The sequence below is a fragment of the Sphaeramia orbicularis genome, chromosome 16 (assembly GCF_902148855.1).
Source record: "Sphaeramia orbicularis chromosome 16, fSphaOr1.1, whole genome shotgun sequence".
NCBI classification, from domain to species: domain Eukaryota; kingdom Metazoa; phylum Chordata; class Actinopteri; order Kurtiformes; family Apogonidae; genus Sphaeramia; species Sphaeramia orbicularis.
Window position 1 is genome coordinate 51645704 of NC_043972.1, and position 288358 is coordinate 51934061.

The following is a 288358-nucleotide window of genomic DNA, read 5'->3' on the forward strand; positions in this document are numbered from 1 at the left end:
ATTTAGTTTTTTTTTTCTCAGCAGGCACTACGTCAATTGTTTTGAAACCAAACATTTATTGATGTCATAATCATACCTAACACTATTATCCATACCTTTTCAGAAACTTTTGCCCATATGAGTAATCAGGAAAGCAAACGTCAAAGAGTGTGTGATTTGCTGACTGCACTCGTCACACCAAAGGAGATTTCAAAAATAGTTGGAGTGTCCATAAAGACTGTTTATAATGTAAAAAAGAGAATGACTATGAGCAAAACTATTACGAGAAAGTCTGGAAGTGGAGGAAGCAACAAAAAACGTACCAAAGCTTTTATTAAAGCTCTCAAATCCAAAATCCTACAGGATCCAACCAAATCCATGAGAAAAATGGCAATTGAATTTGAGGTAGACAACAAGACCATTAGAAATGCAGTAAAATATGATTTGAAGATTTCAGTTCTCATGACTTTCAATAAACTAATTGGTCATACACTGTCTTTCAATCCCTGCCTCAAAATATTGTAAACTTTGCTTCCCCACCCTGTGTGTGTGTGTATGTATATATACATATACATATATATATATATATATATATATATATATATATATGTATAAGGAAGTGAAGAAAGGAAGGAAATAAATGAAGAAATAATAAGTAATGTTACTTAATGTTACAACCAGCAGGCTTTAGAAGAGAACCAAAAAAATATACACATTCTTCCATGTCAGTGTCATTAATTTGACTTCAGAGCATGCTGCTTTTTTCTTCCACTTATGTTACATACTGTATCTGTTAGCAGTTTTTTATAAAACCACTGGGCAGCTCCATGTTCTTGCTATTATTGATAAAAAGCTGGAAACTTGAGGAGGAAAAAACTCTGTTTTCCAGCAGGTCTCTGGAGTCAAGGTGCAGGGACTGTTTCTTTTTTTTTATTGGTGCTGCTTCCTCTCATGCCTGCAGAAGCTGTCCCACCAGGGCAGGATTCCTCTCCCGGATCAGGGCCGATGTGATCTCAGCGACCCTTAACGCCGACCTCTCCCACTGCTCTAAGTCCTAAGAGATGGACAAGGATGAAGAAGATGCAGACTTAAATATCCAAACACAACAGCAAACAGGCCATATACACTCACATTTGCTCCCATTTATCTTCTGTCTCACAATTTACATCTCAAACTTTTTCACTGGAATGTTTCTACACTGGTATATTAGTGTCTTAGCCTTCGCAGCCAGCCATATGAAAGTACTTAAGCCATTCCCAGCTGGTTCTTCCTGTCCTAATAGTAATTAAAATAGGATGAAAGGCCCTGTAGCTCACTGGCATGTTCTGTCATGAATCAATAACAACTTGAATTTGTGAGGTCTTCAGGTTCTGCCGCTATGTTAGAGTCCTGTGGTCTTGATGCATGAGATCAATCTCCCATCAGAAGTGGGTGGGAGTTTCACTGGAGGATAACAAAAAACAAAATGAAAGTCCATATATGACTTCCTATCATTACTCATTGGTAACTATATTGATATCTCTAACCATTTCCATGTTATAAGACATCAAAATATGGCCCATTATAAGTAAAGGCAATTTTTTTTATATTTCAAAAATTCGTAAAAATTACAAAAATCTAAATTTCTCAAAACTGTGAACAATCTTTGTAGACATTGTCCTGAGGAAGCTACTTATAAAATTTGAAATGAATCTGACAAGTAGTTTCATCTGAGAAAATGTTTAAAGAAATTGCTAATGAAGATGACAAAGGCAACGACGAAGACAACAATGACAAAGATGATGTCAGACAGCTCCTACACAATAGCTCATGGCCAATTGGCCACTGAACTAAAAACACCAGACCAAGATAATTTGACTTTACTACTGAATGGAAAAAAGGAAATGCTGCTTAGTGCTTAATGCTGCTTAAAGTATTCAGGAAGAAGAGCTGTTCACTTACAGAGAAAAACCTTATTTTGTTGGCAAGGTTGTATTACAGTAAGTAGCAACATAAATGCTATGAGACCAAATTAAATTTTCCAATTACACTATTATGTCATGATTTCGTTGAAACATGTGTGGATACTTGTGTGCATGAAGATCATGTTGGATGCTGGAAGCTGGTCATTGGTTAACATCAGCGACCTCAATTTCTGAGCTAACAGACAATGGCGTTGTATACTAATGCTGTTGTAAAGAAGCAGAGGGAGGCATGGAAAAACTTAGAAATGATCTGATTTCTTTGGAAAACCTGTGGCGTGGACCCCAATCCTCAACTGAGAAATCACTGTACTGGCTGTCATCATAAATGTAGAGATGTCACAGTACTGAGCAAGGAAAACTGGCAGGTTTTGTGGAGAATACATGTAACTCAATTTACATCATGTCTTTTTTTTTTTTTACAATGTCTGATTCATTACTAAACTGTTGACTATTTTGTTTTTAGACACATTCCTTTGACCAGGTGCAATGATTTCATCCTGAGTCCCAGTTGCACTTTGTCTACCAAGAATAAATCTTAATGTCACAAAAATTTTGTTAGAAGTTTTATGGGCAACAGTGTACATGTAATTTCGGCTACTGATATATACAAACCATTCACTCTAACATCAACACCTACAGGTGGTTTAAACTTTACCCATTAATCAATAAAGGGGCATATCTTTGGATGCTGGGTTGAAGCTGGAGTACCCGGAGAGAAGCCATGCAGACACTGTGAGAACACGCCTGCCCCATGTTGATGCCATGTCACATGAAATGATATTTACATCACTTCTAACCTGTAACAAATACAACCGGAACCCAAATGCAGACCGACACAGAGGTAAGAGTTTGAAAAGCCTTTACTGAAGCTTTGCTGTAGCAACAGGTGTTCAATATTACAGCACACAGTCTCAAACAAAGTCTCAGAAAGCTGACAGGGGAAAGGCAAAGGGGGATGTCGGGGACAGGCAGAAAATCCAGTACCAGGAGAGACCATAGAATCCAGAGGAGTAGTGACAGAAGACAGGGTCTGAGACGGAAACAGGTCGATACCAGGTGGCGGACGGAGAGACATGGTCAGGGGCAAAGGGCAGGTCGAGTACCAGGGAACGGACGAAGAGGCAGAACCAGGCAGACAGGTCAGGCAGGGGATCAGGCGACGGGTTGGCAGAGCAGGTCAGGGATGAACAGGGTCAAGAACGGATAATCAGGCAGGAACAACGCTGGAAAGTTTTTGCACAGGGCTGAAGAACAATCTGGCAACGACAGACAGCAAAGCAGTGAATATATACACCATCCCTGATGAGACGCAGCTGCGCTCACCAGGTGAGTGGAATCAGGATAATGAGGAGATGTGTCAGGGTTAAAGGGCCAGAGAGTGAAAAAGAGCAGAGAAAAACATACATAGATATGACAGAACCCCCCCCTCAAGGGACGGCCCCTGACGTCCCCAAACCAAACATGGGAGGGTGGAGGGGGTCTGGAGGAGGGTTAGTATTCGTCAGAGAGTCCCTCCTCTACAGGTCCAGGCCCCTCTTCTTCTGACTCCTCCATAGGAGAAACAGAGGCATGGGAAGGAGGAGAAACCGCACAATTGTCAGTAACACGAGAACATCTATTCGACGGCTGATCAGGATGCTGAAGGTGGAAATCCCGGATGAGTTGGGCATCCAAGATCTGACGGGCAGGAACCCAAGACCTCTCCTCAGGACCATACCCCTCCCAGTCCACCAAGTACTGGAGGCCCCTCCCACAGCGCAGAGAGTGCAGCAAATGGTGAACTGTGAAGGCCGGGGCACCATCAATGATTCGTGGGGGTGGTGGAGGCTGGGAAGCAGGCATTTGAGGACTGTCTTGAGTCAGTTTAATCTTAGAGACATGGAACGTAGGATGGATGCACATTGTAGAAGGTAACTTCAGTCTAACAGCCACAGGGTTGATTAGTTTCTCGATGGGGAAAGGGCCGATAAACTTCGGAGCCATCTTCTTAGACTCTACCCTCAGTGGTAGGTCCCGGGTTGACAACCACACCTTCTGGCCCACGTGATATGGGGGGGCTTGAGAACGGTGATGATTAGCAGCAGTGGAATAACGGTCCGCAGCTCGTTGCAGTGTGGACCTAGCCTGGGCCCATGTCTTATGACAACGACACATGAAGGCCTCAATGGAAGGACAGGCAGCTTCTCCCTCTAACTCTGGAAAAAGTGGTTGAAACCCATAAGCGCACTGAATGGGGGAAGAGACCAGTGTCTGAACAGGAACGGGTGATGTGGGCATATTCTACCCACATGAGCTGTTTAGTCCAAGCTGCAGGGTGCTTAGAGGCCATACAACAAAGCGTGGTCTCCATCTCCTGCTTTAGCCTCTCCGACTGACCGTTGAGCTGCCAGGTGGACAGCTCCTACCAGGCGGCAGAATTCTTGCCAGAAAACAGAAGTGAACTGGGTGCCTCAATCAGACACCACATCCACTGGGAACCCGTGAAGGCGAAAGACATGGAGGAGAATCAACTCAGCCATCTCTTTGGCTGATGGAAGCTTGGGTAGAGGAATGAAGTGCACCATCTTACTGAAACAATCAACCACAGTTAGGATGACGGTATTGCCTTCTGATGGTGGCAACCCAGTGACAAAGTCCATTGAAATGTGTGACCGGGGTCGATGAGGCACAGGTAACGGATGAAGAAGACCAGCTGGCGGTTGGTGGGGAGCTTTATGCTGATTGCAGACAGGACAGGCCCAAGAACCCCACTGTGTCTTCTACTAAAGAGGGCCACCAAAATCGCCGCTTTAACACCTCTGTGGTGCACTGGATCCCCGGGTGACAGGTAAGCTGGGAACCGTGGACCCACTGCAGCGCGTCTGACCTCAGGTTCTGGGGAACAAACAGATGGTTAGGAGGACAAGCGCTGGGGCTCGGTTGATCCTCCAAAGCGGCTTTGATTCTCTCCTCCACCTCCCAGGTGAGTACAGCTATGCAATGAGCTGCTGGGATGATGGTTTCCTCCGAAGTCATGCTCTCCTCCCCAGCCAGCAACTGACGAGACAGGGCGTCAGGCTTGATGTTCCGGGAACCTGGCTGGTAAGAAAGAGAGAAATTAAAACGGGTGAAGAACAACGACCAATGGGCCTGACGAGAATTGAGTCTCTTAGCAGTACGGATATATTCTAAGTTCTTATGAGCCGTCCACACCAGGAAAGGAACCTTGGTTCCTTCAAGTCAGTGCTGCCACTCCTCCAATGCTAGCTTAACTGCTAGCAGCTCCCTGTTCCTAATGTCATAATTTCTCTCAGCCGGTGAAAGCCGTCTAAAGAAGAATGCGCAGGGATGCATTTTCTGGTCTTCAGCCGAGTGTTGAGAAAGAACTGCCCCCACCCCCACATCAGAGGCATCAACCTCAACAATAAACTGTCTCTTGGGGTCAGGAATCACATGGATGGGGGCCGAACTGAAGCGGTCCTTAAGAAGTTGGAAAGCTTTATCTGTGTCTTGTGTCCAATGAAACGGGACCCTGGAGGAGGTGAGGACAGTGAGGGGGGCAGCTACTGTGCTGTAGCCCCGAATAAACTGCCGGTAGAAGTTGGCAAAACCAAGGAACCTCTGCAGCTGCTTACGGGTGTCGGGAACAGGTCAGGATGAGACGGCGGACACTTTAGCAGGGTTCATCTCCATGTGATTCTGTCCCACAATGTACCCCAGGAAGGAGACGGAGGACACGTGGAACTCGCACTTCTCTGCCTTCACAAAGAGTGAGTTCTCCAGGAGCCGCTGCAACACAGACTGGACATGGTGCACGTGTTCCTGTTCAGAATGAGAAAAAAACAGAATGTCATCCAGATAGACAAACACGTACTTATTAAGCATGTCCCAGAGGACATCATTGATGAGGGCCTGGAACACGGCCAGGGCGGTGGTCAGTCCAAAGGGCATCACCAGGTACTCATAGTGACCCGTGGGGGTGTTGAAGGCCGTCTTCCACTCGTCGCCCTCCTGGATTCGAACCAGATGGTAGGCATTCCAGAGGTCCAACTTTGTGAAGATGGTGGCCCTTGGAGCAGCTGAAATGCAGATGCGATGAGGGGAAGAGGATACCGGTTCTTCACTGTGATGTCGTTCAGACCCCGGTAGTCGATGCAGGGTCTCAATGTGCCGTCCTTCTTATCCACGAAAAAGAACCCTGCACCAGCAGGTGACGAGGACGAGTGGATGATTCCATCGGCCAGTGCGTCATTAATGTAGGTCTCCATGGCCTCCCTTTCTGGAGCTGAAAGGGAGTAGAGACGCCCCTTGGGGGGCGTGGTACCAGGTAGGAGATCTATGGCGCAGTCGTATGATCGATGGGGGGGTAATGAAGTAGCTCTGGATTTGCTGAACACCTCATGGTAGTCATGGTATACTGATGGGGCGTTTCAAGAATACTTGCAATTTTGGAAAAACTCCTTGTAACCATGGTGAATCTCAGAAATGTAGAGTAATAGACATGTTCTGAACTGTTTACCTGGTGTGTTGGACATTGTCTACAATGTGCACGCCTGAAAATTCGGTCAGTAATCCCTACATTTCCCTCTTCAACTCCATTTGTGTCCCGTACATAACCCGTTTTTGCCAGTTTTGTGTCAACCAAAGGGTAATCACAATTTTCAACCATTTGCCCTGTTTAAAAAGCCGAACGATTGCTTACATATTGAATGATTTTGAATACTCTATGATATTGCCTCAGTGATAGAACAATTTAGGTCTACATTTTACGGATCTTAACATGACAGCAGTTTTTCAAAAATCTGTTTTCGTAACCGCTGCTCAGGTTTTTTAACCCTCTAAATCTTTTGTCCCTCAGATGATAAGAAATAGAGGCTTTTATGGGTTTTTATGTCAATTTCATTCAATACGCATCTGTTATCAAGAATAACTAGCTCAGCCATCAAGTAACCAACTTGTTTGTGATTGGTGTGCCTCTGTTCAGGACGTTCTCACCTGTCCCGTACATAACCAAAATGTTCACTTAATTTCAAAGTGATATCTTGAAATAAAAACAGAGAGGCAAACCCAAAAATACATCAGTTACAGTCCTTTACCACAGAGGAAGGTAAACAACCAAATGTGAAACTTGTCATCTTAGAAATAGGCCAGTAGTAAGTGTTGAAACATTACACGTCAGGAATGTCCCGTACATAACTACTTCAGTGTGGAACATGCCTTTTCCATCCAAGCAGGGTTTGATATTGACTTCAAAGTTTATGCCAAATACTCTTCCTACTGATAAAGATTGACCAAAATATCACTGTAAAGAAGGAATTTAGGAAGCCCATGCTGGAAATACCTTTCTGCACATCTCCAAAATCTGACAGTGAAAGAAACATACCTAAACTGGCCATGTCCCGAACATAACCATGCTTCAAATTTTCATATCTTTTGAATACTAGAGCAACTATATTTCACCGGAAGAATGTGTTTAGTAACTGCTTTAATCTTCACAAAAAGAAATCATAGCACAAAGAACAATTCAGTGATCCTTATCTATCTCTAAAAAGAGTGTCCCGTACATAACTTTTTGCCAGTGTGAGTTATGTACGGGACACCTTAATATATTTAAGCTAATCTTGACATTCTGATTTGCTGATTTGAACTGATGGCCTTGATGGGCATCTCATGACCCATCTCATTAGTGTAGACCCAATTTTACCCAGGATGTGTGGAATATAAGTGATGTTTTAAGCTTCATATCCATGGTACCTGAAAAGTGGATTTTTTTTTGCTGGGAATTTCGCATCATGCATAAAAAACTGTTTTTCACTTCTTTTTTTCTCTGACTAGAACATAACCCTAACCTAACCCTACATTTCAGGTATTTGGAAGTTTGTTCTTTAGTTATTGTTGACACTTTGTCATGTTTTTCTGTTTCATACAAATGATACAACCCCCTTTCCACCATGCAATAGCAAATGACATTTACAAAGCATGGTTTAATCATGTTTTACCCATTTCAGGAAGTAACAAGTTCAAAATGATCATGTAGGCAAAACAAACAAGTGTCCCATGCGTAACCTCCATGTCCCGTACATAACTCCTACTGTACACTCTGAATTTTTGAACATTCTCAGCCTTGATGGAAGACCAGTGATTCATGCCCTAAGTTTTACAGTGTTACATGTCTACTCATTGTAAAGAAGCTGTTTGGTGGCATTACCTGGTGATTTGGGGAAATGAGGACAAATTGAACCGTATCCTGAAAATCCTATTGGACGTTAAGAATGCACCAGGTTCAAAATCGGACACTAAAATCCATTCAGATTGATTTAAAGTACCTCAGCTCACTTACACTTGGGCAAACCTGTCAACTGGAGCCCATTTTCTTGATGAGAATTACATTTTTATCATCATTCACCTTATTTTTGTTGTGTGTGTCCCGTACATAACCACAGTGTTGTCATGATTTTCTAATTGCTGTTATTTCATAATAAAGCATAGTATTTGAAAACGGTTTTCAGTTTTTTCTTCCTTAGGTTCCTCTCTTAGGGATCAGCTGAGTTTTGCGCAACTTCACCATGGTAAAAATTTTGGCCCTCTGGTTGACAAAAGTTGAGAGTATTCTCGAAACACCCCTGATGGAACTTTAGACAGATCTGTGACTGGACAGGAACTGGCGGGCCGTAGGGAAACCACACCTGGTTGGAGGCAGATCTGGTGACATGATGAACTCCAACCCATGATGGTTCCCTTAGACCAATCAATATGGGGGTTGTGTCAGCGAAGCCAGGGGTAACCAAGGATTAGCAGGAGATCAGATGATTTCAGAATGTGAAACTGAATTGTCTCATGATGGTCTCCAGACAAAAGCATATGGATGGGCTTAGTCTGGTGAGTAACAGTTCCTAGTAAATGCCCATCTAATGCACTGGCTGGAACTGGACGGGAAAGAGGTTCCAGCTCCAAATCCAGCTGTTTGACAAGATTTTCGTCCATCAGATTGGTATCCGCCCCTGAATCAATGAAAGAAGTGAGTGAACGGTCCTGAAGCCATCTGGAGCTGCACGTGGAACACCGGTCTGGAACTTGGGGCGGAAGTCTTAATCCGGCTCAGCAGGATGCCCCTTTTCTCTGCTGAGCCCACCCTTTTACCGGACACTTAGAAACAAAGTGTCCAGCTTGACCACAGTAAAGACACAGATTCTCACGGCGGCGGCGTTCTTTCTCCTCTGCTGACAAACTGGTCTGTCCCACCTGCATTGGCTCCGCCCCTCCCTCAGAAAAAGTCTCTGTCTGTGGGTCGGAAGGAGGCGGTAACCCCGGAACTTGGACTGAGGTTTGGCGCCCTCCCCCTTCCCGACGTGACTCCTGTCTCCACAGCTGTATGCGTCAGTCCAACGGGGTTGTTCATTCAATTAGTCCATCCAGGGATGGGGGAAGGGCAAAAGAAATCAGTTGATGCTTGATATAAAGAGCTAGTCCACTCAGATAAGCGTCGCACTGTGCACCAGAGTTCCATGTGCTGAGTCTAGCACGAGTGCAGAAGTCTATGGTGTAATCAGAAACAGATCGATTACCTTGACTAATACTCATCAGTCCGCCTGTGGCGTCAGGTCCCGACGTCACCGGTCCGAAAACCTTCCGCAGCTCCTCAGCGAAAGCCTGGAATGAAGAGCAGGCGGGGGTACTCCTTTCCCACTCAGCTGTTCCCCACAGCCAAGCTCTGCCGATGAGATGGTTTATGGCGAAGGCGACCCTGTCTGCCTCCGTCGCAAACGTGCATGGCTGTAGAGCGAACAGGATGGAGCAGTTCATGATGAACAGATTACAGCCCTCTGGATCCCCGGCGTAACGTTCTGGCTCCCCTACCCGGGACTTCAGCACGGAGTCAGATGGCAAACCCAGAAACGGAGCCGGAGGAGCCGGATCGGGCGCAGGAGAAGCCTGCTGAGTAATGAGAGCCGCCAGCTGCTGGACCTGCGCAGCAATAGCAGCTACTCCCTGCTCCACTCGGTCCAAGCGAGCCCCCTCCGAGGTTCAGTCTGCTGGGTCCAGTTCTGGCCAGATTGTACTGTAACAAATACAACCGGAACCCAAATGCAGACCGACAGAGGTAAGAGTTTGAAAAGCCTTTACTGAAGCTTTGCTGTAGCAACAGGTGTTCAATATTACAGCACACAGTCTCAAACAAAGTCTCAGAAAGCTGACAGGGGAAAGGCAAAGGGGGATGTCGGGGACAGGCAGAAAATCCAGTACCAGGAGAGACCATAGAATCCAGAGGAGTAATGACAGAAGACAGGGTCTGAGACGGAAACAGGTCGATACCAGGCGGCGGACGGAGAGACATGGTCAGGGGCAAAGGGCAGGTCGAGTACCAGGGAACGGACGAAGAGGCAGAACCAGGCAGACAGGTCAGGCAGGGGATCAGGCGACGGGTTGGCAGAGCAGGTCTGAGACGAACAGGGTCAAGAACGGATAATCAGGCAGGAACAACGCTGGAAAGTTTTCGCATGGGGCTGAAGAACAATCTGGCAACGACAGACAGCAAAGCAGTGAATATATACACCACCCCTGATGAGACGCAGCTGCTCTCACCAGGTGAGTGGAATCAGGATAATGAGGAGATGTGTCAGGGTTAAAGGGCCAGAGAGAGAAAAAGAGCAGAGAAAAACAGACATAGATATGACATAACCAAAAGTAAGATCTGTCAATGTCAAATGGTAAAACTGCAACCTAATAAATACATCTAATATAAAGTTATGCTAAACCAGATTAAGAATTTCACATTCACATTTCAGGTTTAATTATTTGGTACAAAGTTTTACAGTTACACCACATTGACATTTTTGCTTTTATTTCCTAAATATTCTCTAAAATTTTTAGATTGAGTCCTCACAGAAAAAGTATAAAAGAATTTTTAGGCAATTAAGACCCAGTGCTACTTTGTGGCAGTTCCCAAATGAATTTTTCTCTCTATTTAACCATTTATCGCCATTTATTATAATATTATCCTGTGATTTTGCATTTTTCAGTGAAAATCAAGTATTGTCCCATATTTGATTTACTAATCATGGAGATGTTCCTAAAAACTCAGAGGGGCCGACAGTAATGGTATATCCTCGAAATCCCCCCAGTCCTCTGCTATATAATGAAGCAAATAAATGACACAATGTACAAAAGATACCAACTTAATAGTTATTCAGAAAGAAGATTGTGGATAGATTTAATATGAAATGTGACATTGCATAGAAATACCCATAACTGTTCATTTGATATTTTCAGAACATTATTGAACATGAGATGATCCTAATTATCATGGAACGCACCTCTGCAAGCAAATTGGCAGAAGCAACCAGGTAAAGGAAGCCACAACCTCATTTCATGATTCACATCACCCCATCATGTTTCGTATCTCAAGTGCCCCGTACCCTTAACATGAGCAATTGTTTGTACAAGGACTAAGAGCCTAATTGCCTCATCTCTGATTATCTGGTTAGAGTGGCTACCAAACAATATCTCTTGAATCTTTTGTCTGTTCAATACTGTGAAAGCATTTGTAAAGTATCTGAGTTGTTTTCAAATACTTTGACAGAGTATTCAAATACAAACACTGCCTCAATTTTAAAACCTCAAATACAGATATAGTAATGGTCAGAGAACCAAATTTTCTCCACAAAACTCCACCTAATGAATGAAAATGACACCATATAAACTCTGAATGGTAGCAAGAAAATGGACATTGATAAGACGATCAATATGAACCAATTTTTTTTTTTTTTTTTTTATCTCAGTTGGCCTATGATTGCTTGATTTATGTCCAAAAAGCTGATTTTCAACTAAAGTGTACCCATTTGGATGACTTATAGCTTAATACTCATTGAGAAGCTGAAATCGATAGGGTTCTTTCACTAGGGGTTTCCTATGTTGGTTATCACAGGGTTTGTACACATTTTTCAAGGTCAAATTCAAGCACTTTTTAAGCACTTTTAAGGGTCATTTTCAGATTTTTCCAGCACAGCACTGGGGTCAAATACATATCTACAGGAATACATACTGTATACGCATGATTATTTTTTTTAAATTTTTTATCACAGTGATGTACATTGTAATATGCTATAAATATCTAAAATTATGTTTTGCAATAAAGTTTAGAAATTAAGGGAGAACACAAAGTTTTATCCAAAAAAAGGAAGCCACTTGGCATTCTTAGGACACACTTGCACCGAGACAAAGATTAAGATAAAAATGTACCTGGAGTCAAATGGGAACACTCATTTTCTTTTTTGACATGAAGTTTTATTTTTCAAAATGTATCACCTCTCTGTACGTAGCTTTGGCTTGGCATCTAACCTGGCCAAGTTAATATTAAAAATAAATAAATAAATCAAATGAGAGTTTGAATTTTAGTTTAACTGCTTGAAAGCACTTGCAATTCTAACACTTTCCAGACCTTGAAAACACAACATTGAAATTCAAGCATTTTCAAGGATTTCAAGCACCTGTACAAACCCTGTTATCGAGGACTAAGAAATCCAACCAAATCTGTCCTAGTTACCACATTCACATAAAGGATATCTGGTGCTGGCGGGTCCAGCGACGGCGTTCAGGGTAAAACCATCATATCCCCGAAATTCCATTTTGGAGATATAATGAGGACTTTATCTACAAAACATATCATTAGCTGAACATAAAAACAAGATTCTCCATCCACTATCCATTTGTCAAACTTGATGGGTTTTACTGGTGAATCAATGTTGTAGCAGATGACGGTGTTTCCACGTTCACTAGAGCCTCTGAATATCAAAATGGAACGTCCAAATCCGATGACCATGAAAAGATGACAAACTGTATTACTTCAGTTATTTACATGTATTGATAAGATTATGCATCAACAGGGATGAAACATTTTAGATCAGTAGATGCTTTTTATGGTGGAAGTCTATGGGTTAAATACCATCTGTCTTCATCCGCTTATCTGGGTCTGGGTCGCAGGGGCAGCAGCCTCAGCAAAGAAGCCCTGATAGCCTTCTCCCCAGCCCTTTCCACCAGTTCTGGGGGAATCCTGAGGCATTCCCAGGTCAGCCCAGAGATCTAATCCCTCCAGCGTGTCCTGGGTCGGCCCTGAGGTCTCCTCCCAGACAGACATGCCCAACACACGTTCCCAGGAAGGCGTACAGGAGGAGGCATCCTGTCCTGGCAAGTGTATTTAAGTACTTAGAAAGCGCTACATAAAACCGATGTATTATTATTATTATTATTATTATTATTATTATTATTATTATTATTATTATTATAGATGCCCAAACTAGCTAAACTGGCTCCTCTCTACGTGGAGGAGCAGTGGCTCTACTCTGAGTCCTTCCCTGATGTCTGAGTTCCTCACCCTATCTCTAAGGCTGAGCATGGCCACCCTGCGAAGGAAACTCATTTCGGCTGCTTGTACTTGTGACCTCATTCTTTTGGTCATTACCCAGAGCTCATGAGCGTAGGTGAGGGTCGGAACGTAGATTGACCGGTATATCGAGAGCTTCGCCTTTCGGCTTAGCTCCCTCTTCATCACAATGGACTGGTTTAGCATTTGCATCACTGCAGACGCTGCCCCGATCCACCTGTCGATCTCCCGTTCCATCCTACCCTCCCTTCATACTTAAACTCTTCCACCTGAGGCAGGACCCCCCCAACCTGGAGTGGGCACTCTACCCTTTTCCAGCTGAAGACCATGGCCTCAGACTTGGAGGTGTGGATCTTTATCCCATCTTCATCTGGGTTAAATACATTTTTAAATAAACTATAAGGACACAAAAATATTAGTGTCATGTCACTGACCAAATATTATGTTAACATACACTAATTTTCATTAATCTTTCACATTTAAATGTAAAATTCATTTGTGGTTGTTAAATGATGACATTTTCCTTCAGGTACATAGGTGACACCTACAATGGCTGTATGTCAGGGTGTGTGGGGGTCTAGTGGGGGTCTGGTCCCTGCTGATGACACTGAAACAGTCTTTTCTTATGTTCTCATTAGATCACATCTTTGTCTCTTCCACTATTAGCTCCAATAACAGAGCCTGTATTTTATTACAATCTGAATTCACCAAAACTCAACTGATTATAAGGATCACAAATTCTGGGGGAAGATGTCTGTGACTCCTGTGTAATTTTACAGCTTGTTTAATCAACAGACGGAAGCAATTTTCCAAAAGAGGGGAATGAAAGATGCCACAGAATTAAGGCACTTCAGTGTTTTTTTCTTTTTCCCCTTCACAAATTTGTGCTAATGTCGATTCCTCTGAACTCTGTGAAGCAATAAGTACTATAACTTTGAGATTTATGGAGCATATTATTGGACAGATCTAAGCAAAACCACACATAGGGTAAAAGGGACACATACATTTTCTCACTGTGTTTCTTTTAAGGCAAAATCTACTGTTGTGGTTGTTTGGCTTTTGTGATTCCTTCGTGCTGTATCTCTTTCTTCTTTTTTCCCCTTCGACCGCCTGCACAATGGACTTTTAATGGTTTTCACTCCCCTGACTCCATTCCCTCGGCTGCAGTGAGTCCCTACTTTGATGTAGTTTCTTGACAGGGCCTAAGAATGACCTGTTTTTCATCTTTCAAAGGCTCTGCAGGTCAGGAACCTTTCCTTTGTTTCAAACATTGGCTAGTTCATTACACAGATTCATGCATCATACTCTACCTGGACTCTTTCATAAATGGATTGTGGTCTTTAATACAATAATAATAAAACAGAGCTTTTGATGTTGCAACCATGCAGGGGAAACCAAAATAGGTCGTGATATCTTTAAAATATACCTACAACATAGAGAGTAAAAAAAGAAAACTAGGATGGGTTGTAATCAATGTAATGGAAAAGAAAAACTCTTAAACTAATAGTTTTGTGTCCAAATACCCAAATTATGACATTTATGAGCTAAAATTAAGTAAAAATAGGACTGGAGATGAAGAAATGTTACTCTCTCTCTCCTGTGCCTCTATGGCAACCTCTCTGCCAGCTCTTAAAAGGCAGACTGGGCTGAAATGGACTAAAAACTATTTAATAAGACTTAATACTACTTTTTGCAAAACTCTTAATGTGCACAACAAGGAAAATAAGAATATATTGAAAATATATATTCCTCTGGATGACAAAATTATTTATGAATTGTGCACTGGACTGTAACATACCTGTATTCCAAATGCATTTGGCTATGTTGCTCTCTCAGAAATATAATCTTTCCCTTCCTTTCTCTCAATCCTGTGACCTTAGTTCATCAGCCAGCTCCTAACAGGCCAGTTGGGCTGGGATTAAAATGGGGAATGTGACTAGGTGTAAGAGCATGGAATCAGGCCTGACCGTGGTTAATGGGAGCAACAGAAGTGGGATCCAGAAGTCCTGGAGCAGTTCTCCCTAATCAGAAACAGCAGAGAGGGGGAGTCAGATGACATGGATTTTCCACACTGAGTGGCTTAAGGGGGAACCAAGGAGAACGCACTGGAGGACATATCAGCCAGTTCAATCTCTCAGTGATTAAAGCAGGAAAGACAAGTTAAACCTGGAGCAGTGATGTTCAGGTCCTTGTACCTTTGTGTGTGTTGGGGTGCACTGCATGGTTTTATCATTTATAAGTTACATCATTGAAGTTTCAAGACAATAACATGACGTTTTTCACGTCAGGCTTCTTGGTGGCGTGAGGATTGAATCTCAATAACAAACATCCTGTTGGGTTTACAGTATGTCTCCAAGATGCATTTTTTACATTTGACCCATTACATATACCTACCAAATAGGGCTGGGTAAAAAAATTGATTTAATCAATCTTAGATCAATCTCATTTTAATTTTGCGTAATCGGTTAATAGTGGATGAGATCGATTTTTCAGTGCAGGACCGGGAGTAAACGGAACCGCGGGCGGCTCCGTCTTGCGAACTCCTGGGGAAGACTTGGTCTCGCTCGCGAAAAAGATGCGGTGGAGAACACCCCTCCGCTGGAGGTCCTCCAGCCTCAAAGTCGAACCCGCAGTGTGAAGGAAGTGGCCGCCCGGCAAGTCACGGAAGCCGGTCGTTCTTTGAATAATAACTTGGATCCATACTATCACCCATGGCTGAGTATGGAGTTAGAGGAAGAGTCAAGCGACAATGTCTGACCGCTACGCTACCCCCCCGACCAACATTAAGGGAGATGAGCGCGTGCTCCCCCCAGCCCCACTCTGGCCAACAATCACGGAACACCCCCCCCCCAACCCCTCCCAACCCCAGTGAGTAGTAGCCTCCAGCCATATAACAGAATAAAGGTGACAAAGTCCGTTCTTAACCACTGTAAAAACATGGCAATGTTTCTGTCCCGTTCATTATTTAAGAGCACATTCAGCAATTTACTGCTGAAATGTCATATTCATTTCCTTTCTAATATCAATATTGATACCAGTATTGATGTGTTGCATGACTGCGGTACTTAAATAATCAGGTTACATCTCAAAATTGTACTTCGGTATCACTAAATTACTCTGAATCAATCAATTAATACTGAATCGAATCGATATTGAATCGAATCAAATCGAATCGAATCATGATTAATCGATTCAGAACCTTATGAATCGAAATCGAATCGATTATGGAAATTGGCCATGATACCCAGCCCTACTACCAAATGTGGTACATTTAGGCTCAACTTCATGCAGCAATTTTGTTTCTTACATTTAATGTATAAAAAATGTAAATGATGTTAGAGAACAAAATTCCTGAAAAAGAGTTTCAAGATGGCCTGAAAAAAAGGCCAGAATACAAATATCATTGCTTTATATGAGTTCCAGAGGCAGTCTGTGTCAGCATCTACAATTGTCTCATAATACACTGTTCAATTTACACTAGCCAAACCTTTGAAGACTTAAAAGAAATGGAATAAAAGAAAACAAGGATCTTGAGGATTTTCTGTTGTTCTTTATGTGTTCAAGTCATTGTTTTGTGGCTTAATCACTGGTGCAAAGCAACAGTGAGATGGGCCAGTACATCTGCAAGCAGTGAAAACAAGGTAGATCTGTCATCCACATATCCTCAACAAGAGGCAAAGGTTCACCAGTGATTAGTTAGCAGCTCAGAGCAAAAAAAAAAATCAAGCGTTGTAGCATATCTGATTGCAACTTTTCATTGTTTACCCGATAAGCAATCACATAACAGCATTCCTCCAATTGTTATCTAAAAGTAATTACATTTTCATACGGAAAATATTTAAGATTGTACATGTGGTTGGAGGAGCAAAAAGGTCGTGGGGATGATAAATGTGATGAGCAAGACACTGGTTGATTACCACCTAAGTGCGCCATAAGAAAGTCATGAGAATGCTGGGTGTCTTGGGCATATTGAAGACAGCTATGGCCATCAAACCACAACTAATGACTCAATTACAGAGATGTGTTTTCTTATAGGCAGAACCAAGGAACATTTGAGCGTAAACACAAGGAAATAAGAAAAAGCAAGTCAAGATCACCAACAAGGATCAAAGTTTTAAGCACATCTAAGCTCCGGTATTGAATAATTTCCACTCCAGATATGCGGCCTTTGAAATATGAATCATGCTTTATAAGACTGCATTATTAAATCAAGTAGTTGCTTGCACAGTGGAACACAAATACGAGTTGAGCTCTCCATCGACTCGTGGCACAGCCTTAAGTAGTCACAAATGTCACTCAGGCTTCAAATTGTGGTCAAGAAAAAAACAGTCAACAAAAGCTGGAATTACTTGACAACAACAAACTGAGGTCTGACAGACATTTACATATGCTCTCAGGCTGAAATCCATATGACTTGTGTGTGAGAGAATTGTGAACTGAATGATCTTAGTAAAAGCTATAGAAACTGCTCAAACCAAGCAGAAACCTCTGGGGCTGAAAAATGAAGCCAACACTGTAAAGTGCCAAAACCTGCACCTTCATTAATGTCCACTTCAGGCATTAAAGGAATTGCAGTTGCCTCAATGCCTCATGAGTCAATTGTGTTTAGACCTCCATATTAAAACATCACTCTTTATAGCAGAAATGTTTATAGTCTGGTGCAAAAACAGAGGTTTGGTTTGCATAGCTAATTTCTTAATTCATGACAACTATGTAGGAATGAAGTTTTATACAGTTCAACTGTGTGAATTATATTAAGGCAGAAGGTTAAGTATAATAAAAGGTGTGCCATTTTGGGTGACAGGTATGTACCATCTGTCTTTGCCACTTGATGCTTCTGTCATGCAAATATTTCAATAAGTTTACTCGTGTTTATAATACTCACCTATAAGTAGCCTATAGATAAGGCACAAAAAAAAGGCTAATGTTGCTGGTTTGCAATATGTAAGGTAGGTGCTGGTATTAAACCCTAACCTAGACATCTCTACTATACCTACTACACCTGTTTCCATAAATTTGCTAATGTAACTATTAACTGGTTATTAGATTATCTGTCAGTCTGCTAATTAGAGTAGCAGTTGCCAATATGGTCAAAACCAATATGACGACATAAACTGGAGACAACAAAACTACAAAACAGTTATACACAAACCAATGGGGACAGTATTGGCTATGTCCACTTGTGCTATAGTGTCCATGGTCTAAATACTGTATAAGCTAATACTGGTGGTTGTAGATCAAGTGGTGCAGAATAACATTTGTAGGTGCTAGTATTAAAAAGCCTGACCTCTATATTATAGCTGGGTAGAAATGCTGGTACTTCATTTTTGATGTTAAAATATACTCAGCTGTGAGTACAAAAAACAACACAGATAATCAAAATGCAAAACTCAAGGTTCCAAAGCTGGAACCCACAAACCAGTGCATAATATAAGGGTGGCTATTTCCCCTTAAGTCTAGGGTTCAAACCAGTAAGTGGATGATTTTGATTTTGACAGATCACAGTTGGTACTTCTCTTGAACTGGACTTTACAGTTGGCATGATTTGGCCCTCTGTTCAGCTCGTGTCTCGTCTTTCCACAAAACACCATCCAGAATGAATAAAGCAGCCTGCTAATGAGCAGCACACCGGGTCAGCACTGTGGGCACGCAAACATCCATAAGAGGGAATACACGTGTTGGGACCGCATGTGCAGACTGGGACACTTCATTGTGCATGAATGCAATCTTATGCATACACTTATCCATGTGCACCCTCACACATGCACTCAAAGAGGTGGAATGTGATCCTGGAGAGATTTGCATGTCTCCAGATTATCATCAAAGTCTATGTCCTCCAGCACTGACTGAGATGAGTTTCCATTGCCTCTGTGTCTTCCAACCTAGTTTGGAGATGGAGAAACCAGTGAGTGAGCTCTTGTGGTTGAACAGTTCTTGCTGTGGCAGCACTCACACAAACAGAACTCAAGTGGGGCATTTGGACAGACATGAGATAAAACTCCAAGTGAAGGCGTAACTGAGCCTTTAAGAAGAAAACCGCAAGCAAATTAGTCTGATTGATAGAGGTATTTGAGCTAATAGGCTCTCCTCACCTGTTTGCAGTATGGAATTAATTTTCCTATGTTCCAAAGACTGAAATATCCCATACGCCAAAGTCTAAGTGCCGTCGGCAGGAGGGTATTTTATTTTATTAAAAAAAAAAAAAAAAATTACGACTTTCACTTTACTTATTATTAGACAAGGGGGAAACTCACTTTCCACTTCAAGATGATTAACTGCCACAAATCCTCACTTAAAGAATTTCCAAGCCAAAAGTATCATCATTTATTCACATTAGTGGAGGGACTATCACCAGTAATGCACGCCATATTAATAGTGATACATTTACATTTTGAAATGCTAACCCTTTTTTTCCATGGACAGCAGGAGCTCTGCTACATCAATTACTGATGCATCCAATACCTTGGTGGCCTTGATGGCATTTATATAGTTCCTTCTGACATATTTTATATTTTAAAATAGAGACTGTCAACAAACAATATATGAACTGGTATCGAGGGGAAAATACCGCTGGATACAAGTCATAGATGAAAAGAGTTCACTGGACTTTAGGAGTGGATTCTTTTTAATACTTTTACTCAGAGCAAGGACATAATTTAAATATAAAGAGAAATTAGTCATTAATGTGACAGCACTGTTTTACAATATAAACAATGTAATATATAATAAGATGACTGGGCAGTAACTAAAAGCATACTGTTACTAATGATTCCCATGTGTTTGAATATACAAACACATGCAACAGGCTTGTTATTCCAAACTGTGACCACAAGTTTGTGGAATGGAACTTCAATCATTATGTTTCTATTTTTGCTTACTGTTTAAAGGCAAGACTTTGACAAGAAGCAAGGTGACAGTTCTTTGAAACAGAGCAGAAGAGTGGGGAGTGGGGAGGAAAGCATTGGTGGACCACACAATAAGCAATTCTCTCTGCTCTTAAATGCCACAAATGCAATCAACCTTTCCATATGAGCAGAGAGCTCAGCTGTCCCACTGCCACACAAGAAGGGTCTGCTTTGATGTTTTAAGGTTTTGGGCAATTACGTCTTTTAACAGTGACAATTAGCACGCCTCTGTCATTCTCCTGAGATCTCCGGCCCTTAAGACTGCTGCAGTTTCTGCCGCTGCTGAAGCTTCTGTTCCCTTCATCAAATGCCAAGGGAATCAGGTCCTAATTGAAAACCAGCGCATGGAAACACTTGGCATGAAGCCAAAGCCAAAAGCATTGGAAAGGGTTATTAGACAGTCCCACCAACTACCATGACCAAAGTGGCCAAGAACAGTTAGAGAGGTTTTATCACCTATTTTCATCATCCTAAGGTTTTAAAGTTCCTGTGGCATCAGAGTGCTCCTGCAGTCCTGATGGTTGTAGCATCCACTTGAGGGCAGTATCAAGACTAACATTAAGCCCAGACAGCATTCTCCACTTTGAGAGTCTTCAAAAGCTCACACCACATGCTAACATGAACCTCAATGAACATTACTCTGACATGTTGTCTTATATACATGAAGTAGATTCTCAGAAAAACTCACCCCAAATGACCTGCATGTTGGATCCCAGTGATATAATGCAGTTAAAAACACCCATTGCTTTGGTCTGAGGGCATATCGTCTTTCGGGGCTCCTGACAGCTCATCCATTGTGTGGATATTGTGGTCCTGTTGCCTTCCCTCTCACTCCATGTCTCACCAAAGACAGGCAGTAGCTAGGGGCTAAACTATGAAGAGGTCCAATTACTGGGCTGCTCAAAATTCTGATGAGCCCCAAAATGTTACACTACTTTGGTCTCTACACTGTCCTAAGAAAATATTCACATGCTCCAGTTAAAGTAGTTCTGCTAGAAATAGCTGTTCCAAGGTAAGAGGAGTTGGATTTGTTTCAAGATATCAATCATATTTTTAAATAACATCTTTTTAGATCTGCAAAAGAAAAGAAATCACTAACACTGTATAACACTGCAAATTGTGTAAGATTTAGAGGGACCTAACTACAGAAATGGAATACAATACTCAGAATTACATTTTTGTTGGTACACAAACATGAGGAAAGTCAGCATCTATTGTGTGAGTTGCTTACATCAACAGAGGAAGTGGACAGTGTTCACCGAGTACACCATCTTGTGATACCTTGATTTCACAGTAGCTTTGAAAGGACTTCCTCTTTGCTGTTTCTGTTTTACAGTGATTGGCATACAGATTTATACTTAATTACTATTTCTTATTATGTGACACCTTCACTAGCCCTGAACAAACAAAAAACAAATAAACAAACAAAAAAAAACACTGGCTCTAAAAAAGGACTTCTGCGTTTTTGCAGCTACCATCAACTTTTAAGCAGTGACATCATTTCCCCCTTTTTGGGTCTACCTCTGCTCATTCCTCTGTGTTAAATCTACTGCAGTACTGTGTCCCTGAGTCCAGAGAGCCTCCAGTACTATGTTTGTCACACAGGAGCTTCATGGACTCTCCTGATCTAGAATATGGTTTTATGAATTTTCTAATCTTCACAGTTCATTTTATATTTGTCATGCAAGTTTTCAGTACTGTACAGTTCAGGGGAACGTTAATGAAATTATCTACAATTTGCAACTAAATATGACACATTGAACGTTTAAGGCTGACTGTAGTGAATGTAAAATATAATACAGATTTTACACACACACATTTATTTATTATTTATTTATTATGTGAAAGTAACACCTAAAAATTTACATGAACAATTGATTTTCTTAGTGTGAATGACAATTTGGAAAATACATTTGACCAATGTGTTTCAACTTATATTATTAATAACTTTATGCCACTCTTCACAGCTGTGTATTCACCATCTACATTAGTTTCTTGTCTTTTGTGGCCACCTTTGGACTCCAGTCTAAGGACATAACAATAGGAAATGCACCCTTCTGATGAAGAACTCTGCATGCAGACTTTCCTCTTTGCAACTGCACAAAAAAGACAGAAAATCTGAAATCATTAAATCTTGATGACTGGTTACTGAATGCTGGATATAAACAATCTTCACAGCATACATCAGGCTCACACTGAAAGTTCAGCCATACATATTAAAGCTGTTTAGATCTAAATCAGGAGCCTAAAAGCTGACAAGGATCACAGTGACAAGAGCATTACTTTCTATTTCTTACAACAGAGGCTTGTCCGGGAAAATTTTATTGAATTTCAGAGGTATTCAGTGTCGTTGGCTGACTCTATATAGATACCCATGTTATTCCCACTCTGATCATAATGTAGGAAAATGAATAAGTCTGTTTCCAACTTCACTATTGTGTGGCTTCCCTCACATTTTCCAGTCATTGAAAAAGTTAACTTGTGTTGATAACTGCTTTTCAGACCTAAGCAAGAGAACAATTGCCATCACAGAATCCTTTCACTGCACACTGGCAAAACTCCTTCAATATAGGTTTCCAAAATATCGCGTCTAGGGGCGTCTATTGCACAAACATAGCACTTTGTTCATCATGTCCCATGTATGACTTCTCTTTCTGTCTCGTTGATAAGAATGGGACACTGAGGGGGTCTGGATTTCCACTGAATCTGTTCAGCACAAAAACTTTTCTCAACAAGCTTTGGTTGAGAGATAACTTTGTTTGCATTCAACTCACTGACAGACATACCTCAAAACAGTTAGCAGAACAGTGGCAATGGAAAGACTCAATCCAACATGTAGCCAAGGAGACCCACAAGCACACAGGCAGTCCATGCATGCCTCATTTGCTTTTTGCACTGTATCACTTACACCAAAGCCACAAAAACAAAATAGAGTTTATATCCTAGGGTATGTGAGGTCAGGTGCAGGTATATTTCAGAAAACAGACACTTATTAAAACCTGGAGTTTCACATGTTGGCAGAAATCTCAGCACCTACACCTCTGTCAGATAGTAATCACAGCAGGCCCTAAGCCAAACATACAAACATAGGTGCAACACTGTTTTTGTACTGCTCTCCAAATAACAGTACACTGCAGACTAAACACCAGGGGGATAAAGCCCAAAGGTGTAGCTTGATAGATGTAGTGTGAGAGTAAGAGAGGCTGCTGAGAGGAGCTTTTTGTTTTATAACACTTAGAGAGAAAAAAAGGGGAACTATGAGATTCATTTGAGCATAATAATACAAGAACAGACTTAAACTTGCAGGATGTCTTGAAATATCAACAGAATTCTGGACAAAGAATTCTGTGTCAAAGAAAGCCAGAATAAATTTGGACTCCCACATTGAGTCAAATCGCTGTCCAATTTAACTTGTTTTTCAAAATCAAATCCAAACTCAGAAAGATCCAAAACACAACCTTGTTTTATCAATATTCATTTCTAAAACAAACACAAGTGGTCTGATCCAGAAATAACTTGTGGATGATGCTGAAAAGTACTGTCTCTCAGAAATGATGTTCATATCCAAAGGAAAAAGTTCAAAGCAGGTTTTGTTATAAATGTGATTCCATACCCATTATGTTATGTCAACAAAATAACTGTTATCAATTAAATGTAATTAAATTTTTTTAACATCTTCTATGAGCGCCAGCCACTCCAAGGCTCAAACTGGGATGTAGATGGTGGATATCAGTTTTTTTTCCAATTTGATTTTAATACGAAATTGAAAATCAGAAAACAAGGTTTGATTTTGAGTTTTGATTGTATTTTGAATTCTGAATGAATTATACACAGATTTGTCATCATGTAGCATACATACACATGAGCTCATGACTTTTCATTTTTCAACCGCATCACTATATTAATTGTTTTTTTTTTTTATCATTGTAAATCTACTGCATTTTTAAAAGATCACCTCTACCATATACAAACACACACATACACACATACTACTGGTCAAAAGCTTTAGAACACCCCAATTTTTCCAGTTTTGTATTGAAATTCAAGCAGTTCAAGTCCAATGAACAGCTTGAAATGGTACAAAGGTAAGCGGTGAACTGCCAGAGTTAAAAAAAAAAAAAAGAAAAAAGAAAAAGGTAAGGTTAAACAAAACTGAGAAATAATGTACATTTCAGAATTACACAAAAAGGCCTTTTTCAGCAAACAAGAAATGGGTTAACAACTTAAAGCAGTTCTGCAGCAACAGAGGTTGATCAAGCCTTGAAAGTTGGTGCTACCAATTCCTACAGGTGTCCCACCATTTCTTAGTTACTTCCAACCCCCTCTGTCTGCATAAAAGTAGTGTTGGAACCCACTTTGGTACCATACCGCTGTAAGCATTATTTGAACAGTATTGTACTGCAGAAAGTAGTGTGTTACTATAAAAATGGCAAGGAAAAGGCAATTAATGATTGAAGAAGGACAGACCATCATTACACTTAAAAATGTAAGTCTCTCCTACAGAGAAATTGCCAAGAAAGTCAAGGTGTCAGTAAGTACAGTTTCCTTCACCATCAAAAGGCATTCAGAAACTGGGGGAAATGCTGACAGGAAGAGGTCTGGCAGACCCAAAGCCACAACAGAATCAGAAGACAAGTTTCTGAGAGTGAAAAGCTTGCGTGATAGGTGACTCACAGGATGACAGCTCAACAGTGGTCATAGTAAGCAAGTCTCAGTTTCAACTGTGAAGGGAAGACTTCGAGTTGCAGGTTTGATGGGTCGAGTTGCAGCAAGAAAGCCATTGCTGAGACTTCAGAATAAGAAAAAGAGGCTTGCCTGGGCCACGAAATACCGCCAGTAGACTACTGAAGACTGGAAGAAGGTGTTATGGACTGATGAACCAAAATTTGAAATCTTCGATTCATCCCGCAGGACTTATATATGCTGTCAAGTAGGTGAAAGGATGGTTCCTCAGTGTGTGACATCAACTGTCAAACATGGAGAAGGAAGTGTGATGGTCTGGGGCTGTTTTGCTGGATCCAGGGTCGGTGACTTGTACAGAGTGAAAGGCACTCTGAACCAAAACGGCTACCACAGTATTCTGCAGTGCCATGCAGTATCCTCTGGGATGTGCCTAGTTGGTCAGGGGTTCATCCTACAGCAAGATAATGACCCAAAATATAAGTCCAAGCTATGTCAGAACTACCTTAAGAAAAAAGAACAAGATGGTACGCTTGAAAACATGGAGTGGCCAGCACAGTCTCCGGACTTAAACCCCATGGAGCTGGTTTGGGATGAACTGGACAGAAGAGTGAAAGCAAAGCAACCTACAAGTGCTACACATTTATTGGAACTTCTGCAACAGAGTTGGGAAGAACTTTCTGAAGAATATTTTTTCCATTGTAGAAAGAATGCCACACGTGTGTTCAACTGTTACATCTACCATAATAATTTGACACAATTTGGAGCCAGAATTTGTGCAGTAATAACACTGAGATATCCCATCTGCCATATGATTTGTTTGTGACTGCATGTCTTATGGATTTTGTAGTGTAAATGGTCATTACGGCTGTCAATTACTTGTTTTAATACCATTGACCATCTTATAAAAACTAAACTGATCAGAAAGATGACAAACTGAAATCATCTTTGGGAAAAATTTACTGCATGTGTCCTTTTTCTACATTTTTACTTTACTTTATCTGACATCTCATTGAGTGATTTGGAGGGGCAGGATTAATGAGTTATCCTGCAGCCAGCCACCAGGGGGAGTATGAGATGTTTTGTCTGCATGGAGCTGTAACTACATCTGTTTTTACATACAGTATATTTTATGACTTCTACTCAGGAAAACCAATAAAATGTTTAGCCTTACATTTGGACACTATTCCTAAAACTTACAGTCTCTTCATGTGAAACCATGAGTATATTCGAGGAGAAACCAACATTGTACTGTTTCCACCATTTGAACAATTAAAATGTCTGCCATCTCTATGGTGGTTAGTTTTTCTGTCTGACTCTGAGACTGGTAGTTCTGAACTGCTATAAACACTTCAGGCATGTTTGGATGACATGTTGTACTAAATGCTATGTTTCAACATCTCAGCTTCAACTCTGTCTTCATGAGAAAAAAAAAAAAAAATCACATAAAAATCAAGACCACCATCTGCCAATATATGCATTTAAAAGACATATATTTTGAATGATTTAACACTTATTTAAGGCCTCTAAGTACATTGGAGTTTGTCACGGAGGGCAGAAGAGCTTAATACATATACTCGTCTCACTAAGAGTTTCAGCAGCATTTGCTCAGAATACCCAGAATAATTTCCTCTGGCCAAGCACGTGCACTTAGAGGTCTCTGCAAATGCAGGCACCAACAAAACAGGGAGGTGAGTGCCATGAAAACAATCTTTGATGGAGTCAGTTTAAAAAAAAAAAAGTATAATCCCTGCAGAGCTGAAGGAAACTCAAACCAGGACTACTGTGGGTGGTCAGAATCAGCCCAAAACCTAGTGGCAAAGCAAACATGTGCATATGCTTTGCCCTCACTCTGACTGACTGTTTACAAACTAACTGTGAAGAGCTGGATTACATTAATCTTCCATAAGAATGTACTGTCTGTTTGTAGAATTAAATCCTTCTTTGAATGTCATTTTGAAGTTATCTTCAAGGATGTCAAGTCACATCAGCCCCTACAGTGCTTGGTCTTTTTAACCTAAGAAATCAAAGCTAGGTAAACACTGCTTTGGTATGTTTAATTCCTTGAGCCAAACTCCAGCAGTCAACTTTCACACATACCGATGTGTGTCGGTATGTGTGAAAGTTGATCTGGAGCAATCTTGACATAGAAGATCAAGCTTGATATTCTGCACATGTTGCGGCGGTGGGATCCTCTCTAGGCTCTGACCCTAACACTCTACAAATATATCACTAAGGAGAGGAGTGATCCCTGGGCTTCTGTCTGAATGGAGATGTCAGGATTCCACAGAGGAAGCCAAGTGCTCCCAGCCACATTTCCAGTGGGATTGCAGATGAAGGCAGGGGAAAAAGTGTGTGAATAGACAGGGAGGATTCTGCACTTGGAGTGTTTTGTTGAGTCTTGCCAGTCTGCAGAAGAACTGGCCAATGCTATCAGCCATCCCAAAGACAGAGTGAAGAAATCCAAATCCAGTTCTCATCTGCACTAATTTCTGTAATGTTTTGATTAACCAATCCAATGTTCCTTGCTCAGTATCATATCAGTTTTACAACACTCTACAATGCCCTACATTCACAGAGCAGACACTTTTCCAGGCATCATGCTTAGACTGTGGAGCTCAAAAGTATAGTGTCATACTGTTTAATGCTGTTTATCAACTGATAAACAAATGAGAAGACAATGGATGGTGAAAATCTGGAAGTACATCAGACCACATGTAAAGCCAGAATAAAATATATGACAAGCCATTAACAACACTGGAAGACAATAACATCAGCATTGGGGTTGCAAATAACAATTATTGTAATTGACAATTAATCTATTGGTTACTTTCATGATAAATCAATAACTTGTTTGATCTATAAAACTGAAAGCTTGACACACCCATTGCATTTTTCCACCAGACCTAATGTGACATACCTGTCATTGATTCCCGGTAATGGAATACGAGTAAACAAGTAGCAGTCAGTGAGCAGATTAAGTGTAAAGGTGTTGTTTGTGCAGCCGTAAGCTCTGCATTCCACCATTTTCCAAGAGATGCAACCCAGCACTGGTTGATAATGTGTCATCTTAGCCTGGGGTCTGCTGCACACTGGTCAGTTACCAGTTCATCTCACCCCAAGTAATCGGACAATACTATTAGCTTTCGACAGTACCAGTGCTGGAAGAGTCCATGAAGAAGGCATGCTGACCATACCTGACTGACGGAGCAGTGACTTAGTAGTTGTGCACGCTTGACAACGGGCTATAACATAAGTTACTGGACGGAACCACTGGCATGATACGTGATCTTTTGAGATAGCTTGCAATGAAAATTCACTACAGGTATCCTTTAAATAAATCTATACTAATACTTCAGAATATATGTATGCCTTTCCAGTTGTATCACATAAGCCTACCATCCATCCATCCATCCATCCATCATCTGCCACTTTATCCGGGGCCGGGTCGCGGGGTTAACAGTCTAAGCAGGGACGCCCAGACTTCCCTCTCCCCAGACACCTCCTCCAGCTCTTCCGGGGGGACCCCGAGGCGTTCCCAGGCCAGCCGAGACACATAGTCTCTCCAGCATGTCCTAGGTCTTCCCCGAGGTCTCCTCCCAGTGGGACATGCCCGGAACACCTCCCCAGGTAGGCGTCCAGGATGCATCTGAAACAGATGCCTGAGCCACCTCAGCTGGCCCCTCTTGATATGGAGGAGTAGCGGCTCTACTCCGAGCTTCTCCCTGATGACTGAGCTCCTCACCCTATCCCAGCCACCCTACATAGGAAGCTCATTTCGGCCGCTTGTATCCGGGATCTTGTCTTTTCGGTCATGACCCAAAGCTCATGACCATAGGTGAGGGTAGGAATGTAGACTGACCGGTAAATCAAGAGCTTTGCCTTTCAGCTCAGCTCCTTCTTCACCATGACAGACTGACACAACGACCGCATCACTGCAGACGCTGCACTGATCCATCTGTCAATCTCACCCTCCACTACCAAATGGTGTTATGTGATATAATGGGATAATGTGCAGTGAGCTGGTCATTAAAGTAAAATAAACATGCTGATGCAGGTACTGATGACTACAATGACTGGCTTATTGCCCATTACTTGACTATTTAAGACAGAATCCATCATTTGACAAAAACTAATGAATTGAAAATAATGTTGGCTGATGTTGCAGTGAAAATTTTCTTCCAAGTGTGTGATCAGAATGTTGCCCATAGCAATGGTCCTGACATTAATAGCAATCAAATCAATGTTGAAAAAAGAAGTTTAATTGGGTGGATTTAGAGAAGGTGGGTAAATCTCCAACTATGTATTGATGAGTTTTAAAGTGAGGATAAACTGGGGATATTTTTCAAGGGCATACCATATTTAGATGTTGGTCAGTGCTGGGAAACCCGGTGATTTCTGTTGTTTACTATGTATCCAAAACCCAAATTTTATTAAAGTTTACGTAAATATATTTAGTTTTACTGTCTGATGGTTGCAAAACAACAGCCGACTGCCTCTTATTTGCCTTATTTTTGTCTTATTATTATTTAATATCCCTTATAAGTAAAACAATTTGTGAATGGGTATGTACAAACTGACTTTGCAAGAAGATTTCTACACCACTTGCTAGACCAGGTAGCAGAAACAATCTTCATATTGCATCCTTGCATTATGAGTATTTTTTTTACTTGTGCCCAGGCTAGCCAAGCAGCAAGTTTCATAAAGGAGATAAGTGCTCACCCTCATGAACTGGCAAAGATGATGGTGACATGAGGAGAAAATAACACCAGTCACTTATTCAACATAGGACAATCATTGGATTTACTTGGAGAAAAGTGAAGTGTGCTGAGACAGCAGCTGTCCCTGATCTCCCTTGACCTCGCCAGGGTGCGAATACGTAGGTGTCAAAGCAAAGAGCTCCGGTTGCCTGTATAGAGTTTCACCTGTCTGCCTTTTTGAACGACAAGTTGCGTATGCCGCCTGACAGATACAGTGTGAGAAAAAATACAGACAGACTGACAGAGAAGTGATTTTCCATTGGCACTTCATTTAGGCCATTCTACATGTGTGTATAGTCCATTTTCAGTACATTACCTAAAAAACAGATTTAGTTCAAACTGCACCATGAAACTTGATCGCCTGGGACTTTACTGACATTTAGTCTCTTATTAAAATCTATGACAAAATTACGCAGGGGCTACTTTCAAACTCTTTCTACAGGTTGCATATCTTACTGAAAATTGAATGAATCATGTTGCAAGATGTCAATGAATAAATTAGACTTTATACCTTGCAGAGCCTTGAATGGTTGAAAATAAATTTGTATATCTTGAACAAATAGTAAAGAGGAACGCTTCATGGACCTCCAGGGAGTAATGACAAATAGTAATGAAAAATAGTAAAAGAGGAGCTCTTTGGTGAAGGGACCATCAATGCACAAAAAATACAAAAACCAAGGCACTCTCTTACCATTTTAAAAATGCCTTTAGTAATTATGGCATGTCAGCACATTAATAAATAACTAATAAAGGCATTTTGAAATTATAAAAGTGCCTTGGTTTTTGTATTTTTTGCGCATAAATTTGTATATACTAAAATGGAAGTTCCCGCTGTGATGTCATTCACAATTTTTGAGACTGCCAATTCCAATCTTGCCAATCTTGAGTTCTCAGCCATCACCATCTTGGAACCAAATGTGATTATACTTGGATAAAAGGGTGGAGATGGGGAACTGTGGAGGGCGTTGGGTGACCCAATGCTCCTGCTAACTTATTATTTGTAATTATAGTCTATAAAGATGGATGTAGTGACAGTCAAAACATCTTGATGCTAGCTGGCTACAGTCAGCTACTGCTACACAAAACCTATGACTTGACATGGTAAAACAGTAAACCTCCTGAAACATTTGCATAACAATATATGTATAAAACTCTGACTAATTTGCACTATAATAATATGTACATAAACATATATTGTTAATAGGCTGGTTCTCTGTACACATCAACCCAATTATTCATATTTATCTTAAGTACTCTCAACTAACTGTTATCCTTGTCTCTAGTTGAATGTTTGTTTATATTTGGTCTATGTTTAAGTGTGTTTGGGTTTATGTTGAAATTGTACGTCGTGAGCAAAGAAAAACTGAAGCCAAATTCCTTGCATGTGTTCACATACTTGGCCAAAAAAGCTGATTCTGATATCATTTGACAGATGTCAAATTCTTCTCACCCTAAAATCACATTGACCATATGATAGTGTACAAAATGACAACCAGAACTTCCAAATGAAGTAAATGACACCAGAATGATTCTTGGGAAAAAAGCCAGATATATTTCTAGAGAGATGTGCAAAGGAAGTCCACTGGAAGCAGGCTTTTTAACCAAACATTTAGTGAACACCAGTGGCATTACACTTTAATATACAGTTCAAGCTATATTTGTTGCCCCTTGCTTAATACGAGTAAAATTGCATTGTTCTAATTTTCAGAATAATCTACTTGACAAGCCTGTTTGATATAACATGAAGAGTTGTTAAAGTGTTTGTTGTGAATATAAACTCTGCTTACATAGGAACACCAATCCTAACTACTCTTGTTTAGTTTATCAAACAACCAAAGCAGGCCCTGTCTATGCTAGTCCTCAATCACAACCTGAAAATGAGTGATGAATAGAAGGAAAAGCAAAAACTTATTTGCATAAAGAAAAACACTCAGTTTCAGTCTCAGTTGTGTGAAATTATTTCAAACACAGAGAGAATCATGTTGACCAAAAATGGGTACTTTGTTGAGAGTGCCTTTGTGGTGAGTCATCCGGTGAATTAAACTGTCTATTTTTCCTCTAAACTCAGAAGGGCCATAACAGTGCATTCAAACAAATTAAACAGGATTGAAGTTCAAGAGAGAATGGTTCACATTATAGAGAGTATTATTTCAGGTTTTTGATATTCTTACATTCTTATTTATCTGAAGATGCACTCCCCTACACCCTAATCATTCTAGGATGATCTACGACTAAAGTTATTCAAGACATCTGGTGAAAATTATTTTTTTGATGTGGCAAAACATGTCACTGGAAAAAAAAAAAAAAAAAAAAAAATTGTTGCAAAGTTATGTTTTCCAATATCATGCAGCCCTAGAGTCTTGCTATTAGAATCTGCTGTGTAGATGTGAGAGCAATTGTTGGATTTAGCCAAAAACAAAAAAGAAGTGTGCATAAGCCACAGAACCATGATCCCTGATCCTCTGTGACCCTAACTTGGGTACAGCTCCACGGGTGTCACAGCCATATCTTCGTTGGGTCGTGTAAAGTTTCACCTGTCTGCCTTTCAAACCCAGATCTGAACAGGTAGAGGAGAATAGAGCCATAGAGCCCTCTCCCCTCCCTATTCTTTCCTTTCTCTCCCCTCTCTTTTCTTTCCTGGCTGGCTAATCTCTTCTCAGGTTTAGGATTCCTGGTCTGGGCTCTTTGAGGAGGAGGAAATATGGGGTTGGGTAAACATCAGGGCTCTCACTGCAAGGATTACAACACCCATATATCACTGTGACAACTCCCTTTTCAGCACGACAAGTTGCCAGGAGCCTATGCAAGGAGGGATCCAATGACACTTCCAATCAACACAGCAGGCACCAATAGTGTATACCATCACTGTTTTTACAACGTTGTGTCAATTTGGCTAATATCTTTAGCCCTGGTTTGACATTTTCATAGAACCTGATGTTTTGCTCTTGGGCATATTCAGAAAGGCAACAACAAAAACAGAAAAGGAATTTTGAAAAGTGATTTGACCACATGTCCTCTTAGAAAGACGGTTGTTCTTTATCTGTGGCACTCATTTCCCTCTTGACAAAGCGAAGTGGCATGTAGGGCAACACAGTGGAGGCCTTACTTTTGACTCAGTGGCTGGGTGTTACTTAAAATAATGTGAAACCATAGTCAAGCTTCATTTCAGAGAATTTAGGTTTCATCCGAAAAGACTTCACTCAAGGTCAGTGGGCTGGATATTTTTCCCAACCTGACTGGGAAGAACAAAATTCCATTTGCTCATACAATTAAACCGTCAAAGGTTAAAATTCAATTATCCAAAAGGCTGTACTGTTCCAAAGTGATGGGTGCATCCAGTTATTCCTTAGAACAATACAGTATACAATATGAAGCTAGGAAAACTTAAATGCTGTTTGTAGTTGTTGTTCCTACTGTTGGGCTGTTGACAACAGTGTTGGAGACATTAGACTAGAGTTTTCAATAAGCTAGCTATAGTATTAGGTTGATGAATTTCACACCTTGCTCTTCCACAGCTTCAGCCTTTTGTCCAAATATGGTAGTTTATGTTAAAACCGCAGGTCTGAAAATAATGTGTTACTTCATGGTGGCAATGTTCATTTCATTTGGACAATCTGTGGTTTTTACTTGCTTTAAATAACTTTAAATGCCATATGCATCTGAGTCAACTATACTGATACGTTTTCAAGAAAGTCCAGAGAAGTACATAACTCTTACTGCACAAATATTACTGCAAGACCCAAACACATTGCCAGAACTGAATACACATCACATGTTATAGCCAGCTCAACTGTTACTTACGTTAATTGTATGAAATCTGTGTAAATCAGGGTGCCAAGGTCAAACTAAATGCAGTACTTCACATTATTTTAGTGACATTGTCTAAATTATATTTAAAATGCAGTTATTCACTTCTGGTTGGGCGACCATAATGGTGGCTGTATAACTTCAGAGCTCCCAGACCCTTCTCTCAAAATGCCATCCTTCTGTAGTTTTACCTTACCAAATTTTGCCAAATTGGATCACGGCATTGTTGACATTAGAGGGGGAAGACGGAAAACCACAGTGCATGTTAAAGAGAAGTCTCTGTTAACTAGTGAAAAGTCCAAAGATGATGCATGTAACATCCACCATTGCAAGCCTGAGGGGCTAACGCTGCAAGTCAAATATGAGTCAAATATGATTGGAGAGTCTTTTTACCTCCGCCAAGGAGGTTATGTTTTTGCCAGGGTTTGTTTGTTTGTCTGTCTGTCTGTTTGTCTGTCCGTTAGTGTGCAACATAACTCAAAAAGTTATGGACAGATTTTGATGAAATTTTCAGGGTTTGTTGGAAATGGGATAAGGAAGAAATGATTAAATTTTGGTGGTGATCGGGGGTGGGGGGGCCCACGGGGGGCCCATTTCCAACAAACCCTGAAAATTTCATCAAAATCTGTCCATAACTTTTTGAGTTATGTTGCACACTAACGGACAGACAGACAGACAGACAGACAAACAAACAAACCCTGGCAAAAACATAACCTCCTTGGCGTGGGGGGGCCCACGGGGGGGGCCACTGATCAGCCTTGGTCTGCGCTCTCCGAGTGCTTCTAGTTTATGATTGTTTTATGCTGAGTACCTGTTGTGAAGCAAATTGCGTCTGCCTTGTACATGAAAGACGCTTTATAAATAAAGCCAAACTGAATTGAATGAAATAATCGACCACGACTATGCCCCTGACCTACCCAAGATACGCCAGGAGTACTCGGAGGAAAAGAAGGTCCTGAGAGAGAGCAAACTATGCTTTCAAACCCCACTCTGGGCCAGAATGACAGTATTTTACATGGAGGAGGCATGCTTGTCAGTGGAGGCTACGAAAGACATGGTGAGGCAAGGGCTCCCAGTGACCGTTTTCAAACCACCAAAGGGCTGGTCTGACAGGATTGAATCTAACATATAGCACCCACCCCGGGCTGCTAACAGGAGAAAAGGCAAAGGAAACAACTCAGATGGGATACAAAATTAAACTGGAGGCTTTCAGAAAGGATTAAAGTTGGCATTACGCACAGTGTCAAGGCTGGACTTCCACTACACAAAGGTAAAAGTATTCCTGATCTACGTTATATTGACTTATTAGCATGAAGTAGTGGAATAAACAGCAGTGTCAATATTAAGACACCCCCCCAGACTTGTCGGAGACTATCTTCTTTTAAAGGTCATGGTTGATCTTACAAACTATGTTTACGGACCACAGCAGACTTCATGAAGAGGTCTCTCCTCATCCCGATCAATGCTGAGAAATTCCCTCTGAGCTGTCAATCCATCTCAGCTCCATCAGGGTCACAAAGAAGACCTCAGAATGAGAAGTCCTATTTTCCATGTTTGAGTATTAAAAAAAATATTTTTGTTCATTGTTCTGTTCACTTTTTGTTATTGTCATGTTTGAGTAGCTCAGAGGGAGAGATAAGTTTTTGCAACTTTGTTTCATAGGAAAGTATGTCAGGACAGTCAGTACCACAGAGTGGTAACCTACAATGTTAAAGGTGTTCTCAATCTGGTAAAAAGGAGCAAAATTTAAGATAAAATGAAAAAAGATATGGCTGGAATAGTTTATTTACAAGAAATCCACCTAACTGAACAAGAACATGCTAAACTTAGAATACAGGTTCAACCAGATTTTCTCATCATCATATAAATCTGACAGGAGAAGAGGTGTAGCTACACTAATAGCATCAAAATTTGCTTTTGAGAAAAATTCTGAAATCAAACACAAAATGGGTAGATATAATATGGTCATAGGAAAACTTGATGGAACAGATATCTCCCTGCTAAATGTATATGTCCCCCCCTGGGGCAAATTGGGCTTTTTATAGACACATTTGATTTAATGGTAACCTATACTCAGGGAATTTTAATTTGTGGGGGTGATCTTAATCTGAGGCTAAATCCACTAAGAGATGCATCTGGAAGTAATCCAAACTTAAACAATACACTTAGTAAGAAAATGAGAGGGTTCTGAAAGGAACTGGAGATCTGTGATGCTTGGAGGGAGCTTAACCTGACAGTAAAGGACTATACGTTTTTCTCTGCACCTCACTCATAATTTCAGATAGATTATTTTTTCTTTTACAACAAAGATTTCAGCAAAGTAACAATGTGTAAGATTGGACTGATGGACCTGTCAGATCATAGTGTAGCCAGGTGAGTGATCTTGTCCAAGATTTTCCACAAACGCAGTACGCAACCCCCTTTCGCAGGGTGCACTAACAAATGCCTTATGAACAAAGTAAGAACAACGCACAACATTCGTGGATCAGGAGGCCTTGACAGAACCCACATGTTCCTGCGGTGACTGCAAGTAGATCACAAGAACCATTTCAAGTCTTTATGGGTTCAAGAGAGAAGATATATCTTTCCATGTTCCGCAAAGCATCCAGATAGAGTCAAAGCATCTTTCACCAACAGGCTGGAACTATTCATTCATTATATGTGCATTAAAGCCATATTTTTTTTCCCTAAAACAAACACATCCTGGGATAACTGAGGAAGTGCTGGCATAGATCTAGACAAGCATGAATAAGGCCATCTGGGAAGAATTACCCTCATAACAAAAAACTAATAATTTATATGAAACTGCATTGCGGTGCTCCACTATCTCAAAATGATAAGTATTTTAATATGGTGAAAGAAGTATTATCTAAGTTTACTCCCCTTTCCTTTTTCTCCTTTGTCTTAGATGAGTTCAGGCAGGGAGACTAATTAACAGCATCAGTTCCTATAATTCAAAACCATTAATTATCAGGCTCTGATAGCAGAATCAGATTTGCACGTGGCCCAGTAGAGAGTTACCAGCATCACTATTAAAAACACAAAGCACCTCATTTTAATCGGAGAGCACAGAGACCTGGAAGTCGACACCAGTTTTCCACTTTTTCTTTTTCTAAATAAAATCCAACATGCTCAAACATCTACGGTGGCCCAGAGGTGCAACAGGCCAAAAAATTATCCACTAGACGAAAAAAATTATCTACTACAAGAAAAAAAAAGAGAACAGCCTAAAAAAATTATCCACTAGATGAAAAAAATTATCTTCTACAAGAAAAAAAAGAGAACAGCCTAAAAAAATTATCCACGAGATGAAAAAAATTATCTACTACAAGAAAAAAAAAGAGAGAACAGCCCAAAAAAAATTATCCACAATAAGGAGAAAAAAAAGGGGAGAACAGCCTAAAAAAATTATCCACTAGACAAAAAAATTATCTACTGCAAGAAAAAAGAGAACAGCCTAAAAAATTATCCACTATAAGAAAAAAAAGAGAGCAGCCTAAAAAAATTATCCACTAGATGAAAAAAAAATCCCCTATAAAAAAGAAAAGAGACCAGCCAAAAAAATTATCCACTAAAAGAAAAAAAAAAGAGAACAGGCAAAAAAAAATTATCTACAAGCCCAAAAAATTATTCACTATAAGAAAAAAAAAAGAACAGGTGAAAAAAATTATCTACTATGAGAAAAAAAAGAGAGCAGCCCAAAAAAATATCCACCATAAGAAAAAAAAAAAACATCATCCACCGTTTCAATTACGGGGGCGCTGTTTTCCCGAAAGGTGTCTTGCTTTAAAATTAAGACCACCACAAAAAATAAAAGGATAGGCTGAAAAATTTTAAGGCTTTCGGCTAATGTGGCTAATGCTAAGGAAGTACCCCACCGGAAGTGGAGGTCGTGCGCTAAAAAATAAAGTTATTTTAAAATATAGATATTTACATTAATATAGTTTGCAAAGCAGTTAAATGATTAAATACGGTTCCAGTGTCTGCTCAAGGTTCGGCATGGGCATTAAATGGTTAAGGTTAGGGTTAGGGTATGGTTGGGGTTAGTTTTCAGTGGTAAATGGCCCTTGTGTGCACTGTGTGAAGGTTCGTTGCTAAGCTAATGCTAACACGAAAAGTTGACGGCAACTTTGTGAACTACCAGTGCGAGTAAACAATTGTGTGATTACGGTGTTGAATTGTTCAACTGCCTGACATTCAGTATCATTTTTGATGAATATTCACTACAAGAAGTTCTAAAATTATTTTATTTTGAGAGAAGGAGAAGAGGAGCTTCCTGTGGAGCTCCACTATCATGGCATCACCCATTTGTTGAGAGACAGCGAGTGCATATTGCGGCACCGACACCTGGTGCTGTGGCACCACGGTTGATGCCGCGAGGTGCTGTGGCACCTCGGCTGGTGCCGCGACGTACCGCGGTACCACGGCTCGGTGCCAACCACTTGCCGTGGCACCGCGGTGCCGCAGCTCGGTCCCAGGTACCCCAGCACGGCACCGCGTACCATGGCTCGGTACCACAGCTCAGCTCATTGCCAGGTGCCGAGGCACTGCGGTACCACGGCACACATCTTTATCTCCACAAAATGTCCTTCTTGATCTAGTGTTAGTGAAGACACTCCGTTTGAGTTGAGGAGGAGAGGTCTACCTGCAAACAAATGGGCGATGCCATGATAGTGGAGCTCCACAGGAAGCTCCTCTTCTCCTCCTCTCAAAATAAAATAACACAAAGTTGCCGTCAACTTTTCGCGTTAGCATTAGCTTAGCAACAAACCTTCACACAGTGCACACAAGGGCCATTTACCACTGAAAACTAACCCCAACCACACCCTAACCCTAACCTTAACCATTTAACGCCCATGCCGAACCTTGAGCAGACACTGGAACCGTATTTAATCATTTAACTGCTTTGCAAACTATATTAATGTAAATATCTATATTTTAAAATAACTTTATTTTTTAGCGCACGACCTCCACTTCCGGTGGGGTACTTCCTTAGCATTAGCCACATTAGCCGAAAGCCCTAAAATTTTTCAGCCTATCCTTTTATTTTTTGTGGTGGTCTTAATTTTAAAGCAAGACACCTTTCGGGTAAACAGCGCCCCCGTAACTGAAAAGGTGGATGATGTTTTTTTTTTCTTATAGTGGATATTTTTTTGGGCTGCTCTCTTTTTTTTCTCATAGTAGATAATTTTTTTCACCTGTTCTTTTTTTTTTTTTTTCTTATAGTGAATAATTTTTTGGGCAAGTAGATATTTTTTTTTGCTTGTTCTCTTTTTTTTTCTTTTAGTGGATAATTTTTTTGGCTGGTCTCTTTTTTTTCTTATAGGGGATTTTTTTTTTCATCTAGTGGATAATTTTTTTTAGGCTGTTCTCTTTTTTTTCTTACAGTGGATAATTTTTTTTGGGCTGTTCTCTTTTTTTTTTTCTTGTAGTAGATAATTTTTTTCATCTAGTGGATAACTTTTTTAGGCTGCTCTCTTTTTTTTCTTGTAGTAGATAATTTTTTTCATCTAGTGGATCATTTTTTTAGGCTGTTCTCTTTTTTTTCTTATAGTGGATAATTTTGTTTGGGCTGTTCTCTTTTTTTTCTTGTAGTAGATAATTTTTTTCATCTAGTGGATAATTTTTTTAGGCTGTTCTCTTTTTTTTTTCTTGTAGTAGATAATTTTTTTCGTCTAGTGGATAATTTTTTGGCCTGTTACACCTCTGGGCCACCGTACACATCCCTTCACCTGGGGCACACAGGCTTTTACCAGTGATTTGTGAAGTTACGGTGCTTGCCAAGAAGTCCTGTCTGTAATACTGCTGCAATCAGTCATGAACACAAATCAGAGTGGATGTGATATTTAAGGCCATGAATATTCAATGTTTGTCTTAGGTGTGCATTACTTGTCTTCTCAAAGTTGTGATTTGAGTTGACAGCTTTGGTAGCACAAATCTTCCCATTTCTCAGTAAGCACCATGAATAATTCAACAATACTCCATTATATGACACGATAATTCTTGAAGAGTCAGTTACAGATTTGAGTTCAACTGTATCTGCCCTGATCACTAAAAATGAACAATTGGCTGGAGTTACATAGGATTCCCAAGAACCAACTTGACTGCGATGGATGGGTTTGGTGGTCAAGCTACACAGTGCTAAAAAATTTACCCAATAATATTTAGTGATACTACTGGTGAAGTTACAGACTGCATACAGCTGAATATTCACATACCTAATCCCCTCGCCTCACATAAAGGTGGACTTTGTTCTGTCCATTGTGGGTTTTTTTTTTCTCATTTAAACGGCTGATAATTACAGTTTACCATCAAATTCAGTAAGTGACTACAACGTACATTAATACTGGATACCATCTCCAGAAGAAAAGAGGAGACGAGAAGGCTCACTTTCAAACAGAGTGATGCAACATACAACTCTGTGAAAGGTGACTTGCTTCTTCTGTAGATATAAACAGCCAATCAGATATACAGTGCACACATAAAGATGGGTGATAAAAGACAGCAGCCTTGCCTGAAGCATAAAAGCTTGACACTGGAAAAAAAAAACACTTACGACATTTCCCATTCTGTTTTTGGCCTCTCTCAAATGTGCATTCCATAGCAACTCACTGGGCTCACTTCAGGAGAAAATAAAAGACAAAAAAAGACAGAGGATGAGAGAAATGACAAAGAGCTTACATTTGGTTGATGAAGCTGGATGCCAAAGAGGAGAACATTTCTGGGCTTGGCTGCTGAGGCCAGTTCCATGATGAGCGGTGCTGGCTCCGTCATCGTCCCGCTGATGGCCAGCCCGTCCAAACCTCTCAAATGCACCTATCAAAACAAAGCCCATCATGCCCAATCACAAAACAATTGCCAGCAGAGAAGACCTCTTACCAGAATACCAATTATGCCCTTTTCAGAGCATTTACAACTCAGTGTCCGAGCAGTTGTTTAAACATGTTGCAACTCAATCGTCCTGTTCATTTAAGGTCATGTTCAGAGGAGAGTTGGGAAGCATGTGATTGGAGAGTAAACAGAAGTATGTTGATGCACAGTCCCATCTATTGATATAATCACTGTCTGACTCTGTGGTAAATCTTTAGTACCTCAAGGGTTTATTTTCTTCAGTTAAAGCCCAAGAATCAGAGTGCACTGGTTCACATTACAGTGTCATCCCTCTGCCTGATTTCCATAGCCAACCAACTGACAGAAACTTAAGTCTTGATTAATTTACAGCAATTATTTTGTCATCTATCCTTAAAATGTGTGGAAGCGCAATGTTTCAAATGTGTCATGACATCTGCTCTACAAACATAGTTTTTACACTCGTACCTGAATATCAATTGTAACATTTACTCTCATGTGATGAACAGCAATTTGAAAAGTGATCATTCATCCCATAAGCAGCTTTCAAACAATGGCAGGAATTGGCTTGTCTAGACCATCCATTCCCAAAGACTAGGTCAAAACCCCACAGGCTGATCATGCAGGAAAATTTACTTAGGATGCCAAGTAGTAGTGGCATATAATGGTTATGTTATAGATTGGAATGGAACCAAATGTATATCCCCTTGCTTCACACACACCTAATGTGGTCCTTAAAAAAAGTAAGGTCTTTGTTAGAGCTAGGTCTGTCACAATTAATAGATATTTGGGATATTGAAAATTAATTAATTAATTAATCTTCTGAACCCACTTTATCCTCACTAGGGTCATGTGGGGTGCTGGAGCCCATCCTAGCTACCTATGGATGAAGGCGTAGTACACCCTGGATGAGTTGCCAGTTCATGGCAGGGCGATATTGAAAATATTTGAAACAATTACAACATTTTATAGAATTGTGATAACTGTCCCTATTTCCTTGCACAAAAACAGATGGATTAAACTAATGGAAATAACATGTTTTACCATTATTTCCACAATGTTTTCCATGGTTTGAATGGCATTCTTTAATGACATCATTTAATTGTATCTTATTATTCTGCTAAAAGTTCAATGGAGAAACTAGAACCAAGGTAATTTATTTAGATTGTTTCTCTTGATCCAACACTTTAATGATGGACTCTGTATACTTGGATAATATTTGCCATGTTCCAGTTGTATTAAGAAATGCAACAGGAGCAGAATTGAAGTAAATACTAACACGTTTGCTTTAAACTTCCAAGTTATAGTAATATGACTTAATTTTGATGAAACACATCAATGATAGTGATAACATACCTAAAAACTGATGTATATAAATTGGCATGCCAGGGTTTCAGTTCCCTATGAGAAAGACTGTAAGATGAGGAAAAGCGAAGAAAATATTCCAAACATAGCAATTTAATACAGCAATCTGACTTCTTAAAAACTTCTTTATGAAAAAGCAATACAAAAACTCAAACTTTAAACTAATATTTTTAAAGCCTGTTGTGTTTTTTATGACACTGCTGACTCTTTGCAGCAAAACATTTTATTGTCTAGTGGTCATGTAGTCTCACTTTTTCAAGTGTAGCATCTTTGTGAAAGATCTTTGTGAACTTTACAATTTTTGACCTTTCACTGTCAGTTAAGTCTCTTTTTCATCCATTTAACTTGTGGTAAAGAAGCTGCCCAATAATTCTGAACTTCATAATACTGGTGCTATTCACTTTAGGCCACACCCTCACTGATTACACAAATATATTACCTCAGAATAAAAATAAAGACCAATGGCCATGTAGCTCAGTAGTATGTTTTCTCAAGAATCAATAAGTTGAATTTGCAATGTTGTCGTATATCAAGATGGCGGTGCGCACGGGTGCAGTGGCTCTTAGCTCTCCAGTCGGGTGTTTGTTCTTGTTAGTTTTCATCTGTTTGTTTTAAGATTTATGCAAAGCAATTATCATCTACAGTCGTCAGAATCAAATGGACCTTGGTCTCAGGTATAATCTGTCTGTTACTGATGACTTTCAGCAAGAACACAACATACCGAAAGACATAGCAAGATCGCCCGGTTCTCTGTGGATGGTCAGCCAACCTGGCAAGCGCCCGAGGCAGCAGCAAGGGAGGAAGCAGAAGCGAGGATGCCGGTCAAGCACAGATGCTAGGCTACATAAACAACCTCAGGACAGCACTACCAAGCATCTTCCTCTCTAATGCCAGATCCATCACCCACAAAATGGACAAACTGGAGTTACAGATGGCCTCAAACTGCTTTGTGCGAAATGGCAGTGTTATTTTCCTCACAGAAATGTGGCTTCACCCACTGACCCCCGTCATGGCAGTCGAGCAAGCAGTTCGCATGCTACACCGGCATGACAGAGACAGAGTCTCGGGTAAGAGCAAAGGAGGAGGGGTTGTGTTTATGTAAACAACGACTGGTGTAAAACCAGTCAGACCATCGATACAAGCTGTACCCCTGATTTAGAGGTTCTGGCAGTCTCATGCAAACCTTTTTATCTCCCGAGGGACTTTACAGTAGTCATTGTGTTAGCTATTTACATTCCACCGGATGATAATGTTAGCACGGCCCTTAGACTCCTGCTGGATATCATAGCCACAGCAGCCACCCTGATGGAGTCTTTATTGTTGCCGGTGACTTCAATCAAGCATGCTTAAAAACTGTGCTCCCTAAATTCGTCCAGTGCACGTGAAGTTTGCCACCAGAGGGGAAAATACTTTAGACCATGTTTATTCCAATGTTAAACATGCGTACACAGCTACTCCCCTCCTCTATCTTGCTGGATCCGATCATCTCTGCTTGTCCCTCACCCCCACCTACACCCCCTGGCGGAGGCAAATAAAGCCAAAAACAAAGAAAATAAAAACTTGGCCTGAAGCAGCCCTCTCACAGCTGCAGGACTGCTTCTCAAAAACTATTTGGGATTTATTCTTCAGCCACGACCTCCAAGAGCATGTCGACATTGTTCTCTCATACATCAAGAAGTGTATAAACATGGTCACAGTCAACAAAAGGGTCAGAGTCTTCCCAAATCAAAAACCCTGGATGAACAGCAAAATGCAATCCCTCATAAAAAGCCGCAACACTGCCTTCAAGTCGAGGAACCGGGACTGGTCTCTACAGCACAGCCAGGTCAGAACTCAAAAGAGGCATTAGGGCAGCCAAGGCGGCCTATAAAAAGAAAGTAGAGGACTACTTCGCTGAGAATGACCCCACGTCATGGCAGGGAATAAATCACATCACCAATTACAATAGCAACAACCAGGATACTGCAAGGATGGATGCCTCACTGGCAGAGGAACTTAACTATTTCTTTGTTTGGTTTGAGTCAAACAGACCATCAACAGCCACTCCACCATCACCACCCTCCACCACTGGTACACTGACACTTCAGGAGCATGAAGTGAGACGTGTGCTGAGGATGGTGAACCCCAGGAAGGCGGCAGGCCCCGACAGAGTACCGGGTAAGGTACTCAGAGCATGTGCAGACCAACTGACTGGAGTATTCACCCCCATCTTCAACCAGTCCCTGTCACAAAGCAGTGTCCCAGCCTGCCTTAAAGCCTCCACCATCATCCCTGTTCCCAAAAACTCAGCAGTAGACAGCCTTAAGGACTACAGGTCTGTTGCACTCTAGCCTGTAGTCATGAAGTGTGTTGAAAGACTACTCTCAAAACACATCAGAGCCTATCTGCCACCCACTCTGGACCCCCACCAGCTTGCCTATAGGGCAAACTGGTCGACAGATGACGCCATTACCATAGTACTCCACACTGCGCTGAATCACCTGGAGCATCAGGAGAGCTATGCAAAGGCTGCTCTTCCTGGACTTCAGCTCAGCCTTCAACCACATCATCCCCGAGATCCTGGTGCAGAACTAGGCACCTGGGCCTCTCCTGCCCCATCTGCCAGTGGATTAAAGACTTTTTAACAGACCGCCCACAGTCCGTCAAACTCGGCCCTCACCTCTCCTCCACCCTAACGCTCAGCACTGGTTCTCCTCAAGGTTGTGTATTGAGTCCCCTCCTCTTCACTGTATACTCTCATGACTGCTCTCTGACCCATCTCTTGAACACCATTATAAAGTTGGCAGATGACACCATCGTAGTCAGGCTCATCTCAGGGGAGGATGAGTCTGACTACAGAGATGAGGTTAACAGACTAACAGCGTGGTGTTCACTGAACAATCTCCCACTGAACACCACAAAAACCAAGGAGATCATCCTGGACTTCAGGAAAGGCAGAGCAAACCCAGCCCTGCTCTACATCAATGAGGACTGTGCGGAAAGGGTCAACACCATTCGTTTCCTGAGCGTGCAGATATCAGACAACCTCTCTTGGACCGCAAACACCACTGCAATAGTGAGGAAAGCTCAGCAGCGACTCCACTTCCTGAAGGTACTCAGAAGAACCAACCTAGAGGAGAAGCTGCTGGTGACTTTCTACAAAGCCACCACAGAGAGCATCCTATTGTACGGGATCACAGCATGGTATGTGGGGTACTCAGTAGCAGACAGGACAGTGCTGCAGAAAGTGATAACCACAGCCCAGAGGATCACTGGCTGCTCTCTGCCCAGCCTGGAGGACATTGCCTGCTCTCGCTACCTCAGCAGAGCCACCAAGATTATCAAAGATTCCTCTCACCAATCACTTGTTTGAAATGTTGCCCTCAGGCCGGCACTACAGGTCACGTAAAACCCGGACAAACAGACTGAGGGATAGCTTCTTCCCCAAAGCTATCACCACAATAAATAACCAAACAAAACATGAATAGAACACCCACAAGGACACTGTTGTTCACTGCAATAACCTCATCATACCCTATAACATGTGCAATATCTGTTTAATGTTAACAGCCTTCTATATTATTTTATCCTTTCACTCTATTTATTCTACAGTATTTAATTCTCATGTCATTTGCACTTTTCCAATACATTTGCACTACTGTCAAACTATCTGCACTACTAAATTCTATGCCTTTTTTTTTTCTTTTACAAACATTCCTAGTTATACCTCTCTTTTATTTTTCCTAATGTAAATAAGTGTGTCTTCTACTGTGTTTTGTTGTGCCTTGTAATTTCTTGCAATAAGTTGGAGAGCTCTACCTCAATTTAGTTGTACTTGTACAATGACAATAAATATATTCTCATTCTGATTCTGCTGCTATGTCCTGCTGCTATGTCCTGTGGCCTTGAAGCAGGAGATCAATCTCCCAATAGAAGTGAGGCTAAATTAACAAATAAAAGTCCATATATGACCTCCTATCAATGCTTAATAGTAACTATATTGATATCTCTAACCATTTCCATTTTATAAGCTATCAAAATATGACCCATTATAAGTAAAGGCAAATTATTGATATTTCAAAAATTCAATAAAAAAATTCAACAATCTTTGTAGACATTGTCCCAAGAAAGCTGCATGAAATGAATCCAACCAGTAGTTTTGTTGGAAAAGATGTTTGATAAAATTGCTAATAACAAAGATGGCGCCAAAAACACAGAAACGCTAAAAACACCAACAACAAAGATGTCAACAAAGACGACAACAATGAAGACAAGGATGGACACAGTGCCTTCACAATAGCTCATGGCCAAGCAGCTGGTGAGCTGATAAAAATCCAATAAGCACCCAAGTTTAAATAGGAGGAGATGGACAGATACGCTTAGACATGAAATGAGGTTAGAATATTCAACTGCCTAACAAAAGCACATAGTATAGGCCTGTCCATTTTTGTGATTGGTCATCTGGAGGTGAAGATGCTGCTGATAACTAGAGCTGAAATCCTGGGTTGACAGAATGAGTTGAAAACCACCTTCCCTGTACTTGTGGGTGGCTGTGGCTCAGTTGGTAGAGTGGGTTGTCCAATGACCAAAGGTCAGTGGTGTGTGTGAATGGATGAATGTGAGGCATCTGTGTAAAGACTGAGATGAGATTCCTGAGTGTGCTGAACATGTTTTGTGATCAAGATTGATTCACCTAACAATCATGAAACTCAGGAGCTGCTTGATATTTCTTTTAGGCACAGTTTTCCAGATTGAGTCTAATGTCACCGTGAAATCAGGTTTAGACGGGGGGTGGGGGGATGAGGGTGAACTCTATCTGATCTGATTTGTAAATTAACCTTCTGCCATACTCTTCACAAACACATGGCAGCTTTTGGGCATATTTTAATTACAATGAAGCTGCCGGTCAACAGGTAATACAATGGGGTGAAGAGTAATGACCCAAAACAAAGGTTCAGCTTAATTCCATCTATACCAGGGTGGTCTGACAACAGCAGTTTGGATTATGGTTTCCACTTGGACTCCCTGTCATAATTATCAGTTATTTTTTACTTAGTGTTTCCTGGCATTACACAGTTTTAAAAGTAGTTTTTATATTTATGTACTGTTACGATTTGGTTTGTTTTGAGGTAGTTTTATGAGAGCATAAAAAGTTTTAGTTTGTTGACAATCTAAAACTACTTTAGTTGAAATTGATGGTTGAGTTTTCATTATTTTTTCGTGCTCTGTATGAGGAACACCTTAATTTATAGATGGCAAGACAGGATGAAACAATGTATGACATGATATAAGATTAATGAAACCATTGTGTATTAAAGGTATACATGAATCACTAAAAATAGGGGAAAATGAAACTGACTTTTACCCGTAATGAAGCTGATTTTTTTTATCTTTTCATTGCAATTTTATTTGGTAAAACTTCACAATAAATGTACTACAGTTACAGTTCATATACTTAATAAAGTAACAGTCTACTGCTGTAATTTTTTGTAACTACTGATAATAGCATTTATGATAATTTAATTAAACACCTTACTTTACATGAAAACGTTGATAAATGACAAGAAAAGGTATTAGTTAATGCTTATTACGACACTACTTAATGTTAATTAATGTAAGTGATTTATAAGTACTTTTGTGGCTTTTCATTTATTCATTCTTTTACTTATTTTTTAAACAGTTGTTTTTACTTTTATTTGGGGTAATACACTTATTTTTTCATTGGTTGTTTTAGTTGCAATTAACAATAACTGTGACACCATAACCCATCAACACATATATTATATACTTCATAGAATAAACAACTTAATAGTCTCTACTGTAAAATGCAAAAGATAGAATAGAATAGAATAGAATAGAATAGAATAGAATAGAATAGAATAGAACAGAACAGGTGTCAACAGTGGAAGTTGCAGGAACTAAGACATTTTGAAGCAGAGTGAATTCCATAATCCCAACCTTCAGAGTTTGTTTACATGTCTGAATCCTTGTGTTCCAGTTTTTATTGAAGACTCTGCACAACAAAATTAATGACAGGCTGTTCACTAATACTGTGTGAAATCTTCAGTGATTAATACTTGTTTTGCAGCACAAATTGACTTGTGTGGGTTCATTCCCTGGCATTGCTTTGGCATTCATGCAAGGTTTTAATTTTTTTGGGTCAACTTTCCAAATAACAAAAAAAAGGGTAAACAGACATTTGGTAAATATTTAAATGTTTCTGGGCGCAGATCTGATCAGTTTGTTTAGAGGTTTTTGCTGCACTCTCTGGTCTGTGGGTAGTGTGAAGCCGACCCAACAGTAAGGCCCAATTCCAATTCATCCTTTAGCCCTAACCCTTACCCCTACCCCTTGAAACGGAGTTACAAGGGGTAGGGGTTGAAACATTCCCCTGTGAAAGGGGACAACCCTTTGTGACCTCTTACGTCATCACCAGTCATCAATGCCACTATAAACAGATGCGACAACTTTGTTTCCAAAAGTATTCATCATGCCGTCAGTAGCTGTAACCATCTCTGTTGCATGGGCTTTGGGCATCTTTTTACAACTATCAACTATAAACCGCAGAAAAGCGATCTATAACACATTGAAACAGCTTTAAACGTTCGATTAAATGATTAAGATGTTTACAAAGAAAATACGTACATTTGTGTCTTTCTTTCATCACACTGCTCCACTTTTTGGCTCCGTTTACCTCCATCTTGCCAGTGATTCGAACAGAATCATGGGAAATTTCTCCTATCCCTCTGTTTGTAGTGTGGTCCTGAAATATCTCCATTTCGAGGGATATACAGCCCTCCGCCTTAGCCCTGAGAATTAGGACAACACTACCCCTTCATGTGTACGCGCAAAACGGATGGGTAGGGGTAAGGGGGAGGACCAAAAGGTGAATTGGCATTCAGCCCAAATGAGTATAGGTCAGGCTGTGGCGCTCTCCTGGGAGGTGTAAAGTTTCCAGACAGCTAAAGACCTCCTCCAGGGATCTTAAGGGGACTACAGGTAACGTTTTTACAGGTAGAAAGAAGTCTTGGCTCGCTGTGTAGTACATGTAACTTGGTGAAACTGAATCCGTTCTGTTCCAGATGTCTCTATTGTAAAACATCCAATGAAAAGTTCATTCAAAGTGTAGGAAATGATACGGAGATGTGAGATATTTCTGTGGACCTCCAGAGCTCTGCAACTATTCAAGCAGATTTTCATAGAGAGCAGAACATGAGTTTAAGTTATTTAAAATAAACTGGTAATGCTCAACAACTAATAATGATGAACTTGAAGATGTAATTTGATTTTCAATAATAAACATACATTAACCTGATGCTTATTACTCTTCTATGTGCCTTTAATCCGGGAATATTAGAGTGAACTAACACTAATACTAGGAAAGAAAAATATGTTTTAACTTTTGAATTATTATAAGATTATATTAACATTAGTAAATAGTTAACTGTTTGTTAATGCTTACTGAGGTAATGCTCCCTTATTGTGAAGCGTTACTAAATGCTTACACTTTAAATAAAACCTAGTCAGTTATGGACATTTAATTACTTAGTTTTTCATCTGCATTTATTTGTATTTGGGTGAGATAATTTTATAAACCTTTAGGTGCTTTTGATGTCACCTGCATAATTGTTGACATTACATTTTGTTTCTTTTTTATTTTCGCTTTTTTACTGGACAAACTAAGAAATAAATATGAACTCAAACTATAATGAACAATGCAACACAAGTAAAAATTAAATGGCAATCATTTACTGAGGTCTTCATGTTAAATAAGGTATTTCTTCATTATTTTCATCAATTAGCTCATCAATTATTTACTGTAATAAACAGTAACTAACAGTTACTTAATAGTTAACTAATTGTCTACCCAGTGTTTTTCAACCTTGGGGTCGGGACCCCACGTGGGGTTGCCTGGAATTCAAATGGGGTCGCCTGAAATTTCTAGTAATTGATAAAAATAAAAATAAAAACTTACTAATAAAAAAAAAATATGGTGAGTTGAGAGACAATCACAATACGTAAACAAGAAAAGCACTCGGACAGCGCAGACCTCCACCAAGACAGATCTGCCCCCCCCGATCCCCACCAAAATTTAATAATTTCTTCCTTGTGCCAGTATTAACATTTCCTGAAAATTTCCTGAAAATTTCCAGAAAATCCGTCCATAACTTTTTGAGTTATCTTGCTAACAAACAAACACGCAAACAAACAAACATGCAAACACGCACGCAAGCACACAAAGCAAAGCGATCACAATACCTCCTGGCAGAGGTAAAGATATGATAAACTCTGAAGCTGAAACTGAAGTACTGTGGTCCTATTTATCTTTCAAATGTTCATTGTGGCTGGTTTAAGATGCTGCAGCTTTTTCATAATTCATAGTTTGAGTTATTGCTTGTTCAGTATTAATTTGCAGCCTTGTAAATACAAGCTCGACTGACTGTACTGATCACAGAAAAAAAAAAAAAATCTAACTTTGTGCATCAATCTCAACCTGGCTTTTCTGCCTCCATCCATAAAAATATACACAATATAGCCCAAATGTCATCTGAAGTTAACATTTATTTGCAACATAGTGTAGCAAACTATTACATGATCAAAAATAAATTAATTTTAGCAAAAAAAAAAAAAAAAAAAAAGTCTCAGTTTTGAATACCTGGAGTTGAAAGAAATTTGTGATGTTAAAATGGGGTCACGAGCCAAAAAAGGTTGGGAACCCCTGGTCTGACTCTTTACTAACAGTATTTTTACATTATTTACATAAATTAACAGTTACTGCAATGATAAGCAATAATTAATAGTCTATTAAACGATAGTTAATAATATATACTTAAGGTTCACTTTTGTGAAATACAAAATACAGCAAATTACAATAACCAATGCAGCATAAACAAAAATCAATCTTAAGTAAAGTCAGCTTGGTTTTGGTTTCTCCCCAGTGTGAACAGTTCATGGTAAAAATTAATACATTGGCTTTACGCAATATGAGACCTTTGATAAACAGTGGTTTTGTAAATCATATTTAACATCGCGCATTTTTCCACTGACCCTTTTCTACTTCTATGAATCAAAACTTTCCTTCTAAAATCAGAAAAACTAACACTGAAACTAAATAAAAAAGTTGTCAGTTTCACACAATGAAAATTATATACAAACAAATTATCCACTCATAAAACTGAACTTAAATCAGAACTAATCTATAACAACATACTAAAAAGGACAATAACAGAAATAACAATAAAAATAGGACCAATGGCCCTGTAGCTCTCTGGCATGTTCTATCAAGAATCAATAACAACTTGAATTTGTGAGGTTGTCGGGTTCTGCCACTGTTAGAGTCCTGTGGTCTTGATGCAGGAGATCAATCTCCCAAAAGAAGTGGAGAACTCAACAAATTTTCACTGGAGAACTCAACAAATTAAATGAAAATCCATTTACTGTATAGCTTCCTACCAGTGCTCAATAGTAACTACACTGATATCTCTATCTATTTCCATGTTATAAGAAATCAAAATATAGCCCATTATAAGCAAAGGCAAATTCTTAATATTTTAAAAATTCATCAAAAATTTAAATATTCAAATTTCTCAAAACTGTGACCTAATTTTGTAGACACTGTCCCAAGGAAGCTACATATAAAATCCGACATGAATCCGACCAGTAGTTTCATCAGAGAAGATGTTTGAGGAAATTACTAACAAAGACAAGACCAAAAACAAAGACAGCAATGACGACGACGACGATGATGAGGACAGTGCTGGACAGAGCACTTTCACAACTGCTCATGGTCTATTGGCCAGTGAGCTGAAACTAATACTGAATTTACTGAAAATGGTTTTGAATCGCTTGCTTACACTTGAAGAATGAGATGAAATTAGCCCCCAGTTTACACAGATGCTTTTGTTCTGCCGTGACAGAGTGCTCAATCCTGTACTAATGAAAATAGCTGTGTGTGGACTCAACTATATTAAAGGACCCAGTGTATCTAACACAAATTGAAGCAGAGGTTTACTTCAGTAATGCTTCACAAAAGTAAGAGCAGTTTTTCAAGGTTCTGTTGCCTCATTATGAAGCTTTATTCTGGCTCTGGTGCAACGTTTGATTTAAAAAAGCTTAAATATTGAGATTGGCTTTTTTGAGTTCAAGCAATTATGTATTTTCTTCCTGTAATTTTGCACAACATAGTGGCTGTGCTGTGACACTGGATAGCTCCTGCACTTCCAAACATTAAACATTCCTCCTCCTTCCCTGGTTTGTAGATCTGATTTTCATATGACAGCCAAGTCACAACAACTAAATGCACAGTAAAAGGTGGAGGCAGTTCAACATCTATCCGGGTTCATATGGTTCCCCTGCCATCAAAACAACATGTACGCTTAGTTAATTCTCAGTACCCTCCACCACGGTTTTGGCTTAGATCTGGAGCTAGACCCCCACTTCCCCTAGTGAGATACCTTTTAGGGCACTGAGATGGGTAAAATACAAAGAATTAATTTTCCTATGGGCACAATAAAGATGAACTTCACTCTAATGACAAAAATCCCTAAAATTCTGATCTCTGGTCTGATACAGCTCATTTGTATCTCTAACTCTTCCCATACCCTTTGACCCTTTCCCCCTGCGATCCCCAACACATCCTGCTGGCTAGAGCAGAACAGCCAAGGACTACCATGTAAACAAGAACCTTCTTAAATAAGGGTTTGCATAACATTTTTAGAGACAAAATTCCTACATTTTTGTACGATTTTTAATAATGTAATTTCCATCACTACTAACTTTTAAGGACACCAATTTAATTATTTTTTGACCATTCAAAACACTTTTTCCTCTGATGGTTTTTTACATTCACTTCAAATACTCTCTTAAAAAGTTGTTCAGCCTATGAGCTATAAGGACTGCAATAATATACGCTACCAGTCAAAAGTTTCAGAACACCCCAATTTTTCCAGTTTTGTATTGAAATTCAAGCAGTTCAAGTCCAATGAACAGCTTGAAATGGTACAAAGGTAAGCGGTGAACTGCCAGAAGTAAAAAAAAAAAAAAAAAAAAAAAAAAAGGTAAGGTTAAACAAAACTGAAAAATAATGTACATTTCAGAATTATACAGAAAGGCCTTTTTCAGCGAACAAGAAATGGGTTAACAATTTAAAGCAGTTCTGCAGCAATGGAGGTTGATCAAGCCTCGAAAGATGGTGCTACCAATTCCCAACATTTCTTAATTACTTCCAACCCCCTCTGTCTGCATAAAAGTAGTGTTAGAACACACTTTGGTACCATACCGTTGTGAGCATTATTTGAACAGTATTGTACTGCAGAAAGTAGTGTGTTACTAGAGACAGACCATCATAACACTTAAAAATGTAGGTTTTTCCTACAGAGAAATTGCAGAGAAAGTCAAGGTGTCAGTAAGTCCAGTTTCCTTCACCATCAAAAGGCCCTCAGAAACTGGGGGAAATGCTGACAGGAAGAGGTCTGGCAGACCCAAAGCCACAACAGAATCAGAAGGCAAGTTTCTGAGAGTTAAAAACTTGCATGATAGACGACTCACAGGACAACAGCTTCAAGCACAGCTCAATAGTGGTTGTAGTAAGCAAGTCTCAGTTTCAACTGTGAAGAGAAGACTTCGAGTTGCTGGTTTGATGGGTTGAGTTGCAGCAAGAAAGCCATTGCTGTGACTTCAGAATAAGAAAAAGAGGCTTGCCTGGGCCATGAAACACCGCAAGTGGACTACTGAAGACTGGAAGGTGTTATGGACTGATGAATCAAAATTTGAAATCTTCGGTTCATCTCGCAGGACACACATTGGGGGAGGGGCTTATTTCATGAAAATTTTCAGATTCAACTTTAGCCCAGATTTTCTGATGCTCCCATGTCTTGGGAATACAAAAATGTGAAGCCCAACCAACCCCCCCCCACCCTGAAAATTACTTTTTCAACCCTGAAAACGTGGGGTTTTTGGGAACTTTCAAACCTTCTTTACTTTTGATAAAGTACAATGTAGCAATATGCCCATGCTGGGCACTAAAATGTTTTTTTGTGAGACATGTCATGTCTTAAGAGTGCTTTACATTACAAAAGGTGTAGAGTCAAGGTCAAATTTTAGGTCAAAGGTCACCCAAATGGTCAAAAATGCATATTTCATGGAATTAAGCTGTTAATGTGGGTTATTCAAAATGTTCGGCTCAGGTTCTCTCCTCATAACACATCTATTGACCACAAACAACTTTCATTCAATAACACACATTAAACAGAACTATTTACTCAATGTATTATCCATATAGACATGTCAAAAATGACAAACAGTAGTTTCACATGACTTTGCAATTTACATGTATATGTCCCATGCAGAGGTTGCGCTAGACATTTTTATTGTCCGTCATTTTGACGGACAGGGTCGTAAAAATTCCGTCATAACATATTATTATCCGTCATTTCAAATTTGTATTTTTTAATGATAAAGAGATATATTTAGTAGTATTTAATGTTCAAAAACATTTCAATGATGCAGCAGCTGTAGTTGCTGCTGACTGATAAACCAACGTGATATCATGACTCGCATAATTATATACGCCACTTTTAATTGGTGTGTTATGCACTGAGGGTTAGGGTTCAGGTTACATGAACCAGAGATCTACGCACAAATTGACATACCATCAAATAACACATGAAAGGTAGAAAATGCGTACATATAGCACACCAAATGCCACTGGCGTATTCCTTGCTTTTCCATTATCCTCCACCGCATCCGTCCCTCTTTTTTCACCGTGTTTATTAATGACATCGGATTTAACTGGGCTTTCTAAAATAACTAAGGAGACTCGGCTGTCTTCACAGTTTGCGCTAGAGAAGTAGCATCTAATTTTGGCAAAAGTCAGCTAAACAGCGACACAAGACTGGACACTGACTGATCAATATGCACATTGGCGCCAGTTGGACAGGGGGTCTACTACAGGTGGACTAATGGTGAGTCATGTGACTGCAGTACTGCTGTTGTATTCAGTGTAGTTGTGAACAGTGGTGCTGTTGGTTCTCTACAGGTAGGATGCTGTTATGGACTGTTTGATGACTTGTTAAGAGACAGACAGACCAGCGATTCTGCGAACAGGTTCTGTTCACAGTGTTGTGTGAAAACTTTCTTTGGTAGTATGAGACTGGTGTGTGTGTGTGTGTTCCTTTAAGTGCGAGAGCGGTGTGTGGCGCGTGCATATGGTGTGAGTGGTCGAGCAAGGTGAGGGAGTGGTAGTTTTGAGTATGAGTGTGTAAGAGGACAGAAGGAAAAAGTGTACAAACATCAATATACTGTGCATAAAATAAAAGCTGCTGTCTTCCACTACTGGCAAGGGAGTTAACCCAACATCGGCCCTGGAGGAAATCTCCCCTGTGCTCGCTGACTACGGTTGGACGAGCCGAGCAGGAAAGGTTAACATTAGATTACCCTCAGTATTTGAATCTGTCAAAATGACGGACGGCCTCCAGAATTTTCCGTCATTTTTTTAAAAAAATCCGTCAATGACGGAATATTTTCGGTTAACGCGACCTCTGGTCCCATGTATATGTCCCGTTGACACAGTGGTGCAGCACTCGTGCCTCACAGCAAGAAGGTCCTGGGTTCGATTCCAACATCAGTTGATGGGGGTGGGAGCTTTCTGTGTGGAGTTTGCATGTTCTCCCCATGTCTGCGTGGGTTCTCTCCAGGTACCAGCTTCCTCCCACCATCCAAGCACATGCACTGATAGGTTAATGGGTTAATCTAAATCACCCATAAGTGTGAATGTGAGAGTGATTGTTTGTCTCTATATGTCAGCCCTGCGATGAACTGGCAACTTGTCCAGGGTGTACTCCGCCTTCGCTGGGATAGGCTCTAAGGAACCCCCATGGCCCTAGTGAGGATAAAGCGGGTTCAGAAAATGAATGAATGAATGTCACGTTGCAATACTTGTAGCTCCATGACAATGGGTTGTAATGTAGTGTTAGTGATGGGCGACCTAATGAAGATAAAGCAGGTTCAGAAAATGAATGAATGAATGAAGTGTTAGTGATTCCTGCCAAAATGTGTGCTAGTATTTCCCGCCACACTAATGGCGGCATATTCAAATGGAATGTACATGTTGCAATATTTTGTCTCAAATGTGGCTTTGAAAGGGCCAAAGGCCTTGGGGGATCCCACCAGGAAACCAGAGGGAAGAGAATTTAGGACATATTTGATAAAATGTTGGAATGGTATGAATTTTTGAAAAAACTAGGCATTTTTGTGACCTTTAACCTACATGACCTTGACATTAGACTTTTCATAGTACAAAGTACTCTTACGATACAATATGGCACTTACAAGATCATTAAATGGCCCATCATAAAGACATTTATACATTGCACTGGACAAAAGAGTGGAGAAGCTGTGAAAGTTGTGATTTTCAGGGTTAAAAATGTAATTTTCGGGGTTGGGGTGGGGTTTTGGACGAAAATTTAAAAAAAAAAATTACACAGGAGTGCTGAGAACATTTTGTTGCTTCAGAAAATTAGGGCTAGTGTGGTATCTGATATTAAGCACCCCCCCTACTTATATACGCCATCGAGTAGGTGAAAGGATGGTTCCTCAGTGTGTGACATCAATTGTCAAACATGGAGGAGGAAGTGTGATGGTCTGGGGCTGTTTTGCCGGATCCAGGGTTGGTGACTTGTACAGAGTGAAAGGCACCCTGAACCAAAACGGCTACCACAGCATTCTGCAGCACCATGCAGTACCCTCCGGGATGCGCCTAGTTGGTCAGGGGTTCATCCTACAGCAAGATAATGACCCCAAACATAAGTCCAAGAACTACCTTAAGAAAGAAGAACAAGATGGTATGCTTGAAAACATGGAGTGGCCAGCACAGTCTCCAGACTTAAACCCCATGGAGCTGGTTTGGGATGAAATGGAGAGAAGAGTGAAAGCAAAGCAACCTACAAGTGCTGCATATTTATGGGAACTTCTGCAACAGAGTTGGGCAGACCTTTCTGAAGAATATTTGATTTCCATTGTAGAAAGAATGCCACGAGTGTGTTCAACTGTTATATCTGCCAAAGGCAGCTACTTTGATGAGTCAAAAGTTTAGAATACATTTTGGTTTCTAAATTGATTCCATGATTTCTTTTTTAACTTCAATTGTTCATTTGTTCTATGCTTTTAATTTCAGAGTATGCAGAAACATTAAACTGCATCATTTTCAATGAAAGTCTGGAAAAATTGGGGTGTTCTAAAACTTTTGACTGGTAGTGTAGTTGCAGAGTTCTGCAAAAAATATACCATTTGAAGTCAAATAATGACAACAAATCTCCACGCCTATTAACACTTCACAAACCTAAGGAAACCTCTGAGGGCTACAAAAGAAGATTAGAAATATGCAAACCCTCTACAGAGGTAAGATGTTTAAATGGAAGCATTAAAATGTGGATTTATGGAATTAATTAATTTTAGAACTTGAAAAATAAATTATTTCACTGAAATGTTTGATTTTGAAACAAACCTTTCTGACCTGAAGGGTGAGATATTTGTGATTTGTAAAAATTAAAAAATGATACACTATTTTACTTCAAATTCCATGACTTTTTGTTATTGAGGGAACCCTGTTAAAACAACAGACACAACCAAAAGAAAGTAAATGTAAAAAATTAAGTCTAAAGTCTTGGTGTACGGCAGTTCTGTTTAGGTACTAAATAAAAGCCTTCTGAGTTTTTCCAAAAGATTTGCTGGAGTTGATTGTTCAGTTCAAGATTTAAGTTGGTCAGTTGTTTTTGTATTTAGTGTGTGCTTTTGAGTCTTAACATATTAGTTCTGCCTTTGCCAAACTTTAGGTAAGGAAAATGAGCCGCTAACTTAAAGTTAGTTTTCCTCATTCCAGTGCTGGAATGTGACCCCCTACATTTACCGCAGCTCAGTACTTACACAGAAACTCGACATAGGTTAATTTCATGCTACTTTATGCTTCTACTCCACTTTAGAGTTAAATATATTTACTCACTACCTTAATTTTACATGTATAATTGCTTTTAATTTTTTTTTTGTTTTTTTTGGTTATTAAACTTTTTATGAGAAGAAAAGTGGGTTATACATGTTCCTCATCAGTACATGTCAGAAAGTCAGAAAGTTGATAATGAAAAGAAAGTAAATACATAGTTAAAATAAAGTAATTAAGTTAAAAATGAAAAGAAAAAAAAAAAAGAAAAAAAAAATATATATATATATAAATATACATATATATATATATATATATATATATATATATATATATATATATATGCAGTATGAATACAGAAGACCTTGGGGATGCTCAGTCCTTGCTCGATGGCTTGTAGTTTGAGTCCCATATCATCATATATATATATATATATATATATATATATATATATATATATATATATATATATATATATATATATACATATATACATATATATATATATATAAACACACACACGTATACACATACATATAGACACTGCCTGTGTCTATATGTGTGCACTGCCTGGATTGACAACAAGAAAGCCTATGACTCAGTGCCACACACGGATAGTGGATTGCCTAAAGCTGTATAACATCAACAGGACACTAAGAGAGTTCATCCAGAACTTGATGAGGCTATCGAGCACGACTCTGGAGGCCAACTCAAAACAAACTGTTCAGGGGAGCATCAGATGCAGTATATATCATGGAGATGCTCTGTCCCCCCTTGCTGTTCTGCATAGGCCTAAACCCCCTCAGCCAGATCATCTCAAAGAGTGGCTTTTGGGTGCCAGTTCTGGAGTGAAACAACTATGAGCCACCTCCTCTACATGGATGACATCAAGCTGTAGGCCACGAATGAGCGTGACACTGACTCCTTGATTCACCTCACTCGGATATACAGTAAAGACATTGGGATGTCATTCAGACTAGATAAATGTGGGCGGATGATATCTAGAAGAGGAAAGGTGATCACAACCGAAGGGGTTGAACTACCTGAAGGGAATATTGCAGATGTGCAGGACAGTTACAAATACCTGGGGATCCCACAGGCAAATGGTAATCATGAGGAGGCAGCTCAGAGGTCATCCACAGCCAAATACCTACAGAGGGTAAGGCATGTTCTGAAAAGTCAGCTGAACAGCAAAAATAAGATCCAAGCCATTCATGTCTATGCCCTACCAGTGATCAGATACCCCGCTGGCATAATATCCTGGCCACTGGAAGAGATACAAGCCACTGATATCAAGACAAGACAGCTCCTTACCATGCATGGAGGGTTCCACCCTAAGTCCAGCACCTTGAAGCTGTACACAAAGTGAAAGGAGGGGGGCTGAGGACTAGTAAGTGTCAGAACTACTGTCCAGGAGGAAATGGCAAACCTCCAGGAATATATGAAGAAGATGGCCCGCAGTGACCTACTGCTAAGTGAATGCCTCAAGCAACAAAAGCCAAGTAAAGACGAGGAGCCCGGGGGGCTATCATGGAAGGACAAGCCCTTGCATTGCATATACCACTGGCAAATTGAGGAAGCGGCTGATATCAAGAAAACATACCAGTGGCTGGACTGAAAGACAGCACAGAGGCAATACTCATGGCTGCACAAGAATAGACCCTGAACACCAGAGCAACAGAGGCCGAGGTGTACCACACCAGACAAGACCCCAGGTGTAGGCTGTATGCAGAAACCCCTGAGACAGTCCAACACATCACAGCAGGGTGTAAGATGCTGGCAGACAAAGCATACATGGAACAGCATAACCAAGTAGCGGGCATAGTGTACAGGAATATCTGTACCGAGTATGGACTGGAAGTCCCAGGGTCAAGATGGGAGACACCCTCGAAGGTGACAGAGAACAAGCATCCAGATCCAGACCGACGAGATGGTGATGGCCAACCAGCCTGACACAGTGGTGGTGGATAAACACCAGAAGACAATGGTAGTGATAGATGTAGCAATCCCAAGTGATAGCAACATCAGAAAGAAAGAACATGAGAACCTCGAGAAATACCAAAGACTTGAAAGAGGAGATAGAGAAAATGTGGGGTGTGAAGGCAACAGTGATACCAGTAGTGATTGGGGCCACAAGGGGCAGTGACCCGCAAGCTGAGAGGATGGCTCCTGCAGATACCAGGAACAACTTCAGAAATCTCTGTCCAAAAGAGCACAGTCCAAGGAACAGCTAAGATCCTGCACAGAACCCTCAGGCTCCCAGGCCTCTGGTAGAAGACCTAAGTCTGAAGGAGACACCGCCCAGGTGAGCGAGAAAAAGATTATATATGTATATATATAGTTATCTTTATATCATTACAAAAGGGCCCACACTTTCTCCCATTACGGTATTACAATACAGTTTCTGAACTGGTAGGCAACTTAATACAAAAAAAAAAACAAAAAAATGAAAATGCTAATGTAGCCGGATGACGGTGGAGTGAGTGAACAGACTCAAAAACAGAATTATAAATTATATTATCTTCCTCTCCGTGTCAAACCAAATTCCTGAACAACCATGCTGATTGGTTGTTTAGCAGGTCAATGCCCGGACATCCTCTACAAGCGACATTTATAATGACAGATGATCTTAAAGAATGAGCCTAATGGACTCGGTTTTGACACTAAGCTGACCTTTTGCCTCTCAACATCTGTGTCCCATTATTCTTGCTTATCCAGAGGTGAAGATGAACCCAGAAACGAACAAAGGACTGAATGATAAAATCCCTATATGTGCCATGTTAATAATGTATTACATTATGTGTTAATGTTGATTAACTCAGCACGTTAACTCTTGTATGCATGTAATACTTAAGCCATTTGCCTGACCTGTGGTTTCACATATGTGTATCCTGATCATGTTCACGGTGAATTATGTGAAAGTAAGAGTATCACTGCTTATAGCATGTCTGAATAATCATGCTATTATTTTACTGATGCTTAAGTGAGGTTACAGGTGATGTATAAAGTTTAAGAGGATCTTATTTGAGGATGCAAAGTTTTCTTACAAGGCTAAGCCACAGTCCTCTCCCCCTCTGTCTTCCCAAGAGGGAAGAGAAACGTGATATTTTTGAATATTCACGAGGAGGCGTTTTCCCGCCGAAAACAGACAAAGAAGGCAACGCCCCAAGGCATCGATAACTCATCTATATGTACGAGGAAGGCGTGGCAAGCTGGTTTTTGGACAGAACTATAAAAATGAATGAAACCAACTTCTCCGAGGAGTCTTTTCCACCTCTCCCAGGCTCTCACAGAGAAGAGCTTTTTCCACCCTTGCTGCTCTCACCTACAAGAAGAGCTTTTTCCACCCTCGCTGCTCTCACCTACGCAAAGAGCTTTTTCCACCCTCGCTGCTCTCACTTACGCAAAGAGCTACCTCCACCATCTTCTGAGCTCTCACCTAAGAGCAAAGAGCTTTCTCCAAGGAGTTTTGACCATCTCCTTGGCTCTCAGAGCTGTTCTATCCTCTAAGCTCTCCAAAGAGCTTTATCATCTTCGCTGTTCTCCATCTTCTCCTGGCGAGCTTTCCAGAACCAGCCGCCAGAGCCAGCTGTGAACCTCCTCCAGCCAGCAGAACTTCAGAACTCCAGACCTTCAGGCCTCCAGCGCAAGCACGTCGCTTCACAGCCTGTTCCTGCTTCGAACTACGTCAGAAGACTTCATCCATCCGCCGTCAAGGCCGTGCCAGTTGCTGCATCCGCACCGCAACAACTTGTAAGAAAACTTGCTCCTGATTTATCTGAGTTGGTGTTATTCCAATTTAAGTAGGTTTACCTCAACGTAACCTCACTAACATTATAATCTCTTGAATATAGCTGTCTGCCAGCTTAATCTACATATTCTCCTGTCCATAATCTCCTGCTCCTTTGGTTGTATTTGTCTCTTGTCTTTATGTTATTAGTGTGTCTTAGTTTAGTTAATAAAGTATTTATATGTATATAAATCCATTGCCTCAGTTGTGCTTTGTGTACTATTATTCACACATGGGTTCATCTGTGCAGTCAACGAACTATCAACCTATGCAAGATTTCCAAATTATTGTTTTGAGTTGATTTAAGTTTAAGTTTGGTTATAAATCTATAATTAAATTAATCAATAAATCAACACTCAATTAATAAATAATTTGGTATCCAATTCTTGCTACACTAACTAGAAAGATGATAGTGCTGCCACTAATACCAATTAATCTTTCGACTAATTTTTCGATCAACTAATCTAAACGACTAATTGTTTTTTTTTAAAAATCAAGTGTTTGTTATTTTGTTGTGTCCATTTTATTTAGAATACAACTCAAAACATTAAATGTGACCTGTACCATGGTAAATGTAAACAATGTAAACAATGTAAATAATTAAAATATCACCAAACAAAAAATTACAAACTGGGATGTTTTCCACATTCCAAAAATAAATAAATAAATAAATAAAAATAATAATGCACAAAGTTATTCAAGCAACTGGCTAGCTATATCAATACAAAACAAAATATTAATACAATAGGCCCTTACAATTTCCAGTGAGTATTTGCTTAACAGTGCATATATATGTGGTGCACTGAGTACCGATGCTAGTTTGTGGCATGCAGTCCTTCATTGGAAGGATGAATTCAGATGTGCAGCCAAAAATGAATAGGCGGTCAATAGTAAAATGACGTGTCGACTAAAAAAATTGCTGTTGACTAATTTTAATGGTCGATTACGTCGACTAAGTCAATACTAAAAAATATAGATTAAAAAAAAAAAAAAAAAAAATTGGTACATATACTGTACACGACTCAGTACAGCAGTTTAACCCCGTTTCTACGTCCACTTAATCGTCAATATCGCTTCCAAACTCCATTTCATCTCCGCTGGTTCATCCCATCCATTCATTCCACTGCTGCAGAAGCCAGTCATCCTTTCATGCCAGACCACCAGCAGCCAAAAACCGGACTGGATTTCATACTGACTGGACTGGACTGACTGACTGACCGACGGACTGACTGACAGAGCAGTGAAGAAAGGGCGTGAGTAAAATCTTTTTTTTTTTTTGTTTTCTCTAAAGCCCTGAATTGAAACTGTGCACTTGGGCTTTTTTATATATTTTGTGGATGAACTGAATCGTTGTTTTTTTTAAATTCTGAGAAACTGTGGAAAACCCAGAGCGGAATTTTTTGTTAAAACGAACTGAACTGTTTTTTCCTTTTTCTTCTAAAAGACTGATACAAAACCTAAAGTGGAAATTTTGTGTTTGATTTTGCTTGGTTGGTGGATTTTTTTGAATTTGGACTTTGGGGGGGAACTGTGTGTTGGAATTTGTGTGTCTTTGTGCATTCATTGTTTAATACATGATTTTGAATTTTAAATGGTTTAAATGTGTGATTTCTTTTTCTTGTCATTTAATGTGTAGGGTGTTTGTTAATTTAGGCTTGCATCCTTTGTGTAGTTTGAGGTACGACAAACAGACAAAAGACTGAACCGACTTTACATCTTAAATGTCAAGAGAGAGACCTGGCTGGCACCCCTTAAAAATCAATATAAAATATTTAAATAAAAGCATCAAACTCAAACTGTCACAGTATGAGTTGACAACAGTTGTAGATATTATGGCAGTGCATAATGACTTATATTTTTGTTTTGAGTTTAAAAAGTTTGGAAACCCCTGCATTGGTTAAAACATTGAACTCTTCAATCCTGACTAACCAGTAACTGGGGTAACCTGTGAGGTAAAAGTAATTGTTTTTAACATTTATCACCATCTATGGCTTAAGTCATCTATGGATGGATGGTTAGTAAACACATTTTTTGTGCTGTTACAAAGTCAGGGCACAACTTCTTACTGTTTTACACAGACTTTAAAAACCACAGCTATGATATTGTTCCTTAAACTCACCCAAATAACAACCACTGAGTTAAGCAGCACTCGACTCGATTCCAAAGCCCAGAGTATGGCCTCAACTTCAGACAGGGAGCTGTTAACCTGAAAATAAGCCAAATGCAGTTTTAAAAGCATCTACGTCAAGTTTAACCATCAGTATTTAGTGAATATGTGTTACCTTGTGTGCTTAAAAGAACTTACGGAAAGCTGGATGAAGTTGTTCTCCTTTAGCAGAAAGTTGCTGTTGTTTCCCAATAGGTCTGGGACGACGTCCAACTCCTGTAAGATGGAAGAGCTTGATCTTAATACATTGGACAAACTTGGTACTTGTTACACTGACCTGAGTGATGGAATTTAAAGCAGGTGCTGCAATACCAGGGCCCTAATACTTCTAATGTCGACTGATTGACAGCTCAAAGGCCATGAGGCTGCTGGTTTATGTTTCTGACACTTCCTCAGTCACTTGAAATTAAGAATGCACCACCTATTTTTGCATCATGAATCAAATTCTGACAATCAAATCAAAAACATAAACACTGCAGTGCTGAGAGCAGGGAGTACGCTATAGTGGTTCACTTGCATTGCCTGTAATCAGAGGCTTATTGAAACAAATGGAAGAGGTTAAAACTGAAACCATTTTTGGGCTCCTTTATACTCCTGAACCAGTACAAAATTTCTGTCATATGCATAAACCGGGAACAGCAACCCTGCCAACTTAAATTTCACTATGCTGCAAATGGAGTCAAAGACAAGAGTACTGCCAAGAATTGTTAAAGCTTTTTTTTTTTTTGTGCTCGAACAGAAACATGACCTTTAGGTCTTGATCTTTCAATTCAGTTTGAGCCTTGGCAAACGGGCCACATGGGGCAAGCGCAGGCTAACTGCGCCTACCTTTTACATTCATCAGAGTTATTTGGCCACTGATTACAGTGGTACTAACATTTCATACATGCAGGAAATAAACATGGAAATAAACATAGGCAGTCTGGGTTTAGCATTCAAATACAGTTGTTCTATTCTTTAAAATAACAAAAAGAAATTGGAAATGTTAAATGGTGATATGAAACATATGTTGGAGGGATAATTGGCCTTGAAAGATAACAGCCCATGGCTTCAAGAGGAAAATCACTTTTTCAAAAAGAAATGTAGACTTGTAGGGTTTTCAAAAAGTTGATCTAAATGATTCAGATCTAAACTGGGTTGGGCATGTAATCCCAGAGAAGGAATGTTTATTTAAATCTAGACATGGCCTGGAAGTTAAACAGCCCCAACAATCAAACTATTCAGAGAATGGAGGAAAAACACTAAGAGATGTGCTATTCACTCATTGGGGGATTTTGCACTGAATGGTAGTGTTGTATAACACTCAATCAGTCTTAAATTTCAGGTTAGAGCTGACTTATACTGTCATGATAAATGTCAAATTATAATACATTTCAAAAAGTCAGATTTACATTTACATGAAGATTGACACGGAGAGGTACACTTCACAAAAGTAGAGGTAGGACATTCAAAATGTTTGTAATGATAAAATGGTGGTTATTTAGTTAGTAATTTATTCATTCATTTAACAAAACATGATATACACATACATACATACATATATACAGTTTGGATTTCTATATTAAACACTGGCAAAAAGGCGTAGGCTGAAGCAACAGCTTATTTAAGCCTACCCTATTTACAAGAAGGAAAGTTGCAGACACAAAACAAGATAACAAGATGGCACAGTTTTAAACAATAATATTAATAAAACAAATAATATAATCTAAGCCAAATCTTAGATTCATAGTGATAATTGACTTACTTTCTCCTAATATGTTATATTTATTAAATACCTTAGTTTTAAACATCCTTTTAAATGTAGTGACTGATGTGGATGTTTTTATCTCCTTATCAAAGTTATTCCATAATTTTACTCCAATTACAGATATGCATTTGCCTTTTGTGTTGGTCCTTGCCTTTGATTTCTTAAACATACAGGTCCCCCTAAGGTTGTACTGGGACTCTCTGACTCAGAACCGCTCCTGTATGCAGGGGGAAGTAGGCCGTTGTGTGCCTTACAGATGAATACAGCAGTGTTGAGGTTAACCAGATCTTCTAATTTCAGAATATTTGTGTTCTTATTTGTATTTGGGCTTTCTTTTGCAGGGTGAAGATTGGTTTGATAATTGTTTTGTATGTGTTTCCTCATACTTCCACACAATGGGCTGGATCTACTAAGATCCCAATTTGTGTGTAGTAATTTGCTTGCACAATCTAGAATTTTGCGTGTGGGGTGTGACCACGATTTGCGGGTGATTTACCAAGACTGCTTGCGCAAATTACAACAGGTGCAAAGTCTTGGAGACCGCCCTATTTAAATGAGGGTTTTGCGTGCGCTACTGGAGACAATACGCTGTACAAACTGCTGTGGGATACACCAGCACTAATGATAACAGTGCGCTGAATGATCCAGACACATGGAAATGTAACATTGGAGGAGTTTTGTCATAGAAGGTATTGCATGACTCATTCATTTATTCATTTATTTTTCATTTTAAAGGTGTGTGTGTGTGTGTGTGTGTGTGTGTGTGTGTGTGTGTGTGTGTGTGTGTGTGTGTGTGTGTGTGTGTGTGTGTGTGTGCGCTGCGCGCGCGGGGGGGTGTATTTGGATAGAATGAGTGTCAGGCCCACATAATTTTGTCACTCTGTAGCCCAGGGGTCTCAAACTCGCGGCCTGTGGGCCATTTGCAGCCCCCCACTTGATACCAAAGATTAATGTTAGTGTGGCCCACAAGTTTTTCTCATAGGATCTATTTTTTGTGGGGGAATTTATTTAAAAAGTAATTATTTATAGCGACTTGTTACGTTCCCCTTCATTAATGTTGATGTTCGGAATTCCAACACCCGTGAACGCACCTCGCATAAGTGCGATTAATGAAGGAGGACGTGACAAGTAAGTGACATAAAAATTTATCCTGTCCCAGTCATGGCTTTTTCAAAACCTACCGTGAAGAGAAAGATTAGTGACGAGCACAGACAATTCCAGAAGAAGTGGGAGATGGAATATTTTTTTGTTGAGCACAGGGGGTCCCTGACGTGCCTTATATGCACAGAAAAAAGTTGCCGCGCACAAAGAATACAACATCAAATGTCATTATTCAACTCAGCATGATGAGCATCTTCAAGACATATTGAGGGTCTCAACTGCTTCCTCCCTCAAGCCAAATGTGGCTCATCTGTGCAAGAGGAAGCGCTGCCAGACGTCTGGTAGCAAGACGTAATCAATGGAAGCCTGTTCTGAAGAAACGTTCATGTCTGAAGAAATGTTCATGTTCAGAAGAAGCGTTCTTGTGGAGTACTTGATGCGGCCAAGCCTCACCCAGACTCTACCTCCAGCAACCCCCAGGTGAATTGAATTTGAGACCCCTGCTGTAGCCAAATGTCGGTGAGTATTTTTAAATCATCAGGAGTGGAAAAGAGTCCCGTAAAGTGTGTGTGTGTGTGTGTGTGTGTGTGTGTGTGTGGGGGGGGGGGGGGGGGGGCATATGTCTCAGTTATTTTTTTCTTCTGTCACTCCAAAAATGTTCATAGGAGGGTGAAAAATGCGTTCTCTGCATCTCGTTTCATCATTTCTTTGTCTGCTAACCACTTCCATGTGGGCACAATTACGCATCCAAACCGTTTGCACCTCCTTTTGAGATGTGTTAAATATAGACGCAGTTTCTATGAGCAAAATTGCTTTTGGGTTTGATAAATCACTTTGCGTGTGCTAAATTAATATTTACATTTTCTCCTCCCACCACATGCACAACTGCGTGTAAATGCCCCAAATTGCATATTCATTGTGGCAAACGTACTAACTGGATGCAGACACGCTCAGAGACGTGCACAGGTAGACCTGAGGTGTCCCTCAAGGCCTGCCCCTCTGGCCTCGGTGCCCTTCTGGCAATCGTTTTTTTTTTAAATTTAATTATTTATTTTTTTCCTCATTCAAAGAAGACAATAGAGTCCGCATCAACATGACATTATAATCATATTTTAATATTAAGTTAAATCCAAATAATTCCCAGTGCCTCCTGTCCTTCCCCCAGTCCTCCTCTCACTGCCTCTCTCTCCTGCTCCACTTGTGTTCCACTCATGCTACTCAGTAGCTCCGCTATTGCTGATCACACATCGCATGGCCTCGACTTTTTGCAAGAGGCAAACTGGCAAGAATAGAGGTGCCTTTGACTTACAACTGTTTAAGCAAATCTTTGTCCCATTCCCCACAAGTTTGGCTGGTTAGTGTAACCAGTAGCCCAATACCAGCGTGTGTCGGCTGATTAGCTGTCGCAAGGGGAGAGGTCACGGAGAGGTCACAGCCCACAGCCCGGTGATGCTAATTCAGTGCATTTGATAATGTGAGGAGAGATGGAGGGACAAACCAGCAAATCGACGTAAATCCTCTGCTACTTATTTGCATGAAAAGTTGTGAGTACCTGGTATATTTCCAGAGTCACAAATATACAATAGCCTATTAATCCAAACTGTGTCTAAAACTGCGTGTTGTTGTCGTGTCAAGCTGAACAGAGGCAGTGGAGTTTCTGGGGAGTCGACAAGAGGAGCAGATCAGAGGTGAGCACCCAGACTCTGGGGTTTCATGTTACATTTGCATTGATTGGAGTACTACACATAATATTAAAGTTAAATCAAATCCCCTTTTTCGGAAATTATTGGGATGTGAAGTTTCAGATTATTACATTATTGTCAAAGTTGTTGTTTGTCATTATAATAAGTTACACAAGCATGAAAAAAAAATCTGTATGTCTACAACACAGGTATCAAACATGTGGCCCGGGGGCCAAATCTGGCCCACCGAAAGGTCCAATCCAGCCCCTGGGATGAATTTGTGAAATGCAAAAATTACACTGAAGATATTAACAATCAAGGATGTTAAAATCATTTTAGGTCATTTCAGTCTAAAGTGGATCAGACCAGTAAAATACCATCATAATAACCTATAAATAATGAAAACTGTAAATTTATCTCTTTGTTTTAGCATAAAAAAAGTAAAATTACACAAAAATGTTTACATTTACAGACAAGTGTTTTACAAAAAATGTGAATATCTGAAATGTCTTAAGAGAAGTATGTGGCATTTTAATAATATTCTCCCTGTTAATTAATGTTTTGTGTATTTGTAGATCCACTGTGATCTGTAAGTTGAGATTCACTTGTATAAATGATAAACTGAGGTGTAATATTGTTAACATTGCACTTATTTTACTAACAAATTTTCAGGTTGTTCATATTTGTTCATGTTATGTTCAAGTACAATTCGTAGATGTAAACATTTTCATTACAGAATTTACTTTTTTCACTCAAAAGTTCTTATCCTATTATTTACATTATTTTACTGGTCCGGCCCACTTTAGATCATATTAAGCATATGTAGCCCCTGAACTAAAATGAGGTTGACACCCCTGGTCTACAATATTCATTGTAGTGTGCAATTTGATGTTTCTTATTCATCAATTGCAGCAAAATTCCAAGAAAGGAAAGAGTAAAGAAAGAGTGAGAAAGAGACTTGCAGCAGGCAGCCCAGAGTACCAGCTCTCTTCTGTCCTGGATCAAGCCAAATGTCAGTCCTTATGTGTGTTGTGTCAAGTGTGCAGTCCTAGATTGGTTCTATGATATTGGTTTGTTCAGGTTGATAAAGGTTGTTCAGTAAATTAGTGATTGTCATGGTTATGTGACTCAGTTTTGGCTTTGTAGATTTTTACATAGTTGGGTGGTTCATAATCCTCCTCTAGTCATTTTTTTGCTCCTGGACTCTGAAGGCCTATGCTCATTGTACTTTACAAGTAGAATGTTTTTTGTTTGTTTTTTTCTAGTTATTTGGTGTGAAAAGTGTAAGACCATTGCAGTAGCAGTACATTGTTTTGTAGAATGCTAACATATGTGTAATACTGAATAAACAGTGATGGCAAATTATAGCGGATCAATATTTATGAAAACGCTGCAGATCAGGATTGTTGGACTCGGGAGAGGGGTGCCCTTTTTCATTGGCTGAGGACCTGCCCCTCTAAATGTCTGTGCACGACACCGGACACGCTATTTTGCACCTTTGAAAGATGCATCCCTTATTGCGCACTGTTAGTAAATCAGTTTGTACATTTTTTTTGCGAGTGCAATGAGTTTGCACACATTTTAATACACACAAACCTTTCATAGATCCAGCCCAATATGCTAAGTATGGAAGTATGAGGGAGCAATACAGTATGTAAAGTGAGTTTTTGTTCAGTGTGTATGTAGTATTGCAATTGTTTTTGAGACTTTTGTTTTTATACTGTATTATCTATATGTGGTTTCCAGCTGAGTTTATTGTCTATAATGGTTTCCAAAAATGTATGTTGGTTCAACATCAAAACATCAATGAATAAAATTGCACATGTATTAAGTGTTAAATGTAAAAAAAAAACAAAAAAAAAAACAACTTCATCATCCAGGCCTCCAGACAACTTTTTGAAGGTCTAAGGCTCATCTCTAAATCCTCCATTTTTTTAACATTATCTTTTCTTAGTCTCAGAGAAGGAGGGGTCTGGATTTTATTTCAAAACGACTACTGCAGGGATATCATTAAACTGCTTGTGTGTTGTCGTCTGTATTTTATCAACATCATTACTGTGATCTAATGTAAAACTTCCTACTTCAAATGTAAGAAATTACTTTACTCATTTCTAATTTAAAGTTTTTGGAGAAGAAGCGGTTTCTGTCTGATACCAACTAAGTCTTCAGTAAGAAAATTTGTCAACTTTATCCTGCCTTCACATGCTATCGGAGTTATGGTAAACAGGGGTGCAAATAGGATTTTAGAACTGAGGGGGACCAAGCTGTAAATACAAAAACATCTCTCCTCCTATCATTTCCCTGAAGATACCACTGGGCGAAATCTCATCTGTCCAGGACCCCGGAGTCGAGATGGTGCGTTGCATTTACATTGGAAGTCGGAACATGGACTCCAAATTCAGCCCTTCCCAGTTTAAAAACTAGGACATCAGGGAACATGGAATTAAAAAAAAATTGACAAATAATTAAATGAAAAGAAAACCCCAACATTTCTGCTTGTAGATGCTAGATTTTAATGCTTTTCCAAATTTCAAATTCTGGTTTACGAGTACAACTGAACGCGCCATTAGTCGTAGGCATAGGCAGCACAAACACCGGGACGTTAATGGATCAGCTGTGCAGTGTTATTAACTAAGGATTACAAGGAAAATTAAGCACCTTGCTTTCCCAACTCAGCAAGGATCTGCTCCAGGCTCCAGCCTGCCACCTTCTTGAATGGGTAAATTGTATACTGATCAATTTTTGGGGGGGGGATGGATTAGGTCACTATAAATCTGGGGAGGACATGTCCCCCCCTTCCCCAGCACTATCTGCGCGCATGATGATAAATACCAGTTACAAACTCAAAAACTGGACATGAATGCCCCCCTCACATCATATTTTTCACAGGGAAAAAATTTTGATCCATGAGCTGCCAAGATCAAAATAACCTTTGAAATTTTCAGCATGTCGAAGAGCAACAAGGGGTTTATCGAGAATGATAAACAATGCTTTTATTGATGTTCTGCAGCTGTTAGGTGACGATTTTGCACATTTATAGCATATACAATTTGTAAAATGAAAAATTACCCCACAAAAATGCTGTTTCAGATGAATTAACACCTCCAAAACTCTTTTACTCAGGTAGCAGGTCATGATAAATTGTGTCAGACATTTTTAATTTCGCTGCAACAACAAAAGCACTTGAACACACAATCATCTTCCTGATAGCACGTGAAGGCAGCAGAAGACAACACAGTGGTCATCTGTAAAGCAGCTGAGAGACAACCCACAGCAGTATGTACATTCTGCAATGCAATGATTTCTACAGCTGAGTTCATGCCGACCTTGTATTTGCAATTAAAAATTACAAAGTTAATGTAAGCTAACAACAGCAATTTCAGTTTGTTATCTTATTTGTCACCTGGTGTTGTACAAGTACAAGCTATTTAAAAGAGCATACATTAAAGGGTGTGGCTGCAGTGGTAGCTTTCTGAGACAGAGTGAGAGATGTGAGAGCTGTGAAAGGTGACAAATCAGTGTTCCCATTAAACTGTGCTTTTGCTTGCGTTAAACAGTGACAACACACAGAAAGGCTTTGATCGTGACTTGGTTTACATGGTCTTGCCTACCACTACTAGTACTGGATAGATTAAATTTCTCTCCCACAATAATTCTGCCTCTAATTATAGATGAGCTTAAGTTATGGATGTAAACAATTAATCCACTAACTATTAATTGTCGATAAGAATTTGCTCAATTAAATTATTAATTGTTGGTTAATTGCCCTTTTCCACCTGTCCACACCTGTCCGAAGGCTCCTGGTTTGTTTGCACTGTGACGCCGCGGCTGGGATAGCTGGTCATCGAACCGGATCATGGCGTTGATGAGTTAGAATGCCTTTATGGACATGATGGAGCAAAACACAGACTGGCCAGGCTGTTTGTGGGAGCGGTGCACCCCCAACTAAATACACGCACAAATGCGGTGTCAATATCGGAGCGGTTTCCCTGGAGGTTGGTGTAGTTCACAGTCAGTGAGACAGAAGTTGAAAACATCCTTCAGGCTCCTGATTCGGGCCACAGGTATGTAATGCATTTGCGAAGCATCAGGAGGTGGGGAAAGGTAAATAAGCGAAAAGTTTCACTTTCACTTCTGCGGGGGCACAGACTGCACCACCCCGTATCCCCATAGTATTAGAAGTAGGACGGAAAGTGACGCACGCACACATTCCCCGGCTGAACTGCACGCGTGAGGCCGAGTACCCCACCCACCCACCGGCAAAACGCATGAGCGTGCACCCCCCATTAAAAACCGCCACATCAACAGATGAATTCCACAGGAAACACTGACTGTATCCAATGGTTCAATAAATCAATCATTAAGGAATATGACATGCTTTTTTCATGAAGTATATAAACAATATTTAGCTTTTATTCTTATAGACTGTATAGAAAAAGAAATTCAGGTTCTCAGGAAAATCGCCGCTTATCAATTAATCGTTAATCAATCGATAAGGTCAACCAACTAATGATTAATGAATTAATCGATAATTTGCATCCCTTGCTTAAGCTTAAGTTCATCACTACAGGCTTTCAGTCAATTGACCCATGAGTCTGAGGATTCTCTTTGATCTGTGCAAGAAATAAGAATACATTAAGTTTAGAAGGATACATGACTTGGAAAATATGTAAAAGAAGGGATGCCCTTTTTCCAAACTCTTCATTCCTCTATTTATATCTTAAAGACCCCACTGAACTATAACCTCTCTGGTATCCACCCCTGCTGTTTTATTCTTTTAAATGATTCTTTATAGTTAAATGATAGAGGGAACAGTCAAACGAGTAAATCCAAATGCAAGTGCAACACTAGGATTTCTCCAAAAGGAAGATCAGGTTATAGGTTTTCCTTAGTGTCCAAAAACTTTTTGCTGTAATGTTGAACAACACACATGAAAAAATTCCACTACAACAAAGTTTTCCCTAAAACAATAAGGTTTTCTTGCGGTAGCATAGCTATTTCAAAAACCATCTAATAAAGATAAATGTCAAACAGATGTACAGAGCATCAAACAAACCAAAATCACTCTTCCTAGATCTAATATTTGCTCTTTGTCCCCAATGGATTTTTTGTTTGTAACTTTTTTTAGGTGTTATTAGCTTGCTGTTGTGGGTATGTCAGGGACCAAGTAGTTAGACTACCAGGAGACAGGATTAAAGTTTCAAGTGTGGGTTTTTATTCACCCAAAAATATTCAAAAAATGATTACAAATGATAGTTTTAACAAGTAAGTATATAAAAGAGGTCAACATCACAGAACTGTACTCAGAAAAAAAGCAACTAAGGCTGAGAACAAGAACTGATGCATCAAACAAACTACAAAAACTGACCTAACAAAATGAGACAACAGGGGAACAGATATAGTGGCTTGGCCAAACCATTACACAAAAAAGGGGAAAACAAAATGGAAACTCACTATAACTAAATACAACTGAAGCTTTGGTAACATTAAATGCCCCCATAACACCATAGCCCATGGTTTCTCCTGATGAGGTGGCTGCGGTATATAATGCGGCTCCACCCTTGGCCACGCCTTTTTCCCACATCAGGATGGTGACAGGACACACCACCCCATGGCAACTCAAACAAAGGAACCAAGGATTAGCCTAATATAACAAAACATAAATAATTTAATGGTCACCCTACACTGTTAATATATGTGGACCAATACAACAGTGTACAATTAAAATAAAGAAATACAAAATAAACTAAACTGTGTATGTTAAATGACTGACTGTAACTAAAGACCATGTGCTGCTAACCAAAGTTATAAAAATAATGAGTTATGAAAACTGATAAGGTAATAGTGTATTTGCGGAGATGTTATCATGTGTGGCTGCGTCCATCACAGGGTGTCCATCCAATTTTCTTGAGAACCTACAAACCCTAAATTCTAATAGAAAAATCATGTTCTAGGAAGATGCTTAATTGTGTAGAGGCTATATCAGAACATTTTAATGTAATGTAATGTAATGACCTCTAGTCTATAAGATAGGAATAAGATACATGTATATACAGGGGTTGGACAAAATAATGGAAACACCTTAAAAAATCAACAAAATATAATTTAATATGGTGTAGGTCTGCCTTTTGCGGCAATTACAGCCTCAATTCTCCGAGGTATTGATTCATACAACTTGTGAATTGTTTCCAAAGGAATTTTAAGCCATTCTTCAGTTAGAATACCCTCCAACTCTTTTAGAGACGATGGCGGTGGAAATCGACGTCTTACTTGAATCTCTAAAACTGACCATAAATGCTCAATAATGTTGAGGTCTGAGGACTGTGCCGGCCATACGAGATGCTCAACTTCATTAGAATGTTCCTCATGCCATTCTTTAACAATTCTAGCTGTATGGATTGGGGCATTATCATCTTGAGGTGAAGGTGTTTCCATTATTTTGTCCAACCCCTGTATAAGACCCAGAAAATAATTTAGATCAGGAGGCTTTACACATGTATTCACTGTCTAAGCAACATAGTTTATGCTGTTTGTGTGTGTGATTCTCTGTTCATTTCATTTGTTCCACAGTGCAAGTCTTGTTATTCTAGTACTGTATGGAGCAAGATAACTCAAAAAAATTAAGGATGGATTTTCAGGAAATTTTCAGGAAATGTTGATACTGGCACAAGGAACAACTGATTAAATTTTGGTGGTGATCGGGGGGGGGGGGGGGGGGGCAGATCTGTCTTGGCGGAGGTCTGTGCTCTCCGAGTGCTTTTCTTGTTCATTTATTTATTTTTTTATCCCAATAAACCTGCCACCACCACCCCTCTTTGGAGGACAACTTTATTTTTACTTACTTGTGCTCGTGTTTAAGTAACAATCTTCAACTCATATTCACATGTTCATTCATTCCTTGCTTGTATACATATACATAGAGGGAATATGGCCCCAGGTGTACATAGACAGGATAGGACAAGACAGTGGGACAAAACAGACATAAGACAGTACAGTGGGCAAAACCAGACAAGACAAAAACCGATACTGATTGCATATTCATCATTATACATTGTGGTGTGTGTGTGTGTGTGTGTGTGTGTAGGTGTGTGTGTGTGTGTGTGTGTGTGGAGAGGAGACCAAACACAGAGGGGTTCTACTGCTGGGTGTTGCATGGTGGTGGTTTGGTTTAGGTTCTCCAGTGAAATGTGTTCTGAAGGGGGGAGGAGAGATGGAGAGAGTGGAGGGGGAAAAAAAGGGGAGAAGAAAGTGGCGAAGACCCCCAAAGGAGAACACCAACAATACCACTAACAACAACCATGGTGATAACCACAATGGCAACAATGACCAAAACAAGAGCCGAGCAAACTGGGCAGAGAGAAAAGAAGGAGAGAGAAAAAAAGGAAATTTCAATAAAATAAGATAAACAAGACCTGCCCTAAATGAGAAATACAGGAGCAGAAAACATGAATAGAATACCACAAATGACAGCACGAAAACAGCACCAGCAACAGATCCACACCACATCAACTGCCCTCACCAATCCACCATGACAGAGTGACCGCACCAGTGCAAAGCAAAGAGATCAAGACAGAGAGACTGAGGTGCACCCAGTGATGAACACATCCATGCAACCGCAAACCCTCCAAGGACCAGGGGCCAACAAAGAGGATCCCAAGGCCCGGCCAACCAGCAGACAACACAGAGAAGAGGATCCAGCCCACCCTCCCATACCTAAACCTCTTTGATGGAATCACTGACAAACTGATTAGATTTTGTTGGCCATAAGTCAAAGGTTAAAGATCACTGTGAGCTCACAAAACATGTTAGTCATGTTGAGATTATGATGCAAAGATAGTGAATACATCTGACTGAACAACAGCTGAGCATATATCAAATTAATTAATCAAGGTTTTGTTGTCTGTAAATTAAGAACAATGCCTAAATCCCCAAATTAAGATTATTCCTCTAAAAGAATCAACTAAAATTCAAAGTACAACCTGCTTGTCTACTTCAGTATATTAAGTGTGAATGTGTTTCTCCAGTTGTATGTGCAATATAGACTTCATAAAAAAAAAAAAAAAAAAAAAAAAAAAAAAAGAGTTTTGAACAATGCCTTTTTGTTAATTTAGCCGGAAAACAATCCAGTAAAATTTGTAAATGGTCCATAGCATTGAAAAAAAAAAAAAATCTAAACTTATTTTTTGGCCATATCGCTCAGCTCCTAGACTGACCTTTTTTTCCCCAGGGTTTTTGTCATATTAATATTGTTCAACATTTTTGTGTAGGTTAAGAAATTGTGATATTGATCATTTAAGAGTACTTCTACCAGTATTTGTCTTTTGTCTGTACAGTAAATAGGGTTTTAATCAGAATCAAATGTATCCAGCAGGAGACATACTGAGGGAATCCTTTATCATATTCTTATTGTACATCTTTCTCTCACTCACACTTGCATCAGTTCTCAGCCCAGTTTGTGGAGCCCAAACTTCTTCATCCCTGTATTAGATTTGAATCATGGCACTGGGACAAAAGTGATTCTTCATCTTCTGTTTCCTCCAGTCCCCTTTCATCTCCCCCTTCATTCTTCCTCCCTTCTAAACTTCTTGAAAAGGATGTATCTGGTTCCGAATACGTGCACTGGAATACGCAGGCCCAAAAAAACCACCTGAGCAAGGATGGGAATGGCTCCAATTACCTGATCCAAGAAGTCTGACACTGACCCCTACCTGTCTCCGGGGCCTGATCCAGCACTGGACAGTGAGAACCCCCCCGACCCCCCCCCACCCACCCCCCCCCCCCCCCGACACTGGTTGATGAAAAAGTTGGAACAACTTTAAAGGAGGACAGGATGTTTGGATCACAGCGGAACATGGAAACATGAAATGTGGGATGTTCTGCTGCCTCCTTACACTGTCAACAAATCCACCAGGGAATACATATATGTAGCCACGTGTAGACCATTCATCACCAAGGGTGTCTGCCATCGAAATGAATAAGAGGCAACTGGTGTGGTGTGACATTATAGGGGAAAAGGAAATGGACTTTTCTGTCAGGTATTCACACTGTCATGACCTCCTGATGGCAAAGGCAAAAAAGCTTTCTCTCTTTGAACATGATTGGATTGTTGAGCTGCATAAGCAAGGCCTCTCGCAACATGCCATCACTGCTGAGGTTGGACGCAGTAAGACAGTCATTTTGAATTTCATAAAAGATCCTGAGGGTTATGGAACAAAAAAGTCAAGTGGTAGACCCAAAAAATATTTCACCAGTGCTGAGCCAGAGGATCCAATTGACTGTCTGTCAAGACAGAGTAGGATCGTCTACCCAAATTAAGGCCATAACTGGTGCTGACTGCAGCCCAATAATGATCAGATGGCAACTGCAAGAGAAGGGATTTAACAACAAAAAACATGGGGGGGCATGGGGAGGCACCTGTGTAGGTGGAGTTACGGGGGCTTTTTTTGGGGGGTGCGGGGGTGTGGGGGGGATGCTTGGTTGGGTTGTTTTGGTGGATGGACTGAAGGGGTTGTGGGGTTTGAGGGTGGGAGTTGGAGGGGATGGGGCAAGGGGGCTCCAGTGCCCCGGGGTGCTTGGCCGGGGCATCGAGGTATGAACTGGCCCACAGTGGGTGGCTGTCCAGTGCGGCCTGGTCTCCTGGTGTGCTGGGTTGGACTCCTGCCTGGAGGAGTGGGTGGCCCCTGGGCTCGGGGGCTGCGCCCTGCTTGCCCCTGCATGACCAGCCTCCAGTGGGGATTTGGCGGCTGGCATCCCTGGCCCGCTGGGGCCTGTGCTCGGCTGCTGTGGGGCCCTAGAAGCACTTCTCCAGAGGGGGGTATATGCTGGTATTAAGAGCAGGGACATGTGGACTGACTGACCCAGATGTGGTGAAGTCTTAGCCCTAAAACCCAGCTTGATGTTGGGGTAGACCTTATCTAGAGTATTTTCTCCCCTAGTGGCACATTTGACATGCTGGTGTTGTTTGGGGAGCACTGTTTATAAGTCAACATGGTTCAGATCCCCTGCTATGATGTGAGCACCTTCAGGACACATGTTCTGCTAACTGTTAACAGTATCATGTAATAGTCTGAGGGCCGAGTTAGCATTTGCATCTGGTGGTATGTACCCAGCAGTGATAAGGACAGCAATAAACTCCCAAGGCAAATAAAGAGGCCTGCATCTAACGGTCATCTACTCCAGATCTGGAGAGCAGTGGCTGCTCAGTCTTAGAGTCAGTGCACCAGCTATTGTTTATATAAACACACAACCCCCCTCCTCTGGTCTTACCAGAGTTTAAAAAGAGCATTGCAATAATCAGTGTGGGAGGAAACAAAAGCATGTTTGATCATCTCCATTTCAGGTTTTGAAACCATATTGAAATATTTCGCAAGTGATAAAAACAGTTTTTTTACTAGCTGCTTACAGTGACAGTCCAAGGACAGTCCAAGGACATAGCTTTGTCAAAAAAAAAAAACCCAGGTTACACAGGTTAGACTGGACAGTGGGGCCTAAGACACCTAGATGTTGTTTTATAAGGGGAACATCACTGTCAGGAGCCATAATTAATGTTTCTGTCTTGTTAGAGTTCAGTTGCAGGAAGTTGTTATTTAGCCATTTCTTGATAGTAGTCAAGCAGGCAGTAAAATGATCTAATTTATACAGCTCCGTCTGCTTGAAAGAGCAGTAGAGCTGAATGTCATCAGCATAAAATGGTGAGATCCATCTCTGAACTCATTGATAATCTTTCCAAGGGGGGGGGGGGGGGTCATGTGAAGCAAAAAGAGAATAGGTCCCAAAACAGACCCCTGTGGGACCCCACATGTTAGCCCTGCCACATCTGACAGAATCTGATTCACAGAGACAGAGAAACTCCTGTCAGTCAAGTAGGAGGTGAACTAATTCAAAACTGTTCCAGAAATCCAAAAAAAGTCTCTAAGTCGATGTATTAAGACTTTGTGGTCCACTGTATAAAAAGCGGCGGTGAGGTCTAGAAATACCAAGACGGTGTACTGACCAGAGTCTGGTGCCATCATGATGTCGCTGGACACTATGATTAAGGCAGTCTCAGTGGAGTGCGTCTTGCGAAACCCTAATTGAAAGATGTCCAAAATTCTGTTCATGTCCATATAGGCAGTTTACCGTTCGGCAGCCACTTTTTCCAGAATTTTTTATAAAAATGGGTGCTTTGATCTAGGCCTGTAGTTATTCATATCAGTGGGATCCAAGTTTGGTTTCTTTAATCTAGGTTCGACCACAGCTTGTTTAAAGAAAATAGGGACGACACCCATTAAAAGAGACTGATTTATAATATCAATAATGGAGTCAAAAGCTTTAATAAACAATGAAGTTGGAAGGATATCCAGAGGGCTGGAGGATGGTTTCATAGTGGCTAGGAGTGCACTTATATCTGTCAGAGAGATCAGCGAAAAGAGAACCATCTGTAAGGGGGAAGCTGTGTAGTGTAAGGGTTTTCAACACCTAACCTGAAGGGATGTTTGCCCTGATATCATTCACTTTGTTCACAATAAATCTTGCAAAAGCATTACAGTCAGACTTACAGTGGACTGGAGCAGAGAAAACATCAGGAGAGATAATATTGCTGATGGTATCAAATAAAAACGTAGGGCTTCTCTTATTAGCAGATATAAGTTGAACAAAGTAGGAGGTTCTCGCATTTTTTAACATCATTTAACACATCAAATCATTGCTGTCTGTAACAAACTCAGCATCAAACAGAGATATGAAAGTCAACCGCATGCTGATTTATAATACGTCTCTTTTTCTGAGCTATCTAATGGTGATGCTCTACAACATATGTTAGGTCGAAGAAAACACAACTACGGTGACTTGATCAGAATATCATCCACATGTAAGTTGTCCACTTTCAGTTCACCGCCTTTGTGGGGATGAGTGCGGAGCTGCTGGCCGACCTGGACAGCCGCTTCTTCGCCGATAACCTCCTGACGAGCGAAGACTGGGTCTTTTGAGGATCAGGTCCTGCTCCTGTCTTGAGGAGCCACTACCACACAGCGGCCAGCTACCGGGCCAGGAGCCACCACCACTAAGGGCCAGGAGCCACCACCACCAGCGGTAAGCTAACAGGCCAGGAGCCACCACCACTAGCGGCCAGCTAACAGACCAAGAGCCACCACCACTAGTAGCCAGCTACCAGGCTAGGCCAGGAGCCAAGCTAACACAGGAGACATGGCAACTAAAAGGCTTGCAGAAGACATGGATGAAGTTAAGAAGTCTTTGAACTTTATGTCTGAGGAACTAAGCAAGGTGGCAAAACAACAGATGGGACTACTGGATTTAATTGAGGAAATGCGGAAACTGAAGGCGGTGATCAGGGAAAAAGAAAAGAAAATAGACGTACTGGAAAGAAGAGTTGAAGATTTGGAGCAGTGCATAAGGATGGGCGATCTAATGATAACAGGATTAAAGACAAACCATCGCACTTATGCAAGTATCACAGCAGGTGACAAGGACAGTGAGGATGCATCAAACACTGAATTACACTCTCTGGAGGAACAAGTTGTTAAGTTTTTAAACAGCAAAGACATTCCTTTACACAGTAAAGATATAGCTGTTTGTCACACCTTACCCCAAAAACAGAGTAAGAGGCCAAACATTATTATTTGTTTGGAGAGTAGAAAACATAAGATTGAAGTGCTTAAGCATGCAAAAAAACTTAAGGGTACAGGGGTGTACATAAATGAAAATTTAACAAAGGGAAATGCTGCAATTGCAAGACAAGCAAGAATCTTGAAAAAGGAAAAAAAAATCCAAGACACATGGGTAAGAAACTGTAAGGTAATGATAAGACTGAATGGTACTCCTGAATGGGCCAAAGTTATTGTTATTAGAGATATAACTGACCTTGATCAATACAAATGAAAATGAAGAACAAAGTACAGAGGTGGACCAGTGGAGATATGTCATATCTGAATTCTGTTGTGATGGAGCTATGAGGTCAGTTACTGTTGGGGAAATATGAGAATGTGTGAATACACTGAATTTAAGTCTTTTGACTTTCAAGATCACAAACCCTATGTTTTAGAGAATGATATTGACCCAGAGACCCACTTCTACCACAGCATTAAAACATGTGAATATTATTCAGAAGACAAGTATAAGTCTAAAATTAAGGGTTTTTCGGTGATTCACTTTAATAGCAGGAGTCTCTATAGTAATTTTGATAACATTAAAGATTATTTGCAACAATTTCAGCATAAATTTAGTGTAATAGCAATTTCAGAGACTTGGCTGAGTGATGAGAAAGGGTTACATGATGAATTAGAAGGATATGAAATGTTTTGGCAAAACAGAGCCAATAAAAGAGGAGGGGGTGTGGCCCTATTTGTATTAAATGATGTGAAATGTAAGATAAATGGTGACTTGACAGTTGCTATAGACAATCTGATGGAATGTGTAACGGTTGAAATTAAGATGGAAAAACACAAAAACATATTTCTTAGTTGTATTTACAGGACACCGGGGTCATGCATAGAGAAATTCAATAAGGAGATTACTGATTTATATGAAAAATATTGGGATTAAGTGATTTTGGTTTGTGGTGACTTTAACATTGATCTACTGAAATGGAATGAACATGCAAAAACGGCAGAATTTGTAAATACTATGTTTAGTTTGAGTTTTCATCCTGTAATTACAAAACCAAGTAGAATCACACTGGAAAGCGCAACATTGATTGATAATATTTTTACAAACATTATTGATGGTGAAATAACGAGTGGTCTATTTCTGACTGACATAAGTGATCATTTGCCAGTTTTTGTAGAACTGGAAATGAACAACAAATTTTCTTTACCCAACTATAAGCAAAAACCTTGTCTGGTTAGAACAAAGTCACCAGAAGCAATTATGGCCTTAAAGGAGGAACTCATAAATTATGACTGGCATGAAGTTTATGTAGATGATGTTAATGAATCATATAATGCTTTCTTAGACATATTCCTGACATTGTACAACAGACATTGTCCTGTGAAAGAATATAGACAAGATTTTATTTATTTATTTATTTATTTTTTTTTGGGGGGGCTCAGCTGGCTGACAGGCAGCTGTCTGTACCGATAAGGCAGCAGCTGACACCAACTGTACTCCCAGTCATCATTGCCCATTTTTCTAACACCTTTGCTTGTGTATCCTCTTTTATTTGGACATTTTACCAGGGAGTATCTCACACTACTTTTTATTATTATTTTTTTTTATAGACAAGATTTTAAAAAGAATAAGAAACCATGGTTAACTAAGGGATCGGAAAGGGCTTGTAAGAAGAAAAACAGGCTCTACAGGGAATTTCTGAAGCACAGAACGAAAGAAAAAGAGAATAAATATAAAACATACAAAAATAGATTAACAGCAATCATAAGAACACATAAAAAAGCCTATTATGATCAGTTGTTGGAAATACACAAAAATGATATTAAAGGCACTTGGAGAGTGTTAAATGATATGATTAAAAAAAGTAATAAAAAGGATTTTTCTACATATGTTGTTAAAACTGGTGACACTGTGATGGAAAATATGGAGGACATTGTGAACATATTTAATGATTTTTTGTTAATGTCGGTCCAAATTTGGCAAAAGATATTACCAAGTGGGAAAAGGATGATAAAACCTTTGATTTTGCTATTGAAAACAATAATTCAATGTTTCTTGGTGGAGTTTGTGAAAGTGAAGTGTTGGAAGTGGTCAGGAAGTTTAAAAATAAAAAATCTATTGATAGAAATTCCATTGATATGTCACTCATAAAACAAGTGATAAATAGTATCCTTCAACCATTCACTTATGCATGCAACAAATCATTTCAAACAGGCACTTTTCCAGAAAATATGAAAATAGCTAAAGTGATTCCAGTTTATAAAAATGGTGATAAGCACATGGTGTCAAATTACAGGCCGGTGTCACTGTTACCACAATTTTCTAAAATTCTTGAGAAACTGTTTGTAAAGAGGTTAGATGACTACGTAGATAAATATAGGATATTAAATGATCATCAGTACGGATTTAGGAAAAACCGATCAACATCTTTAGCAGTAATGGAATTTGCAGAAAATATAGCAACAGCGGTGGATCAGAAACAACATACTGTTGGTGTTTTTATTGATTTAAGGAAAGCCTTTGACACAATTGATCACTCAATATTACTCTGGAAATGTGAAATGTATGGTATAAGAGGTGTGGCACAAAACTGGTTAAAAAGTTATTTACAAAATAGGTCTCAGTACGTATCAATTGGAAATACAAATTCACAACTCAGAAAAGTAACATGTGGGGTCCCACAAGGTTCAGTTCTGGGACCCAAGTTATTTATACTTTATTTAAATGATATTTTTATGGCATCTAGTGAGTTAAAATTTACAATATTTGCAGATGATACTAATTTGCTTTACTCGGGAGCAAATATGAAACAAATATTAGAAACGGTGGAAAAGGAATTGGTCAAGTTAAAAAAATGGTTTGACGTAAATAAGTTGTCACTTAATGAAGATAAAACAAAATTTATGGTTTTTGGTGGTGGTAGGGGAAATTATGATATAAAACTGAAAATTAATAAAATTGAAACTGAAAGGGTGTATGAAACAAAATTTTTGGGAGTGATTATTGACCATAAACTCTGTTGGAAACCACAAATAGAATATATCAAATGCAAAATGTCCAAGGCTGTTGCGATTCTTTATAAAACTCGGGACTTGTTAAGCAAAAAATGTTTGCATATGTTGTACTGTTCACTTGTAATGCCATATATGTCATACTGTGTGGAAATATGGGGCAATGTGTATAAAACTAATTTAGATCCGATAATTAAACTCCAAAAAAAAGCTATTAGAGTCATAAACAAAGCTGGTTATCTCCAATCAAGTAATCCACTTTTTGTAGAATCTGGTTTACTAAAATTTTTCGATATTGTATATTTAAAAACAATGGAATTTATGTTTCGCGTTATAAGTAAAAACCTTCCTTTTTGTATTCAGAAAATTTTTAAGTTAAGAGAAGGACATTATAATTTAAGAGGGATGTTTGTGTTTGAAAAATGTAAAGTAAGAACAAACGTTAAATATCATAGTGTTTCAGTTATTGGTGTCAAGCTATGGAACGAATTGAAGGATGAAGTGAAATTGTGTAGCTCACTGTTGAGTTTCAAAAAGAATTTAATTTGTCAAATTATGAAGGGCTATGAAAGTAATATGATTACAAAATGACTTATAACACTGAATGTAGTATAATTTGTGTTTAAGTATTTATCTGCTGCAACTTCAGGTGTGGACTAAGGATGTGAATAGGAGAAGCAGAAATAAGCCTCCGGCTTCAGCTTCTTCCTTTTTCAGTTACAAAATGTGTTAATTTTATGTTTGTTTGTTTTTTAATATGTATGTGTTTTGTTTTGTTGTTTTTTTAATATGTATGTGTTTTGTATTTTGTATTTAACTGAAATAAACATTCATTCATTCATTCATTGAAAAGACAAGTTCAAACACTGTAGCTGTACAGCATATGAGTGCTGAATAAAACACCTATACTGGTAAAATGACTACTCTTTTCTCTTGAAGTAACAGCCAACACGACTACCTGTTGTCCTTAATATTAAGATCAGCTGAAACATTTATATGTTTTTACCTTTAAGACTTGACGATCAAGAATGTTGCCAGTTGTGTCAAGTTGGAAAATAAACCTTTTGGGTTTCAGTAGACTCTCTTCCAACCATGCTTAGGTCTCAAAGAGTTAATACTCTCCTCTTTTTGTGGCTTGAAAGAGAAATGCCTACAAATATAAATGCAGTAACGCCATGTGCAAAAATAGCCAACCATGTGTATTCCGGACTATCTTTTCACTCTGGGCCTTCGGTAAATCCCCGCAGTAGTTTTTCCAACCGACCTCCAATACAAAAAGAGGGTTTGGTCTCATATAAAACGTTGGTGAATCTGGACCTTGGTGTACCCCAGTGTACCCCAGAAAAATCACTATACTATGACAAAAAGTGTGAACAGTGTTAGCTATCACACCTCTTAACAGGAAGGAGCGTGACAAAAATGTCCAAAAACAACCACAACCTAATTCCTATACTGAAAGCATTATAAGACAGTGGTGACTTTACTCTGGTGCTTTGGAGACATAAATAGCTGGTTAGTCATCCAGTTAACAAAGTAAATTTTTTTGACATTCACTCTTTAAAATAGACATAAATCTGTTTCAGTTAGTGGTTAAATGGCTTGCTTAAGAGAAACCCAACAATTATTGAGGTAAAGGAGTATGTCCCATTAAACTATAGCAAGTGTGCTCTCTGAACCACTATGTGGTTTGCACCATCAGATCTAATATCTCAGACTGTCACTCTTCATTGTGGATGTGGATGCTATTTTCCATTGTCTGTTACCAAATACTTAAGTAATGTAGAAGATGTTTGGACTGAAGGCAGCATGGGTATTTGACTTGCTTAAAAGAAGATTCAAAATGACAATGAGGTAATATGCAGTGCACAGGGAGAGGCTGGGCAACTGGGGGTGTATCAAGTGTGACTGGGCCAAGATAGAAGGAGGAGGTAAGATCTCATCGCTGAACGCTCAATTAATCAAGCAAACTCCCATGCTACAGAAAATAATACTGCAATGTGCTCTGCTGTATGCAGGGGAGTGAGAGGTGGAAACTGGGGACTGAGGGAGAGAATAAAGAGAAGGCAAAGGAGGAGGAAGGCTGCTGGATGTGGATGTTGCAGACAGCCTCCATTACAGGTTCAACCACAGATGGTAAGCCTCGTCAATGGGGCCACCCAAGTGGAGCTCCCACGATTCAGTTTGAGGGGTTTCAAGATGTGGGATGGGAGACAGAGATGTTGAGATGGGGAAAAATAGAAATTGTCATCAATGGCTCTCATCATCAAAATTTTTAATAATCTCATTTGCTTCTTACCATGCCGAAAGTGCCAAAAGCCTTCCAAAGAGCACCTGCCAGTGTCACTGCATGAAGAGATGGGCCAGTGATGACGCAGGCTGACTGCGATAGAGTCTCTGAAAGGAAATGACATGAAAAAGACTGCCTGAAACAGTGTTAACTCCAAACAAGTACATTTGGGACACATTTTCTCTATTTAATCAAAAATACAATCTGTCATTTGTTAAATGACTAAAACATTTTTGAGCTGGCAAAAGCACAAAATGAAGATTACCATTGTTTTGACTTTAGATTTTGATGCCTCTAACATGCAAAAAAATGACATAGTGATGAAAGATTGAATAGTTCACAGAATCTACATGTAACACTGTCTGGTCAGATTCCACAGTTAACAGGTTAATTGGTAACAGGTGAAGGATCATGACTGGACATAAAAGGGGCATCCATGAAAGGCCTAATCTTTACAATGATGGGTCATAGTTAGGGTGACCGGGTGCTTACGAGCCACATGTGGGATGTGGTGGAAAAATTTACTTTTTATATTTTATACTCTATATTTTATACTGTTAGTACATCTTCTTTTAATGCTGAGTCATTATTCATTATGTGTGATGTTTACCACTCTGTAACACCCCCGACCCAGGAATGGAGTTCTTTCTTGCCTTGAGTTAAAACCCAAACACCTAAATGTCTGAATGTGTAGATAGAGGATGGCGCCTGCACTCCAGATATGATCCAAGCAAGGTTAGAGTGAAGAGGTCATCATGACCTCTTCACGGAGCAGGGAAGGAGTAGTATGGGATGGTATGATGTACGTAAGGAATGACATCATAATTTGAGGGGGTTGGATTTGGTTCTATATAATCTTTAGTTTTCTCTTGTTTAATCAGACTTCACTTACAGAGTTTCTCTGAGATTACCTTCTCAATAAATGCATTTATTTATTTTAACTCTAACTTTCTCTCCTCCTCTTTGTGTGTGGGTTATCAGTTTAACATTTCCACAACAGGGACAAGGAGTGTGTTTGTGTGGGACAATGTGGGACACATAACTGTAATGGTGGAACAAAATCTAGATTTTTAAACAATGTGCATCTTATTGTCGAGTTTATAAATATGAATAACAACAATTTGATTTGGTTGCTCACAGTATGCATATTTCTGCACTGGGCATTTATTTTTTGCTTTTTTTGCACAGGTTTCAACCAAGGTTATTATCATTAACGAAAACTAACGAAATGACAAAAACTAGAATTGAAAAAACATTTTCGTTAACTGAAATAAATAAAAATTATAATTAAAAGAAAAAAACAATAACTAACTGAAACTGTATTGTGTGTTTACAAAACTAACTAAAACATATAAAATTTATGGATAAAATTCCCTTCATTTTCGTCTTTGTCAGTGTGGGATTGATACGAAATTGATGAACATTCTATAATCATACCGTTCAAGGAAAATATGACAGTATGACACATTAACTATATTCAACCCATAAAGACCCAAACCACCACAGTCCAAAATCATCTACTGCTCTAAAATGTTTAATAACTTCTTAACCACTAATCCAATCAATACATGCAAATAATTGGTGTAAAATGCAATTCGTCATCTTTTCATGGTCAAAGTAGAGCTTCCAGCCCAGCTTGGTTCCGAGTTCTGTGAACGAAAACGGTTGTCGGAACTGGATCCGCGCCCCGGGTCGCAGCGGCTCACTGCACGGCTTTGCAAGCCGCAGAAGCCAGCGTTCGGACCCCGTAGGACGGCTTCCATGGCATGCGGCGATGTGGGAGTTGGAGTTAACATTAAGGAAGTCATAAATGACATTCACCAGCATTAAAGAAAATATAAACAGCAGAGGAGTGCAAATGCGTATTACTTTTTGGTTCAGACCTGAAGGAGAGCATTATTCGGAACTAGATCCGAGGTCCGTGGAGAGGCGGCTTGGTCTCCCGGTTCACCCCGTTTTAGAGCACCTCCCAGGCCCACAGAAGCTGGCCTTGGAGGGCCTGATGCGGGCAAAGCGGGGCTTGGAGGTCGGTGCACGGCTTGGTTCTGAGTTCGGGAAACGAAACTAGTTCAATGATCCTTAAACAGAGCTGGTTCCGATAAGCAGATCCAAGAAAGCTTATTCATAACCAGCACGAACTGGACTTCCGAGGTCCGTTTAATTTATACGTAGCTGGTAGCTGATGAAAAGCCTGGAGCTTGGAGGTCCGTGCTGCGACATGGTGTACCGGGTCACAGCGGCTTAGTGCAACGGTCTGCAAGCTGGCGCTAGAAGCCTGGAGCCCGCTTTGTGCAGGGCACAACGGGCGATGTGGAAGTTGGGGTTGGCATTAATGAAGTAAAATAAAATGACATTCGCCAGCATTAAAGAAAATATAAACAGCAGAAGAGTGCAAATGTGTATTAATTTATGGGTCGGACCTGATGGAGAGCATTATTCAGAACGAGATCTGAGGTCCGTGGAGGACCGGCTTGTTCTCGCAATTCACTGCGGGTTAGAGCAGCTCCAAGCCCCACTGGAGCCAGGCTTGGAGGACGCTAAGCGGTGCATGGAGGTCGGAGCATGGCTTACTTCCATGACACTTAAACGGAACTGGTTGCGAGTTCCGAAAACGGAACTGGTTCCGTAAACAAAGCAGTTCCGTTTTCAGAACTCAGAACTGGTTCCGTTTACGGAACCAACTTCACGCTCCCCAAATATGTGCATGTGTGAACACACAGAAGTAAAGCACACTAAAACTGGGGCTCTTGACAGCTACTCACACTCATGACAGATGTGAGAACTTTCCTCCACGTCTTCTCTAAAAAAAAAAAAAAAGCACACAATGAATTCATTCACATCAGAGGCTCTGGGAATAATTACTGCACCTTATGTCATCACCAAACAGGTAATTATTGGTCCAGGTGCTGGTGAAGCTGACATATGGGGCTGTGTTTATTTCCATTTCTGTGATTCTGATAATCATCCTTGTCCAGACTTGTTCACTGTACATGTAGCATTCGCAGACTATTTGCACCAGCCTCTGTAAACCACAGTTCACAATGCTACAAAGAATGTCTACCTTTGAGTCCCAATCAAGAGCCACTTGGATTCAAAGTCAGTTATTCAAGTTAAACTTTAGACTTCCACACAAAAAGACACTAAACAATCTCAAACCACTCATTTCAGACCTGTTTCAGACCATATGGAATAATATACATTACCAAGGTAACTTACCTTTGATAATGAACTCTGCAGCAGCCAAATCCCGTTTATAGGTTACCTAAATGACAAAATAATTACTTTAAGGGGTCATTTCACTGAAACGATATAGCTTGTCCTAGTTATATATAGGCTTTTGATTATGTATGTTATGAGTGCCAGGTACTCTCTATGATATTTTTTCTGATTTCCAGCTGCAGTGGAGGGGGAAAACTGAAAATCTCATTGAAAAACTCATTAGAAATACATTATTAGAGATTACCTCATTTATACATGTAGGCAGCAGCACAGTAGTCCTTAACTTCCTTAACCACAGAGCTATAATGTAAACCATCAGCTGACATAAGTGAAGATTATAAAGCAGAGTTATACCATTGAGTTAGTGTTGGAAGGTGAAAATTTGACTGTTTCTTTGGAAAATAAATACCACATATCACCCTTTTGAAAACACAAATAAGAGCCTTTAGATCATCTTTGTTTTGTTGAATAAGAGCACAGACTGTACCCATACAAGACATTATGTTTTATTTAAATTCAGATAAAGAAAACTAACAAAATAAGCACTAAATCATAAAAAACAGAGACTGTAGGTGTGTTAAGGTTTTGTTTTATCTTGTGTTTGTCATTTTGTCTTCAAATTTATAGCATCTGTGTGCACAACATAACCTTAAAAATGTGACAGCTAATAATGAGTTGGAATAGATGACCTAAAAGGACTGATCACAACTTATTGTTAATTTATACTTTATGCTGTGTAGCTAAATCAGGCAGGGGTGAAATTTGACAAAAGCTGTATGGCTGACAGGAAGTAAATGTAAGGTTAAAGATCTTATTTGGTGAGTTTAGAGGCAGGTCTGCAGTTACACAGCTTATAAAGGATACAAAGCTCAATATTATTGATCTACGAAAGTTTTTTGTTAGTTGTTAGAACCCTTGATAGAAAAATTCTGAGACACTGGACAGAGTCGCTGGATTCTGGAATCAAAAGATTTTACTTGCATTACGGAGTCAAGGTAAAAACTACATGACCTGATAGGGCTTAGTTCAGAATGTTTACATTTAAGCTAATTTCTCCATGTTGGTTCAGGATGTCACATTCAGTGCAGTTTCTCTTATACGAACGCTCACCATGAACATTTTGTGAGATTCCCTGTAGTCTACAAAATGTGGCAAATCAGCAGTGGGCATACAACTTACGTAAAGGAGAACGTCATCGGATCCACACTAACAAACCCAAAGCAGGTGCCTGGCTAGCTTACCTTCCACAGTGTTGGTGGACCCTCAATGAGCTTGGCATTGGTGCCACAGTACTGCAGGGCTAGATGGAGACACTCTGTGCCAAATTCCAAGTCTGATTCGCTGCACTAAGGAACACAACAGAGAAACAGCTGTGGACAATTGCAGACAATGCTTTTCCATCAAACTCTCATAAATGTGACAGAAATTCTTATAAGAATTACAGTGCAATACAACCCCTGTTCCACAATCACAGATTTGGTGGTAGTTCTCAGCGTTAGAGTCAATCAGTCAGTTCAATTTGTGGACCCTGTAAAAAACAGTTCCCTTTTCTATGGTCTACAGAGCCATAACATTACAGTACAGCATAGGTCTCAAAAAGTCAACATTTTTAAAATGATAGTGCTAATTACTTTTTCATCCAAGAATGTCTATTTAAACCAGGGGTCACCAATCTGGTGCCCACGCAAGGACCATGTGAGTCACCCGCAGGCCTGTTCTAAAAATTGAACTAATCCAGGGGTCTCCAACACGTTGCTCGCGATCTACTGGTAGCTCGCCAAGGGTCAATAATATAAGAACGCAAAGCTGATTCCTCATTTGGTTGGACAGGTCTAAATTTCCACCCAATCAAAATTACAAGTGTCCTGCCCCCCTCCCGATATGAAACGGTCAGCTAGCTGTCAATCATTGTATATTATATCATTAATATAACACCTTCTGATCATCTCACCCTCACTTTTGTTAGGATTGGCCATTTCAAAGAAAACACAGTAGTGATGAGAGAGAGCGCGACATCAGTCACCATGACCTCAGAAACATTAACACCTTTAGTAATAATTAGATCTAGTATGTGTCCCTTGTTATGTGTTGAATCTGTTACATGCTGAGAAAGTCCAAAATTATCCAGGATGTTAAAAGTTCTTTAGCACTTCCATCACTGCAATTATCAATATAAATGTTAAAGTCACCGACTAAAACAACGCAGTCAAAATCAATGCATGCAATAAACAAAAATTTGGCAAACTCATCAAAAATCTTTGCATTTTATTTCAGAGGTCTGTAGATGGTTGCAAATGTTGCTCGACAGGAAGATTTTAACACAAGAGCAACATATTCAAAAGAATCAAACTTTCCATAGGATATCTTCTTGCATTGGAGGCTGTCCTTAAATAAAATGGCAACTCCCCCTCCTTTCTTATGTATTCTAGCTTTGCTCATGAAACTAAAGTTAGGAGGAGCTGATTCAATAAGAAGACTGTATCTGACCCGGCTCATCCAGAAAGCAGTCCTCTCACATTGTTGAAAGCGGACCTTGCTTGCACGACACTGGGGGGATACTCCAGGAATATGGAAACGTTGGTCCCTTGGAAACGGAGTGGTCCAAACTCCCTGCCTCGGTGGAGGATGTCGACACAGTCCTAGTAGTAGTGGATTTTCACAATGGTGACACAGGGCTTTCCATCCTGGTCTCTCATTCATAGACCCCTGTGCGACCTGTTAATCAGGACATCTTTGTCCATCTTCAACACTTCTCTCAGTAATTTGGAGATGGCTAGTGGTGTGCTTGAACCTGGAGTTTCTGGGACGTTTAGTATTCTGATGTTCGAGCGTCTCATTCTCCCTTCCATATAGGTGCATTTCTCCCGCAGATTGTTAACTTCTTTCTCGAGTTTCCCCTCTTCTGTCAGCAGTGCAGCCACGTTGTCAGAGCATGATGAAAGCTCCTGCTCCATCTGTAACACAGTAGTTTTCATGGCCTCCATGTTGGAACAAATAGCCGCTGTGTGGTTTGCTAGCTTCATTTTTACTGTATGTAACTTGGATTTAATGGCGTCAAAATCTCCAGCTAGAGTGGTCTTTAAAGTGGAACTACACAACATTTTTACCTTAATTAAACAGTTTCAGAGTAATTGTGATGGTTAAATGGCTTGTTATGGGTTGAATGGAAGCCCTCCATCTACCCACTAGCACCTCTAGGGCCAAATATGCCACTTGCAACTTCTCAGTACTGTCCCTGGAGCCTAGAGCTCGTCTCGGTGGTCCAAGACCTCGTGACTCATGAGAAACATCCCAGTTTGTGGCACTACCACACAAACACACCTCCAGCCAGGTACCACTTGCTAACTGTAAACACAAGCCATCCATGCACTTATTTCACAGGCATTTACAATGGCAGAGCTGGCAGAGATAAATTCTCCTGATATGATAGCATGTTAATCGCTAACGGGGCTGGGGCAGTGACAGATGAGAGCTGTTGATGTTTGTTAGCCTGTTCTTCAGCTGTGCGGCTAAGATAGACAGATCACTTTATTAATCTCCAAATGGGGAAATTAAAATTAAAATAACACTCATCACACAGTACAAAACACACACCATTATGGACTCTGCTACAGACCCTTGTAACATTAGTGCAACAGCCCAATCGCAGTTTCAAATAAAGTTCTCATTATAAAAACGCACAACAGCAGAAACAAAAGAGCTCCTAAGGCGTTCAGTTGAACACTGGGGCATCACCATTTGCTTGTGAACTAACTAACGTTAGCAGCGCAGTGCTAGCAGCTGCAGACGGAGCCTCAGGGCACCGGTTAGCTCATAAGCTGCCCGGTTAACGTTAGCAGCACGGTGCTAGCGGCTGCAGACGGAGCCTCAGGTTCCTGTCCGCAAGTTCCCCCCTGGCCACCCAGACGGATGGGTCACAATGACTCGCCGGTTGTGTGTGCAGAGACCGGCGGTCTGAGGCTGCAGCCGCTGGCACCGAGCTGCTAAAGTTAGCCACAGAGCTAAAGAGCAGTGTGGAGTGAAAACAAATCTCCGAAACTTCAATGTCCGGCTAAAGTTTCCCATTCCACTCTGCTCCAGTAGCATATTTAATTACTATTTTTTGCCCTCTCGTTGCTGGCTTCATAGAAAACAATTGCACATGGTTGGACGGGGAAAATTAAAGGTGGGCTTTACGACAGTAAATATATACTCTGAAACTGTAGGGGGAGTTCCACCGAGCAAAATGCTAGAAAAATATCGAAGAAGAACAGAACAGAGTATTGCGCAAATACAAAGCAATTCTGCTCATTAATCCACCACTGGATCTGCTTTAGGAAGCATGAGCTGAGTTTTCAGCAGTGATGTCATAACGTTTGGTTTGGGCTTTCATTTCCCCATAATTAAAGAACAACAACATTAATAGAAATATAATCTTATTTTTTCACTATTGTTTAATTCACATTGGACATCTAACTCTATATCTAAAATAGTTTTGAACAAAATTAACACATTTTTAAAATGTGCAGGAGCACCTTCATGTGGCATCATCAATATTTAATGAGAAGGGGCAATTGTGCAGCTAGTCTGCAACATGTTTCTTAAACTGGGGTGCGATGCCATGCCTAATAAAACAACTGGATGCCTGTCAAGAGAATGGCAGCTGAGAAAGCACATTTTTGTCTTCTGCACAATGGGCTGGGACAGGGTTAATGCCCAATCATGCTCTGCTAAGAATGAACAGAAATGTTCTTTTGTCCGACAACGAACAGTCGGTCATCAAAGACGGGATACATGATGTAGGGATGTCCTGAATTGATCTGCAGATCAGTATCGGCTGCTGATCTGGCATTTTTTAGAAGATCAGATCAGATTTAGTCATGCCGATCAGGCTGTTTCGGGCCCGTTTCGGGAAGGGGGGGGACAAACCTCCTGCCCCCTCAAATTAAAGTTTACGGAGGTAGGGAAAAGCTGCACAACAGCAAGAGGCTTAGAGGACTTAGTAAAGCGTCGATAAGTTTCACTTTCATTCTACACTTGTACTCATTATGAGGTCCGATTGTGAATCGCAAGTCTGTTTTTTTTCAACCCGCAGGGCTTTTGTGGAATTATGTGACCCGACCCCACTCGCCCCGTAAATAAACTGACATTCTTTTGACCCGCCCCAACCCAACCCATGAGTAACCCACTTCATATCACCAATGCACAGCACTGAACGCACCCCCATTTAATATCTGGACGGACCTGTCCATACACACACTACAGCAGTGGAAAATATAAGGTTCTAATTTGTCCCACAGTATGAATTTGGAAAGTGCAAAAATTATTCTTAAGTTATTAAATGTCAAAGGTGTCATAGTTGTTTTAGTTCAGGTTCCACATTCAGCCCAATTGTGATCTCAAGTAAAATAATAGCATAATGACCTATAAATAATGACTCAAAATTTAAATCAAAATTTCATTGTAAAAAGTCCATATCAGATCGGTATTGGATCAGTACTGGCAATCGTAAGCAAAAAAATCCAGACTGGGACATCACTAATATGATGCAATGGCTGTTGCTCCTGGTAACCGGGTAACACATTGTGATGTGTCACATGCACAGCAGCTCTATGGCTAGGGTCAGCTTCATGCCATGAAAGTACTTTTTTTTACCACTCGTCACATATTTCAATGTACGTGAGCATAATGTACAAAAACAAACACCTGGTTGTCGTAATTATTTCCACCAACTACCATAAGGCTTTCCATCCATTCCAACCTCCTCTTCCCATGCCCAACACATATTTTTCAGTCCCCTGTCAACCTGCAGGATGTCTTCACCAGTCTTCATCTGCTTGCTTTCCATTGAGCATGAGCATGAGCATCACCACATACAGTTGGCCACTCTGAAGCTGTTGGCTCCAAACCACTTTGTTTGTCTACACAAGACCCACCCACTCTCTACTACTGATTGGCTTTTAGTTGAAACTAGACTTTTTGGGAGCAAAAGCCATTGGTTGAAAGAGGGTTGGTTGAGAGAGGTTTATCAAAGCCTAGGTTGGAGCCCTTGATATAGTACTGGCTCCGATCTTTTTGCACGCATGATATATATCCTGAATTCCCCCCCTTGCTGATTGTCACATGCCGGATATCTGGCATGGTGCCGGAATCCTATCACCCATGATAATGTAATATTAAAAATAATGACAACTTAAAAATGTTCTGATTTTTAGTGCAAAAAGTCTAAAAATTTATTATGAAAATGTTTACATTTAGAAACTATTATTTCACAAAAATGTGAATAACCATGAACTTGAAACTTCTTAAAAAATAATAAGTGCAGTTTTAACAATATTATGCCTCATCCTCTCATTTACACATGTGCTTTACAACTTACAGATCACAGTGGATCTACAAAGGCCCAAAACCTTTAGTGGCAGAATATTGTTTAAGTTTTGGAGTTTGGAACTAAAACACCCTTCATTAAGACACCCTTGACTTAATATCTTCTGTGTAAAAAATTCATCCCACGTGCCACATCGGAACCTTTGTTAGGCCAGTTTTGACCGTCTGTTTTACACCCCTGATCTAGAGGCTGAACTGTTCGTTTTAAACAAACAGTTTATCCTGCACTACTATCTTTATTCTTTCGGACAAATATTTCATGTGTGCGCTGACTCACTTATGGGAAACCTGTGTTTATGGAAATCACATGGACTGAGGCTATGAGCTCATATGGTTTTAAAACACAGTGAGGACTACAAAGATGTATCCATGCTACCTGAAATTATACCTGGGTAATATTTTATTGAGCTATAAAAAAGAGGAGTCTTTTATTCCAGAGACCCTAGGATTAAAGAAAGAAAGTAGAGGAGAGGTCTTGAGGAAATTTAACCTTTAGCATTTTCTCTTGGTACAAAGGCTCTTGCTAGGGACTGGATAAAGTGTCTCCCCTTTTGTCTTTTCAGACCTAAGTTCTTCAACTATCAACAGATGTCAGGCTACACATGTGCAGCTCTCTGAAATTTTTCATGAACATGTCCTACAGTCCTAAAATGACACACCTTACACGTTTACTTTTTTGAAGGTTTAAAGAGGAGAACGAGAGAAGAGGAGGGACACCCTGTAAAATGACCCCAACTTTCTATATCTCAAGCAAACCCACCCTGTTTAGTCAAGATTTCTTAGGTTTATCCACTGACTCTAGACTTGATAGAAAGAGGTGACCTTGCTCCTAATAAAATTGGTTTGGTCCATTTACAATAGATATAGAATGATTAATCAGTTCAGCCACTGATATTGAGAGACTTTGGCTCTGACAGTGGCTGATGACAAATATTAGGCTTTACAACTAGAAATACTGACTTCAAGGCAAAATAAAAGCTTAGAATATAAAAATGGGTCTGCTTTGTTTTTACAGTAAGTTTGACATTCATTCATCTTAATTTGTCATATAGTCTACTTTTCAGAGGGACTGTATAAATCACATCATTATTATGGTTTGTTTTATTATGAGCTTAAGAAAACTTTCCTCAGCTAATATTCATTTTATTTTAAATAACCTGTTTATCATTGCAGTTACAGCATTTTACCAATGATCTATGGTTTTGTAGCTCCTTTTGCCCACACGAAAGCATTCAGGTTTAGTCTGCATCAACTAGCAAAGTTTGTGTTGTATCACTTTGCTTCTGGTGAAGAACTTATTATAAAGAATTACCAGATTTAGGTGCAGTCTTTCAATCAATCAATCAAATTTTATTTATATAGCACTAAGGCTGGGCCATATGGAAAAAAATCATATCATGATAATTTTTTTCATATCAGACGATACTGATATGTATCACGATATAAATGAAATCACTATTTTTGTCCAGCTTAAATTTTCTGTTATAAGTTAGCTATGAAGACATCAGAAGGTTATTTTTGATTTAAAAATCATTTATTTTCTGTCAGCGGCTGAACATGATGTGCTGAAGAACATTATATAATTGTTTCAGATAAATAAAACAGGTACATATTGTGTGTGTTCCGCTTCAAAGTTCTTGTGGAAAGGCAATAAAATGGATAAGTGTGTGTGTATATGTACACACACACACACACACACACACACACACACACACATACACTACCGGTCAAAAGTTTTAGAACACCCCAATTTTTCCAGTTTTGCATTGAAAATCAAGTAGTTCAAGTCCAACGAACAGCTTGAAATGGTACAAAGGTAAGCGGTGAACTGCCAGAGGTAAAAAAAAAAAAAAAAAAAAGAAAAAAGGTAAGGTTAAACAAAACTGAAAAATAGTGTACATTTCGGAATTATACAAAAAAGCCTTCTTCAGGCCTTCTTCAAAGGCCTTCTTTAAACCTTCAAAAAAGTAAACACGTAAGGTGTCTGTCATTTTAGGACTGTAGGACATGTTCATGAAAAATTTCAGAGAGCTGCACATGTGTAGCCTGACATCTGTTCACAACTTAAAGCAGTTCTGCAGCAATGGAGGTTGATCAAGCCTCGAAAGTTCATTCATTCATTCATTACCTGAACCCGCTTTATCCTCACTAGGGTCAAAGGGGTCATTTGGAGCCTATCCCAGCTACTTATGGGCGAAGGCGGGGTACACCCTGGACATTTCGCCAGTTCATCACAGGGCTCGAAAGTTGGTGCTACCAGTTCCTACAGGTGTCCCAATGTTTCCTAATTGCTTCCAACCCCCTCTGTCTGCATAAAAGTAGTGCTGGAACACACTTTGGTTCCATACCGTTGTGAGCATTATTTGAACAGTACTGTACTACAGAAAGTAGTGTGTTACTCTAAAAATGGCGAGGAAAAGGCAGTTAACGATAGAAGAAAGACAGACCATCATAACACAGCTTGCGTGGTAGGCGACTCACAGGACAACAGCTTCAAGCACAGCTCAATAGTGGTCGAAGTAACCAAGTCTCAGTTTCAACTGTGAAGAGAAGACTTTGAGTTACAGGTTTGATGGGTCAAGTTGCAGCAAGAAAGCCATTGCTGAGACTTCAGAATAAGAAAAAGAGGCTTGCCTGGGCCATGAAACACCGCCAGTGGATTACTGAAGACTGAAAGAAGGTGTTATGGACTGATGAATCAAATTTGAAATGGAGGAGGATGTGTGATGGTCTGGGGCTGTTTTGCTGGATCCAGGGTCGGTGACTTGTACAGAGTGAAAGGCACCCTGAACCAAAACGGCTACCACAGCATTCTGCAGTGCCATGCAGTACCCTCTAGGATGCGCCTAGTTGGTAAGGGGTTCATCCTACAGCAAGATAACGACCCCAAACTTAAGTCCAAGCTATGCCAGAACTACCTTAAGAAAAAAGAACAAGATGGTACACTTAAAAACATGGAATGGCAAGCACTGTCTCCAGACTTAAACCCCATGGAGCTGGTTTGGGATGAACTGGACAGAAGAGTGAAAGCAAAGCAACCTACAAGTACTACACATTTATGGGAACTTCTGCAACAGAGTTGGGAAGAACTTTCTGAAGAATATTTGATTTCCATTGTAGAAAGAATGCCACGAGTGTGTTCAACTGTTATATCTGCCAAAGGCAGCTACTTTGATGAGTCAAAAGTTTAGAATACATTTTGGTTTCTAAATGGATTCCATGATTTCTTTTTTAACTTCAATTGTTTATTTGTTCTATGTTTTTAATTTCAGGGTACACTGAGACATTAAACTGCATAATTTTCAATGAAACTCTGGAAAATTTGGGGTGCCCTAAAACTTTTGACCGGTAGTGTGTTCGTGTGTGTGTGTGTGTGTGTGTGTGTGTGTATGTGTGTGTGTGTGTGTGTATGTGTCAAGGTTAGTATCGTTAACGAAAACGAACGAAATGACGAAAACTAAAATTGAAAAAACATTTTCGTTAACTGAAATAAATAAAAACTCTAATTAAAAGAAAAAAACGATAACTAACTGAAACTGTATTGTGAGCTTACAAAACTAACTAAAACGTATAAAAATTATGGATACAATTCCCTTCGTTTTCGTCTTTGTCAATGTCGGATTGATATGAAATTAATTTATTTCGCTCCAGCAGTTTGAGCTGGTGACACCATACGACACTACACAGTCTGTCATGTGTGGTCACTGGTGGTTTCCAGTTGTCTTCTGGTCCCTACTCTACCTGGAACATACGGACTAAAGTTGGGACAAAGGAGCACAGTCCTGTCTGGGGTTTACTGTAGTGATACATGGGTCGTTTTTTTTTTTTTTTTTTTTTTTTTTTTTTTGGCGTACTGTGTGTGTGCGCGTGAGTGACAGACAGAGCTGAGCTAAAGGACAGAGTCAAACAGGACTAGCATCCAGGTTAAAACTGGATAGTTTATCACCATGAAAAGGCCTTCCAAGCCCTGAACTGCACAGTTTAGAAGAGGAGAAAAGAGGAGGATGAAAACTAATCCAATTACAGAGGTATGGAAGCTGTTATAATGTTAAAAAACGTTTGATGGTACTAGCAACAGCTAGCTGAACTGAACTGAAGCAAAGTTGGCTAATAATGGAACTGGAGATGATTAAGATATGAGAGATCTGCTAAGGTGTGGTTGACTGATGAGGAACTGGGTTATATATGTTTATAAGTGGTTTGTATATGTTTCTGTCTGCTTTAACTGCTGGTTAGCTGGTTTATAATAGGTTCCTATCTGGTTTAACTGCTGGTTAGCTGGTTTATATATGTTTCCGTCTGCTTTAACTGCTGGTTAGCTGGTTTATAATATGTTCCTATCTGCTTTAACTGCTGGTTAGCTGGTTTATATATGTTTCTATCTGCTTTAACTGCTGGTTAGCTGGTTTATATATGTTTCCGTCTGCTTTAACTGCTGGTTAGCTGGTTTATAATAGGTTCCTATCTGCTTTAACTGCTGGTTAGCTGGTTTATATATGTTTCTATCTGCTTTAACTGCTGGTTAGCTGGTTTATAATATGTTCCTATCTGCTTTAACTGCTGGTTAGCTGGTTTATATATGTTTCTATCTGCTTTAACTGCTGGTTAGCTGGTTTATATATGTTTCTATCTGCTTTAACTGCTGGCTGCTTTGTGCATCTCCTGTCATGCTTTGCACATCTTCGCATTGTTTCACGTAAGTGACGTTGTGTATGGATTGCACCCCACCTCAACCTGCTATAGGGAATTTATACATTGTACGGTACATTGTGTCTCTGCTCAGTCCATGAGCCGCCCTAACCCGACCCCCAAATAAAGTGTCCAGGGTAGCCCATATCCACGCCTCACTAATTTCTTTGAATAGGATGATGAGGAAGATAAAATATATGAAATAACTAAAACTAATACTAAAACTAAACTAAACTAAACTAAAACTAAGCATTCAGAAAAAAACGATAACTAATAAAAACTAACAAACCTGCTCTAAAAACTAATTAAAACTAACTGAATAAGAGAAAAAAAAGTCAAAACTAATTAAAACTAAACTATAATTAAAAATCCAAAACTATTATAACCTTGGTATGTGTGTGTGTGTGTGTATGTGTGTATATATATATATATATATATATATATATATATATATATATATATATATATATATATATATGTATATATATATTAGGCCCGTAACAGTACACGTACCAAACCGTTTCGGTACACACCTGTTCGGTACACAGCTGTACTGAAACGGCACAGTCTGTTGAGAAAAAGAAAAAGGAAAGAAAGACATTGTTTGATGCGGAACTTTAAATACACGCAAGTTTCACACGGACATATTTAAGGACGCATACATTGACCCAAACTACGAAATAGCAGCTGATATAAGGTAAAAAACAAAAAAAAAAATCAAAAAAAAAAAATGACGAGAACCTGGAAGGAAGAGATTGAAGACCCTCCAAAATCAGTACAGTCCAGTTTGGGATCACTTCAGGTCCCGGTGAAAGACAACGACGAGGAAAGAGACGGAGATAAGATGAACGCTGTGTGGCCCCTGGGAACTACGGTAGTTCTAAAACACTTACACTAGCTCTGTCTGCGTCTCTCTCTCTCACGCACACTGTATAATAGAGGAATAGAACTCGGAGTTGGCCGTTGAAAGTATATAAAAATAAATTTTCACTTTTGTTTCACGCCAGCGTTAGTTACGTTAGTTATGGACCGGACCGAACCCCCCCCACGCCCCCCCAGCTCCGACCAAAAAACAAACAAACAAACAAACAAACAAACAAACAAACAAACAAACAAACAAACCATCCCCCAGACAAATCACACCTTGCGTGTGCGCACACGCGCGCGCACACACACACACACACACACACACACACACAAAGTGTCCTAAACAGTTTGTTAGCTGTCCTAAAATAAATAATTTGGTTAAGTTTGTTGTCAATGTTGCTCTTCAGTTTGTTAAAACAGAATACCAGTTTACCCTCCTGTTAATGTTGCACTACATGCAGAATTTTTTTGTTGATATTTTTATGCAGAATGTGAACTGACAGAACTGTGATTAGATTTTTTTTGTTTGTTCAAAACTACCTGTCAGGGAAAAGGGCAATACTAATGTTTAAAATACATTTAGTAATATTAACAATTTATTTTATTTTCTATTTGATTTATAGCAGCAGAATTATATTATTCCTGTTTTCCTATATTCTATTGTGTCCAAAAATTGGGGGAAAAATGTTCAAAAATTCAAATGTATTAAAGACATTTTGAGGGGTTTTCTTTCTTCCCGTACCGAACCGAAAAAAAACGAACCGTGGCTTTCAAAACCGAAAACACACACACACACACACACAATGTAAAAAAATCCTTGGTCCAAACTTTCTGGTGCAAAATTGCCCTTTGTTTTTTCAGTTTTACTGACTTTGACACTTCACATCAGTGTGAGCTCATTTTCTGAGAAGGCCAAAGCCAACAATACTCTCAAAATGATTTAAGAGATCCAAATGTACCAGGAATAAAAACTCAAATTTTGCTGCTTTCTTCAAAAACTCAGCAATTGAAAGAACAATCTAATGGAGTCCAGGTTTGAATAGCAAAGTCCAAGTAAATGAAAAATGAATAATTTCAGCAATTCAAGTTTCCTACTACGTTGGTTTGGATTAGATGAAATAGATTTAGCAATAAGTCATTGCTTTGAGTTAAGAATCAACACATTTGCAGCTTACATCAAACGGACAAATTCTTTCCATTTTTCAGGCAGACATTAAACTCACTCAGCTGCTCAGACCATTAACATGGGTCCACCTAAATGTGCCATGAGCACTCTCTCACCGTTTTTCCAATTGAGCCCTTTGCTCACTTTTGTTTCACTGGCTTAATGCACTATAGTGTGGCAGAATACATTAATGTATCATTTATTTCCCAGATGTAACCTAGGCAAAGTGAAAATGATAGCACCCATGCCACAAGCTCCTGACAGGGAAAGCCTGCAGGTTCTGGCAGATCAGCTGAACAATGAAAGACTGTAAGGCTCTGTTATGATGTATGAGACACATACAACCATTTGTCATCCAAGTGGTACATTTTTTGGAGCATAAATTAAAACCTGTATGTCAGTTGTTTGGCACACAGGGAGCTTCTTAAGTAAGTTCTTGACACCAGAAGTACACCACACATACCTTAATGCATAAATTCTCTGGTGAAATGTCAATCTTTCAGTCTAACTATTGTCAGGGGGGTAAATTTAGCTTTTCCCGTCTGTTTTGATCAACTTTGAAATACATATTTGCCGCTAATTGTATGTGAATAGCAATTTGTCATTAACCATAAGAACTGACATATTGCCTCAAGGTTAAATACTGTATAGCTTTAAAAGTTTGCCAGTTACTCATTTCATTACTTACTATATTTTTCTGAAAACAGCTACGTCTCTGGTAATGACAGGGGGCCTGGTCCTTATAGATAAATGACCACCAAATACAGGTCAGAGAATAAAATAATATGGATAAACTGTTATGCAATGTGCATGTCAATGAAGCATTTACCATTCTACTAGAACTTGGTAATATGACCAAAATGTTATTATGATAAAACAATGTCAAATCTGACAAGAATTACAATTATCACAATAAATGTGACATGTCACTCTTTCTATGCAGTTTAAAGGTTGGCCTTTGGTCCTTAATTAAAGCTGAAGAACAACATAGATATTTGTATTGTGTATTTGTTTTTAAATGACTCAAAAGATGCAACAAGACTGGAAAACATGTAAAGTCCAGACAAAGCCAAGACATACAGACAAAACCACATCTGAAGATCCTGATTTTTAGCACTTATTCTAAATGCAAACAAAATTAAAGCCGCAAGCGGCATCTAAAGGCCCTCACCACGGGCACGTCCAGTAGAAGTATGTCCATCGTTCAGCAGGTGGCGCTCTAGCACCAAATTTCAATGTCTTCTGATGAATGGGTGTAGGCCTGGGAGATTGACAACTGATTCAAATTTGTGGCAGATCTTTGGTTTTATGTCCAAACTAAAGAAATTTTAGTATAAGTAAATCTGTAGGGGGCGCTATGCAGCTAAAATTGAATTTCTTCCTTTGAATGGGTGTAGACCTGCAAGATTTACCACTGAGTCAAATTTGAGCCAAATCGGTGTTCGTATGTCTGAATTAATGCAATTTTCGTGAAGGTAAATTTGTAGGGGGCACTAATTAGCAAAATGTCATTTTCTTTTGATAAATGGGTGTAGGCCTAGGAGATTGACAACTGATTCAAATTTGAGCCAAATTGGTGTTTGTATGTCTAACGTGAAGTAATTTTCGTAAAGGTAAAATTGTAGGGGGCGCTATGGCACTGAATTTCAAATTTTTCTGATAAATGGGTGTAGGCCTGGGAGATAGACGTCTGAGTCAAATTTGAGCCAAATCGGTGTTCATATGTCCGAACTGAAGAAATCTTAATAAAAAAAAAAAATATATATATATATATATATATATATATATATTAAAATTTTTTGTAGGGGGCGCTGTAGTGCAAAATTTCAGTTTCTTTTGACAAATAGGTGTAGGCCTGGGAGACAGATGTCTGAGTCAAATTTGAGCCAAATCGGTGTTCGTATGTCCGAACTGATGTCATTTTTGTAAATGTACATTTGTAGGGGGCGCTATAGTGCGAAATTTCAATTTCTTTTAATAAATGGGTGTAGGCCTGGGAGATAAACGTCTGAGTCAAATTTCAGCCAAATCGGTGTTTGTATGTCTGAGCTGAAGCAATTTTTGTGATGGCAAATTTTTGAAAAAACTTCGCAAAGTTTGTAACCTTGTCGCACAAAAACGGTGACACCGATTCAAAAAATTCAGATAACTTTTGATGTCCCACTTCTCTAGATACTGTACACCGATTTTGAGCTCATTTGGCAAAACGGCTTAGTAGGAGATAGTTAAAATACGTCAGCGAAAACGCTGACTCAGCATTTTGGAAATTTCAATCCAATATGACCGACTAAGAGTTGGTTTAGGGGCGTGGCCATAATAATATTTTTTGTTTGTCTCCTCATGATGAATCTGTGTACCGGTTTTTGTGGCTCTACGACAAACTTTATGTTGGACGAGCTCCCATTGGCGCAATGCATTTCCACTTTTCACGGGGGCGCTGCCGCAACATTTCTTTACCGACCTCTACGAAACCTATATGTAAATTCAATTTCTCGCACTTCTGAATTTTAGCCAAATTTGGTGAGTTTTCGTAAACGTTCAGAGGGTCAAAATTGAGCTCAAAGAGCAGGAGAAAAATAAGAATCTGAGCAAGAACAATATAGCCGTTTCTATGGCAACCACATATTTGGCCTTATTTGAAAGCTCTCGAGCTCCCCCACATGTCTGTCTCAGTGCCATGAATGTGAATATGTGTGAGAGTGGCGACAGTGGAGAAAGACGACCGCGTCACTGGCGATTTTGTCCCCATGCACCCACTGCAGACTCAATAGGCCCTGCGCCGGCTTTACACTCGGCTCGGGCCTAATAAACCCTGCAGAAAAAATGAAGTGTACATCACAATTTCACAACCATATATAATATATCATGTTAACTATAATTACAGTTTGCATAATTAAAGTGTAGTGCAAAGACTATTACAGTAAAGAGTAAATCTGAAAAAATTAAAGCCGCAAGCGGCATCTAAAGGCCCTCGCCACGGGCACGTCCAGTAGAAGTATGTCCATCGTTCAGCAGGTGGCGCTCTAGCACCAAATTTCAATGTCTTCTGATGAATAGGTGTAGGCCTGGGAGATTTACAACTGATTCAAATTTGAGGCAAACATTTGTTTGTATGTCCGAACTAAAGAAAGTTTTGTATAAGTAAATCTGTAGGGGGCGCTATACAGCTAAAATTAAATTTCTTCCATTGAATGGGTGTAGGCCTGTGAGATGTACCACTGAGTCAAATTTGAGCTAAATCGGTGTTCATATGTCCGAATTGATGCAATTTTCGTTAAGGTAAATTTGTAGGGGGTGCTACTGAGTGAAGTGACAGTTTCTCATGATAAATGGGTGTAGGCCTGGGAGATTGACAACTGATTCAAATTCGAGCCAAATTGGTGTTCGTATGTCTAACATGAAGTAATTTTCGTAAAGGTCAAATTGTAGGGGGCGCTTTGGCACCGAATTTCAAATTTTTCTGATAAATGGGTGTAGGCCTGAGAGATAGACGTCTGAGTCAAATTTGAGCCAAATCGGTTTTCGTATGTCCGAACTGAAGCAATTTTAATAAAAAATTAAAGCCGCAAGCGGCATCTAAAGGCCCTCGCCATGGGCACGTCCAGTAGAAGTATGTCCATCGTTCAGCAGGTGACGCTCTAGCCCCAAATTTTGTGTTTTCTGATGAATGGGTGTAGGCCTGGGAGATTGACAATTGACTCAAATTTGAGACTAATCAGTGTTCGTATGTCCGAACTAAAAAAATTTTTGTATAAATAAACTGTAGGGGGCGCTATGGAGCCAAAATTCAATTTGTTCCATTGACTGGGTGTAGGCCTGCGAGATGTACCACTGAGTCAAATTTGAGCCAAATTGGTGTTCGTATGTTCGAACTGATAAATTTGTAGGGGGTGTTATTGCGCAAAATGGCATTTTCTTTTGATAAATGGGTGTAAGCCTGGGAGATTGACAAATTATTTAAATTTGAGCCAAATCGGTGTTCGTATGTCCGAATTGATGCAATTATTGTGAAGGTAAATTTGTAGGGGGCACTACTGAGCGAAATGGCAATTTCTTTTGCTGAATGGGTGTAGGCCTGGGAGATTGGCAACTGCTTCAAATTTGAGCCAAATTTGTGTTTGTATGTCTGAAGTAAAGTAATTTTCGTAAAGGTAAAATTGGAGGGGGCGCTATAGCGCCAAATTTCTATTTTTTCTGATACATAGGTGTAGGCCTGAGAGAAAGACGTCTGAGTCAAATTTGAGCCAAATTGGTGTTCGTATGTCCGAACCGAAGCAATTTTAATAAAAAAATTTTTAAAAAAACTTGTTGGGGGCGCTGTAGCGCAAAATTTCAGTTTCTTTTGACAAATAGGTGTAGGCCTGGGAGACAGATGTCTGAGTCAAATTTGAGCCAAATCGGTGTTCGTATCTCCGGACTGATGTCATTTTTGTGAATGTACATTTGTAGGGGGCGCTGTAGTGCGAAATTTTAGTTTCTTTTAATAAATGGGTGTAGGCCTGCGAGATAGACGTCTGAGTCAAATTTGAGCCAAATCGGTGTTTGTATGTCTTAGCTGAAGCAATTTTTGTCATGGCAAATTTTCGAAAAAACTTCGCAAAGTTTGCAACGTCATTGCACTGTACACCGATTTTCAGCTCATTTGGCCAAACGGCTTAGTAGGAGATAGTTAAAATACAACGTCAGCGAAAACGCTGACTCAGCATTTTGGAAATTTCAATCCAATATGGCCGACTAAGAGTTGGTTTTGGGGCGTGGCCATAATAATAATTTTTGTTTGTCTCCTCATGATGAATCTGTGTACCGATTTTCGTGGCTCTACGACAAACTCTATGTTGGACGTGCTCCCTTTGGCGCAATGCATTTCCACTTTTCAAGGGGGCGCTGCCGCAACATTTCTTTACCGACATCTACAAAACCTATATGCAAATTCAATTTTGCACATTTCTGAATTTTGGGCAAAATTTGGTGAGTTTTCGTAAATGTTCAGGGGGTCAAAATTGAGCTCAAAGCGCAGGAGAAAGACAAATTAAAGCCGCAAGCAGCATCTAAAGGCCCTCACCATGGGCACGTCCAGTAGATGTATGTCCGTCGTTCAGCAGGTGATGCTCTAGCCCCAAATTTTCTGTTTTCTGATGAATGGGTGTAGGCCTGGGAGATTGACAATTGACTCAAATTTGAGACTAATCAATGTTCGTATGTCCGAACTAAAAAAAAATTTATATAAAAAATCTGTAGGGGGTGCTACGGAGCCAAAATTCAATTTGTTCCATTGAATGGGTGTAGGCCTGCGAGGCCACTGAGTCAAATTTGAGCCAAATCGGTGTTCGTATGTCCGAACTGATGCAATTTTCGTGAAGGTAAATTTTTAGGGGGTGCTATTGCGCAAAATGACATTTTCTTTTGATAAATGTGTGTAGGCCTGGGAGATTGAGAAATGATTCAAATTTGAGCCAAATTTGTGTTCGTATGTCCAAATTGATGCAATTTTCGTAAAGGTAAAATTGGAGGGGGCGCTATAGTGCCAAATTTTAATTTTTTCTGATAAATAGGTGTAGGCCTGGGAGACAGATGTCTGAGTCAAATTTGAGCCAAATCAGTGTTCGTATCTCCGAACTGATGTCATTTTTGTAAATGTACATTTGCAGGGGGCGCTGTAGTGCGAAATTTTAGTTTCTTTTAATAAATGGGTGTAGGCCTGCAAGATAGACGTCTGAGTCAAATTTGAGCCAAATCGGTGTTTGTATGTCTGAGCTGAAGCAATTTTTGTCATGGCAAATTTTCGAAAAAACTTCGCAAAGTTTGAAACCTCGTCGCACAAAAACGGTAAAACCGATTCAAAAAATTCGGCTAAGTTTTGATGCCCCACTCCTCTAGATACTGTATACCGATTTTGAGCTCATTTGGCAAAACGGCTTAGTAGGAGATAGTTAAAATACAACGTCAGCGAAAATGCTGACTCTGCATTTTGGAAATTTCAATCCAATATGGCCGACTAAGGATTGGTTTAGGGGCGTGACCATAATAATATTTTTTGTTTGTCTCCTCATGATGAATCTGTGTACTGATTTTCGTGGCTTTACGACAAACTTTATGTTGGACACGCTACCATTGGCGCAATGCATTTCCAGTTTTCAAGGGGGCGCTGCCGCAACATTTCTTTACCGACATCTACCAAACCTATATGTAAATTCAATTTCTCACACTTCTGAATTTTGTGCAAAATTTGGTGAGTTTTCGTAAATGTTCAGGGGGTCAAAATTGAGCTCAAAGCGCAGGAGAAGGAAAAATAGGACAAAAAAAAAAAAATAAAGCTGCAAGCGGCATCTAAAGGCCCTCGCCGCGGGCACATCCAGTAGAAGTATGTCCATCATTCAGCAGGTGGCGCTCTAGCACCAAATTTCAATGTCTTCTGATGAATGGGTGTAGGCCTGGGAGATTGACAACTGATTCAAATTTGAGGCAGATCTTTGTTCGTATGTTCAAACTAAAGAAATTTTTGAATAAGTAAATCTGTAGGGGGCGCTATGCTGCTAACATTAAATTTCTTCTGTTGAATGGGTGTAGGCCTGCGAGATGTACCACTGAGTCAAATTTGAGCCAAATCGGTGTTCATATGTCTGACTTAATGAAATTTTTGTGAAGGTAAATTTACAGGGGGCGCTACTGAGCGAAGTGGCAATTTCTTTTGATAAATGGGTGTAGGCCTGGGAGATTGACAACTGATTAAAATTTGAACTAAATTGGTGTTCGCATGTCTAACGTGAAGTAATTTTCGTAAAGGTAAAATTGTAGGGGGCGCTATGGCACCAAATTTCAAATTTTTCTTATAAATGGGTGTAGGCCTGAGAGATAGACGTCTGAGTCAAATTTGAGCCAAATCGGTTTTTGTATGTCCGAACTTAAGCAATTTTAACAAAAAAATATTAAAATTTTTTATAAGGAGTGCTGTAGTACAAAATTTCAGTTTCTTTTGACAAATAGGTGTAGGCCTGGGAGACAGATGTCTGAGTCAAATTTGAGCCAAATCGGTGTTCGTATGTCCGAACTGATGTCATTTTTGTAAATGTACATTTGTAGGGGGCGCTATAGTGCGAAATTTCAATTTCTTTCAATAAATGGGTATAAGCCTGGTAGATGGACGTCTGAGTCAAATTTCAGCCAAATCGGTGTTTGTATGTCAAAGCTATAGCAATTTTTGTGATGGCAAATTTTCGAAAAAACTTCGCAAAATTTGAAACCTCATCGCAAAAAAACGGTGACACCGATTCAAAAAATTCGGCTAACTTTTGATTCCCCATTCTCTAGACACTGTACACCGATTTTGAGCTCATTTGTCCAAACGGTTTAGTAGGAGATAGTTAAAATACAACGTCAGCGAAAACGCTGACTCAGCATTTTGGAAATTTCAATCCAATATGGCTGACTTCCGGTTGGTTTAGGGGCATGGCCACAATGATATTTTTTGTTTGTCTCCTCATGATGAATCTGTGTACCGATTTTTGTGGCTCTACGCCAAACTTTATGTTGGACATGCTCCCATTGACGTAATGCATTTCCAGTTTTCAAGGGGGCGCTGCAGCAACATTTCTTTACCGACATCTACCAAACCTATATGTAAATTCAATTTTGCACATTTCTGAATTTTGTGCAAAATTTGGTGAGTTTTCGTAAATGTTCAGGGGGTCAAAATTGAGCTCAAAGCGCAGGAGAAACAAAAATAAGACAAAAAAAATTTTTAAAAAGCCGCAAGCGGCATCTAAAGGCCCTCACCATGGGCACGTCCAGTACAAGCATGTCTATTGTTCAGCAGGTGGCGCTCTAGCACCAAATTTTAATGTCTTCTGATGAATGGGTGAAGCCCTGGGAGATTGACAATTGACTCAAATTTGAGGTAAATCGGTGTTCGTATGTACGACCTAAAGAAATTTTTGTATAAGTAAATCTGTAGGGTGCGCTATACAGCCAAAATTCAATTTCTTCCATTGAATGGATGTAGGCCTGGGAGATGTACCACTGAGTCAAATTTGAGCCAAATTGGTGTTCGTATGTCTGAACTGCTACAATTTTCGTCAAGGTAAATTTGTAGGGGGCGCTATTGTGTGAATTTTCAGTGTCTTCTGACAAATGGGTGTAGGCCTAGGAGATTGGCAAATGATTCAAATTTGAGGCAAATAAGTGATCGTACGTCCAAACTGAACCAATTTTAGTAAAATTAAATTTGTAGGGGGCGCTATGGAGCCAAATTTCAAATTTTTCAAATGAATGGGTGTAGACCCGGTAGATAGACAACTGACTCAAATTTGAGCCAAATCGGTGTTCGTATGTCCGAGCTGAAGCAATTTTTGTAAAGGTAACTTTGTAGGGGGCGCTATAGCGAAAAATTTAAATTTCTTCCAATAAATAAGTGTAGGCCTGGGAGATTGACAACTGATTCAAATTTGAGCCAAATCGGTGTTTATATGTCCAAGCTGAAGAAATTTTTGTAAAGGTAACTTTGTAGGGGGCGCTATAGTGCAAAATTTAAATTTCTTCCAATAAATGGCTGTAGGCCTGGGAGATTGACAACTGATTCAAATTTCAGCAAAATCGATGATTGTATGACCAAACTGAAGCAAGATTTGTAAAGGCAAATTTCTGAAAAAAATTCACAAAATTTGTGACCTCCTTGCACAAAAATGGTAAATCTGATCCCAAAAATTTGGCTAACTTTTGATGTCCCACTTCTCTAGATACTGTTCACCAATTTTGAGCTCATTCGGCCAAATGCCCAAGGAGGAGATAGTTAAAATACAACGTCAGTGAAAACGCTGACTCAGCATTTTCGAAATTTCAATCCAATATGGCCGACTAAGGGTTGGTTTTGGGGCGTGGCCATAATAATATTTTTTGTTTGTCTCTTCATGATGAATCTGTGTACCGATTTCCATGGCTCTACGACAAACTTTATGTTGGATGTGCTCCCATTGACGTAATGTATTTCCACTTTTCAAGGGGGCGCTGCAGCAACATTTCTTTACCGACACCTACCATATGTAAATTCAATTTCTCGCATTTCTGAATTTTGTGCAAAATTTGGTGAGTTTTCGTAAATGTTCAGGGGGTCAAAATTGAGCTCAAAGCGCAGGCAAAGGAAAAATAGGACAAAAAAAATTTAAAAATTAAAGCCGCAAGCGGCATCTAAAGGCCCTCGCCACGGGCACGTCCAGTAGAAGTATGTCCATCGTTCAGCAGGTGGTGGTCTAGCACCAAATTTCAATGTCTTCTGATGAATGGGTGTAGGCCTGGGAGATTGATAACTGATTCAAATTTGAGGCAAATCTTTTTTTGTATGTCCGAACAAAAGAATGTTTTGTACAAGTAAATCTGTAGGGGGCGCTATGCAGCTAACATTAAATTTCTTCCATTGAATGGGTGTAGGCCTGCGAGATGTACCACTGAGTCAAATTTGAGCCAAATCGGTGTTTGTATGTCAAAGCTCTCGAGGTCCCCCACATGTCTGTGGGGTCAGATGTCACGTGTCGTGCACTTACACCCACGTGACTGACCGCGAGTGGGCGTGTCCCATTGACTCCCATTCATTCTGAGCAGGTGTAAATATGCGACTTGTGCACATGTCATATACATCTTCGGAAAGGTCTCAGTGCCGTGAATGTGAATATGTGTGAGTGTGGCGACAGCGGCGAAAGGCGACCGCGTCACTGGCGATTTCGTCCCCATGCGCCCACTGCAGACTCAATAGGCCCTGCGCCAGCTTTACTCGGCTCGGGCCTAATAATAATCTGATCAAGAACAATATAGCCGTTTCTATGGCAACCACGTATTTGGCCTTATGTCAAAGCTCTCGAGGTCCCCCACATGTCTGTGGGGTCAGATGTCACGTGTCGTGCACTTACACCCACGTGACTTACCCCGAGTGGGCGTGTTCCATTGACTCCCATTCATCCTGAGCAGGTGTAAATATGCGATTTGTGCACATGTCATGTACATTGTCGGAAAGGTCTCAGTGCCATGAATGTGAATATGTGTGAGAGTGGCGACAGTGGTGAAAGGCGACCGCGTCACTGGCGATTTCGTCCCCATGCGCCCACTGCAGACTCAATAGGCCCTGCGCCGGCTTTACTTGGCTCGGGCCTAAAAATATGGATGATGATGATGAGAAAACAATTCTAGTGTAGGATTTTTTCTTATTGTTTTTGGCATCTTTGAGAAAAAAATCTGGGGAAAAAATGGCATCCTTGCCTTTCAGCATGTCGTAATTCAAGCAGTCAGTCAGGAATCAAGAGCCATTTCTGTAGAAGTAGTGCAATCTGACCCATGACACAGACTTTGGCTAATCACGGGTGAAAGGTAAACCTGTAATTACCAATCAGTGATCAGATTCAATTAGCAGTGACTAACACTGCTCTTCTTTTCCACAGATGCTTGGAAAAGGTTTCAATAGTACTGTAAAATAGCATTAGGTTCACCTATATATTTATACTGAGCAAAAACATAAACGCACCATGTACAGTATTTGTGTAACTCGAGACACGTGGCCCAAAATGAGCTCATGATGTCTTGTAATTGTAAAACATGGTTAATTCTCTTGACTTATAAACAAAGTGAGTCCATATCTGTGACTGAGCACTTGCTCAGTCTGTGACTGATTCCACCCACAACACAGGTGTAGCATGCCCAGACGCTGCTCAAACAGCATTAACGGTATTCAGGCCCTCCTTATACTGGGGATAATAAAAGGACACCTCAAAATGTCACATTTCCTCAGATGTCACCATGCCACAGACGTTGCAAATCATGTGGGAATGGTTCCGGATAATATCCCAGAGCTCCATGTGGCTCTTAAGGAGGAGTGGAATAACATTTCATGGGCCACAATTGACAACATTGTCAACTCCATGAGAAGATGATGTGTTGCTCTACGGGAAGCCAATGGTGGACACATGAGATATGGAGCTGTGATTTCTTTTGACCGGCCCCAACTGTGTCCACATTAATGTCCCTGAATGCCAGACACCACTGTCATGTTCTAACAGACAGTAATCTGTACCACATTGATCAACAGAATAAACTGTGTGCGACTTAATATATTGTGCTCTTAAAAAGTTAGTGTCACATGGTGCGTTTATATTTTTGCTCAGTGTATATTCAACCTTTCTTCATGTCTTTTTCTGAAATTTTTGTTGTTAATTGTGTCATCATATTTCCTTGGTCTGAAAAATCTATAAACATCATAACTGCCAAAACAATAAACCTAATGTTGGCCCAAGACTGTTGCACAGATCTGTACATCTTTTGTAGATTATGAAAGACCATTATCTCCCACACTTATATTAAACAGCGCATGCACAACAAAAAACACCCTTGTTAGGGAAGGTTGAGAGGAGGTGAAACCTTAGATTGTAGCCAGTACAACAACACAAAACACAATGAGATCATTGATGATAATATGGAGAGCATTAAATATGTATGTACTGTAAACTGTGGTGAGAAGAATTAGACAGTCTAGGTTATTAAATGGGAAAAACTGGGCCTCATGCAAGAAACCACATAGGAACAAATTTTCTCTTATTTTGGTTTGCATCCTACATATTCTCTTATTTTGTTAGTATCCACAGATTAGCAGGATTCACCAATGTTCTCTTATTACCTCCGCCAGGAGGTATTGTGATCACTTGAATTTGTCTGTTTGTTTGTTAGCAGGATAACTCAAAAAGTTATGGATGGATTTTCAGGAAATTTTCAGGAAATGCTGATACTGGCACAAGGAAGAAATGATTACATTTTGGTGGTGATCCGGGGGGGGGGTCTGTCTTGGCAGAGGTCTGTGCTCTCCGAGTGCTTTTCTTGTTTTGTTTTGCTCCTACTCCAAGAAAGACAAGAGTTTACAAGTGATCGAGCGTACCCTTACTAAGATAAAGAGAAAAACATCACAGCCCAAGAAGTATTTATTCAATGCATGGTCACACGTGTCTTCAATTTTGGAAACACAGAAACACACATTACAATCTAACTCAGATTACAGTAGCACCTCATGGTACGAGTGTACTGTAGTACGAGAAATTCGGTTAACAAGCCACAGCTCTTTGTTAGAAAAATTAGGCTATTAGACTATATCCTGTAAATACCAGGTGTCCAGAGCACGAGTCACGGATGGGTTATGATGACATTTTGCAAGAATGCCCGGACATACCCACTCAGGATATGTCTACCATTTCTTTGCTATCTGCTTGTTTAGTTCTAGTTTGGGACCAAAGCGTACTTGTTGTCCATCCACTTTGGGTCCAGAGCGGGCTGCTGCCCTTGAGGAGATCAGGCCATGGGGCAGGTGGAGGAAGAGTACAAATGCGGTCACTGAACCCATGCATCACCGTGTTTTGAATACTTAAGCCAATGGTGAACCTGATCAACGTCATAATATTTGTACACTTGGTCCAATGATTGTAATACTCATGTTCTTTCATAAGATCTTACACTTCCTGTTGATAGTCAGTCAACTGCTGCATCTCACTGTATGTACTTGACTCCTTGCAAGTAAAGCCTTCTGATTCCAGAATCCAGTGACTTCGTCTTTTGTCTCAGAGTATATCACAGAATTTTTCTATCACTCTTGAGCCTTTTTGTCTCAAAATAAGAGTGGAAATCTACAGTATGAGAAGGTGCTCCTCCTAACAGGTGCAGCCTCTGCTACTAAACCAAGCAGATTTCTCTGGATAGGTTTTTAATGAAACCACCTTCCAGTGCAGACAGTGATGAAAGTGAGGCCAGAAAGCCCGAATTAAGTGGAGAGACAGAGAAAACACCAGAAATTGTTCTACCTTATGTTTTAGAACAACCCTCTTCCTCCTCCTCCCAGCTCCCCCATCTTCCTTGTGCACAGTTTGCCTTATCTTAAAGGTAAATAAGTTAATAAAACCAGTTTATTTATTTTTATAATTGTTATTGTCTTTGTAACTGCACCTTTTCTGTTTCAAAAACCCTTAAAAGAAAGGATTTTGGGGTGGTTTTTAGGTGGGTTTTGGGGGGCTGGGACAGAATAACTGTATTTCAATTAATCTCAACATGGAAAATTAATTTGTAAAACAAGTAAATTGCAAAATGAGCCCAGTCATGGAACAAATTAAACTCATACTGTGAGGTTCCACTGTATTTTATGTTTTAAAGGAATTTCTATGATTGATAATTAAATCTGTGGTTGAAAAATACATTATTCATCAATTCAACCATAGCACCACCGTCAAGTGGAGCGTCTGACTGGACACCTTTGTATCAGAAATTCTAAGAACAAAATTTAATAATTAAACAAAAGGACATCTTTGGGGCACCAAGGAAATAAATATTTTTTACTTTAACACGATAACCATCAGATTTGTTTTTGTCATGATAGCCCATAAATAAATTAAAAAATGGGCTTCCAATAAGTCATTCTTTATTGCAAAGGAAAAAAGCTATGGTCCTCCATCTTGCAGTGTAAGACCTTTCATTCAGATCCTGATGAAGACATTGTCCATGTATGATAGTCTGTTTGCCTATAACCTACACTGATAAATTATTTTATTTTACTGCTAGACGGAGTACCATAGTTTTTCCTCTCCGAGAGAATCTGACGTAACTTACTAGATCCCCTTTTTCACATGCAAAACTATAGTGGTTTTTATATCAAACAACTCTCTTCTAATCTCTGTAACTATGTGTCCCTCTATTGACATGGCATCCACAGCATCACATACAGTGGATATAAAAAGTCCACACACCCCTGTTCAAATGCTAGGTTTTGGTGATGTAAAATAATGAGACCAAGAAAAAGTAATCAGTGGTAGTGGTGTCACCCACCCGAAATCGTGCCCAATAAAGGTTCGCATTCGGCGGTGTTAATCTCATGTCTGTCTTCTTTTCTGTGTCCAGATCAAAGTGTCTTTTCACTATCACTTCTCTGACTTCTGCGCTGTTCTTCTTCTCCTTTTGCTTTTCTTTGCTGGGGAGGATAACTCAGCCTTTAACCAAGAATCAAAAGTCTTGCCCTCTCCAAAATTTATATTAAAAAAATTCCACTGTGCTGACTACGAAGTTTCTTTGCGCTGCAAACTTTCACAGATCAGCTGATGTCGCTTAGCAACTGGGAACATAAGTGCAGTATTTCAGCTGGTAAGGTTGCACCACAGCAAATTCCATGCCGCCACATTAAACATTTCATACAAAAAAAATCATCACTGTTGCATTAGACTTATTATACATATGTATAATATATAATAGGCCAGGACAAATGTCCTGGCCCCTCAAATTAAAGTTTGTAAAGCTTCAGGAGGTAGGGAAAAGGTAAATGACCATAAAGTTTCACTTTCACTTCTGCAGGGGGCACAAACTGCACCACCCCGTACCACCATAGTATTATAAGTAGGACAGAAACCAACGCACACGTGCGGTTACCAACCGAAATGCACGTATGTGCATCTTATCTTTCTAGCAGAAGCCTGAAGGTTTTGTGCCAACACTGGGGACTTTGACAAGGTGTAGGGAATTCTGAACACTTCCAAATATTGGAAGTATTTGGAAGTGTTCAGAATTCCCTACACCTTGTCAAAGTCCCCAGCTCCAGCTGCAGAAAAACAGCCCCAAAGCATGATGCTGCCACCACCATGCTTCAATGTAGGAATGGTGTTCTTTTTGTGATGGGCAGTGTTGTGTTTGCACTAAATATACCTTTTGTAATTATGGCCAAAAAATTCAACCATGGTTTCATCCCACCATAACACATTTTCTTACATGTGTTTAGGAGATTTAAAATGTGTTTTTAAAAAAATTTAGCCTGGCTTGGGTACTTCTCTTCACAAAATAAGGCTTTTGTCTTGGTATCCTTCCCCATAGCCCAGACATGTGAGATTATCATATGTACTAGTAATTAGTAATTAGTCGTTTCTAGCAAGTGTTTGCAAGGAATTGTTGCATCTTCTTCAGTGTTGCTGTCGGCCTCTTGACAGCCTCCCCTGACCAGTTTTCTTCTCGTCTTTTCATTAGTTTTGAAGGGATGGCCAGTTCTTGGTAATGTCACTGTGCCATATTTTCTCCACTTGACGATGACTGTCTTCACTGTATTCCATGGTATATTTAATGCCTTGGATATTCTTTTGTACCGTTCTTCTGATTGATACCTTTGAACAATGAGATCCCACTGATATTTTGGAAGATCTCTGCGGACCATGGCTTGATGTGACTACAAAAATGTCATGGAAAGCCTACTAGAACAGTCCAACTTTATTTGGGGTTAATCAGAATAACTTAAAATGGTGGCAGGTGTGTGCTGACTACCTTTTAACATGAATATAAATGTGATTGGTTAATTCTGAACACAGCCACATCCCCAGTTATAAGAGGGTGAGCACACTTATGCAACAACATTATCTCAGTTGTTTATTTTTACATCCCCTCCCTAAAAGATTTCAGTTTGTTATTCAACTGAGTTGTAGAGTTTATAGGTTACACTAATGGTGGAAAAAGATTTCAAATGATTTATCTTGGTCTAATTTTTTTACATCACAAAAACCTGGCATTTTAACAAGGGTGTGTAGACTTTTTATACCCACTGTATGTGCTACAATTGCTGCATTTTTGCTGTTTACACCACTACTGACACTCTTAAAGACCCTGTTTCATTTTATTTATTTATTTCAAGCATTTACAGACTGCATGCAAATTCAAAATTCTAAAATCATTCATCTACACTCGAAAAGGAATGGGAAGAAGAAAAACTTCCTATGTTTAATTTGATTTAAAGGGGTCATATTTTGCTAAACCCACTTTTATTAGTCATTGGCACCTTTATTTCTGTATTTGGAAACCCTAACAGTTCAAAAATTTTGAATTTGAACCCTCCAGGTACTGCAAAGCTATCTTTATATTCATTCCACCAAAAATCAATTGGATTTCTACAACCTGTTTCAATTCCTGCTTAATTTGTTATGTTTTATAGCTAGTTACATCACGACATTTGCACATATAAGGTCAAGACTTCCGACAAACATTTCTATGAGTACCCCATAATTGTTTATCAGGAGCTGCGGTTGTAGTTAAACTGAAAATACGTCCAAACTTTGAGCTGATTACCTAAAATTTACAGTTGTTGGTCGTATTAACAAGTAGAAGTGTCTGAATGGGACACAGTCAACAACCTGGAGGGGGTGGGGTGTGAAGTGGCTCATTCGGATTTAAAGGGCCAGCGCTCAAAATTACCTTTCTTGTGTCGTTAGCCAAAAATAGGGTTGAAGATGGGCCTGTGGAGTTTAATTAATGAAGAATTCAGACCCAACCATAGCATTTACAGTTTATAGACCACAGGGAAATGTTAAAATGCATAATTCCAATTAGAAAAGCAAAATATTACTCCTTTAAGAGCATTTCCATTTCACTGGTGCTAACACTCTTTCTCTTACAGCCCAAAAGTCAGCTGTTTTCACACTGCACAACACCTGCCTTTTACAGTGTTTAGTGGGTGTCACATATGCTAATTAACAACAATCAACCACACCCGTCCCATTTACGATCAAGTGAGATTCAACATCTAGCACACCTGCGTAAGAGCAGATTTGGATGTTAAGAACTTTTTGTGCATCCAGAGTTGATTTCTCTTACTTGTCTGTGAAAATGTAAGAGAAAAAATTTCAGAGAATGTTTCTGCATAAGGCCCACTGGGTTTGTAGTAAAGGAACCCCCTTACCCTTTTATAGGCTTGATAGATGATGTCATAAGTGAACCCTTGTGGCATCTCACTGGCTCTGTATTTGGCTCGTTCCAGAGTATGATCCAGGTAGCCCTCTGAAGTGGTGGCTATAACTGTGGACACCAGAGGCCGGATCGCGCCCACTGCCTTGGTCAAGAAATGAGCACGAGAGGATGAATATGTTACTTTATGGAATTCTTTGTTAACACATGACTACATTGTTGCCACCTTAGTTTTTAGGAACGATACTGCCCATATTTGGATAAGACAGTAGGGCTGAGAAAGGGTGAACATGCAAGAAGGTGATTTATAGTAAACTTCAGCTACTTGCTAATATTTGTATGTGTTTTCTAAAACAGTCTCACAGAGTTGGAGGCAACTTATACTACCAAAATATTACAACTTTATCTTTGTTGAATTTGCAGGTTGAAAGACACAAAAAACTTAACTAAATGGGCTCTGAAGGTGAAGGATCCCTGACTCCATGACAAGAATCAGCACAAACAGTTAGAATACATAGAAACTGATATTTCCCTGAAATTGTTATTTTTACTGTTGTACATACGTTCCATATATCCAGTAGTTAGTACAGAGACTGACAAATCCATGTGTGGTCATTAAAACTTTACTGAACCAAAAAAACTTAATGTTGGTACAACACTTCTGCGCAGTACTGGACCTCAACAGGCAATAAGGTAATCATGCAGAGTTTAACCTTAGACAACCTTTTTCATATCAGTTTTTAAGTTAAATAAGAAGTGGTGCATCTTGGTACACATAACCTATCTTTGTTCAGATGGGAGGTTCACCTTTAGCCCACCAACTCATTGTTTCCAGGCTTCACTACCCAGCATTGTGGGTCTTTATCCTGCTTTCACGTGCTATGGGAATTATGGTAAATACTACTTACAAACTCAGAAATTGCACATGAACAGCCACTCATGTCAACATTTTCCACTAGAAAACTGAGAAAAAATTTTGATGCACAGGCTGCAGAGATGAAAATAACCTTTAAACTTTTCAACATGGCAGAGAGCAACAAGAGATTCATCTTGAATGATCAACAATGTTTTTTCAATGTCCTGCTGCCGTTAGCTGATGATTTTGCATATTTATAGTATACACAACTTGCCAAAAAAAAATGCTGTAGCAGATGAATTAACACGTTTAAAACTTTTTTACCCAAGTAGCCGGTTACAATAAATTATGTTAGCCATTTTTCATTTCTTTACAACAACAAAAGCACTTGAACACATTGCACTTACAATTTCGAATTCACAAGTGGAAAGAATCATCTTCCCAATAGCAAATGAAGGCAGCAATAATGTCACTGTGGCTAGGCTAGCAAGCACTTTAACTCTGTAGTGATTCTGTAGATTCTGTCAGCATGAAAAGGATTTGGTTTATGGGCATTAGAGAAACTGCTATGCTCATTTTGCCACATTCCATAGTTCTGTTTCCTTTATCTCTAAGTTAATCATGTGTTACATGTTGTATAAATATCACATATCAAATCACTCCCATACAGTTGTCATGATTAGGACAAATTAGCTATAGAGACCAAAAGTTTTTTGTACTTTGGCTGTTAACATATTTATTTCTGCTATAAAGGTGGACATTGTAACTTCACGTTGAGGATTACACAAAAACTGCACAAAAAATCCATCTTGACCAGCCCAAAAAGCCTGTGAACTATATGGGGTTTCTCCACTGGAAATTCTAAATAATCCACATTTCAGAGACTACATTTTATACCCAATATTCCATAACTGGAGCCAAAATTCTTTACAGTTTCCAAAAGTCAGTGTGTGTCAAGACAACTCCCAAAATGAAATGAAAGCCAACATGTGTTCTGTATGTTGCACATGCTGTTAAAACCAAAATTAATCTGCTTCCTTTCAGAGACAGGCTTTCTGTCCTGAATGGGATCCTGGTAGCATAATAAAGTCCAGACTGCCTGCTGTGAAAGTTCATCATGAAGCTCCACACACACACACACACACACACACACACACACACACACACTAGAGCCCGACCGATTATTATAGCATATCACCAATTAATCAACATCGACCAACATGTAGCCAATATATTAACTTTTTTTGCTGCGCGGAGATTCTGTCACTCACTGCTCCTGTGTGTGTGTGTGCTGCCCGGAGAATAAGAGGAAATTTAAAGCGAGTTAGTTTCACTTTCACTCCTGCTCAGACAATGACGCTATCACCCCCACACACACAATCACGGAGCTACCCCCCGTTCGCGCGCTCTGACAAGGATGGACTGCTTATCCCCCCTCGCTCTGACCCCCCACCCTGGCGAAAATCACGGACCGCTACCGCGTGCTCTGACAAGGATGGACCACGAAGCCCTCCCCCCCTCTCCGAAAATCACAGACCCCCCCCCCGTCTTATGAAGTATTCATCCCCCATGCACACCCATGTCCATGCACTTCCTGTCTACCTCACAGTTTAATTCTGCCAGCAGGCCTAGGTGTTAACAGTGTAGAGGAGACTGGGGACAGTTGTAACACGGGTCTGTTGTAACTCTTGCAATTGCTCCAATCAGGAACAACTTAGGACTCACCTAATTCACTCTGCACATGCTCAGCTTAGTCCTTAGTCCACATAAGAAGTTGTAGTGCCGTGAGGCAGACACATCAAAATTTGTGAGTGAAAACATAATTGTGTGGTAAGTAATATTTTTTGCTCTAATTATTTTTGTGACTGCATAGTTTTCATTTGAAAGTTGTGTAAATTACATTTGTGAGATAAACAAAGATTTATGCAACTGTTAATCCACCTGTCCAGTTATCTAATATAAGATTATTATATCCTGTGTAGATCAGTGTTCTTATTTCATATATCGGCCAATATATTGGTTATCGGCCAATATCGGATTTCGGCCGATATATTGGATATTGCCTGTTTTTAGCCCCCAGTATCGGTATCAGCCCCAAAAATCCCATATCTCCCAGGCTCTAACACACAGACACACACACACACACACACAAAGGAACACATCATAAATGTTTGCCTCCTGTCAGAGAGTGAGTGTGCCCTGTATCCAACACGGTCCTTTGTCAGCTGTGAAACTCTGCCATGAATCTTTATGAGACTAATATGAAATATGAATATGAAATGAAATATGAAACTAACACATCGTGGCTAAAACATTTTCTATCTATCACTGACGAAGTAAACATTACCACTGGGTGCGATGGGCCTGTCATTCTCATAAACACTGTATGAAAACATGGAGACTGTGAGTGAAAAAAGATGATGGAAAGGGTTTGGTTGAAGGTGCGTTCACAACCAGTTTGTTTTCTTTGCTCTCTTAAGTTTGGTCACAAACACAAGTTAATTTAGCTAAGTTGGGTTCCTGAACCAGTGACTGCAGCTGAGCATGATTTCTTCATACTCTGAGCACTAATTGGCCTTTTTCTGGTGTTCAGTTAAAAGCTGAAATGAAGAATGAGCAACAGTCCAAATTTAACAAATTTACGCTTCACTTTCCAAGATCAAGGAGCTGCTGGCATTTTAGGGTTGTTTCCTCTATTTGTAGAAGAATTAGGATCTTTCTCTGAACTCCTTCTGGAAATGGACACTTCCTGCCTTCATAAGCTACTGGAAAACATGATCAAACAGATTGTTACAAGTAGCAGCTGCAACTTGTTAAAACATTTTTGGGTTATTTTACTTTTCAAAGTATGATGTAATTACCATTGGACAGTTTGTTGTGACAAAGTGAACTGTCTGAACATTTTTAGTGATCAAAAGTAAATGTTTACAAAAGATATGTTCATATTCTCTTACCCTCTCCAGTTTAGCACCAATTGCTATTGTCCACAACCTTAGGATATTTTAACAAGTTGACAAAGGTTTAGTATCAGATGGGAGGAAAGAAATCTGAAGTGTGACTTTTTTGACTAACTTGATTATCAAAGTAATTAGGGATTAATTTAATTGTTGACAATTAAACAATCTGACGTTGTTCCTTTCATGAGATCTGGCCACACTCATGTAAATATGCAAGTAAAATTAGCCTGCTTTTTTCTGTTTCAGGCAAATGCCATTACGAATGGGTACGAACACCGTGCAAACCATTTATGGACCATTTTGTACGACCTTCTCAAGGCAGCCGTATAAGAATGGAGTGTTGGTGGACTGTTCCCAAGTTCGTAGTCAGGTGAGCGATCTTGTCCAAGATTTTCCACAAACGCAGTACGAAACCCCCTTTCGCACAGCGCACTAACGAATGCCTTATGAACTACGTAAGAACAACGCATGACGTTCGTGGATCAGGAGGCCTTTCCAGGACCCACATGTTCCTGCAGTGGCCGCAAATAGATCTCAAGAACACATTACAGTGTTATTAGGGGTCCCTTAAAGCGTTCACATGAACAGACACACGGCGCTCTTAAGGTGGACGTAAGGTGTTTATAGGCGGTATTGCATGATTTGTACGGCAGTTCTTTGACGGAGTTGAATACAAATTTTCAAGATGGAGTGAATGACTGGACTCAAATGCACAGTGCAGAAGGAAATAACGTGTTTTATTCATGGAAAAATAAACTTGAAACAAATCTGCAGAGATAATGCACAGTCCACAGAGATGAGGACCAGGGTGATGGATGTGCGTCTCGGACAGTTAGTGTTTTTACAGTTCACTTCTCTCTATTATTCTTGTGTATCTTTGTTTTATTCTTATACCTTCTACTTCAAATTTCTTCATCTGATGTCTTATTATGACTCCTAATTTCTAATAGTACGTTTTTGCGCAGTAATGTGTGATTTCAGCACCATGGACAGCGCACAATCCCAAACGCATCAAACGTGCATTCTCAAAAGGCTTAATGTAAAAATAGCTTAATATAGTTTAATGTCTGAAAAGAGCATCAATCATCACCAAATTATGGTGGACATCTCTAATGATGGGATAGGCTCCAGCGCCTCCGCAACCGTCTGGAGGATAAAGCAGTTCAAAAAATGAATGAATGAATGAATGAATGAAAAAAACAATACGCTCAACTTAAACTCTGTTCAGTTTTTTTGCAGAGGTAAAAGTGGACATGACAACAGATGTCCACACGAACTTTGGTGATTATCGATCACTGTTCTGGGGCATTAAACCACATTAAGCTGTGTTTTTTATTAAGCACTTTAGAATATCCCTCTTCTTCTGTTGCTGTCGGACTGAAACACCGTAAGATCTTCCTACCATCGACTTGTGAGCGCCATGAGTTTCACATAGGGCTGACGTACATTGACCTCACGACAAAATAATTCATGAAGTAACTGTAGGTCTGATGTAGGAAGGTCTAAAGGCACCCTTACGAAGACCATGACAGCTGTACGGTGTTCGTACAACTCAAAATCACGTCATTTTCGCACGGGGGCCTCAAGATGTTCTTGCATTTTGAACGGCAGCCGTACCAACTTTGTAAGACAGCCGTAAGAAACTACTGCTCCCTCCACGAATGTCTACGAACTTCAGAACTCATACGAACCGGGAGATTCATACGAACCCATCGTTTGTACGAAGCTTTGTGACTGAGGCTTAAGCTACAGGGACTACCAAAGGCATATTAGACCCCTCAAGTGCTTTCTTCAGTGTCCAAGTAACTAGCGAATGATTTCTATGGAAACACAAATAGGTTTAACAGGTGATCAACAACAGTAACACTTGTGTGTAAATGCAGTCACATAAATGGTCCGTCATCTGTAGTGTGTTTAGCTTGACTCAAATAATTAGGATTTGACAGGGATAAAATGGGAGCTTTTGAGGGGTTAACATCTAATTTGTCTCTTGACTGAATAAGGCTGATTAAAAGCATTTCACTCATCTGCCAAAAACATGTTTAATACGAGAGACACCAGGATCAGGCATGATGTTTCATTAGTGTGGACATTACTGACCCCTTGTTCTTTGGCAGTCATGACTATCTTGTACAAGAAGTCCTCCTCCACAAAAGGCCGCACTGCATCGTGGATGATGACGACCTCAGGCCTCTTGTCCTCCCCATCCTCCCCCAGAGCCAGAACCCCATTGCATATGGACCTGTGACGAGTGGAACCACCTGGCACAGTTTGAACCTTTGTGTGTTGGTAGCGCTGGATGATGTCTGTCATCAGCTCTGTGTTTTCTTTGGCAACCACGACCATGATTCTCTGGATCCATGACACCCTGCAAGAACATATGTGATCTGTAACATGACCAATCAGGCAGGCCTGGGAAAGAAGCTACAACAGCATATTTGAGCAGTTTAACAAAGATGTTATTAATATATTGGGTCAGATTTTATAAATTCTTAGAGCATTATTAAGTCAACTTCCTATTCAATGGTTACTTAATAAAATGTATAAAAGAAGGTGACGTAGACACTGTGAAACTATATAATGGACTGCTATTTAAATGGGATGTCTGGGGATTGACTCACATTTGGATGCCAGGTCAAGTGGACATTCAATGAGCTGCACATTTTGGCCCTTCTGTTTTAGCTTAATTTTTTTGGTCTCAGTGGTTGCATCCTGGCGAAAACTTTAACATGAGTGTTGGGTTTGTTGTGATGTATCTCGGCTACTCTTCAAAAAAGACGACCTACGACCTTCCACTAATGGGATTCTCTCTTTAATCATGGGCCACACACACAGCATCTCTCTTGCTCTGTACTCCCAGGATGTCGCTGCTTTCATTTCCTGCCAAAGGGTAAACACTCACACCAAGCTAAGAGCAGACACATCAGATTGTAATGACTGACCGGTTGTTATTGCGTTCTTGTTATGGAGGTCAGGTGGTGATCAGAACATAGCGTAAACATCCACCTCCTCATCAAATGGTAACGGAGCATTAAATCAGTATCAGTATCACTGCCTACTTGCCAACGCTGGAGCATGTACTCATATCATACATCAGAACCATTTTGTGTTTACTCTATTCTAAACAATCAGGAAAATAGACAATAATGGTAATTAACCTCCACAATAACCATGTGCATGTTTACGTGTGTAAACCTCTGCTGACAAAATAAAGATTCTTAATTCTTAATACAGAATGGAAAGGACGGACAGTAAAGAAATCACTGTGTTCCACTCTGTTATTAGTATTAAAAAAGACTCTACTACAGTTTCTTTCTGTTTAGGTCAATAATCTACCAAGGTAGAAAAGTTTGAGGAAAGCCTTTTATAGATCTCTGAGTAGGGGTGTAATGGTACAGGGGTCTTAGGCTTGATACATTTTCGGTACAGTGAAGGAGACCAGTAAAGGAGGACACACACATGCTTAAACATGCGACCCAGCTTCTGTCCCTTTGTTATACTCTCTGTTGTCATGTTTAAACCCCCCCCCCCCACCCTTATCGGCCCCCAGCTTCAGAATAAAGTGTTTTGGGTGCCACTGCTGAATTCTCAGCGCCGCTGCATTAGCCCATAGAGGAAACCCTGCACATGGGTTCTGCTTGCGGCAACCCTGCTCATACTATGTCAAGGTTGATGTGGAAACTTAAGGTGAGTGTTTGCATTCTTCACATAGGCTACATCACTGGTTCCCTACCTTTTTTGGCTCATGGCCCCATTTTATTATCATAGATTTCTGGCAACCCCAAAAACATGTTTTTTTTAGCTAAAATAAATATGTTTTTGATCATGTAATAGTTTGCTATACTATGTTGCTAATAAACATTAATTTTAGACTACATTTAGGCTATATAATGTATATTACTTTGAACGGAGGCCAAAAAGCCAGGTTGAGATTAGTGCCCAAAGTGAGAATTTTATTTTCCTTGGTCAGGATATATACAGTCAGTCCAGCTTGTATTTATAAGGCTGTAAATTAATACTGAACAAACAATAACTCAAACTATGAATTATGAAAGAGCTGCAGCATCTTAAACGAGCCACAATGAACATTTGAAAGATAAACAGTATCACAGTGCTTCAGTTTCAACTTCAGAGTTTGTCATGTCTTTTATGTATTGGGATTGTTTCTCTCAACTCACTATATATTTTTTATTAGAAAGGTTTCTTTATTATTATTATTATTATTATCAATTACTAGAAATTTCAGGCGACCGCTTTTGGGGTCCCAACCCCAAGGTTGAAAAACACTGGGCTACATTTATTCATTCGGTACACCTCTGTATTGTACTGAAGGCCTCAAAACTAAACTGTTCTGTGCAAACCAGTGCACTGTTACACCCCTATCTCTGAGTGAATTACATTTTGAACCTTCCAGAGCATAAGGAAAGAACTATCATAATTTAGTTAAATGTGTTTCAAAAAACTCAACTTTGCTTAATAAAAAGGACAAAACTGGATGAAACCTTAAGAATGACACACAAAATAACATTTAAGCTTACTTCATGCTGCATAGCTGAAAAATTGTAGGAAAAATATTTAAGTCACTTCCTGGAAATTGGTCTCAATGAAATTGTAGTGTTTTTAACAAGGACTACCCTTAAGGGAAAAAGATGAAGCCACTATGGGAGTGTGAATGGCCACTTCAGGCTGGTTCCAGAAATACTAAATCCCCATAGACCCCACATATTAAAATGTCAAACACTATCAAATGGCCTACTTTATTTCAATACTCTGGCCATTAGAGTCTTTCCTTCATTAGCTTATGTTCTCTCTCTTTTTACTGCTGTACATACTTCCCATATATCCAGACTGGATCTTAATACATAGTCTGGGAAATGCATGTGTTATCATTTTAACATATAACCCAACAAATCTAATGATGCCTTATGACTTTCGCAAAACAATATGTTAATAAAATAAAGATAACGGGAACAAGCCAGAAGAAAATAATGAAGATCTAAATGTATAATTTAAGTCATTTGTTATAAATATTAATCAATCAATCAAATTGTATTTAAATAGCGCCAAATCATAACAAAAGTTATAGCATGACACTTTACATATAAAGATGGTCGAAACCAGACTCTAAGCCAATTTACAGAAACCCAACAGAATCCTCCAGGAGCAAACACTTGAGACTGATGACAGTCACAAATATGTGTATCGCTTTAGAGAAAATGGAACTGGATAAATAAAAATAAAACAGACAAGTACAAAAACGAATAAAGCCCCTGCACTGACAGCTCATCCACACACCATGTTTTGCTGTTCCTCTACCTGTGACTACATACAAACACAAAAAGTGATATTGACGTTCCTTCTTACAGTGCAAACTCTGCCTACCTCTCAAAAGCATGGATAGTGTAGCTTATTAGCGGCCTGCCCAGAAACGTGCAGAACTGTTTGGGTGTACGTAGCCCGGTTCTCTCCCCGGTACCGCCGGCTGGAAGAACTACAGACACCGGGAAGTCCACGCCGCCCCTGCTGCTGCGTTCCGATGCCGTATACTCGCTCTTCCCGGCCTTGCAAGCTGGGAAAATCCCAGGATCGGCGGCCCTGTCCGTGGCGCACTTAACAACATCGTCTGTGATGTTTTGGTTCATCTCCATCACTGCGGGGATAGCAGATCAAGGCAGGTCACTTCCTAAAAGTGGCCATTGTCAGAAAATGGGCGGTGTGTAAATACGCGGCAACGTGATGGGATTTAAGGAAATAATGTTATCAAGGAAATCGGGATAGCATTGAACTTCCGGTTCAGCCTTTCAAAATACGAAACACAGTTCAATACTAAGGCATGGTAACAGAGCCGTAGTTATTCGTTATTTTTTTTTATAATCGATTAATCTATTGGTTATTTTCTTCCATTTGATTTAAAAAATAATTGAATAGGCAAAACAAAGTTAAAATGCGGAAAAAAAAAAACATGTCTGAAAATGACAAACAACTTGTCCTCTGTTCTAGAACCAGCTAAAACAACAATCACAAAAAGTTTACACATATATATATATATATATATATATATATATATACACACACACATATATATATACAGGGTGGGGAAGCAAAATTTACAATGAACATTTAGTTGTTTTTTCTCAGCAGGCACTACATCAATTGTTTTGAAACCAAACATATATTGATGTCATAATGATACCTAACACTATTATCCATACCTTTTCAGAAACTTTTGCCCATATGAGTAATCAGGAAAGCAAACGTCAAAGAGTGTGTGATTTTGCTGAATGCACTCGTCACACCAAAGGAGATTTCAAAAATAGTTAGAGTGTCCATAGAGACTGTTTATAATGGAAAGAAGAGAATGACTATGAGCAAAACTATTACGAGAAAGTCTGGAAGTGGAGGAAGCAACAAAAAACGTACCAAAGCTTTTATTAAAGCTCTCAAATCCAAAATCCCAAAGGATCCAACCAAATCTATGAGAAAAATGGCAATTGAACTTGAGGTAGACAACAAGACCGTTAGAAATGCAGTAAAATATGATTTGAAGTTAAAATCTTACACAAGAACACCACAACACTTGTTGACAACAGCAACAAATCCAACTTTAGCAGTTTCTGGGAATCATGTTTATGGCCACCTTCAAGCCCAAATCTAAACCCTCTGGATTCTGCTATTTGGGGCATTTTAGAACATGCTACCAATACAACATCACACAGCAATGTCGACTTTCTTAAAGATACTATTAAAGAAGAATGGGAGAAGTTGTCACCTGAATATTTGAGGAACACTTGCACAAGTTTCAGGAAGTGTGTGAAGGCAGTTATTGAGAAAGAAGGAGGACACATAGAATAAAAACATTTTCAATTATGTAAATTTTCTTGTGGCAAATAAATTCTCATGACTTTCAGTAAACTAATTGGTCATACACTGTCTTTCAATCCCTGCCTCAAAATATTGTAAATTTTGCTTCCCCACCCTGTATATATATATATATATATATATATATATATATATATATATATATATATATATATATATGTATAGGAATAACAACAGTATGAAAGTAGGCCTGGTCATTCGGTAAGAGATCAAAAAAGTTGCTGTTCAAATACTGTTTCAACTAAATAACCTAAAGTAACTTCTAAAACACATTTTGGTAGGTATTTATAAGTACTTTACAATCAGTTATGTAACAAATATGTGTTTCTATTGTAGTGGTGCCATTTGAACATGTTTGGTCAGGTATTTGATTCGTATGGAAGCCGAGAACGGTCATGGTTTTACACATAATTTTTATGGTCGTTATCTCGTGATAACGACTTAATTAATTTGTTATCACGAGATAACAAAGTTCATTTTCTCGAGATAACGAATTAATTAAGTCGTTATCACGAGATAACAAGGTTTGTTGTCTCCTGATAACGAATTAATTTATTTTGTTGTTTCATAGTAGAAGATGCTAACAGCAGTGGCGGCTGCTCCTCTTTCAGACAGGGGAAGCTCATTGTCAGCTTACATCAAAAAAAAAAAAAAAAAAAGTAAAGTTATTTAAACATACATTTGGCCCTCCGTTCCTTTTTAAGAAAATGGTCAGTGACCTTATTGTACCAAGTAGGCGTCTTTTCCAGGGACTGGACCAGTGTCCTCTGAATGTCCAGCAGAACTAGGCTGCTTAGACGGCCTTGGCCCATTGTGTTGTGGGTGTAAGGCTTCAGCCTTTTTAAACAAGAGATGCTCCTTTCACTCCAACCTAGCCGACAGTTTGATTGATTTAACTATCCACAAAACGATATTAAACTCGAACAAGAAATGATTAAATTATGTAACTGCAACAAGAAAACACTGAAATTATATTAAATTGAAACAAGGAAGTACAATGAGTGTGTTTTATTTACAGTGCAAGAAATGAACGAGTAATTTCGTAGTGGTTTCTCTCTTGATTTCACAGCAGAATGCACGACGGTATTAACCTGAACTGTGTCAGTGAAGGAGTAGATCTCAAACTAGCTGTCAATGAAACGGGATTCAGCCTTTCAACTGATCCTCCAATCAGCACGTGGGATTCTGGCGTCCAGCCCAGCTGAGCTCCGCCCACAGCTCCATTCACCCCCAGAGATGCCCGGCGTCCAGGGGCGGGACAACATCGTGGCATTTATCCAATTACCGTCCAGTTTTGAGGCAATGAAAAAAACTGTTCCACTCAGTCCCATTGAAGCCCAGAGACGCCCGGCGTCTATGGACAAATGCACTGAGCAGAGATCGTATGAGAAAACAGCGCAACGGGAATGTATGAGAAGTGAACAACATCGAGTCTGTTGATTTGTGATAAAGCTGATTCTGAACGAACTCATCTTTGAGATGAACGTGTTCTAACACATTTGTAGTCAATAAAATGTCAACACAACCGTACATATTTAACCATTTAATTTTCGTAATTTTAGGGGAAGCCGGGCTTCCCTTGCAGTCTATGAGAAATCGCCACTGGCTAACAGGTACCACTTCCTCCACATTGCTGCCGTCAACAGCTGTTGCTGACGTGCTGTGCAGAGCAGAATACACATTCAACATCAAGGTACGGGTAAGTTACAGTAACTACAAGTTCTGTTTGGTTACTACGTGTTTAAGGTTCAAGGGGTAATATGTTAGTCTGAACGGATGAGAGTTTGACCAAGTTATCAACTAACATCTACTGAGCTACTTGTTATTGCTCCAGTTATGCTCATGGACACTTTACTGTCAGAATAGCAACCTAACTTCATGTTAATGTTATATTAGGCCCTTCCCCATCGCAGGAACTTTTGCAGGAACTTTCTGTGTTACCCTGAGCTGTCAAAGTTCCTGGTGTGTTTCCACCAAAAATTACCCTGGTAACTGATCCTCCCCCAGCCCCGAATTTACCCCGAAGAAGCTCCTGGTAGAGAGGTAGTACTTTCCAGATTACCAGGAACTTTGAGGGGCTGTGTTCTGGAGAAGGCTGAGTGGTGGACTAGACTCGCTGCATTTCCGCATTCTGTTCACCGCCAATATTTAAATAATTTAATTTCCACAAGCTTTGTATTTTGATAATTCGGAAAATGGACCAAAAGAGAAGCTACAAGTGGACGGACGATGAGGAAATTCAGACGGACTTTGAATCGCCGACACGAAACGAGCGAGTAAACGTTGTCGGAGCCAAATATAAGACACAAGCCTAAAGAAATAGGAGAAAAGCCGAAGAAATTTATGCAGGATTAAAAGAAACTAAAGGACCACAACGGTAGCAGTGGATCTGACTGTCGAACAAACCAATGGTATGTGTTGCAGCTGGTTTGGGCACAGAAGCGGACTCCAGTAGGCTTGCAGGAAAAGTTTTATTTTTAAGCCAAACTTTTTAAAAGTCAGTCTGACACTAAACCTAAATCTGAGAATTGGATGTATTTGTGTTGTCGCCGTGAGCTGAACACTGATTTATTCTGTATGTATTGTGATTTCCACCTGAAATGGACCAGATGGACTCACCTCTTTTTCCGAACCTTTTTGTGTGTGCTGGTCCATCATCCACTGCTGTTTACAACCACCCAGGTCAGACATGTCACATCACACTGGTAGGAATCTGTCATCATGTGTTCTGTTATTCATTTTAGCATTTTTATTACTTTTCCTGTAAGAAAGCAAAAAAGGGACCGGGACCATGGAGTTCCAGACTGGCTGTCCTGGACTAGCTGGACCAGACCCTGGTCCAAAAGCCTGAACCTTTCACATGTGTTGATTTCCCTTTTAATCTCAAGGCACCTTTGCTTTGTTTCAATTTTTAATAAAAAAAAATCTAACCTAATACTGTCTGTTCATTTACAAGGCATCAAAATATGAGTATCAGTACTTTTATCAGTAATATGCAGTTGAATTAAATGCCGGCATTTGAGTAAATCTATCTGACTTTAGGGTTGAACCTGGACTATATCTGTAAAACAATAGAAATGAAACAGACCCATCCATCACACATAAAGTTAGATGTGATTTAGTTTATGGAATGAGAAGTTGAAAATACATGTTCTACCATTTTTAAATACAAATTAAGGATATGTAATGATGTTTAACTTAATTTAAAACACAGTCACAAGTGTTTGCTCCTGGAGGATTCTGTTGGGTTTCTGTAAATTGACTTAGAGTCTGGTTTTGACCAACTCTATATATAAAATGTCAAGAGATAACTTTTTTTTGTGATCTGGCGCTATATGAATAAAATTTGATTGATTGAGTGATTTAATTGGTTTTCCCCTGTAAGTCGCTTTGGAAAGAAGCGTCTGCCAAATGCGTAAACATATTAAAATGTATTTCTAGATGGATTAAGTGATTCAACAACCAGTAAAATGTTAAATCCAACCTGTCCACTTAAAGTAGTGTGTTATTTTATTGAACTAGAGGTTAGTTTGTGAACGTACATGAACTGGACTATTTTTTTTTGTTTGTTTGTTTTTTTTTTAACTTTATTAACAACATTTGAGTATACAGTACAACATTTTAAACAAACAACAAGATGTCAAAAGGGAAAAGCATTTGAACATATAAGTTTAAGAAAATAATGCATAGTTTTAAAAATACAAAGCATAATATATAAACACCTCCGGTGGACTCACCACCCACCGAGGGAATCATAGGGGCCGGGTGCATTGTGGATTGGGTGGCAGTCGACGGCAGGGAGCCCAACAACCCGATCCCCGGACGCAGAGTCTAGTTCTTGGGACATGGAATGTCACTTCGCTGGGGGGAAGGAGCCGGCGCTTGTGAGGGAGGTTGAGAGATACCGTCTAGATATAGTCGGGCTCACCTCCACACACAGCTTGGGCTCTGGAACCCAACCCCTCGAAAGGGGCTGGACTCTCCACTTCTCTGGCGTTGCCCGCGGTGAGAGGCGGCGGGCGGGTGTGGGCTTGCTCATAGCCCCTCAGCTCAGCTGCCATGTGTTGGAGTTCACCCCGGTGAACGAGAGGGTCGCGTCCCTACACCTTCGGGTCGGGGACAGGTGCCTCACTGTTGTTTCGGCCTATGGGCCAAACAGCAGTGCAGAGTACCCGGCCTTCTTCTGTCGGCAACGACAGTGAGACCTGGAGGAGGGTGATGGGGAGGAACGGCCTCCCTGATCTGAACCCGAGTGGTGTTCTGTTATTGGACTTCTGTGCTAGTCACAGTTTGTCCATAACGAACACCATGTTCGAACACAGGGATGTCCATAAGTGCACTTGGCACCAGGACACCCTAGGCCGGAGGTCGATGATCGACTTCATTGTTGTATCATCAGACCTCCGGCCACGTGTTTTGGACACTCGGGTGAAGAGAGGGGCAGAGCTGTCAACTGATCACCACCTGGTGGTGAGTTGGATCCGCTGGCGAAGGAGGAAACCGGACCGACTCGGCAGGCCCAAACGTGTTGTGAGGGTCTGTTGGGAACATCTGGCAGAACCCGATATCAGTGCGGTCTTCAACTCCCACCTCCGGGAGAGCTTCTCCCAGATCCCGGAGGAGGCTGGGGACATTGAGTCCGAGTGGACCATGTTCTCCACCTCCATTGTCGAAGTGGCTGCTCGGAGCTGTGGCCGCAAGGTCTCCGGTGCCTGTCGTGGCGGCAATCCCCGAACCCAGTGGTGGACCCCGGAAGTAAGGGATGCCGTCAAGCTGAAGAAGGAGTCTTATCGGGCCTTGTTGGCCCGTGGGACTCCCGAGGCAGCTGATGGGTACCAGAAGGCCAAGTGTGCTGCAGCCCGAGTGGTTGTGGAGGCAAAAACTCGGGTGTGGGTGGAGTTTGGGGAGGCCATGGAGGAGGACTATCGGTTGGTCTCGAGGAAATTCTGGCAAACCATCCAGCGCCTCAGGAGGGGAAAGCAATGCGCCACCAACACTGTTTACAGTGGAAGAGGGGAGCTGCTGACCTTGACTGGGGATGTTGTCGGACGGTGGAAGGAATACTTTGAGGATCTCCTCAATCCCACTGCCATGTCTTCCATAGAGGAAGCAGAGGCTGAGGTCTCAGAGGTGGACTCGTCCATCACCCAAGCTGAAGTTACCGAGGTGGTTGGCAAGCTCCTCGGTGGCAGGGCACCGGGGGTGGATGAGATTCGCCCTGAGTACCTTAAGTCTCTGGATGTGCAGGGACTGTCTTGGTTGACACGTCTCTGTAACATCGCGTGGTGGTCGGGGACAGTACCTCTGGATTGGCAGACCGGGGTGGTGGTTCCCCTTTTTAAGAAGGGGGACCGGAAGATGTGCTCCAACTATAGGGGGATCACACTCCTCAGCCTCCTGGGGAAAGTCTATTCCAGGGTACTGGAGAGGAGGATCCGACCGATAGTTGAACCGTGGATCCAGGAGGAACAATGCGGTTTTCGTCCCGATCGTGGAACGCTGGACCAGCTCTATACTCTCCATCGGGTGCTTGAGGGTTCATGGGAGTTTGCCCAACCAGTCCACATGTGTTTTGTGGATCTGGAGAAGGCGTTCGACCGTGTCCCACGTGGTATCCTGTGGGGGGTGCTTCGGGAGTATGGGGTCCGGGGCCTTTTGCTAAGGGCAGTCCGGTCCTTGTATGACCGAAGCAGGAGCCTGGTTCGCATCGCCGGCAGGAAGTCAGACCTGTTCCAGGTGCATGTTGGACTCCGGCAGGGCTGCCCTTTGTCACCGGTTCTGTTCATAATTTTTATGGACAGAATTTCTAGGCATAGCCAAGGGCCGGAGGGGGTCCGGTTTGGGGACCACAGGATTTCATCTCTGCTTTTTGCAGATGACGTTGTCCTGTTGGCCTCATTGAACCTGGACCTTCAGCATGCCCTGGGGCGGTTTGCAGCCGAGTGTGAAGCGAGCGGGATGAGGATCAGCACCTCCAAATCTGAGGCCCTGGTTCTCGACCGGAAAAAGGTGGTTTGCCCTCTCCAGGTTGGTGGGGAGTCTTTGCCCCAAGTGGAGGAGTTTAAGTATCTCGGGGTCTTGTTCACGAGTGAGGGAAGGATGGAGCGTGAGATTGACAGACGGATCGGTGCAGCGTCTGCAGTGATGCAGTCGCTGTACTGGTCGGTTGTGGTGAAGAAGGAGCTGAGCCGAGAGGTGAAGCTCTCGATTTACCGGTCAATCTACGTTCCTACCCTCACCTATGGTCATGAGCTTTGGGTCATGACCGAAAGGACAAGATCCCGGATACAGGCGGTCGAAATGAGTTTCCTCCGCAGGGTGGCTGGGCTCACCCTTAGGGATAGGGTGAGGAGCTCAGTCACCAGGGAGGAGCTTGGAGTAGGGCCGCTGCTCCTCCGCGTCGAGAGGGGCCAGCTGAGGTGGCTTGGGCATCTGTTTCGGATGCCCCTGGGGAGGTGTTCCGGGCATGTCGCACAGGGAGGAGACCTCGGGGAAGACCTAGGACACGTTGGAGAGACTATGTCTCTCGGCTGGCCTGGGAACGCCTCGGGGTCCCCCCGGAAGAGCTGGAAGAGGTGTCTGAGGAGAGGGAAGTCTGGGCATCCCTGCTTAGACTGTTACCCCTGCGACCCGGCCCCGGATAAGTGGTGGATAATGGATGGATGAATATATAAATAATAGTAAAAAAAAAAAAAAAGTAAATAAAAAATAATAATTCTGACAAATACAAATAAATAAATAAATGCAACAGGGAGTTCAGTCAGTAATAAAAACTTGTTTATAAATAGCCTAGGTGAAAGTGCTTTTTTTTATTATTATTATAAATGAGTTCTAAAGATTTAATATAATTTCCAAATTCTAAAAGGAAGATTTTAAAATTTGGGTGTATTTTATTATATTTGTTTTTATGTATACAAAATTTTCCAAATAATATGAACAAATTTACAATAAATTCTATATCGTTAGTATCATGTTTAAAATAAGTAATACATTTTGGGATGTTATATTTATTTTATTGTTACTTTTAGATATGATATAATTTTCCATTTTGGACCAAAAGTTAGAAGAATGTTCACATAAAAAGAATAAGTATAGTGTAGTTTCAGATTTAGATTGAGAAAAGTTGCATATTTCTTCCACATCATAAAACTGACACAAAATAGCGTTGTAGGGATATATGTTATGTAAAATTTTGAGATGTAAAATTCTAATTTTGTTTGTAATACGGTATTTATACGGTAATGTCCATGCTTTTGACCACTCAATTTTCGAAAAAAGTTGAATTCCACACTGCTTTACCTCTGGGGGAAATTTTCCTCTTTTCATTCAATGAATTGCGTATATGTCTGTTATTACAGTTCGAACTAAAAATATTAATGCCATTAATCAATAAACAAGGTTTATTTGTCTGTGATGATAGATAATTAAGATGATTTTTCATAAGTAAGACAATACCATTAGGGATCGCTTTGAATGCATTGTTATATTCTTTGTTTGGAATTGGAAACAAATTTATTGTCATGAATTGTTCATATCTTAATAAGTTCCCATATTTGTCAAAGAGGTCATTAATGAATGTTTTCATTATTCCAAATAATAGCTTTGTGTGGAGAAAAATTGTGTGTATAGCAAAGTTTCCAAGAAAGTAGAGCTTGTTGATAGAATTTAGAAAGTTTCAAAGGGAATCTGGTGATATTGTAATTACAAGACAATAAAAAATGTAAACCTCCAACATTTTTAAATATGTTGTGTGGAATAAAAAACCAAATAGATTGAGGAGCCTTTAGACATTCCTTAATCCATTTAATTTTAAATGTGTTGTTTAAATCAATAAAATTCAATAACTCAAATCCTCCCTCTTTTCTAGATCCTGCAAGTAGGTCTTTTTTGAGGAGATGTTTTTTGTTTTTCCATGCAAAATTGATAAATAACTTATTTATGTCTTTAAGGGTTGAATCTTGAACAAATAGTGACAACACAGGATAAACGAGCCTTGAGATCCCTTCAGCTTTGGTTAAAAATACTCTACCCAGAATAGAAATATCTTGTTGAAGCCACATATTCATAATGCTTTGAGCTATTTGAATTCTAGGGGTAAAGTTTAATTGTTGTCTAGCTGCCAAGTCTTTTGTTATATCAATGCTCAAGTATTTTATTGTGTTTTTTACTGGAATGGAGTCTATGCTTTTATCTTCTGTATTTTATAATGTTAGAATTTCACATTTATTTATGTTCAGCTGTAAACCTGCGGCATTGGAGAACATTTTAACCAATTCTAAAGCTGGAGCTAATTGATGTTTATCTTTTAGAAACAAAACTGTGTCATCCGCTAGCTGTGTTATACGTATTTCTTTTTGAAATATAGATAAGCCTTTGATAGTAGTGCTATTTAGAATCATTAATGAAAGGAATTAGGCAGCAATTGAAAAAAAGAAAAGGCGAAATTGGACAGCCTTGACGGACTGATCTTTCAACAGGAAATCTTTTGGAAGTATTTGGATATAGTAATATATTGCTGTTAATATCTTTGTATAACATTTTAACAATTGAGATGAAGTAATCTCCAAATCCTGTCATATCTAGGGCTTTATAAATAAAGGGATGTTTCACTGTACCAAATGCTTTTAAAAAGTCAAGAAATACAATTATTGCATCTGATTCTACATGTTCTGAGTAATCAGTCAAATCTAGGATTAATCTTATGTTATTGCTTATATGACGGTTTGTCATAAATCCTATTTGGGTTTCATTAATGATTTCTCCAAGGCCGTTTTTGAGACAGGTGGCGAATACTAATGCAAAAAGTTTGTAGTCAGTATTTAGAAGAGTAATGGGTCTCCAGTTTTCTACAAAGAGGGGGTCTTTATTTGGTTTTGGAATCAAGTTAATTAATCCTTGCTTCATTGTAGTTGACATTTCTTTGTTTTCAATGCATTCTTTATACATATTTATAAGGGGAGTTTCAATAACATCCCAAAAAAAAGAGTAGAACTCAGTAGATAAACAATCTATCCCAGGGGATTTACCACGTTTCGTATGTTTTAACGCTTCAACCATCTCAGTGTTTGAGATAGGTTCATCACAATTTTTTTTGAATTGAGGTGATATAGTAGGGACAAACTGTTTGATATTGTCTATGAAAATATCACAATGATTTGAGTCAAAGTTGGAATTATAAAGTTTGCTGTAAAAGGAACTTACGTATTCAGCTATATCTTTAGGATTTGTGTTAAGTTTGTCATTTATTTTAAGAGCAGATATGTTATTTCTTTTTTTATTGCGTTTTTCAAGTGCAAAAAAGTAACTTGAATTTCTTTCTCCATTTTCTATCCATCTTGCCCTTGAGCGTATAAAGGCTCCTTTAGCTGCTTCTACATACAAGTTATCTATTTCATTCTGAAGTTGTGATAGTTATACTTGCTCAGAATCAGATAGATTTTCCTTTTTCAGTAATACTTCTAAGCTAAGATTTTTCTCTCTTTATAGTTACTGGCTTTTTTCATATTTTTGCTACGTTTGATAGCTGTTTCTCTAATTTTAAATTTGAAATATTCCCATTTTTGAATATTATTCATTTCAGGTCTTTTAAAAATGTCCTGAGCTAGTATCTTAACAGATTCTTGAAATATTTTGTCTTTAATCAAGTTATTATTCAATTTCCAATAACCACGTAAGTTTTTATTTCTTTCATTGGAACCACTTAACTGTAGGGTGATTAATTTATGATCAGATAATGCAGCATGTGAGTGTGATACCTCAGACACATGCTGAAGGCAGGATGTGGATATTAACCACAGGTCAATTCTGGATTGTTGTGTACATCTGGCATTACTCCAGGTAAATTCTTTGACATCAGGGTTAAAAAAACGCCATACATCTGTAATTGACAACTTTTCACTAAGGTAAAGAGTGGGTTTGAAATGTTGACTCTTTGATATTCTTTCTGGAATTCTGTCCAACAAGTCATTGGGAGCATCATTGAATTTTCCTCCTATGATCAGGTAGGCATTATGATGCTTTTTTTGTAAATTTGTTATTTTGGAGTGAATCTGGGTGAACATAGTTTTAGTTTGAGCTGTTCCATTGTGACTATATAAATTACACAGTATGAAAAGAGAGTTATCTAGTTTAATTACAGGAATGATCCATCTTCCTTCATCAGATGTAATGGTTTCTAAAATATCACCTGAAAATGTATTATTATGTATTATTATTATTGGCAACACCAGCTGAGTGGTTAGAAGCATGACAAAAGTTTGCCTGATCTCCCCATTGAGTTTTCCAAAATTTATTATCATTTTCACATGAATGAGTTTCTTGTAAAAATAAAATATTGGCATTTGTTTTTCATGTAAAAAGAAATAATGCTTTTCTTTTGATGTTGTTTCATAACCCTCTGACATTAAGAGAAATTATTTTGAGAAAGTTGAACTTAAAGTTTGACATCTTGCATACAAAAGGAAAGAAAGAAAAAGAAGAGATAAGAGTATATGAATGAGAACAAGAAGCTTAATGAACAATAAGCTTGCTACTACAAATCTCAAGAGTTTGAAGAACTTCTGAAAAGATAGGGGCACGGTATTTAACCATAACTATACTGAGTCACTTTTAACTTTCAAAACATTTGTGTTTTGTAATACTTTTATAACATTTTTAACAACCAAGTAGAATTAAATGACGTTTTCCATTTAGCATTTTATCTTAATTATTGATACATATCTAACACAATAATTCATTTTCTTACCATTGATCACTCATAACAGAGCAAATATAGGGAGTGCATAAATCAGCGATCATTAAGCTTGCAGTTTACTTGATAGAGTCAGCGGTGATTTTTTTACCCTCGATGATCACGTCGGGACCTCTCCATGTCGTCTTTTTCCCTTCCTTTCGAGCCTTGTCAACAAGTGGCCAGAGCTTGTTCCTGCACTGTCTCTCCCAAAAAGTCAGATCTTCTGTGACACACAGACCCTTATCCATCAACACTTTGGCCATCATGGAAGCCTTCCCTATTTTCAGTCTGAGTGTACGCAGGGTGAACTGAACCAGCACTGGACGAGGACTCCCGTCTTTCCTTTGGATTCCAACTCGGTGAACCGTGTCGATAAGGAGATCCATCCTGGTTTCTGTTACATGACGTGTTTTAAGAATACTTGCAATTTTGGAAAAACTCCTTGTAACCATGGTGAATCTCAGAAATGTACAGTAATAGACATGTTCTGAACTCTTTACCTGGTGTGTTGGACATTGTCTACAATGTGCACGCCTGAAAATTTGGTCAGTAATCCCTACATTTCCCTCTTCAACTCCATTTGTGTCCCGTACATAACCCGTTTTTGCCAGTTTTGTGTCAACCAAAGGGTAATCACAATTTTCAACCCTTTGCCCTGTTTAAAAAGCCAAACGATTGCTTACATATTGAATGATTTTGAATACTCTATGATATTGCCTCAGTGATAGAACAATTTAGGTCTACATTTTATGGATCTTAACATCATGACAGCAGTTTTTCAAAAACCTGTTTTCGTCACCGCTGCTCAGGTTTTTTGACCCTCTAAATCTTTTGTCCCTCAGATGATAAGAAATAGAGACTTTTATGGGTTTTTATGTCAATTTCATTCAATACTCATCGGTTATCGAGAATAACTAGTTCAGCTATCAAGTAACCAACTTGTTTGTGATTGGTGTGCCTTTGTTGAGGATGTTCTCACCTGTCCCGTACATAACCAAAATGTTCACTTAATTTCAAAGTGATATCTTGAAATAAAAACAGAGAGGCAAACCCAAAAAATACATCAGTTACAGTCCTTTACCACAGAGGAAGGTAAACAACCAAATGTGAAACTTGTCATCTTAGAAATAGGCCAGTAGTAAGTGTTGAAACATTGCACGTCAGGAATGTCCCGTACATAACCACCTCAGTGTGGAACATGCCTTTTCCATCCAAGCAGGGTTTGATATTGACTTCAAAGTTTATGCAAAATACTCTTCCTGCTGATGAAGATTGACCAAAATATCACTGTAAAGAAGGAATTTAGGAAGCCCATGCTGGAAATACCTTTCTGCACATCTCCAAAATCTGACAGTGCAAGAAACATACCTAAACTGGCCATGTCCCGAACATAACCATGCCTCAAATTTTCATATCTTTTGAATACTAGAGCAACTATATTTCACTGGAAGAATGTGTTTAGTAACTGCTTTAATCTTCACAAGAAGAAATCATAGGACAAAGAACAATTCAGTGATCCTTATCCATCTTTAAAAAGAGTGTCCCGTACATAACTTTTTGCCAGTGTGAGTTATGTACGGGCGCCTTAATATATTTAAGCTAATCTTGACATTCTAATTTACTGATTTGAACTGATGGCCTTGATAGGTATCTCATGACCCATCTCATTAGTGTAGACCCAGTTTTACCCAGGGTGTGTGGAATATAAGTGATGTTTTAAGCTTCATATCCATGGTACCTGAAAAGTGGATTTTTTTTGCTGGGAATTTCGCATCATGCATAAAAAACTTTTTTTCACTTCTTTTTTTCTCAGACTAGAACATAACCCTAACCTAACCCTACATTTCAGGTATTTGGAAGTTTATTCTTTAGTTATTGTTGACACTTTGTCATGTTTTTCTGTTTCATACAAATGATACAACCCCCTTTCCACCATGCAATAGCAAAGGACATTTACAAAGCATGGTTTAATCATGTTTTACCCATTTCAGGAAGTAACAAGTTCAAAATGATGATCATGGAGGCAAAACAAACAAGTGTCCCGTACGTAACCTCCATGTCCCATACATAACCCCTACTGTACACTCTGAATTTTTGAATATTCTCAGCCTTGATGGAAGATCAGTGATTCATGCCCTTAGTTTTACAGTGTTACATGTCTACTCATTGTAAAGGAGCTGTTTGGTGGCATTACCTGGTGATTTGGGGAAATGAGGACAAATCGAACCGTATCCTGAAAATCCTACTGGACGTTAAGAATGCACCAGGTTCAAAATCGGACACTAAAATCCATTCAGATTGATTTAAAGTACCTCAGCTCACTTATGCTTGGGCAAACCTGTCAACTGGAACCCATTTTCTTGATGAGAATTACATTTTTACCATCATTCACCTTATTTTTGTTGTGTGTGTCCCGTACATAACCACAGTGTTGTCATGGTTTTCTAATTGCTGTTATTTCGTAATAAAGCATAGTATTCGAAAACGGTTTTCAGTTTTTTCTTCCTTAGGTTCCTCTCTTAGGGATCAGCCAAGTTTTGAGCAATTTCCCCATGGTAAAAATTTTGGCCCTCTGGTTGACAAAAGTTGCGAGTATTCTTGAAACACCCTATGTCCATTAGTAGATTTCTTTGAGTGCCCCCTTTGATTTCTTTGCACTCCTTGCGTTTCATGTTGTTTGAGGTCTCAGTATGCTAACGCTAGTTTGAAGCGCTTGTATGATGAAAGTTAGCGGGCTAATTGGCAAGCTCAGTCAAAGTTTGTATTCTTGTCAAAATATCACTTTTAACAGATCATAACCTACCAGATGTTTCCATTAAGAATTACTGACAAGTCAGAATGGTTAATAGCAGTGGTGTAGTCTAGTTTATTCTTGTGGGTATACTCTGATTTTTCCCCTCCCAGCCTCATACATCCCCGTCCTGGAGCAACATCTGTACCACAGCACCCCTCTCAGAGCAGCAGCTGCTATAAAACGGCCCCACACAAGAACCACCACACTCATTAATGCATAAAGTATGCATCCACACTTAAGTGAGATCATGAAAGACTGGTTATGTGTTATCTAAATGTAAATGTATTGTAAGCAAGACAAGATGTGTAACTGTCATTAGCAGCTGGACTTTAATTAACTATTCAACAGCCCGTGACAAGACAAGACATAGACGTTTCAAATCAAGAAGAGTGAATGAATAAATAATATCACCTAGAGGTAAACAAAAACCTGGAGGTAAACAAAAACATCAGTAATTAACATTGAGTATAACGCAAATTGTCGTTTGTGTATCTATGTTAGCATTAAGACCTGCTGAACAGGGTCAAAACCTATTAGTGAACTGTTTACAATCTTCAGCCATGGCCAAGAAAATGCATGAAAAATAAAAAGGAGGAAAAAATTCCACTCTTTCAAGGGCTCGAATTATGTTATTATCTAACATATCAGTCATTTAATGGTGTACACTGTGTCTTAATTAATGGACTGTTAAGATGCCAATGGGGCCAGATCAAGCGAAAGTGAACATCAGTGTTATAAATTGAAGTTTCACCTATCATTTCTCAAATAGGCTCATTTTTAACTTAAGAACTCTATTTTATTCAGTATCACTTGTAGAAAAAAAGAAAGATATAATCAATATAAAATTAACCTAAAAAGGACTAAAATATGTAAATGCACTATTAACTTTAATAATATTTGGTCTTGCTTGTATCAGTGATATTTTAAGTCTGTGAATCTGAAGGAACTAACAATTCAACAGTACAATAATATAGAAAGGTTCAGTCAAATCCAATTATTAGTCAAATATGCTCTGTTATTATCTGTATATATCACTACAGTTGGAATATGTATGTAAATAAAAGTTTCTTAGCATATTTGTAGTGCTTTAGTTAAAGCAAAGTCTTTTACTCTGACTACTGACCAAAGGTACAAATTGCTGTCCCTGTGTCACAACATACTAACATTCATAAAAACTTATCATTTCAATATTTTTATCCAATATTGATTACAATTGTACTTCAACATCATGGCTAAAGCCCTTTGATTCATCTAGGATCCATTTCTTATGAGACCAGCATGTTCTGTGCATGCGTTTGTGAAAGGTGAAAAAAAAAAAAAAAAATTAATTTTGAGTCCCTGTGTCACACTCAGTAATTTTAAGTATTTTTACCCACAATTTTCTTTCTGTAAATTGCAACATGCCATGTGAAAGTACATACTCAGACCTATTCATACATGTATTAAACATGGAGATAAGTTATTTAGTTTTCAACACAGACTATTGAACAGGAAATGGATCCCTGTGGCACCGCTGGATCTAGTCCAATGAATTAATTTAATTTTTATTGACAATTTTATGAATTAACTATATTAACATTTGAATATAGCATTAACTTTGTACATTTACATGGTTTCTACCAGCTTTATATGTTGTTTACTATTTACCTAACTTTCCGTGAATTCCCTTACCTGACTCTCACTCCACAAGGATGGAAAGGTCCAGTTCTCATCTACAAATAGCGCACGCACACTCACACACACACACACACACCCTCACACACATACACACACACACACACACACACACACACACACACACACACACACAAACACGGGGAGAGAGAGAGAGAGAGAGCAGCAGCCGCACCTCATTAATTTCAACCAAATCACTAGTTAGCTAGTGTTCGATATAATTCAATGTGCCAATCACTTACTGTTACAATAGCGGTTACTATTTTTATAATAACATACATGAGTAACACTTACCAGGTAGGACGGTGTCGTCATCAGACTGTCCTTCTGTACCATCAGCTAAAGCTGCTGTGACCTCTGCAGTCAGCAGGCTCTATTACAGTAATACTAGCATTAGCATTAGCCACAGCACAGCTGGACTGTCCACAGCTGGACTGTCCACAGCTGGAGTGTCCCCTGAAGTGGCAGTAGTAATGGTGGACTTACTAAAACAGTGTCATTTGGCTTTGTTTTCTTTTAATTTTTTCAACACTATCCTTCACTGACTAGTGTTAGACCAGTCGTTCCCGCCGTACAGTTTGACTGTTTCGTCATGCTTGACGGAAGCCCCATATGGTCCAAAAGTGTCCACTGTGTACCACAGAGAAGTGGAATTTATGAACGGTAAAGTGAAAGTTATGTCACAAAACCATGCCGATATGTATCTTTGCGCATTTTAAGTGGTTATACGGAAAATTGGGACCTTTTGTAAATGGGTATACGGTGTATACCTGCGTATCACGTAGACTACACCACTGGTTAATAGACCTTTTTACTCGGATAGAAGGTAAATAGTGCCCTAAGTATCTCAGAGCTCAGCATAGAGGATGTGTACTGGCCGCCATCTTGCCTAGCCTCCCCAGGCCAAGTCATACATGAACTGGACTACAGTTTCTATTACTGCTCCCTCATACATCATCAACCTGATTTGAATAAATAACCCTGAACTTTCGGGTGCGGTGGAAATGCAGTTACCAGGAACTCTTTTACCCCAAAAAGTTCCTGGTAATAAAGTTCCTGGGCCTTTTGGTGGGAAAGGACCTATAGAGCCATCAGACACCAGTCGGGCTTTTCTACCCTCATGACCAAATGTGTTAATGTGTTACAAGATGACACCAGTAGGGAGAGCTCTATGCTAATGTTTAGGCCAAGAGTCACGTCTCTTCTCAGTCATAAAGAAATGTGGGAAGAAGAAAGACATGTCCTTTCATCTTTTCATTATTATTCTCCTGTTTCAGGTGAGGTAACGTTATAGAAATGATAGAAAACGGCCTCAAGTAAGACATGTAGAAGTTTAGGCAATTGTAAACTAGTTCTTACGAATTGTAAAGTGTTGTTTGGTCTATACACTTTATTACAGAAACAGCTTGTTAGCTAGTTAGCGTCCCACTGCTATATTTATTACACTGAATTAGCTTTGCTAGCAAAGTTAGCATCCTAGTGTTAATGTGTTGAATAGGAGTTGTATGGTTGTATGTGTTGGACCTGATTGTGTGGTGTCATGCATGGTCATTTATTTGTTAAACTTATAATAATAATATTAATAATAATAATACATCGGTTTTATATAGCGCTTTTCTAAGTACTCAAAGACGCTTTACAATAAACAACCAAGGGACAAACATACATCAAATGGGTAAACAGATACGAAGTTAATACTAAATGGTTATCGAAGAACAAATACAGAGACAAATACTGACAAAAGAAACACACACAAAAGAAGTTAGGTGAGAGTGGAGGAGGTTGAACGGGCGGTCAGTTTTCAAATGATGATCTGAAGGGGTGGGATTTGAGCTGGCTTTTGAATGAGGTGAGTGTGTCAGCATTCCGGATGTGAATGGGTAGAGAATTCCAGAGGATGGGGGCAGCGATGGCAATAGCCCTGTCACCCAAGGTGCGGAGCTTAGTCTTGGTGATGGGGGTGAGAAAGTTAGCATCTGCAGAGCGGAGGCGGTGAGTAGGGGAGTGGCGGTGAAGTAAATCAGTCAGGTAAGGGGGGGCAAGGTTGTGTAGGGCTTTGTAGGTGATGAGGAGGATCTTGAAGTTAATGCGTTGTTGAACAGGGAGCCAGTGAAGTTGACGGAGGATGGGTGTGATGTGATCTCTGGAGCGGGAGTGGGTGAGTAAGCGGGCGGCTGGGTTCTGAATATACTGTAATTTTTGGAGGGCAGTGGAAGGAAGGCCATAAAGAATGCTATTACAATGGAGGTGGTCCATTGTAATAGCACCTCCTCAGTGCTATTATGGTCTGGAGATGGAGATAATGGTCTGGAGATGATGAAGGTGTGGATGAGTGTTTCGGCAGCTGAGGGGGAGAGGGTGGGGCGGAGGCGTGCAATGTTGCGAAGATGAAGGAAGGAAGTTTTGGTGACATGACTGATGTGTGATTTGACCATGTTGTACAATGTAACTGTGACATAATTTCAGTCATAAAGAAATGTGGGAAGAAGAAAGATGTGTCCTTGCATCTATTCATTATTATTCCCTTGTTTAAGGGCACTGATACACTGGCTTATGTAGGCTATCTTAAATTTAGCGGGATGTGTTGTGTAACCTTTAATCAAATGTTTATTTATTCCCCCTAATAGTGCTTTGTGTCGTACATGTCATATGTATGTTATGCTTAGTGGTGCAGTACAGTGCGTTACAATTGTCAACTCAAAAGCAGATGTGGCTATTAAATAAACTGGAACTATGACAAGCCTTTTGTATTTACAGTTAATGAGGGGCCAGCAGTCAAAAGATGAACAACTTTTTGCAGCTGGTCACAAGTATGACTACATTAACTTGTTTTTTTTTTTTGTTGTTGTTGTTGTTTTTTATTTTACAGATCACCATGGACCAGTTTCTGTCAGGCCTGAGGGAAAGGGGTGTCCTGAGGAGAACCCAACACAAATGGCAGAGGACAAGGTAAAGTGCACAAACTCTATCTATCTCTCTATCTATCTATCTATCTATCTATCTATCTATCTATCTATCTATCTATCTATCTATCTATCTATCTATCTATCTATCTATCTATCTATCTATCTTTATGATACATGGCCTCTGAAGCTACAAGATCTCCCACATAAATGAATGAGAAGCCTTTCATCTTTATGGCCCTCTGCCGCTTTGAGCAGGTTACCTGCAGCTAGTGTTTCACATTTTGAAAGGTTTTCTCTTCTTTTTCTGTTAATGTCAGTAACATATTGATTCTTCTCACATATTAGGCAGCCAACTGGGAGTAGATGTGACACACTCCACAGCAGACGGGAACCTTCCAAGGCTGAGCGCAAGATCCTAATCTTTCAGGCACTATCATCAGTGAATGACACTCGTGTCAGTTGGTCGTCCCCTACATAATGTAATAGTAATACAGGTATGAGGTACAGCGGTGGAATGTTTGCATTTAAGATAACTTTGAGGAAGCTCAAACACCGTGTTTTTGTTGAGATGCAGATTAACTCCTTAATGTTCAATTACACAAAAAAGATTTACATTCTTATGGTGCAGATGTCTTTGGAGACAGTTTGTCAAATATTGTTCTTATACATTGCTCTGCCATAGTACACTGTATCTGGATAAAGTTCAACAAATACTGTAATGTGGTGTGTAGCTGCCTTATTTTAGGCATGTGTACCTTGTCATATTTACCTTATTCCAATACTCAGTTACAGTAGTTGCTTCATTCTGACCTCTAGATTATTTCACAGATTAGATGGCTTGCTGTTCTTACCAGGCTGCTGGCCACGAACATTTTATGATTGGCAGCTTGTGAGTAAAGAGTCTTAATCCATGAAGTCTTTGGCTACTCCTAAGTGTGTTCCACAGACATCCCACCTGTACAAACATTTGGCAGACTTGACAGAGAGGTATGTGGTGTTCCCCTTGTGTATAATTGTCAATTGCATTCTGAAATGTATTTATTATTTTAATGTCTGATTTTTATTCATGTTTTATCATTCTGAATATTGCATTATTTTAATGCCTTAAGTTGCATGATAGAGAGGGGCACACAAGTTATTCATCAAACAAGATATAATTTATTTGGATAATCTGTAAAGTCAAAAACCATATAACATACAGTCTACTCTCGTTATACCGCCAACTTCCGTTCACGGCCAAATTGGCGGTATAGCGAAAATGGCGTTACAACAGGTTGCGTCCATAATGTGCATGTCTTTACTATATGATGTCTATGCTGCCTCCGTTAACCCGTTCTAATTGCGTTTCTAAATAAATCTTGATTCTGATATGTTGTAAGGGATCATTTAAAGTGGGGAAACATTTTAAGCATTATTATACCGTGTCGGGAATTGACACCCCATCATCTTGAGGCTTTGGCTTAATCCCACGTCCTCTTCCCGATATCCTGACCTACTGAGTGTTCTGCGATAAATGAACGGTGGCCGTTCCGTAGACCTACTCGTAGCTTGTCACAATCAGCGTCTGGCGCGTTTGTTTCAGTGCATTGTTAAAATTTATGTGTACTCGATGGCAATCACGCTGGTGGTGTAACGGTTGGGAAATCAATGGTAGAAGTGTTGTTTGTGCATGGAACTGGGCTGGCGGATGGCGATAGGCGGAAATGGCGGTATAACGGCAGGCGGTTTAACGAGAGTAGACTGTACATGCATATGTACACACATGCATACATACGCATGTATACATATACATACAGGTGCATACATACACACATACATGTGCATGCTATTTGTGTTAGGTCCTCCTCAGGATGCTCCTTTGCCTCAAGCCTGACAGAAACTGGTCCATGATGAGCTGTAAAAAAAATTCAAAACAAAAAAGTAATGTAGTCATACTTGTTAGCAGCTGCAAAAAAGTTGTTCATCTTTCGACTGCTGGCCCTTCATTAACTGTAAACACAAAAGGGTTGTCATAGTTCCAGGTTGTTTGATAGACACATCTGCTTTTGAGTTGACGATTGTAACGCACTGTACTGCTCCACTAAGTGGAACATACTATGATACCCTGTATTAAGCATGTTAAGAGTGTTTTTGTGTTTCTGCATTATGTGGGTATTCAGGTTCAGGCAGTGACTGTTTTATTCCTGTGCTTTGGCTGTGTGCGCGCATGCACAGAGAGTGTAGGAGAGAAAAAGAAATTAGATGCACGGTGTGTGGCTGTTCAGTTAAGTTTAGCAGCGTAAGTTGTGGCTGTAACAACAAAATCTGTTATTAACTGCTTAGTCCCTTAATAAAGCCTGAATCCAGTGGAACTATACTCTGTCTTGGGTGTCATCGACTTCAGGGCTATTACAATACATACGCCACAAAGCACTATTAGGGGAATAAATAAACATTTGATTAAACGTTACACAACACATCCTGCTAAATGAACATTAGCATACATAAGTCAGTGTAGAAAAGCCCGACTGGTGTCTGTCGGTTCAATAACGTTAACATAAAGTCAAGTTGTCATTCTGACAGTCAAGTGTCCATGAGCATTACTTGAGCAATAGCAAATAGCTAACACTACGTTAGCTAAAGTAACCGGATGGATGTTAGCTGGTAACTTGGTCAAACTCTCATCTGTTCAGACTAACATATAGCTCCTTGAACTTTAAACACCCTGTAAACAAGCTAACGGAACTTGTAGTTACTGTAACTTACCGGTAATTTGTTAAATAATTTGTGTTCTGAACAGCAGAGTCAGGCTGCTCTTGGTGGCAGCTGCTGCTCTTGACGGCAGTGTTGTGGAGGATGTGGTACCTGCTGCATCTTCTCTTATGAAATAACGAAAAAAATTAATTCGTTATCATGAGATAACGAACGTTGTTACTTCAAGATAATGACTTAAGTCAGTATCACGAGATAATGACCATAAAATTCTGTATTAGCCATGGCTGTTCTCGGCTTCCGTAGATTCTTATATCACCAGCCATAATAAGGTATTGGGGGACAATTTAAATTTTTTTTTTTTTTTTTTTTTTAACCACACATGTCAACCTCCCCTTGACCAGGCTCATATATAAAAATATCGCTGTAACCAACAAAGTCAAATTACATCTACAAATAATATGTGCACTGCAGTCTTCAACAAATTTGTATCCAACTTACTACTTACTAACGTCGTAACAACTTAACATGGAACTAGCATACAACTAAAAAAACTAAACAAAATGAAGCCAAATATGTTTTTATGTTTACGTGAAAACTTAAAAGTCTGAAGAAGTATGGTTCCGATGAAGAAAAGTGAGCATATAGACATTTTCTGCCTTTTGTCTCTTCTGACTTACGTTCCTTGCTGTTTGTGTTGATCCTGGCGCCATGTGCATGACAGTAAGCATCCATAAGAAACACAACAGTGGAACCAATGTTAAGCAGCAGCAAAATTAAGAAAATGGAGTTTCAATTCTGGATTGTTATCAAATATTTTTTTTTATAGATTCCAAGCAATTAACTGATTAATCATTTCAGGTCTAATGTGTACTGTTCATACTAGGGGGACCAGCTGTTTTACTGTGAGACCATAACAGTGTTATCATTTTTCCCAAGGTCCAAATGTTGAGATGTTTTTCTTATTATTTATTTTACAAACACATATAGATGTTGAAAAATTGACCATCAATTTAGATAGCCTATTTGTCAAGTCCTTTACAAATCTAATCTGTGACCTGCAGCATCTCCTGTGTTTAATTCATTCATTCATTCATCTTCTGAATCACTTTATCCTCGAGAGAGCTGCAGGGGTGCAAGAGCTTATCCCAGCTACATTTCAGGCGAAGGCGGGGTACACTGTTGACATGTAGCCAGTTCATCACAGGGCTGACATATGCCTGTCATATACCACATTCATACTTATGGGCAATTTTGCACCACTGTGTCACCCATGTTTGTTTTATTTTAGAAAAATGTCTACTTACCCACCATTTGTATCGAATCCCATGTTGTCCCACTCACTCTTCACCCCATATTTGGTTTGTTGGGATCCAATCCATACATGCACATGTGGGGCACTGTGGCTCAGAATGTAGAGCCACAGCTGCCAATAACCAAAGGGTTGGCGGCAAGTCCTGCTCAGTCCTTGTCATGTGCTACTGCGTCCTTGGGTAATATACTTAACCCACCTTGGTTCCAGTGTCACTCACACTGGTGTATGAATGCGTGTGAATGTTTGGTGGTGTTCAGAGGGGCTGTTTGGTGTGGATTGGCAGTCACACTTCTGTCAGCCTGCCCCAGGGCAGCTGTGCCTACACATGTAGCGTACCACCACCAGAGTGTGAATGTGAGAGTGAATGGATCACTAATGTAAAGCACTTTGGATGCCTCGAAAAGTGCTACAGAAATCTAATCCATGATTATTGTAACCTTTTTACTTATTAATCTAAAATCTGCAAAATAAATATCGGCACTTCGTTTCTTACTAGTGAAATAAAAACCAACGGCCTCTGAAGATTAAATTACTTTCTTCTGCACAAAGTCGTTACGTTCACAAAAGGAAAAAAAATAGAAATGACTTACAGTTCTTAGTAAAAGGATCCTGATATTGGGAATCTAAGATCTATCCCCGAATTGTACTTCATCTTTTCTTAAAATTAGGAAACAAGGTGTGCCATTTTGTGCTATTTCTTAAATGCACTTATACAATTTCAAATAACATGAAATAAATAATAAATGTATTAGTAATAGCCTTGAAATGTAATTGTAATTCATGTTTGATTAAATCACTATATTTAGAGACACACATCCCAACTATACACAGAGCATGTTTTAACATGCATACAGAATATGACCTGTATTGACAGTGTATGGAGAACACTTTAAACATTCATTTTGTAGTCTATAAAAATCCTACACTTTATTTCAATATTAATAATGTTAAAGCTATTTGATTGCCCAAATGATTGTTAACACGTCCTGTCATTTTCAAGTAAAGTATACCACCTTGTCAAATCTTAGCATAGAAGGCGTCATAACTCTGCAGGTTAATGGAAGTATATTACCATCCATTGTCAATTTGACTACAACTGTGAAGTAGAAACTGAATATACCTTACCTTCACCTTTAGTTGCCACAGATGAAAAACTTATTATTATAATTATAATAATTATAATAATAATTATATTATTATTATTATTATTATTATTATTATTATTATTAGCTTTTTAGTTAAGAGAATATTAACTCCAGTCCACATTCAAACATAGAACATGATGCCCATACATTTTCATCCCATGTAGACTAACATATTCTAGTAATGGAATATTGATTACACTTTTATTTCTTCAATGATCAAGTCTTTACAACTATCCATGTGATAAAATTCATATTTATTATGAAAGCAGTTATTACAAGAATGACTGATGAGGCATTTCTGACTTCAGCCACATGCCCCTAAGCCAAACATGTCATGTTGTCAAAGGAAATATATCACATTGCACATCATTAATCTTACAGTCACATTTTATAGGCCAGTAACAATATATATATATATATATATATATATATATATATATACACACATATACATACACACACACACGTACATCATGAAAAAGTTCAATATTATGTGTCACTCATTTCAGAAAGTGAAACCTACATATCATATCGACTCATTAGACATAGACTGAAAAATTTCAAGCCTTATTTCTTGAAATTTTGATGATTATGGCTTACAAATAACAAAAACCCAAAATTCAGTGTCTCAGAAAATTAGAATATTGCCTAAAATCAATTTTAAAAAAGGATATTTTAAACAGAAATGTCAGGCTTCTGAAAAGTATGTTCATTTCTATGTACTCAAGACTTGTTTAGGCCTTCTTTTAAATGAATTACTGCATCAGTGTGGCGTGGCATGGAGGCGATCAGCCTGCAGCACTGCTCAGGTGGAATGGAAGCCCAGGTTGCTTTGATAGCGGCCTTCAGGTCATCTGCATTGTTGGATCTGGTGTCTGTCATCTTCCTCTTGACAATACCCCATAGATTCTTTATGGGGTTCAGGCCAGGCCAGTTTACTGGTCAATCAAGCACAGTAACACCATGGTCATCGAACCAGTTTTTGGTACCTTTGGCAGTGTGGGCAGGTGCCAAGTCCTGCTGGAAAATGAAATCAGCATCTCCATAAAGTTAATCAGTAGAAGAAAGCATTAAGTACTACAAAATGTCCCGGTAGATGGCTGCATTGACTGTAGACTTAAAAAAACACAGTGGACCAAATCATCACTGACTGTGGAAAGTCCAAAGTCTTCTTTTCAGATTAAAGTAAGTTTTGCATGTCATTTGAAAATCAAGGATCCCAGAGTCTGGAAAAAGAGTGGAGAGGCAAAGAATCCATGCTGCTTGAAGTCCAGTATGAAGTTTCCACAGTGATTGATGATTTTGGGCTGCCATGACATCTGCTGGTGTTGGTCCACTGTGTTTTCTGAAGTCCACAGTCAACGCAGCCATCTACCAGGACATTTTAGAACACTTCATGCTTCCTTCTGCTGACAAGCTTTGTGGAGATGCTGATTTCATTTTCCAGCAGGACTTGATACCTGCTCACACTGTCAAAGGTACCAAAAGCTGGTTCAATGACCATGGTGTTACTGTGCTTGATGGGCCAGAAAACTCACCTGACTTGAACCCCATATGACCAGTTTCCACTGCGTGGTATCAGCTCGACTCGACTCGGCCTTTTTGCATTACAAAGACCTGGAATCTGGTACCCGGTACTACTTTTTTGGTATCACCTCTGCCGAGGTTCCAGGACTTGGGACCAGATACTAAAACGTGATGTGTAAACACTGCAGACCACTGATTGGTCAGAGAGTTGTCTCTGTGACCCGCCGTTTTACAAAAACAGATGGGGAAGTGGACAGTAAATACAGCGGTACATTAATCTACATGATAACAGCCCAAAACTACACCATGGTCAGTCGAAGAGATTCAGTCTTTGGTGGCTGACGTAAAAATTCAGACGAGACAACATGCAGCGAGCGACTTTATCAGCAACTCTCTGAACAGACGACATGGAAGTAACACGCCGCATGACGCTATGACGTCTAGGTACTCTAAGGTCAGTAGTATCTTGTAATGGAAACGGCCTCCAGGAATACAGAGTCGAGCCGAGCAGAGTTGAGTCGAGCTGGTCCCACATAGTGGAAAAGCGGCAATAGAGCATCTGTGGAGTATTGTCAAGAGGAAGATGAGACACACCAGATCCAACAATCCAGATGACCTGGGGCCTCATGTATAAAGCGTGCGTACGCACAAAAACCTGGCGTACGCCCTTTTCCACGCTCACGTTCAGATGTATAAAGACTGAAATGACCATGGAAATGTGTGGTCCTTCACGCCAAGTCCATAGCTGGTGTACGCACATTTCTAGTGCTTTGGAACCTTTGGCGACACTTAGAGGTGACGCTGAGAAACTGTTAATAATGTGAAAAAGGTCATTCCTCCGATTGATGTGCACATCGGAGATACACAGATGAACAATGAACACACTGGCACGTCATCCCACTGTCAGAGCAGCACATTCACCACCAGAACCAGAACCAATTAGACCCTGTATCCATCAATGCCAATCCTGCCCGGGAGGACATTAAGCAACAACCATATAAAGAGATGAGGACACAAAATTCATTGATTGATAAATGCATTTAATGTAGTGTTCATGTCTGTGAGAACATTTATTAGTCGGTCCAGTTGCTCATTGACTCCGCCGATTGTCCTCACGATGTCCTAACGTGACTCGGGTCAGCATGGACCCATGCAGGTGTTCTGGACACCCGTCGGATGGGCATCAGCAGTGGGCTGTGGCGGACCGGAGGACCAGCTAACGCCGGGGAGTCAACAGGAAGCCTCTGTGACAGGAGGATGATACTGCGTCTGACCATCTTCTGCCTCATTGTTGGAAAATAATAATAATTTGAGCGATTAAACATGAGTCAAAGTCTTTGATTTCCTCTTTGATATCCTGACATGATTACGCATGAACCTTTATCTTATTTGGCTGTGATCAGACTATTGTATGACCTGTAGAATAAACTAATGTGTGACTTACACAAATACTAAATATATATATTTACCTTGGGGGTGATCTGCGTCACCCCTGTGAGAACAGTGTCACACAATATCGTCAACTTTCTGCTCAAACAGGTTAAGTTAATCTCTTTTCTTCTTCCGCCTGTTTCATCCTCCGCTTTGCGTCCACCTTGACGTCATCGTCTGATCACGCAGACAGGGGAATCCCAGAGGGAATCCCACCTGCAGACCCTGTTTATACTGATTTGCATATTTAAATGCGGGCGTTGAGAGGGAGGGGTCAGGTACTCCAACATATGCGCTCAATTCCACGCTGATTGGGATGTATAAAGGAAATGTACTTGGATTCGGGCGTACGCTCAGTTTTATTCATCTGGATTTTTTTGTGCGTTCGGACTTTTCTGGATTTGGGCGTACACCAGGTTTCAATATGAAATCCACGCAAGTCTTTATACATGAGGCCCCTGAAGGCCACTATCAATGCAACCTGGGCTTCCATTCCACCTGAGCAGTGCCGCAGGCTGATCACCTCCATGCCACACCACACTGATACAGTAATTCACGTAAAAGTAGGCCCAACCAAGTCTTGAGTTCATAGAAATTAACATACTTTTCAGAAGCCTGACATTTCTGTTTAAAATATCCTTTTTTTAAATTGATTTTAGGCAATATTCTAATTTTCTGAGACACTGAATTTTGGGTTTTTGTTATTTGTAAGCCATAATCATCAAAATTTCAAGAAATAAGGCTTGAAATATTTCAGTCTATGTCTAATGAGTCTATATAATATATGGGTTTCACTTTCTGAAATGAATGACAAAAAATATTGAACTTTTTCATGATATTCTAATTTTTTTTTAGATGTACCTGCATGTATGGATGGATGTATGGATGTATAGATAGATAGATAGATAGATAGATAGATGTGTGTGTGTATATACACACACACACACAAAATACAAGTATTTACACAAGAAAGTTTTGTTGTCATTTACTGGTGTTGGATGGCTGGAGATCTCAATCTGCACAGAAAATGAATATAGGAGCACATGCATATGGATACACTTGGGACAAAGTGAACTACATTGTGCTCCAGAAAGCTCAACACACTAAATATTAATATTTAACCATTTGGATTAAAGTATCAAAAGTAAGTCCTTAGTAAGCCTTTTAAAGTTCTCCATCATAGTGAGGAACCAGCTTCACATCGTCACACTGACAGATAATCCACGACTGCAAAACTCCTGAATCAGGTGTCTCAATATTACTAAAACTCCTGTAGGATTAAAGGAATTCAGATTATGTACGTAGAGCCTCAGGGTTCAGTCTCACGCCAGTTTTCACTGAGCTGGTTCTTCCCTAGCCTCCTGTTGCTCTTGGCCTTGTGTTTGTGCAGGAGCTGAGGCGGAGACAGAGACATCTCCTCAAACTTGTTGCCTGATTCATTGTGTTGCCTTGAGTACCTCTTGCACTTGCAGGAAGTGACCACAGTGATTTTGTAGGTCCTCGTGCTGCCATCTTGGCACTGGAGCTGGATGCGCTGGGTGCGAGTCTTGTCTGTAACGCACCTCCAGTACTGGTTGCTGCTGCTGCTGCTGCTGCTACTACTACTACGACGACCCCACAGCTTTCTGCCATACGTGCTGCCGATCAAGTTTTGGAGCATCTGAGCTGGGAAACACTCACCAGCACAAACTAACTCCTTGATGGGGTTGATGCTAGTGCAGTGACCGTCTGAGATATACTTAGTGGATCTCAACTCTCTGCAGCCAATTTGACTTTGCTCTGTTGGAAAAGCACAGTTAAAAGAAATATGAGCTACATCATATCTTTTAAAAACCTCAATTTTTTAAAAACCTCCAACATGAAACATTTTTGCAGAGTTTGTGTTCAAGTCTGTATTGGTACTGGGACCTGTTGATGTTGGCTAATGGTAAGATAACAGTATCTTCTATATGGTAACTATAAATAAATTAAATCATTTCCATTTTCTTTCAGTTTTGCAGTTAGCAGTCTGAAATTTCCATAAACAAATTACCTTAAAAAGCACTCCAAACAATTGAAACAATGCCCTGGGATTTAAATTATTTTCATTTCATTTATTTTTATTCTTTTTTGGTTACATTTATGCTTGTGATTAGGCAGTGATGGTGGAAATGGATTTTCTCTGCAGGGTGGCCCTAGAGATAGGGTGAGGAGTTTGGCTATCCGGGAGAAGCTAAGAGTAGAACTGCTGCTTCTCAACATCAAGAGAAGGCAGCTGAGGTGGTTCAGGCATCTGGTCAGGATGCTTCCTGGATGCCTCCCTGGTGAGGGTTTCCGGGCGTGTCCAACAAGGAGGAGACACCGAGGCAGGTCCAGGACATGTTGGAGCGATTATATCTCTCAACTGGCCTGGGAACACCTTGGGATGCCCCCAGAGGAGCTAGAGGAGGTGGCCGAGGAGAGCTGATGCCCCTGTGACCCGGATAGGTACGTGGGTGGATGGATGGATGGTATTCTACAGTCCAGAACTTCTGAATAATAGATTGCCATGGTACAGGGTCCAACCGTAGAGATTCCCGTGAACAGATAGATATGTCACATGTGGGGAAAAACTCCAAAGTGAAAAATGAGTTCCAAACATCGCAACTTTGCGGGCTTGTAAAAAAAAAAAAAAAAAAAAAAAAACTAAGACAGTTATGGAAAAAGTATGAGATCACTTTTTTGAGGAGGGTTCACTATCTTTTGGTGCTATTTAGAAGTCAATACGACAAACGGTGTCATACGAGTTAGTTTTAAAAATTTTATTTTGAAAGGCATATTGCGAACTTCCTGTTGGAGCTAGGTCATAGGTGTCAGCACGTGATTTGTTGGGCTTGATTAAACGAAAGTTTTGGTGTTGGCTTCATATGTCTACGACATTCCTACTGGAAGTTTGCAATTTGAGCATTTTATTTTGAAAGGCAAATTCTAAACTTCCTTTTGGAATTAGGTCATGAGTGTCAGCACGTGATTTGTCGGGCTCGATGAGATGGAAATTTAGGTGTTTGTTTAATGTTTCTACGACATTCCTACTGGCCGCTAGGGCTGTTTTTGTGTATCTAGGGGGCACTAGAGAGCTCATTTTGGCACCTATGGGTATAATTTTTACATTTTATCAAATTTTTCGCCAGACCTGACATGTGTGCCAAACTTGGTGAGTTTTTGAGCATGTTTAGGGGGTCAAAATCCAGTTCAAAGTGATGGAAGTATAATATAAAAACGAACGAAGAACAATAGGGCCTTGCTTGCAGGCAAGGCCTCTCACTGTGTGAGAGGGCCTTACCTTTCGGCTCGGTCCCTAATAAAATATTTAAATCATCATTTGCAGTCAAATTATACATTTTTTTAGTAAGTAGTTATGTAATATGTGAGAATTTACAGCAAGTGATTATCATGGAACAAGTGGTGCCAGGCACAACAAACCCTGCCTCTCACACATATTGTAGCCTATTTTGGCATTGATCCAACTGATGTCATCAGGTCTATGCGTGTGGTGATGTCAGCATGTGAGTTGCCTCTATATATGTGCCAAGTTTGAAGTAAACTGAAACAAAATTCATATTTTTATGGACATGTGAAATTTTGCCCATTATAAGTAAATGGGAGAAAAAAAAAGAAGATTTAAAAAATTCATAAAAACTTTTTGAACTTTGACTAACTTTTCCCAAAATGTAATGACTTCTATTGTGGGTCAATGGCAATCTATAAACCCAATTTGGTATGAATTCAACCAATAGTTTTGCAGCCACAGACATTTTAAATTTTACCCATCATAAGTAAATGGGAATTTAAAAAATCATAAAAAAATGTGAACTTTGACCTACTGTTCCCAAAATGTAATCAGATCTATTCTGGGTCACTAGCAATCTATAAACCGAATTTGGTATGAATTCAACTAATAGTTTTGCTGTCAGAGTGACAACAAACAAGCAAAGAAACAAACTGAACCAAAAACAAGCGGTGCCAGGCACAACAAACCCCACCCCTCACACATATTGTAGCTTATTTTGGCATTGCTCCAGCTGATGTCATCATGTCTAGGCATGTGCTGATGTCAGTGAATGACAATGAAGTACCATCAAACATAAGGACAATGAATGCGGAACCCTGAAACAGTTCAAAATATAAGTACTATAAATTATGGAAAAAGTGTGGTGTGGTGTGTGCAGGAATGCAAGTCCAGTTCAAGGATATTGTAGTTATGTGGGAGATGTGGTGTGGGGGGGTTGGCTGGGGGTGAGAGAGGGGGTGAAGTGTTCATTTAGCAGCCTCACTGATTAGGGGTACACGCTGTGACTCAGTCTACTGGTTCTGGCTTGGATGGATCTGTATCTTCTACCTGAGGGCAGCAGAAGAAAAAGGTGATGTGCAGGGTGTGCTGGGTCTCGCAGGATGTTGTATGGATGACAGCATTTGATGAAGACAGTGGCGATCTCTGGGAGGCTGATCCCAATGATCCACTCCACTAATTTCATCGCCAGTGTGGTATAGAAACTAAGTAATAACACTTCACTACTGTACTCAAGTATGTTGTGGGAGAATATATACTTTACTAGGGCTGGGTATCACGACCAATTTCCATAATCGATTTGATTTTGATTCATAAGGTTCTGAATTGATTAATCACAATTCGATCCAATATCGATTCAATTCAGCATTAATTGATTGGTATCACTAAATGAATCTGAATCAAAGTACAATTTTGAGCTGTAACCTAATTATTTGACTACCGCAGCCATATGCAACACATCAGTACTGGTATCAATATTGATATTAGAAAGGAAATAAATAGGACATTACAGCAGTAAATAGACAATTCTGCTCTTAAATATTGAACAAGACAGAAACATTCCCATGTTTCCACAGTTTCTCAGAATGGACTTCTTCCTTATCTTAATTCTGTTTTATGGCTGGGTATTTACTGTTCCTCTGACTCCACACTCAGTGTGGATCCAAGTTAATATGCCTTGAATTATCTGCTTCTGCAATTCGCCTCGGAGAGGCTCCAGGCAGCCAGTTCCTTTGCGCTACGGGTTCAAATTTGAGGCTGGGAGGACCTCCCACGAAGGGGTTTTCCCCACCCTTCCTCCACGTCTCTCTCGCGCCACAACTTTCACAAGCGAGGTCTTCCCCAGGGGTTTGCAAGATGAAGCCGGCCGCGCTTCCGCGTCTGCGGTGCCCGGGTCAGATACTCATGGCCCTGTTCTGAAAAATCGATGTCATCCACTATTAATCGATTACACAAAATTAAAACGAAATCGATCTAAAATCGATCAAATCGAGTTTTTTACCCAGCCTGATACTTTACTGAGTATTTTTTTTATTTTGTTTAATGTCACTTTTATTTTGCTACATTTCCTAACTCAACTGCATACTTCTACTCTGATACATTTTTAATGCTCACTATCAGTACTCATTACAAAAAATAAATTACAGAAAATTTGGTGTTTTCACCACAGGAGGCTGATGTATCATTGGGTCTAATTGCGTAACATGCAAGTGCAAATGACAGTCCACACTCAACCTGTCAGCAATCTGTTGATGTGAGTTGAATGAAGCTATGCCAAAAAAACGGTTGGTATTATGATTTAGACTTTGGATTCCATGTTTACGAGATATAATGTAGGCTCCATGTTTTGAGGTGCCACATAAGCTTCATTTTTTTTTTTTTTTTTCAAAATTCTGATATTTATAATACCAACAGCAGCCTACTGCTGTGAAGGTTTTCGAAACCTTGTTTTGAAGTGTGTGATGTGCAGGTCTCATAGCGTAGACATTGCCTTTTAGGTATCCATCAAAAAAGAGTCATAAAAAAAGTCTAGTGGTGTGAGGTCTGGTGAACACGGAGGGTATTCAACGAAACCCCTCCTTCCAATCCATCTGTTTGGCAAGTTCACCTGTAGTACACCCCCTGTCCAGTTATGGCCAGTATACATATTATTCACTCATTGTCAAGTCTTATCTCTTTGTTTAGCTGACTTTGGCCAAAATTAAATGCTACTTTGCTAGCGCAAAATGTCAAGACAGCGGAATCTCCTTAGTTATTTTACAAAGCCCAGTAAATGTGATGGCATTGGATTTTGACTTCCGGGCTGGCGTTTGACATATGAGGCTGCGAGGTCCCGGAGCTTAGACAATTTCAATTTAATCGTGTTTGTAAGCGTGCAAAATGCATATGGATTAATAAAAATACTTTTGTTAAGTCTTGCAACCCCAAATAAGGAACTCAAGGTAAGAGAGAAGTTTTTTTTTTTCTTTTTTTTTTCCTCGTCTAAAATATGGCTGGTCGTGCTAGCAAGAAAGCTACCACCGAGAGTGAAGTACAGCAGCTTTCTCCGGACTCCGTTGACAAAATTATGACGGCAATTGCATCTTTGGGCACGAAAATAGATACACAAACGACTGCACTTCGTCAAGAAATAGCCTCGATTCGTCAAGAGCTGCATGCTACTGTTAGCTCCTTACAGTCCGCTAATGCACAGAATACGAAGCACATTGACGACCTCGAGCTATCTGCTACAGAGTGCAATTCGACAGTCATGACTTTGGAAACTGCTGTGAAAAAATTAGTCAGATGTGTGCAGCCTGACAGATTAATGTCTGGACTTGGAAGGCCGTAGCCGTCGTCAAAATATTCGGCTTATTGGAATAGAAGAAGGTAAAGAAGGGAACAACTCGTGGCAATTCTGTGCAGCTGCATTGAAGGATATACTGGACCTGGAGGAGGCTCCCCGTTTGGACTGTGGACATCGTTCGCTAGCACCGAAACCAAGAGCAGGGGAGACGCCCAGACCGCTCATAATCCATGTTCATCATGGAGATGTGAAGGACCGTATCCTCCGCCTTTCCAGTCAGAAAAAGCAGCTGTTCTATGAGGGGAAACATGTGCATATTTTTCCGGATTTTGCTCCAGAGGTGGCAAAAAAGCAAGCGGCTTTTACAGAGGCAAAGCAGCTCCTTAGAAATATCAAGAACGTTAAGTTCAGTCTCCGTTATCCAGCTACCTTTAGTATCACGTTCAAAGGTGAGGAAAAGTTCTTTATCAATCCCGACTTGGCCATTTCCTATATAAAAGAGACAATTTTACCTTCATCTGATTAAGTATGTACTTGGACACTGTCTCTAAGTGACTGAACTTTCCAGGTTTATTACTGTGGAAAAAGTTTCTACTTGTTTGGAGTTAACCAGGTCTACTGCCTACTAAATGTGAGATAGTGTTATAATGTGTTCTAGAATAATAGAGGAATCTTGACCTTTTTTCTCTCTTTTTTATGAACCTACAGAAACGTTGTTATTAATTATTATTATTATTATTATTATTATTATTATTATTATTATTATTATTATTATTATTATATCCTGTTGGTAGAGGCACTTTTCAGTGTGACTTTAATTTTGTCTTCCCTTACATGATAGCCTAACCTACTGTGCTATATATACACTCTGCTCCCTGCTTACCCTGTTTCTCTGCTCGTGCCTCTGAGTTAGCGTGTCTTCGTCTATTTTTAAGATGCCTCACTGCAGAGACTGCCAGGAGCACCTGCAGAAAATTGCGGCACTTCAAACAAAGATATTTCAACTAGAAGAGGAGAATAACACTACGGTACCGTGGACTCCAATTGTGAATTTCCCAGCAAAGAAGATACGCTATCAGTTAAGTGACACTTCGATGCGAACACCGGTAGCTGTACCTAATGGTGACAGAAAAGCCACTGCACAGAAGAGATGGAAGAACTGTCACAAAAATGATAAACGACCCGGGATAGACAGTCCACATGGGTGGCCGTCACTAGCTTCCAGCGCTAAGGCTAACGCTGTTAGCCAGGGAGCTAACACCCCAAAGCCGCTGTCAGCACATAGAATCCTGTTTCCGCTGAACGAACCTCAATACGACCCGTTTCCCCGGTCATCAACCCCACGCCGGTTGGACAGGACAAGGCGCTGGGGAGGCGGGGGAGCGCTGCAGCGGGACAGGACGAGACGAGACAGCACCGTGCTACATCAGAGAGATAATGGTGGGAAACGGCGCACTACCAGCAGGCTGAAAGAGAATAACAGGCCGCCCCAGCAGAAACAAGTAAGTCAGCCAACCACACTGATAGTAGGAGACAGAGCTGTGAAGAACATCTACCTTGGTAAAAGAAATACCAGAAGGTGCTGCTTCCCTAAGGAGATGATTTGGGAAATAACTGTAAAAATCCCTGAAATACTGTCTACAAACCAAACCGCAAACAAGATCATAATTCATGCAGGAGAAAATGACATTTCTAGACAACAGACAGAGACGCTGAAGTAAGACTTTAATGAACTGCTAAAATTGCTGAGTGCCATAGACATCGAAGCATACATCAGTGGCCCCCTACCACCAGTCAATGGCAGAGTCAATCAATTTAGCAGGCTCCTGGCATTGAACAGATGGCTGTCAACTGCTTGCCTGAAGCACAAGGTGAACTTTATTGACAACTTCAATGTTTTCTGGGAGAGAAAAGGGCTTTTTCAGCGAAATGGAGTGCGTCTGAACAGACATGGAGCAAAACTGTTTAGTTCACACATCCACTACTCGATCTGCCATCCAACCGTGGCAAAGCATCAAACCACTATGGTCCCGCAGACCAATACTGCTCCTCCACCGCAGACCATCAACGTGGCCCCACAAACCACAGAGGCACCACTAACCAACGTGCCACAGGGGTTGGAGGAGACATCACAGGACAGACCCAGCACATCACCATCAACACCTGAGGAAGAACAACTTCCAAAAACACCGAACCACTCTCCCATTTCCTCCAGCTCCCCCTCACCTCCCCCCTGCTCGTTCAATCCCAGGATGACCAAATTAATAAATGCCGGTCTTACTATAGTAGCGAGCCCATAGCTACTGTGCCCAGAACCATCACACCCCCAACACACTCGCTTGGTCAGTCCCAAACTGAAGCCCAAATCACCAAAGACCAAACCCCCCCCACCACCCCCAGTTCCCCCACGGACTATGTGGAAGAAGAAGAACAACTGTGGGACTTCAGATCTGCACAGACCTGCCCCGGTCACCAGGCAACTTCTATTAGAAGAGTCTGTGCTTCTCCTGAACAGCTGTGGGACCCTAGACCCGCACTGCCCCCCCCCCCCCTCCGGTCAGTGGAACAACTATGGGACCTCGGACCCGTACTGCCCCCCCCCCGGTCAGCGGGCTAACTCAGCCGAACGACTACGGGACTCTAGAATCATACCTGCCCCCACTGGTCAGCGGGCTGCCTCCATTCGAAGATCCTATGCTGTCCCTGTTTTAAATACTAACAGACCACGAAAACACTACTCAGGTTATAGACAACACTACTCAGGTTATAGACACCTTAGAGTCATCAACACCCATCATAGACCCGATCCACAGCCCATCTCAGAGCACCTACAGTTAAATGTAGGGTTGCTAAATGTCAGATCACTGACTAATAAATCCTTCATAATTAATGATCTGATAATGGAAAAAAACCTACACTGTACGTTTCTAGTGGAGACATGGTTAAACAGTGTCACTGGAGTAGCAACGCTGATAGAGACGTGTCCTCCAAACTACAAACATTATCAGTCAGTCAGACATAATAGAAAGGGGGGTGGACTAGCTGCCATTCTATCCACGTCACTTATATGCAGTGACATTGACTTAGGTGAATTCACATCTTTTGAATATCTGGCTGTTGAATTCAAAACACAATTATCTCTGTTTGTAATCACAGTATACAGACCACCTAAACATTCTTCACTGTTCTTTCAGGAATTCTCAGAGCTGATCTCACTAAGTATCACTAGATGTGAAAGACTAATAATACACGGGGACTTAAATATTCATATTAATAAGAAAAATGACCCCAAGGCTTTGGAGCTTATGAACTTAGTGGACATCTTTGGACTAGAACAGCATGTAAAGGATCCCACACACCAACTTGGTAACACCCTTGACTTAGTGATAACAGCAAGAGTTAATATCGACAAGGTTACAGTAACCGAAGTGCCCATATCTGACCATCACTGTGTGTACTTTGACGCCAGCCTGATGTTAACAGAGACCAGAAAACAGGCTGTAATCAAAAAACGGGTATTAGATGACAGAGCTGAAGAAAAGTTTATGAACATAATGCGAACAGTGGCGCCTAACAACCTAGATTGCTCTTTAAATTCCATGGTGGACAATTTTAACAATGCACTATCATCTGCTTTGGATGCTGTTGCTCCGTTAAGGGTTAAAAGGAAGTCGAAGGTCAGAATTTCCCCATGGCTAGGCAGCAGCACTGTTATTCAAAACAAACAAACCTGTCGGAGAGCTGAGAGAAAATGGAGAAAAAACAAACTTACAGTTGACTATGATGCATATAAACTTGCAATTACCACCTATAATCAATCCATTCGAGTTGCAAGAAAAGATTACTTCTCCAAAATTATCACAGAGAATGCTGGAAATTCCAAAATATTATTCTCCACTATCGACAAGCTGCTCAACACCCCCCCCACCCCACTATAGCCCTCCACATCCAAGTGCGAGGAGCTTGCAGTGTTCTTCAAGGACAAAATAAGTTCAGTCAGACCCAGCATTAATTCCACCACATTAACAGATGCTGTCTGCAGTCCCTGTACTGTGACCATGGGAAAATTCACCTGCATAACATCAGCAGAACTCTACCGAACTGTCAGGGAGTGTAACTCCTCAACCTCATGTGTCGATCCAATTCCCACTGCATTCTTTAAGAGAATATTTGACAGCGTCTCAGATCATTTACTCCAAATCATAAACAAATCTCTTCATACTGGTATCTTTCCAGATGCCTTCAAAACAGCTGTTATCAAACCCTTACTAAAGAAACCTAACCTTGACAGTAACGCTATGACCAGTTTTCGTCCTATATCTAATCTCCCGTTCATAGGCAAAGTACTGGAAAAGATAGTCTCTGCTCAAATAAATCACTATCTCAAAGAGAATAACATCTTAGAGGAATTCCAATCAGGCTTCAGGGCTGGTCATAGCACTGAGACCGCCCTCAGCAAAATAATCAGTGACCTCAGGCTCAACTCTGATGCCAGCAAGGTCTCAATCCTGGTCCTCCTTGATCTAAGTGCTGCATTTGATACAATTGATCATGACATCCTGATTAATCGGCTAGAAAAGCTCGTAGGTTTTTCTGACAGTGTACTACAGTGGTTCAAAACGTATATTAAGGGAAGACAGTACTACGTCAGGCTTGGAGATCACGTGTCAAACACACATGATACATGCTATGGGGTTCCACAAGGGAGCTGCCTGGGTCCACTACTGTTCTCCTTATATATGCTACCACTTGGAGATATCATCAGAAAACATAATGTTAGCTTCCATAGCTACGCGGACGACACACAAATATACATCTCCGCAGAACCCAATGACGTGACAGCCATCCATTCCATTACAAACTGCCTCACAGCAATGAATCAGTGGATGTACAGGAACTTTCTGAAACTGAATGAGGAAAAAACTGAAATCCTGCTTGTTGGCCCAAAAGCAAAAAGGGAAATGCTGATGAGTAGGATGGGCAAACTCACTTCCTGGATCAAACCAGAAGTGACAAGTCTGGGAGTCATTATAGACTCAGACTTAAACTTTAAGTCCCACATAAAGAAAGTCACTAAAACGTCATTCTTCCACCTCAGAAACATAGCCAAAGTAATGCCGGTTATAAATCGAAAGGATGCTGAAAAACTGGTCCATGCTTTTATCTCCAGCAGACTGGACTACTGTAATGCACTCCTTACAGGTCTCCCAAAAAGCACCACAGACAGACTTCAGCTGATTCAGAACTCTGCAGCTAGGTTATTAACCAAAACCAAGAAGAGAGAGCACATTACTCCAGTGTTGGTTTCCCTGCACTGGCTACCGGTAACCTACAGAATTGATTTTAAGATACTACTCCTCACGTATAAAGCTCTAAATGGAACCAGACCAAGTTACATTGCAAACTCACTCATCAATTATGTACAAACTAGAACACTGAGGTCATCAAACGCAGGGTTACTAGCGACTCCCAGAAATATTACAAAGAAAATGGGGGACGCAGCCTTTACTAACTATGCACCAAAGTTATGGAATACAATTCCAAAAGACATTAGAGAAGCCAGTTCACTGAATATATTTAAAACCAAATTAAAAACATTTTTATTCTCATTAGCCTTTGAAAGGAGATAAAAATGAGGTCACAATTCAGGAACCAGGAATGTGCGGTTTTTCATTTTTATTTTATTTTATTGTATTTCTGTTTTTATTTTTTATTTTACTGTATTTCAAATTTCATCTTATTTCTTGCACTTCAAAAATTCTATGTATAATCACATATTTTAATGTGCGCTGCTTTTATTTTTATTTTATTGTATTTTTCTCACATTTCATCTTATTTCTTGCCCTTCAAAAATTCTATGCATAATCAAATATTTTAATGTGCGCTGTTTTTATATTTTTTATTTTATTGTATTTCTAATCAAATCTAAATGTATTTTAATATTGTATTTTTTTTCAATCAATGTGAAGGACTTTGGGCTACAATTTCTGTATGAAAGGTGCTATACAAATAAAGTTTATTATTATGATTATGATTATTATTATTATTATTATTACTATTATTATTATTATTATATTTGAGTTAATTCTTCTGAGGCTGCTTTCATTTGTTATTACTATCAGATTTATTATTATTACAAATTGCATATCTTATTTCATATTGGGCTACTCCTTAGCTGATTGTGTAAAAAGTTAATGGTCAATGCAGTATGTTTAGTAGCCCAATATTAAATTTGGCTATTGCCTGTTTATGTTTCTCAATTTAAAGCAGTTATCTGCTATAACTGTCTACAATTAAGTCTATTTCGTTTGATTAATACATTGTGTGTGGTATTTTGCACTGCATATCCTTTTGACTAGTATTGTTTGCTGTACTTTGGGTCAGGTTTAGTAAAGTTAGAGACCCAAGTTATAGATATGTGGTGCTTTACTCTTGGGATCATGCACTTTGTTCGGGATAGTGCTGGAGGGTGGGGGGTTAATGTAGTTTTTGTATTGAAAGTCCTTTTATTATTTTGTCGGTCTTTTTTCTTTTCATTTTGTCCACTTGGAATTGCATTTTGTCTCAAACATAACATCTGCCAGAGTCTCAGAATTCATTTGCCACAATTCAGATCATGTCTGTTCAATACTGTCATTATATCAGATTATGGCTAGTTCAAATATCCCTTCTGGGAGGAATGGGCAGTCAGTTAAGTTTACCAATTGGAATGTGAAAGGCCTGAATCCTCCTATTAAACGCACCAAGGTCCTTGCTCATCTTAAGGTCTTAAAAGCGGAGATAGCTTTTTTAACTGAGACACACATGCGCAGGTCAGACCATAACAGTCTAAGGCAGGGGTCACCAATCCTGGTCCTCAAGGGCTGGTATCCTGCATGTTTTAGATGTTTCCCTCTTCCAGCACACCTGACGGTCATTATCAGGCTTCTGCAGAGTTTGATGATAGGCTTATCATTTGAATCAGGTGTGTTGGAAGAGGGATACATCTAAAACATGCAGGATTCCGGCCCTCAAGGACCAGGATTGATGACCCCTGGTCTAAGGAGAGGTTGGGTTGGACAAGTGTTCCATTCAACTTTTCAGAGCAGGGCCAGGGGAGCTGGAATTTTGATTAACAAGTCAGTATCATTTGTAGCTTCTGAAACCATATCGGACCCCAATGGCCGTTTTGTTATTGTAGTGGGTAAACTCTATAGTTTGCCTGTGATATTAGCCTGTGTATATGCTCCAAATTGGGATGATTTTAAGTTCATGAACCTCCTGTCAACCACACCATACCTAGATACTCATCAAATTATTCTAGCTGGTGACTTTGTGTAATTAATCCCATTTTAGATAGATCCTCAAATCGCCCAGTTAGTAACCCAAAAACAGCCAAATGCATAGTGCTTCTTGCAGACCTGTGATAGGTCTGACCCGTGGAGATTCCTGTATCCAACTAAGAGGGAATATTCTTTTTTTTTTTTCACCTGTTCACCACACCTACTCACGCATTGATTATTTCTTTATACATAAGTACCTGCTCCCCTTGGTAAAAGAATGTGATTACAATAGTATAGTAATATCTGATCATGCCCCTGTTACACTGGTTTTAACCTTCTCCAACCATAGACCTGGCAGATTTACACGGAGACTCAATCCACTTCTTCTGTCAGATGAATCTATTATTGCCTTTATTAATGTTCAAATATATTTATTTTTAGAAACCAATGTGAACAAAGACACCTCCCCTTCCCTGCTTTGGGAGGCTCTCAAAGCTTACCTGAGGGGGCAGATAATTTCCTACAATGCATCGGTCCATAGGGTGCGAATGGCCAGGCAAACAGAACTTTCACAACTCATCTCTGGAGTAGATAAAGCCTATGCTTCTTCTCCAACCCCGGAGCTATATAAACAGCGAATGATGCATCAGGTTGAATTTGACATGCTTTCAACAGGACAGGCAGAACAGGTTTTGTTAAAAAATAGACATATGTCATACGAATACGTGGAGAAACCAAGTAAAGCTCTTGCTTACATTTTGAGACAGACTTCCACTACACATATAATTGAGCAAATTGAATCTGAGAAGGGATTACTATCAGATCTTTTAGATATCAATAAGGAATTCAAGGATTTTTATTCTAATTTATATACATCTGAACACCCCTCCGATCTGAAATTAATGGATACGTTTTTTGGTGGTCTGGATATACCTACAGTGGATGAGAATGTAAGACAGTCTCTAGATAGCCCTATCTCCTTAAATGAAATTAATAAAGCTATCACATGCATGCAGAGTGGGAAACGTCTGGGCCCAGACGGCTTTTCTACAGAATTTTATAAAAAGTTTATAGCAAAATTAAGTCCTTTGCTTAAAGATGTATTCGATTATAGTTTAAAAGCATAATCCTTACCCCCAACTCTACGCCAGGCATCAAAAGGCATCAATATCTGTACTTCTGAAAAAGGGCAAGGATCCCCGTAATTGTTCCTCCTACCGTCCAATAAGTCTCCTTAATACGGATGTTAAGATATTGGCTAAAGTGTTGGCTCTCCGTCTTGAATCTGTTTTACCCTCCATAGTATCATCTGACCAAACTGGATTCATCAAAAATAGGCAGTTGTTTTTTAATATCAGGTGTGTATTTAACATCCTTTACACATCATCTTCCTCACAGTGTCCAGAGGTGCTTTTATCCTTGGACGCTGAGAAAGCCTTTGATCGCGTGGAATGGAGTTATCTGTTTTATGTTCTTAAGCGGTTTGGTTTTGGAGATGCTTTTATCTCTTGGGTAAAATTGTTGTACACTTCCCCTCTGGCTTCAGTTAGGACTAATGATACTTATTCATCATATTTCCCTCTGCAGCGTGGGACTAGACAGGGTTGCCCCTTATCTCCATTGCTTTTTGCATTGGTAATGGAACCTCTTGCAGCCACTATTAGGAATCATACTAATATCAAGGGGATCTTCAGATCAGATAAGGAGCACAAAACTTCTTTGTACGCAGACGACATCCTTCTTTATATATCTGATCCCCCTCACATCTATTCCACATATTCTTCCTATCCTCAAAGTTTTTGGTAGCTTTTCAGGGTATAAACTCAACCTTGACAAGAGTGAGCTCCTACCCATTAATGTGGCTGCTAGTCAGATCTCCTTTCATTCTTTACCATTTAAAGTGACCAATAATAGACTAAATTATCTTGGTGTATCTGTTACAATGTTTCATTCTCAGCTTGTGAAGGCCAGTTTTACTCCACTTCTAGAACGTACCCAAAGGGATCTAGCTGGATGGTCCACATTGCCTTTATCATTAGCTGGACAAATTAGTATAGTTAAAATGAATATCCTTCCTAAGTTCTTATTTTCTATTTCAGTGTATTCCATGTTTTCTTACCAAAACATTCTTTACAAAACTTGGAAAACTAAAAATGAATAAAAAAAATACATTGGAAAAAAAAATGTGATGGCATTGGTGAAAAAACATGGTGAAAAAACAGGGACTGATGCATTGAAGGATGAAGGACAAGTAAGTAATGATAATGTTTATCAGCCAGCAGCAACTACAGTTACTGCATCATTGAGATGTTTTTGAACATTAATTACTACTAAATATGTCTAATTATCATTAAAAATTAAATTTGAAATGACGGATAATGTGTTATGATGGAAATTTTACAACCCTGTCGGTCAAAATGATGGACAATGAAAATGTCTAGCGCAACCTCTGGTTTGGAGTTCAGATTTGTTAGGTGCAAGAAGATGTGTTTGGATAAATATTATGATTTTATTAACCCTCTGGAGTCTGAGTGTAATTTGGCCATTTTTGAATACTTTGCATCAGCCATGCGCTCCACGCTCAACTAGTGCATCATTTTTCAGATGCACAAAACAACAAGAAAAGCACTCGGAGAGTGCAGACGGATTTTCATGAAATTTTCAGGAAACATTGATACTGGCTCAAGGAAGACATGATTTAATTTTGGTGGTGATCAGGGGTGAGGGGGCCCACGGGGGGGCCCCCACTGATCTGCCTTGGCGGAGGTCTGCGCTGTTTTTTCTAGAAAAGCACTCGGAGAGCACAGACCTCCGCCAAGGCAGATCAGTGCCCCCCCCCACCCTCGATCACCACCAAAATGTAATCATTTCTTCCTTGTGCCAGTATCAACATTTCCTGAAAATTTCACGAAAATCCGTCCATAACTTTTTGAGTTATCTCGCTAACAAACACGCACGCACACACACAAAGCAAAGCGATCACAATACCTCCTGGCGGAGGTAATAACTTACATAACATGCTGCACTTTTTTTTCCTTTTTTTTTTCTTTCTTTTTATGGGCTCAGCTGGCTGACAGGCAGCTGTCTGTACCAATAAGGCAGCAGCCAACACCAACTGTACTCCCAGAAATCTTTGCCCATTTTTCTAACACCTTTGCTTGTGTATCCTCTTTTATTTGGACATTTTACCAGGGAGTATCTCACACTACTTTTTTTTTTTGCTACTTGTCTTGTCCAGCGTTCTAACAGCAGAATGGTAGTCTGGTTCCTTTTGGTGCTGAACAAATTTGCTTTGCTAAGGGTAACTTCATAAAGTATATAAAGCGCCCTTTGATATTCTACTGTGTTTATTATGAGTTTTGTTGAACCACATTTCGATGCCGGACCTGACATGGGGGGTGGGGGTGGGGGGGTAGAAGAAGGGGAGAGAACAAGAGAGAAGAAGGTGGTGAAGACCCTCACAAGAAAGCATCAACAATACAAACAGCAACAACCATGGAGACAAATATAATGGTGACAATAACTACAACCAGAACTGAGTAAACTGGGCAGAAGAGAGAGAAAAAAACAAAACAAAACAAACAAAACTACAAAAAAAAACCCCCAAAAAAAACACAACGAGATGCATAAGACCTATGAAATTAAGAATATAAGAAAGCATGAACAAAATGTCGTATACCACATTTGCACAAATAATACCTATAACAAATAATACCAGAAACAAATCCACACAACATCAGTTGTTCACATTCATCTGCTGTGACTGAGTGAACAAGGCAAACAGACTGAGGTGAAGAACACAGACATGCAACCGCAACCGCACTCCCTCCAAGGACCAGGGACCGACCAAGAGGGCCCCAAGGCCCGGCCATCCAGCAGACACCACAGAGAGGGGGGATCCAGCCCGCCCCCTCCCCAAGAGGCAACAGTGTGCCCGCCCCGAAGATGGTCGAGGGAGGCCCCCACCAGAGGCCTCACAGCAGCCGAGCACAGGCCCCAGGAGGCCAGGGATGCCAGCCGCCACCCCCCTGCCGGGGGCCGGCCACCCAGGGGCAGGCAAGACGCCGGTCCCCGAGCCCCATGAGCCCAGGAGCCACCAAACAGGGGTGTGGGAAGACCCCCCCTCCCCACCTATCAGTGTTTTGAAGTGTGAGGTGTGTATGCAAGCAATTAAAATTGAGGAGCATAACTGCACACCACTGAGGCCGACACCACACAGGCAGCCTCACCCACCGGCACGGCACCGCCCACCAGGCGCCACGCAGCCCGCCCCCCAAAAGTGAATGTGTGGTGTTAGTGTTTCTGTGTGTTGTGGGTGGGTGTAATTAAAATTGAAGAGTTAGCAACCCCAGGGTACCACAGAGGGAGACTGTTTTAGTGACCCCCCCGCCATACCCCCTCGGGATGTGCACCCTCCCCAAGACCCTACGTGCTTTGCGTGAGGGGGGTGGGGAGGCGAGGGGTTGGGGATAGTATGACTGGGAGGAAGTTTCCTCCCAGAAGGCGAGCCAGCCGGCATTCGGCACCCCCGTTCCCCAGTACCCGTCCCCAGGCAGGGGCCGCCAAGGAGCGGGGTAGCCCAGAGACCCCGGGCACCCAACGACCGCAGCCAGAAAGCCACCACCCCCCAAGAGGCCACTCACGCACTCCATCATCCTATGCAGTCGAGGGAGCATGGACCTGGGACCAGCCGCCCCAAAGCCCCCCAAACAGGCGCGGGGACCCACCACACTCCACACCTCCCTAGTCTTACATGCACTAGGGATGCAGCGATCACCGGCACAGTGCCACCCCGCAGCACGAGACCCAGCGACTCACAGACCTCACAGACCTGAAGCCAAAACCTCTGGACGGGTGCACATTGCCACAAGGCGTGTATGTAGTTATCAACAGAGTTATCTGTTCACTGTGAGCAGATGTTTGACTGTGTGAGACCTATCTTGAATATCCTTTGTCCTGTATAATGAATTCTGTGAAGAATTTTGAACTGAATTAGTTGTAAATTCGGGTTTTTAGTCATTTTAAATGTATTTGAACATATTTGTGACCATGACTTTTGACCAAAATCACTGGATAAATGTCTCCCATTTTGAAGTCGGTAGGTAGATTAAGTCATCTGTTTTAGCATTAAGCCTATATATTTTGGATAGTAGCTTTGGGGTGCGGAGGTTCAAAAATTCTTCCACCTTGATTGGTAGTCGCAAGTTTAACTGGTTAGGGGTACATTTCTTACCTGTAATAGATTTGATTTGGTGATATTCAAAAAATTTGGTGCTGCTAATCCCATGTTGTGACGTGAGCGTATCAAATGGTACAAAGTTTCCGTCCACTATGATATTTTCTAAATGTGTTATTCCTTTGTCCTTCCACTGAGTAAAGTTTATAATTCTTTTATTTTGCAGGATGTCAGGGTTGTTCCAGATGGGTGTCTGCTTACATGGAATGGGTGAACATTTATTTATTTTAAGAAATTCCCACCAGGCTGTCAGAGTGGAGCTGATGTTCACACTTTTGTAACATTTATGATGCTTAATGGTTGAACTAATGAATGGTAAGTCAGAGATTGCTAGATCATCACACATTGCTTGCTCTATATCTAGCCATGGCTCATCTAGATAACTAGGTTTGAGCCATTTAGAGATATACTGCAGCTTATTGGCTAGGAAATATTGGCCAAAGTTGGGGAGGTCTATACCGCCCCTGTCTTTGGTCTGCTGTAATGTATTTAGACTTATACATGATGGTTTGTTTTCCCAAAGGAATTTAGATACGTGTGAGTCCAGTGACTTGAACCAACTAGAGGATGGTTTGATGGGTATCATGGAAAATAAATAGTTAATTTTAGGTAAAATCATCATTTTGACGGTGGCAACTCTCCCCATGAGTGAAATGGGTAATCGCCTCCACCGCAGAAGATCCTCTGTTGTTTTCAAGAGTTGAACATAGTTCAGTTTTATTAGTTCTGACAACCTGGGTGAAATATTTATACCTAGATATCTAATATTTCCTGAATGTATTGTAATATTGGGCACACCTTGAAAGTGACAGTTAATAGGCAGGGCTGTGGTCTTAGTCCAGTTAATGGAGTAATCCGATATTGATGAATAGTTATTTATAAGTTTGACTGTCTGGTAGAGAGATGCTTGTGAGTTCTGGAGAAAAAGCAATACATCATCAGCATAAAGACTTATTTGTGATCTATATTCCTGGTACAGATTCCTTTTATTTCATCCTGTTGTCTAATGGCAGCTGCTAAAGGTTCAATAAAGATGGCAAAAAGTGAGGGGGAAAGTGGGCAGCCCTGTCTGGTGTCTCTGTGCAGACTGAAGCTTGGAGAAGTTTGATCATTGGTCCTCACGCATGCATGAGGGTTCTTATACAATATAGTAATCCAGTCAATGAAAGATGGTCCAAATCCAAACTTTTTTAATGTTGTAAATAGAAATTTCCAGTTTACCCGGTCGAATGCTTTTTCTGCATCTAGAGAAATAATTATGGTTTCCAGATTGTGTATGTTAGAACAATCTATAAGGTTAATAAATCCATTATTAGTTAAATATTAGTTGAAGAGTGCCTACCTTTAATAAAACCTGTTTGATCTGGATGGATTATTAAAGGAGTTATTTTCTCTATTCTTCTGGCCAGAGGTTTACTGATTATTTTTAGATCTACATTGATTAGTGAGATTGGGCGGTAACTGGATGGGAATGTGGGGTCTTTTCCTGGTTTTAATAATACAGTAATGTTAGCTACGTTCATATTTGTAGTTATTTTGTTTTTCTCCTTTATTTCTAATATCATTTTGTAGAAAGTAGGTGCCAGAATAGCCCAGAATTCTTTGTAGAATTCTGCTGGAAGACCATCTGGACCTGGGGCTTTATTATTGTTCATATACGTCCTGGCTCAAAACATTCAACACGCTGTCCTGACTAAAACCACACCCACACCTATGTGACTACGCTCCCCATCTTCTGCTGCAGTCACCCGCTCCCCCTGCTGGTCACATCAAACATCACCACGTTCAGAGTCTCCTGTACAGTCTGTAGTCAGACTGAATACCACCCCAGCTGTTCTCTCCTCCTCTCCCAGGCCCTCACTAATGACAGTTACACCCCTCACTCACACCAGCTCACCTCTGAGGAACCATCTCTCTACTGGTCACCATCCCATTCCTGTTATTTTCGGTTCGCATATGGGGTTTCACACTGCTAAAAGGCATCGTAATATCACCAATCTCCGCCCATTAATATACACCTCAGTCATTGGTGCGTCCTTCTCTGTAGGGTTATGGAATTGCTAATCTGCAGTGAACAAAGCAGATTTTATTGCTGCCTATGCCAACCATCACACACTGGACATCCTGGCTCTCTGAAACCTGGATTACGCCTGAAAACAATGCAACCCCAGCCGCACTTTCTATCAGCCATACATTCTCTCACACCTCTTGTCCATCTGGACGAGGAGGTGGCGTGGGTCTGTTAATTTCCAACAAATGGAAATACAATCAACTACTACCTTCAGTCAAATACAACTCCTTTGAATACCATGCCATCCTAGTGACAGCACCAGTCAAACTTTACATAATTGTCATTTATCGTCCACCAGGGCAACTGGGTGATTTTCCTGATGAGCTTGACACTCTGCTTTTCTCCATCCCAGAGCATGACTGCCCCATGCTAGTCCTCAGTGACATGAACATCCACTTAGACAATCCCAGCTTCTCAGATTTCATGTCACTAATACTCTCTTTTGAGCTACAGCGGGTTTGCAGTCCTCCAACCCACAAAGCTGGTAAAGAGCTTGATCTCATTTTCACCCGAAACTGCATCACAGATGCTCTCACAGTCACACCTTTACACCTGTCTGACCACTATTTCATTCAGTTCAGTGTGTCTCTCCCTGAAAAACACTCTGCTCCCTCCCCCATGGTCTCTTTCCGCCGCAACCTCCGCAATTTGTCCCCCACCCACTTCTCCACTGTCATAGCCTCCGCTCTCCCTCCCCCCAGCACTTTTTCCTCCTTAGAGGTTAATGATGCCACTGAGTCTCTGTGCTCTACACCTGGCTCCTGTCTGGATAATCTGTGCCCTCTATCTACTAGACCCGCTCGATCCTCCCAGTCCCACCCATGGCTCAATGATAACCTCCGGTCGCTGCGTACCAACCTCAGAGCCGCAGAGAGAAAATGGCACAAAACAAAAAGCTCTTCTGACCTGATCCCATTCCAGTCACTATTAGTATCCTTCTCATCCAGTGTCACTGCTGCGAAGAAGGCTTACTATAATAACAAAATTCATTCTGCCACCGACACTAAGAAACTATTCTCAACCTTTAAAACACTACTCAACCCTCCGCCTCCACCGCCCACTACTAATCTGACAGCAGACAATTTTGCTTCATTTTTCACAAATAAAGTGTCTACTATCAGCAGTCAGTTCACTGATCCACCCATAGACTGCACGCCTCCTTCTTCAACATCATCATCATCACACACTGCTTCCTCTCCCCTGACTATGGGTACTACTAACTCAACTGACAAAAGCCCAACTGCGTCATTCCCCTCATTTACTCCCCTCACAGAGAACGAGGTGTCTAAACTCCTTTCCTCTAGCCGTCCTACAACATGCCTGTTGGACCCTATTCCATCCAACCTCTTACAGTCTGTTGCCCCAAATATCACAGCACCAATCACACATGTGATTAATGTTTCACTGACATCAGAAACATTTCCTACAGTATTTCAACAAGCGCAGGTAACACCACTATTCAAAAAACCTTCCCTCACCCCCACTCAAGTGGAGAATTATCGACCAGTCTCACTCCTCCCATACCTTTCTAAGACCATCGAAAGGGCGGTTTTCAAACAGGTCACAGAATTCCTCTCCCAAAATAGCCTCCTTGACATCAACCAATCTGGCTTCAAAATCGGCCACTCCACTGAAACGGCTCTGTTGTCTGTGACAGAAGCCTTGAAAGAGGCTAGAGCAGCAGCCAAGTCTTCAGTACTCATTCTACTCGACTTATCAGCAGCATTTGTCACTGTCAATCATGATATCCTGTTATCCATACTCTGGAACATGGGCATCACAGGCCACGCACACTCCTGGTTTCAATCTTACCTTACTGGTCGGTCCTTCAAAGTGTCCTGGCTAGGGCACACATCAGCAGTTCACCGCCTCACCACGGGGGTCCCCCAAGGCTCCGTGTTGGGCCCCCTCCTTTTTGCCATATACACCACCTCACTCGGTCAGATCATCCACTCACACGGCTTCTCATATCATTGCTATGCTGATGATGCCCAGCTCTATCTGTCATTCCCACCTGATGACTCCACAGTCTCAGCGCGGACCTCAGATCGTCTCTCTGACATATCTGCATGGATGAAAGCCCATCACCTTCAGCTGAACCTGTCCAAAACTGAACTGCTGGTCTTCCCAGCTAAGCCAACCATACAGCAGGACATCTCCATCACTATTGACTCCATACCTCTGGCTCCTGCCAGTGTAGTACGTAACTTGGGAGTCATGATTGATAATCAGTTGACCTTCACGGATCACGTTGCCTCTGTCACCCGATCATGCCGTTTCACTCTGTTCAACCTAAGAAAGATCAGGCCATACCTAACCGAACAGGCCACCCAGCTCCTGGTCCAGACTATGGTTATCTCCCGTCTTGACTACTGCAATGCTCTTCTAACGGGCCTCCCAGCTTGTGTTGTCAGACCACTACAGATGGTCCAGAATGCAGCAGCGCGTCTGGTCTTCAATCAGCCTAAAAGGGCACATGTCACCCCCTTACTCATTGAGTTACACTGGCTACCCATAGTTGCCCACATCAAATTCAAATCTTTAATCCTAGCCTACAAAATTCTCAGTGGGTCTGCTCCTACCTACTTAGGTGCACTAATAAAAGCTTATGTCGCCCCACGACCACTCTGGTCGTCTGGGGAACGTAGTCTGGTGGTCCCCAGACCTTGTACAAGACAATCCAGGCTCTTTTCATGGGTCGTTCCACGTTGGTGGAACGCTCTACCAAGTGCTACAAGAACAGAGTCATCCCTGCCTATCTTCAAGAACCTCCTGAAGACCCAGCTCTTCCAAGAGCACCTCCTATCCTAGCACTTTCAAACATTCCATTTTAAATATTCTAATAAGGTTTTTCCCAGGATAACCACAGATTCTTCCAGGATTATCTCTGGACCTGCTGCAGTGGTCCGGCCTCTTCCCTGCCCTCATCATCACCACTCACTTATCCTCAACCGCCTCCATATGTCTCCCCCTACTCCCCCCTTCTCCCCCTCTCCCCCAGTCTCTATCTCTATCGCTCTCTCTTTTTCTCCTTCTCTACCCTCTCTCTTTAACCCCAACTGGTCAAGGCAGACGGCCATCCTCCAGGAGTCTGGGTCTGCTCGAGGTTTCTGCCTGTTAAAGGGAAGTTTTTCCTCGCCACTGTCACCAGTCACAAGCGTTTGCTCCTGGAGGATTCTGTTGGGTTTCTGTAAATTGGCTTAGAGTCTGGTTTTGACCAACTCTATATATAAAATGTCAAGAGATAACTTTTTTGTGATCTGGCGCTATATAAATAAAATTTGATTGATTGAGTGATTTAATTGGTTTTCCCCTGTAAGTCGCTTTGGAAAAAAGCGTCTGCCAAATGCGTAAACATAAACATGTTGAAGAGCTTCTTGGAGTTCACCAACAGACAGAGGTGAGTCCAGAGATGTTCTCTGATCCTGTTGTAATTTTGGTAGATTGATGTTGCTGAAAAACTGATCAATATTATCATCTGATGGGTCTATTTGTGATGTGTATAATGCGTTATAGAAATCCCTGAAAGTGTTATTTATTTTGTCAGGGTCATGGCTAATGTTTCCTGCTGGATCTTTAACGGAGTAAATAGTTGTTTTTTCTTTATTTGTTTTTAGTTGATTCGCCAAAAATTTCCCAGATTTGTTGCTATGTTCAAAGTTCTCCAAGCGAAGCCTTTGCACCAAGAATTGCGTTTTCTTATTTATTATTTCATTCAGTTCCAGTTTAGCTTTCCTTATACTGTTTAGCGTGTGCTCATCTGGCGTGGCAGAGTAGGCCTCCTCTAATGATTTAATTTTACCTTCTAGCTCCAATATTTTTGAGGTCTCTTTCTTTTTCTTATGAGAGGAGAAGGAGATTATTTTCCCACGCAGTACTGCCTTTCCCGCCTCCCAGAGGACACACGCTGATGTTCCTGGTAACTCGTTGTTTTCTATGTATTCGGACCATTCTCTTTTAAAGTAGCTAATAAACTCAGGATCTTTAAGTAATGATGTATTAAATCTCCAGTTACGAGTTGGTGGCTTGATGTTCTTATTAACCAGAGTGAGTGACACTGGTGCATGGTCGCTGACGGTGATAGGATGAATTTTGGTTTCAGATATATCACTCATCAGTGAGCTGCTAGTAAGGAAGTAATCTAATCTAGAATAAGAGTGGTGGACTGAGGAGAAGAAGGTGTATTCCCTGACAAGGGGATGGTGAGAGCGCCAAGCATCGCAAAGACCAAAATCCGTCATGTAGTGTTTAACAACTTCTGAGGATTGGTCATGTCTGATATTTCCAGTGGGACTCAGCCTGTCAACTCCTGGGTCCAGAACTGTGTTGAAGTCCCCTCCAATAATGAATGTGCAATCTGAGTGATCATAGTGTGATGTGAAAAAGGAGTGAAAAAAGGAGGGGTCGTCAACATTTGGTCCATATAAGTTTGCAATACATAACTTAACATTTTGAATTGATAATTTAACTATAATAAATCTGCCCTCTGGATCTGTGATTATGCTGTCAATGTCAAAGTTTAATCTTCTGTTGATGAGGGTTGCCACGCCTCTCTGTCTCGAATTGAAACATGCTGAGTATACAGGTGGAAACTGCTGCATACTTTTAATACCCCTCGGCCAGAATGGACAGGCAGACAGACAGATGACAAAACAATTACAATACCCCTCTGGCCAGAGTTGGCCGAGGGTAAAAACCAACTTGACTACACACTCACAGTGCACTACTCACGAATAATACACTCAAAAAATGCTAAATATGCACAAATCTCTGAAATCTTGAAGTTTGCATTTTCCACAGCACCTGAAGTCAAATAAAAAGCCATTTCTCATTTTTGGATTTTCTGACAAACAACAGGATACAAGTCTGTTTGAGTTTTTTTGTTTACCGATTTTAAAACAAAAAAAAACCAAAAACAAATATGAGTCGTTTTCAGTTTTTCATTTATTTATATCAAAATGGAAATCAGATGGCTGCAACGTACCCGGAATGTAGACAGACCTGCTTCATCTGATAAGAGAGTCGCTGCTGAGCCTTTTCAATAGCTGAAGCCATGTTAGTGTTCCAAGTCAGATCATCCGTTACAGTTAAACCCAGGAATTTAAAACTTTTCACTCTCTCCACCACGTCCCATTCAATGTAAAGTGTTGAGTGGATGGGCTGTCCAGAGCACAATTGCAATAGCATTCTAAGTTGAAATATTCTGTCTATTTGCAAACTGGAATGAATCGAGTGATGATGGTATTGAATTCTTTGTGTGACTGATCTCTTGAGACATTTAGCCGGTATGGGGGTGAGTGCCACAGGCCTCATTAAGGATTGTGATGTCTGACTGTTTGGGAACTGGAACAATTATGGCTTTTTTAAAACACACGATGATGGGACACAAGGGTAAAAGCTTGGTCTACTGAGCACTTTGACAGTAACCCAAACTTTGATTGAAGACAGTTAAGGCTACATGATTAAGAGGCTGTTAACTGTTTATGTAAATGTGTATGCAAATGCTTAGATTAGTTGCTCCAATACAATCACAACACCTATAACAGACAACATCATATATTACTGTTGAAAAATCTTACATGTGTTAAAACACTATATCTGATTTACTTAATACAAGTTAAATTATTTTGGGTTAATGATAAGGTCAAAAGATACAGAAATTATATGGACTACTATCAGCAAAACATTAGTTGTACTGTCAATTATTACAAATAATTTCTGAGAAGTTGTGGATGATTGGAGGAAAAAAACTCCTATGTACACAGGTCTTATTGTCCATTCACTCAAACTATTGATATAGATGTGAACTGTTTACCCATCCACTTAGATAATGGCAAAAAAAGGACAAAACTAGAAGCACTCGGAGAGCGCAGACCTCCGCCAAGGCTGATCAGTGGCGCCCCCCGTGGGCCCCCCCACCCCCGATCACCACCAAAATTTAATCATTTCTTCCTTATCCCATTTCCAACAAACCCTGAAAATTTCATCCAAATCTGTCCATAACTTTTTGAGTTATGTTGCACACTAACGGACAGACAAACAAACAAACAAACAAACAAACCCTGGCAAAAACATAACCTCCTTGGCGGAGGTAAAAAGGACAAAATATGGTCCTAAATGAACTAAGTTTCAACATGAAGAAATGCACCCAAAATGGACAAACAAGAATATAAATAGAATACATTATTAATGCAATGAAATTCATTGGTTGCAGCCTTTCTGTGCTATATTAAGATAACAGAAACCAATTTTTAAAAAAGATAATGATACATTTGGAGCATATACTTCCACTTAACACACACATGCATGTGCAAATCAATATGCACAAGGGAATTACAGAGAGGAAAAGAAAAAGTGGGATGGAGTGCTCAGGGACAAAAGGGGGAGGGACTTCAGACAGACAAAAATCCACCTCTGGGGTCCAAAGTGACACAGAGTCTGTGAAAGGCAAAAGCAAAATTCCTCATGGATATTACTGATGGAAAAAGGAATTGCAAATAAATTTGGCAAAATCTTAACTAGGGGTGTAACGGTGCACTCGTTTGTAACAAACCATTTCCGTTTGGGGCCTTCGATACACAACAGAAGTGTACCCAAAGAACACATGTAGCCTATGTGAAGAATGCAAACACTCAGGAAGCAGGGAGGCCATAGGCAGGACCCATGTGCAGGGTTTCCCCTATATACATTCTGAATTCTCAGTGCCACTGCAAAAAACAAAAACACTTTATTCTGAGACTGGGGTACCGATAAGGTGTGTGTGTGTGTGTGGGGGGGGTAAACATGACAACAGAGAATATAACAAGAGGCACAGATGCTGGGTCGGATGTTCGAAGCGTGTTAAGTTTCACTTTCGGTTTTCCGTACTTACCGAGTGCATCCCCCCCCCCCATATACAAAATACTCAGCATCCTTCCAGTAGTTTCCAAGGTTGCTGAAAGGTGGGTAGAGAAGCTCATGAATGAATACCTAAATAACAGTTACCCCATGTAAATTTGACCCTGTCATTCATGAGATTCTTCTGTCTAAATTAACACATTTTAATATTTCTGTTGATACCATTTTATGGTTAAGATTATGTCTAGCTGACAGTAAACAATGTATGTATTGACTGTCAAATCATCTCATCTAGATGTTCCTGTGGGTGTACCACAGGGTTCTAATCTCAGTCCATTTGTGTGTTCTCTGTGTATTAATGACCTATCTAAAGCTTGTCTTACTGTTGTTTTTGAAGTATATGCAGATGACACAGTCATCTACACGTGTGCAAAGACCATTCAAGATGCATCCTCCACTCTGACATCAGCAATGGCTCATGTAAATGAATGCCATTTTAAATCTTGCCTGTTACTATGGCATATGTGAAGAAAATTGTATGATGTTCAAAAAACAACCTATGAACATTAAACATTCTGGTATCTTTTTGAGAGTACAGAAACTGCAGAATTGTAGAATTGTGAATGACTAAGTATCTTGTTATGACATTGGATTCAACATTAAGATCCATGAGCTATGTCAAAAGGGTACCAAACAGAGGGAAACGTAACCTACAGAATATTAAACACATTAGACTGTTTGTAACACTTTCTGCTGCTAGAATGTTTTTGCACTCCATGATCCTCTTGCATATTGAGTACTGCTCTACAAGTTTTCCCTAACAGGTGTACTGTAAATGTAATCAAAATAATAGCATCACTTTAGAAAGAATCCTTAAAAGTCCTTGATTAAAAAAAAACAACAAAACTTTAATTTCATTATACTTAACTAAAATGTTGCAGTAATCTGAGCTTTGAGAACTTTACATTTTGTAAATATGCTTGTTTTATTTACAAGGTGCTATATGGATTTGTCCCTCCTCCCATGAGTTTCTTAAGCCAAGAATTCACAATGGTGTCAAAACCAGGGCCTCCTCTAGAGGGCACTGTGAAGTCCAAACAAACTAACCTCCTCTGGACAAAATACACTTTCCAAGAAGGGAACTAAATGCTGGAACCATCGATCAGTCACAGTAAGAGAATGCTCCACGTATGTCACCAATGGTCATGGTGTCAAAATCATTTTAGTTCAGGGGTAACATACAACACAATTTGATCTCAAGTTGGTTGCACCAGTAGAATACTATCATCATCATAATAAGTACATTTTATTAATAGAGCACTTTTCACAGACAGAGTCACAAAGTGCTTTATCAAATCAAATCAAATTTACAGAAACCCAACAGAATCCTCCAGGAGCAAACACTTGTGACTGGTGACAGTGGCAAGGAAAAACTTCCCTTTAACAGGCAGAAACCTCGAGCAGACCCAGACTCCTGAAGGATGGCCATCTGCCTTGACCAGTTGGGGTTAAAGAGTGAGAGTAAAGGAGGAGAAAAGAGAGAGCGATAGAGATATAGAGAGACTGGGGAAGATAGGGGGAGACACATGGAGTACATGTAACACTGTAAAGTAGCAACTTCCCATTGCAAAAAACGAATAAAACGGTACAAATAGAACACAATTAGAATACCCATAAAACACAATAAAATACCATTAAAAACAGTTTAAAATATGATGAATACATAAAGTGCAATCAGTCTGTGGTGGCCCTGAGTCAGTTGGGAAATTAAAAAGCCTGTTTGAACAGGAGTGTTTTGAGGTGTTTTTTTAAAACTCTCTACAGAGTCCATGGACCGTAAGTGTTGAGGCAGGTCATTCCAGAGACCTGGTGCTACAGCTTTAAAGGACCTGTCACCACGTGTGCTAAAACAGGTGTGTGGAACCATCAGTAGGTGCTGTTCTGAAGACCTCAGGCTACGAGCCAAGCTGTAGGGCTGAATTAGGGAAGTAATGTATCCAGGGGCTTGGCCATGTAGAGCCCAGAAAGTTAGCACCAGAATTTTGAAATGAAAACAATATAAAATAGGGAGCCAGTGGAGTGATTTAAGAATGGGAGTGATGTGGGCTCTACTGTTTGTGCGGGTCAGAAGCCTCGCAGCAGAGTTTTGGACAAACTGTAGACGGGCCAGCTCCTTCTTGTTTAAGCATGTGAACAGGCTGTTACAGTAGTCTAAACGAGAAGACACAAATGTGTGAACGATCATCTCAATAATAGTAACTACAACTGCAAGCTGTTATGAACAGGGGCCAAGCCTCCCCGCCCACTTGGCCCCCAGGCCCCACGGAGCCCACAGAAGTCAGCCCCAAAGGATGACAGGCTCGGGTCGAGCTCCTGGAGGCTGGGCCCCTGTTCATAATGGTTTGCAGTTGTAATTAGTATTCCAACATCTCACCCGCCGTATGTGCTGTAATGGGACAAATGCACCAGTAGTGTGAAAGGCTAAATGTATGGTAACCTGGATTTGTTGTAATAAATTATACTCACATTCACCAATCATTACTAAACTTTACAGCTGCTCTCAGGAGTGACCCCGCATCATACCCACTAAATTGCATAGAAATCGGTACAGCTGTTTAAGAGACATGAATTTAACATATTTGCAGTGCCCCCTAGTGGCCAAAATTCGCCAAATTCGGCTCATACCCTCACAGTGACATGCCAACCAAGTATCTAATATTTGGTGTTGACAACATTTAATTTGTCCAAGATTTGTAATAGTTAACATTTTGTTAGCTAGCAACAGAAATTTATTCATTAATAATTTTCCCATTTTTTGACCAAACAAAATCCTTTTGATAAATTAGTATCATGCCTATGAGAAGAGTATACATGCCAAGACTCACACAGATCGGATAAAATCCCAAGTAGGAGTTTGAAAAAGTAGGTTTTCCAGTTTTTGCAATTTTGCCAAAAAAAAGTCCTCCCCCAAATCTGCCTGACCAAGACCATGTGATTCAGCTCTATTCAGAGAATCTGAGGAAATGAGGTTTTTGACTGTATGACATACAGTGTGGGAGTTACAGACCAAAATGTATTGTCTTTGGTTATAGTGCCCCCTGTTGGTGGATATATATAAGTTTTTGCATCTGAGTTTCGTGCAGGGGTCTGGACCAACCCTCCAAATTCCACCACTCTACCATGTACGGTTTAGGCTGCAGCAACAGTTTTAACTGTATTCCCTGCATTCACTGTAATGGGACCAATGCATTAGTAATGCAAAAGGCTGAATGTGTGGTGACTTGGATTTGTTGTAATCAATTACGCCCACGTTGACCAATCATTACCAAACTTTACAGCTGGTCCCAGGAGTGACCCCCCCATCATGCTCACTGAATTTCTTGCGAATCAGACCAACTTTTTTGTGACTTCATATTTCTCATTTTATAGCGCCCCCTATTGTCCAATTTGCACCAAATTTGGTACAGCGCCTCTGGTGGACCTCTAACATAAGTGTATTGAGTTTGGTGTCGACAGCATTTACTTTGACAAAGATATGCAACAATATTGTTCATTTATAACTAGCATATTTTTTACAGCAGCAAACTTCTTGTAATAACTTTAGATCAGAAAGCCTCTGAAGATTGTATGTGCCAAGTTTGATGCCAATGGGGCTTAAATCCTAGTAGGAGTTTGAAAAAGTATGTTTTTGATATGTAGTAACTTAGAAAGTAAAATATGCAGCAAAAGTGGGCAAGGCCTATGTCAGCAGACTCATCTCTATCCAAGGAGTACAAAGATGTAAAGTTTATGAAGGTGTCATTTAAAATGGGGAAGTTAGAGGCAAAAACGTTTATTTGTCTGTTATAGCACCACCACAGTTTTTGGTATGGTAGATCTGTGTCCTATTCTATAGGGCAGGGGTGGCCAACCCTGGTCCTGGAGAGCCACAATCCAGCATGTTTCTTCCAACACACCTGAGTCAAATGATGAGCCTATCATCAAGCTCTGCAGAAGCCTGATAACGACCATCAGGTGTGCAGGAAGAGGGAAACATCTAAAACATGCTGGATTGTGGCTCTCCAGGACCAGGGTTGGCCACCCCTGCTATAGGGTCTATAGAAATTTCACAGCCCTAAGCATAACAGTTCAGCTGTAGTAAATGTTTATTGTTTAACTTGTAATAAGCCATGCCCACATTGTTCAGCCACACCCACCTTCTATATATGGCCTCAGGAAGGGCCCTTCATCATACCCACCAAATTTTGTCGAAATCGGTGCAGCCGTTTAAGAGATATATATTTTTCATATTTGCAGCGCCCCCTAGAGGCTAACATTCGCCAAATTCAGCTCATACGCTTACAGTCAGATTAGAACCCTGGATCTAAGACCTGGTGTTGATAGCATTTACTTTGACTGAGATATGTAACAGTCAGCATTTTTTTAGCTAGCTACAGAAATTTGTTTGTTAATAATTTGCACATTTTTAGACCAAACTAAATTCTTGTGATAACTTTAGATCAGGTCGATTTGTCGAGTGTACGTGCCAAAATTCACGCAGATTGGGCAAAATCCCAAGGAGGAGTTCGAAAAAGTAGGTTTTCCAGTTTTCGCAATTTTGCGGGGAAAAAAGTCATGGCGGAAATGGGCATGGCCTAGCCCATGTGATTCAGTCCTATTTAGTGAATCTGAGGATATAAAGTTTTTGAATGTGCGACATACGGTATGAGAGCTATATATCAAAACGCGTTGTCCTTGATTATAGCACCCCCTGCTGGTAGATATACTGTATGTGCGCTTTTGTCTCCGAGTTACGTGCAGGGGTCTGGACCAACCCTCCAAATTGAACCACCCTACCATGTACGGTTTAGGCAGCAGCAACAGTTTTAGCTGAGAAAAATAAAATTAAGGTGAAGAATAATAAAAATCTGAACAAAAACAATAGGGTTCCACAGCACTGCAGGAACTGGGAGGGGGGGGCTTAATATCAAATCCCACATTAGCCCTGATTTTCTGATGCAAGAAGATGTTCTAAGCACTCCTGTGTAATTTTTTTTAAAATTTTCATCCAACCCCCCCCCCCCCCCCCCCCCCGAAAATTACTTTTTTAACTCTGAAAATCGCAACTTTCCCAGCTTCTCCACTCTTTTGTCCAGTGCAATGTATAAATATGTTCATGATGGGACATTTAATGATATTGTCAGTGCCAGATTGTATCGTAAGAGTACTTTGTACTATGAACAGTCTAATGTCAAGGTCATGTTGGAGGTTAAAGGTCACCAAAATGCCTAGTTTTTTCCAAAAATTCATACCATTCTGACATTTTATCAAATATGTCCGAAGTTCTCTTCCCTCTGGTTTCCTGGTGGGATCCCCCAAGGCCTTTGGCCCTTTAAAGACACATTACAGACTAAATATTGCAACATGTACATTCCAGTTGAATTTGCCACCATTAGTGTTGCGGGAAACACTAGCACACATTTTGGCGGGCATCACTAACACTTCATTCATTTTCTGAGCCTGCTTCATCCTCACAAGGTCGCTTGGAGCCTATCGAGCACAGGTGTCAAATATGCGGCCCGGGGGCCAAATCCGGCCCGCCAAAGGGTTCAATCTAGCCCCTGCGAAGAATTTGTGAAATGCAAAAATTACACTGAAGATACTAACAATCAAGGATGTTAAAATCATTTTAGGTCATTTCAGTCTAAAGTGGATCAGACCAGTAAAATACCATCATAATAACCTATAAATAATGAAAACTGTAAATTTGTCTCTTTGTTTTAGTGTAACAAAAAGTAAAATTACACAAAAATGCTCACATTTACAGACTAGCCTTTAACAAAAAATGAGAATATCTGAAATGTCTTAAGAGAAGTATGTGGAGTTTTGATAATATTCTGTCTGTTATTTAATGTTTTGAGTATTTGTAGATCCACTGTGATTTTCAAGTTGTGATTCACATGTATAAATGATAAACTAAGGCGTAACATTGTTAACATTGCACTTATTTTACCAAAGAATTTTCAGGTTGTTTATATTTGTTCATATTATGTTCAAGTACAATTCACAGATGTAAACATTTTCATTACAGAATTTACTTTTTTCACTGAAAAGTTCTTATCCTATTATTTATATTATTTTACTGGTCCGGCCCACTTTATATTGTATTAGGCTGAATGCGGCCCCTGAACTAAAATGAGTTTGGCACCCCTACTATTGGGCCTTACAGGTGAAGGCAGTGGTCACCCTGGACATTTTGTCAGTTCATCACAGGCTGAACATATAGAGACAAATAATCACTCTCACATTCACACCTATGGGCAATTTAGATTAACCCATTAACCTATCAGTGCATGTGTTTGGATGGTGGGAGGAGCCAGAGTACCAGAGAGAACCCACACAGACACGAGGAGAACATGCAAACTCCACACAGAAACCAATCAAACCCAGGACCTTCTGTCTGTGAGGCACCAGGTCTATCCACTGCACCACTGTGTCGCCCACAACAGGACATATACATGTAAATGTCACAGTCATGTCAAACTACCATTTGTTCTTTTTGACATGTCTATATGGATAAGACATTGTGTAAATAGTTCTGTTTAATGTGTCTGATTGAATGTCAGCTGTTTGTGGTCAATAGATGTGTTCTGAGGAGAGAACCTGAGCCCAACATTTGGAAGAACCCACATTAACAGCTTCATTACATGAAATGTGCATTTTTGACCATTTGGGTGACCTTTGACCTATAATTGGACCTTGACACTACACCTTTTGTAGTGCAAAGCACTCTGAAGACATGACATGTCTCACAAAAAAAAAACATTTAAGGGCCCAGCATGAGCAGATTGTTACTTTGTACTTTATCAAAAGTGAAGAAGGTTTGAAAGTTGACAAAAACCCCATGTTTTCAGGGTTTAAAAGGTAATTTTGTTTTTGGGCTTGATTTGACATTTTTTCACATTTTTGTATTCCCAAGACATGGGAGCATTAGAAAATCTGGGCTAAAGTTGAATCTGAAAAATTTCCTGAAATAAGCCCCCTCCTACTGGAACTGTGGAACACGTATGCCAGGTTCTTCATGTTATTCACATTTTTTTGAAGAATAGTTTGTAGATGTAAACATTTTCATGATGCATGACGCAATTTCACTTTTTTCACTCTAAAACACAGAAAATTTTTGAGTTGTCAATATTTGAAGGTTATGTTATTATTTTACTGGTCCGGCCCACTCGAGATCATATTGGGCTGAATTTGGCCCCCAGTGGCATTTCTAGCCCATTTTTTTGGTATGCTGAAGCACCCGTAAATTTAATTAATTGATTTAAAATCAAAATCAAATTTTTTTTAATTAGCACGATTTTTAAAAAAGGAAAATGGTAAAATCGATTTCATCTCTCTTGTGCCTCCGGGCCACACATCTCTGGGCTACTGTAGGCTCCTCCTGTGAGAGTGGTCTTCCACAGAAGTCCGTGTAATGAACCTTGGACCTTAAATCTGTGATGGGCCTGCAGTAGTGATACCAATGTAAGTCGCAGTCCACGCCCGGATCCCCCAATTCAAATATAACTGCATGGGGATCACTTCTCTTACGTTGTCCTGCACAGATACATACCATATTGTCTTCTTCCAATCCAGGTCGCAGCAGCAGCAGCCTCAGCAGAGTAGCCCAGACAGCTCTCTCCCCAGCCACATCCACCAGCTCCAGGGGAATCCCAAGGTGTTCCCAGGCCAGCCCAGAGATATAATCCCTCCAGCGTTTCCTGAGTCCGTCTCCTCCATGCACAGATCCTCCAATTTAAATATAACCGCATGGGGATCACTCATATTACATGGTCCATGCAGGCACGTACAACTGTTATTTCTTTATTCATCAAATAGATTAGATTTGCAACCAAAAAAGAGATTTGACAGCAAAAGACAGTAAGTGGCAATCAAAAAAAAAAAAAAAAGATCATTTTGCTTATAAATCCATCCTCTTTGCTTGTGAGTTAAAAACTTTTGCTTGAAAATCACTCCTCTTTGCTTGCGACTTCAAAAGGTTTGCTTGCGAATTAAACAGCACTTAATGGGCGGGGCCTACATTGAGGGATGAGAGAAGAGTTTCTATTAGTGGGTTTGAGCTGGCTCTATCGCCGGCTACAGCTTCTGCGTTAAACCAACTTCTCTGTTGTCTTATGTTACTTGGAGGTAAGTTGACAGTGTATTGCTCTTTGAAATTGAAATGTGTCCCATAAGTAATGAATTACACTAAATAGCATTGGCTACAGGTGGTGTACATTCACAGCCTGAGCAGGGCTGAGTATAGAATGAGTGATAGTGACAGGGAGGCGTTTGTAACATAGGGCTAGGATTTAAACGTTAGTGATGCACGGTACTCTCAGTACCAAAACATCTCAGTTCCTACTACACCAGAAAACACACCCGGAGCAACTTAATGACGCTTTTTTTTCTTGCTGATGTTATAAAACACATACGCTGCTACAGCTGTGCAGCGACACATCAGCGGCTGTCAGCCTGTATCTGTCCCACAGTAGGTTTAGGGCTCCTGGAGCTCTGTCCATTAGGACAATGACATCGCCTCAGAGATGTAGAATGTGAAGCAGAGAAACAAATATTTCAGCACCACTGATTTGTAGTTCCTCTCTGTTTAACCCGGCGTTTGGCTGTATTTTTGTATTGAAAGAGTTGAAGATCTGAGCACTGATCAGCTGAACTGCTGCACAGCTGTAGCAGCGTGTGTGTTTTATAACATAAGCAAGAAAAAAAAAGAGCATTATTCAGTTGCTCTGGGTGCGTTTTCTGGTATAGTAGGAACCGTGACGTTTTGGTACCATGGGTACCGGTCAACACTAATGTTTAAATCCCAGCCGTGTGTGTAAGTGCCTCCCTGTAACTCACTCACTCATTCCATACTCTACACAGCCCGTGGCTCCCCTCAGGCTGTGAGTGTACAGCAGGCTGTAACCAACACGGTTTAGTGCAACTCATTACTTACGAGACACATTTCAATTTCAAACAGCAATAGACAAATATAATAATATAATATCATATAGAATAGAATAGAATAGAATAGAATAGAATAAATTTACCTCCTAGTAACATAACACAATGGAGAAGTGGATTTAATGTGAAAGCTGTAGCCGGCACTGGAGCCAGGTCAAACCCACCAATAGAAACTCTTCTCTCATACATCAGTGTAGGCCCTGCCCATTAAATGCTGTTTAGTTCGCAAGCAAAACTTTTGAAGTCACAAAGAGGAGTGATTTTCAAGCAAAACTTTTTAAAGGTGCGGGAGACTTTCGTCACCAATTTTTCATCAAATCTGTAAAACCCCAGTCATAGTCTAAGTATCATGAATCCGTAAGTCTTTCTGTGATTACTCACCCGAATCTCTTCCCTCACGGTGAACAATTTCGTAGTGTACTCCACCATAAACAAAACATTTGTTTACAAACAGAGCCGGTAGGTAACTTGGGCATCTTTGGAATTTTGTCGTGACGTGCATTGTGGGAAGCGGAGGTTCGTGCAGCTGCCTGGCAGTAGCAGCGGCAGTGCAACCATATAATATCATATGGCTGCAACAAACATGACGCAGAAAAGGCTGAAACATGGAAACGGCTGGAGGTAAACAGAACTCCATCCATTTCCACGTCATGTTTGTTGCAGCTGCCGCTGCCAGGCGGCTGCAAAAACCTCCACTTCCCACAATGCACGTCGCGTCAAGATTCCAAAGATGCCAGAGTTATCTACCAGCTCTGTTTGTAAACAAATGGTTTGTTTATGATGGATTACACTTTTAAAATTGTTCATCGTGAGGGAAGAGATTCAGGTGAATTATCAAAGAAAGACTTAAGGATTCATGATACTTAGACTATGACTAGGTTTTTTTCAAATCTGATGAAAAATTGGTGACGAAAGTCTCCTCCAGCTTTAACTCACAAGCAAAGAGGTCTGATTTATAAGGAAAATTATCTTTTTTTTTTATTGCCACTTACTGTCTTTTGCTGTCAGATCTCTCTTTTGGTTGCAAATCTATTCCATTTGATTGATGAATAAAGAAACAAATGTCTCCATACAACTGATGCCTGTCACTGACTTACAATGGAATCACTTCTGTGGGCCCATCATGGAATTTTCAGGGATTCCGTGATACCATCACAGATTTGAGGTAGGGAACAGTGCCTTGCATTGTGGGCTGCTTACAAAAACAACATGCTGACTTCTGTTGTCTTTTGTAGTTTTACCCAAAAACCTAAATCGAGTTTTTAGAGGGAAAAAAAAAAAAAAAAAAATCGGGATTTTATTTTTGGCCAAAATCATGCAGCCCTGCCTAAATTGAATCGCAGCACCCCTAAAATGTAAGAGATTTTTTTTTTTTTTCTTTGTCCATTTTTGACAAGCTAGAAAAATGTAAAAACCATACTTGAAACATAATGTTTTACAAAAACACAGCCCCCCCCGCCACACACCCACCCACCCACCCACCCACCCACACACACACACACACACACACACCCCTTATCTCGAAAATGGTTTGATCCAGCCCACTCTTCCCACCTTTCCCCGACTCGGACTCCCGAGTGCTCAGAGCAATGCGCAGCCTTCCAGAGTTGGTAGGATACAGTACCTGGCTTGAACCGGGATGTGACACATTTCTTTACTTGTACCACTTAATACAAACACATTATTATCATCACCAGTCCTTATTTTTGCTGTATTGAAACGAAGATCACTGTTTATGTTGTTAGGTAGGAGGGTCAGTCCATCTCAGCTCATCCTAAAAAAGGGCATTTTTAAACCTCACCTCCTCCAATTTTTTAATGAAATTTGGTATATAGACAATTCATAGCCAGGAAAGACAAAAATTCAACTTTTACCTTTATCAGACCAACAGTTTTTGAGATATGGCAATTTCATTTTTTCCCTTTTTCCAAATAAGGCTGTGGCAGCCTCATTACCTCTGCCAGGAGGTATCGTGATCGCTTTGCTTTGTGTGCATGCGTGTGTATTTGTTTGTTTGTTTGTTAGCAAGATAACTCAAAAAGTTATGGATGGACTTTCAGGAAATTTTCAGGAAATGTTGATACTTGCACAAGGAAGAAATTATTACATTTTGGTGGTGATCGGGGGTGTGGTGTGGGGGGCCCCACTGATCGGCCTTGGCGGAGGTCTGCGCTCTCTGAGTGCTTTTCTTGAAAAGACAGCGCAGACCTCCGCCAAGGCCGATCAGTGGGGCCCCCCGTGGGCCCCCCCCACACCCCACCCCCGATCACCACCAAAATGTAATTATTTCTTCCATGTGCCAGTATCAACATTTCCTGAAAATTTCATGAAAATCTGTCCATAACTTTTTGAGAAATCTTGCTAACAAACAAACAAACACAGGGGGGCGAGGGGGGGCAGATCTGTCTTGGCGGAGGTCTGTGCGAGTGCTTTTCTTGTTTCAAATTGCTGTAGGTCAGCAACCATTGGTCTTATTTTAAAAAGCAATGTATTTCTGTAAAGGGGAGACTATAAGGAATCTAAATCCTTTTATACATTTGGGTACTTTTGAGTTGGATAACCTTTTGATTTATATTTTGACCTTGAAATTGAGACTGTGAGACACACCCAACCTCTTTGACACCATTATGAAAAATGTAGCCCTATGTGTCAACTACAACACATAAAAAAAAAAAAATAGGATTTTCTTTTTTTATATTTTAGCAAATTGGGATAGAATATAGGCCTACCTCAAGATTCATGGTTAATTCTGTGTATTAAAGGGGTCATATTTTGCTAGACCCACTTTTATTAGTCTTTGGTACATTTATTGGTGTATTTGGGGACCCCAGCAGTTCATAAAGTTTGAATTTGAACCCTCCAGGTGCTGCAAAGCTATCTTTATATTCATTCCAGCAAAAATTGAGTGGATTTCTACAACCAGTTTGAATTCCTTCTTAATTTGTTACATTAACAACTAGTCACATCTCCACATCTGCACATATAAGGTCAAGACTTCCGACGAACATTTTACCGAGTATGCCATAGGTACAGTCAGCAACGACATCACAGCGGGGGGCGGGGAAACCTGAGGGGGAAAAGAACTCCCCCCCAGTTTCAACTTGTTTTGCGAATGGTAATAAATTTTCATGATGTACTTTGAATCGCTATTGCCTTTTGACAAGGATCAATATATTAAAAAATTAAATCCATTGGGGTTGGATTGTTGTCCATACGTTTAAAAGACTGGGCGAATGATCTGACTCAGTGGCCTTTAGTGTCATTTCCAGACATCTGCTACTTAATCGAGTCACCTGGTAAGGGACTATATCACTAGATATGATTAATTAAACTTAACATAATTTCAGTACCTAACATTAAATAGATGAATTAATGTTCATGTTTTTGTTGGTCCAATATGATGTAAGGTTCTTTTAGCTTTGCACAGAAACAAGCAATAGAAATGTCCTTCAAAGGGCTATATTTTATTTTATGCTTGGAGTACATTTCAGAGCCTGCACATTTGATTTTTTTATTTTTTTTTTATTTGCCATACTCAGTAAAGAACTTTAATCAGTACTTCTACTTTTGCCAGACTTTTGTACACAAGTATCTGGAATGTATATTTTTCTACATCTTGCGAGGGAATCTACACAAATTACAAATGTAGTACAAAGTTCACTAGCGTTTAAACAAATTTAATATTCCTGATACCTGGACATAGTCTACGATTGTCTGGAAATGGTTAACATTCCACTTAACTGACCTGAAATGAAATGCCGACTGCAGACATACACATTTTGCTGTAGGGTCCCATAATCTGACGAACTCCTCTCTTCTGATAGCCATTTTGTCCTCCTTTGTGGTTCTGTTTTATTATTGAGTAAAATGTAAAAATTTAATTGGTGAATGTGTTGTTTATGTGTGGTGCAAAATGGCACATAGCAACTCTTCAGCATTATGGCTAATGGCAGAGACTGGTTTGTTTTCCCCCTCAGTTCTAATCGGATGTGATGTTTGTGGGCGTTCCCGTTGTTGCCAGCTGTATCTTTAATTGTTTGTGTGCAGCAGCGGTTGTAGTCCATCCTGAAAATATGTCCAGACTTTGAGCAGATTACCCAAAATGTTCAGTTTAACAAACTCAGGTGGCTGAACAGGGCAGAGCAGCACACTCAACAACCCAGAAGGGCGTGGGGTCATGTGCATTTAAAGGACCAGTGTTCAAAACAATCTTTTTCATGTCATTACTCAAAAATAGGGTTGAAGATGGGCCTGTAGAGTTTAATTAGCTAATGAAGAATTCAGATCCGAACATAGCATTTACAGTTTATGTAGACCACAGGGAAATTTTTTTAAATGCACAATTCCATTTAAAAAAGCAAAATATCACTCCTTTAAGAGTTCAGAGGATGTGCAAACAGAGCCTGTTCCAAGTTTTTAGTTTCTTTAAAACAAAGGAAGAACAGTCATTATTACCATTTTCTTGATGCTTTATAAATTTTATACCTCAGAGAAATACAATTACTCCTGAGTTTCATAAACCTTTGAGCCAATAAAGTTAAAGATTTTCTGGCTATGAATTACTCATACACCAAATTTCAGCAAAATTGGAGGAGGTGGGGTTTAATTCACTGGGTGAACTGAGATGGACTGACCTAGGAGTTAGTGATTTCTAGCTAGGAAATGTTCCAGGTGGTACAGTCAACCTCTGTCTATTTGAATTGGAGTGAGAGAAGCTGCTGTTGTGTCATGTGCATGTGTATGTATTAAAGCCAAGACAGACTGACATCCAGCCTCATCATGGATATAAGATTGATTAAAAAAATAAATAAATAAAGAGCCAGGTTCAGGTACGATTGTAAGATCAAATGTTGTGACTTAATTTTCCACAGCAACCAAATATTCTATTTTTTCCTATTTGTATATTACTATTATAAGTTGGATAAATGTATCAGTTTGTATCTCTTACTAGATAGAAAATGCATTGTTTGTATATATATATATATATACACATACATACATACATACATACACACACACACACACACACACACACACGCATACATAGACAGACAGACAGACAGACAAACAAGAAGGAAAAAGGCAGAGACAAACATTAAAAAAGTCCATTTCTGTTCATGTGTTTTACATGTGCAATGCATTTCAAATAAAAGTCCAAAAAGTAAGTCCAAGGTCCATTTTTTTGTATTTTCGGCACTCACCATAAGGGGCTGTTTTACTCCAGAAACATACATATACTGTTTGTATGTATATGTAGGCGTTGAGGAGTTGCTGTATCAAAATGTGTTGGCCTCCTCTAGAAATTACAGTTAGGATATAGCCTATTTATTTTATGATTCCAATCCATTCCTCTTTTAGTGTGGCTCAGCATTTAAATAACTTTTATCAGATTTGATGGTTTAGTTCCCCTACCCAAAAAGTGTTATGTCTTCCTTTCACAAATGTAGGAATGAAGGTCTGAAATTGTGTTAAAATGTACAAAACAGTGAAATGTCTCTTGGCTGGTTGGCCAGCACTCTGGGTGCTCAGCACCCATACACCTCTGATCCTACAATCGCCCCTTGTGGCCCCTAAACTAAAAATGAGTTTGACACCCGTTTACTACTGTCTGTTCCCCACATTGATAAACATTACAGGAGAGCTGGATCATTCCAACAGCTCAGAGTGTGGGTACGCCACGCTCTGATGCGCCTCCACTTACCGCTTCCGTTGTGCGCTCCTCCACTCGCTCCTTTCCCGGCGGTCCTCGCTCGATTCAGGGACATGTTTCTCTGAAGGACGGGCTCCGGTGCGTTCACATGCGAGAACAGCAGCTCCGTAGCGTCGTTCTTGAACGCTTGGCTACTCCTGAACAGGATGCAAAGTAAGACCAAGGAGTGGCAGGAGTCGTGTACGCTCAGGTGCATTCTAGCCGGTAGATGGGTTTGAATGAAGAAGAGGGAGACGAAAATGACTAAGTCAGTGGACTGCTGCTGCACGTTTTCTCTCCGGTTCTGTTTTATACAGCAGGGCCCGCCTTGCGCCCTGGCAGCCTCTCAGGTACGAATCTAAAATCAGTCTCTGATTGGTCAGCGTGATTAGTCCCACCCACTGCTTTTATTATGAAGGGATTACCATTTGATTGTGGATTGCTGATGGGGAAGACTTTCACTGTTGATGATGATGATGATGATGATAGTATTAAGTAAGATAAAAATTCGACTTTATTGATCCCACCATGGGGAAATTTCACAGTTGACAGCAGCAAAATACAACACACCAGTGCAAGAGAAACATAGGTAGAAAAAAACTAAAACACAATTGAGAATGAAATATAAAAGACAATGAGAAATTTGACATTTATATAAATATTTATACAAATACAGAATTAGAATTAAACATTTTTAAAATTTAGTTTATTCAATAGTTGTTTAATAGTATATACATGTTTACATTATTTACATTGTGCACATGTACATGGTGTGATATGGGGGGAGGTTACTGTGTGAACTGTTATATAGTCTGATGGCTGTGGGGAGGAATGACCTGCAGTAGCACTTCTTGCGTAGGGGGTGTAAAAGTCTGATGCTGAAGGAGATACTCAGGGCCTCTCCAGTGTAGTGCAGGGCTTCTTCAATAGACCCCGCCATCAAACACAGGTTCACTGATTCACCATGGCAACTAGAGCAGCATACTTTTTCCTGTCAGAGGCAGAACTCCACATGGAGGCTTAAGAGGAGGTAAAGGACCAAATTAAAAGGAAAGGCAACACCGCCGCAGTTATAAAAACATCAAGAGAAAGCGTGGCAAAGGACTGCAGACCGCCTAACTGTGTAAGTATGGCACAAATACACACTCACTGCTCCACTGAAACCATCACAATTACAGTCCAAATAGTTTATTAACATCTCCAAAAACGTTGCTGTACTCATGAATCAGCTGAAATTGTTAGTGAAATTGCCTGCAAATGTGAGTGACATTGTGGAAATGCAACTCTATCAGACTGTATAACTCTGATAAATAGATGAGCTCACTGACTTCATTTAATTTCCCTTTGAGATAAATAAAGTTCCTTTTATCTTATCTTATCTTGTCTTATCTTATCTCATCTCATCTCGTCTCGTCTCATCTCATATCATCTCATCTTATCTTAATGTTCAAGTGAATGTGACTTTCTGATATTGTCAGTTAATGAACACTGTGCATTGCTTGTGAAGTGCATTGATTGGTTTAATAGTCTTCATCTTATAATTTCAGATGGTCAATGCTAACTGTCTCATCAGCAAAGTTATGTCAGAGTGGCCTGGCTCAGTCTATGACTCCCGAGTCTTTCGGACCTCTGGAAACTATCAGTGCCTATCACATGGTGAGCCACACAACCTCTATTAATAACCACTTTTTACATCATGCCTGTGTCCAGAATGTCACTCTATTTATGAGGTTGTGATGATGAGGTTTTTTATTGACAGGTGAATTGTCTGGTGTGTTTCTGGGGGACAGGGGGTCTGCCTGCCAGCCTTTTCTCCTGACACCATAGACCAGGCATCTCCAAATGGCGGACCTCAGTACTGACCCGGACCCAGTGATGGGTCTGTCCAGACCCGTGATCAACCTCTGATAAATTCACGAGAATATATCATTTTCATAAAGTATGTTTTCCTACGGTGGCAGCTATAGGCAGCGGGTGCTGGTAGTTCAGTTAATACGACAATAGCTTCACCCAGATGAGCCAATCAAATTGCTTGTTTACTCTTCGCGGCGTGCGCACCAGAGCAGAGAGGAAGAGCCAGGGTGATTGCTCCAAAACAAGGAAAGTTGATGTGGAAACCCATTGTTTTTTAGGACGCTTTCACACTGCATACCCGAGTCCGTGCTATTCTTGGATACGTTCACACCTTTCCCTCAGATGTTGCGTTCACAAGCACGTACCATGGCTCGTTAGGGTTAGGGTAATAAATGGTCAAAAATAAAGACAACAAGAAAAACATTTAAAGATAAGGCTACAGGACAATATTATCAAGCAACATTTTATTAACAATATGGTAACCTGCTAGCAATAAAATGGTTCAGATGGTGACATTAAAGGGCTAACAATCTATTATAGTTTATTCTTTATACCACTCGTTCAATCTTATTCTAATTTTGCCTCTTTTTTTGCATGGCATTTAACAACAAGCTGAGAGAAACGGTATCTAAACTCTCTGTATGTACTGTGCATCTAGTGAATTGACTGTGGCGACTTCAACAAAGAGGCACTAAGGGGCTGAGGCCAGGGCTTCCCTTTGTCTGACGCGCTTAACGGAAAAAATCACTGCAATACAAAAAAATGAAAACTTGATAAAACAGAGATTACGGCAATAATCAGAGGTTCTAATAAACTAAATAAATTATTAGGCTATTATCACTGAGCTAATTGGGCTATTAAATTAAAACACAAATTATTATTAAATATAAATAGAGTAATTACAGTATGATGTATCATAAATAATCTGCTAAGCCTAATGTTTTAACTATAATTAGGCCTGCTGATAAGTTATCCTAGCTTATTGCCTATTCTCATGGTCTACACACATTTTTTTAATGCTGCAGGGTACCTTATAGAACAAATTTGTACTTTACATAACTTTGGACCCTTGTTCATAGTCTAAAGGTGCAATTCTGGCCTCCTAAAGACCAATATTGTACTTTTGAGAGAACATTCTTAAAAATTGTGCTTATAGGTACATCGATGATCTGATCTCGTACCTCTGTTTTTGAGAGTGTACAAAATACATCTAAATTCATTCATGGCTCCTACAGAAAATAATAGAATAGAATAGAATAGAATAGAATAGAATAGAATAGAATAGAATAGAATAGAATAGAAGCGTATTGCATTCACATGAAAAAAAAATCAGCTCTGTTTTTCTGAATTAACAAGATAATTATCTCGTAATTATGAGAAACTGTTTTTCTGAGTCAATGGGCCAGTAGTGCCTAAATCAGGCAGGTTTAGGCACTACTGTGCTCTTTGCTGTGCTGATAATTGGTCAGACTCTTCAACAGCGTATGATTCAAAGCTAAAATATAAGGTCAACATGAAAGGTATTTACGCATGATTTACATGTTAAATGTTAATAATGTGTCAGTATGTGTTCACAGTGCACAGGTTACAGAAGAGGTCAAACGAAATGATCGCTAGCGAGTTGTCTCACTATAAGCATTGACTCAATGTTTTCTTGGCACGATAAGCTAGCGGTCGCCGATGCTTAAGTGTATATGTTACCGCTGTAACATTTCCACAATGTAGAGGGTGTGAATAATATTGTTTTGTGTTTTAAATATATATATTTCCAGGGCCATACATTTTAATACACAGTCAACTGCATAGCCTAAGAAATGTAACAAGACAGTACTGTAGAATACCGTTACAGCAGTCAGTCACGAAGGGTTAGGGTTAGGATTTGATGGAAATACAGGATCACCAATGACTCCTGTGATGAAAATTTCAGCTTTCAGCTTTACATTACTTTGGACTGCCACATTTTTTTCTAAAGGATCTAAATTTTAATCACTTAGAATTTGTGCAGCAACCACACTAGGGTGATATGTTGTGAATATATACAATCATTTATAGCCAATATAACTGGCAATATTTGGTCACATACAGGAATTTACTAACAACAGCACCAAAGGTTTCAATTTAGTGCAACACATAAAGCATAAGAGCACAATCAAATAAATTCAAGTATTTTAATGCTTTTATAAAGGGAAGTAATGGCAGCAGGAGGTAGAGGATGAAAATTCTTAAGGAGAGGGACAAACATGGAAGACAGAAATAATGTCAGAAAAGAACAAAAGAAAAATGCAAGAACTGACAGAGAAAATAATTATCAAAGAATAAAAGGTGAAAGAAAGGAATAAAGAAGACCATAACTGTTTAATACAATGAAGAAGTCTTCTAACATGTACAATGGATACATATTAATCTGTATTTATTATGCGAGTTAATGTAGGCTCCATTGTAACTTCCACCGTCACACTCCACTGGTGACTCTGGTTGTTTCTGTTGTCTTTGGTTCATCTTTAAACAGAACCAGCAGAGGCCCATTCATTTCACTTCTGAGTGCACATAAAAGAACATGACCAACACTTCTCAGAGGAATATTTACATTTGGATGACCCACACAATCTATTATATTCTGGGATAAATGTGGGAGTGAATATTATCTAGGCCCTGCTTTCGTGTGTCCACTGTGTAAAGAAACACAAAGATCAGGGCTCCAACTCCCCTTTTTGTGCACAGACATGATCGCAAGTGAAACTCAGCAGCAACAGGATTTTAGCTGTCCCTAACCCTCATGAGAAATAAAGGTGTATGGGTTAAAAGTGTATTGACAAGCAGAAAAGCTGGAGTGTGAGCATGACCAGGAAGCACCCACATGCAGTAAAGAGAGGGGTGGCAAGGCCAACTGGAAGGGAACAAAAGGAATTCACAACACTTGGAACAAAGCCAAGAAAAAGGTCACCGTGGTAACACAGGTTGGAAAACGATCCCAAAAACAAAGAATGCAGGGCTTTTTCTCATACATTTTTTTTTCTAACCTGGGACAGACCCTCTATGATAAAAGTACTGATATCACTCTTCACAAAATGTAGTTTGGCACTCAAAACCTTATGCTATGCATTTTTGCCAAATGATGACAAAAAAGTATGAAGCTTTTCTTAACTCTTTCCCCGCCAGAGCATTTTACAGTGTGTTGCTAGCCAGCGCCAGATTTTTGGTCATATTCACTAATCTTTGAAGGCCCACTGAAAATGTTGTGTTAGGTGTATGTGAATACATCAAAAGAAAGAACAGAACTTAAACTTTTAAACACAAAAAACTATTTTATCCTATCTTCATTTGTTCGTGAGGTATAAACATTTGAATATTGGTCATTTTCAGGAAAAAAATAAATTTTGAGCAAAAGACTAAGAAAGTTGCTTTTTTTTTTAAGATATTGATTTTCAAGAAAAAATTATTTTCTATTTACATTTTTTGACTCTTTCTTGCTTACAAACAGTAACATTGTATTCAAAATCAGAAAATAATAACAACAATAAAAATAACAAACAGTCTAAGATATCCCAACATTCCACAAAATGTCAGAAGAAACCACACTAAACTTGACACAAAACACCTCCTAAAGCACCAGGTTCCTTATAAACTTTACACATTTACATACATCAGTTATGAGTCTTCCACATATTAGTTTAGCTTTTTGATATAAACACTTCCATATTCCTAATTTTCAAGAAAAAAAAAAGAAACTAAATACTGTAGATTTCTGGCCTTTGCTTGGCTGCACCACATCCTCCTGTTGGACCACGTCCTCATGTTGGACCACCAGCTGTGTTTGATCTTTAAATAATTATACGGACATCTAGTTATTTATCTATGTATGAATATATGCATTTATTTATTTCATGCAACAACCAAATAAAACAGTGTCTTACCTGTGTCCCCGCTGACATTATAGAGCTGAACCACATCTGTGTTGAATCTGCTCCGTGTCCACAGTCAGAATCTGAACTCACAACAGATTAAGACTAGGTGTCCTTTGTCTTGTCCTCCGTCTGGTTGTCTGTCTTTTCCTTGAATGTCCACTATAAATGTCTCTCATATCTTCCTCCTGTCTGTCATTTTCTTCGTGTAGCGCCATGCCCCCCCCCCCCCCCCCCCCCCCGTCTTTCTCATCCTCCATGTCAGACCCGTGCTGCTCCGTTTTCCCGTGTCTGTCTCCCTCACCTTCTATTTCTCCCTCTATTTTGTCCACAACTGCTCCAACTATAGTATAACAGTGAAAACACGGATTAACGGAAAATCTCGTAATTGGCAGAGAAGCGTTGAAAAGCAATTGACAGAATATCTCGTCAATGGCGGGGGAAAGAGTTAAAGTGGAACTGTTTTGTTCTTCTTCGCTATTTTTATAGCATTTTTCTCCATGGAGCTCCCCCTGCAGTCTCAAAGTACATGTTCACTGTTGTAAAACCCTCACTTAACCCTCAACCTCCAACCATGTGCATTTGTTTTCAATGAAACTGGTGACAAGAAGGCAAAACATTTGATTGAAAGCGCTATTGGAGCGGAGCTCAATGGAAAATTTTAGCCAGATATTGAAGTTTAGGACATTTGTTTTCACTTCACAGAGGAGGTCGCGGAACCAGAGCTACTCTTAAGCTCTGAGGCTAATGTTAGCAACTTGGTACCAGCAGCTGCAGATGGAGCCTCAGACTGCCAGTCCCTGCACCCACAACCAGCATGTCATTGTTGCCAGACTGCCTGGATGGCCAGAGGTTTCCTGTCCGCACATCCTCCTGCGCTGCTAATGTTAGCCACACAGCTTAAGACCTAACAGGCTAACAAACATCAGCAGCTCCCACCTGTCACTGTGTCCTGGCCCCGTTAACAATTAGCATGCTATCATCCCAGGGCTAACGTTTATAACAATAGACATCAGCAACTCCCATCAGTCACTGAGTCCTGGCCCCATTAACAGTTAGCACGCTATCATCCCAAACAATCACCCCATAACAAAAACAAACATCTAGAGTAGTGTTTCTCAATGGGAGCAGTACCATTGATGATGTAAAGGTGCATTTCTTCAAAAAAGGTTGAAAAATCACTGATCTAGATTCTAGACCTTCACTTATACAAGAGACAAGTATCATACAACACCAGCTAAGATCGAAAATCAAGGCTAATTGTTACGCCAGTAATTATTCAGATGAAACCAGTTGGGTTTCATCTGGGCAATGGGTCCAGTGGCGATTTCTCATAGACTGCAAGGGAAGCCCAGCTTCCCCTCAAATTACGAAAGTAATGGTTAAATATGTATGGTTGTGTAGACATTTCACTGACTACAGATGTGTTAGAACACGTTCATCTCAAAGACGAATTCGTTCAGAATCAGTTTTATCACAAATCAATGGATTGGATGTTGTTCACTTCTCCTCCATTCCCGTTGTGCTGTTTTCTCATTCATTCTCTGCTCTGTGCATTTGCCCATAGACGCCGGGCGTCTGTGGACTTCAATGGGACTGAGTGGAACAGTTTTTTTCATTGCCTCAAAACTGGACAGTAATTGGATTAATGCCACGATGTTGTCCTGCCCCCGGACGCCGGGCGTCTCTGGGGGTGAATGGAGCTGTGGGCGGAGCTCAGCCGGGCTGGATGCCAGAATCCCATGTGCTGATTGGATGATCAGTTGAAAGGCTGAATCCCGTTTGATTGACAGCTATTTTCAGATCTACTCCTTCACTGACACAGTTCAGTTTAATACCGTCGCGCATTCTGCTGTGAAATCGAGAGAGAAACCACTACAAATTACTCGTTCATTTCTTGCACTGTTAATAAAACACACTCATTGTACTTCCTTGTTTCAATTTAACGTAATTTCAGTGTTTTCTTGTTTCAGTTCCATAATTTAATCATTTCTTGTTCGAGTTTTATATCGTTTTGTAGATAGTTAAATCAATCAAACTGTCGGCTAGGTTGGAGTGAAAGGAGCATCTCTTGTTTAAAAAGGCTGAAGTCTTACACTTGCAACACAATGAGCCAATGCAATCTAAACAGCCTAGCTCTACTGGATATTGAGAGGGCACTGGTCCAGTCTCTGGAAAAAGATGCCTACTTGGTACGATAAGGGTCACTGAACATTTTCTTAAAAAGGAACAGAGGGCCGAATTTATGTTTAAATAACTTGACTTTTTTTTTTTTTTTATGTAAGCCAACAATGAGCTTCCCCTCTCTGAAGGGCAAGCAGCCGCCACTGCATGGGTCATATAATGAACTACATACATTTAACAAAAACTAGATTCAACTGACAAAATTCTGTGGCTAGTAACAAAAATGCAAAAAGGGCAGTCTAGTAAACTGGACAAAAATACACCTACGTGACACAAACAACTATTAACAACTGATTTCGAGTGAGTATGCTTACACCTCCGCTAGCCAACAGGCATCTAGGCATCATTCATAAATTAAGTTCATAAACGAGTAAACACTGTTACAACCAGTAGTGAGTATGATTGTATAATTCCACTGAAATAGAGTATAGAGAATTTATCTCAGTGATACGAGTGCAGCAGCAACAACACCAAGGCTGCATCTGTTTTGATGCTTCTTCTTCTTTCAGCTTTTGCTATTCTGCAAAAGCTCAACCAAGGCAGACTCTTGTCTTCTTGTCTTGTTCCTGGTTTGGTCTCTCAGTTTTTTCTTCCTCCTTCATTCTCTGACATTAGCCACCTCTTCCTTTTCTCTGCTGGCTCTGGCCATGGTAAATGCCTGTGAGATGAAGGCATGGCTGGCTTGTGTTTATATCTAAGCCAGCCGTACCTGGCTGGGGGTGTCGTTGTGTCATAGTGCCATAAACTGTGCTGTTTCTCCTGAGAGATGAGATATAGGCCACAAGGACAGTGTAGAGAAGTTGCAAGTGGCATATTCAGCCTTAGAGGCACTAGAGACAGCTGAGTGTTTATTTTAATCTTTGACACGTAGGCATAAATGTCATTTTGTACTGTAATCTAACGTATTGTACTGTATTGTCCTTTAAGTAGTAATGTTTATTTTAGTCCTTGACATGTACTGTATTGTAGTGTATTGAACTGTACTGTTTTGTAATGTATTACACTGTCTTGCTCTGTACTGCACTTATTACACTGTATTGGTATGGTAAATTCATTGGTGTACTATCAAAGGTAAAGCAATGTATTTATGTATGGGAAAAATCCTAGTGCTACCACATCAGCATTTTTAACAATATCTTTATTGATTTTCATTTTGCATACAGACTTTATCATCCAGTAATGCATTGCACAACAACTTTTGATCCAACAACCCCCATCCCTTCCCTCAACTATACAGTTCTTTCCTAACATGTCTTCTGTTCACAGATCTACAAAAAATAAAATAAAATAAATAAATGTCTCTTTAGTGAATAAAATTATGTGATACCCCTCCAAGAAATCAAAGGATTCCAAAAACAAAAACTGAAATAAACTAGAAGCACTCGGAGAGCGCAGACCTCCGCCAAGGCTGATCAGTGGCCCCACCCCCGATCACCACCAAAATTTAATCATTTCTTCCTTATCCCATTTCCAACAAACCCTGAAAATTTCATCAGAATCTGTCCATAACTTTTTGAGTTATGTTGCACACTAACGGACAGACAAACAAACAGACAGACAGACAGACAAACAAACCCTGGCAAAAACATAACCTCCTTGGCGGAGGTAAAAATTCCAGCCTTGTTTACACTCTAGTTCCTTCACATTCCAAGGTTCATTGCTGCTTTTAATCATTTACCTCCCGCATGAGCACCTCTACATCTTCTTTTTCAATAGATCCATTAAATGGCTTCCAGATATCCTCATACAAACCTAATTTATTTTTTAGTATATATGATATTCTCTCTATTGCCATTCATTGTGCTATAGATTTGACCCAAGGTCGAATCGAAGGAGTGTTGTCTGTTTTCTTTCAATTGAGGGTGATTACCATTTTAGCCTGCATTACAGCAAAATCAATTAATATACGTTCATAGGGTCTCCGATTAAGATTTGTTGGGTATATATGTAATAAAATCATTTTGGAATCCATTAGAACATTTAAAAACAGAAACCACATTGCTCCTGCAATGAAGGAACATTAAAACTGTACAATGGTTGTTGGAAAACAGAGTCCATCATGAAGATTCTGTGAAGGTTTTAGGCTGAAGGTGGCGAGACCTTTGACTGAGAGTGGCCATCTCCTCATTCTCCATGCAGGAAAATCTGTGTATATTTACACAGTTCATTCTGTGGAAATGAAAACACAGTTTGTATTTCCATATGACAGTAAACTAATGGAAACACTATTATTAATATTACGGTTGTATTCTACTCTGTTGTAACTGGAATTATTCTGAATATTACAATTAGATTCTCCTGAATACTCCTAAATCTGGAGGGAGGCTGTATCTTTATTGCTCCATAAATGAACATGCACATTCACTTAATCTGTTTCCATTGCACTCATTTGCCTGTAGTGGACATAACAACATCTGCTCCACTTACAAGAGTAAACACTATTGTGTGATATTTTGAGTCTTATATATAATGTTTCCACTGTATTTTGGCCAGCTGCTACCTTAACCCATAAAGACCCAGTCGTACTTTTGTGGCAGTTCCTAAATGAATTTTTCTCTCTATTTAACATTTTTTCAATGATTTATCACCTTTTATTATAACACTATCCTCTTTATTTTGTGTTTTTCAATGAAACTCAGGTATTTTCTGAAATATAATTTACTGGTCCAGCAGATGTTCATAAAAGCTCACATTAAAGTTAAGGGTAATTGTATCAAAAACAGGAAATAGTGACTTTTCTCAACAAAATATATCATTAGCTGAACATAAACCAAGCATTTCAATCCACTGTCATTGATCCAGCTCCATGTGTTTTACTGGTGAATCGAAGTTGTAAGAAGATGACGGTGTTTCCATGGTAATGCCGGAGCCTCAGAACGTCCAAATGGGTCGTATCTGATGACCATGAAAAGATGACAAACTGTATTTTATACCCCTTATTTATATGTATTGAAAGGATTATTGGATCATCAAGTATTAAATAGTTTAGATCAATAGATGGTTTTGGTCACCAGTGGCTGTTTTGGTCTTTATGGTTGAGGCAGTAAAATGGTCCCTCTCAGTGTCAGTTCAACGACAACAGGAGAATGACAGTAATCGTTGAATTAGGAAGGTCTTTGGCTACCTCTTGTGGTTGTACTTATTAACTGCATTAAAAAGGGCAACAAAGTGATGAGTAAATGTGGTCAAACTCTGTAACATTCATATTGTAGACTTCCTATTTTATATTTTCTGCCTTGAGCTAACCATGACTGTTTGCTAACAGTATTGTAATGATTGTCACACAGTAAGAAAAAATCCGGAGAATTTAAGGTGAAATACTGGCAGCTGTGGTTGCCAGAAATTCACAGTAAAAATTACGGTGACATTGTAGAGGACATTATGGTATGCTGTTTTGGCAACCATAAATTTTGCAGAACAGAACTGTTATTTGTTTACAGTAGTTTGCTGTAAAAATAACAGTTATACCATCACCCTGTTTACAGAAATTTCCTGTCAAAGTTACAGTCTATCTCAGTAATAAAAACGATATAAACTGTATGATATATTACGGTATTTTATTGCAGCTCGTTCAAATTTATGGTAAATTACTGGCAGCTGTGGTTGCCAGAATTTCACTGTAAAAAATACAGTATAAGACATAAGGAATTACAGTTAATTTTTCAAATTTACGGTAAATTACTGGCAGCTGTGGTTGCCAGAATTTCACCATAAAAAGTACTATACAACATATTAGGAATTACAGTTGGTTTTTCAAATTTATAGTAAGTTACTGGCAGCTGTGGTTGCCAGAATTTCACCGTAAAAGCTACAGTACAAGGCATAAGGAATTACAATTAGCTAGTACATATTTTACAGTCAGCAACAGCCCTAAAACCCTATAGTGATTGTAAACAAAATAACAAATAAAGCCCATTGTAATATAATTGAAAAACCCGAAGAAACTGTTCCTGCATTTACATATTCTCTGAAAAAAGATTGAACAGATCCAACATGTCAAGTATACTCACAAAGCAGCATGTGTCCATATGAGGGATAGTCCATGAATAAACATGAAAAAATGAGCCACTTGACCTGGGTTGATCAAGGGTAAAGAGTATTCACCAGTCATCAGCTCTGATTGTGGAGTCACATGTTGTCCATCAGGTCTTCACTGTGGCATGATCATGTTTGCAACCAGAAAAAAGAAACAAAGCAAAAGTTAGACTGATGCAGTGTATGAGCATGATGACTACACACAGGAAAAACTCTGCCATCTTGGCCGAGGTTATAATATATCCATTATTATATATATGCAATATGCTCACTTATTAAATGTGGGGTAAAAATCTTTTATTGAATAAAAGTTGTAAGGAGAAAACCTTTATTTACATTAAGGGCCATTTAGGTCCACAATTGGGTCCCATTATAAAATATGAAAAAAATGCTGAATTTATGACATTTTCAACGCACTGCGAATGAAGCATAAAAAATGTCTCCTTCATGAGGGGTTCCGTGGATGAGAAAGGCTGACCAACATTATTATTCAAAACACAAAAACAAAAATCCCACCCAACCTACAACCCTGATCCCCTTCTCCCATGGGCCAGGGCCACCAGCGGACTGGACAGTGCTGTACTGGAGCTGGAAAAAGCCCAATTTCACATAAAAATCATCCAGTAACACAAAAATGGCTTCCAGATCAAATGAATTATAGACTGTAAACTACGCATTAGTATTTGTTTGAAAGAAATCAGTCAATCAGAAGCAAAGATCTCGATTCCCATGGCCACCCTGAGCTCACTATCCTGGGATGCCTATAATGGATCAGAGGGGGTATAGACTGAAGATATAAAAGAGGCTACTGATGCTAACCTCTGTGGGCACAAACTAGTTCCTAACCACAATGTATTTTCTGCCTGGTTACCGAGGTGGAGAACCATAACCACAGGTCAGCACAAATCACAGTGTGAAGAGGGGTAGGCATGCATTGTAAACAAAGCCGGGAGATGGAACTCTGAAGACTTGCATGTCTGGGGGTCCAACCTGGATGAGACGCAGCACTGGAGGCCTCAGCCTTCAGTCCATACTCCCCTCCAGGACAGTGAGTGCTGGGTGGGTATGGTGATATGATAAAAAATCCTTGGCTTTAGAAATTGAAATCTCTACTTCTGCTTGTAGAGCTATATTTACTAGTCTTTGACTGAAAGAAATTGGTTGGATAGAAACAAATACATTCCATGCAAAAATGAGAGTAAAATAACTATAAGGGGCCCAAGTAGAAAAAAAAGCTAAAAAAAATGAAAATGAGCGTCATAAAATATAAATTGGCCTGTAAAGGGTCAAAATAATGTAATGTAATATTGCAATGTATTATATTTATGTTACTAAATATTGGTCCTTAATGGGGGGGGGGGGGGCAGTACCAGGGATAGAGTTCTTCCCCCAGTGTGTGGCTCTGGTGTGGGGCAGCATTCCGTCTCCACTAGGGGGTTTGAAAAAGTTCCAGAACTCAGTGAGCAGCTTTAAGGGGGCTGGAGAGAAGAGAGGGGGAGAGAGGGGAAAAGACTCAGACCGGGCCAGGAGGTTAGGTTTCCAGGGTTAGGGTTAGGGTTAGCACGGAGCTTGGAGCGCGGAGCCGAGAGCCAAAGAGCTTAAAGACTTGAGCACGGAGCCCAAATCCTCAAACTGACCCCGAGCCCGGAGCCATGATCCCGGAGCCTGGAACTGACCCTGAGGACGGAGCTTTGAGCCTGGAGCCTTGAGCCCAGAGCCTGGAACTTACCCCGAACCTGGAGCCTGAAGCCTGAAGCCTGGAGCCCGGAGCCCGGAGCATGGAAATGACCCTGGGCCTGGAGCCCAGAGCATAGAGCCGTGAGCCTGGAGCTGTAAGCCTGGAGCCTGGGGCCTGGAGCCTGGAGCCTGGAGCCCGGAGCCTGGAACTGACCCCAAGTCTGGAGCCTGGGGCCTGGAGCCTGGAGCCTGGAGCACGGAGCCTGGAGCCTGGAGCCTGGAGCCCGGAGCCTGGAGCCTGGAGCCTGGAGCCCAGAGCCTGGAGCGCGAAGCCCCAGAGCCTGGAGCCTGGAACCAGCAGTCTGTAACTGACCCCAGCACGGAGCGCGGAGCGCAGAGCCTGGAGCCTGGAACCTGGAGCCTGGAACTTACCCCGAGACTGGAGCCCGGAGCCTGGAACTGATTCCGAACCCGGAGCCTGGATCCTGGATCGCGGAGCCTGGAGCCCGGAGCCTGGAACTGACCCAGAACCCAGAACCGGGAGCCCGGAGCCTGGAACTTGGAGCCTGGAGCCTGGAGTCTGGAGCCCGGAGCCCGAAGCCTGGAAATGATCACGGGCCTAGACTCTGGAGCTCAGAGCCTAGAGCGCGGAGCCCAGGGCCTGGAGCACGGAGCGCGGAGCCTGGAGCCCGGAGCCTGGAAATGACCCTGAGACAGGTGCCTGGAGCCCAGAGCCTGGAACTGATTCCGAGCCTGGAGCCTGGAGCCTGGATCCTGGAGCCCGGAGCCTGGAACTGACCCCGAACCCTGAACCTGGAGCCTGGAGCCCCGAGCCTGGAACTGATTCCAAGCCCGGAGCCTGGATCCTGGATCCTGGATCCTGGATCCTGGATCTTGGATCCTGGATTGTGGAGCCCGGAGCCCGGAGCCCGGAGCCCGGAGCCTGGAACTGACCCCGAACCCGGAACCTGGAGCCTGGAGCCTGGAGCCTGGAGCCTGGAGCCTGGAGCCTGGAGCCTGGAGCCCGGAGCCTAGAGCACGGAGCCTGGAGCCTGGAGCCTGGAGCCTGAAGCCTGAAGCCTGAAGCCTGGAGCCTGGAGCCCTGACCCCGGAGCATGGAGCCCGCAGCCTGGAACTGACCCCGAGCCTGGAGGCAGGAGCCAAGAGGTTGAAGCATGGCGCCTTGAGCCTGGAGCCCGGAGCCTTGACCCCGGTGACTTCAGCCTGAAATTTACCCCGAGCCTTGAGCTTGGAGCCTTTACCGTGTTGCATGGAACTTACCCTGAGCTTAGAGTCTTGAGCTTGGAGCCTTGAGCCTGGAGCCTGATGCTGGGAGCCTGTGGCAAAAAACCTTGACTATGGAGCCTGTCGCCTGGAACTGACCTCGAGCCCGAAAAGTGGAGCCTAAAACCTGTAGACCAGATCTTAGAACTGACCCCATGCCAAGAGCCTTGAGCCCAGAGCCTGGAGCCTTGAGGGGGGAGCACGGAGCCTGGAACTGACACTGAGCCCGGAGCCATGAGCCCAGAGCCTGAAGCATGGAGCCCGGAGCCTGGAACTGACCCCAACCCTGGAGCCTATAGCCTGGAGCCTGGAGCCTGGAGCCCGGAGCCGAGAGCACGGAGCCTGGAGCCTGGAGCCTGGAGCCTGGAGCCTGGAGCCTGGAGCCTGGAGCCTGGAGCCTGGAGCCTGAAGCCTGGAGCCTGGAGCCCTGACCCCGGAGCATGGAGCCCGCAGCCTGGAACTGACCCCGAGCCTGGAGGCAGGAGCCAAGAGGTTGAAGCATGGCGCCTTGAGCCTGGAGCCCGGAGCCTTGACCCCGGTGACTTCAGCCTGAAATTTACCCCGAGCCTTGAGCTTGGAGCCTTTACCCTGTTGCATGGAACTTACCCTGAGCTTGGAGTCTTGAGCTTGGAGCTTTGAGCCTGGAGCCTGATGCTGGGAGCCTGTGGCAAAAAACCTTGACTATGGAGCCTGTCGCCTGGAACTGACCTCGAGCCCGAAAAGTGGAGCCTAAAACCTGTAGACCAGATCTTAGAACTGACCCCATGCCAAGAGCCTTGAGCCCAGAGCCTGGAGCCTTGAGGGGGGAGCACGGAGCCTGGAACTGACACTGAGCCCGGAGCCATGAGCCCAGAGCGTGAAGCATGGAGCCCGGAGCCTGGAACTGACCCCAACCCTGGAGCCTATAGCCTGGAGCCCAGAGCCTCCAGGCTATAGGCCTGGAGGCTCAAGCATGGAGCCTTGAGCCTGGAGTCTAGAGCCTGGTGACTGGAGCCATGAACTGACCCTGAGCCTTGAGCCTGGAGTCTTGAGCCTGGAGCATGGAACGGACCCCGAGGCTGGAGCCTTTAGACCTGAGCCTTGAGCCTGGAGCCAGGTGCCATTAGCCTGGAACGTGTAGTCATGACCCTGGAGCATAGAACCTGTAGCCTGGAACTGTGCCCAAAATATGGAGCCGAAAACCGGAAGCCCGGAGCCACGAACATACTCTGAGCCCAAAGCCTGGATCCCGGAGGAAGGAACGTGGAACCTGGAGCCTGCAAACTGGAGCCCGGAGCAAAAAACTGACCCTGATCCCAGAGCCTTGAGCCCAGAGCCTCGAACTGACCACGATCCCGGATCCTGGAGCGAGGTGTCTGGAACCTGGTGCCTGGAACCAGGAGCCCGGAGCCCGGAGCCTTGAGCCCGGACCTGGAACTGACCCAGAGCCTGAAGCCTGGAGCCTGGAGCCTGGAGCCTGGAGCCTGGAGCCTGGAGCCTGGAGCCCTTAACTGACCCCAAGCCCAGAGCATGGAGCATGGGGCCTGGAGCTTGGAGCCTGGCGCCTGGAGCCCTAAACTGACTCCAGGCCTGGAGCATGGAGCAGGGAGCTTGGAGCGTGGAGCCTGCAGCCTGGAGCCTGGAGCTCGGAACCTGTAGCCCAAAGCCTGGAACTGACACTGAACCTGGAGCCTGGAGCCTGGAGCCTAGAGCCTAGAGCCTAGAGCCTAGAGCCTAGAGCCTGGAGCCTGGAGCCTGGAGCACAGAGCCCACAGCCTGGAAATTACCCTGAGCAAAGAACCTGGAGCCTTGACCTGGTGTTAGGGGCACGGAGCCTGGAGCCTGGAGCCCGATGTGCAGTGCCTGAAACTGACCCAAAGCCTAGAGGCTTGAGCCTGGAGCCCGGAGCATGGAACTGACCGCAAGCCCGGAGCCCTTTGCCTGGAACCAGGAGCCTGGTGCACGGAGCCTGGATCCTTTAGCCCGGAGCCTGAAACTGATCCCGAGCCTTGAGTCTGGAGCTGGTAGCCTGGAGAAAGGAGTCTGCAACTGACCAAGACTCTGGAGCCTGGCGCCTTGAGCCTGGAGAATGTAGCCGTGAGCCTGGAGAATGAAGCTGTGAGCCTGGAGCCTGGAGCCTGGAGCCTGGAGCCTGTAGCCTGTAGCCTGGAGCCTGGAGCCTGGAGCCTGGAGCTTTGAGCCTGTAGCCTTTGACCTAGTGCGTGGAATCTAGAGCCCAGACCTTAAAGACTGGAGCCCGGAACCCAGATGCTCGAAGTCACCCCGAGCCCGGTGAAAAGAACCCGGAACTGACCATGAACATTGAGCCTTGATCCCTGAGCCAAGCCTTGATCCCTGAGCCTGGAACCCGAACCCTGGAACTTACCCCAAGCGTGGATCCTGTAGAGTTGAGCCGTGAGCTTGGAGCCTAGAGCCTAGAGCCTGGAACTGACCATAAGTCCGGACCTTGGAGCCCGGAGCCTGGAACTGACCCCGAGCACAGAACCTTGAGCTCTAAGCCTGGGGCCCGGAGCATGGAGCCGTGAGCCTGGAGCCAGGAGCCCACAGCCTTGTACTGACCCCGAGTCAAGAGCCTGGAGCCTGCAGTCTTGAGCCCGGATCCTGGAAATGACCCTGTGCCTGGAGCCTTGAGCCCAGAGCCTAGAACTGACCCCGAGCACAAAACCTTGAGCCAGGACCCTGCAGCCCGGAGACTGGAACTGACCCCGAGCCTGGAGCCTGGAGTCTGGAGTCTGGAGTCTGGAGCCTGGAGCCTGGAGCTCAGAGCATTGAGCCGTGAGCATGGAGCCGTGACCCTGGAGTCCGGAGCCTGGAACTGACCCCGAGTACGGAGCATGGAACCTGGAGCTTGGAGCCTGGAACTGATGCCAAACCCGGACCCTAGAGCCTAGAGCCCGGTGCCTCGAAGTGATCAGGAGCCTGGAGCCTGGAGCCTGGAGCCTGGAAGAGGAAACCAAGCCCAATGCTTGGATCACAGAGCCTGGAGCCAGGAGACAGGAACTGACCCCGAACCCTAATCCTGGAGCCAGGAGGCTGGAGCCTGGAACTGATCATGAGCCCATAGCCTGGAGCTAGGAGCTTGGCGCCTGGAACCTGGAACCTGGAGTCTGGAGCCTGGAAGAAGACCCTGAGCCCAAAGCCTGGAGCCTGGAGCCCGGAGCCCGGAGCCCGGAGCCTGGAGCCAGGAACCTCAAGACTGGAACTGAAGCCGAGAATGGAGCCTGGAGCCCGGAGCTCTGAGCCTGGAGCTGACCCTTAGCCCTGAGCCTGGATCCTTGATTGCGGAGCCTTAAGCCCAGAGCTTCGAGCTTGGAACTGACCCCGACCCCGGAACCTGGGGCCTGGAACCCGGAGCCTGGAACTGATCTCGAACCCGGAGCCATGAGCTTTGAGCCGGAAGCTTTGAGCTGGGAGCATGGAGCCTGGAGCCTGGAAGAAGACTCAAAACCCAAAGTCTGGAGCCCAGAGACTGGAAATAACCCCGTGCCCGGGGTCTTGAGCTGAGGGTGTGGAACCCGGAACCTTGAACTTACCCCAAACCCAAAGCCTGGAGCCTGAAGCCTGGATCCCAGAGCTTTGAACCTACCCTATGCCCGGAGCCCGGAGCCCGGAGCCCGGAGCCTGGAGCGCGGAGCCTGTAGCCTAGAACCTTGAGCCTGGAGCCTTGAACCTGGAGCCTGGAGCATGTAGCCTTGAGCCTGGAACTTGAAGCTTGGAGCCTGGAGCCCTGAGCCTGGAGCCCAGAGCCTGGAACTGACACTGAGCCCGCAGCTCGGAGCCCGGAGCCCGGAGCCCGGAGCCCGCAGCCCGGAGCCTGGAACCAGGAGCCTGGAGCCCGGAGCCTAGGTCTGACCACACGTCCGGACCTTTGAGACCGGAGCCTAGAAATGACCCCGTGTCTTGAGTCTGGAGCCCGGAGCCTTGCGTGCGGAGCCTAGATGAAGGAGGCTGGAACCCAGAGCCTGTAACTGACCCCGAGCCTTGAGCACGGAGCATGGAGTACGAAGCCTGGAACTGACCCTGAGACTGAAACCTGGAGCCCGGAGCCAGGAAATAACCCTGAGCCTGGACACTGAAGCCTGGAGCTTTGAGCCCGGAGCCCAGAGCCCGGAGCCAGGAGCCAGGAGCCAGGAGCCAGGAGCCCGGAGCTTGGTACATGGAGCCAGGAGCCCGGAGCTTGGAGCATTGAGCCTGGAGCCCGGAGCGTGGAGCATGGAGTCTTGAATCTGGAGCCTGCAGCCCGGTGCCCAGAGCCTGGAACTGACCCCGAACCTAGAGCTTTGAGCCTGGAGCCTGGAGCCCGGAGCATGGAAATGACCCCGACCCTGGAGCCTTGAGTCTGGAGCCATGAGCCCGGAACCTTGAACTGACCCCAATCCTGGAGTCTGGAGCCTTTAGCCTGGAGCTTGTAGCCTGGAAAAGACCAAAAGCTGGGATTCTGGAGCCTGGAGCCTTGAGCCCGGAGCCTGGAACTGACCCCGATCCCGGAGCAAGGAACGCGGAGCCTGCAGCGCGGAGCCTGTAGCCCGGAGCCAGGAACCTGGAGCATAGAGCCCGGAGCCCGGAGCCCGGAGCCTTGAGCCTGGAGCCTGTAACTGAGCCCAAGCTTGGAGCCCAAACCCTGACCCTGGCCTCAGCCCAAACCTGAACCCTGGAACTTAGCCCGAGCCCGGAGCCCCAACCCTGACCCTGGCCTCAGCCCTAACCTGAACCCTGGAATGGAGCCCGAGCCCTAACCCCGGCCCTGCCCTGGCCTCAGCCCTAACCTTAACCGGGCCAGAGGATGTGATTTTCAGTCCCAGTGTGAAGCTTTAAGGTGGCTGATGAAGAAAGGGGGACGGGGGGGGGGGGGGGGGGCGGTCAGACAGTAAGTAGGCAAAATAGTCAATAAATTTTATTGATAGAGCACTTTTCACAGACACAGTCAAAAAGTTCTTTACAGTACAAAGCATAAATAAACACTAAACTCGAACAAATTACTGTAAAAAAACGGTAAATTTTGTACAGTATCATACTGTTATTTGTAAATACAGTATAATGCTGTAAATAATGAGGTCTGTAAGGAGGAAATTTAAAACAGTAAGCTACTGTAAAATTTGACAGTATTCTACAGTATTTTCTTCAGTTCCTCCACTGCTGTCCGCCCAGAACTGGAATGAACAAAGTCATCTGGCATCAAGTCCAACCAGCTCATTTAGAAAAAGATTCAATTTAACGAATGTTAACTATAGACTGGCTGCATCAAAGGTTAGTGGTTCTTTTATGAAACAGAAGGAAAAAAATAAATACAGAATGGACCATCCAGCAGTGGAACAGAGGCCACCTGATGCTTTCATCCTTCTGTACCTACACTGCCATTGCTCCATCCTGCTCCAGTTGGTCATTTATTGGGTAAATGTGATTTTATCAGTGTAACTGTCACCATGCTGTGGCATTTTCGGTTCATTAAACATTAAATTGCCTCCATAAACCGTGTTCACACCGGATGCAACTTACGCGGTGTAAAAGGCGGTGTAACACTGCTTCATATTTGGGGGTGTTAGCCTTATGTGGCTACCATGCAGCTAATGTAAGGTGAAGCATACAAGCTAGCTGCAAAGTGGACACAGTTAAACTAAACAGCGTGTCAGTTTGTGTGGTTTTTGCTTCCCCAGGGTTACATTTCTAAGACATTAAATCTGTAAAGTGGAATTTATTAACTTGGACATCCATGTTAACTGAGATAATTAACCACTGTTTTAATAAAAGTAAGTGACTAAAGCTAATTTTTCCCTCTTTGTTGGGCAGTTTGTATAGGATGTGTAACATTATTGAATGTCTGTATGCTTTACAGCTCTATAGACACAGTGTCATTCACAACTGATTGTCCAAATGTCTTCAACTGCAGCTGATACTGAGCTGATACTGAGCTTAAGCCAGTCCCAGACTAATACTGCTGTAAGTGTCTGTATGTGTGTGTTTATGTGTGGATGTATGTCAGTCTGTGTCTGTCTGTCATTCAGTCTGCCTGTTAGCTGTCTGTCTATATCTGAGTAATAAAATAACTGCTTTTGTCCTTCCATGACAGTGTCTACCACTGTAAGACAAGAATAGCCATAAGTGGTAGCAGTATAACTTATGATGCCAAATTTAAATAAAGCACGAAAAAACTAACCTCAGTTCTTGTCTCCATCAGTTGCAGGTGATGAAGTCACATCTGGAAGTTGGATGATGAGCATTGAAAGCCATGTTGTCTGTGAAGGCCTCCAACCAAGCTTCATCACAATGCTTGCTGCTGTTGCAGTAAATTTAATAAAAGCTCAATGTTATGAGGTCATCTCTTGTTTGAGCTTTTTCTAGCAATGTTGATGATTTTGTATTTTAAAATGTAATTTGAAATGTTACAATCCTAGCTTTTTGCTGTGTTATACTGTAAATATTACATTAAATATGTTTTACGGTAATATATTGTGTCTTGGAATATGGTAGTTACTGTAAAATGCAGCAACTGTGGCTAAAAGTATTTTACTGTAAAAGGAACATTATTTACAGCGCAGTACCGTAATACTTTTTACAGTTAGAAACTGCAATTGCAGATTACAGTAGAGATACTGTAAAATAACAGTAGCATGCTGGCAACTCTAGCTGCCAGTAATTTACCGTTATTTAACGGTAAAATTTGGTACAGTGTACAAATAAAATACAATTCAAATACCATAGATCAAAAAGGGGTTCTGGGGCCTTACAGGGGTTCGGTCTGGAAAAAAAAAAAAAACAAAGTCCCACATACGGTTCAAGATTTACCGTTATCCAGCTCCAGATGAGAAAAGCACCGGAGTTTTAAAAGGGGATCAGCTAACCGGCGTTCTGTCTTTGAAAAAACATAACAGATTCCCACACAGGCCTGGAAAAATAGCAAAGTCCCACACAGGCCTGGAAAAAAGACAGAGTCCACACGGTCCGCCGGCCGCCCCGGCCTAATCCTGACCCGAGTAAGCGCGACATTTCCCGGCGTTCCTCCTCAGCGCATGCCAATGTGCAGCTTCAGGGTGGCTGGAAGAAAAAGGGGGAGGGAAGGGGAAAAGAAGAACCAGGACCAGGGCGAGAGTTCTTCCCCGAGTGTGAGGCTCTGATGTGGGGTAGCATTACGTTCCCACTGGGGGGGGTTTGAAAAAGTTCCACAACTCAGTGAGCAGCTTTACGGGGGCTGGAGAGAAGAGAGGGGGAGAGAGGGGAAAAGATTCAGACCTGGAACAAGGTTAGGTTTCGGGCTGAAGTTGAGGCGGAGGTTAAACAAAAAGAAAAAAAAAAGGTGTTAGGCTTACAGGGGTTGTCTCTGGAAAAGAAATAACAAAGTTCAACATACAGTTCATGTTTTATCGTTATCCAGCTCCAGATGAGAAAAGAACCGGAGCTTAAATAAAGGGCTAACCGGTGTTCTGTCTCTGGAAAAATAACAATGTCCCACACGGGCTGGAAAAAAGACAGAGTCCACACCGTCCACCAGTCTAACCCTGACAAGGGTCAGTGCGACATTTCCCAGTGCTCTTCCTCGTCCATGCACGCCAGTGTGCAGCTTTAAGGGGGTTGGAGGAAAGAGGGAGAGAGAGAGCAAGAGAGAAAGAAAGACAAAGAATCAGGACCATGGACAGAGTTCGTCCACTAGAGTGTGGCAGCAATGCCAGGCAGCATTCAATCTCCACGGGGCGGTTTGAGAAATGCCAGAACTAAGTGTGAAGCTTTACGTTCTGCTTGAGACAAAACATCCTTGTCTCAGAAGTGACCAAATCAGCTTCTGCTTGCGTGAAACGCTAAAAAATAAAAACATTTTTTACAATATAATCAGAAAACCATGAAAACAATGACAATAATAATAATAATAATAATAATAATAATAATAATAATAATAATAGTTATAAAAAACAAGTCAAAAATAAGTGTTTTATGGCTATTTTGTCCAAGTTTTCTCAAGTCTTGAAAAGACGTCCTTGTCTCAAAGTAACAAAAAAAGCTTTTATCGCGTGAAACGCTCAAAAATGACATTTTTGCCTCTTCTACTCAGAAAAGTAGAAAAACGCAAAAAAAAAAAAAAAAAAAAACAAGTCAGAAATGTGTGGTTTATGGTTGATTTGTAAAAGTCTTATCAGGTCCTGATGTTCTGCTTGAGAAGAAACATCGTTGTCTCAAAGTGAAAAAAAGTGATTCTTATTGGGTGAAACGCTCAAAAATTACACTTTTGTTTCTTCTATTCAGAAAAGTAGAAAAACGCACAAACTAGTCAGGAATAAGTGGTTTATGGCTGTTTTTTTCGAGTCGTATCAGTTCATGACGTTTTGCTTTAGAAAAAATACATCCTTGTCTCAAAGTGACAAAAACTGCTTCTTATCGTCTGAAAGGCTCAAAAATGACATTTTTGCCTCTTCTACTCAGAAAAGCGTGAAAACAAAAAAAAGAAGTCAGAAATAAGTGTTTTATGGCTGTTTCTGAATCATGAAGTTCTGCTTGAAAAAAAAAAAAAATCTGTCTCAAAGTGACCAAAACAGCTTCTTATCGTCTGAAACGCTCAAAAATGACATTTTTGCCTCTTCGACTCAGAAAAGAATGAAAACACAAAAAACAAGTAAGAAATAAGTGTTTTATGGCTGTTTTGTTAAAGTCTTTTCAGTTCATGAAGTTTTGCCTGAAAAAAAAAAACATCCTTGTCTCAAAGTGAAAAAAAACAGGTTCTTTTCGTCTGAAATGCTCAAAAATGACATTTTCTCCTCTTCTACTCAGAAAAGCTTGAAAACACTAAAAACAAGTCAGAAATAAGTGTTTTATGGCTTTTTCTTAAACGCCTTCTCAAATCATGAAGTTCTGCTTGAAAAAAACATCTTTGTCTCAACGTGACAAAAAAAAGCTTCTTTTCGTCTGAAACGCTCAAAAATGACATTTTCTCCTCTTCTACTCAGAAAAGGATAAAAACACTAAAAACAACTCAGAAATAAGTGTTTTATGGCTGTTTCTTAAACGCCTTCTCAAATCATGAAGTTCTGCTTGAAAAAAAAACATCTTTGTCTCAAAGTGACCAAAACAGCTTCTTATCGTCTGAAACGCTCAAAAATGAAATTTTTGCCTCTTCGACTCAGAAAAGCATGAAAACACTAAAAACAAGTCAGAAATAAGTGTTTTATGGCTGTTGTGTCAAAGTCTTATCTGTTCATGACGTCTTGCATGAGAAAGAAAACATCCTTGTCTCAAAGTGACAAAAACAGCTTCTTATCGTCTGAAACGCTCAAAAACGATATTTTTACCTCTTCTACTCAGAAAAGCATGAAAAATCAAAAACAGCTCAGAAATAAGTGTTTAATGGCTGTTTCTTAAAAGTCTTATCAAATCATGAAGTTCTGCTTGAAAAAAACATCTTTGTCTCAAAGTGACTAAAACAGCTTCTTTTCGCGTGAAACGCTTAAAAATGACATTTTCTCCTCTTCTACTCAGAAAAGCATGAAAACACTAAAAACAAGTCAGAAATAAGTGTTTTATGGCTTTTTTGTAAAAGTAGTCTCAAATCATGAAGTTCTGCTTGACAAAAAACATTGTTTTCTCAAAGTGACAAAAACAGCTTCTTATTGTCTGAAACCCTCAAAAATGACATTTTTGCAACTTTTCAGAAAAGTAGAAAAACGCACAAACTAGTCAGGAATAAGTGGTTTATGGCTGTTTTTTTCGAGTCGTATCAGTTCATGACGTTTTGCTTTAGAAAAAATACATCCTTGTCTCAAAGTGACAAAAACTGCTTCTTATCGTCTGAAAGGCTCAAAAATGACATTTTTGCCTCTTCTACTCAGAAAAGCGTGAAAACAAAAAAAGAAGTCAGAAATAAGTGTTTTATGGCTGTTTCTGAATCATGAAGTTCTGCTTGAAAAAAAAAAAAATCTGTCTCAAAGTGACCAAAACAGCTTCTTATCGTCTGAAACGCTCAAAAATGACATTTTTGCCTCTTCGACTCAGAAAAGAATGAAAACACAAAAAACAAGTAAGAAATAAGTGTTTTATGGCTGTTTTGTTAAAGTCTTTTCAGTTCATGAAGTTTTGCCTGAAAAAAAAAACATCCTTGTCTCAAAGTGAAAAAAAACAGGTTCTTTTCGTCTGAAATGCTCAAAAATGACATTTTCTCCTCTTCTACTCAGAAAAGCTTGAAAACACTAAAAACAAGTCAGAAATAAGTGTTTTATGGCTTTTTCTTAAACGCCTTCTCAAATCATGAAGTTCTGCTTGAAAAAAACATCTTTGTCTCAACGTGACAAAAAAAAGCTTCTTTTCGTCTGAAACGCTCAAAAATGACATTTTCTCCTCTTCTACTCAGAAAAGGATAAAAACACTAAAAACAACTCAGAAATAAGTGTTTTATGGCTGTTTCTTAAACGCCTTCTCAAATCATGAAGTTCTGCTTGAAAAAAAACATCTTTGTCTCAAAGTGACCAAAACAGCTTCTTATCGTCTGAAACGCTCAAAAATGAAATTTTTGCCTCTTCGACTCAGAAAAGCATGAAAACACTAAAAACAAGTCAGAAATAAGTGTTTTATGGCTGTTGTGTCAAAGTCTTATGTGTTCATGACGTCTTGCATGAGAAAGAAAACATCCTTGTCTCAAAGTGACAAAAACAGCTTCTTATTGTCTGAAACGCTCAAAAACGATATTTTTACCTCTTCTACTCAGAAAAGCATGAAAAATCAAAAACAGCTCAGAAATAAGTGTTTAATGGCTGTTTCTTAAAAGTCTTATCAAATCATGAAGTTCTGCTTGAAAAAAACATCTTTGTCTCAAAGTGACTAAAACAGCTTCTTTTCGCGTGAAACGCTTAAAAATGACATTTTCTCCTCTTCTACTCAGAAAAGCATGAAAACACTAAAAACAAGTCAGAAATAAGTGTTTTATGGCTTTTTTGTAAAAGTAGTCTCAAATCATGAAGTTCTGCTTGACAAAAAACATTGTTTTCTCAAAGTGACAAAAACAGCTTCTTATTGTCTGAAACCCTCAAAAATGACATTTTTGCAACTTTTCAGAAAAGTAGAAAAACGCACAAACTAGTCAGGAATAAGTGGTTTATGGCTGTTTTTTTCGAGTCGTATCAGTTCATGACGTTTTGCTTTAGAAAAAATACATCCTTGTCTCAAAGTGACAAAAACTGCTTCTTATCGTCTGAAAGGCTCAAAAATGACATTTTTGCCTCTTCTACTCAGAAAAGCGTGAAAACAAAAAAAAGAAGTCAGAAATAAGTGTTTTATGGCTGTTTCTGAATCATGAAGTTCTGCTTGAAAAAAAAAAAAAATCTGTCTCAAAGTGACCAAAACAGCTTCTTATCGTCTGAAACGCTCAAAAATGACATTTTTGCCTCTTCGACTCAGAAAAGAATGAAAACACAAAAAACAAGTAAGAAATAAGTGTTTTATGGCTGTTTTGTTAAAGTCTTTTCAGTTCATGAAGTTTTGCCTGAAAAAAAAAAACATCCTTGTCTCAAAGTGAAAAAAAACAGGTTCTTTTCGTCTGAAATGCTCAAAAATGACATTTTCTCCTCTTCTACTCAGAAAAGCTTGAAAACACAAAAAACAAGTCAGAAATAAGTGTTTTATGGCTTTTTCTTAAACGCCTTCTCAAATCATGAAGTTCTGCTTGAAAAAAACATCTTTGTCTCAACGTGACAAAAAAAAGCTTCTTTTCGTCTGAAACGCTCAAAAATGACATTTTCTCCTCTTCTACTCAGAAAAGGATAAAAACACTAAAAACAACTCAGAAATAAGTGTTTTATGGCTGTTTCTTAAACGCCTTCTCAAATCATGAAGTTCTGCTTGAAAAAAAACATCTTTGTCTCAAAGTGACCAAAACAGCTTCTTATCGTCTGAAACGCTCAAAAATGAAATTTTTGCCTCTTCGACTCAGAAAAGCATGAAAACACTAAAAACAAGTCAGAAATAAGTGTTTTATGGCTGTTGTGTCAAAGTCTTATCTGTTCATGACGTCTTGCATGAGAAAGAAAACATCCTTGTCTCAAAGTGACAAAAACAGCTTCTTATCGTCTGAAACGCTCAAAAACGATATTTTTACCTCTTCTACTCAGAAAAGCATGAAAAATCAAAAACAGCTCAGAAATAAGTGTTTAATGGCTGTTTCTTAAAAGTCTTATCAAATCATGAAGTTCTGCTTGAAAAAAACATCTTTGTCTCAAAGTGACTAAAACAGCTTCTTTTCGCGTGAAACGCTTAAAAATGACATTTTCTCCTCTTCTACTCAGAAAAGCATGAAAACACTAAAAACAAGTCAGAAATAAGTGTTTTATGGCTTTTTTGTAAAAGTAGTCTCAAATCATGAAGTTCTGCTTGACAAAAAACATTGTTTTCTCAAAGTGACAAAAACAGCTTCTTATTGTCTGAAACCCTCAAAAATGACATTTTTGCAACTTCTACTCAGAAAAGTAGAAAAACGCTAAAAACAAGTCAGAAAAAAGTGGTTGATGGCCTTTTTGTTCGAGTCTAATCAATTCATAAAGTTTTCCCGGAGACAAAAACCTTCTTGTCTTAAAGTGACAAAAACAGCTTCTCATCGTCTGAAACGCTAAAAAATGACATTTTTGCCTCTTCTACTCAGGAAACAAGGAAAACCGAGAGGTCTGGGCATTGTGGTGAGCCAGTACCCTGTAGCCCAGTGCTAGGAGCCCGTAGCCTTGAGCCTGGAACCTAACACGAGACCGGAGCCTTGAGCCCGTAAAAGCATGGAAATGACCCCAAACATGAAGCCCGGAGCCCGAAGCCCAGAGCCCGGGACCCGGAGGCCTGAGCCCGTAGCCCGGAGGCCAGAGCCCGGAGCCCGGAGGCGGAGACCGAAGTCCGGAGCCCCGAGCCTGGAACTGAACCCAAGCCCGGAGTCATGAGCCGGTAACCTATAGAACGGAGCCTGAAATTTACAAATATTCTGGAGCCTTGAGTCTGGAGGGCGGAGCCTGGAGCGCTGAGCTTAGAGCAACGGGCTTAAGGACTGGAGCTCGGAGCCCAGATCCTCAAACTGACCACGTGCCCGGAGCCATCAGCCCGGAGCTTGGAGCTGACCACGAGCACAGAGCCTGGAACAGACCCCGAGCCCGGAGCCCGGAGCCCGGAGCATGGAGCCGTGAGCCTAGAGCTGTGAGCATGGAGATTTGAGCCTGGAGTCCAATCTAGAATCTAGAGCCCAGACCTTAAAGACTGGAGCCCGGAACCAAGATACTTGAAGTGACCCCGAACCCGGAAAATAGAACCTGGAGTCTTGAACTGACCATGGACATTTAGCCTTGATCCCTGAGCCTGGAGCCCGAACCCTGGAACTTACCCTTAGCCTGGAGCCCATAGCATGGAGCCGTGAGCTTGGAGCCTGGAGTATAGAGCCTGGAACTGACCTTAAGTCCGGACCTTGGAGCCCGGAGCCAAGAAATGACCCTGAGCCCGGAGCCCTAAACGTGGAGCGTGGAGCGCGGAGCCTGGAACTGACCCGAGCAAAGAACCTTGAGCGTGGAGCCTGGGGTCCGGAGCATGGAGCCGTGAGCCTGGAGCTTTCAGCCCAAAGCCTTGTACTGACCCTGAGTCCAGAGCCTGGAGCCTGGAGCCTGGAGCCTTGAGCCAAGAGCCTGGAAATGACCCTGTGCCTTGAGCCTGGAGCCCGGAGACTGGAACTGACCCCGAGCACGGAACCTTGAGCAAGAACCTTTCAGCTCAGAGACTGAAACTGACCCTGAGCCTGGAGCCTGGAGCCTGGAGCCTGGAGCCTGGAGCCTGGAGCCCTGAGCCTGGAGCCTAGAGTCTGGAGCCTGGAGCCTGGAGCTCGAAGAATTGAGCCGTGAGCATGGAGCTGTGAGCCTGGAGCCTTCAGCTTGGAGCCTGGAGCCTGGAGCGTGGAAATGACCCTGTTCCCAGAGCCTGGTGCCCAGGGTGTGGAACCCTGAGCATGGAACTTAGCCCGAGCCAGAAGCCTTGAGCCTTTAGCCTGGAGACCGGAACTTGGACCTGACCCAATGCCTGGAGCCTTGAGTCTGGGGCCCACAGGCCAGAGCACGGAATACACCCTGAACCCAAAACCTGGGTCCGGATGCCCGGAGCCTTGAACTCATCCCGAGCCAAGAGCCTTGAGCTTTGAGCCTGGAGCTTTGAACCTGGAGCCTGGAGCCTGGAGCCTTGAGCCTGGAGCTTGGAGCAGGGAGCCATGAGCATGGAGCCTAGAGCCTGGAAACGATCCCAAGCAAAAAGACAGGAGCCCGGAGCCTGGAAAAAACCTTGTGCCAGGAGCCTGTAGCCTGGAACGCGCAGCAACGAGCCTGGAACATTGAGCCATTAGCCTGGAACTGACCCCGAGCCCGAAATGTGGAGCCTAAAACCTGGAGACCGGAACTGGGAACTGACCCCATGCCCAGAGCCCGGAGCCCGGAGCCCGGAGCCCGGAGCCCGGAGCCCGGAGCCCGGAGCCTTGAGCGGGGAGCCCAGAGCCTGGAACTAACACCGACACCTGAAGCATGGAGCCTGGAGCCAAGAACTGACCCCGAGCATGGAGGCTTTACCCTGGATCCCAGAGCTTGAAGCATGGAGCCTGGAGCCTGGAGCCAGGAGCCTGGAACCTGGAACCTGGAGCCTGGAGCCTGGAGCCTATAGCCTGGAACCTGGAGCCTGGAGCCCAGAGGATGGAGCCCGGAGCCTGGAACTGACCCCGAGCATGTAGCCTGCAGCCGAGAGCTTGAAGAATGGCGCCACAAGCTTTGAATCCGGATCCTAGAGCCTGGTGACTTGAGCCTGAAATTGACCGCGAGCCATGAGCTTGGAGCCTTTACCCTGGAGCAAGGAACTTACCCTGAGCGTGGAGCCTTGAGCTTGGAGCCTTGAGCCTGGAGCCTGGTGCTGGGAGCCTTGAGCCTTGAACGCGTAGTAACGAACCTTGACTATGGAGCCTGTAGCCTGGATCTGACCTCGAGCCCGAAATGTGGAGCCTAAAACCTGGAGACCGGAACTGGGAACTGACCCCATGCCCGGAGCCCGGAGCCCGGAGCCCGGAGCCCGGAGCCCGGAGCCCGGAGCCCGGAGCCCGGAGCCTTGAGCGGGGAGCCCAGAGCCTGGAACTAACACCGACACCTGAAGCATGGAGCCTGGAGCCAAGAACTGACCCCGAGCATGGAGGCTTTACCCTGGATCCCAGAGCTTGAAGCTTGGAGCCTGGAGCCTGGAGCCAGGAGCCTGGAACCTGGAACCTGGAGCCTGGAGCCTGGAGCCTGGAGCCTGGAACCTGGAGCCTGGAGCCCTGAGGATGGAGCCCGGAGCCTGGAACTGACCCTGAGCATGTAGCCTGGAGCCGAGAGCTTGAAGAATGGCGCCACGAGCTTTGAATCCGGAGCCTAGAGCCTGGTGACTTGAGCCTGAAATTGACTGCGAGCCATGAGCTTGGAGCCTTTGCCCTGGAGCAAGGAACTTACCCTGAGCCTGGAGCCTTGAGCTTGGAGCCTTGAGCCTGGAGCCTGTTGCTGGGAGCCTTGAGCCTTGAACGCGTAGTAACGAACCTTGACTATGGAGCCTGTAGCCTGGATCTGACCTCGAGCCCGAAAAGTGGAGCCTAAAACCTGGAGACCAGATCTTGCAACTGAACTCATGCCAAGAGCCTGGAGCCCAGAGCCTGGAGCCTTGAGGCGGGAGCACGGATCCTTGAACTTCGACTGAGCCAGGAGCCTTGAGCCCAGTGCCTGAAGCATGGAGCCCGGAGCCTGGAACTGACCCCGACCCTGGAGCCTATAGCCTGGAGCCAAGAGCATGAAGCATGGAGCCTTGAGCCTGTATTCGAGAGCCTGGTGACTGGAGCCATGAACTGACCCTGAGCCTAGAGTCTGGAGTCTTGAGTCCGGAGCATGGAACTGACCCCGAGGCTGGAGCCTGGAGACCGGCGCCTTTAGCCTGGAGCCAGGTGTATTTAGCCTGGAACGCGTAATCACAAACCTGGAACATAAAACCTGTAGCCTGGAACTTTGCCCAAAATATGGAGCTTAAAACCTGGAGCCCGGAGCCACGAACATACTACGAGCAAAAAGCCTGGATCCCGGTGGAAGGAACGCAGACCCTGGAGCCTGGAAATGACCCTCAGCAAGGAACCTGGAGCCTTGACCTTGAGTTTGGGTCATGGATCCAGGAGCCTGGAGCCCAATGCGCATTGCCTGAAACTGACCTCGAGCCTAGAGGATGGAGCTGGGTGCCCGGAGCATGGAACTGAAACCAAGCCCGGTACCCTGTTCCTGGAACCAGGGGCCTGGAGCGCGGAGCCTGGATCCTTTTGCCCGGAGCCTTGAACTGATCCCGAGGATTCAGTCTTGAGCCAGTAGCCTGGATAACGGAGTCTGCAACTGACAGAGACCGTGGAGCCTGGAGCCTGGAGCCTGGAGCCTGGAGCCTGGAGCCTGGAGCCTGGAGCATGGAGCCTGGAGCCCTGACCCCGGAGCATGGAGCCCGGAGCCCGGAGCCCGGAGCCCGGAGCCTGGAACTGACCAAGAGCCTGGAGCCTGGAGCCAAGAGCTTGAAGCATGGTGCCTTGAGCCTGGAGCAGTGGAGCCTAGGCCCTGGTGACTTGAGCCTGGAACTGACCCCAAGCATTGAGCTTGGAGCCTTGAGCCCGGAGCATTGATCTTACCCCGAGCCTGGATCCTTGAGCTTGGAGCCTTAAGCCTGGAGCCTAGTGCTGGGAGCCTTGAGCCTGGAAAGCGTAGAAACGAACCTGGACTATTGAGCCTGTAGCCTAGAACTGACCCCATGCCTGAAAAGTGGAGCCAAAAACCTGGCGACCGGAACTTGGAACTGACCCCATGCCAAGAGCCTGGAGCCTGGGGCCTTGAGGGGGGAGCACGGAGCCTGGAACTGACACCGACCCTGGAGCCTATAGGTTGGAGCCAAGAGCTTGAAGCATGGAGCCTTGAGCCTGGAGTGTTGACCCTGGTGACTGGAGCCATGAACCGACCCTGAGCCTTGAACCTGGAGTCTTGAGCCTGGAGCATGGAACTGACCCCGAGGCTAGAGCCTTGAGTCCGGAGCCTTGAGCCTGGAGCCAGGTGCCTGGAGCCTTGAACGGGTAGTCACGAGCCTGGAGAATAGAGCCTGTAGCCTGGAACCGAGCCCGAAATATGGAGCCAAAAACCTGGAGCCCAGAGCTACGAATATACTCAGAGCCCAAAGTCTTCATCCCTTAGGAAGGAGCCTGGAGCCTGGAGCCTGGAGCCTGGAAATGACCCTTAGCCAGGAGCCTGGAGCCTTGACCTTGAGTTTGGGCCATGGAGCCTGGAGCCTGATGCGCAGTGCCTGAAACTGACCCCGAGTGTAGAGGATGGAGCTTGGTGCCCGGAGCAGGGAACTGACACCAAGCCCGGAGCCCTGTGCCTGGAACCAGGAGCCTTGAGTTTGGAGCCTGGATCCTTTAGCCGGAGCCTGGAACTAATCCTGAGCCGACAGTCTTGAGCCGGTAGCCTGGATAACAGAGTCTACAACTTACCGAGTCCCTGGAGCCTGGAGCCTTGAGCTGTGAGCCTGGAGCCTGGAGCCTAGTGCGTGGAATCGAGAGCCCAGACCTTAAGGACTGGAGCCCGGAACCAGGATACTCGAAGTGACCCTGAGCCCGGAGAAAAGAACCCGGAGCCTTGAACTGACCATGAACATTTAGCCTTAATCCCTGAGCCTGGAGCCCGAACCCTGGAAATAACCCCAAGCCTGGAGCCCGTAGCATGGAGCCGTGAGCTTGGAGCCTTGAGCATAGAGCCTGGAACTGACACTAAACCTGAAGCCTGGAGCCCGGAGCCTGAAGCCATGAGCATGGAGCCTGGAACTGACCCTTAGCCTTGAGCCTGGTTCCTGAAGCCTAGAGTCAAGAGCTTGAAGCATGGAGCAGTGAACCTGGAGACTAGAGCCTGGTGCCTGGATTCGGGAACTTACCCAGAGCATTGAGCCATAGGGATTGGAGCTTGGAGAATGGAGCCCGGAGCCTGGAACTGACTCCGAGCCCGGATTCTGGAGCCTGGAGCCTGGAGCCTGGAGCCTTGAGCCCAGAGCTCAGAGCAAAGAACTAACCACGAGGCCGGATCCTGGATCCTGGATCCTTGATCGTGGACCCTTGACCCCGGAGCCTGGAGCCTTGAACTGACCCTGAACCCCGAACCCCGAACCCCGAACCCCGAACCCCGAACCCCGAACCTAGAGCCTGGAGCCTGGAACTGATCACAAGTCCGGAGCCTTGAGCGCGGATCCTGGAGCTTGGAGCCAGGAGTCTGGAACTGACCCCGAGCACGGAGTCTAGAACCTATAGCATGGAGCACTGGGCCTGGAACTGAAAAAGAGTCTGGAGCCTGGAGCATCGAACATGGAGCTTGGAGCCAGGAGCAGTGAGCCTTTAGCAAAGATCCTGGTGCACGGTGCTGAGAGCCAGGAGCTTAAAGACTTGAGCCCGGAGCCCAGATCCTCAAAATGATCACGAGCCAAGAGCCCGGATCGCGGAGCCTGGAGCCTGGAGCCTGGAACCTGGAGTCTGGAGCTTGATAGAAGAATCCGAGCCCAAAGCCTGGATCGCGGAGCCTTGAGCCTGGAGCAAGGAGCCAGGTGCAAGGAGCCAGGAGCCAGGAGCCAGGAGCCAGGAGCCAGGAGCCAGGAGCCAGGAGCCCAAACCCTGAACCTGGAGCCTGGAGCCCAGAGCCTAAAACTGATCACGAGCCCATAGCCTGGAGCATGGAGCCTGGGGCCTGGAGCTTGGAGCTTGGGGCTTGGAGCCTGGAGCCTGGAGCCTGGATTCTAGAGCCTTGAAGAGGACCCCGAGCCCAAAGCTTCGAGCCCAGAGCCTGGAGCCAGGAACCTCGAGACTGGAACTGGACCCGAGAATGAAACCTGGAGCCTGAAGCCTGGAGTTGACCCAAAACCCAGAGCCTGGATCCTGGATTGCGGAGCCTTGAGCCCGGAGCTTCGAGCTTGGAATCCGGAACCTTGGGCCTGGAGCCGAGAGCTTGGAAGTAATCCCGAGCCTGGAGCATGGAGCTTTGAGCCAGGAGCCTGGAGCCTGGAGCTTGGAAGTGATCCCGAGCCTGGGGCATGGAACTTTGAGCCTGGATCCTGAAGCCTGGAAGAAGACCCAAAACCCAAAGACTGGAGCCCGGGGACTGGAAAGAACCCAGTGCCTTGAACCTTGAGCCCAAGGTGTGGAACCTGGAGCCTGGAACTTACCCAAAGCCTGAATCCTGGTGCCTGAAGCCTGAATCCAAGAACTTTGAACTGACCCCATGCCAGGAGCCTGGAGCCAAGAGCCCGGAGCCCGGAGCCCAGAGCCTTGAGCGCAAGCCTGGAGCCTGGAGCCTGGAGCCCAGAACCAAGAGCCTGGAACTGAACCTGAGACTGGAGTCTGGAGCCCAGAGCAAGAAAATGAACCCAAGCCCGGAGCCTGGATCCTTGTTTGCAGAGCCTTGACCCCGGAGCCCAGAGCCTGGAACTGACCCAGAACCCAGAACCTGGAGCCTTTAGCCCATAGCCTTGAACTGATCAAGATCCCAGAGCCTTGAGCGCGGAGCATGGAGCTTGGACCCTAGAGCCTCCAAGAGCCTGAAAGAAGACCCCAAGCCCAAAGCCTGGAGCCCGGAGCCCGGAGCCTGGAGCCTTGAGCCCAGAACCTGGAGCCTGTAATTGAACCCAAGACTGGAGACTGGAGCCCGGAGCCTGGAGCCCAGAGCTTGAAGCCTGGGACTGACCCCGAACCCGAAAACCGGAGCCTGGAGCGTGGAGCCTGGAGTCTGGAGCCTGAAACCTGGAAGAAGACCCCGAGCCTAAAGCCCTGAGCCCGGAGCCTGGAAAAAACCCCGTGCCCAGAGCCTGGAGCCAGGGGCGTGGATCCCGTAGCCTAAAACTTGAAGCCTGGAGCCTGGAGCCTGGAACTAACAACAAGCCGGAAATGGGGAGCCTAAAACCTGGATCCTGGAGCCTGGAACATACTCCGAGTAAAGAGGAAGGAGCACAGAGCCTGGGGCATTTAGCCCAGAGCCTGGAAACTGGAGACCGGAGCCCGAAACTGACCTGGAGCCCGGAGCCCGGAGCCCGGAGCCCGGAGCCCGGAGCCCGGAGCCCGGAGCCCGGAGCCCGGAGCCCGGAGCCCGGAGCCCAGAGCCCGGAGCCCGGAACGGACCCCAAGCCCTGAGCCCTGAGCCCTGAGCCCTGAGCCCTGAGCCCGGACACAGGAGCCTGGAGCACGGAGCCTTGATCCTTGAGCTCTGAGCCTGGAACTGACCTCGAGCCCTAAGTCTGGAGCCGGTAGCCTGCAGCATGGAGCCTGCAACTGACCAAGAGCCTGGAGCGCGGAGCAAAGAGCCAAGAGTTTATAGTCTGGAGCCCGGAGCCAGGACACTCGATCTGATCCCGAGCATGAGCCCAGAGCCTGGCACTGACCATGAGTATGGAACCTTGATCCCGGAGCCTGGAGCCCGAACTCTTAAACCTACCCCTAACCTGGAGCCCGGAGCATGGAGCCGTGAGCCTGAAGCCTGGAGCAAAGAGCCTGGAACTGACCCCGAGCACTGAGCTCTTAGCTCGGAGCCCGGACCCTTGAAATGACCCCGCGCCTGGAGCCTCGAGCCAGGAGCCTTGAGTGGGGAGCCTAGAGCCCAGAGACTTGATCCCGGAGAATGGAACTTACCCCGAGCCTGGAGCCAATAGCCCGGAGCCCGGAGCCCGGAGCCTGGAACTGACCTCGAGCCTTGAGCCTGAAGCCTGGACCCTGGAGCCTAAAGACTGGAACCTGGAGCCTGGAACTGACTCCGAGTCCGGAGCCTGGATTCTGGAGTGTTGAAATGACCCCGTTCCAAGAGCCTGGAGACAAGGGCGTGGAACCCCGAGCATGGAACTTAACCCTAGCCCAAAGCCTGGAGCCTTAAGCCTGGAGACCGGAACTTGGACCTGACCCAATGCCTGGAGTTTGGAGCACACAGGCAAGAGCATGGAATACACCCTGAACACAAAACCTGGGTCCTGGTTCCCTGTAGCCTTGAACTGATCCCGAGCAAAGAGCCTTGACTTTTGAGCCTTGAGCTTTGAACCTGGAGCCTGGAGCCTTGAGCCTGGAGCTTGGAGCCAGGAGCCATGAGCTTGGAGCCAAGAGCCATGAGCATGGAGCCTAGAGCCTGGAAGAAGACCCCAAGCCAAAAGCTAAGAGCCCGGAGCCTGGAAAAAACGTCGTGCCGGGAGCCTTGAGCCTGGAACGCGGAGCAACGAGCCTGGAAAATGGAGCCATTAGCATGGAACAAACCCTGAACCTGAAATGTGGAGCCTAAAACCTGGAGATCAGAACTTGGAACTGACCCCATGCCCAGAGCCTGGAGCCCGGAGCCCGGAGCCCGGAGCCCGGAGCCTGGAGCCTTGAGCGGGGAGCCCGGAGCCTGGAACAAACACTGAGCCCGGCCCCTGAAGCATGGAGCCTGGAGCCTAGAACTGACCCCGAGCATGGAGGCTTTAGCATGGATCCCAGAGCTTTAAGCATGGAGCCTGAAGAGCGGAGCCTGGAGCCTGGAGCCTGGAGCCTGGAGACTTGAGCCCGGAGCCTGGAACCTGGAACTAACCGTGAGCATGGAGTCGAGAACCTATAGCATGGAGCACTGGGCCTGGAACTTAAAAAGAGTCTGGAGCCTGGAGCCTGGAGCGTGGAGCCTGGAGCCTGGAGCCTGGAGTGTGGAGCTTGATAGAAGAGTCTGAGACCAAAGCCTGGATCACGGAGCCTTGAGCCTGGAACAAGGAGCCAGGTGAAAGGACCAAGGAGCCAGGAGCCAGGAGCCAGGAGCCAGGAGCCAGGAGCCAGGAGCCAGGAGCCAGGAGCGGACCCCAAACCCTGAACCTGGAGCCAGGAGCCTGGAGTTGACCCAAAACCCGGAACCTGGATTGCGGAGCCTTGAACCCAGAGCTTCGAGAATGGAATCTGGAACCTGGGGCCACGAGCCCAGAACTTGGAAGTGATCCCGAGCCTGGAGCATGGAGCTTTGAGCCAGGAACCTGGAGCCTGGAGCTTGGAGCCTGGAGCCTGGAGCCTGGAGTCTGGAGCTTGGAAGTGATACCGAGCCTGGAGCATAAAGCTTTAAGCCAGGAGCCTGGAGCCTGGAGCCTCGAAGAAGACTCAAAACCCAAAGACTGGAAAGAACCTAGTGCCTGGAGACTTGAGACCAAGGTGTGGAACCTGGAGCCTGGAACTTACCCAAAGACTGAAGCCTGGTGCCTGAAGCCTGGAGCCTGGTGCTTGGAAGTGATACCGAGCCTAGAGCATGGAGCTTTGAGCCAGGAGCCTGGAGCCTGGAGCCTGGAGCCTGGAGGAAGACTCAAAACCCAAAGACTGGAGCCCGGAGACTGGAAAGAACCCAGTGCCTGGAGACTTGAGCCCAAGGTGTGGAACCTGGAGCCTGGAACTTACCCAAAGACTGAAGCCTTGTGCCTGAAGCCTGAATCCAAAAACTTCGAACTGACCCCATGCAAGGAGCCTGGAACCAAGAGCCCGGAGCCCAGAGCCTTGAGCGCAGAGCCTGTAGCCTGGAGTCTGGAGCCTAAAACCTGGAGCCTGTAGCCTAGACTCTGGAGCTTGGAGGTTGGAGGTTGGAGCCCGGAGTCCGGAGATCGGAGCCTGGAGCCTGGAGCCTGGAGCCTGGAGCTTGTAGCCTGGAAATGACACTAAGCCCGAAGCCTGGAGCCCGGAGCCTTAAGCCATGAGCACGGAGCCTGTAACTGAACCTTAGCCTTGAGCCTGGTTCCTGGAGCCTGGAGTAAAGAGCTTGAAGCATGGAGCAGTGAACCTGGAGACCAGAGCCTGGTGCATGGATTCTGGAACTTACCCAGAGCCTTAAGCCATGAGCATGGAGCTTGGAGTCTTGAGCGTGGAGCCCGGAGCTTGAAACTGACCCCCAACATGGAGCCAGGACCCTTGACCATGAGTTTGGACCCTGGGGCTTTAAGCCTTGAGCCCTTTAGCCCGCAGCTTGGAGCGTGGAGCCCGGTGCCAGGAGCCTGGAACTGACCCCGAGTCTAGAGGCTTGAGCCCAGAGAATTGAACTGACCCAAAATCGGGAGCCCTGAGCCCGGATCCAAAAACCTGGAGAGCAGATCCTGTATCACTGAGCCCGGAGCCCGGAGCCTGGAACTGAACCCGAGCCTGGAGTCTGGAGCCTGGAAGAAGACACCGAGCCCAAAGCCTGGATCGCAATCCTGGAGCCAAGAGCCTGGAACTGACCCCGAACCCTGAACCTGGAGCCTGGAGCCCGGACCCTGGAGCACTGAGCCTGGAGCCTTGAACCTCGAGAGTGGAACTGAACCCGAGAATGGAGCTTGGAGCCCGGAGCCCGGAGCCCGGAGCCTAGAACTGACACCAAGACCGAAGCCTGGATCCTGGATTGCGGAGCCTGGAGCCCGGAGCTTAGAGCTTGGAACTTACCCCGAATCCAGAACCTGGGGCCTGCAACCTAGAGCATAGAACTTGATACTGAGCCCGGAGCCTGAAGCCTGGAGCCCCGAGACAGGAAATGACCCTGAGAAAGGAACCTGTAGCCTTGACCCGGAGTTTTGAGCATGGAGCCTGGAGCCGTGATCCTTCAGCCTGGAGCCTTGAACTTACCCCGAGCCCTTAGCATGGAGCACAGAGCCTGGAGTTTGGATCCTGGAGCCTGGAGCCTGAAATCCGGTGCCCGGTTCCCGGAGCGAGGAACTGACCCCAAGCCTAGAGGTTGGAGCCTGCAGCCAAGAGCATGGAACTGACCCCGAGCCTGGAGCCCAAAGCTCGGATCCAGGAGCCTGGAGCCCAGAGCCTGAAACTGACCCCAAGTCCGGACCTTTGAGATCAAAGGCTAGAAATGACCCAGTGCAATGAGCCTTGAGCCCGGAGCCTTGAGTGCAGAGCTCAAACGCAGGAGGCTGGAACCCAGAGCCTGGAACTGACTCCGAGCCTTGAGTACGGAGCCAGGAATACAAAGCCTGGAACTGACCCTGAGCCTGGAGATTGGAGCCCGGAGCTTGGAGCCAGGAGCTTGGAGCCAGGAGCTTGGAGCCCGGAGCCCGGAGCCCGGAGCCAAGAGCCAGGAGCTTGAAGCCCGGTGCCCGGAGCATGGAACTGACCCCGAGCCCAGAGCTTTGAGCCTGATGCCCGGAGCATGGAAATGACCCTGACCCCGCAGCCTGGAGCCTTGAGCGTGGAGTCTGGAGCCTTGAGCCTGGAGGCTGGAGCCTGGTAAAGACAGAAAGCTGGGATTCTGGAGCCTGGAGCCCGGAGCCCGGAGCCTGGAACTGAGCATGAGCTCGGAGCCCTAAACCTGACCCTGGCCAAAGCCCTATCCCTAACCCTGGAACTGAGCCCGAGCCTGGAGCCGTAACCCTGGCCTCAGCCCTAACTTGAACCCTGGAACTGAGCCTCATACCGGAGCCCTAACTTTGGCCCAAGAGCCAAGAGCCTAGAGCCCGGACCCTAGAGCCCGCAGCCCAGAGCCTGGAGAGCAGAGCCTGGAGCCTTGAGCCTTGAGCCTGGAGCCTTGAGCCTGGGGCTTTGAGCCTGGAGCCTTGAGCATGGAACCCGGAGCCTGGAGCGTGGAGCCTGGAGTCTGGAGCCTTGAGCCTGGAACTGATCCCGAGCCCCGAGCCCTGAGCCCCGAGCCCCGAGCCCCGAGCCTGGAGCAAAGAGCTTGAAGCATGGAGCCTTGAGCCTGGAGCCTGGAGCCTGGAGCCTGGAGCCTAGAGCCCGGTGACTTGAGCCTGGAACTGACCTCGAGCCTTGAGCTTGGACCCTTGAGCCCGGAGCATGGAAATTACCCCCAGCCTTGAGCTTTGAGCTTGGAGCATTCAGCCTGGAGCCTGGAACGCGTAGCAACGAGCTTGGACCATGGAGCCTGTAGCCTGGTACTGACCCCGAGCACATAATGTGGAGCCTAAAACCTTGAGACCGGAACTTGGAACTGACCCCATGACAAGAGCCTGGAGCCCGGAGCCTGCAGCCTTGAGCGGGGTGCCCAGAGCCTGGAACTTACACTGAGCTCGGAGCCTTGAGCCCGGATCCTGAAGCATGGAGCCCGGAGCCTGGAACTGAACCCGAACCTTGAGCCTATAGACTGGAGCCCAGAGCTTGAAGCATGGAGCCTGGAATCTTGAGCCTGGTGACTGGAGTATTAAAATGACCCTGGGCCTTGAGCCTCGAGTCTTGAGCCCGGAGAGTGGAACTGACCCCGAGGCTGCAGCCTGGAGCCCAGAGCTTTGAGTCTGGAGCCAGGTGCCTGGAGCCTGGTACGCAGAGCCACGAGCCTGGAGCATAGAGCCTGTAGCCTGGAACTGAGCCCGAAATGTGGAGCCTAAAACCTGGGGCCCAGAGCAAGGAACTGACCATAAGTCCGGACCTTGGAGCCCGGAGCCAAGAAATGACCCCGAGCCCAGAGCCCTGTGCCCGGATCATGGAGCGTGGAGCGCGAAGCCTGGAACTGACACAGAGCACAGAACCTTGAGCTCAGACCCTGGAGTCCAGAGAAGGGAGCAGTGAGCATGGAGCCGTGAGCCGTGAGCCGTGAGCCTGGAACTGACCCCGAGTCCAGAGCCTGGAGCCTAGATTCTGGAGCGTGGAAATGACCCTGTTCCAGGAGCCTGGAGCCAAGGGCGTGGAACCCCGAGCATGGAACTTACCCCGAGCCCGAAGCATGGAGCCTTTAGCCTGGAGACCGGAACTTGGACCTGACTCAATGCTCAGAGCCTGGAGGCTTGAGCCTGCAGGCCAGGGCATGGAATACACCCAGAACCCGAAACCTGGGTCCTGGAACCCGGAGCCTTGAACTGATCCCGAGCCAAGAGCCTGGAGCTTTCAGCCTGGAGCTTTGAGCCTGAAGCCTGGAGGCTGGAGCGTAGAGTCTAGAGACCAGAGCTTAAAGACTGGAGCCCGGAACCCAGATGCAGTGTGCAGCTATTTTGGAGGAAAGAAGGAGAGAGAGAGCAAGAGAAAAAGAAAGACAAAGAATCAGGACCATGGACAGAGTTCTTCCACTAGAGTGTGACTGCAATGTGACGCAGTTTTCCATCTCCACGGGGTGGTTTGAGAAATGCCAGAACTAAGTTTGAAGCTTTACGTTCTGCTTGAGACAAAACATCCTTGTCTCAAAAGTGACTGAATCAGCTTCTACTTGCGTGAAACGCTCAAAAATGACATTTTTACTTATATAGTAAAAAAAGCATGAAAACACTAAGAAACAAGTCAAAAATAAGTGTTTTACTGCTATTTTGTCCAAGTCGTCTCAGGTCTTGAAAAAACGTCCTTGTCTCAAAGTGACAAAACAGCTTCTTCTCGCGTGAAACATTCAAAAATGATATTTTGTCCTCTTCTACTCAGAAAAGTAGAAAAACGCAAAAAACAAGACAGACGTGTGGTTTATGGCAATTTTGTTCAAGTCTTATCAGTTCATGACGTTTTGCTTAAGACAAAAACCATCCTTGTATCAAAAGTGACAAAAACTGCTTCTTATCGTCTGAAACGCTCAAAAATCAATTTTTTCCCCTCCTACTCAGAAAGCATGAAAACACTTAAAACAAGTCAGAAATGAGTGTTTTATGGCTGTTTTGTCAAAGTCTTCGCAGTTCATGAAGTTTTCCTTGAGAAAAAAAAAATCCTAGTCTCAAAGTGACCAAAACACCTTCTTTTCGAGTGAAACGCTAAAAAATGACATTATTGCCTTTTCTACTCAGAAAAGAAGGAAAACGCTTAAAACAAGTAAGAAAAATTTGGTTTATGGCTTTTTTGTTAAAATCTTATCAGGTCATGAAATTTTGCTTGAGAAAAAACCACCTTGTCTCAATGTGACCAAAAGGCTTCTTTTCGCGTGAAACGCTCAAAAATGGCATTTTTGTCTGTTCTACTCAGAAAAGTAGGAAAACACTAAAAAAAATTCAGAAAAAAATGGTTTATGGCTGTTTTGTATAAGTCTTATCAGGTCATGAAGTTCTCCTTGAGAAAAAAAAAACTTTTCTCAATGTGTCCAAAACGGCTTCTTTTCACGTGAAACACCCAAAAATGAAATTTTTGCCTGCTCTACAAAGAAAAGCAGGAAAACACTTAAAACAAAGAAATTTTATAAAATAGTGAAATATTCTTTTTTGAAATAGCTTTATGGCTTTTTGGTATGAGTCTTATCAGATCATGAAGTTCTGCTTGAGAAAAAAACATCCTTGTCCCAAAGTGACCAAAAAAGCTTCGTGTGAAACATCAAAAAAAAAAAAAAATCTGGGTCAGTGTCATCTCAGTTGTCTTTCAAATTTATTTATTTTTCCCAATGGTTATCCAAAGGGCGCAGGTCTTCCACTACCGGGGATTTCACCATTCTCGGTTTCACAGCGAGCAGTGCTAAAAGTGTGTGGTCCATGGGTTCACCGAGAGATCTTGGCATTGGGGTGAGCCTTGAGCCCAGAGTCTAGAGCCCGAAGCCTGAAGCCTGTAGCCCACAGCAAGGAGCCCGGAGCCTTTATTAAAAACGAGCCTTGAGCCGTGAGCCGTGAGCCTGGAGCCTGGAGCCTGGAGCCTGGAGCCTGGAGCCTGGAGCCTGGAGCCTGGAGCCTGGAGCCTGTAACTGACCCTGAAACTGGAGCCTGGAGCCCGGAAAATGGAGCATGGAGCCATGAGCATGAAACTTTAAGCCAGGAGACCGGAGTCTGGAGCTCGGAGCCTCAGCCTGGAGCCTGGAGCCTGGAGCCTGGAGCCTGGAGCCTGGAGCTCAGAACCTCGAGCCTGGAACTGAACCCTAGACTGGAAACTTGGAGACTGGAGCGCAGAACTCACCCCGAAGCCAGAGCCTGGATCCTTGATTGCGGAGCCTGGACCCTGGAACTGATCAAGAGCCTGGAGCCTTTAGCATTGAGCCTGGAAAAAGGACCCTGGAGCCAGGAGCCCGGAACATGGAGCATGGAGCCATGAGCATGAAGTTCTGATACTTGAGCCTGGAGTCTGGAGCCCGGAGCCTGGAATTGACCCCAAGTTAAGAGCCTGGACCATGGAGTATGGAGCCTGGAGAGTGGAAATGACCCCGTGACTTAAGCCTGGAGCCTGAAGCTTGGACCCCGGAGCCTGGAACGGCCCCCAAGCCCAGAGTCTGGAACCTATAGCCTGGAACATGGAGCCTGGAAATGAAAAAGAGCCTGGAGCCTGCAGCATGGAACCTGGAGGCTGGAGCTTGGAGCCTTGAGCCATGAGCCCAGAGCTAAAGACCTGGAGCCCAGATCCTCGAACTGACCCCATGTCTTGAGCCATGAGCTCAAGGCACGAGCCTGGAAATGACCAAGAGCCTTTAGCCTGAAGCCTGGAGCTTGGAGCCATGAGCCTGGAGCCCAGAACCTGGAGCCTGGAACTGAACCCGAGATTGCAGTCTGGAACCCGGAGCAGGGAACTGACTCTAATCCCGGAGCCTGGATCCTTGATTGCGGAGCCTGCAGCCCGGAGCCCGGAGCCCGGAGCCTGTAGGCAGGAACTGACCAAGAACCAAGAACTTGAAGACTTTAGCCCATAGCCTTGAACTGATCAAGATTCCGGAGCCTTCAGCGCGGAGCCTGGAGCCTGGAGCCTTGAGCCTTAAGCCTGGAGCCTGGAACTAACAACAAGCCGGTAATGGGGAGCCTAAAACCTGGATCCTGGAGCCTGGAACATACTCCGAGTAAAGAGGAAGGAGCACAGAGCCTGAGGCATTGAGCCCAGAGCCTGGAAACTGGAGCCCGGAGCACGAAACTGACCCCGATCCCGGAGCCCGGAGCCTGGAGCCCGGAGCCCGGAGCCTGGAACTGACCCCAAGCCCTGAACCCTGAGCCCGGACCCAGGAGCCTGGAGAACGGAGCGTTGATCCTTGAGCCCTGAGCCTGGACTTTGAGCCTGAAGTCTGGAGCCGGTAGCCTACAGCACGGAGCATGCAACTGACTAAGAGCCTGGAGCGCGGAGCAAAGAGCCAAGAGCTTATAGAATGGAGCCCGGAGCCAGGACACTCGATCTGACCCTGAGTATGAGCCCAGAGCCTGGCACTGACCATGAGTATGGAACCTTGATCCCGGAGCCTGGAGCCCGAACTCTTAAACCTACCCCTTACCTGGAGCCCGGAGCAGGTAGCCGTGAGCCTGAAGACTGGAGCACAGAGCCTGGAACTGACCCCGAGTACTGAGCTCTGAGCTCTGAGCCCGGACCCTTGAAATGACCCCGCGCCTTGAGCCTGGAGCCTGGAGCCTTGAGTGGGGAGCCTGGAGCCCAAACTCTTAAACCTACCCCTAACCTGGAACCCGGAGCATGGAGCTGTGAGCCTGAAGCTTGGAGCAAAGAGCCTGGAACTGACCTCGAATACTGAGCTCTGAGCTCGGAGCCCGGACCCTTGAAATGACCCCGCGCCTGGAGCCTTGAGCCAGGAGCCTTGAGTGGGGAGCCTAGAGCCCAGAGCCTTGATCCCGGAGAATGGAACTGACCCAGAGCCTGGAGCACGGCCTTGAGCCTGGAGCCAATAGCCCGGAGCCCGGAGCCCGGAGCCCGGAGCCCGGAGCCTGGAACTGACCTCGAGCCTTGAGCCTTAAGCCTGGACCTTGGAGCCTAAAGACTTGAACCTGGAGCCCGGAGCCTGGAACTGATTCCGAGTCCGGAGCCTAGATTCCTGAGCCCGGAGCGTGGAAATGACCCCGTTCCAAGAGCCTGGAGCTTAGGGCGTGGAACCCCGAGCATGGAACTTAGCCCGAGCCCAAAGCCTGGAGCCTTAAGCCTTGAGACCGGAACTTGGACCTGACCCAATTCCTTGAGTCTGGAGCCCACAGGCAAGAGCATGGAATACACCCTGAACACGAAACCTGGGTCCTGGTGCCCGGAGCCTTGAACTGATCCCAAGCCAAGAGCCTTGAGCTTTGAGTCTTGAGCTTTGAACCTGGAGCCTGGAGCTTTGAGCCTGGAGCCTTGAGCTTGAAACTTGGAGCCAGGAGCCATGAGCATGGAGGCTAGAGCCTGGAAGAAGACACCAAGCCTAAAGCTAAGAGCCCGGAGCCTGGAAAAAACCTTGTGCCGGGAGCCTGGAGCCTGGGACGCGAAGCAACGAGCCTGGAAAATGGAGCCATTAGCATGGAACAAACCCCGAACCCAAAATGTGCAGCCTAAAACCTGTAGACCAGAACTTGGAACTGACCCCATGCCCAGAGCCTGGAGCCTGGAGCCCCGGAGCCTTGAGCGGGGAGCCCGGAGCCTGGAACTAACACTGAGCCCGGTGCCTGAAGCATGGAGCCTGGAGTCTAGAACTGACCCCGAGCATGGAGGCTTTAGCCTGGATCCCAGAGCTTGAAACATGGAGCCTGAAGAGCGGAGCCTGGAGCCTGGAGCCTGGAGCCCGGAGCATGGAGCCCGCAGCCTGGAACTGACCCCGAGCCTGGAGCCTGGAGCCAGGAGCCAAGAGCTTGAAGCATGGCGCCTTGAGCCTGGAGCCCGGAGCCTTGACCCCGGTGACTTCAGCATGAAATATACCCCGAGCCTTGAGCTTGGAGCCTTTACCCTGGAGCATGGAATTTACCCTGAGCTTGGAGCCTTGAGCTTGGAGCCTTGAGCCTGGAGCCTGGTGCTGGGAGCCTGTAGCAAAAAACCTTGACTATGGAGCCTGTCGCCTGGAACTGACCTCGAGCCCGAAAAGTGGAGCCTAAAACCTGGAGACCAGATCTTAGAACCGACCCCATGCTAAGAGCCTTGAGCCCAGAGCCTGGAGCCTTGAGGGGGGAGCACGGACCCTGGAACTGACACTGAGCCCGGAGCCTTGAGCCCAGAGCCTGAAGCATGGAGCCCGGAGCCTGGAACTGACCCCAACCCTGGAGCCTATAGCCTGGAACCCAGAGCATGAAGCATGGAGCCTTGAGCCTGGAGTCTAGAGCCTGGTGACTGGAGCCATGAACTGACCCTGAGCCTTGAGCCTGGAGTCTTGAGCCTGGAGCATTGAACGGACCCTGAGGCTGGAGCCTTTAGACCTGAGCCTGGAGCCTGGAGCCTGGAGCCAGGTGCCATTAGCCTGGAACGCGTAGTCATGACCCTGGAGCATAGAACCTGTAGCCTGGAACTGTGCCCAAAATATGGAGCTGAAAACCGGAAGCCCGGAGCTACGAACATACTCTGAGCCCAAAGCCTGGATCCTGGAGGAAGGAATGCGGAGCCTGGAGCCTGCAAACTGGAGCCCGGAGCAACAAACTGACCCTGATCCAAGAGCCTTGAGCCAAGAGCCTCCAACTGACCACGATCCCGAATCCTGGAGCGAGGTGTCTGGAACCTGGAATCTGGTGCCTGGAACCTGGAGCCCGGAGCCCGGAGCCTGGAGCCCGGAGTCCGGAGCCCGGAGACTGGAACTGACCCAGAGCCTGAAGCCTGGAGCCTGAAGCCTGGTACCCGGAGAATTGAACTGCCCCAAAGCCCGAAGCCTGGAGCCCGGAGACTTGAGCGTGGAGCCATGAGCCTTTGAGCAAGGAGCCCGGACTTTTAAGCCTGGAGACTGGAGGCTTGAGGCTTGAGCCCTTAGCCCGGAGCCTGGAACTTAACCCTGGCCCAGATTCTTGAAACCGGAGAATGGAGAATGGAGCCTGGAGCCCGGAGCCTGGAGTATGGAGTCTGGAGCCTGGAACCTGGAGCCTGGAGCCTGGAGCCTGGAGCCCTTAACTGACCCCAAGCCCAGAGCATGGAGCATGAGGCCTGGAGCTTGGAGCCTGGCGCCTGGAGCCCTAGACTGACTCCAGGCCCGGAGCATGGAGCATGGAGCATGGAGCTTGGAGCCTGGAGCCTGGAGCCTGGAGCCTGGAGCCTGGAGCCTGGAGCCTGGAGCCTGGAGCCTGGAGCCTGGAGCCCGGAACCTGGAGCCCGGAACCTGTAGCCCAAAGCCTGGAACTGACACTGAGCCTAGAGCCTGGAGCCTGGAGCCTGGAGCATAGAGCCCACAGCCTGGAAATTACCCTGAGTAAGGAACCTGGAGCCTTGACCTGGTGTTAGGAGCACGGAGCCTGGAGCCTTGAGCCTGGAGCCTGGAGCCAGGAGCTCTATGCGCGGTGCCTTAAACTGACCCAAAGCCTAGAGGCTTGAGCCTGGAGCCTGGAGCATGGAACTGACCGCAAGCCCGGAGCCCTTTGCCATGAACCAGGAGCCTGGAGCACGGAGCCTGGAGCACGGAGCCTGGATCCTTTAGCCCGGAGTCTGAAACTGATCCCGAGCCTTGAGTCTGGAGCTGGTAGCCTGGAGAACAGAGTCTGCAACTGACCAAGACCCTGGAGCCTGGCGCCTTGAGCCTGGAGAATGTAGCTGTGAGCCTGGAGCCTGGAGAATGAAGCTGTGAGCCTGGAGCCTGGAGTCTGGAGCCTGGAGCCTGTAGCCTGTAGCCTGTAGCCTGTAGCTTGGAGCCTGGAGCCTGGAGCCTGGAGCCTTTAACCTAGTGCGTGGAATCTAGAGCCCAGACTGGAGCCCGGAACCCAGATGCTCGAAGTCACCCCGAGCCCGGAGAAAAGAACCCGGAACTGACCATGAACATTGAGCCTTGATCCCTGAGCCAAGCCTTGATCCCTGAGCCTGGAACCTGAACCCTGGAACTTACCCCAAGCGTGGATCCTCTAGAGTTGAGCCGTGAGCTTGGAGCCGAGAGCATAGAGCCTGGAACTGACCATAAGTCCGGACCTTGGAGCCCGGAGCAAAGAAATGACCCAGAGCATGGAGCCCTGAACATGGAGCGTGGAGCGCGGAGCCTGGAACTGACCCGAGGACAGAACCTTGAGCTCTGAGCCTGGGGCCCGGAGCATGGAGCCGTGAGCCTGGAGCCAGGAGCCCAAAGCCTTGTACTGACCCCGAGTCAAGAGCCTGGAGCCTGCAGTCTTGAGCCCGGATCCTGGAAATGACCCTGTGCCTGGAGCCGTGAGCCCAGAGCCTAGAACTGACCCCGAGCACAAAACCTTGAGCAAAGACCCTGCAGCCCGGAGACTGGAACTGACCCCAAGCCTGGAGCCTGGAGCCTGGAGCCTGGAGCCTGGAGCTCGGAGCATTGAGCCGTGAGCATGGAGCCGTGAGCCTGGAACCTGGAGCTCGCAGCCTGGAACCTATGCCGAACCCGGACCCTAGAGCCTAGAGCCTGGTGCCTCGAAGTGATCAGCAGCCTTGAGCCCGGAGCCTGGTGCCTGGAAGAAGACACCAAGCCCAATGCCTGGATCACGGAGCCTGGAGCCAGGAGACTGGAACTGACCCCGAACCCTAATCCTGGAGCCTGGAGGCTGGAGCCTGGAACTGATCATGAGCCCATAGCCTGGAGCTAGGAGCTTGGCGCCTGGAACCTGGAACCTGGAGCCTGGAACCTCGAGACTGGAACTGAACCCAAGAATGGAGCCTGGAGACCGGAGCCTGGAGCTGACCCTTAGCCCTGAGCCTGGATCCTTGATTGCGGAGCCTTTAGCCCAGAGCTTTGAGCTTGGAACTGACCCCGACCCCGGAACCTGGGGCCTGGAACCCGGAGCCTGGAACTGATCCTGAACCAGGAGCTTGGCGCCTGGAACCTGGAACCTGGAGCCTGGAGTCTGGAGCCTGGAAGAAGACCCAAAGCCCAAAGTCTGGAGCCCAGAGACTGGAAATAACCCCGTGCCCGGGGTCTTGAGCTGAGGGCGTGGAACCCGGAACCTTGAACTTACCCCAAACCCAAAGCCTGGAGCCTGAAGCCTGGATCCCAGAACATTGAACCTACCCTATGCCTGGAGCCTGGAGCCTGGAACCAGGAGCACGGAGCCTGGAACCTAGAGCCTAGAGCCTAGAGCCTGGAGCCTTGAACCTGGAGCCTGGAGCATGTGGCCTTGAGCCTGGAACTTGAAGCTTGGAGCCTGGAGCCCTGAGCCTGGAGCCCGGAGCCTGGAGCCTGGAGCCTGGAGCCCGGAGCCTGGAACTGACAATGAGCCTGGAGCCCAGAGCCCGGAGCCTGGAGCCTGGAACCAGAGGCCTGGAGCCCGGAGTCTAGGTCTGACCACACGTCCAGACCTTTGAGACCAGAGCCTAGAAATGACCCCGTGTCTTGAGTCTGGAGCCCGGAGCCTTGCGTGCGGCGCCTAGACGAAGGAGGCTGGAACCCAGAGCCTGGAATTGACCCCGAGCCTTGAGCACGGAGCATGGAGTACGAAGCCTGGAACTGACCCTGAGACTGAAACCTGAAGCCCGTAGCCTGGAACTAACCCTGAGCCTGGAGACTGAAGCCCGGAGGTTTGAGCCCGGAGCCAGGAGCCCGGAGCTTGGAACATGGAGCCAGGAGCCCGGAGCTTGGAGCATTGAGCCTGGAGCCCGGCGCCCGGAGCGTGGAGCATGGAGTCTTGAATCTGGAGCCTGAAGCCCGGTGCCCAGAGCCTGGAACTGACCCCGAACCCAGAGCTTTGGCCTGGAGCCTGGAGCCTGGAGCCCAGAGCATGGAAATGGCCCCGACCCTGGAGCCTGGAGCCTTGAGTCTGGAGCCTTGAGCCCGGAGCCTTGAACTGACCCCAATCCTGGAGTCTGTAGCCTTTAGCCTTGAGCTCGTAGCCTGGAAAAGACCAAAAGCTGGGATTCTGGAGCCCAGAGCCTGGAGCCTTGAGCCAGGAGCCTGGAACTGACCCTGATCCCGGAGCAAGGAACGCAGAGTCTGGAGCGCGGAGCCTGTTGCCCGGAGCCCCGAACCCGGAGATTAGAGCCCGGAGCCCGGAGCCTTGAGCCTGGAGGCTGTAAGTGAGCCCAAGCTCGGAGCCCTAACCCTGACCCTGGCCTCAGCCCAAACCTGAACCCTGGAACTTAGCCCAAGCCCAAACCCTGGCCCTGGCCTCAGCCTTAACCTGAACCCTGGAACGGAGCCCGAGCCCGGGGGAGCTGGGGGGGGGTTTGATAAAGTTCCACAACCCAGTGAGCAGCTTTAAGGGGGCTGGAGAGAAGAGAGGGGGAGAGAGGGGAAAAGATTCAGACCTGGAACATGATTAGGTTTCGGACTAAAGTTGAGGAGAAGCCCCGGAGGTAAAAAAAAAAAAAATAAAAAAATAAGTGTTAGGCTTACAGGGGTTGTCTCTGGTTAAAAAATAATAAAGTTCAACATACGGTTCATGTTTTATCGTTATCCAGCTCAAGGTGAGAAAAGAAACGGATCTTAAAAAAGGGGTTAGGCTAACCGGTGTTCTGTCTCTGGAAAAATAATAATGTCCCACACGGGCTGGATAAAAGACAGAGTCCACCCCGTCCACCACCATCTAAGCCTGACAAGAGTCAGTGCGACATTTCCCAGTGCTCTTCCTCGTCCATGCACGCCAGTGAGAAGCTTTAAGGGGGTTGGAGGAAAGAGGGAGAGAGAGAGCAAGAGAGAAAGAAAGAAAAAGAATCAGGACCATGGACAGAGTTCTTCATCTCGAGTGTGGCAGCAATGTGAGGCAGCATTCCATCTTCACGGGGCGGTTTGAGAAATGCCAGAACAAAGTGTGAAGCTTTACGTTCTGCTTCAGACAAAACATCCTTGTCTCAGAAGTGACCAAATCAGCTTCTGCTTGCGTGAAACGCTAAAAAATGAAATTTTTACCAATATAATCAGAAAAGCATGAAAACAACAACAACAACAACAATAATAATAATAATAATAATAATAATAATAATAATAATAATAATAATAAATAATAATAAAAAACAAGTCAAAAATAAGTGTTTTATGGTTATTTTGTCCAAGTCTTCTCAGGTCTTGAAAAGACGTCATTGTCTCAAAGTAACAAAAAAAGCTTTTATCGCGTGAAATGCTCAAAAATGACATTTTTACCTCTTCTACTCAGAAAAGTAGAAAAACGCAAAAAAAACAAAAACAAGTCAGAAATGTGTGGTTTATGGTTGTTTTGTAAAAGTCTTATCAGGTCCTGATGTTCTGCTTGAGAAAAAACATCGTTGTCTCAAAGTGGAAAAAAAGTGATTCTTATTGGGTGAAACGCTCAAAAATTACATTTTTGTTTCTTCTGTTCAGAAAAGTAGAAAAACGCACAAACTAGTCATGAATAAGTGGTTTATGGCTGTTTTGTTCGAGTCGTATCAGTTCATGACGTTTTGCTTTAGAAAAAAAACATCCTTGTCTCAAAGTGAAAAAAAACTGCTTCTTATCGTCTGAAAGGTTCAAAAATGACATTTTTGCCTCTTCTACTCAGAAAAGCATGAAAACGAAAAAAAGAAGTCAGAAATAAGAGTTTTATGGCTTTTTTGTTAAAGTCTATTCAGTTCATTAAGTTTTGCTTGAAAAAAAAAACATCCTTGTCTCAAAGTGAAAAAAAAAAGGTTCTTTTCGTCTGAAACGCTCAAAAATGACATTTTCTCCTCTTCTACTCAGAAAAGCATGAAAACACTAAAAACAAGTCAGAAATAAGTGTTTTATGGCTTTTTCTTAAACGCCTTCTCAAATCATGAAGTTCTGCTTGAAAAAAAAACATCTTTGTCTCAACGTGACAAAAAAGTTTCTTTTTGTCTGAAACGCTCAAAAATGAAATTTTCTCCTCTTCTACTCAGAAAAGGATAAAAACACTAAAAACAAGTCAGAAATAAGTGTTTTATGGCTGTTTCTTAAACGCCTTCTCAAATCATGAAGTTCTGCTTGAAAAAAAAACATCTTTGTCTCAAAGTGACCAAAACAGCTTCTTATCGTCTGAAACGCTCAAAAACGATATTTTTACCTCTTCTACTCAGAAAAGCATGAAAAATCAAAAACAGCTCAGAAATAAGTGTTTAATGGCTGTTTCTAAAAAAAAAAAAAAAAGTCTTATCAAATCATGAAGTTCTGCTTAAAAAAAAACATCTTTGTCTCAAAGTGACCAAAACAGCTTCTTATCGTCTGAAACGCTCAAAAATGACATTTTCTCCTCTTCTACTCAGAAAAGTATGAAAACACTAAAAACAAGTCATAAATAAGTGTTTTATGGCTTTTTTGTAAAAGTAGTCTCAAATCATGAAGTTCTGCTTGAAAAAAAACATTGTTTTCTCAAAGTGACAAAAACAGCTTCTTATCGTCTGAAACCCTCAAAAATGACATTTTTGCAACTTCTACTCAGAAAAGTAGAAAAACACTAAAGAATAAGTCAGAAAAAAGTGGTTGATGGCCTTTTTGTTCGAGTCTAATCAATTCATAAAGTTTTCCCGGAGAGAAAAACCTTCTTGTCTTAAAGTGAAAAAAAAAAACAGCTTCTCATCGTCTGAAACGCTCAAAAATGACATTTTTGCCTCTTCTACTCAGGAAACAAGGAAAACCGAGAGGTCTGGGCATTGTGGTGAGCCCGTAGCCTTGAGCCTGGAACCTGACATGAGACCGGAGCCTTGAGCCCGTAAAAGCATGGAAATGACCCCAAACATGGAGCCCGGAGCCCGCAGCCCAGAGCCCGGAACCCGGAGGCCGGAGGCCGGAGGCCGGAGCCCGTAGCCCGGAGGCGGAAACTGAAGTCCGGAGCCCCAAGCCCCGAGCCTGGAACTGAACCCAAGCCCGGAGTCATGAGCCGGTTACCTTGAGAACGGAGCCTGAAACTTACAAATATTCTGGAGCCTTGAGTCTGGAGGGCGGAGCCTGGAGCGTTGTGCTTAGAGCCACGGGCTTAAGGACTGGAGCTCGGAGCCCAGATCCTCGAACTGACCACGTGCCCTGAGCCCGGAGCATGGAGCCGTGAGCCTAGAGCTGTGAGCATTGAGATTTGAGCCTGGAGTCCATTCTAGAATCTAGAGCCCAGACCTTAAAGACTGGAGCCCGGAACCAAGATACTTGAAGTGACCCCGAACCTGGAAAATAGAACCCGGAGTCTTGAATTGACCATGAACATTTAGCGTTGATCCCTGAGCCTGGAGCCCGAACCCTGGAACTTACCCTTAGCCTGGAGCCCGTAGCATGGAGCCGTGAGCTTGGAGCCTGGAGCATAGAGCCTGGAACTGACCTTAAGTCCGGAACTTGGAGCCCGGAGCCAAGAAATGACCCTGAGCCCGGAGCCCTAAACGTGGAGCATGGAGCGCGGAGCCTGGAACTGACCCCGAGCAAAGAACCTTGAGCATGGAGCCTGGGGTCCAGAGCATGGAGCCGTGAGCCTGGAGCCGTGAGCCTGGAGCTGTGAGCCCAAAGCCTTGTACTGACCCCGAGTCCAGAGCCTGGAGCCTGGAGTCTTGAGCCAAGAGCCTGGAAATGACCCTGTGCCTTGTGCCTTGAGCCCGGAGACTGGAACTGACCCCGAGCATGGAACCTTGAGCCAGAACCTTTCAGCCCGGAGACTGAAACTGACCCCGAGCCTGGAAGCTAGAGTCTGGAGCCTGGAGCCTGGAGCTCGAAGCATTGAGCCGTGAGCATGGAGCTGTGAGCCTGGAGCCTGGAGCTTGGAGCCTGGAGCCTGGAGCCTGGAGCCTGGAAATGACCCTGTTCCTAGAGCCTGGAGCCCAGGGCGTGGAACCCCAAGCATGGAACTTAGCCCGAGCCAGAAGCCTTGAGCCTTTAGCCTGGAGACCGGAACTTGGACCTGACCCAGTACCTGGAGCCTTGAGTCTGGGGCCCACAGGCCAGAGCACGGAATACACCCTGAACCCAAAACCTGGGTCCGGATGCCCGGAGCCTTGAACTGATCCCGAGCCAAGAGCCTTGAGCTTTCAACCTGGAGCCTTGAGCCTGGAGCTTGGAGCCAGGAGCCATGAGCATGGAGCCTAGAGCCTGGAAAAGATCCCAAGCAAAAAAACAGGAGCCCGGAGCCTGGAAAAAACCTTGTGCCGGGAGACTGTAGCCTGGAACGCGTAGCAACGAGCCTGGAAAATGGAGCCATTAGCCTGGAACTGACCCCGAGCCCGAAATGTGGAGTGACCTGGAGACCGGAACTGGGAACTGACCCCATGCCCAGAGCCTGGAGCCCGGAGCCCGGAGCCTGGAGCCCGGAGCCTGGAGCCCGGAGCCTGGAACTAATACTGAGCCCGACGCCTGAAGCATGGAGCCTGGAGCCAAGAACTGACTCCGAATATTGAGGCTTTACCCTGGCTTACCCTAGAGCTTGAAGCATGGAGCCTGGAGCCTGGAGCCTGAAGCCTGGAGCATGAAGCCTGGAGCCTGGAACTGACCCTGAGCATGTAGCCTGGAGCCGAGAGCTTGAAGAATGGCGCCACAAGCTTTGATTCCGGAGACTAGAGCCCGGTGACTTGAGCCTGGAATTGACCGCGAGCCTTGAGCTTGGAGCCTTTACCCTGCAGCAAGGAACTTACCCTGAGTCTGGAGCCTTGAGCTTGGAGCCTTGAGCCTGGAGCCTGGTGCTGGGAGCCTTGAGCCTTGAACGCGTAGTAACGAACCTTGGCTATGGAGCCTATAGCCTGGAACTGACCTCGAGCCCAAAAAGTGGAGCCTGAAACCTGGAGACCAGATCTTGCAACTGAACCCATGCCAAGAGCCTGGAGCCTTGATGTGGGAGCATGGATCCTTGAACTGAGACTGAGCCCGGAGCCTTGAGCCCAGTGCCTGAAGCATGGAGCCCGGAGCCCGGAGCCTGGAACTGACCCCGACCCTGGAGCCTATAGCCTGGAGCCAAGAGCATGAAGCATGGAGCCTTGAGCCTGTATTCGAGAGCCTGGTGACTGGAGCCATGAACTGACCCTGAGCCTAGAGTCTGGAGTCTTGAGCCCGGAGCATGGAACTGACCCCAAGGCTGGAGCCTTGAGCCTGGAGCCAGGTGTATTTAGCCTGGAACGCGTAGTCACGAACCTGGAGCATAGAACCTGTAGCCTGGAACTTTGCCCAAAATATGGAGCTTAAAACCGGGAGCCCGGAGCCACGAACATACTACGAGCAAAACGCCTGGATCCCGGTGGAAGGAACGCGGACCCTGGAGCCTGGAAATGACCCTCAGCAAGGAACCTGGAGCCTTGACCTTGAGTTTGGGTCATGGATCCAGGAGCCTGGAGCCCAATGCGCAGTGCCTGAAACTGACCCCGAGCCTAGAGGATGTAGCTGGGTGCCCTGAGATTGGAACTGACACCAAGCCCGGTGCCCTGTTCCTGGAACCAGGAGCCTGGAGCACGGAGCCTGGATCCTTTTGCCCGGAGCCTTGAACTGATCCTGAGCCTTCAGTCTTGAGCCAGTAGCCTGGATAATGGAGTCTGCAACTGACAGAGACCCTGGAGCCTGGAGCCCTGACCCCGGAGCATGGAGCCTGGAGCCCGGAGCCCGGAGCCCAGAGCCCGGAGCCAAGAGCTTGAAGCATGGCGCTTTGAGCCTGGAGCAGCGGAGACTAGGCCCTGGTTACTTGAGCCTGGAACTGACCCCGAGCCTTGAGCTTGGAGCCTTGAGCCCGGAGCATTGATCTTACCCCGAGCCTGGAGCCTTGAGCTTGGAGCCTTAAGCCTGGAGCCTAGTGCTGGGAGCCTTGAGCCTGGAACGCGTAGAAACGAACCTGGACTATGGAGCCTGTAGCCTGGAACTGACCCCAAGCCTGGAAAGTGGAGCCAAAAACCTGGCGACTGGAACTTGGAACTGACCCCATGCCAAGAGCCTGGAGCCCGGAGCCCGGAGCCCGGAGCCCGGAGCCTGGAGCCTTGAGGGGGGAGCACGGAGCCTGGAACTGACACAGACCCTGGAGCCTATAGGCTGGAGCCAAGAGCTTTAAGCGTGGAGCCTTGAGCCTGGAGTGTTGACCCTGGTGACTGGAGCCATGAACCAACCCTGAGCCTTGAACCTGGAGTCTTGAGCCCGGAGCATGGAACTGACCCCGAGGCTGGAGCCTTGAGTCCGGAGCCTTGAGCCTGGAGCCAGGTGCCTGGAGCCATGAACGGGTAGTCACGAGCCTGGAGAACAGAGCCTGTAGCCTGGAACCGAGCCCGAAATATGGAGCCAAAAACCTGGAGCCCAGAGCTGCGAAAATACTCTGAGCCCAAAGCTTTCATCCCTTAGGAAGGAGCCTGGAGCCTGGAGCCTGGAGCCTGGAAATGGCCCTCAGCAAGGAACCTGGAGCCTTGACCTTGAGTTTGGGTCATGGAGCCTGGAGCCCGATGCGCAGTGCCTGAAACTGACCCCGAGCCTAGAGGATGGAGCTTGGTGCCCGGAGCATGGAACTGACACCAAGCCTGGAGCCCTGTGCCTGGAACCAGGAGCCTTGAGTTTGGAGCCTGGATCCTTTAGCCCGGAGCCTGGAACTAATCCTGAGCCGACAGTCTTGAGCCGGTAGCCTGGGTAACGGAGTCTGCAACTGACCAAGACCCTGGAGCCTGGAGCCTGGAGCCTGGAGCCTGGAGCCTTGAGCCTTGAGCCTTGAGCCGTGAGCCTGGAGCCTGGAGCCTAGTGCGCGGAATCTAGAGCCCAGACCTTAAGGACTGGAGCCCGGAACCAAGATATTCGAAGTGACCCTGAGCCCGGAGAAAAGAACCCGGAGCCTTGAACTGGCCATGAACATTTAGCCTTAATCCCTGAGCCTGGAGCCTGAACCCTGGAAAAAACCCCAAGCCTGGAGCCCGTAGCATGGAGCCGTGAGCTTGGAGCCTGGAGCATAGAGCCTGGAACTGACACTAAGCCCGAAGCCTGGAGCCCGGAGCCTGAAGCCATGAGCACGGAGCCTGGAACTGACCCTTAGCCTTGAGCCTGGTTCCTGAAGCCTAGAGTCAAGAGCTTGAAGCATGGAGCAGTGAACCTGGAGACTAGAGCCTGGTGCCTGGATTTGGGAACTTACCCAGAGCATTGAGCCTTGAGCATGGAGCTTGGAGAATTGCGCCCAGAGCCTGGAACTGACTCCGAGCCCAGATTCTGGAGCCTGGATGCTGGAGCCTGGAGCCTGGAGCCCGGAGCAAAGAACTAACTACGAGGCCGGATCCTGGATCCTGGATCCTTGATCGTGGACCCTGGACCCCAGAGCCTGGAGCCTTGAACTGACCCCGAACCCTGAACCTAGAGCCTGGAGCCTGGAGCCTGGAACTGATCACGAGTCTGGAGCCTTGAGCGCGGATCCTTGAGCTTGGAGCCAGGAGGCTGGAACTGACCCCGAGCACGGAGCGCAGAGTCTTGAGCCTTGAGCCACGAGCCTTGAGCATAGAGACTTGAGCCCGGAGCCTGGAACCTGGAAAAAACCCTGAGCATGGAGTCTAGAACCTAGAGCATGGAGCACTGGGCCTGGAACTGAGAAAGAGTCTGGAGCCTGGAGCATCGAACGTGGAGCTTGGAGCCAGGAGCAGTGAGCCTGGAGCACAGATCCTGGTGCACGGAGCTGAGAGCCAGGAGCCAGGAGCCAGGAGCCAGGAACCAGGAACCAGGAGCCAGGAGCCAGGAGCCAGGAGCCAGGAGCAAGGAGCAAGGAGCCAGGAGCCAGGAGCCAGGAGCCAGGAGCCAGGAGCCCAAACCCTGAACCTGGAGTCTGGAGCCCAGAGCCTAAAACTGATCACGAGCCTATAGCCTGGAGCACGGATCCTGGGGCCTGGAGCTTGGAGCCTGATGCCTGGAGCCTGGATTCTAGAGCCTTGAAGAGGACCCCGAGCCCAAAGCCTCGAGCCCAGAGCCTGGAGCCAGGAACCTCGAGACTGGAACTGAACCCGAGAATGAAACCTGGAGCCTGAAGCCTGCAGTTGACCCAAAACCCGGAGCCTGGATCCTGGATTGTGGAGCCTTGAGCCTGGAGCTTCGAGCTTGGAATCTGGAACCTTGGGCCTGGAGCCGAGAGCTTGGAAGTGATCCCGAGCCTGGAGCATGGAGCATGGAGCTTTGAGCCTTGAGCCTGGAGCCCGGAGCCTGGAAGAAGACCCAAAACCCAAAGACTGGAGCCCGGAGACTGGAAAGAACCCAGTGCCTTGAGCCTTGAGCCCAAGGTGTGGAACCTGGAGCCTGGAACTTACCCAAAGCCTGAAGCCTGGTGCCTGAAGCCTGAATCCAAGAACTTTGAACTGACCCCATGCCAGGAGCCTGGAGCCAAGAGCCCGGAGCCCAGAGCCTTGAGCGTGAGCCTGGAGCCTTGAGCCTGGAGCCTGGAGCCTGGAGCCTGAAACCTGTAGCCTGGAGCTCGGAGCCAGGAGATCGGAGCCTGGAGCTTGAAGCCTGCAAATGACACTAAGCCCGAAGCCTGGAGCCCGGAGCCTGAAGCCATGAGCCCGGAGCCTGGAACTGACCCTTAGCCTGGAACTGACCCTTAGCCTTGAGCTTGGTTCCTGGAGCCTGGAGTAAAGAGCTTGAAGCATGGAGCCGTGAACATGGAGACTAGAGCCTGGTGCCTGGATTCTAGAACTTTCCCAGAGCCTTGATCCTTGAGTTTTGAGCTCTGAATATTGAGCCTGGAGCCTTGAGCCCGGAGCTTGAAACTGACCCCCGACATGGAGCAAGGACCCTTGACCCTGAGTTTGGACCCTGGGGCCTTAAGCCTTGAGCCTGTAGCCCGCAGCCTGGAGCGTGGAGCCTGGTGCCGGGAGCCTGGAACTTACCCCGAGTCCTGATGCTTGAGCCCAGAGAATTGAACTGACCCAAAATCGGGAGCCCTGAGCCCTGATCCAAAAACCTGGAGAGCAGATCCTGTATCACTGAGCCTGGAGCCCGGAGCCCGGAGCCCGGAGCCCGGAGCCCGGAGGCTGGAACTGAACCCGAGCCCGGACTCTGGAGCCTGGAAGAAGACACCGAGCCCAAAGCCTGGATCGCGGAGCCTGGAGCCAAGAGCCTGGAACTGACCCCGAACCCTGAACCTGGAGCCTGGAGCCTGGAGCCTGGAGCCTGGAGCCTGGAGCCTGGAGCCTGGAGCCCGGAGCCTGGAGCTTTGAGCCTGGAGCCAGGAGCCTCGAGAGTGGAACTGAACCCGAGAATGGAGATTGGAGCCCGGAGCCCGGAGCCTGGAACAGACATCAAGCCCGAAGCCTGGATCCTGGATTGCAGAGTCTTGAGCCCGGAGCTTAGAGCGTGGAACTTACCCCGAATCCAGAACCTGGGGCCTGGAACCCAGAGCATAGAACTGACACTGAGCCCGGAGCCTGAAGCCTGGAGCCCGGAGAAAGGAAATGACCCTGAGAAAGGAACCTGGAGCCTTGACCCGGAGTTTTGAGCATGGAGCCTGGAGCCGTGATCCTTTAGCCTGGAGCCATGAACTTACCCCGAGCCCTTAGCATGGAGCACGGAGCCTAGAGCTTGGATCCTGGAGCCTGGAGCCCAGTGCCCGGTGCCTGGAGCCTGGAACTGACCCCGAGCCTAGAGGTTGGAGCCTGCAGCCCAGAGCATGGAACTGACCCCAAGCCCGGAGCCCTGAGCTCGAAACCAAGAGCCTGGAGCATGCACCAGTTTCACAGCCTGAAACTGACCCCAAGTCCGGACCGTGGAGACCGGAGGCTAGAAATGACCCGGTGCATTGAGCCTTGAGCCTGGAGACTTGAGTGAAGAGCTTAGACGAAGGAGGCTGGAACCCAGAGCCTGGAACTGACTCTGAGCCTTGAGCACAGAGCCAGGAGTAAAAAGCCCAGGAACTGACCCTGAGCATGGAGCCTGGAGCCCGGAGCCCGGAGCCCGGAGCCCGGAGCCCGGAGCCCGGAGCCCAGAGCTGAGCACGAACTCGGAGCCCTAAACCTGACCCTGGCCAAAGCCCTAACCCAAACCCTTGAACTGAGCCTAAACCCGGAGCCCTAACCCTGGTCTTGGAACTGAGCCCTTACCCTAACCCTGGAACTGAGCCTGAGCCTGGAGCCCTAACCCTGGCCTCAGCCCTAACCTGAAACCTGGAAATGAGCCTCAGCCTGGAGCCCTAACTTTGGTCCTAGAGCCAAAAAAGATTCTTTTCGCCTAAAACGCTCAAAAATGGCATTTTTGCCTGTTCTACTCAGAAAAGAAGGAAAACAGTTAAAACAAGTCAGAAATAACTGGTTTATGGCTGTTTTGAATAAGTCTTATTAGATCATGAAGTTCTGGTTGAGAAAAAACAACATTGTCTCAAAGTGACCAAAAACAGCTTCTTTTTGCTTGAAACGCTCAAAAATGACATTTCTGCCTGCGCTACTCAGAAAAGTAGGGAAACACTAAAAACAAGTCAGAAATCAGTGTTTGATGGCTGTTTTCTTAAAATCTTATCAGGTCAAGAAGTTATGCTTGAGAGAAAACAACCTTGTCTCAGTGTGACCAAAACAGCTTCTTTTTGCGTGGAACGCTCAAAAATGACATTCTTGCCTGCTCCACACAGAAAAGAAGGAAAAACCCTTAGAACAAGTCAAAAAAATAGGTTTATGGCTGTTTTCTCTAAGTCTTATCAGATCATGAAGTTCTGCTTGAGAAAAAAAAAAACCTTGTCTCAAAGTGACCAAAAAAGGTTCTACTCAAGTGAAACGCTAAAAAATGATATTTTAGCCTCCTCTACTCATAAAAGCAGGAAAGCAGAATAAGTGAGAAAAAATAGGTTTATGGCTGTTTTGTATAAGTCTTGTCAGATCATGAAGTTCTGCTTGAAAAAAAAAAAAAAAACCTTGTCTCAGTGTGACCAAAAAAGCTTCCTTTCGCTTGACACTCTCAAAAATGACATTTCTGCCTGCGCTACTCAGATAAGTAGGGAAACACTAAAAACAAGTCAGAAATAATTGGTTTTTGGCTGTTTTGTATAAGTCTTATCAGATCATGAAGTTCTGCTTGAGGAAAAAAAAAAACTTTGTCTCAATATGACAAAAACGGCTTCTTTTCTCGTGAAATGCTCAAAAATTACATTTTTTCCTGCTCTACACAGAAAAGCAAGAAAAAACTTAAACAAGTCAGAAATGTTATGAAATAGTGAATTTTTATTTTATTTTTTTTAATAGCTTTACGGCTGTTTTTTTTTATGTCTTAGCAGACCATGAAGTTCTGCTTGAGAAAAAAACATCCTAGTCTCAAAGTGACCAAAAAAGCTTCTTTTCGTGTGAAACACCAAAAAATGAAATCTCAGTCAATTTCATCTCAGTCTTCTTTCAAATTTATTTATTTTTCCCAATGTTTATCCAAAGGGCGCAGGTCTTCCGCCACCGGGAATTTCACCGTTCTCGGTTCCACAGCGAGCAGTGCTGAAGTGTGTGGTACATGGGTTCACCGAGAGGTCTGGGCATTGGGGTGACCCTTGAGCCCAGAGCCTTGAGTCCGAAGTCTTTAGCCTGTAGACCGAAGCTAGGAGCCCGGAGCCTTAAGCCTGGAGCCCGTAGCCTTGAACTGACCCCAAACATGGAGACTTGAGCCCAGAGTCTGTAACTTGTCTCCGAGCAAGGAGCCTGGAGCCTTAAGCCCAGAGCCAGGAGACCGGACCCTGGAACTGACGCCGAGTCCGGAGCCTGGAGCCCAGAGCCTTTAGCGTTGAGCCCGGAGCCCGGAACAGACCCAGAGCCAAGAGCCTGGACCCGGAGGCTTGAACTGAAACAGAGCCCAGAGCCTGGAGCCTGGGGGCTGGAACTGACCACGAGCCCGGAGTCTGGAACCCAGAGCCTGGAACTTTTCATGTAGCCTAGAACCTGGAGCTTGCACCTGGAGCCTGGAGAGCGGAGCCTGGAGCGCAGAGCCTTGAGCCCAGAGCTTAAAGAATTGAGCCCGGAGCCCAGATCCTGGAACTGACCCCTAGCCTTGAGCCATGAGCCTGGAGCCTGGAACTGACCCAGAGCATGGAAACTTTAGCCCGGAGCCTGGAGCCAAAAGCCTGGAACTGACCCTGAAACTGGAGCTTGGAGCCATGAGCATGGAGCTTTGAGCCTGGAGCTGTGAGCCCGGAGCCTGGAGCCTCAGCCTGGAGCCTGGAGCCCGGAGCCTCAGCCTGGAGCCTGGAGCCTGGTGCCTGGAGCCTGGAGCCTAGAGCCTGGAACCTGGAACTGAACCCTAGACTGGAACCAAGGAGACTGGAGCGCAGAATTTACCCCGAGGCCGGAGCCTGGATCCTTGATCGTAGACCCCGGGGCCTGGAGCCTATTACTGACCCCTAACGTGGAAGCTGGAGCCTGGAGCCCGGAACATGAAGCATGGAGCCATGAGCATGGAGTTGTGATCCTGGAGCCCGGAGCCTGGAACTGACCTTGAGTCCAGAGCATGGACCATGGAGTACTTAGCCTGGAGAGTGGAAATGACCCAGTGCCTTTAGCCTGGAGCCCGAAGCCAAAGCCTGGAGCCTGGAGCCTGGAGCCAAGAGCCTGGAACTGACCCTGAGCCCAGAGTCTGGAAACTATAGCTTGGAACACGGAGCCTGGCGCCGGGAACCTTGGGCCTTGAGCGTGGAGCCTCTTGCCCAGAGCTAAAAGACCTGGAGCCAAGATGCTCGAACTGACCCCGTGCCTTGAACCATGAGCCCGGAACCTGGAACTGACCCTGAGCCCAAAGCATGGAGCCTTGAGCCTGGAGCCTGGAGTCTGGGGCTCTGAGCCCTGAGCCTGGAGCCTGGAACCTGGAGCCTGGAACTGACCATGAGCTAAGAGCCTGGAACTGGGAGCAGGGATCTGACCCCGAGCCCGGAGCCTGGAACTGACTCCGACCCCGGAGCCCTGAACCTATAGCCTGGAGCACGGAGCCTGGAACTGACCAAGAGCCTGGAGCATTGAACCTGGAGGTTTGAGCCTTGAGCCTAGAGCCTAGAGCCTAGAGCCTAGAGCCTAGAGCCTAGAGCCTAGAGCCTGCAGCCTGGAGCCTGGAGCACGGAGCCTGGAGCGCAGAGCCTAGAACCCAGAGCTTAAAGACTTGAGCCCGGAGCCCAGATCCTCAAACTAACCCTGAGCCTTGAACCATGACCCAGAGCCTGGAACTGACCCCAAGAACGGAACCTTGAGCCTGGAGCCTGGAGCCTGGAACTGACCCCGAAACTGGAGCCTAGAGCCCGGAGCATGGAGCCTTGAACTGAACTTGAGATTTTAGCCTGGAGCCCTGAACTGACTCAGAGGCTGGAGACTGGATCCTTGATCGCGGAGCCTGGACCCCAGAGCCCAGAGCCTGGAGCCCGTTGCCCGGAGACCGATGCCCGTAGCCTGGGGCCAAGAGTGCAGAGTCCGGAGCCTTGAACTGACCCTGAAACGGAACCTGGAGCCTGTAATCTTTAGCATGGAACTGAACACGAGCCTGGAGCCTTGAGCACGGAGCCTGGATACCTGAGCCTGAAGCCTGGAGCCCGGAGCTTGTAACTGACCCTGAGCACGTAGCGTTGAGCCTGGAACCTGGAGCATTGATCTGACCCCAAGCCCGGAGCCCTGAGATTGGAACCAGGAGCTTGGAGCCTGGAGCCCTGACACTTGAGCCCTGAGCCTGGAACAAAACCCCAAGCCTGGAGTCTGGAACCTATAGCCGGGAGCACGGGGCCTGGAACTGACCAATAGCCTGGTGCCTTGAGCATCGAACCTGAAGCTTGGAGCCTGGAGTCTTGAGTCTTGAGCTTGGAGAATGGAGCCTGGCACACAGAGCCTACAGCACAGAGCTTAAAGACTTGAGCCCGGAGCCTAGATCCTCGAACTGACCCTGAGCCTGGAGCCATGAGCCAAGAGCCTGGAGCCTGGAGCCTGGAGCCTGTAAATGACCCTGAGACTGGAGCCTGGAGCTCGGAGCATGGAGCATGGAGCCATGAGCATGGAGTTGTGAGCATGGAGCCTTGAGCCCATAGCTTAGAACAGACCCTGAGTCCAGAGCCTTGACCATGGAGTATGGATCCTGGAACCTGGACATGACCCAGTGCCTGGAGCCTGGAGCCTGGAGCCCAGAACCAAGAGCCTGGAACTGAACCTGAGACTGGAGTCTGGAGCCCGGAGCAAGAAAATGAACCTAAGCCAGAAGCCTGGATCCTTGTTTGCAGAGCCTTGACCCTGGAGCCCGGAGCCTGGTACTGACCCAGAACCTGGAACCTTTAGCCCATAGCCTTGAACTGATCAAGATCTCAGAGCCTTGAGCGCGGAGCATGGAGCTTGGAACCTAGAGCCTCCAAGAGCCTGAAAGAAGACCCCAAGCCCAACGCCTGGAGCCCGGAGCCTTGAGCCTTGAGCCCAGAACCTGGAGCCTGTAACTGAACCCAAGACTTGAGATGGGAGCCCGGAGCCTGGAGCCTGTAGCCCAGAGCTCGAAGCCTGGAACTGACCCCGAAAACCAGAGCCTGGAGCGTGGAGCCTGGAGTCTGGAGCCTGAAACCTGGAAGAAGACCCCAAGCCTAAAGCCCTGAGCCCGGAGCCCGGAAATAACCCCGTGCCTAGAGCCAGGAGCCAGGGGCGTGGATCCCGTAGCCTAAAACTTACCCTGAGCCCGAAGCCTTGAGCCTGAAGCCTGGAACTAACAAGAAGCCGGAAATGGGGAGCCTAAAACCTGGATCCTGGAGCCTGGAAAATACTCCGAGCAAAGAGGAAAGAGCACAGAGCCTGGGGCATTGAGCCCAGAGCCTGGAAACTGGAGCCCGGAGCCCGAAACTGACCCCGATCCCGGAGCCCGGAGCCCGGAACTGACCCCAAGCCCTGAGCCCGGACCAAGGAGCCTGGAGCATGGAGCCTTGATCCTTGAGCCCTGAGCCTGGAACTGACTTCGAACCCGAAGTCTGGAGCTGGGAACTGGGAACTGACCCCATGCCCAGAGCCTGGAGCCCGGAGCCTGGAGCCTTGAGCAGGGAGCCCGGAGCCTGGAACTGACACTGAGACCGGAATCTTTAGCCTTGATCCCAGAGCCTGGAGCCTGGAGCCTAGAGCCTGGAGCCTGGTGCTGGGAGTCTTTTGCCTGGAACGCTTGGAAACGAACCTGGACTATGGAGCCTGTAGCCTGGAACTGACCTCTATCCCGAAAAGTGGAGACTTAAACTTTTTCACCAGATCTTGGAACTGACCCCATGCAAAGAGCCTTGAGCCCGGAGCTTGGAACCTTGAGGGGGGAGCACGGAGCCTGGAACTGACCCCGAGACTGGAGCCTGGAGACCAGAGCCTTGAGCCTTGAGCCAAGTGTCATTAGCCTGGAATGTGTAGTCACGAACTTGGAGCATAGAACCTGTAGCCTGGAAATGTGCCCAAAATATGGAGCCTAAAACCTGGAGCCCGGAGCCACGAACGTATGGGCTAGGAATATTTGTAGCCCAAAGCCTGGATCCCGGAGGAAGCAATGCGGAGCCTGGAGCCTTGAGCCTGGTGCCTGGAGCCTGGAGCCCTGAGCCTGGAACCTGGAGCCTGGAGGATGGAACCTGGAGCCTGCAAACTGGAGCACGGAGCAACAAACTGCCCCTTATCCCAGAGCATTGAGGCCAGAGTCTCGAACTGACCCCGATCTTAGATCCTGGAGCGCGGTGTCTGGACCCTGGAGCCTGGTGCCCGGAACTTGGAGCCTGGAGCCCGGAGCCTTGAGCCCGGAGCCTGGAACTGACCAAGAGCCATAAGCCTGGAGCCCAAAGCCTGGTACACGGCGAAAGGAACTGCCCCAAAGACCGAAGCCTGGAGCTCGGAGCCTTGAGCGCAGAGCCATGAGCCTTGAGCAGGGAGCCCGGAATCTGAAGGCTGGAGACTGGAGTCTTGAGCCCTTAGCCCGGAGCCTGGAGCTTAACCCTAGCTCGGATTCTTGAAATCCGAGAATGGAGCGCGGAGCCTGGAGCTCGGAACCTGGAGCCTGGACCCTTGAGTCTGGAGTCTTGAGCCTGGAGCCTGGATTGTGGAACCTGGAGCCTGGAGCCCTTAACTGACCCCTAGCCCGGACCATGGAGCCTGGAGCCTGGAGCCTGGAGCCTGGAGCCTTGAGCCGGGAACCAGGAGCCAAAAGCCTGAAACTGACACTGAGCCTGGAGCCTGGAGCTATGAGTGAAGAACCCACAGCCTGGAAATTACCCTGGGCAAGGGACCTTTAGCCTGGACATGGTGTAAGGGGCACAGAGCCTGGAGCCGGAAGCCTGGAGCCCCATGTGCGGTGCATGAAACTGACCCCGAGCCTAGAGGCTTTAGCCTTGAGCCCGGAGCATGGAAATGACCCCAAGCCCCTTGTCTGGAACCAGTAGCCTTGAGCGCGTAGCCTGGATCCTTTAGCCCGGAGCCTGAAACTGATTCCGAGCCTGGAGTCTGGAGCCGGTAGCCTGGCGCACGGAGCCTGCAACTGACCTAGACCCCGGAGCCTGGAGCCATGAGCCTGGAGCCTTGAGTCAAGAGAATGAACCATGCAGCCTTGAGCATGGAGCCTGGAGCCTAGAGCATGGAACTGACCTCAAGCCTAGAGCTTGGAGCCTTGAGCCCAGAGAAAGGAATTTACCCCCAGCCTGGAGCTTTGAGCTTTGAGCCTTCAGCCTTGAGGCTTGTGCTGGGAGCCTAGAGTCTGGAACATGTAGCAATGAGGCTGGAAAATGGAGCCATTTGCCTTGAACTGACCCCGAGCACGAAATGTGGAGCCTAAAACCTGGAGACTGGAAATTGGAACTGACCCCATGCCCAAACACTGGAGCCTGGAGCCTGGAGCCTGGAGCCTGGAGCCTGGAGCCTGGAGCCTTGAGCGGGGAGCCCGGAGCCTGGAACTGAAACTAAGCCAGGTGTCTTTTGCCTGGATCCCAGAGCCTTGAGCCTGGAGCCTGGAGCCTGAAGCCTGGAGTCTGGAGCCTGGAGCCCTTTACTGACCCCTTGCTAAGAGAATGGAGTATGGAGCCTTAAGCTTGTAGCCTGGAGCCCGAAACCTTTACCCCAAAGCCTGGAAATGATACTCAGCCTGGATCCTGGAGCCTTGAGCTTGGAGCTTGGAGCCTGGAGCCTTGAGCCTGGAGCCATAGGCCTTGAGCCTGGAGCCCAGAGCTCACAGCCTGGAAATTACCCTGAGCAAGGAACAAGGAGTCGAGAGCCGGTAGCCTGTAGACCAGAGCCTGCAACTGACAAAGACCCATGAGCCTGGCGCCTTGAGCCTGAAGCCGTGAGCCTGGAGCCCACAGCTCGGAGCCTTGAGAGCGAAGCCTGGAGAGCAGAGCCTGGAGCCTTTAGCCTGGAACTAACCCCAAGCCTTGAGCCTGGAGCCAAGAGCTTGAAGCATGGTGCCTTGAGCCTGGAGCCTGGAACCCGGAGCCCGGAGCCTAGAGCCCGGTGACTTGAGCCTGCAATTGACCCCGAGCCTTGAGCTTGGAGCCTCCAGCCTGGAGCCTGGTGTTGGGAGCCTAGAGCTTTTAACGCGTAGCAACGAACCTGGACTATGGAGCCTATAGCCTGGAACTGACCTCGAGCCCGAAAAGTGGAGCCTAAAACCTGGAGACCAGACCTTGGAACTGACCCCATTCCCAGACCCTGGAGCCCGGAGCCTGGAGCCTTGAGCGGGGAGCCCGGAGCCTGGAACTGACAAAGAGCCAGGCGTCTTTAGCCTTGAGCTTGGAGCCTGGAGCCTGGAGCCTGGAGCCTGGAGCCTGGAGCCTGGAGCCTGGAGTCTGGAGCCTGGAGCCCTTTCCTGACCCCTTGTCCAGAGTATGTAGCAAAGAGCCTTAAGCTTGTAGCATGGAGCCTGAAACCTGGAGCCAAAAGCCTGGAACTAACACTCAGCCTGGAGCCCTGAGCCTGGAGCCTGGAGCCTTGGGCCTGGAGCCTGGAGCCCAGAGCTCATTGCCTGGAAATTACCCTGAGCAAGGAAAAAGGAGTCTGGAGCCGGTAGCCTGGAGAACGGAGCCTGCAACTGACAAAGACCCATGAGCCGGGCGCCTATAGCCTGAAGCCATGAGCCTGGACCCTACAGCCCGGAGCCTTGAGAGCGAAGCCTGGAGAGAAGAGCCTGGAGCCTTTAGCCTGGAACTGACCCCAAGCCTGGAGCCTGGAGCATAGAGCTTGAAGCATGGTGCCTGGAGCCTGGAGCCCGGAGCCTAGAGCCCGGTGACTTGAGCCTGGAATTGAACCCGAGCCTTGAGCTTGGAGCCGTTACCCTGGAGCATGGAACTTACCCTGAGCCTGGACCCTTGAGCTTGGAGCCTTCAGCCTGGAGCCTGGTGTTGGGAGCCTTGAGCCTTGAACGCGTAGCAACGAACCTGGACTATGGAGCCTATAGCCTGGAACTGACCTTGAGCCCGAAAAGTGGAGCCCAAAACCTGGAGACCAGATCTTGGAACTGACCCCATGCCCAGAGCCTGGAACCAAGAGCCTTGAACCTTGAGGAGGGGGCACGGAGCCTGAAACTGACTCTGAGCCTGGAGCCTATAGGCTGAAGCCCAGAGGATGAAGCAAGGGGCCTCGAGCCTGGAGTCTAGAGCCTGGTGACTGGAGCCATGAACTGACTCTGAGCCTTGAGCCTGGAGTCTTGAGCCCTGAGCATGGAACTGACCCCGAGGTTGGAGCCTGGAGACCGGAGCCTTGAGCCTGGAACCAGGTGCCAGTAGCCTTGAACGCATAGTCACGAACCTGGAGAATAGAACCTGTAGCCTGGAAAAGTGCCCAAAATAGGGAGCCTACAACCGGGAGCCCGGAGCCACGAACATACTCCGAGCATAAAGCCTGGATCCCGGAGGAAGGAACGCAGAGCCTTGAGCCTCTAGCCTTGAGCCTAGAACCGAGAGCCTGCAAACTTGAGCACGGAGGAACAAACTGACCCTGATCCCAGAGCATTGAGCCCAGAGCCTTGAACTGACCCCGATCCTGGATCCTGGAGCGCGGTGTCTGGAACCTGGAGCCTGTTGCACGGAACCTGGAACCTGGAGCCCGGAGCCTTGAGCCCGGAGCCTGGAAGTGACCAAGAGCCTTAAGCCTGGAGCATGATGCCTGGTACCCGGAGAATGGAACTGCCCCAAAGCCCGAAGCCTGGAGCCCGGACCCTTGAGTGCAGAGCCATGAGCCTTGAGCAGGGAGCCCGGAATCTGAAGGCTGGAGACTGGAGGCATGAGCCCTTAGCCCGGAGCCAGGAACTTTACCCCAGCTCGGATTCTTGAAATTGGAGAATGGAGCGCGGAGCTCAGAGCCTGGAGCCTGGAGCCTGGAGCCTTGAGCCTGGACCCTGGAGCTTGGAGCCCTTAACTGACCAAAGGCCCGGAGAATGGAGCATGGAGCCTGGAGTTTGGATCCCGGAGCCCTTAACTGACCCAAAGCTCGGAGCATGGAGCATGGAGCCTGGAGCCTGGAGCCATGGGCCTGGAGCCCGGAGCCCAGAGCTCACTGCCTGGAAATTAACCTGAGCAAGGAACAAGGAGTCGGGAGCCGGTAGCCTGGAGACCGGAGCCTGCAACTGACCAAGACCCATGAGCCTGGCGCCTTGAGCCTGAAGCCGTGAGCCTTGAGCCCAAAGCCCGGAGCCTTGAGAGCGAAGCCTGGAGAGAAGAGCCTGGAGCCTTTAGCCTGGAACTAACCCCAAGCCTTGAGCCTGGAGCCAAGAGCTTGAAGCATGGTGCCTTGAGCCTTTAGCCCAGAGCCTAGAGCCTGGTGACTTGAGCCTGGAATTGACCCCGAGCCTTAAACTTCAAGCCTTTACGCTGGAGCAGGGAACTTACCCTGAGCCTGGACCCTTGAGCTTGGAGCCTTCAGCCTGGAGCCTGGTGTTGGGAGCCTTGAGCCTTGAACGCGTAGCAATGAACCTGGACTATGGAACCTATAGCCGTGAACTGACCTCGATCCCGAAAAGTGGAGCCTAAAACCTGGAAACCAGATCTTGGAACTGACCCCATGCCCAGAGCCTTGATACCGGAGCCTGGAGCCTTGAGCGGGGAGCCCGGAGCCTGGAACTAACACTGAGCCAGGCGTCTTTAGCCCTGATCCCAGAGCCTGGAGCCCTTTACTGACCCCTTGCCCAGAGTATATAGAAAGGAGCCTTAAGCTTGTAGCCTGGAGCCCGAAACCTTGAGCCCAAAGCCCGGAACTGACACTCAGCCTGGACCCTAGAGCCTTGAGCTTGGTGCTTGGAGCCCTGAGCCCTTAGCCCTGAGCCTGGAGCCTTGGGCCTGGAGCCTGGATCCCAGAGCTCACTGCCTGGAAATTACCCTGAGCAAGGAACCAGGAGTCTGGAGCTGGTAGCCTGGAGAACGGAGCCTGCAACTGACAAAGACCCATGAGCCGGGCGCCTATAGCCTGAAGCCGTGAGCCTTGAGCCCACAGCCCGGAGTCTTGAGAGCAAAGCCTGGAGAGCAGAGCCTGGAGCCTTTAGCCTGGAACTTACCCCAAGCCTGGAGCCAAGAGCTTGAAGCATGGTGCCTTGAGCCTTGAGCTTGGAGCCTTTACCCTGGAGCATGGAACTTACCCTGAGCCTGGATCCTTGAGCATGGAGCCTTCAGGCTGGAGCCTGGTGTTGGGAGCCTTGAGCCTTGAACACGTAGCAACGAACCTTGACTATGGAGCCTATAGCCTGGAACTGACCTCGAGCCCGAAAAGTAGGGCCCAAAACCTGGAGACCAGATCTCGGAACTGACCCCATGCCAAGAGCCTGGAGCCTGGAGCCAAGAGCCTGGAACCTTGAGGAGGGGGCACGGAGCCTGGAACTGACTCTGAGCCCGGAGCCTATAGGCTTGAGCCCAGAGCATGAAGCACGGGGCCTTGAACCTGGAGTCTAGAGCCTGGTGACTGGAGCCATGAACTGACCCTGAGACTTGAGCCTTGAGTCTTGAGCCCTGAGCATGGAACTGACCCCGAGGCTGGAGCCTGGAGACCGGAGCCTTGAGCCTGGAGCCAGGTGCCAGTAGCCTTGAACGCGTAGTCACGAACCTGGAGCATAGAACCTGTAGCCTTGAACAGTGTCCAAAACATGGAGCCTACAACCGGGAGCCCGGAGCCACGAAGATACTCTGAGCCAAAAGCCTGGATCCCGGAGGAAGGAATGCAGAGCCTGGAGCCTGGAGCCTGGAGCCTGGAGCCTTGAGCCTTGAGCGCAGAGCCATGAGCCTTGAGCAGGGAGCCCAGAATCTTAAGGCTTGAGACTGGAGGCATGAGCCCTTAGCCCGGAGCCTGGAACTTAACCCTAGCTCGGATTCTTGAAATTGGTGAATGGGGCACGGAGCTCGGAGCCTTGAGCCAGGAGTCTGGAGTCTGGAGCCTTGAGCTTTGAGCCTGGAGCCTGGAGCTTGGAGCCCTTAACTGACCCAAAGCCTGGTGTCTTGAACCTGGAAACTGGAGCCCGGAACCTGGAGCCTGGAGCCCGGAGCCTTGAGCCCGGAGCCTAGAACTGACCCAGAGCCTTAAGCCTGGAGCCTGAATCCTGGTACCCGGAGAATTGAACTGCCCAAAAGCCCGAAGCCTGAAGACTGGAGCCTTGATTGCGGAGCCATGAGCCTTTGAGCAGGGAGCCCGGAGTCTGAAGCCTGGAGACGGGAGGCTTGAGCCCTGAGCCCGGAGCCTGGAACTTAACATTAGCCCAGATTCTTGAAACCGGAGAATGGAGCATGGAGCCTGGAGCCCGGAGCCTGGAGCCTTGAGCCTGGCGTCTGGAGTCTGGAGCCTGGAGCATGAGGCCTGGAGCCCTTTACTGACCCAAAGCCCGGAGCATGGAGCATGGAACTTTGAGGTTGGAGCCTGGATCCTGGAGCCTGGAGCTTGGAGCCTGGAGCCTGGAGCCCAGAACCTGAAGCCTGGAACCTTAAGCCCAAAGCCTGGAACTCACACTGAGCCTGGAGCCTGGAGCCTGGAGCCTGGAGCCTGGAGCCTGGAGCCTGGAGCCTGGAGCCTGGAGGCTGGAGGCTGGAGCCTGGAGCCCAAAGCCTGGAAATTACCTTGAGCCAAGAACCTGGCACCTTGACCTGGTGTTTTGGGCACGGAGCCAGGAGCTTGGAGCCCGATGCGTGGTGCCTGAAACTGACCTCGAGCCTAGAGGCTTTTGCCTGGCCGCCGTAGAACAGAACTGACCCCAAGCCCGGAGCCCTGTTCCTGGAATCTGGAGCCTGGAGCGCGCAGCCTGGATCCTTAAGCCCGGAGCCTTAAACTGATCCCGATCCTGGAGTCTTGAGCTGGTAGCCTGTAGAACGGAGTCTGCAACTGACAAAGACCCTGGAGCCTAGCGCCTTGAGCCTGGAGCATGTAGCCATGAGCCTGGAGCCTGGAGGCTTGAGCCTGGAGCCTGGAGCATGTAGCCATGAGCCTGGAGCCTGGAGCCTGGATTCTGGAGCCTGGAGCCATCATCCTGGAGCCTTGAGCCTTTAGCCTTAAGCCTGGAGCCTTTGGCCTAGTGCGTGGAATCTAGAGCCCAGAACTTTATGACTGGAGCCCGTAACCCAGATTCTCGAAGTGACCCAGAGCCCGGAGGAAAGAACCCGGAGCCTTGAACTGACCATGAATATTGAGCCTTGATCCCTTAGCCTGGAACCCGAACCCTGGAACCCGAAGCCTGGATCCTGTAGCATGGAGCCGTGAGCTCTGAGCCTGGAGCATAGAGCCTGGAACTGACCTTAAGTCCGGACCTTGGAGCCCGGAGAAAAGAAATGACCCCAAGCCCGGAGCCCTGAACATGGAGCGTGGAGCGCGGATCCTGGAACTGACCCCGAGCACAGAACCTTGAGCTCGGAGCCTGGGGCCCGGATCATGGAGTTGTGAGCATGGAGCCATGAGCATGGAGCCGTGAGCCTGGAGCCGGGAGCCCAAAGCCTTGTACTGACCCGGAGTCAAGAGACTTGATCCTGGAGTCATGAGCCCGGAGCCTGGAAATGACCCTGTGCCTGGAGCCTTGAGCCCAGAGCCTAGAACTGACCCCGAGCACAAAACCTTGAGCCAGGACCCTGCAGCCCGGAGACTGGAACTGACCCCGAGCCTGGAGCTTGAAGCATTGAGCCGTGAGCATGGAGCCGTGAGCCTGGAGTCTGGAGCCTGGAACTGACCCCGAGTGCGGGGCCTTGAACCTGGGTTCTGGAGCCCGGAGTGTGGAAATGACCCCGTTCTCAGAGCCTGGAGCCAGGGGTGTGGATACCCGAGCATGGAACCTACCCCGAACCCGAAGCCTGAGGCTTAAAGGGGTTCTTGTTAAGTATTTGTTGTTATAGCGCTCTTACTCCCTGTGTAAAAGAGGCTTTTATTTTGTAGACGCCTACAGGATGTTGTGTATGTATTTCCTGTTGTCCTTCTCCTGTTCGGCACTCATGGTCATGGCTGTAGGCTGCGCGTAGGCTACGCGCTAACTAAATTGTGAGTAAAAATTATAATAAATATGCCCACAAAAGCGGCTAAAGAGAACACACGTGAAAGCATCGTTTATTGCAGTGGAAGCCAGAATCCGGACTTTCACGCTTTAACAGTTCTGTCTGGAAAAAAAAAAAAAAAAATCCTTCATACGGTTCGACTTTTACCGTTATCCAGCTCCAGATGAGAAAAGCACCGGAAGTTTAAAGGGGGATCAGCTAACCGGCGTTCTGTCTTTGAAAAAACAAAAAAGATTCCCGCACAGGCCTGGAAAAATAGCAAAGTCCCACACAGGCCTGGAAAAAAGACAGACTCCACACGGTCCGCCGGCCGTCCCGGCCTAATCCTGACCCGGGTAAGCGCGACATTTCCCGGCGCTCTTCCTCGTCCATGCACGCTAGTGTGCAGCTTTAAGGGGGTTGGAGGAAAGAGGGAGAGAGAGAGCAAGAGAGAAAGAAAGACAAAGAATCAGGACCAAGGACAGAGTTCGTCCACTAGAGTGTGACAGCAATGTCAGGCAGCATTCAATCTCCACGGGGCGGTTTGAGAAATGCCAGAACTAAGTGTGAAGCTTTACGTTCTGCTTGAGACAAAACATCCTTGTCTCAAAAGTGACCAAATCAGCTTCTGCTTGCGTGAAACGCTCAAAAATGACATTTTTACCAATATAGTAAGAAAAGCATGAAAACACTAAAAAACAAGTCAAAAATAAGTGTTTTATGGGTATTTTGTTAGAGTCGTCTCAGGTCTTGAAAAAACGTCCTTGTCTCAAAGTGAAAAAAAAAAGCTTCTGATCGTCTGAAACGCTCAAAAATGACATTTTTGCATCTTCTACTCATAAAAGCATAAAAACACGAAAAAGAAGTCAGCAATAAGTATTTTATTGCTTTTTTTTTTTAAAGTCTTCTATAATCATGAAGTTCTGCTTAAAAAACACATCTTTGTCTCAAAGTGACCAAAACAGCTTCTTATCGTCTGAAACGCTCAAAAATGACATTTTTGAATCTTCTACTCATAAAAGCATAAAAACACTTAAAACAAGTCAGAAATAAGTGTTTTATGGCTGTTTTGTCAAACTCTTCTCAGATCATGAAGTTCTGCTTGTGAAAAAACATCCCTTTCTCAAAGTGACCAAAACACCTTCTTATCGTCTGAAACGCTCAAAAATGACATTTTCGCCTCTTCTACTCAGAAAAGATGAAAACACTAAAAATAAGTCAGAAATAAGTGTTTTATGGCTGTTTTTTTTTTTTTTTTTTAAGTTTTATCAAATCATGAAGTTCTGCTTTAAAAAACCGATCTTTTTCTCAAAGTGACCAAAACAGCTTCTTTTCGTTTGAAACGCTCAAAAGGGACGTTTTTGCCTCTTTTACTCATAAAAACATAAAAACACTAAAAACACGTCAGAAATAAGTGTTTTATGGCTGTTTCTTAAAAGTCTTCTCAAATCATGAAGTTCTGCTTGAAAAAAACATCATTGTCTCAAAGTGACCAAAACAGCTTCTTATCGTCTGAAACGCTCAAAAATGACATTGTTGCCTCTTCTACTCAGAAAAGAAGGAAAACACTAGAAACAAGTAGAAAACAAGTGTTTTATGGCATTTTTGTATAAGTATTCTCAAATCAGGAAGTTCTGCTGGAAGAAAACATCCTTGTCTCAAAGTGACCAAAACAGCTTCTAATCGTGTAAAACGCTAAAAAAAATGACATTTTTTACCTACATAGTCAGAAAAGCATGAAAACACTAAAAAAAGTGTCAGAAATAAGTTTTTTATGGCTGTTTTTTCAAAGTCTTCTTAGATCATGAAGTTCTGCTTGAGAAAAATAACATCCTTTTCTCAAAGTGACCAAAAAATCTTCTCATCGTCTGAAACGCTAAAAAATGACATTATTGCCTCTTCTACAAAGAAAACAAGGAAAACCCAGAAGTCTGGGCATTGTGGTGAGCCTGTAGCCCTTAGCCCAGCACTAGGAGCCCTTTGAGCCTGGAACTGAACACGAGACCGGAGCCCGGAGCCCGTAAGCCTGGAAATGAACGCAAACATGGAGCCCGGAGACCGGAACTCGGAACTCGGAACTCGGAGCCCGGAACCCGGAGCCCGAAGAACGAAGCCCGGAGCCTGTAGGCCGGAGACAGGAGTCCGGAGTCCAGAGCCCGGAGCCCGGAGCCCGGAGCCCGGAGCCCGGAGCAGGGAGCCAGGAGCACCGAGCCTGGAACATAACCCAAGCCCGGAGTTCTGAGCCGGTTTCCTGGAGAACGGAGCCTTCAACTTACAAATAACCTGGAGCCTTGAGTCTGGAGGGCGGAGCCTGGAGCGCAGAGACCCGGGATTAAGGACTGGAGCTCGAAGCCCAGATCCTCAAACTGACCAAGTGCCGGGAGCCATGAGCCCGGAGCTTGGAGGTGAAAACGAGATAAGAGCCTGGGACTGACCCCGAGCCTGGAGCCCGGAGCATGGAGCTGTGAGCCTAGAGCCGTGAGCATGGAGATTTGAGCCTAGAGTCCGGAGCCTGGAAATGACCTCGTGCTTAAGCCTGAAGCCTGGAGCCTGGAGCGCGGAGCAAGTAGCGTGGAGCCTAGAGCCCGTGCCTGGAGCCCGGAGACTGAAACTGACCCCATGAATGGAACATGACTGGAAATTGGAACTGACTCCGTGCCAAGAGCCTTGAGCCCGGAACCTTTAGTCTTGAGCCCGGAGCCTTGAGCCTGGATCGTGGAGCCATGAGCCTGGAGGCTTGAGCCTGGAGCCTGAAGCCAGGAGCCTGGAGCCCTTAGCCTGGAGCCTGGAGCCTAGACTCTGGAGTCTGGAGCAATGACCGCGGAGCATGGAGCCTTGAGCCATGAGCCTGGAGCCTGGAGCCTGAAGCCAGGAGCCCTGAGCCATGAGCCTGGAGCCTTGAGCCTGGAGCCTGAAGCCGGGAGCCTGGAGCCCTGAGCCTGGAGCCTGGAGCCTAGACTCTGGAGTCTAGGCTCCAGGCTAGTTAGGCTGACACCAAAGCATGGAGCCTTGAGCCTGGAACTGACCTGGAGCCTGGAGCCAAGAGCTTGAAGCATTGCGCCATGAGGCTGGAGCCCGGAGACCGGAGCCTGGTGACTTGAGCCTGGAACTGACCCTGAGCCTTGAGCTTGGAGCCTTGTGCCCGGAGCATGGAACTTACACCGTGCCTGGAGCCTTGAGCTTGGAGCCTTAAGCCTGGAGCCTAGTGCTGGGAGCCTTGAGCCTGGAACGCCTAGAAACGAACCTGGACTTTGGAGCCTGTAGCCTGGAACTGACCCCAAGCCCCAAAGTGGAGCCAAAAACCTGGAGACTGGAACTTGGAACTGACCCCATACCAAGAGTCTTGAGCCTTGAGCCCGGTGCCTGGAGCCTGGAGCCTGGAACTGACTCCGAGTCCGGAGCCTGGATTCTGGAGCCCAGAGCATGGAAGTGACCCCGTTCCCAGAGCCTGGAGCCCAGGGCATGGAACCCCGAGCATGGAACTTTGCCCGAAGCCTGGAGCTTTTAGTCTGGAGACCGGAACTTGGACCTAAACCCAATGCCTCGAGCCTGGAGTCTGGAGCCCACAGGCCAGAGCATGGAATACACCCTGAACCCCAAACTTGGGTCCTGGTTCCCGGAGCCTTGAAATGATCCCGAGCCCAGAGCCTGGAGCTTTGAACCTGGAGCCTGGAGCCATGAGCATGGAGCCTTGAGCCTGGAAAAAGACCCCAAGTCCAAAGCCAGGAGCCCGGAGCCTGGAAAAAACCTTGTGCATGGAGCCTTGAACGCGTAGCAACGAGCCTGGAAAATGGAGCCTCTAGCCTGGAACTAACGCCAAGCTCAAAATGTGGAGCCTAAAACGTGGAGACCGGAACTTGGAACTGACCCCATGCCCAGAGCCTGGAGCCTGAGGCCTGGAGCCTTGAGCTGTGAGCCTGGAACTGACACTGAGCCCGGCGCCTGAAGCATGGAGCCTTGAGCCTGGAACTGACACCGAGAGTGGAGCCTTAAGCCTGGATCCCAGAGCTTGAAGCATGGAGGCTTGAGCCTGGAGCCCGGAGCCTAGAGCCTGGTGATTTAAGCCTGGAAATGACCCCACGCCTTGAGCTTGGAGACTTTACCCTGGAGCATGAAACTTACCCTGAGCCTGGAGCCTTGAGCTTGGAGCCTTCAGCCTGGAGCCTGATGCTGGGAGCCTTGATACTTGAACGCGTAGCAACAAACCTGGACTATTGAGCCTGTAGCCTGGAATTTACCTCGAGCCCGAAAAGTGGAGCCCAAAACCTGGAGACCAGATCTTGGAACTGACCCCATGCCAAGAGCCTGGAGCCCAGAGCCTGGAGCTTTGAAGGGGGAGCACGGAGCCTGGAACTGACACTGAGCCCGGAGCCTTGAGCCCAGAGCCTAATGCATTGAGCCCGGAGCCTGGAAGTGAGCCCTACCCTGGAGCCTATAGCCTGGAGCCCAGAGATTGAAGCATGGATCCTTGAGCCTGGAGTCTAGAGCCTGGTGACTGGAGCCATGAACTGACCCTGAGCCTTGAGCCTGGAGTCTTGAGCCTGGAGTCTTGAGCCCGGAGCATGGAATTGACCCCGAGGCTGGAGCCTTGAGCCTGGAGTCTTGAGCCAGGTGCCTGGAGCCTGGAATGCATAGTCATGAGCCTGGAGAATAGAGCCTGTAGGCTGGAACTGAGCCTGAAATATGGAGCCTTGAACCTGGAGCCCGGAGCCACGAACATACTCCGAGGCCAAAGCCTTAATCCCTTAGGAAGGAGCCTGGAGCCTGGAAATGACCCTCAGCAAGGAACCTGGAGACTTGACCTTGAGTTTGGGTCATGGAGCCTGGAGCCTGAAGCCCGATGAACAGTGCCTGAAACTGACCCAGAGCCTAGAGGCATGAGCTTTGTGCCCGGAGCATGGAACTTACACCAAGCCCGGAGCCCTGTGCCTGGAACCAGGAGCCTGGAGCGAGGAGCCTGGATCCTTTCGTCCGGAGCCTGGATCCTTTAGCCCAGAGCCTGGAACTGATCCCGAGCCTAGGGTCTTGAGCTGGTAGCCTGGATAACTGAGTCTGCAACTGACCAAGACCCTTGAGCCTGGAGCCTTGAGCCTGGAGCCTTGAGCCTGGAGCCTTGAGCCGTGATCTGTGAGCCTTGAGCCTGGAGCCTAGTGCACGGAATCTAGAGCCCAGACCTTTAAGACTGGAGCCCGGAACCAAGATACTCGAAGTGACCCCGAACCCGGAGAAAAGAACCCGGAGTCTTGAACTGACCATGAACATTTAGCCTTGATCCCTGAGCTGGGAGCCCGAACCCTGGAACTTACCCCAAGCCTGGAACCCATAGCATGGAGCTGTGAGTTTTCAGCCTTGAGCATAGAGCCTGGAACTGAGCTTAAGTTTGGACCTTGGAGCCCAGAGCCAAGAAATGACCCTGAGCCCGGAGCCCTGAACATGGAGTGTGGAGCGCGCAGCCTGGAACTGACCCCGAGAAAAGAACCTTGAGCTTGGAGCCTGGGGTCCGGAGCATGGAGCCGTGAGCCTGGAGCCTGGAGCCGTGAGCCCAAAGCCTGGAGACTGGAACTGACCCCGAGCTTTGAGCCTGGAACCTGAAGCCTGGAGCCTGGAGCCTGGAGCCTGGAGCCTGGAGCCATGAGCCTGGAACCTGGAGCCTGGAGCCTGGAGCCTGGAGCCTGGAGCCCGGAGCCCGGAGCCTGGAACTGACTCCGAGTCCGGAGCCTGGATTCTGGAGCCCAGAGCATGGAAGTGACCCCGTTCCCAGAGCCTTGAGCCCAGGGCGTGGAACCCCGAGCATGGAACTTTATCCGAAGCCTGGAGCCTTAAGCCTGGAGACCGGAACTTGGAAATGACCCAATGCCCCGAGCCTGGAGTCCTGAGCCCACAGACCAGAGCATGAAATACACCATGAACCCGAAACTTGGGTCCTGGTTCCCGAACCCTTGAACTGATCCCGAGCCGAGAGCCAAGAGCTTTGAACCTGGAGCCTGGAGCCTTCAGCCTGGAGCTTTGAGCATGGAGCCATGAGCATGGAGCCTAGAGCCTGGAAAAAGACACCAAGCCCAAAGCCTGGAGCCTGTAAAAAACCTTGTGCCGGGAGCCTGGAGCCTGAAATCGCGTAGCAGCGAGCCTGGAAAATGGAGACATTAGCCTGGAACTAAACCCGAGCCCAAAATGTGGAGCCTAAAACTTGGAGACCGGAACTTGGACCTGACCCCATGCCCAGAGCCTGGAGCCTGAAGCCTGTAGCCTTGAGCAGTGAGCCTGGAACTGACACTGAGCCCGGCACCTTAAGCAGGGAGTCTGGAGCCTGGAGCCTGGAGCCTGGAACTGACCCCGAGCATGGAGCCTGGAGCACGGAGCCTGGAACTGACCAAGAGCCAGGAGCCTGGAGAACGGAGCCTGGAGCGTGGAGCCTAGAACCCAGAGCTTAAAGACTTGAGCCCAGAGCCTTAAACTAAACCGGAGCTCGGAGCCATGAGCCCCAAACCATGAACTGACCGCATGTATGGAACCTTGAGGCCGGAGCCTGGAACCTGAAACCTTGAAATGACCCCGTGCTGGGAGCCTGGAGCCTGGAGCCGGGAGCCTGGAACGCGGAGCCTATAGCCCGGAACTTAGAGCCTGGAGCACGAAGCCTGGAACTGACCCCGAGCATGCAGTGCGGAGCCTTGACCCTGGAGCCTCGAGCCTGGAACCTGGAGCCTGAAGCCTGGAGCCTTGAGCCTTGAGCCTGGAGCCTGGAGCCTGGAGCCTGGAGCCGGAGCCTTGAGCCCCGATTCCGGAGTCCGGAGTCCGGGCCCTGGGACCTGGGGCCCGGGGCCCGGAGCCTTGAGCCTGGAGCATGGAACTTTGAGCCTGGAGCCTGGAGCTTTAAGCCCTTAGCCAGGAGCCTGAAGCTGACACTGAGCCCGGAGCCTTGAGCCCAGAGCCTGAAGCCTGGAGCCCGGAAAATGGAACCGATCCCAAGCCTGGAACCTGGAGACCAGAGCTTGAAGCATGGAGCCTGAGCCTGGAGGATAGAATCTGGTGCCTGGAGCTTGGAAGTCACTCCGAGCCTTGAGCCTGGAGCCTGGAGCCTTTAGCCTTGAACCTTGAGCGTGGAGCCTGGAGCCTAGAGCCCAATGCCTGTATCCATGAACTGACCTTGAGCCTTGAGCCAGGAGCCAGGAGCCTTGAGTCCGGAGCATGGAACGAACCAAGAGCCTGGAGCCTGGAGCCTGGAGCCTTTAGCCTTTAGCCTGGAGCCCAGAGCCTGGAACACACACTGAGCTTGGATCCTTGATCCCGGAGCCTGAAGGCTGGAGCCCAGAGCCTTGAAATGACCCTGACTGAGGACCCTGGAGAATTGACCCAGAGTTTGGAGCAAGGAGCCTTGAGCCTGGATCCTGGTGCCCGGTGCCCAGAGACTCAAACTGACCCCAAGCCTAAAGGCTAAATACTCGAGCCTGGAGCATGGACCTGACCCCGAGCCCTGAGCCCTGAGCCCTGAGCCCTGAGCCAATAACTAGGGGCCTGGAGCACGGAGCCTTGATCCTTGAGCCCTGAGCCTGGAACTGACCTCGAGCCCGGAGTCTGGAGCCGGTAGCCTGCAGCACAGAGCCTTCAACTGACCAAGAACCTGGAGCGCGGAGCAAAGAGCCCAGAGCTTAAAGACTGGAGCCCGGAGCCCGGAGCCCGGAGCCCAGATACTCGAACTGACCCCGAGCATGGAGCCATGAGCCCGGAGCCTGGAACTGACCATTAGTATGGAGCCTTGATCCCAGAGCCTGAAGAATTAATCTGGTGCACTTTGACAGTATCAATCACTTATCACATCAAGAAGTTGGAATGCCAATTTGACAATTTCAAGGTTTTTTAAAATCAATGAGTATTTTTTTTAATGATTTGCGCCATAACTGAAACACCGAGAGGACTGAGAAGAGGCTTTGTCTCATTTGAGCTTGCATTTCCGACAGTACCCTTACTTTGAAGGCGGGGTAAATGCCACCGCGGCAGCTACGTAGCCTCGTGGTGTGATATGGTCAGCCAGCCAGTGCACAACATAAACAAGAAAGTCCTACACCTCCTGTTTAATCTTCTGACAGGGACTTTGAAACCACACAAAAAAAACACACACAACCTCCAACACGACGGCGGTTAATTTGATGACAAGGGAATACAGAGCAGAGGTGGATTTCTAGCCGACTTTGGCTCCGGACAACTCAGCTGAGTCAGGAGAGAGGAGTGCTCACAGAGCTAACAAACATTAGCGCCGACGGTGCTAACTAATGCTAGCGACGCGGCTACATTTAGCTGCAGTTAGCTCTCAGTTTAGCAATGAAGCTGCAGCAGTCAGTCCACCAGGAATCACCTCGGCATTGTAATGATCTCTGTCATCGTTGTTGAAGGCTGTGTGTTGCTCCGGTCCCCAGAGGTATTCATTGTAAATGTGCTGGTGTTTAGCGTGTCTGACTGCTAATGGCTAATTTAGCAAGATGTTTGCACAAGCATACTCCAACATACTATTAAAATTAAAATGTACGTGATGTGCGATAATGGCAAATAATACAGTGTATATTATCATAATATTACATTAACTCCGTGAAGTTACAGTTGCAGAAAAATCCCAAATGTCTTACCTTAAACCTGACCGTTGTCTTCTTGTGTTTTGGCGGACAAATATGCGAATGCATCCTGTATGCGCGTCACAAGGCGCATGCGCGGGCTCATAAACACGCAGCACAATTAAAACCTACTTGGTATTTCTAAGTTCATTGCAATGACTATGAAACCTTTGAATATTACGTGAAAATACATAATAAAACTTACTCTTCCTGCGTAGTTTACTTATTACATGGATGGCATATATAGGATTTACTTAAATAATTCCAGTTCTCACATATACTTTCAAATAGAAAGTTAAAATTGTGAGTTAACCTAGTAAATATTACTACACCACAAAGTCAATTTTTTCAGTGTAGTCTCAAAGTGACCAAAAAAGTTCTTTTCGTGTGAAACACCAAAAAATAAAATCTGAGTCAATTTCATCTCAGTCTTCATTCAAATTTATGCATTTTTCCAAGTGGTTATCCAAAGGGCGCAGGTCTTCTGCCACCGGGGATTTCACCGTTCTCGGTTCCACAGCGAGCAGTACAGAAGTGTGTGGTACATGGGTTCACCGAGAGGTCTGGGCATTGGGGTTAGCCTTGAGCACAGAGCCTAGAGCCCGAAGCCTGTAGCCAAGAGCAAGGAGCCCGGAGCCTGTATATAAAATGAGCCTGGATCCTGGAGCCTGGAACTGACCCCGAAACTGGTTCCTGGAGCCCGGAGCATGGAGCCATGAGCATGGAGCATGGAGCATTGAGCCTGGAGCCTGGAGCCTTGAACCCGGAGCCTAAGCCTGGAGCCTGGAACATGGAGCCTGGAGCCTTGAGCCTTGAGTGTGGAGCCTGGAGCCCGGAACATGGAGCCTGGATCTGAACCCTAGACTGGAGCCTGGAGACTGGAACGCAGAACTGACCCAGAGGCCGGAGCCTGGATCCTGGAGCCCAGAGTCTTGAACTGACACCTAACGCAGAACCTGGAGCCTGGAACTGATCCCCAAGCCTTGAGCGTGGTGCCTGGAGCAATTGCCCTGGAGCCTGGAGCCCGGAACCTGGAACTGACCCCGAGTCCAGAGCCTGGACCGTGGAGTATGGAGCCTGGAGAGTGGAAATGACCCCGTGCCTTTAGCCTGGAGCCCCTAGCCAAAGCCTGGAGCCTGGAGCCCAGAGCCCAGAGCCTAGGCCTGGAGCCTTGAGCCAAGAGCCAAGAGCCAAGAGCCAAGAGCCTTGAGCCTGGAGCCTGCAGCAAGGAACCTGGAGCCTGGAACTGAACTCGAGACTGGAGTCGGGAGCCCGGAGCCTGGAATTGACCCAAAGCCTGGAGCCTGCATCCTGGATAGCGGAGACTGGAGCCTTGAGCTCAAGCCTGGAACTGACCCCGAACCCGAAACCTGGAACCTGGAGCCTAGAATTGATCCCGAGCCCTGAGCCTTGGGTGCGGAGCCATGAGCTTGGAGCCTGTACTCCTGGAGCCTAGAGCCTGGAGTCTTGAGCCCTTAGTCTGGATCCTGGAGCCTAGAGCCTTGAGCCTGAAGCTTGGAACTTAACACGAGACTGGAGCCTGGAGCCCGTAAGCCTGGAAATGACCCCAAACATGGAGCCCGGAACCCGAAAACCGGAGGCCGGAGGTTGGAGACCGGAGTCTGGAGCCCGGTGCCCGGAGCCCCGAGCCCCGCGCCTTTAACTGAACCCGAGCCCGGAGTCTTGAGCCGGTAACCTTGAGAACGGAGCCTGCAACTTAAAAATAACCTGGAGCCTTGAGTCTGGAGGGCGTAGCCTGGAGCGCGGAGCTTTTAGCCACGAGCTTAAGGACTGGAGCTCGGAGCCCAGATCCTCAAACTGACCCCGTGCCTGGAGCCACGAGCCCGGAGTTTGGAGCTGACCACGAGCACAGGGCCTGGAACTGACCACGAGCCAGGAGCCCGGAGCATGGAGCCGTGAGCCTAGAGCCGTGAGCATGGAGATTTGAACCTGGAGTCCGGAGCCTGTAAATGACCCCGTGCCTGACGCCTGAAGCTCAGAGCCTGGAGCGCGGAGCTAGGAGCGTGGAGCCTTGAGCCTGTGCCTGGAGCCTGGAGCCCGTAGACTGGAACTGACCCCGATCCCGGATCCTGGAACGCGGTGTCATGAAACTGGAGCCTGGAGCCTGGTGCCTTGAACCTGGAGCCTGGAGTCCGGAGCCCGGAGCCCGGAGCCCGGAGCCTGGAACTGACCCAAAGCCTGAAGCCTGGTACCCAGAGAATGGAACTGCCCCAAAGCCCGAAGCCTGGAGCCCGAAGCCTGGAGCCCGGAGCCTTGAGCCCAGAGCCCACAGCCTGGAACTTAACCCTAGCTCGGATTCTTGAAATCGAAGAATGGAGCGCGGAGCCTGAAGAACGGAGCCAGGAGCCTGGAGCCTGGAGTCTGGAGCCATGAGCCTGGAGCTTGGAGCCTGGAGTCTTGAGCCTAGAGCCTTGAGCCTTGAGCCTTGAGCCTGGAGCCCTTAACTGACCCAAAGCACGGAGCATGGAGCCTTGCGCCTTGGGCCTGGAGCCTGGAGCCCTTAACTGACCCCAAGCCCTGAGCCTTGAGCCTGGAGCCTGGAGCCCGGAACCTAGAGCCCAAAGCCTGAAATTGACACTGAGCCTGGATCCTGAATCCTGGAGCCTGGAGCCCGGAGCCTGGAGCCTTGAGCCTGGAGCCCAGAGCCCAAAGTCTGGAAATCACCATGAGCAAGGAACCTGGAGCCTAGACCTGGGTTTTGGGGCACGGAGCCTGGAGTCTGGAGCCCGATGCGCTGTGCCTGAAACTGACCCCGAGCCTAGAGACTTTAGCCTGGAGCCCGGAGCATGGAACTGACCCCAAGCCCGGAGCCCTGTGCCTGGAACCAGGAGCCTGGAGCGGAGAGCCTGGATCCTTTTGCCCGGAGCCTGAAACTGATTCCGAGCCTGGAGTCTGGAGCCGGTAGCCTGGGGCACGGAGCCTGCAACTGACCAGGACCCCAGAGCCTGGAGCCATGAGCCTTGAGTCAAGAGAATGAACCATGCAGCCTTGAGCATGGAGCCTGGAGCCTAGAGCGTGGAACTGACCTCAAGCCTAGAGCTTGGAGCCTTGAGCCCAGAGAAAGGAATTTACCCCCAGCCTGGAGCTTTGAGCTTTGAGCCTTCAGCCTTGAGGCTTGTGCCGGGAGCCTAGAGTCTGGAACACATAGCAATGAGGCTGGAAAATGGAGCCATTTGCCTTGAACTCACCCCGAGCACGAAATGTGGAGCCTAAAACCTGGAGACTGGAACTTGGAACTGACCCCATGCCCAAACACTGGAGCCCGGAGCCTGGAGCCTTGAGCGGGGAGCCCGGAGCCTGGAACTGACACTAAGCCAGGCGTCTTTTGCCTGGATCCCAGAGCCTGGAGCCTGAAGCCTGGAGTCTGGAGCCTGGAGCCTGGAGCCTGGAGCCCTTTACTGACCCCTTGCTCAGAGAATGGAGTATGGAGCCTTAAGCTTGTAGCCTGGAGCCCGAAACCTTTACCCCAAAGCCTGGAACTGATACTCAGCCTGGAGCCTGGAGCCTGGAGCCTGGAGCCTTGAGCTTGGAGCCTGGAGACTGGAGCCTGGAGCCTGGAACTTTGAGCCTGGAGCCATAGGCCTTGAGCCTGGAGCCCAGAGCTCACAGCCTGGAAATAACCCTGAGCAAGGAACAAGGAGTCGGGAGCCGGTAGCCTGGAGACCACAGCCTGCAACTGACAAAGACCCATGAGCCTGGCACCTTGAGCTTGAAGCCGTGAGCCTGGAGCCCACAGCTCGGAGCCTTGAGAGCGAAGCCTGGAGAGCAGAGCCTGGAGCCTTTAGCCTGGAACTAACCCCAAGCCTTAAGCCTGGAGCCAAGAGCTTGAAGCATGGTGCCTTGAGCCTGGAGCCTGGAGCCCGGAGCCAAGAGCCCGGTGACTTGAGCCTGGAATTGACCCCGAGCCTTGAGCTTGGAGCCTTCAGCCTGGAGCCTGGTGTTGGGAGCCTAGAGCTTTTAACGCGTAGCAACGAACCTGGACTATGGAGCCTATAGCCTGGAACTGACCTCGAGCCCGAAAAGTGGAGCCTAAAACCTGGAGACCAGATCTTGGAACTGACCCCAGACCCTGGAGCCCGGAGCCTGGAGCCTTGAGCTAGGAGCCCGGAGCCTGGAACTGACAAAGAGCCAGGTGTCTTTAGCCTTGAGCTTGGAGCCTGGAGTCTGGAGCCTGGAGCCCTTTACTGACCCCTTGTCCAGAGTATGTAGCAAGGAGCTTTAAGCTTGTAGCATGGAGCCCGAAACCTGGAGCCCACAGCCTGGAACTGACACTCAGCCTGGACCCTAGAGCCTTGAGCTTGGTGCTTGGAGCCCTCAGCCTGGAGCCCTGAGCCTGGAGCCTGGAGCCTTGGGCCTGGAGCCTGGAGCCCAGAGCTCATTGCCTGGAAATTACCCTGAGCAAGGAAAAAGGAGTCTGGAGCCTGTAGCCTGGAGAACGGAGCCTGCAACTGACAAAGACCCATGAGCCGGGCGCCTATAGCCTGAAGCCGTGAGCCTGGAGCCTACAGCCCGTAGCCTTGAGAGCGAAGCCTGGAGAGAAGAGCCTGGAGCCTTTAGCCTGGAACTGACCCCAAGCCTGGAGCCTGGAGCCAAGAGCTTGAAGCATGGTGCCTGGAGCCTGGAGCCTGGAGCCTGGAGCCTGGAGCCTGGAGCCCGGAGCCTAGAGCCCGGTGACTTGAGCCTGGAATCTACCCCGAGCCTTGAGCTTGGAGCCTTTACCCTGGAGCATGGAACTTACCCTGAGCCTGGACCCTTGAGCTTGGAGCCTTCAGCCTGGAGCCTGGTGTTGGGAGCCTTGAGCCTTGAACGCGTAGCAACAAACCTGGACTATGGAGCCTATAGCCTGGAACTGAGCTTGAGCCCGAAAAGTGGAGCCCAAAACCTGGAGACCAGATCTTGGAACTGACCCCATGCCAAGAGCCTGGAACCAAGAGCCTTGAACCTTGAGGAGGGGGCACGGAGCCTGAAACTGACTCTGAGCCTGGAGCCTATAGGCTGAAGCCCAGAGGATGAAGCAAGGGGCCTCGAGCCTGGAGTCTAGAGCCTGGTGACTGGAGCCATGAACTGACTCTGAGCCTTGAGCCTGGAGTCTTGAGCCCTGAGCATGGAACTGACCCCGAGGCTGGAGCCTGGAGACCGGAGCCTTGAGCCTGGAGCCAGTAGCCTTGAACGCATAGTCACGAACCTGGAGAATAGAACCTGTAGCCTGGAACAGTGCCCAAAATAGGGAGCCTACAACCGGGAGCCCGGAACCACGAACATACTCCGAGCATAAAGTCTGGATCCCGGAGGAAGGAACGCAGAGCCTTGAGCCTCTAGCCTTGAGCCTGGAGCCTAGAACCTAGAGCCTGCAAACTTGAGCAGGGAGGAACAAACAGATCCCAGAGCATTGAGCCCAGAGCCTCGAACTGACCCCGATCCCGGATCCTGGAGCGCGGTGTCTGGAACCTGGAGCCTTTTGCACGGAACCTGGAACCTGGAGCCCGGAGCCTTGAGCCCGGAGCCTGGAACTGACAAAGAGCCTTAAGCCTGGAGCCTGATGCCTGGTACCCGGAGAATGGAACTGCCCCAAAGCCCGAAGCCTGGAACCCAGACCCTTGAGCGCAGAGCCATGAGCCTTGAGCAGGGAGCCCGGAATCTGAAGGCTGGAGACTGGAGGCATGAGCCCTTAGCCCGGAGCCAGGAACTTTACCCTAGCTCGGATTCTTGAAATTGGAGAATGGAGCGCGGAGCTCAGAGCCTGGAGTCTGGAGCCTGGAGCCTTGAGCCTGGAGCCTTGAGCCTGGAGTCTTGAGCCTTGAGCCTGGAGCTTGCAGCCCTTAACTGACCAAAGGCCCGGAGAATGGAGCATGGAGCCTGGAGTTTGGATCCCGGAGCCCTTAACTGACCCAAAGCTCGGAGCCTGGATCCTGGAGCCTGGAGCCTGGAGCCTGGAGCCATGGGCCTGGAGCCCGGAGCCCAGAGCTCACTGCCTGGAAATTACCCTGAGCAAGGAACAAAGAGTTGGGAGCCGGTAGCCTGGAGACCGGAGCCTGCAACTGACCAAGACCCATGAGCCTGGCGCCTTGAGCCTGAAGCCGTGAGCCTGGAGCCCACAGCCTGGAGCCTTGAGAGCGAAGCCTGGAGAGCAGAGCCTGGAGCCTTTAGCCTGGAACTAACCCCAAGCCTTGAGCCTGGAGCCAAGAGCTTTAAGCATGGTGCCTTGAGCCTTTAGCCCGGAGCCTAGAGCCTGGTGACTTGAGCCTGGAATTGACCCCGAGCCTTGAGCTTCGAGCCTTTACCCTGGAGCAGGGAACTTACCCTGAGCCTGGAGCCTTGAGCTTGGAGCCTTCAGCCTGGAGCCTGGTGTTGGGAGCCTTGAGCCTTGAACGCGTAGCAATGAACCTGGACTATGGAACCTATAGCCGTGAACTGACCTTGATCCCGAAAAGTGGAGCCTAAAACCTGGAGACCAGATCTTGGAACTGACCCCATGCCCAGAGCCTTGATACCGGAGCCTGGAGCCTTGAGCGGGGAGCCCGGAGCCTGGAACTGACACTGAGCCAGGCGTCTTTAGCCTGGATCCCAGAGCCTGGAGCCTGGAGCCCTTTACTGACCCCTTGCCCAGAGTATGTAGCAAGGAGCCTTAAGCTTGTAGCCTGGAGCCCGAAACCTTGAGCTGAACTGACACTCAGCCTGGACCCTAGAGCCTTGAGCTTGGTGCTTGGAGCCCTGAGCCTGGAGCCTGGAGCCTGGGGCCTGGAGCCTGGAGCCTGGAGCCTGGAGCCTGGAGCCTGGAGCCTGGATCCCAGAGCTCACTGCCTGGAAATTACCCTGAGCAAGGAACCAGGAGTCTGGAGCTGGTAGCCTGGAGAACGGAGCCTGCAACTGACAAAGACCCATGAGCCGGGCGCCTATAGCCTGAAGCCGTGAGCCTTGAGCCCACAGCCTGGAGTCTTGAGAGCAAAGCCTGGAGAGCAGAGCCTGGAGCCTTTAGCCTGGAACTTACCCCAAGCCTGGAGCCAAGAGCTTGAAGCATGGTGCCTTTAGCCTGGAGCCCGGAGCCCAGAGCCCGGTGATTTGAGCCTGGAATCTACCCCGAGCCTTGAGCTTGGAGCCTTTACCCTGAAGCATGGAACTTACCCTGAGCCTGGATCCTTGAGCATGGAGCCTTCAGCCTGGAGCCTGGTGTTGGGAGCCTTGAGCCTCAAACACGTAGCAACGAACCTTGACTATGGAGCCTATAGCCTGGAACTGACATCGAGCCCGAAAAGTGGGGCCCAAAACCTGGAGACCAGATCTCGGAACTGACCCCATGCCAAGAACCTGGAGTCAAGAGCCTGGAACCTTGAGGAGGGGGCACGGAGCCTGGAACTGACTCTGAGCCCGGAGCCTATAGGCTTGAGCCCAGAGCATGAAGCACGGGGCCTTGAGCCTGGAGTCTAGAGCCTGGTGACTGGAGCCATGAACTGACCCTGAGACTTGAGCCTTGAGTCTTGAGCCCTGAGCATGGAACTGACCCCGAGGCTGGAGCCTGGAGACCGGAGCCTTGAGCCTGGAGCCAGTAGCCTTGAACGCGTAGTCACGAACCTGGAGCATAGAACCTGTAGCCTTGAACAGTGTCCAAAACATGGAGCCTACAACCGGGAGCCCGGAGCCATGAAGATACTCTGAGCCAAAAGCCTGGATCCCGGAGGAAGGAATGCAGAGCCTGGAGCCTGGAGCCTGGAGCCTGGAGCTTGGAGCCTTGAGCCTGGAGCCTTGAGCCTGGAGCCTGGTCCCTGGAGCCTTCAAACTTGAACACGGAGCAACAAACTGACCCTTATCCCAGAGCATTGAGCCCAAAACCTAGAAACTGACCCCGATCCCAGATCCTGGAGCGTGGTGTCTGGAACCTGGAGCCTGTTGCACGGAACCTGGAACCTGGAACCTTGAGCCCGGAGCCTTAAGCCCGGAGCCTGGAACTGACCAAGAACCTTAAGCCTGGAGCCTGATGCCTGGTACCCGGAGAATGGACCTGCCCCAAAGCCAGAAGCCTGGAGCCCGGAGCCCAGAGCCCGGAGCCCGGAGCCCGGAATCTTAAGGCTTGAGACTGGAGGCATGAGCCCTTAGCCCGGAGCCTGGAACTTAACCCTAGCTTGGATTCTTGAAATTGGAGATTGGGGCACGGAGCTCGGAGCCTGGAGCCTGGAGCCTGGAGCCTGGAGCCTGGAGCCTGGAGTCTGGAGCCTTGAGCTTTGAGCCCGGAGCCCTGAGCTTGGAGCCCTTAACTGACCCAATGCGCGGAGCATGGAGCCTGGAGTTTGAATCCCGGAGCCCTTAACTGACCCCAAGCTTGGAGCATGGAGTATGGA

At 44.0% G+C, this 288358-nt stretch overlaps 2 protein-coding genes and 1 long non-coding RNA gene across 5 annotated transcripts; 1 reads left to right on the forward strand and 2 right to left on the reverse strand.

Moving 5' to 3' along the window:
* Positions 1-743: 743 nt before the first annotated feature.
* Positions 744-128582, reverse strand: crppa (CDP-L-ribitol pyrophosphorylase A). 3 transcript variants are annotated; one of them, XM_030157620.1, is made up of 10 exons: positions 128184-128582; positions 124902-125169; positions 118984-119133; positions 90427-90531; positions 89183-89228; positions 85976-86073; positions 63674-63751; positions 63488-63574; positions 40136-40270; positions 744-1033 (listed from the first exon to the last, which is right to left on the reverse strand). In XM_030157620.1, the coding sequence occupies exons 1-10, from the start codon at positions 128447-128449 to the stop codon at positions 929-931; spliced, it is 1338 nt and encodes a 445-aa protein (XP_030013480.1). In that variant the 5' UTR covers positions 128450-128582; the 3' UTR covers positions 744-928. The 3 variants fall into 3 exon arrangements, with proteins under 3 accessions (XP_030013480.1, XP_030013481.1, XP_030013482.1); XM_030157621.1 differs by lacking the exon at positions 118984-119133; XM_030157622.1 differs by lacking the exons at positions 63488-63574; positions 63674-63751.
* LOC115435315 (uncharacterized) lies at positions 44220-59616 on the forward strand. The gene is made up of 3 exons (XR_003937682.1): positions 44220-44230; positions 47551-47555; positions 59487-59616. It is a non-coding gene; the product is annotated as an uncharacterized LOC115435315 (long non-coding RNA).
* Positions 128583-156827: 28245 nt separating the features above from the next.
* On the reverse strand, positions 156828-198815 carry sostdc1a (sclerostin domain containing 1a). Its single transcript, XM_030157632.1, has 2 exons — positions 198581-198815; positions 156828-157674 (listed from the first exon to the last, which is right to left on the reverse strand). Exons 1-2 carry the CDS (start codon positions 198783-198785, stop codon positions 157205-157207), a joined length of 675 nt encoding a protein of 224 aa, XP_030013492.1. The 5' UTR covers positions 198786-198815; the 3' UTR covers positions 156828-157204.
* Positions 198816-288358: the final 89543 nt, after the last annotated feature.

Coding starts and splice junctions, on each gene's coding strand:
- crppa (XM_030157620.1), bottom strand. CDS start 128,449: ATGGAGATGAACCAAAACATCACAGACGATGTTGTTAAGTGCGCCACG. Junction 119,134..124,901: donor TGACTGCCAAAGAACAAGGG/GTCAGTAATGTC, acceptor TTCTTGACCAAG/GCAGTGGGCGCGATCCGGCC. Junction 63,752..85,975: donor CTTTTGGCACTTTCGGCATG/GTAAGAAGCAAA, acceptor TCCATCTTACAG/GAGTTGGACGTCGTCCCAGA.
- sostdc1a (XM_030157632.1), bottom strand. CDS start 198,785: ATGCACCTGAGCGTACACGACTCCTGCCACTCCTTGGTCTTACTTTGC. Junction 157,675..198,580: donor AGGAGCGCACAACGGAAGCG/GTAAGTGGAGGC, acceptor CTTTTCCAACAG/AGCAAAGTCAAATTGGCTGC.